The 277,024-nt window shown below is 49.7% G+C and overlaps 13 protein-coding genes across 41 annotated transcripts; 7 read left to right on the top strand and 6 right to left on the bottom strand.

The window, feature by feature from the left end:
- Positions 1–3,828: 3,828 nt before the first annotated feature.
- On the top strand, positions 3,829–15,906 carry F9 (coagulation factor IX). The gene is made up of 8 exons (XM_015860428.3): positions 3,829–3,923; positions 6,004–6,167; positions 6,477–6,501; positions 8,185–8,298; positions 9,837–9,965; positions 11,643–11,884; positions 13,204–13,321; positions 15,196–15,906. Exons 1-8 carry the CDS (start codon positions 3,857–3,859, stop codon positions 15,741–15,743), a joined length of 1,407 nt encoding a protein of 468 aa, XP_015715914.2. The 5' UTR covers positions 3,829–3,856; the 3' UTR covers positions 15,744–15,906.
- Positions 15,907–16,286: 380 nt separating this feature from the next.
- MCF2 (MCF.2 cell line derived transforming sequence) lies at positions 16,287–61,687 on the bottom strand. Of its 2 annotated transcripts, XM_015860413.2 has the most exons (30): positions 61,504–61,687; positions 54,039–54,107; positions 53,383–53,497; positions 50,301–50,391; positions 45,482–45,601; positions 44,679–44,795; positions 43,051–43,200; positions 41,107–41,231; positions 40,435–40,549; positions 39,938–40,057; positions 38,574–38,765; positions 37,515–37,706; positions 37,213–37,384; positions 35,072–35,160; positions 34,231–34,319; positions 33,950–34,016; positions 32,068–32,183; positions 31,891–31,960; positions 31,425–31,517; positions 31,008–31,100; positions 29,930–30,055; positions 28,905–29,126; positions 26,136–26,228; positions 25,175–25,253; positions 24,571–24,634; positions 24,225–24,331; positions 24,037–24,149; positions 23,491–23,603; positions 22,141–22,241; positions 16,287–18,235 (listed from the first exon to the last, which is right to left on the bottom strand). In XM_015860413.2, exons 1-30 carry the CDS (start codon positions 61,616–61,618, stop codon positions 18,195–18,197), a joined length of 3,369 nt encoding a protein of 1,122 aa, XP_015715899.2. In that variant the 5' UTR covers positions 61,619–61,687; the 3' UTR covers positions 16,287–18,194. The 2 variants fall into 2 exon arrangements, with proteins under 2 accessions (XP_015715899.2, XP_015715900.2); XM_015860414.3 differs by lacking the exons at positions 50,301–50,391; positions 53,383–53,497; positions 54,039–54,107; positions 61,504–61,687 and adding an exon at positions 48,513–48,721.
- A 1,923-nt stretch (positions 61,688–63,610) lies between these two features.
- On the bottom strand, positions 63,611–113,669 carry ATP11C (ATPase phospholipid transporting 11C (ATP11C blood group)). Of its 10 annotated transcripts, none has more exons than XM_085544568.1 (30): positions 113,429–113,669; positions 98,755–98,874; positions 97,376–97,465; positions 93,715–93,795; positions 92,607–92,714; positions 91,812–91,940; positions 89,497–89,600; positions 89,051–89,101; positions 88,559–88,623; positions 87,874–87,955; positions 87,360–87,510; positions 86,305–86,502; positions 85,073–85,234; positions 84,571–84,728; positions 84,212–84,283; positions 83,570–83,643; positions 83,263–83,366; positions 82,422–82,603; positions 81,305–81,568; positions 80,859–81,033; positions 79,628–79,730; positions 78,268–78,413; positions 77,819–77,878; positions 76,784–76,911; positions 73,771–73,906; positions 72,385–72,450; positions 71,493–71,596; positions 70,566–70,719; positions 68,740–68,830; positions 63,611–66,717 (listed from the first exon to the last, which is right to left on the bottom strand). In XM_085544568.1, the coding sequence occupies exons 1-29, from the start codon at positions 113,453–113,455 to the stop codon at positions 68,741–68,743; spliced, it is 3,384 nt and encodes a 1,127-aa protein (XP_085400694.1). In that variant the 5' UTR covers positions 113,456–113,669; the 3' UTR covers positions 63,611–66,717; position 68,740. The 10 variants fall into 10 exon arrangements, with proteins under 10 accessions (XP_085400694.1, XP_085400690.1, XP_085400693.1 ...); XM_085544564.1 differs by lacking the exons at positions 68,740–68,830; positions 113,429–113,669 and adding exons at positions 104,677–104,755; positions 104,918–105,005; XM_085544567.1 differs by lacking the exons at positions 68,740–68,830; positions 113,429–113,669 and adding exons at positions 67,731–67,826; positions 104,677–105,001.
- A 5,596-nt stretch (positions 113,670–119,265) lies between these two features.
- ARL13A (ARF like GTPase 13A) lies at positions 119,266–122,554 on the bottom strand. The gene is made up of 8 exons (XM_085547730.1): positions 122,369–122,554; positions 121,609–121,679; positions 121,051–121,300; positions 120,838–120,943; positions 120,590–120,751; positions 120,148–120,535; positions 119,723–119,824; positions 119,266–119,474 (listed from the first exon to the last, which is right to left on the bottom strand). Exons 1-8 carry the CDS (start codon positions 122,425–122,427, stop codon positions 119,398–119,400), a joined length of 1,215 nt encoding a protein of 404 aa, XP_085403856.1. The 5' UTR covers positions 122,428–122,554; the 3' UTR covers positions 119,266–119,397.
- Positions 122,555–123,941: 1,387 nt separating this feature from the next.
- Positions 123,942–131,821, top strand: XKRX (XK related X-linked). Of its 2 annotated transcripts, none has more exons than XM_015860422.3 (4): positions 123,942–124,397; positions 128,202–128,538; positions 129,984–130,243; positions 130,802–131,821. In XM_015860422.3, the coding sequence occupies exons 2-4, from the start codon at positions 128,246–128,248 to the stop codon at positions 131,542–131,544; spliced, it is 1,296 nt and encodes a 431-aa protein (XP_015715908.2). In that variant the 5' UTR covers positions 123,942–124,397; positions 128,202–128,245; the 3' UTR covers positions 131,545–131,821. The 2 variants fall into 2 exon arrangements, with proteins under 2 accessions (XP_015715908.2, XP_085400696.1); XM_085544570.1 differs by lacking the exon at positions 123,942–124,397 and adding an exon at positions 125,903–126,032.
- Positions 131,822–132,480: 659 nt separating this feature from the next.
- NOX1 (NADPH oxidase 1) lies at positions 132,481–136,994 on the top strand. Of its 4 annotated transcripts, XM_015860423.3 has the most exons (13): positions 132,481–132,868; positions 133,637–133,732; positions 134,059–134,169; positions 134,255–134,339; positions 134,417–134,562; positions 134,637–134,818; positions 134,948–135,086; positions 135,192–135,284; positions 135,389–135,624; positions 135,711–135,873; positions 136,007–136,153; positions 136,230–136,354; positions 136,436–136,994. In XM_015860423.3, exons 1-13 carry the CDS (start codon positions 132,824–132,826, stop codon positions 136,560–136,562), a joined length of 1,695 nt encoding a protein of 564 aa, XP_015715909.2. In that variant the 5' UTR covers positions 132,481–132,823; the 3' UTR covers positions 136,563–136,994. The 4 variants fall into 4 exon arrangements, with proteins under 4 accessions (XP_015715909.2, XP_085400698.1, XP_085400699.1 ...); XM_085544573.1 differs by lacking the exon at positions 133,637–133,732 and having other exon boundaries at positions 132,680–132,868; XM_085544572.1 differs by lacking the exons at positions 133,637–133,732; positions 134,255–134,339 and having other exon boundaries at positions 132,550–132,868.
- Positions 136,995–137,674: 680 nt separating this feature from the next.
- CSTF2 (cleavage stimulation factor subunit 2) lies at positions 137,675–144,052 on the bottom strand. Of its 7 annotated transcripts, XR_014945143.1 has the most exons (16): positions 143,966–144,052; positions 143,765–143,843; positions 143,413–143,582; positions 142,986–143,122; positions 142,744–142,863; positions 142,492–142,641; positions 142,261–142,378; positions 142,027–142,132; positions 141,882–141,944; positions 140,495–140,554; positions 139,767–139,908; positions 139,261–139,412; positions 138,692–138,969; positions 138,366–138,491; positions 137,971–138,096; positions 137,675–137,861 (listed from the first exon to the last, which is right to left on the bottom strand). XR_014945143.1 is itself a non-coding variant. In XM_015860371.3 (15 exons), exons 1-14 carry the CDS (start codon positions 144,021–144,023, stop codon positions 137,974–137,976), a joined length of 1,776 nt encoding a protein of 591 aa, XP_015715857.1. In that variant the 5' UTR covers positions 144,024–144,052; the 3' UTR covers positions 137,675–137,861; positions 137,971–137,973. The 7 variants fall into 7 exon arrangements, 4 of the variants coding, with proteins under 4 accessions (XP_015715857.1, XP_015715858.1, XP_015715859.1 ...); XR_014945144.1 differs by lacking the exon at positions 140,495–140,554; XM_015860371.3 differs by lacking the exon at positions 142,027–142,132.
- Positions 144,053–144,084: 32 nt separating this feature from the next.
- Positions 144,085–147,491, top strand: TYW2 (tRNA wybutosine-synthesizing protein 2). 2 transcript variants are annotated; one of them, XM_015860376.2, is made up of 8 exons: positions 144,085–144,154; positions 144,422–144,530; positions 144,629–144,788; positions 144,863–145,061; positions 145,146–145,296; positions 145,378–145,487; positions 146,361–146,518; positions 146,587–147,491. In XM_015860376.2, the coding sequence occupies exons 2-8, from the start codon at positions 144,466–144,468 to the stop codon at positions 147,031–147,033; spliced, it is 1,290 nt and encodes a 429-aa protein (XP_015715862.2). In that variant the 5' UTR covers positions 144,085–144,154; positions 144,422–144,465; the 3' UTR covers positions 147,034–147,491. The 2 variants fall into 2 exon arrangements, with proteins under 2 accessions (XP_015715862.2, XP_085400701.1); XM_085544575.1 differs by having other exon boundaries at positions 146,400–146,518.
- A 431-nt stretch (positions 147,492–147,922) lies between these two features.
- Positions 147,923–155,536, top strand: SYTL4 (synaptotagmin like 4). 2 transcript variants are annotated; one of them, XM_015860369.2, is made up of 17 exons: positions 147,923–147,976; positions 149,110–149,252; positions 149,346–149,561; positions 150,017–150,126; positions 150,281–150,395; positions 150,536–150,643; positions 150,939–151,068; positions 151,157–151,247; positions 151,339–151,442; positions 151,523–151,609; positions 151,845–152,023; positions 152,176–152,278; positions 153,026–153,187; positions 153,890–153,995; positions 154,122–154,221; positions 154,865–155,073; positions 155,252–155,536. In XM_015860369.2, the coding sequence occupies exons 2-17, from the start codon at positions 149,143–149,145 to the stop codon at positions 155,392–155,394; spliced, it is 2,073 nt and encodes a 690-aa protein (XP_015715855.2). In that variant the 5' UTR covers positions 147,923–147,976; positions 149,110–149,142; the 3' UTR covers positions 155,395–155,536. The 2 variants fall into 2 exon arrangements, with proteins under 2 accessions (XP_015715855.2, XP_015715856.2); XM_015860370.3 differs by lacking the exons at positions 147,923–147,976; positions 149,110–149,252; positions 149,346–149,561 and adding an exon at positions 149,568–149,722.
- A 336-nt stretch (positions 155,537–155,872) lies between these two features.
- SRPX2 (sushi repeat containing protein X-linked 2) lies at positions 155,873–161,766 on the bottom strand. Of its 2 annotated transcripts, none has more exons than XM_015860374.3 (11): positions 161,331–161,766; positions 161,001–161,240; positions 159,227–159,313; positions 158,951–159,142; positions 158,644–158,820; positions 158,127–158,253; positions 157,894–158,015; positions 157,608–157,787; positions 157,335–157,468; positions 157,139–157,260; positions 155,873–156,774 (listed from the first exon to the last, which is right to left on the bottom strand). In XM_015860374.3, exons 2-11 carry the CDS (start codon positions 161,068–161,070, stop codon positions 156,594–156,596), a joined length of 1,392 nt encoding a protein of 463 aa, XP_015715860.1. In that variant the 5' UTR covers positions 161,071–161,240; positions 161,331–161,766; the 3' UTR covers positions 155,873–156,593. The 2 variants fall into 2 exon arrangements, with proteins under 2 accessions (XP_015715860.1, XP_015715861.1); XM_015860375.3 differs by having other exon boundaries at positions 161,343–161,513.
- Positions 161,767–162,461: 695 nt separating this feature from the next.
- TSPAN6 (tetraspanin 6) lies at positions 162,462–181,938 on the top strand. Of its 2 annotated transcripts, none has more exons than XM_085544576.1 (8): positions 162,462–162,584; positions 162,692–162,880; positions 162,968–163,042; positions 163,612–163,710; positions 164,172–164,327; positions 164,957–165,040; positions 166,891–166,989; positions 180,545–181,938. In XM_085544576.1, exons 1-7 carry the CDS (start codon positions 162,498–162,500, stop codon positions 166,957–166,959), a joined length of 759 nt encoding a protein of 252 aa, XP_085400702.1. In that variant the 5' UTR covers positions 162,462–162,497; the 3' UTR covers positions 166,960–166,989; positions 180,545–181,938. The 2 variants fall into 2 exon arrangements, with proteins under 2 accessions (XP_085400702.1, XP_015715864.2); XM_015860378.3 differs by lacking the exon at positions 180,545–181,938 and adding an exon at positions 167,362–168,142.
- TNMD (tenomodulin) lies at positions 170,373–178,059 on the bottom strand. The gene is made up of 7 exons (XM_015860377.3): positions 177,788–178,059; positions 177,560–177,694; positions 174,807–174,947; positions 173,810–173,911; positions 171,825–171,978; positions 170,805–170,974; positions 170,373–170,730 (listed from the first exon to the last, which is right to left on the bottom strand). The coding sequence occupies exons 1-7, from the start codon at positions 177,833–177,835 to the stop codon at positions 170,521–170,523; spliced, it is 960 nt and encodes a 319-aa protein (XP_015715863.3). The 5' UTR covers positions 177,836–178,059; the 3' UTR covers positions 170,373–170,520.
- Positions 181,939–191,952: 10,014 nt separating the features above from the next.
- Positions 191,953–244,726, top strand: PCDH19 (protocadherin 19). 5 transcript variants are annotated; one of them, XM_015860396.3, is made up of 5 exons: positions 191,953–194,425; positions 197,291–197,618; positions 215,279–215,337; positions 218,178–218,350; positions 239,981–244,726. In XM_015860396.3, exons 1-5 carry the CDS (start codon positions 192,285–192,287, stop codon positions 240,541–240,543), a joined length of 3,264 nt encoding a protein of 1,087 aa, XP_015715882.1. In that variant the 5' UTR covers positions 191,953–192,284; the 3' UTR covers positions 240,544–244,726. The 5 variants fall into 5 exon arrangements, with proteins under 5 accessions (XP_015715882.1, XP_015715883.1, XP_015715884.1 ...); XM_015860397.3 differs by having other exon boundaries at positions 218,181–218,350; XM_015860398.3 differs by lacking the exon at positions 239,981–244,726 and adding an exon at positions 235,304–238,704.
- The last annotated feature ends 32,298 nt before the right edge of the window (positions 244,727–277,024 follow it).

A 277,024-nucleotide genomic window follows, 5' to 3' on the forward strand; every position in this document is an offset into this window, starting at 1 on the left:
CTAAATTTAGAATAACATCAGCAGCTCGGTGCATCTATCTGCGCTTGCACTTTATTTTCTGAAAGACGATGACCAAACCAAATCCTGATTTCCTTTTAATCTTGTCTATTTTAAATCAAACTGAAAAAGATATTAAAGCTGCTACTGTGAAACGTGCTGCTCCATGAATTAGTAATTTTGTTTACTTTCTACGCTGGGAATTTTTTTTGCCTGTGTTGCTGTTTCTTACTGCCACTCAATGTGAGGAGCTTTTATTTGAATGAGACTATTTCAAAGCACTTTTACGCTCATGGAGAGTCAGGGACTTATTTATTTTCTGACAGTTATTTACTTCCAGTAAATATTTCACAGCCACTGGATCTCCCAGATGAAAGCAGAGTTTGCTCTGCGCTCCTGTACAGGAGTCTAATTAAAACTGAATAAAATGAGAGGGACAGAGCCTAAATGCTAACTGCGACAGATGTGTCCAGAGGGAATTCAGCAAGGGGAGTCCGCTCCTTGGCACAGACATTGGAACCTCCATGTGAAGGCAAAATAAGAGTGTCCAATGTGGGAACCAAAAGCTTTAGATGGATGGGAAAGTAGGGGAGAAGCTTTCAGAGCTGAGAGCCAGCCGTGCACCTGCACAAACCAACTGCACACTGCCATCACTGCTACTTTCTCCAGTAAGTTAATCATTGCGATGACCTGATCAGCTCTGCAAAGGGTATGACGGCTGTGCTGCCTCCACATTTGGGTAATTTCCCCACAGAGAAAGCCCTGAGGCTTCACACTAACCAAATAAAGAGGGGGAGAAAATGAAGACCTAGCATTACTTTCACTGTTATTTCAGAAACAGCTTGTTTGCTGTTGGTTAAGGAAAGATTACTTGCCACAGCTGCCTAGAGGGCAAAGGCAAATTGAAATTTGCTTAAGGTTTTGAGAAGGATTTTTCACATAAAATAGTGCATTTGGAGACAAGGGAGATTATGAACAATCCTTTAACAAGATCCTCAAGCCATCAGCCTATTTAAAATTATTGATCAGTGCAGCCAGAGAACATTAAGAAAAAAAAAAAAGAGAAAAAAAAATCAGATGAAAATGGAAATACCTCTCTTGTTCTGACTGCTCATAAACTTCATTTCTCTTTGCAGAAGAAAGCTTCTCTGAAAGACCAACAGTTCCCAGGCCCAAGGTAATGGCCCTGCTGGGAAGGTGATGTTTCTAGCACAAGCTACCTGCTGCCATTCCCTGTTCTGCTGCATCCTCCAGCCCAACACACCAGCCCCAAAATACACACTACTGATTTTTTGTTGGCAGTTCTTCAAGTCAGGAAGTTCACGTTTCCTTCCAAGAAGGAATCTGCATTTTTCACTCCAACCACAGACATAGAAAATAAGATTTACAACTAACGAGCCAATGAGACCCAAAAGGAGGAGAAACAGGTAGCAATGTACCAATACCTCAGACTCCTCACAGCCTAGGGAGTAGAATCATAGAAACATTAAGGTTGGAAAGGAGTGACCCCCAAGTCCAACCCCAACCCAAACCACCGTGTCCATAAGCACATCCCTCAGTGCCACATCTCCACAGCTGCAGAACACCCCAAGGGTTGGGCACCCTATGTCAGTGCCTCCCTCCTCTTTCTGAGAAGTTTTTCCTAACATCCAACCCAAACTTCCCCCTGCTGCAACACCATCTTAAACAAAAACAGCCCCAAATCTAACGCCTCAAATCAAAAGGGACATCTCATAGAAAGCCTCTTCATAGGAAGAAGCACAGCTTGACCGTGCATTTTTTTAATGCTTTTCACTTGAGAGCGCAGAACACCAAATCAAAACAAACCCAGATCAGGTATTTAATTGATGTCATCCACCTAGACAACAAAGCTTTCATCTCCAAAGCACTCATGGTGGCGATCGCAACTCCAGGGATTTTGGTTTCAAAATAAGTAAAAATAAACACTTAGCTTTCAATTCGGCGCCGCAGAAGTTGACAGGAATAGTAGCAAACAATAGAAATTATTTGCGTTAATAGCCTTGTTTATTCTAATGATGTTGGTGTTTTCTGTGGAGATTAATTAGCCATAATGTTGCGAATGGTATTACACGTGAAATATGCACAATAAACCAAAAGTTATGTGACTGACCTATGTTCTGAAGCAAAATATTTGCAGTAATGAGATTTCAATTATCCTTTGTTATGGCAGGCCATGCTCTACACTCGTCTGTATTGATAGGAGATGTATTGTTTCAGCATTTTAGCTCTATTTATTTTCTCCCATTTGCATTTTCTTATGCACAGAAAGCGAGAGATGATCGTTACCTTCTTCACTTTGCATTCAATTTACATCAGTAGCACATTACCTCATCCAAACTCATTTATCCACCACAGAAATTTGATAACAAAAGCTACAGTCAGTGATGAATAAAGATCATTTCAAGTGGAGCAAGAGGAAACAAGATGAATTATTGGTTTGGGGACCTTTTGTTTCCTCAAGGAAAGAAAAACATAGGAATTTTTTTCTACCCAGGCAGCACAGACCTCACAGAGCTGTAACTCAAAATCAGCATCTTCTATTTACCTACAGCTGATGCTCCTTTCTGCATACAAAAGTAACTCCTTGCAACCATAAATGTCCCTTACATTTGCTGCACAAAGGAACGTTTCTACATTTTTTGACTGCACAGAATTGATGCTTCACAAGCTTGAGCACACACTGCAACAACTACCCAAGGGTTGCTGTAGCCTCAGAGCAACAGAGAGCTCTCCAGCCTGCAAGACACAGCACATCCGGCACAGCACACTGCTTCCCATCAAAGCAGCCAGCCTGTCTGCACTGCGAAACACACCATAGGATTCTCTTGCATCAACAACAGCACAATACCCATCTTGCTTTGACAACTGCACAATATTAATCTTGCTTTACTGGGAACTAGTGAGAGCTGCTGCCTGCTCCTCTTCAGCCCTTGTGCTTTAACAAGTCTCTAGAGCCTGTTGGCCTCCATCACGTATGGGTGCAATGCTGGACACCAGCTCTGCACTGTGCGTAGGACAAGCTGCAATCAGAGAAGCAGGTCACTGGTATAAAGCCCACAAGCCCTCTCTAGAGTGGGGTGAATGATGTCAGTTTGCTTTCCCTACAACTCCTCAAGGAAAGAGAGGAGGGGAGAGCTTTGAGTGCATTCATTTCAGCCTTTCTAGAAATTAATGCTTCATTTTTTATTTATTTATTACACAGTACCCAGTTTTTGCCCCAAAGAAATTCCTCACCTTCACATTAATGGAAAGTCAGAAGGGAAGAAACATTATTTAAGAGTTATAAGTAACACACCATTAAGCATTAAAGATTTTGTATAGAAACCTTATTTTTGGTCAGCCTGAAACAGGAGCAATTAGCAAACCCGCAGCCAGAAGTCTGCTCACTCTCTCTGCACCACTTGTAGGGTCATCTCCAACTGAATCTATGCTGGGCCCTCTTAGAAACATGGGCTCTACTGAAGGCTTTGAAAGCACTGCTATGGATTTTATGCAGCAATCATCTGGATAGGAATGGGCAATCCAGTGCTTTTAAGAGGTTACTGAAGCTGGCTTAAATGTATTCTTGTGCCTTGCTCAACCTGCAAACCTAGCAGCAACATCCTATAGGACATCAGATGACCCCAAAGGCAGCAGCTACCCAATACATTTCTTCAGCATGGATGTGCCCTCTCAAATAACATCCTTGCTGCCACTCCAAGGCTCAGCAATGGCACATCTGGGGACCTTAAATTAAAGGGTTACCCAGAGCAAATAAACAGGAGCTTGCACTTTGGAACTATTGACCGAGCTCCACCACCTGAACAATTTGTTCCTAGGTTTGGGCAGTAGGAAGAAGATGGCAAAAATCCCCCTCATACTCTCCTTTTGTCTCCTGGAAGCTTTTCTCGGTGCCGAAAGTACAGGTGGGTTCATTTTAAAACCTATGAAGTCCTTCGCTCATGGGGGTGGGGGTTACTGGCACACAGAGAGGGTCCATTTGTCAGTTCACAGTGGGACAACCTGTGCTATCTCATGAGATACAAGGGGTCAGTGGGACCGCAGCATTTCAGAGCTCCTCTATTTGAAGCTCCGGCTCTTTCTTCTGCTTTTATGCTGATTTTTTACACAGAAAGTTTCACAGGGATTAATTTTAAGGATGGGATTTCTCTTGAAGTTGTACAGCTTTCAGTGCTTGATTCAGCCATTTAGAACACACGCACACACACACAAAAGGAAAAAGAGGGAACATGTCACTGGAGGAGTGACATCCACAGTCTTGCTTTTTCCTGGAATACAGCACTCACTCCCATAGAACAGTCACTGGGCTTGCCACAGTGGGAAATGTTTAAAGCCAAACCCAGCATGCATTTAACAGACTGTAAGACGCAGCCAAAACTGTAGACACGATAGAGTAGTTGATGGATGTGGGTAATCACACGTAGTAATACTGGCTGCTGCATGATTGATCTGTAGCAGCAACAGTTCCAGCAGAGGCTGGTTCACTTCCAGTGAGAGTACTTGGCTGGTGCAAGGCCTTTCTTCTTTTATTAAAACATTGTGAGTAACAGGTAAAACAAGGAAAAAAGTGCTTTTCTAAAGTGTTTGCTTATCAATGGAAAGTGAACAGAGTCACCATCCACCCAGGTGTATTTCCTAGAACATTTAATACTCAGGTGGCAGGATGGGTCTTATCTGCAGCCCAAAGATCCCCTCACTCTTGCAAGTGCTGATGTAGAAGTTGCTAAGCCACACGAGCATATACTTGGTGGGAAGATCATTTCCAGCCAGGGCAAGCACCTTGTGTGTGACCCCTTGGGTTTCTGCCACTTTCAGTTCAAATCAAGTTCTGCTTATAAAGCAGCACGTGGGATTAGTAGACATCAAGAAAGCTGAAATGAGTCTGATGAAGGTGAAGTTTGTTTTCATTAAAATTAGAGCTCTTCATTAAAAGGGTTAATTATGCCCATTGCCTAGCATGCTTCCAGCATTAAGAAATGAAGGAGCAGACCTAACGAAATGCAACCACAATCAGAGGCACGTAACTGTGCCCATGCCTGGTTCCCCAGGCACTAACCTCAAGGAGAACCCAACAGGGCTCAAAACCAACAAAGGCTGCTCCATCTCCTTCAGTTCAAGCTTTTCAGCCCAGCTTGAGTTCATGCCAGATGTTGTGACACATGCTGGAGGGAAGAGGGACTCCTCCAGTGACTTGCACATTCCATATATAAACCCCAGTCTTGCAGATGGGAAGGGATCAGGCAGCCCATGGGAACTGCAGTGTTTAAACCAAGCCAGAGTTCTTCAACCATCAATATCTACTGCCAAACAATTAGATTAACATCGGGATTTTAATGCACTCCCCTTCTTTTTAATGGAAAGCATGAGGAAGGCAGAGGTGCAAGCTTGCTTTATAGTGATTAAAATCATTGCAAAAACAATTAGCATTGCACCTGGCACAGACAGACAAATGCTTCTTCCAACCTGGGGAGCAAGGTCAGTGCTGGCTGGGAGAGCACATGTGGTAGCACCACAATGGACCACATCACCAAGTGGCCACCATTGAAAGGCTGGTGGCAACATGGGTGCCCCCTTTGGACGTAGGGCCAGCAGTGCTCACACCACTTTGCCTCAATTTCTGTGTTCAAACAAGACGTCTCTAATAAGCAGCAGCCTTTGGTTGTCCTTCCTTGAATAGCTTATTCCAGTTTGGGCATCTACCATAAGACGTATTCACACCATCTGCTAAACTCCCGTGCTCTTAATCACCCTCCTGCCATCAGCCAATTTCACATGGACTGCTTTGACTCCAGGTTCCCCAGCTTAGGTTAGTAACTAGATTGCAGTTAAATTAGGCACCAAAGAAACCTCAAGTAGGCAATAATGCTTCTGAAACATCACTGACAATGGGGGATGATGAACTCATGAGAAGGGCTATTGAGAGTGCAGAGCCCTACTGCCCACCCCACGGCTATTCAGCAGCCTGGCTTTCTTTTCTAATTGCAGTCTTCATTGAGAACAAAGAAGCGAGCACAGTTCTGAGCAGGACAAGGCGAGGCAATTCAAACAGACTGGAAGAGTTTATTGCTGGGAACCTCGAGAGAGAATGCATAGAAGAAAAATGCAGCTTCGAAGAAGCCCGAGAAGTGTTTGAGAACACAGAGAAAACAGTGAGTATCCCTGCTGCAAAACAGCCAAAACCTTTCCTCTGGGCCTCACCTGTATACAGTGCTGGGGTGAAGCACAGAGTGGGGTGGACTGAAGAGCAAGGGGGGTTGGGGAGGTTGTGTGGCACCCATCAACCCTTTGGTTCTCATTCACAATCCATCTATCAGGCTGGGGAACCTCATTAGGGGTTGGGTGCTCACCACTGGGACTACTGAGGTGCTTCCCTTCAAGCTCTTAGCTTTGGAGCCACCCCTTTAAGCCCAGAAAACAGAAACCAATGGAGGTTTGTTTGTTTGTTTTTCCCTTTGCAGATGGAATTCTGGAAAATATACATTGGTAAGAGCTGCTTTCTTCACATTCACACACACAATATTCATCTCTCAGCGCATAAGCAGCAGATGCTTATGGAAAGAAATATTGCTCAGCATTTAGGAACTGTTTAATCACAGAGTCATGTACCCTAAACGCTGTGGTCGCTCAGCCTATGCCCATCCCACCTTTATAAGAAACACAAGGAAAAAAAACTACTTAGCCTCTTCTATATAGAAGTAGGGGAGAGGGTTGGAACAAACAGCACAGATAACAGTTCACACAGACTGCTGCATCCAGTGAGCCTTCTGGGCTTCTGGTTTCAACAGCAGAGCAAGACAGTAAGAGGTAATACCGCTCCAAGTAATTAACGCTCTGTTATCAAGCATTGAGACTGCCAGATACAGTGCAGGCTCAGTGTGAATCCCTGGAAACGCCACAATAAATGGACCCTCAACACTGTCACAGCAAACACCAGTGGTCCCAAAGCTTTGCTTCTCCACCATCTGTTTTATTTTCCAGCATCTATTTCCTCCCTTTCAACTCCAATTTTACCAAAAACATTTTAATGCCCACTAAAAACATCTGAATCAAATTTTAAAGTACATTTTGATAACTAAACTGCTTTGTAGACTGGCAAAGCACCCAGAACATCACACTAAGAAGCCATAAATAATTCAGATTGTTTGGAAGTTATGCAGTCCTGCATTATAGGACTGCCCCTTGAAAAACTGTAATGCAATGGAAAGCACAGAAATGACAACAGAGCAGCAAGGTCCCAGCCTGCAGCAAGCAAGGATTTGCTCAAACGCAACAGCCATATGCACAGAAATAAAGGAAAGAAGCTGCTTACCTTCAGAAGGCCTCAGGTATGCAGAGATCCCCAACTACTATTCCCTCACCTCCACTGCCAACCCCTAGATGAAGTCTGGGGAGGGGTGGATCCTGGCTCCACCCCTTCCAGTCACTTAGGTACATTGCTTGCACCTGAGCTCCCCTGGGCTGGCTCAATCACCAGGTGTTCAATCACTGGTTCAGGCTGTGACTTAGCATTTCCACTACAAAAACCAACTGATGAAATTCAACACTGCATTTATTTCCCTGCCACTGGACACAATTAGCCCCCCCCAAAAAAGTCATGAACACCATCTATTCATTGTCATCACTGACCTGCCCTGCTGCTCAGCTTATGGGAGCTCATTCCTCACACCTGAACGACCAAACCCCACCTGCTCTCCCCAGGTGGCAGCAGCAGTCACCATCCCATACAAACCATCTGTACCAACACCAGCATCATGCCTTAAACAAGACAACCCCATTCTGACCTTGTTTGCAAGCTGCCTTCTGCATTCTAGTGCTTTCTTCAAGGCATCATTAATGGCCAGGCTTACAGGTAGGACACAATTGTAGGAAGACATGCCCAGAACCTGCTGAGACATCACGTTATTGAGATTAAAAGAGCAGAACTAATCCAATAGGAGACAGTGTAGATAATCGGGCCTTTGGATTAAGCACTGCTGATGATGTTCCCCCAGAGCTGACGTTGCCTGTTGTGCACTTGTGTGCCACAGCTGAACTTGTTTTCCATCTCAGAGATGGAAGGCACGCAGTCTCCTGCTTGTCTTTAACAGCAGGCTTGCACAGAGCACTTGGCCACCACCAGACGTGGTGGACACTCGTGTTTATTAATTCTCCTGTCTTCTCTCAAAGATGGAGATCAGTGTAACTCCAATCCATGCAAAAATGGAGCCGCTTGCAAGGACGGAGTAAGCTCCTATGAGTGCATGTGCCCACCTGGGTACGGAGGCAGGAACTGCGAGATAGGTACGTACAAGGGATGTGTCTTGTGGTTGTTCTGCCTTCTTTGAATTCCCATCTGATCACAGTGGGCATAATGATTTTCATCCTAATCTAGGGCTGTTTCAGACACACTGCACCTCGTTGTAAGACACTGCATGAATGTGCTAATTTAGCCTGAAGGCAGCAGGACCGTGAGGGGATGTGCTTCGGAGTTTAGGAGCAGATATCTCCCTCCTCTGCCATCCCCTTCAGAGCTCCAAGATGCTCTTCCATGGGGCTCACTCACCCTGTGTGCTCTCACTCCACACCAGATGCTGAGTGGGGCAGGACTATGGCAACCTCCCCACCACGGCCCCCTGCTAACACAATAATCTTAATTACTACCAGCAACCTTGATTCTAAAGGCAAACAAAAGGCAAATATTTTCCTGATGGGTTGAGAAGTCTATGAAAACCAAACAGCTGATAATTTAAGCATGAGGGATCTCATGGATTCGGCTCTTATATTTGTAATATAATCAGAGGCTGTGCGGCTCGCATAACATGGTAGACTCACTGCACTAATAAAAGATTCTCTTTCTAGTTGTGCTTCTGCTCTGGCAAGAGAAGAGCGTACGTTAAAAAGAGCATTTCAAAGCTGCATCAAATTTAAATAGTCTCACTGCAGATTTCTCATGGAAGCGAGACAGAAACAAAAATAGCGCCCGAAGTGAGGCGTGAAAAGGATCTCTGTAAAAATAGTAAATGATGGCATTAAAATGGCTACAGGAAGGGAGGTGTCCTTGAGGAGGTAGGAGTGGAGTTAATCTGCTGTGAAGCGATATGAAAACTCAGTGAGAATTAAAAGGGTGCCTGCAGATGGGTGGATTTCCACCTCTGAGGGATGGTGGTCCCATGGCAATGAGGGGTGGGGTGGGAGAAGGTGCCTGCTGTGCACTGGGATGCTTGCTGGGCCATGGTTGCCCTATAGGTGCTGAAATCTGTCCCACTGAATGGATATGGGTCCTCCACCCCAGGCTGCACCCTTCTATTGGTGTGTCAGGAAGAGCTTGTTGTTCCATACTCAGAGCCCAGCAGTAATCCTAAAACAAAGGTTTCCCGGGGCACCCACAGGGCACAGGGTGCTCTCTGCTGGCACCTGCACCACAGCTGGATTTCTGTAAGCATGGGGGTTGGAAGGGAGCACAATAGTGGGGAAATCACATGGCTCTTAACCAAATATTTGCAGCAGTCCTTTGGGGTCAGGCTGCCAAAATTCAGGTGGCTCCACAGGGCTGAGTGACTCCAATTGCACCAGGATTGGTATGCTGGGATTACTGGGGCTCAGCAGCACTTCTTGTAGGACCTCATGGCTGTTTCCTCACCCTGCTGTCCCAAAGAGGTCCTCAGCACTCCCTCACCATGAAGAGGGTGGGGATTTGCAAGAGGACACTCTCTTTGTGGCCAAGCACAGTCTGGAATAGCTGTAGGCAGCTGTAGGCTGAACCCCCAAGACCAGTTCCCTATAGCTCCCACCAGGGTCATGTCAAAGAGCTTTCAGCATCTTGTTTTGATTTCTTTCAGACTCTACCTGTGCTACGAAAAATGGGGGCTGCGAGCACTTCTGCAGGCATGACCCTCCACAGAAGGCTGTATGCTCCTGCGCCAGTGGCTACAAGCTTCATGAAGATGGAAAGTCCTGTAAACCTACAGGTTAAACTTTTAATGCATTCTAAGAGAGTTGGGTTAAAGCTTCCAATGTCTTCTCCTGGGTTTAAGTCCATGAATCTCAGAGAAATTAGTTACTCTGTTGGAAGCCAGTCTTGTTCTCTTGCTTAGCAGATGTAAGAAGCCTGATGCTGCACTTTCCCAATGGCAGATGTGAGGCTGCACTTGAAAGATGGGGTCTAAGCAGCCTTTTTTTAGCCTAGGAACACAGAGAGGAGTTCAGGTGTCCGAAACTTCACACAGAAGTCAAATGCCCGTTCCAGAGGGCTGCTCACAAAGGCACATCTTATATTTCCAGACAGGGATCAGTAACTTTCTGGTGACATAACTATTATGCTCGGCTATACCATTATGTACGCAGGTGTCCATTCAGCCTGAGCTAGCTGAGCTATTTCTTCCAATAGCTACTATCTCATTACTGACCTTCCATCTAGGATGCTCCAGGCTATGATAGGACAACAGACAATCTTTCATCCTCTAAATTATATTCCCTGAGTTTTCCCCACTCCCAGGCTGTTACAACAGTTCAAACTACACCAGCTTATTCAATCCCAACCCAACACAGAAAGTTCATTATGCCGAGCACACCCAGCAGAGGAAAGAGGAGACTGACTGGAGAAAAGTTGTTGTCAATTAAGCTCAATGTAACGTTTGGTACCATCGTATTTCCAGTACGTGAGTGTAGCTGAAATGCCACCTAGCTAGCAGGCAGGAGGCTGCACAGGAATGGGTTGAACCCCTGAAGGGCTGACTTTCAGCAATCAGGCTCTTGGCCTCATATACTTTCTTATGCTTTCTGCTAACGGAAATAGGTTCTTTGGACCAGAAAGTTTCACTGTTAGCAATAAGACCATCTTTCAGATTGGATAATTACTCTTCCTGCTAAAGCTTACCATTTCTTGGCACTGAAGCCTTCATTCCCAGCCCAGCCTCCTGACAGCGCTTTCCCTCACCGAGCACTTACTGGAGCCCTACTCCTAACGTGGACTTCTTAAGCAGATGTGAAATCTCTGTAGGCCACACTCACATCTGATTTCACACTAATGTTTGTTTGCACAGTGCTGTCAAAAGCTTTTCAGATGAAAGACAATGCCTGATGCTATTTACTATTTTGACTGCCACTATCAGCAGGAATTCGGCACACACTGCGTAGGAGAGAAACGGGAAGAGCTCAGCTGAAATGAGCCCACAGATGAGGTCTTCATTAACAGGAAAATCTAAACTCGAGCATGAGTTTATTAATGTTTTCCTCACCTTGGTGCCAAGCAGGATTATCTGTACAACTGGCAGATATTATTTCCTGCCCTCTCCCAGCTGGACATTCATTGTTCTGGAGCTACTAGCTGCAGAAATGTCAGCCAACAGCCGGGCTGCCCAGCACACAGCTCCCAGGCACACACCCTTGTGCTCTGCTAAATAAAGGCACAGCTGTGCCACCCTGTCCAGCGTACCCTCTCTCTTGCAAGCTTCCTTCTTTATAAAGGCAGTTCACAAATCACATCTAAAACCTGTTCTGCTTTTGTTGATCTTGTATGTTGTCTGTATGGATGCTCCGGGTACCAATTGTTTCATTTACACGCATCTCCTCACCTGTTCCTTCCCTTGCTGTGACACTCGGAGTCATTGCACTGCTGGGCATAACCTCATCCACTTCTCCTCCAGTGCCATATCCCTGCGGGAGGATCACAGCTCCAGAGATGAACGGAAAGGTCACCCGCACTGAAAACACCATTGAGCGCTGGAACATCACCGCCCATGATGAGGATGATGATCACGTCGAAGAGCTCGACATCACAGAGCCACCCTCCACCCCCACCGCCCCTGCCAAGATCGTGCCGATAACTAAGAATGACACCCGGGTGGTCGGGGGATACGACAGTGTGAAGGGCCAGCTGCCATGGCAGGTATGGGCTGCTCCTGCGTGCTCCCATCAGTCCCTGCCATTAGCTCCCTCTGCAAACATGCTCACCTTCCATCACACCGAAACCTGCCTCCGAAGCTGCTTTAGCATGACATCTCCCATCTCATAGGAATGCAGCTTCTCTCTGCATATGGTTTCATGCCACAGCAGCAAAACTTCTGACTGGGAGTCTATCCTGGCAAACAGCTACAAGTCAGAGTGGCTTCAGCTTGCTTTTCAAAGGGCTACGTGGCTCCATTTCTGCTGAAGCCTTCCTGAAGATGGGAAATATCTTCTCAATGTAACACTCTGATTCTTGCAAGCCTTGGCATAGACCAGCACTGGTTGTGGCAATGACCCATAGGGCCCATTCATGCAGGTCAGCCAGGAGGAGTACCAGAAATCTAAACCTAAGAAATCAGCACCCAAAACAAAAGCATATTCACTTACTATGAGCCCACTGAGGCTGGCTGTGCTCACGAAGACCTCCACCTCACCAGGTACAACCCTCCCAAATTATTTTGTTCGCCCTTTCATCACCTGGCAGGTGAGGGTGCCCATCCTGCAGGGGTCAGACAGCACGAGGCAGGGATGCTGTGTGCTCCCCAGGGCCCGGGATGGCTGCGGAGCTCAGAAAAGAGCCCTAGAAAGACCGCAGAGGCGAGCGGTGCTGCCATCCCGTGGCTGGCAGCTGGGGACGGCCAAGCTGGGGCTGCCGCTGCGGGATGGGCACGGGCGGCTGCAGGGAGGGCATGAGGAAGCCTGGCAGGATGCCGTGCAGCGTGGGAGGGATACAACGAGTGAAACAGAAAGGAAATCCATCTTTTCAGTACAGCTCAGCGAGTCGGCTGATGGATTTAATTAGAAGTTTTAGCGTAAGGGATGTCCTGGCTCTGGGCCCCGTGAGTGGGTGGGTGCCGGATGCTCGTATGATACAGGCACTTAGTATCTCGCCCCCTGTTTCTCTGGTCATTAAAAAGCACTCTTATGAGGTTGTGTATGGAAAACTGTTTGGGAAACTCTGCGTTAAAGTGGAGTTTATCATAGAATACCCTGAGTTGGAAGGGACCCATAGGAGACATTGACTCCAACTCCTGGCTCTACACAGGACTATCCAAAAATCAAACCCTATGCTGGGGCTGTGTGACCCCCAGCCTGGAGCAAGGCTCAGCCAGGGGCAAGTGCAGCAGTGTATGAACAGCACTGGACAAAGCAGGGTGGGGGCATGGGGACATGCAGGGAGCAGCTCCTGGCATGGCTGGTGCAGCTCTGGCTCTGCACAATTTAACACAACCCAGCTGCTGTTTCCTTCTGCTCCCACAGGTTCACCTGGTGGACAGCAGCGGTTTGGGGTTCTGCGGAGGGTCCATTATCAATGAGAAATGGGTGGTGACAGCAGCGCACTGCCTGAAGCCAGGGGACAACGTCACAGCTGTGGCAGGTGAGCACTGCAGGTGGCACCGCTGCTCAGTGATGACAGAAGCTCAGCCCAACTGGAGGAGAACACCCCAAAGGTGGAGTGCCCCCCAGCAGGCTTTGTAGGAGCTCAGAGAGGCAGCAGGGCCTGGCTGCAAGGCAAGGGGTGCTGCAGCTTCACAAAACTAATGTATCTCTCCTTGACAAATAGCATTTCTCCCCTCCCCTCCCCCCTTAACTCCTGGTACCCAGCTGCACCAGGTTGCCTGCTATCATTCAGAGCAGGGCTTTGGCAAGCAGTGCAGTGCCATGTTTTACAGCCATGGCAGAGTCATCTTCCCCAAATTACTTGTTTCCCTCCAGTATGATTACCCAGCACAGGAAGCACAATGATGGAGCTGCTAACAGCTACAGGCAATGTTCAGAGGACGCAGGGAAGAATCTCACTTTCTTGTATTACCGACAAAAATGAGATTCTACCTGAGCCTTGAAACACTGAATTCATATCTACAGAAATTGGCTTATCAAGAGGGCTCCATCTGCATTTTCACCTTCTGCAGCAGCGCAGCTGAGCCCTGGCTGTGAGCTGTGCTGCACCGTGGTGCTCATGCTATGGGACCAAAGCCCTGCCCTGTGCAGGCAACAGGAGGCTTGCAGCTTATACACAGCTCTTTTATTTCCCTACCTGCCTTCAGGCACAAAGCTCAGCACTGCACCCACAAACACAGGAAAGTACACAATTCTCAGTGCAATGCTTTCCCCCAGACAGATGTTTTGTGTTCACTGCACCTGCACACCAGCTCCCTCCCCTTCCCGGCTCAGCTCTGCCGTCAGCCAGCTCCCCGTGCACTGCACTGCCCTGCAGCACTGCTCTATTTCCAGGGCAAGATTTGGGGCAGGTAGCAAATCAAAGTGAGCAAAATGTGCTTTTGCAGGGCTATGGGAACTGCTAGATTCATACTCACACCAGGCACAGTGCACAGGTAACACATGAATCCTTCACCTCCATTCATGCTAAAGGTTCAGCTTTGTTCATAGCATTCTGGGAGGCCCATGGAGTGATAGCAGGGATGGAAGAAGCACTCCCAGCCCCACTTCTTTGCCTCTCTCCACCTTCATCACTGAAACATATTTACAGGTCCCCAGCAATAGCAAGCAGTTATCACACGAGTAAAACCCTCTCCAAGTCTCCCTCACTTCTTGCATTGACGCTGTGGAAACGCAGCCTGCAAAAAAAAAAGCTGACACTCACACTGCTACTGCAGCAATAAAAAACCCAAACCCTTGGCAATCGGAGCAGCAGCACAGCCACCAGCCCCACCTTGGCCATGCAGAGCACAGCACAGCCTGGCACATCACCTCACCTCTCTGCTGGGTCCTGTTGCTCCTTGCAGGTATGGGGCACAGCTGGGGCTGCTGCAGATGCTGCTTAGAGGAGATCAGATGTTAAGTAGATCACAGCAGAGCACGAGGAAATGCTGCAGCATGAGTTAAACAAGCTCTGCACCTCTAGGGCTGAGAAAAGCCATCCTGTCCTCACCATCAGCAGGCTGTGGGGGAGGCAGGAGCTCAGCTCAGCACCCAATGCCCACAGCTGAGCCCCACAGCATTCCCTCTCCTTCCACCTGTTGTCATGCAGGGTGTGGGGGAGAAGCAGCCAGCTGCAGGCACTCAAGAGACAGCTGCACCCTGCAACTGGGCGCTGGGACCCACGGGGAAGTGCTACCCCTACAGCCCCACCAGCTGTGGGTCTGCAGAGGGGCAGGTGTCTAATGAGCAGTGGCTGTGAGCACTTGGGAGCCAGTGCCATCTGGGCAGTGAGGCTCTAGGCTGCGGGAGCACTGAGATGGCACTGGGGAGGACACGGCTATCACCAGGTCCATTCATTCATGTCCGCAGGTGAATACAACACGAAGGAGGATGACCACACAGAGCAGTGGCGGCAGGTGGTTAAAATCCTTCCTTACCCCGCCTACAACCACACCAGGAACAAGCACCACAACGACATCGCTCTCCTGGAGCTGGACCAGCCGCTCACCTTCAACAGTTACGTCACCCCCATCTGCATCGGCAGCCGGGACTTCACCAACAACCTGCTGAGCAATGGGCCGGGCACGGTGAGCGGCTGGGGCAGCATGCTGTACCGCGGCCGCTCCGCCACCATCCTGCAGGTGCTCACAGTGCCCTTTGTGGACCGGGTGACCTGCCTGAAGAGCTCATCCACCACCATCCTGCAGAGCATGTTCTGTGCTGGATACACGGCCGGGGGGAAGGACACGTGTGGGGGGGACAGCGGTGGGCCCTACACCAACAGCATCGGGGAGACCTGGTTTCTGACGGGGGTCACCAGCTGGGGTGAGGAGTGCGCCAAGCCAGGCAAGTATGGCATCTACACCAAGGTCGCCAAGTACGTGAAGTGGATCAGGGAAACCACAAGGCTCACCTAAGTGAGATGATGTGCTACTGAAGGGACTGGGTAGGGGGAGGCTGCAGGAACTGTCTCAGAGATCATTGTGTTTTGTTAATCGTTTCTATGTGAATTAATTTCTGCTCTTGGAAGAGAACACAGTGTAAATGTGGCAATACGGAAATAAAAAGCCTTTCTAATTACCTGTGACTGCATTCTTGCATGCTCCAGCACTGGGTATGTCCCCAAACCCCACACGCCCATGGCTGCCCACCACAATCCCAGTTCCCCACATGGAGGTTGCGGTCCCAGCCCAGCCTGCATTGGGATGCAAGGTGAGTGGTGCTGGGGGGCCAGCTGCTATTTCAGCCCTCAGGATAAGCTCTGAGGTGCCTCACCCATCTTCGTGTCAGCACACCCAGCCAGAAGCTGATGGGAGCCTGTGTCACATCTCATTTTAAAATCAAAACGTGTGTGTGAATGCTGTATTTGTTCCAAAGAAAGGAAACAAAGCTGACGCTCAGGATGGTTTCAGAACCATAACAGAGGTGTCTCTGGACAGAATTGCATACTCTCGTGTGGATTTATTTAACAACTTTTTAATCTTTAAATATAGATTTAACACATTTTTTTATTATTATTATTTTTTTACAGGTCCATATACAATATAGTTCATTTAAACCTGCAGTCAGAGAAAACTCTCTGCTGTCATTTATAATAACATGTACACGGAGAGCCTCGTTTAACAGCTTACTTCCAGGTAATAGATCATGTCATGTGCAAAGTTTCAAATGTTAAAAATCTCAAGACTGTACATTTGGAATCGCAGAGCAAGTCAGTCTCATAAATTAATGAAAGCTTAGATTTAAAATTATGGAAGACAGAAAAAAAAAAAAAAAAAAAGATTAAAACCATTTCATACGCAATGTGTGCTGTGTTTGAGACGAATATTTACAGCTGTACCTCAAAACGTGTACCAGTACCACAAGAATTGTTACCACTATAAATAAGCCCCATACTAAGTTCAGAGAATCCTACTTTTCCACTTAGTGAGCGCGCTGTAACCAGCTTTAAAACAGACAGAAACAATCATCAGTGACTTTAAACCTCCCTGTTTTGAATCCCAGTGGCTGAGGAACACTGGGATCTTTCTATGTCTCGCAGTGTTGCTCAGCACAGACTCAGTGGTCCTGCTATAGGGATGTATGGGGCTGCCCTCAGCACCGGCCACCTCACCCAAGGGAACCCCCGGGCAGCCACAGCCAAGGAGCAGTTCAACCATTCCTCCACACAGAAGTGGTCACTGAAAACACTCAGTGTGTTTGAATTCAGCAGCTTGATACCATATCTAAGAACTGATGGCTCACAAATTAAAGCCGGAACACAAAGGTCCCCCTTCAGTCCATGGCATAAAACATTTTGTGTCAATGGGACGGAGCGTACCCTCTAAGGCATGCATGCTATCAACCCTGTTCTCAACAGTCAGATGCTCTTTGCACGCATCTGCTTAGAAGTCAAACCACCTGTACCTATGTTCTACAAAAGCAAAACTAGACAAAGAGACACAAAATTAAACTGAGAGTTCAATACTCCTTTTCTTCCTCAAAAATTCAATTGATGCATTGTCATTAAAGATGCTGAAAAGTACAGTCCTGTCACATGAACATCCTTAGTGCAAACGTGGACATTTAGCTTTGATTTATGGCACGTGTTCCAAAAGTACATACATTGAATGTAAACTTCAACACTTGCTAGATACAGGTTTCAGCCTTGGGACACTGTGGGACCCTAAAGTGATTGGCGACAACCCTGAGTTGTCAGTTCGACCTGATCCAAACCTCACTGAAGTCAGTAGGACTGACTAAAATGGGCTGGATTCAGACCCTAAGTGCAAAAACAAAAGGATCTTTAGCATTATTGCATCTTCCACGTGAGTCAGCCAGGTGATGCTCTTACAGAACATTACATTCACATAGCTGAAGTAGATTGTTAAGAAAAATCCATCCATAAAAATCAATTAAGCAGGACATACAGCTTCTTCGTTGTTAGTTTTTGTCTGTCTGTTTTTTGCCTTACCCAAACTCAACCCTTTTATTTGCAATCAGCTTCAACAGTTGTCAGCTAATAAGTGGATAAAGCCTTCGACCTGCAGAGGGAACTTCAAGCATCTACACAAGGTGTCGGGAAACTGCAGTGTACTTCTCTGATGAAACATGATGGATGTCATGAAAAACAGCAGGTAAAAGTAATGAAACACTGTACTTTCCAGAGCTGGGGGGTGGAGGGGGGGAAAGAGCAGAGAATGGCTTCCTTTATGACTATGAGAAGCTGCTTAGGACCCCGGTCCCGTTCAGTGCAGATGAAGCTGTGGAGCTCTGTGAATGTGATGAACAGTACAGGAAAACTCCAACTATTGTGCTATTTCTCTGTAACACGTAGTTGAAAGCTTCCAAGAGCATCAAAACCACGATGCTACTCGTTCGCCCTTAACTCAAGGGGAACTAAACTTTCGCGTGTTACACAGGGCAGCATCTATAAAGCAATGAAGAATGATGTTAATGTTAAAGCATCTTATTCCAAGAAACACATTGTTCCCCGTCATCATGTAACATTTGTATAACATAGAAGAAAAAAATAACAGGCTCCCATGGTTCTCCCTGAAAGCTCAACTCCCATTAGCTTCAGTGAGAGCCTTGGCTAAGGCAGGACCACAGGGTTTGACTCGTTCCTGTAATCTATCACTTGATTATCACAGCATGGCCAGCGGTTATCGTCTCTAGGATCCTTATTTTGTCATTGCAAAATGGCTTTCTACAGTCACAAAATAGCTGTTCCACGAGGCTGGCTGGCATTGCTGGTTGTTAATGTAGACCCTGCTTTATGTTTCAAAGGCAAAAATTAACATTATCTTTAACAGACCCTGCATAATAATTCTGCTCACATAAAGCCTGTGGCTGCAATCATTAAAGTGCATGAGTAACAGTGCAAACAGCTGCGCTACATCTGCAAAACGACTAGTGGCATTTGAAACAGAACTTACACAAAACTTGCACATTTCAGCTAGCATGCTTACACTAGCTTGCAAGAGCTCAGGCATTCAGCCACACATTCTCATCAGGCAAATTAGAACTGTGTGGCCCAAGGTGCTACGTGAAGAGCTGCCTCAAGCTCAGCCAAGAGGCCAATGGCACTGCCCTGGCCAGCCAGAGCAGAGGGTGCATGAGCTTTGTCCTCTGGGCACTCCAAGCAAGGGGCAGCTTAGTATGAAGAGCGCACATACACTCTCACACGTGCACAAACACTCACAGGGATCCCCTTAAGGCTTGGGAGAGAGAATTTGCCAAGTAGGATGTTGAACAAAACTAGACATATAGCACAGGAGCAGGAACCTGGCCAGACCTACATCACACTGCAAAGTGAGTGCACCGTGGCTGCCTGTATCCTCCCTCAAACAAGTGTGTGTCAGCACCTGCTCTGACATGGAGCACCTTCCAATGGCTGCTCTGAGTGCTCCTCAGGTCTGGGTTCAGTTCTGCTCTATTTCATGCTCTCTCTAAAAGAAATCAGCCTCACACAACCTTCATGCAGTCAGTGGAAATCAGAAACCATCTCTCTCTGCCCAGATTTTAAAGGTCAGATGAAAAAGGCTGGAAATGCATTGGCCTCATTTTGCTCTGACGTGAAAATTCCAGAGCAAACAAAGTGTTTCCTTTTGCTTGCATTTGTTTACCACTGCTAAGAGAAAAGAAGAGCAGAACAAGAGCTCAGCCTCCACGAGAGGGGAGCTGTCGTGCTCCTGCACTGTGTCACTGGAATGAAACATATCACGCACCTGCACTGGGTTTCAGCAAGAACCTCACCTCTGCTGTCCCCACTCTCAGTTTGCTGAGCTAGGTGCTGCAGCACAGCTGGAGGTAACATGGCTTTCCCTTCAGTGACACAGTTGCTGTCAGTTCTCTGTATCACAGGATTAGATGGTCTGTAGAGTATAAGCAATCTGGGGACCTGCAGAGCTATTTTGCTTCCTGGCCTATTGTGGAAGAAGTTTGGATTCTAAGCCACATCCCTGACATTCCAAAGGATGTGCATCTTACACAGGGGCTACTGCTCCTTAATACACAGAGATCGTTTTAGCAAGGCATCTGAAATGAGCAACATGCAACCACTATTTCCTGAGCAGTGCTTTCTCTGAGCAGAGTTCTCACCAAACTTCTTCCATTTTGAGATCTGTGTGTTAACATCTGTGACACAGAACTATTGCTATGGCACACACATCAGAAAAGCACCACAGATTTGCACAGGAAACAAATCTACTCAGAAGAAAGAAGCAAGGATTCATTTCAGAAGTTATAGCTAGGGGCACGACAGAGGAAAAATTGTTATTCAAAATGAACTCCAAGCCAGTTATCTTCCTCCCCAAAAGCCTCCTGGCTTAAATCCAGGCCAAGATTTACGCAAAGTTTAATAAGGTTTTCCCTCCCACCTCTGCAATAGAGATTTAGACCCAAGTACCCTCTTTATCGGCTGCTATATGGCATTGCCAATAGTAACCACTCATCCATAAGGCAAATTAACTGCACAACCAGCAAAGAAGTAAAGGAAAAAACAGCATCTGTATTTTCAGGATTCATTTGGCTGTTTCAAATTCTGCTTTGCACAGAGGCCTGGTGCAGAAGGACAGAATATTTGCAAAGCTGGCAACAGCAAGGTAGTGGGATATTTACTCAATTCCTATCTAATAACTTCACATGGGCAGAAAAGCTTCCTGAAACTATAAGCTATTACTGACTGTGGGGACCAGGAGCCAAGCACTATCACAGGAACCAGCTCTGCATGCTTTCAGCTCCTGAGAACCCCACACGCAGCTGAGAAAATCTGTGGCTTACGGTGTGCCCTCCTGTGCCCACATCACTCCTCAGCTGCCAAACTGCGTCTTTGCTACATCAGGACTGGCCTGTCCTTCCTTCAAGGGAGGCTGGTTGGATGAACTTCTTGCAGAGCTGGAGCAAGAGCTCCATCTTCTGAAGAAGCAGAAAACAGATCCCACACCAGGCCACATCCCAGAGCAGTTAATGGCTGTAAAATCAACCACGGCATAAAACGATCTATGCACAGAAGGAACAGCTTTGCTAAATACAAATGTGTGGTCTGAGAATCAGTTTTTAGAGTGCAAGTGCACGATGGCTGTAAGGACGTGGCACTGAAAAGCTCTATGAATAACTCTAGGAAATGGAGAGAAAACATCCTACACCATCCTACAGCGTTGCCTGAAGTGCATGTAAAATTAGAACCATGCCTAGAGACTGCATACACAATCAGCAACAGAGAGAATGAGCAAAGTCAGTCTTAACAGGGAAAACCAAGCCTCAGCATTCCTGCCAGACTCTGGTGACACGGCTGCAAACATCTGAGCAGCGGTATGAGATGTACAGCAGCAGCTTTCTGTTGTTCTGTCATGTGAAGCCCTTCTTTGTACTCAGTGACTCTAAACCAGCACTGAGCTGCAAGTCTCTAGGACTGGGGGGTTACGACCACTGACAAAGCAAGCCAGCATTCAAACCAGTATCTTATTTTCAGGGTGATTTCAGGGCTAAAGGAACTACAGGCTGTGGTCCAGGACCCAGAGATAACCAGACTTCCTTTTTAATGGACAAAACCTTTGTGAATTTTCTGTGTGTGTTCTGAGCTGTTCCAGCCACAGTCCCAGCCCCCCCCATTTCCAGCATGGTAATGAAAAACCATGGAGTGGTGATACCAAATGCATGGCAAGGGTGATGGGCTGCTCTTAAGGCATTTTCTTGTGTCATCTGCTATTCTCCTTAATCTATGTACATTTACAACTAGAAAATGAGAAACATGGTTTTTAAGCCTAGAAGCCTTTCACTAAAACCTGGTAACTTGTTTGTAAACTATTTTAATGACGGATTAACAAGCATCAACCAGCAGTGAGTGCAAGAGCAAGGCTTGGCCAAGCGCAGAACTGAAGCCTTCCTTCCACGTGCTTTGGATGAGGCCGCAGCATCTTGTGCAGCACGAGGAGGTTTTGCCTTAGTGCACCCTATTCACACGGGGTCTGAGCTACAGCAGCAAGAAGGCAAAACAGACACGGGAATCCCTGATCAGACTCCATTTCTTCTCCTAGGTCTTCTACCCAGTGCTCTTGCAATGAAACCTATGTTATTAAGTGTTGCTTGTTTTTTTAACTTACTAGTGCCTAAAGTCAGAGAAGTGTCTTAAGGTACTAACAAAACAAAAAATCCACAAAAAAAGCAGTAGCTTAATTTACTACTTTTGCAGGCTTTTTTGGAGTAGCTGCTTTCTTTTTCTTTAATGCAGAGGCAAACGTAGCCAGATTTAGTATATCAAGTGTAGTACAAATGGCTTAAAAGACCTGAATTGAGTTCTGAGATATTTCTGTTACATGTATTATATGATACCTGCAACTTTGGCATTCCGAAATCTACAATCACCGACTACTATCTGCAGACTGTGGACAGGGATCCAGCCTTCTTTTCTTCTGTTTAGGTTTTTCACCAACCTTTGAACAACAACAGTATTAGTAAAAGGAACAAATAAGCCCACAGCAGTTTTGTATTGGCAGTAGGCACATTTTACATGGAAGTCAGTGCAACCAACAGTCTGCTCAAGTCAGAGGAGCATTCTAACTGGAGCTGTGCATGCATTTAAGAATTCCACCCAACTAAATTTAGGCAACTAATTAAAAAACCTGCATCAGGAACACAGTTGCCTTGGGCCCCTCTCTAGCTAATGGAGAGGAGCAAGGCTCTCCCGAGCATGAGTAACCCTGCCTGGGATCTGCATCATCCTCCACTGACTACCAATGAAGCCCAGGACAATCACTTTCCTGCTCATGCAGTGAGATCTGAGCTAACAAATACGTTTGGTCTGAAAAATGTCTGCCTGGCACTGGCTAAAACTGCTATGAAAGGTGGTGGGCATGCAGCACGATTGAGATGCTTTCTACCTTCTTTTTGCTAACAGCAAACTGAATTTTCCCATGAAGTGTAAGGTAAGGGCTGTAGATGCTGGCCATGAATCCCCCATAGGGCAGCTGTGCCTGTGTGTTTATGCTAAGGAGAGGCTGGCTGAAGAGAGCTAGTCAGAAATCAGCCTGGAAAAGGAACTACAGGCAGGAAACTTGGCCAAAATGCTGCAAAAAAATCAGAAGAGGGCATGCTGCCCTCTGAGACAATGAGACCAATGGTTCAAAAGGAAGGACACGGGGTATAGTAATTTCCTAGGCAATGCTCCCAGTTACAAAGAGAGAACAAGCTCTGAATTGCTATCGCTGCAAGCCACAGCTTTAAATACAACCAAAAGATGGTTTGCAGCTATTAACCAGTTAACACTGGTTCATTACAGCCATTTGTGGGAAGAAAATGTCTTGTAATTACTCAATATAGCTATTAATAAATCCAGAGGAACAAAGCCAATGGCTGAGCTGGAGGAGGCACAAAATGGGCACAGAGCTCTCACTCAAACCAGCTATTTGAGCTGGAAGAGCACTACCAAGGGGCTGCTGAGATGTCAGTGTAACACAGCTCACCCACATACATCGATGGTAAGGGAAGGCCAAATACATTTTTCAAGGCCAAACCCGTGTGTAAGGTCCCTAATACTTGGAAAGGGAACGAATTCTCTGGTTTTTTGGAATAGACTGAAACCTAATCAGAAGCTGCAAGGAGTGCACCACCAGGCAGGTGAGGCAGCACAGAACTGCCATGCAGGCTTTTAGAGACAAGGCAAAATGACCCTAAGATACCTACCACTGTCCCTCACCATCTTCATGTAAAAGCTGAATTTCATCCCCATTTTTCACCAGCAGATCCTCTGATCCTCTCCTCTTGCAGTCTGCAAGGGCTTTGTATTTTCCTGGAGACTGTAGCAGAAAGAGGAAAAAAATTATCTACTTGAGCTACATTCAGTATCACGCAGCCAATATTTCTGACTGCCGCAGGGAATGTGATAGAGCACTAACAGCTACCTTAATTAAAATTGTTTCAAGGAATTGAAACAACTCATCTGATACCTCCTCATTCCCCAAATGGAGATACAGAAAAATGGAGACGTGGAGAGGATACAACCATCATCTAGTGAAGCCTAGCAAAGCTATCTGCTACTATCCCTGGCAGTGCTCAAGAGGCGTCTGGACAGGGAGCTAGGAGATATGGTTTAGGGATTTCCTGTAGGTATGGTAAAGGGAGGACGGTTGGACTAGATGTTCTTGTAGGCCCTTCCCAACCTTGTGATTCTATGATAAAGCGACACGATCAAAACCTGAAGCTTTGGTGCTTTTTCACTTCTGTACTAACCAGCTGGTTCCCCTCTTCCTCTTCGGTGTCCGAGCAGTTGGAAAGGTACTGGTTACCCGACCACTCCTCCAGCCCCTCACAGATCTCCAGGGACTGTGACATTCCTGGCCAGCCTGCAAGACAGCACACAGCTCAGATGGGGAGCCCTGTGCCCACACAGTGCCCCGAAGGAAGGGGAGATGCCATACTTCTGTGGGGTTTGCTCTGGGGTGACAGGAGCACGCTGTCCAATGGTACCGGGCTGGTGCGCTCTGAGTCGTTCTCTTCTGAGCTTATGGAGGCTCTCTGCTGCTTTCTGAAAGATTTAATATGTAGATATATTAGCTGTATGTGACATATGAATCTAAACTCCATAAAGATTTGTAAAGCAGAACCAGAAATAATAACAGTACTTATTAAGAAATGCTTTTCCGAAGGATCTCAGTGCCCAGTTTTGATTATTGGGTGGACACAAAAAGGAAACTGCAGCTCAGGTTGTGCTGTCAGATGAGTGCTCGCTGGTGCCCCCCACCCAAAGCCACCCCAGGGACTCACCCATCGCTCAGCTGAGAGGAGAGGTGGAGCTGATCAGTGCATGAGCCAGACTGCTGCTTCTCCACTGTGGGAAGGTCAGACATCAGATTTACATCCTTGTTTCTTAGCAGCTGTCACATTTGAAGCACTATTTTCAAAGCTAGGCCTTTCGAACAACTCTAATGGGTACTGTTTAGAGAAAACCAGGCCTAGGGACTATTACAAAGAGCAAATTTAGTTATGATTAAGATGGTATGTTAGCACAAATCCAATAGCAAGCATTCCACTGAAGTCTATGGGACTATAATATGCTTAAAACAAGGCATCTGCTATGAATCTTGTTGAATTAAGCATATGAGAACAAATGTGAAAGAACTCCCCACGGTAATGGCAAGAAAAAAAACTCCGTACTTCTGTAATTCATTTCTACTTGAACACCTAGGCTTTACAGCTCTAACTCATGTTATTTCCCTGTAATGTAAGACCTCACTCCAGCGCTGTGCTACTGGGTTTCTTCTGCAAATCAATTCTCTGGTGAGAATTAGTGGATTTGAAGATCAGCAATGTGAAAATAGGAAAGGTTCTGCTGCAGAGTGAATGCCACAGACAAATTGGTCAAATGTACCTTTTATGAGCTCCTGCTGCTTGAATAAGATTTTCCTTATTTCATTTAACCATGCCATCTTCAGATCTACTGTTTGGGCCTGAAAGAAGAGAGAACTGGCTGAATTTTGAATTATGAATCACCCATTGTATTGCATGAATAGAACCTTACTTTTCAATGCCGCAATTATCTGAAATTCCCTTTCATCCAAAGCCAGCATTAAATTTAAAATATTCTTTTTTTTTTTTTTTTAAGTTAATGATCCCACCACAGCCAGGCAACACAGCAGAAATGGTGGAGATGTCGCTGCAACCCAAGGAGTGCAGGCAAAAGCACACCTTACCATGCATCTACTCCCTTTTTAAGTGCCCAAAGGGACAAATCTATCATAGAACCATAGAATGGCCTGGGTTGCAAAGGACCACAATGATCAAATCCCCTTCTATGTTCAAGGTCACCAACCAGCAGCCCAGGCTGCCCAGAGCCACATCCAGCCTGGCCTTGAATGCCTGCAGGGATGGGGCATCCACAGCCTCCTTGGGCAACCAGTTCCAGTGCATCACCACCCGCTGTGTGGAACAACTGCTTCCTAATATCTAACCTAGTCTCCTCTGTCTTAGTTTAAAGCCATTCCCCTGTAGAAGAGCATGTGCTTGTGTTCATTAAAGCATGAGACCCATGTTCCATCTCAGTTCATGTAAGTTATTAAGCATGGTAAAATGTTTTTTTTAACTACTGATCTAATTGAAACTGCATTCGGAATTAGAGGCTCTGTTACTAAGGACCAGTTCTGCCTCCACTTTTACAGCCCTGTACTGGATACTGAGGAGTAGCTACTGGGGCAGCTCTGTGAACAGAGACATGGGCAAAGAGGAAGAAGGAATACAGGCTGAATGTCAGTTAACCTTATATCCCGAGAAGATCAAGAGGAGACCATTCCATGCCGCTGTTTGCAAATATTCAGATCTCTGAAGCTACAAACCTGCACAACATACACCTCTTCTCGTCCGCTATACCAGATCTCAAATTTCCTATGGTCCCCTTTCACGTTCTCAGTTATTCCAACCGCATTCATCTGCAAAGAGAAAAAAACCAATAAATGAATCCATATATTTAGCACCACGCTGAACGGGGTGAAAACAGCTTTGTTTAACACATTTCATCTATTTTCATTTCAGCAGCAACTGGAAGTCATTATCTGAGTTATTCCCCCTGATTTCCATCAGCTTGCCTTATTTACCAAAGCTTTCTTATAACCACCAATAGACTTCAGGGGAATTTCTACTCAAGAATCAGTGGAACAAACTGGAGAGTTATCTCATGCCTCTTCCAGCGTAACATTTCTCAGATGAGGTACACAAAGCTTTATAAATGCACGGTGCATTATTTTCCTACATACTTAATTTGTGCTGTGTTATATTTTATTTACTTCCAACCCATCTGAGAAGCCCTTACTTCCCTTGGGAATTTCAGTTCACACTCTTTTGGCCCCTGTCCCATCCCCTGAGCACAACACACAATTGCTGTCCCATTCCTGATACTGCATAAGCTTGTTTCTTGTTGAAAGCAGATTCTGCTAACGATTCATCACTGATTGACAGACAATCAGAAAGTTAAGTATTCCACTTCCATGTTTTGAGACAGATCAATAATAATGGTATCACATCATTAATTATCCACGCAGGTGGCCAAAAACAAATCCAGTACAAACAAAGCCTGAGAAAGAACATCTGTTAAATATTGCTGATCTTTCCCATTAATGTGCATACTCGGAGCTTTTAGTCTGCAAGGCTACAACAGGTACAGGTGGGATCACCTGGGAGAGCTCTCTGTTCCTAGATATTCTCTCAAAGCTTGGCACCCCATTTCAGTGACTATGAAGAGCTACTCTGACTGTAGGCAAATGCAACACTGTGATGTTGAAAGGGCAACCTAGAGAGCACTCATCCAGATGTTGCCATTTCCAGTTCTGTGCTGCCCCTCTGGGCTGGCAATTCCATTTGGTGCCAACTATAGAACTGCCCAGGCATCAGAACACCTAGAATTTTAGATTATCCACTATGAAGACAAGAAGGAAGGTACCAGAAATAGGTGTTTTTATGCCACATTGATTCATGTTTGAGTATTTTAAAATACTTCTTCCTCCTTCTGAGCAGGATTTACTGTCCCTTCAGCTGCGGTTTGGTGCAATGCAGATGGAGGTGGCTGAGCTTAATGCTTCGGGATGGCATCCATCTGCATCACCTTCCACTGTGGCAAAAGACAGATGACAGACCTACCCTGCACTGCAGTGAGTTATGAACCTGCATGCTCTAAGTTACTGAGTATCAGCTGAAGGGATATTTATTGCTGGCTATGTTATATAACATTTAAAATATTACCTTGTTTTTAAAGTCTGCCTTTTTGGGGGAAGTTTTACCGTTTTGTTTTTGTTGTTTCTACAGATGTCCAGTTACACCGCTTCTATGGAACAGCTTTAATTCTGAACCCCTGCAAAACATTCTTGCAAGGAAAACCAATGCCATGACACTATCACCGATCAACCTGAGCTCCAGAAACATGGTTTTGCCCTCATACAGCAATTCTGAGAACGCATGTGTGCAGGGATGTAAAGCTTCAGCATCCAGGCATTCTCTAACCACAACCTCTCACCTTACCAATCCAAAAGGCTGGAAAATGAGTCCCTCCTAGACAAAAACTAGCCACATTGTCTGGACTCTTGAACACAAGATTTTCTCCCCTAAGCAGGTTTCCCTGTGCTGCCTCTTCAGTTCTTTCAAAAGCACATACGGCAAAACAAGTACTACAGGGAAAACAAGCTCCCCAGGAAGAAAACGATACTGTTTGGGAAAAGCACTTTGAGTAGCTCAACATATGGACTGGGATTTGTTGTTATTACACAATTTGTAACGTGCACCGGAGCTGAACAGACTTATCTACTGTAACAACCTTGAAAGGTTTCTGACTGCTGGTGTCACCTCTCTCCCCCAGGCCCCATGGAGATCAGGGGCTCGCAGCATCTGGGCTCCAAGGCTCAGCCTCCGAGTGCCCTTTTTTTCCCCCACTCTGTGAGGTACCTATATTGTTTTTTTTATTTATCAAGAAAAACGAGGCAGAGTACTGAGACAAAATGCTCATGTTAGAAGTGCTCATCACACGCAATAAGCCAGACGGTCTCTCTTAGAGAAGCAGTTTGGGATTTTTATTGACAAGAGTTGGCATTTATAGGCTTGGGATAGTTGTTTACATCCCTCCTGTTTAGCCAGAGGCTGCTCTCTTTGCCTTATAATTGTGCTTCTAGCTGCAGCTGGAGCCTACTGAAGGAGAAAGGCATAGGAGAAGAAGAGGAGTGATACCCCTCCTCCTGCCTGTGCAGCAGGAAGCTGTGCCTCCTTGGTGTCCAGGGGCATGAGGAGCCCTGATCCTTCCAAGGGGCTGGGCATGACAGCAGTTCATGCTGTCCATTTCATACTTTCAACCCCTCGTCCTGAAAAGTGGACTAGGGGAGGGAAGAAAGCACATCTCCATCCCCGGGACTTGCCCAAAGCACTGCTTCTCTTGCAGACGTCACCCCATAACCCACTACATGTTACTACATCCACCAGGCTTTCACAGCACTTCTGTGTGGAGCATTATAGTCCTTGATAGCAGAAACCAAGCCACTGCAATACTGAAAATACATTCTCTGGGTTCACAAAATTAACAGTTTACAATTCCCATGGCAATGGCTTCAAAGAAAAAAAATCCTTACTTTCAGAAAATGCTTAAAACTGTAAGAAGAAGTCTTATCATATCCATCTCCGTGATCCTCTCGCTTCTTGCAGAAGACCAAGGCTTTCTCATACAGGAAGAGATGCCTCTGCATTGGCTTGAACCTGGCAAGATCCTTCATTTTTGTTGGACCTTTTCGGTGTCCTGTCCAAACACTGAAAGATCCTTGCATCAATACTTTTCCTAGTTCACTCAAGTCGCCCTGTGGAAAGTATGACAAACACATATGAAAAAAGATTACGTCAATTAAAATGTAGGAGGACTGTGCAAACAATGAAGGACAGTGGGACCAGCTCTGTTCCAAGGCACGTCTCTCTAAGAATAGGTCTTCCTGGAAGGATCAGATGATCTTTGGGAGTGACGGCATGGTGCCAGGAGGGAAGAAAAGGTTTCGGACACAAGCCTACACAGTTAGTCTATGCAAAGGAATACAAGTCAATAACTGGAGGGTAAGAAAACTTGCCAGCACCTAGAAAACGTCACATCAGGGGTTCCCCCACATCAGTGAGATGAGAGCTGAGCCTGAACTGAGGTGGTGCAGAATGGGAAGAAAAGGATTTTCAAGTAGGCTAGGACTGCAACCAGCAGCTTAGCCATCCACTCAGCCCTCCCTGACTCCCTAAGAAGAACAGCCACTTCAACAGGCAAGGATCAAAACCTACTTCAGGGTGTATTTAATTAAAGGTTGAATGAGAAATACTATGAAGACAGCCCAGCCCAATTATAAGGTGAATCATTTGAGAAATAAGGTAGATTCTGGAAAAATGCTCCCAGGAACCACAAGGTGGCAAGTGTGGGAACTGTGTAACTCCACGTATCATTTGGATGGGAATAGATTCCAAAATCCTGAAATCAAATGGAATCCTGACACCAGTAAGCTTCCTGGTGCCATTCAGGTTGTAACTGCGCTAATGTGGTTTTTAGTTCCTACATCCTGGGACACCACCCACTTCCAGCATATCAACCAGCATTGTACAAGTTCTCTAATTACCAAAATCTACTCACATCATATCCTGTTATTGAAATCTGATGCATAGAGTCATTGACTGATTTTAGCAAATCCAGCATTGCAACCAGAGCTTCTTGAAGTTCTTGAACTCCATCACAGCTTGTGCTGTACTTTAACAACTCCTGAAAATAGAAATGGAAGAGCATGTGCTTGCAATTGAACAAAGCAAACTTTCTTTCAGCTCACCCAAAGTTTCCAGTGCCCAAGAGCAAGCTGCACTCCCCGAGTTTCTTTTTTCACATGTCAATGGAAAAAGCACTAATTGTAAAGCGGTCAGTATGAGGTGTGGAATATCACCGGAACACGTCCCATTTTCTCTGGGTTTCTCTGAGGACAGCATCAGGTTTCAAAGCGACATCACTCTTATCTGAGTTCTTTGTGTTGCATTTTTCCTGCTTAATAAGAAATGGCAAATATGACTCAGGTTTGGCATCAGCTGCTAATATGTCACAAACGCATTCAGATGAGTTTGCGGTAGTTAACTGTCTTCTGATTGGCAGACAGAAGGAAGATTTTATAAATCCTGGAGTCTTTAAGCCAATAAGCAGGAGACAGAATTGGCAACCCTATGACTGATAGAAAATTACTCTCATGTCATATCTCCTCTGCCTGTTTAGAGCCTCATGTGTATTCATTCCTCATTCAAGAAACTGGAAGGTGAGATTCAACAACCTTCAGAAGGCACCACCCCAGTTCTATATAAAATGAGAATGGCACCAGTGCACTGCCTCAGAAAGGAGACTAAAGGATGAATGCATTAAAGATTACGGGTGCTACAACAACCCAAGCAGAAGAGATGAATCAATACAGTATCCTTTCATTCATCATACCCTTATGGACATCTCTGGATCATTTTTCTTCCATTTTACATCTCTGAACAGATTCAGTTCTTCTCCCCACAAAAATGATGTGTTAAAAGCACACGCTCCTTCTTCAGGTATGAAAAATGTCAGCCTTGCTGAATGCCAAGCTAAGCAACACATAACCTAAGGCTTGATTTAAACTTTAACTGAAAAATACAATGGAAAACAAATCTCTCTCCAAATGTCTTTTCAAAAGCAGCTTATGAAATACCTTCAGAAGCAACTGGTATTTTGTCAGGCGCTGCACTGGTTTGAGCAAATAGGAATCCAGCCCGAGTTTGTGCTCTAATTTTCTTTGGCACTCCTGAAACAAAGAATTCACATTAGGTAAGATACGTGCTAACAATCCATAGTTATTCTAACAGCATGAGCAATGTGGTTTGAAGGCTTCCAAGATTCCATGTTAGAACATCCTATAGTTCATATAACAAAAGAGATTTCACAAAAATATGTAATATAGATGGGTCTGTCTCAAGTTCTTCGTGTACAAGAAACTCCAGCTGCAATTTTTGTGCAGCTTTCACACAACGGCAAACAGAATACACTGCAAAGACGGTGGAGTGCTGAGGATGGTGTTTAGGACAAGAGCCCCAGGACAACGCTGCCTTGAGAGAAACCAACAGCTCACCTGGAAGAAGGTGCTCTCAGAGCACTGCCTCCACAGGGACTCTGAGCGGGGCTTGTTCTGACAGTATTTCTCATACATCTGGAAATCCTCTCGCTGCAAAGAAAGCCAAAATGTAAGTCAAACACATGTATGCAAGCCCACCGAGCAGCAAAACAGAAGGAATACCTGAACTGCAACGTGCTTTTATCTCTGCTTCCAAGTGTAACATCTGAAAGTCACAGAGTTCAAGTGAAAGAGTCACTGATGGGAAGCAAAAAGCTCCTTGCAGCAAGCCATGGTGTAGTCATAACTGCTGCTTTCCCCCATCTGCTGCTGTCCACACAGTTGCATTCCCTCCCTTGCTGTTGGAATTACATATCAGAAGCACCTCATCCAACTGACACAACTGAAATGTTGAAGAGTGCAAAGCACAGCAGAAACATTGGCCTTAAAATGTCTGTCTTATATGTGAAAATGAGTCACTAACCCTGTCTAGGAAACAAAATCCCACTCTCTCGGGTGCTCCCAGGCAGCTTTCCAAACTGTGCAGGAATATTCTGCAAGAGACAGAAGAGACAAAACGCAGCTGTGAGCACGTACTACTTGGGTACATTACTACAGGAAATCAGTGAGGCAAAGAGGGGCAGGAGAGCCAGCACCATACTTGTTGTGGAAGTCATATATCTCGGGCATGTTTCCAAAGAGGACATCCTTCCTGTTTCTCAGTATGGGAGGCATAAGGATGACCATGGCAGGGTTATCCATCTCAGCTCTGTAGCCCTGCAGGATGCAAAATGGGTTAATTGCTCAGTTCTTCAGGCTTTTGCTTGGCATCTCCCCAAAGGCAGAGGACAAAGGGATGTGAGCAGACTTCCAGTACAATCTACTTCGTTTCAAATTTCTACATCTCTTTTCTTTGTTTCTTTTGTTCCTAAACACCTGTCTTTTAGCACATCAGCCTTCAGGACATAGGCAAGTGGGGCTGTGATCTAGCAGAGAATGGCATGGGACAGCTTTCCTGGAGTGAGTGAGTGCTGTGGAGATGTTCTGATCACAAAAGGCAGATTGCAGTCACTTTCTGCTCACTACAGCCTGACTGGTCCCACAGGAACACTTGTCTGGGTCAAACACATCTGCTGTTACGGCCCTGGGACACGAGAGACAACATGTTTATACAGAACATGCAGTTACGGGCACTGTCACAAGATCTGGTGTACAAGGTGATTTGTTACAGAGCAGAGAAGGCTTGAGATCAGATACAAAAATCAATGGGCTTTTTGCTCTTGCAAAAGACATGCTGAGCAGCAGGATCTTGCTCTCCTCAATTCCCGCTGCCTCAGGAGTCTGTCCCCTATTGCCCCACTTGCCTTTTGCAATCACGACCTCCCAGAAGGAAGCCTTTGCTGCCAACTGCTGGGTGGAATTAGGAAACAGTGCAAAGCTCTCAGTAAAATGACATTACTACCCCAACACAACACCAGCTATCAGACGTGGTAAATATCCTAAATGTAGAAGAGGAGGAAGGCAGAGCCAGCACTCAGGACCATCTCTGTGAAGAAAACATCAGGAAGCTATTGGCAGCAGCTCAGGCCAGTCACTAAGTGCTGTACAAAACTTAGGTCAATTTAACCCAAGTAGCAAATGTTTGCCAAACCATATTTAGTATGTACAGCATATCGTCTTTGGCTTTTCATATTAATCTCTTATACTAATTATGGTCTAAATCAGTATTCCTTCCACTAAGCAGGCATTCTGTATTTGATTAAGGATGCAGCAGAAGATAAGTAACTGGAAAATTAGTCATTTATATTTAACCACTTGCAAGGAGGCTTCACTCTTCTATGGAAGTGTTATTTTCAGACAACTTAGCTTGCCCTGTCCGCTGTCCTCTGTCTGGACTGGACACAGAAATAAACCCACATACCTGCCAACTGCTTTATCACATCAAGTGCAGTAACTACATGCAGCTGGACAGATTTATACAGTGCTGCTCTCAGGTCAGAGAAGTGTAATCAGGATAAGGTAATTAACAGTGACTTGTTTTATTCATCAGCAAGTGACATTGTGGAACAAAATACATGTGTCTAAAATAGCAGTGGAGAAATTAGAATCTGCTTTCTGGAGTAAGAAACGCTCTTTATACATCCACAAACCTCAAAGCATTGAGACAGAAACCTTCCAAACACAAAACACAACCTTCTCTCATCTCCAAAAGGTAAAGAACTGAGGGAGCAGTTAAAAACACCAGCTCTTTGTACATATTCACAAGCAGTGATAGAGCTAATTACCAGTGCATGTGTGTACAAACAGAAGGTTTCTTCCTCATTCTGGATGAAAAGTTCATCCTGACACCAACTGTTCCTGCAGATGCCTCCTACTTAGAAATAAAAGGGAGAAAACCTGAAGATTCATGACTAGCTGGGGGGATCTGACAGTTTGGTAGGAACCTGTCCTGTCACATTTCTGCTTAGTTTGACAGAGCTGCAGGTGCTCTTTTGTGCAAGTCACTGGGGAGCAGTAAAGAGCAATGTGAAGAAGTCACTCACCGTCAGAACAGTGAACAGTTCCTCTACATACACTCTCTCGGTTTCTATAAGCTCGTTTATGACATGGCTACAAGAAAGGAAAAAAGAAGAAAAGTCTTATGTCTGCATTAAAAAAACGAAAAAGCACAGGCAATTTGTGCAAGCCCAAAATACAGTGTGACCTCACTAACAACCAATGTAGGGATGACTAAACAAGCAAGAGCGCTATGACGTATGCGGACGGTGAAAGGGCTGACCAATAACACATGATTCAGAGAGATTTAAACAGGGTGGCAGCTTACCCTTTCAGTATATCTAAGTTGTCGTCGCTGTCTGAAATAAAAGACTGCAAGGAATTCCGTTTTTCCTGATAGTCGTGCATTACTTCGATCTGGAAAAGAAATGGGATGGACCTGAAGGAGCTGCAGAGAGGTTACTACAGAGGCAGGATAAGCCCAGCCCTTAGCGGAGCTACATGAACCTTGGGGAAGGATGAAATACACTGCCTTAGAAGGAATCCTCTGTGCCACTCAACTTCAAAAGAGCAAAGCTTCTACTGGGTAGCCAAAAAGTCATAGAAATTATTATGCTGTGTAATATCTGGCAGTACTGACAATGTTCATTCATGTAGAAACCAGAGAATGGTCCCCACAGGGGAAATATTTGACGTCTATTTGCAAGACTCTGCATCCACACAGTTATGCAAATTCAGGGAACAACACACAGGAGAACCATATCTGTTACTTGGCAAAAAGGAGCCAAGATCATGGAATCATAGAATTACCCAGATTGGAAAAGACCTCTAAGATCATCAAGTCCAACCGCAGCTTAACCATAATACCCTAACTCTACCAACCCTCCGCTAAATCATATCCCCGAGCACCACATCCAAACATCTCTTAAACACATCCAGGGATGGCGATTCAACCACCTCCCTGGGGAGCCTATTCCAGTACTCAGAACTCAAATGCTGGGCAAATCCAAATAAACCACAGGGCTAAGAAAGGTGAAATATTTGTAAGATTAAAAGAAAAAACAACAAACTTCCTTCATATCCCAATCTGAATCCAGTCCATTTTCTCCCATTTTCAGATGGGTTCTCAGTCTATAAACACCCCTTCAGCTTTTGTTAGCTCTTATTACCTTGCGAGAACTCGGAGGTTTTCTTGATGTTTTCTTCCCAGGGAGAGAGAGGTCAAATGAAAATTTCAAACTGGAATTAAAATCCACACCTGGGGTAGAAGAACAAAAAATAATCATTCCATAATGTCCATGTATTGCAACAGAGACGGCTTAGAGAGTAACTTTAAGTCATGAAGAAAAAAAGGGATATATTTTAAGGGTAAGTGATTAGTTACCAAAGACTACAAACAGAGTGACTCATCAGACAGGGCTTCAAACATGGGGCTAATTTGAAAGAGGAACTGGGTGTTCTCAGACCACAGCAAGAAGAAAGGAAAAGAAGACAAAAGTGATGCACCCAGAGGTGGGTTGGTTTCAATCCATGGATTGAAACTCACATATCTCAAAGTGCTCCTGGCGGAGCCCAGCGTGTGTCTTTGACACTGTGTGTCGCCCCAGCAGGATGGCAGCATTTTGATGCGTGGTGTCAAATGGAGGCCTTATTAAGAAGCTCTCTCAGCATCATCTATCCAGAGAAGAGCCTTTTGTCTTTCCCCTCTCACTGGCTGCGCTCGTTTCAACACACCTGATCACTTCATTCAGGTACATGATTAATGGAGGATATCTGTGCTTGGCAGGCGATGGAGTGCCTTTACTAGAAAAATATGCACCACGTGAAGGCAGTGCAGTGAGCACGTCTGGCCGATGGATGATGGCCTCACAGCATCCCACAGAGGTGGTCAGACACTTATCCCTATTACTGAAAACCACTGATTGCTCCTCAGTGCTTTCCTGCTTCTAGAAAGCTGAAAAAAAGCTCTAGTAAAATGGGCAGTATTTTAGTTTAAAAATGGAGCTTTCTGTCTTGTATGGAAGTTCAGAGTGCAGGGAATGTGGCACTGGCTGGAGATGAGAAAATGCAGGCTTTATTTGCAGCACTGGCCTGTATACTGAGTAACTTAATTCCCTTCATTCCACTACCTTTCTTATTTACACAATAGCTCCCCGAATCGGAGCCACTTTTGCTGCTTGTATGACACCTGCTTCAATTCAGCACAGCCTATCCACACTAACTCATCATAAACAAACCTGTATTAAAGCAGATTGCTGGTGTCTGATCATTTTATGCAGTCAGCTCATGGAATTTAATATTCCCACAGAACAGCGTATCCCTGGTTTAAAATATACCAACACTGCTTTAAAATACTTCTGAATTCTGATACATAAAGGGCTGCTAAAGATAGAAGTTTTAATGATATCATTTAACGTGAACATTGTGCCACATCCCATTAACAAAATGAAGGCAGAACACACAGAGACCTCAGTTCAACCAGATCTGGTACCTTTATGGGCATTAATTATTCCACAGTTGGGATTTAAGGATGACATTCTCAAAGAATCAAAGGGAGTTAAGCATCCAACTTGTCACTCATGTTCATGAGATTCAGCTCCTCATGTTTCTAAGGCTCCCTTGCGAATGTCAGTCTAATTTTATGTCAGCTCTAGCTCAAGACAATTATGGAGACTGTCACCACGAACAGGTATACAAATAGGCTTCAGGCTATGGAATAGCCTAAGAAATTTAAACATTTTTCCCCCCCTGTATCACTGATTCACCAGTTCATCCAAGCAAGATGCTAGGAAAACAAGTGGAAGCAGGAACTGTTTTCAGCTGACTTTTTTTCAGTGAGCAGCAAGTGGAAACAAATACCAAGCAAGCAGTCCCACCGAGCCAGCCGGAGCTGTGTTCCTGCACAAGGAGTGCAAAAAAACATAGCATTCATCTTATCAAGGCATCTTTCTCCTTTCCATGTGGCCATCTCTTAAAAGCAAGAGAACACCCTAAGATATTTGGTAGCTCCAACATGTTAGAGTTCAGAAAAATACTAACACCCAGGAAAACATGGCAGCCCTTGTCATAGCTGGGAAACACACATGGAGCCAGCATAACAACACCGAGTGATTCACAACCAACCAGCCCATGTGTGTGAGGCTTCCACACCCCATTCTTCAAACAGAAATGGGAAGCTAGACAAAAACTGGAAAGCCAGTAAGTCATATAATATACAACTCTATAATCTGGAGTAAGCGCTGGTCGGTTTCTCACATTGCGTTGCTCATCCTGATAATGATAATCTGAGAGTAACGTGGCGATACTTTACCATGTTTAGGAGAAAATAAGGGTGACTTGGATCGTGGTGGGTTTTCTGGCCGAGGGGCCACTAACTGGACAGGCCGCACATGCTTATCCAACAGCTTCTTGAAGCAAGACTGACGATTCTCAAACATGCTTCGAACATTCTCAAGCTTCACCTGCACTGTTTGTATCTGGCACTGTATAGTGAAAAAGATCTCTGTGATCAAATAACTACTGGTATTTTGCACTTGGAACCAAATAATGCTGCAGTGCAGTCAGATTTTGATTTTTACTTGGGTAACGAGGAATTGGGGGGTATTTGCTTACCTTCAGTTCAGGTGTTAAGACTGACTCAAAATCATACTGTAGGGATTGGGGATCATAGTTTAAGTAGGGCGAGGAGCTTTCAAGAAATCTTTCTATGTCCTGGAGAGCTTTCTGAGCACCTTCTTTGGACTGGCACTTGTCCATCTGCTGGTTGGCGAGCAGGTAGGCACCCTCATCACAGCACTGCAGGGCCTGGGGGAATCACAGAGTGAGAGCCCTTAATAAAATCAAGGTATCCATGACAAGTATTTATCAGCTCCATATTTTCAACATGGAGCTAATCGGTACCCCTGAAAACCCAAGCAGCTACTGCATTTTAACCACTAGCACCACCAGGAGTGCAAGGAACCCAGGAGAGGACTCTGCCCCACAGCAGAGATGCTGCTGACAAATCCCCACAGATTAATGCAATGTTGTAGTGAAGAACGCAGGGGGGAAAAAAGTTTCCTAATTATCCTAAACAGTGAAATGGAACAGGGTTAGACTTCATTGCTTTTCTCAGCAGCCTCAAGCACGCTATAGTCGTGTGCCTTCTGGCCTAATTAGAATGAATTTCTCCAAATGTATTTTGGATGCTGATTAAGATATCAAAGAGCAGTGGAGCCACATGACTCCACTTCCACATTAACACAGAGCAGCTGTGCCTATCTACCAATCTGTCATCTTATTTTGAAGTCACTTATGTTCATTCTTAATAAATTGCTAATTAAAAAACACAAGGTTTATTTGAAAGCATCACCTCTATTGTACCGGGTATGGAAACTTCAGAAGTCAATTCACAGGTGGATGAACCATGAAAGTATGAGCAACAGAAGCTACTTTCTGGTGTTCTGAATTGCTCTCTAGAGACGCCCGCCTTTTTCTACTGACTATTCACAGCACCAGCAAACACCTGTTTGCTGACTTAACCAACTAAGTGAGTCAAAGCACTCTCCAGGCTCTGAAGGAACACCTGCCTAACACAAATCACTGAAGCAAAGCTGCGAATTGTAGATGCTACCACAGCTAGTGGAGAGGCCAACCATCTGCATCAAGGGGCACCGTATCTCTGAGCTCTACCTGCTGAAGGCGAGTATGAAGATCCAAGGTCTTCTGCAGCCTCATCTGCTTCTTTTTGATCTCGTCAGACAGGACATCCGAATGGTGCCGCAGCTCATTGCATTGCTGGCAGATTAAGTTGAGGGCATAGTGATGATTTGCTGCTAGCTGGTGTCCGTGTAGTATCACCACCTGAGCCTTCCCTATCAGATCCTTTAGTGAAAGGAAGAGAAAAGATTGCATGCTCACTGAAATAATGCCAAAATATCTACATACAACAACACGCACTTGCTCTTCATACCAGATTTCAAGTACACGTGGAGATGACTGCCATTAGGAGTAGCCAGAATAAGTGGCTTATGCAGGCACCCATCATCTGGGAAGAAAAATCTTTTGCCACCCAAAAAAGAAGGATGATGAAGATGATGGTGGTATCTCACCAAGCCAGCACTGCTGTGAATGGCTGCTGGCAATGAACTGCTGCCATTTGCAGGAAATGCAGTCTGACAACAGGCAGCTGATATCCAGTTTAGGCACACTATGCTTGTAAGTGTAGCAGAGAGTTTAAGCAGCTACGGCAAAAACAAACCAGGCCTTTTGTGGTAGATCTTGATGCAAAGAACATGCCAGCTTGTCTGCAGCTCCTGGTGAGTGCAGTGGTTGCATCTTCCTGAGGACTGGCTTTCTGCTAGGACTGCTTTCCTGCTGCACGCTATGCCTGGCTATTTGTTCTCCCTGTCTCTCTCAATAAAGTATCTTTCCAATGGCAAAAAAAAAAAAAGCCTTAGACCTTCCCACTAGGACTCTCAATCTTAAATAAACCTCTAGGGGTTCTGTCCAAGTCCCTAAGGACTCCTCTATGGCCCACTAGTTAAGTACTGCCCTTTGCAGAAGTCACATCCTCAGTGGGGCTCCTGTGAATCATCTCACTTCACTCTTCTTTCTGCTGCATCTCTTAAGTCTTCCTCCTCCATATGTTACATTCAAATCACAGACGCTTAAAGATAGCGACTTTTTTGCCTCTCCGTGTGCCTGGTAACAAGTCTCTGTCTATTAGCACTGCTAAAAGCATTTAACATATAAATAATTCTTCTTCCAGCTCATTAACTCCCACAATTCCCCTCTGTTCAGACATTTATCTGCACTGGATTTTCATGGTGGCTCAGCAATTTATTTTAACTACGATAATTAAATATCCTGTTCCTGGATTTCAGTGTGATCACAGCGTCGCTGCAAAGAGCACAGAGACGGGAAATTAATCTTTTCCTCCATCTACTTACCAACAAACAGCACCAGAACAGGCCATTTTAGAAAACACCCACCACAAGAACGGAGCGTGCCTCTTTTGTTTCATCAGTGCCCCTGTCTGTGACAGATGTACTCACCTGAGCCATGCCATCAAAATGACTCAAGTCCTTCAGCCTCTGTTTCACTTGGGAAACACCGTCTCCAGTGTCAGGCAGTTCTGCTTGCTGACCCATTAAAAACTCAATGGCATTCTTGACCTAGACGTGACCACACAGACAAAAAGACTGCTGCAAAATGATGCAAAGCACAGACAGAAAATCATTCTCAGTCCAAAATTAATCACACTTTAGGTGACTGTTAAATCCAGTAATAAAATTAGCTTCCAAGAGCTAATTTCCATGTTCAAAGGTGCTTCTCTCAGGTAAATCTATGTGGCTGCAGGGCAGTGATACCCAAATTAGCTCTGAATGAGGAAGAACTGCAGTCTTCCCAAGCGAACTAGCCCTGCTAGTCAGAGTTAAAGAGCAGCAGCATAAATTAAACACTCTCAAAATAGAAAGTATAAAAATCTCTCTCTTCTCCCCCTCCCCCCAAATCTTCCTTCTGCACGCAGAAATAGTGTATCTTTTAATACCTCTTGAAAACTTTGCTCAAACTTCCACAGTTGTAAATACTGCTCCATTTTCAGCTGATGTTTTTCCCAGAAGCCATCAAAAGCAGTCTCCATCTCCCGCAGCTGCCCCAGTAGCCTCGAGTACAGAAAGAAGACGGGATTAGAACAGATGGACAAACAGATGGATAAGCTCTAGAAAGATGGTCTACTCAGCACCCCAGTTCAACTCTTAGGAGAAATGAACTGATGTATGTATTTCAGAGGCTGTTCATGAAATCATCCCTGCAGATGACAGTACCTGGGTGAAGAAGTTGTTGTCATCACCGTTTTACCAGAACAGAATCCTAGAATCATAGAATGGTCTGGGTTGAAAGGGATCACAGTGATCATCTAGATTCAAACCCCCTGCTATGTGGAGGGTTGCCAACCACCAGGCTGCCTAGAGCCACATCCAACCATGCATTGAATGCCTCCTGAGAGCCCTGTGTAGGGCTGAATCTGTTCCACAGCCCCACCACTGAGGCTGGAAAAAATATCAGAGTAGGCCAGAATTGACAGAAATCAGCCAGGAAATCAACAGATATGGAGCAAAGCTGGTATTTCTGTCTGTAAGTTTTTGATAGATACATCCATACTGAAATAGTCCAAGTGTTTCCACTCAAAATGAGGCAAATAGCAACATGCTGCACTCACCTATTCACAGTCTCCCAGTCTCCAGGCCTCTCGCGGTGCTGGTCCTGGCTGCACTCACCCACATCAGGCTCTTCTAAATTGCTTAAAAGCAACTTGCCCTCTTTTGTGACTGCTGTAATATCTTCCTGCATAATGCAAAACATTTCTGATTCAGGTTACTCTGTGGGAGGTAAAGGTAAGTCATTTTGCATTGCTCTCTTCTCTGTCATGAAGTAGAGCACTGGTATCCATCACAGCAAAGGGTTCCCAGCAACATTTAGCTCCCTTAACCCTTGGATGTGGGAGAGGCTGAACTACAGACTGGTCACCATGCTGGATGGGAACAGGAACATATATGTCAGACAGTGTAGCTGAGCTGTCTAACAGGTGCTAACTTTTGTCCCATGCAGGATATCAAATAGGTTAATTTCTCAGTTGCTCCATTTAATTAAACTCCTGTCAATTTTTCATCACACTTGCATCTTGCTTTTGTTCGGTACCACAGCTACATACATCATCCTGATCAACTCATTATCTGGATGCAGGAATCAGCTGCATCTATCTTTTGGTTGTCAAGAGACACACAGGGGCCCCACATCTCACAACCTGCACACAGTTACTCATCAGCTTTCATCTTTCATGGTCTTAAAAGGAACAAAACAAAACATAAAAAAGCCAATGGAAGTGATTTCAGACAGAAGCCTGAGAATGTTTTTGATATTTTAAATTAATAGATGAGGCATTAAAAGCAACAGATGGCTTCTACTAAGCGCCGCTGTGCTTTATATGCAAATGAAAACAGATATCGTGCTTTATTTCACCCCAGAGAAAAGTGCGTACTGCTGACATGTTTATAGGCAGGACTAAGTTGGGTAACCCATATTTTCTCCCTACACTTTGGACATCATCTGAAGCACAAAGTCTAATTCACATGAGGCTACATTTTAGTTGGGAATGCACTTCATAGATCAACACATGCAGCTGCTATCGTTCATTACCAAAGAAGAAATAAAGGACTTGCATTAGCTATAATTGCAGTTGTGTGCACGTCTATTCATATATGACTAGATGCAGCATCCTTCAGATATCACTTTGGGTATTTCTAACTAAGAAATCACTGTCACGAGGACAACAAAAGATTATAAATGAGAATAGATACTCTTCTTTGATTAGCATAAATAAATAAAGCAAAGGACCTCATTCTTCAGCAGCACAGCACTGCTATTAGCATGGGAATCATTATGAATTGAGGGCTTCGGGATGTGCCTATGCTGTCCCCAGGAAGATGCAGGAGCATCTTTCAAAGCTGCAAAGACAACAGTGTGACAGCAGCAGCTGTCTGCTCTGCAGCTTCCACTAAATCCTACAAAAATACCCATCGATCACAATGGCTGAAAAGAAATATTAAAATATTAAAGAAAAAAAGTCGTCTTATATGAAAAACGAAGGCCCAGAGGGATCAAGTCAGGCATGCTTCGAACTATACACTTGAAAGAAATCTTCACCTTGAATGCTCTCAAGCAAACACAGCTTCCTTCAGACCCTTGGGGCAGCTGCACTCAGTAAGTGTGCAGCTCTGCATGGAGGAGGAGGGAGCTGAGGACACAAGCCATCTCTTCAGACTCACTGACAATCCTTGTGTGCAACTTTCTGCAGCACTGAGGGAACCCCACCAACCTCCTTTCTGCCAGGAGGATGAGCAAAGCCCAGAGGAGCAGCATGTTTCAGACACCAACTTCTGTATCCAGTAAGGAGCCAATGCTGAGGCAGTTTCCTGGATGCCAGCATGATAATTTACTGGAATGCATGGCAAACATAAGTTGAACACATAGACAAAACCATGCAGTGTTTTATCTTGTCTGCCAACACATACACATGCATGGGAGGGATACGGGAGTGGGTATCAAACTAGTAGTCAGCCAAACCCCAGAAAACTCATCTTGCTGCACTCCCAATGAGCCATACCTTGAGCTGGAAGTACTTCTCAGTGCGCAGGGCCAGGATACGCTCAATGGAATACATGTCCTCTGGTAGCTCAGTCTCTGCCAGCTCTGTGCCAAAAGACTGTAACATCTGTGCAATTTCCTTCACGGTTAGTGCAAAACTCTCTATTGCCTGGTGGGAGACAATAATCGTGATCAGATTGGGATTCAGGACATTGCTTAAGAGCGCACTAAAAGCCAAGGCTGAGATCTGCAAGAGAATGCAGGATCCGACTCTTAGAGAGATGGCTGGCAGGTCCACTAGTACAGTATTGCTGTTGCGTGCTACAGTGGCCACCAAGACATGGCCAGCTGGCTTTTAGCACAGCTTAAATCCATTACAAGGTCTTGAAGTCTTGTGTCTACTGGACACAGACACCTCATGTTTTGTTTTCTACTGCCTGTTCCTGTGCACTGTCCTGCCACTCACTGAAGATCTATGGCAGAAGCCACCATGGCATCCATCACACATAACCCACACCAAGAAACACCTCCTGACAGCAGGACATAAGAGAGGTCTTTGGTCACGGACATGCCCAGATTTGCAAGCCACAGTAGTAGGTGACACTGCAGCTCTGGCTCTGCTTTTGGGATCAAGGTAATAAGCTTTAATGCAACTGACAGCATTTGTATTTTCTTTAAGCTGTATATTTTACAAGGAAACCTCAGGAAGTGTTTTAAGAGCACCTTACAAGGCAATTTTTTGAGAGGCTTTTAACGTGGACACTTATCTAACACATGCAGATATGTTCTAGAAGCTCATCTCTTTCTTAAATTACCCAAACATTTTTGTCATTTACTTTGTCATTTTGGTCTCCAAGTGTGAGAGCTACGTCATTGTCACTGTAACACACTGTGCAAAAGAACAAAACTAAGAGCCAAAAAATTTTAACAAGCACGAAGGTGGCAATGCACCCATGCAAATGGGCAGAATCTGGCAGAAGCAACAGCTTGAAGCACTCCAGCAATGGTGCCTTGGGCTTTTATTTTCACACTGCCTGTCTGAACAATGGTGCAGGACTGGGGGCACAATGATCTGTCTCAGACAATTTCATTAGTGTTTTGCTCTCTATAGCTACCTGAAGGGAGGCTATAGTGAGCTGGGGGTTGCCATCTTCTCTCATATAACTGATGCTAGGACTAGAGGGAATGGCTTCAAGCTGCATCAGGGGAAATTTAGGACATTAGGAAATACTGCTTCTCTGAAAGAGTGGTCAGGCAGTGGAATGGGCTGCCCAGGGAAGTGGTGGAGTCACTGACACTGGAGGTGTTCAAGGAACATTTGGACATTGTGTTGAAGGACATGGTTTAGTGAGAGCTATTGGTGATAGGTGGATGGTTGGACTGGATGATCTTGTGGGTCTTTTCCAACCTTGGTGATTCTGTGATTGATTTGTTGGAAAGGTGGCTGGGAATTTAACCTGCCATTATAAATCCATTTGGGGCCTAACTCCACTTGATTCTTTTGCAAACCTTATCAAGGAAAGGTAGTTGCTCCAGAGGTTACCCTCAGCTATGTACTGCTTACTGCCTTACAGGAAATGTTTTTAGCAGGAGATCAGGCCTTCCCCAGCAGATTCCCCACACCCAGTGTTGAGCCCCGGTACGCACAGTCCTGAAGATGACCCACTCGCTGTGGCAGTACTCCAAGGTGCCTCCAAACTCTGTGGTTAGCTGCTGCTCATCAATGTACGTCAGCAGGTCGCTAACCGAGCTCAGCATAACAACCTGCAAAGAAGGCAACACCATCAGCTGGTTGATCCTTCCCACCTAAATCACACATCGATCAAGCCCAGAACTCTTATCTATGTAAAAATTGAGTTTTCTCTATGTTGCTTGTTATGCTTATGGCTTAACACAGCTTTTATAGATTTGACCACTTTCCTAAGGAATTGCTGATCTTCCAGGTGCTTTCTTCCTTAAATACAAAGTACAGTGAGGTACCGCAGTGTGTTGCCTACATATCAGAGCTGAAAGCAGAAGTAACACAGGTTTTGGCAAGAGATGACAAGTAACCTGGAAAAATATAAATACTGGAACACGGCATGAAGCACTGGCCAACTTCACCTTAATACACAGGCTTTTTAAGATGAGTTTCTGTGTGTCTTGCTCTTCAAAGCCTCTTGGCATTTCAGACACTAAAAAAATTCCTGAGCATGGTTTTATCCTCCACGCATGCATTCATCCTTCTGGAGGGGGGAGGATGGGCTGATAAAGCCACCTATTCTGTAGGAAATAAACCATGCACAGGCAAGCAGAAAACTGCTACAGGAGAGATTTTTGTAGAAATAGGGCACTAATGGCAGAAACGCCCCAGTTACTCCTCAACGTCAGTGCCTTCACATCTTCCCCATCTCGAGGTTCACAGGCAGCAAACAACCACACACAAGGCACAATGCTTTGCATTCTCATACCGGTAACTTGAGCAGAAAATCCTCCTGACTAAATCGAAATCCAATGTCAGTGAAGGTGCGCTGGAAAAACCCTGTGGGACGAAGAACCATCACCAAGTGCAGGTTCCCTGGGAATGACGCCTGCGAGAAAACAGAGATAACACTCAACTTGGGCATGTGACAGGTCCAACTGCTCCCAAACATCTTGAAAGATGAGACAGCATTAAACCCAAGGATCTTCTTCTGATTGCCCCCAAGAGCCTTTTCCATCACAGGCTGGATTATGTATTTCCTAATGCAGGTGTAACTCATCATCTGCTGATGCTGGCCCAGCTCGAGAGCTTGCCTGCTGGACTTGGATCCCACCACCAGCAGCGATGTTTTTGCAGGCTCACAGCCGTGTGTTTGCAGAACTGGAGGATGACACAAGGTGGTTTAGAGATATGGGACTCCACTGCAGGAGGACTGTGCGGCCCCACTTCCCTTTTGAACAAGCAAGTGATCAGCCATGCACCTTGAAGGGCTGCTGGTAATATGTTTTAAAACTAAGTACTGCAGTCAGCACTATAAATGAGGGATTGGAATTCCATCTTATAAAGGAGCACAGGGGTGGAACTCTGTTTTTTCAAGCACATGCTTTTGGCAGGTGCAATTTTAGACAGATCTGTGGAAAGGATGCTTGAGAATGAAAAAGAATTTTTAAGCCTTGTCACTAAATTATGGATAAGCCCATGATGCAAACAATGGAGTTAATGAAGATGTATCATTTTATCTGAGATCCAAACCAGGCCGGGTTACATTCCTCCCTATCTTCCTCATTTGAACTTCAGAACCCTAACACTGTCAGAGCTGTACATATGAAGGTTTTGTGGCTCTCCCAGGTGCAAAGGTAACCCAAGGAACACAATTCTACACACTAAATTCACACAAAAATAACTTTTCCTTGAATAGACAAACATCTAAACCCATTCAAGAGCACTGGGTAAGCCTTCCCACTGCATAAGCACAATGTATGTATGCCAAGAGCAAGACCACACAAACAACTCCCCATCTCCTGCTTTCCCCAATAGCTAGACCCTGTTGATCAACATGCTCTCCTTCCCAAAGCCACAACATGCCAGATGTGATAGCAGAGCATACACCAAGAGTAAGAGTACTGAATATATCTGGATATTTTACACAGTGCCTTCAAGACAAGGACTGCTCCCATAAACATGTATTAGTGCTGTTTGAAAAAGCCTCTATTTACAGTTAAGATCTGATATCCATGAACTGCACAGTTACTCAATGGCTCTGTTTTCTTTTGTAGGAAAGGTCAAGTTGTGGTTTCCATTGCCCACAACTCCGCTTAGACATGGACAGTGACTGGTAGGATTGAATAAGCCACACAGATTCAATATATTGATCTGCAGCTATTTTAAGTAAGAGCAAAATATATATATATATAGAAATGAATGTGAATGAAGTGCCAAATTCATATCCTTTGAAAATCAACGTCAACTGTGCCAAGGCAAAGATTTGGCATTAGATTCAAGAGCAAACCATACAACACTGAAGACGCTTATGCTGGCCCAGGCCCTGGATGCTGTGCTTGTGGCACATAGCACCTGGGGAGCACAGGAAACGGCTGCTGGCCTTGGGACAGCAGTAACGGGTCCAGCATGGGAGACCTGAGCAAACTATGCTCATTCAGGTTTGATGTTTGGAAGAAAATCTTTTCCTTAGAGGGCAGTGAGACCCTGGCACAGCTGCCCAGAGAGCTGTGGGTATCCCATCCATGGAGGTACCCAAGGACAGGTTGGTTGGGGTTCTGGACAGCCTGAGCTGGAGAGGGGCAGCCAGCCCATAACACAGGGGTGGAACTGAGCGGGCTTTAATGTCTCTTCCAACCCAAGCCATATACATATCCATCTGTGTTTCTTTTGACACTTGATGCACTTCAGCCAGAGGTAGCTGCACTTCTAGGATGGGTTACTTGACTTCCTTTTAGCTTAGAAAGTGCTAGTGGATTTTTTTAGATGATTCCATATACATAAGAGCAAGGTCAGCATTTCTGGGTATACATTGTATATACATCATACATACATTGTATATATACATATATATATCTGAAATACATCGTGTATTTCAAGCATGGGAAAAAAACAAACTGGGAGGTGGGAAAGACCAAGAAAACATACCAAAAACAAATGTTCCTCATAATATAATCAAGAATGCAATGACAAAAGGGTCCTAAAAATTGCCTTCTGCTTTATCTCATGACACTGAAAAGAATCTGCGCATAACAAACCACCTAAAAGAATCCTCTTAAACTCTGCCTTTCAGCATTCCTCTGCAGTGCTGGAAGGACAGGAAGCTACTGGAGCTGTTCCATTATATCAGGTACCCAGTAACATCTCACCCGTGTTCCATGGCGAGGAGCACGGTCAGGAAATTCCCCATCCTGAGCACACAGACATATATGTCTTAAGGCCCCAGATCAGCAACTGCTTACACACAAGCTCTACTATGACAGTGCTGCTCTAGTTAATATAGGTGAACTGGGTTAACACAGCACAGGAAAGGATATGCACTGAAAGCATTGCAGTTATTAACTCCTTACTGAATAGCTTGTCTTAATATACTTAATATGCTTTTACATAATGTTAAGACTGGGCTTTCCGAGGACATGTTCACTGGGCCATCCGTAAGGCTGCAGATCAATAGACCTGAAGCAAAAGTATCACCTGCCGGTGACTTTATTTCAGAACAATTGCAATTGAAGCTAACGGCCCTTAAGCAGATGCTGAAGTTTGCTTTATTCCGGCCCTTAGCAGCCATACAGCAAAACGCCAAGTAGGGCCAACTCCATCCTCACCTCCCTGACAGCTAAAAACGCAGCTCCGGTGCCGGGCATCCCCCCTGCCGCCCTCCCAGCACTGCGGAGCCGCGAGAAGGTCGCGGTTGCGGCGTTCCTCCTCCGAGCCGCCCCCGCGGGGCCCTTCCCCGCGATGCAGAGGGGCTGCCCCGCTCCTCGCAGCCGGTCCCGTTCCGCAGGCCCGCAGCTCCTTACCGCACTCCTCCGCGGCTTCCTGAAGCCCCGTGCGGGGCTCGCCTCGGCCATGGCCCCGCGGCCGCAGCGCTGCGGCGGTTCCGCAGAGGGACGAGGCGGCCCGTTCGCTCCCTGCTTCCCGAGCGACGGCTTCGATTTAAGGTGGAATGCCTAAAATCAGCCTCGGAACGGGGCCGGCTGCCTTCCGCCACGACTGAGCCCGAGCGATTGCAGCACAGATTTCACCGTTCTGCTTTTTTTTTTCCCCCCCTCCCCGCTGCGCTCTGAAGTTGATTAGGATTTCGTGTGCGAAGGAATGCGGTCCGTAGCTAAACCTACAGCCGGCAGGGTCCCCAAAGCGATGGCACAAGCATGAGCCCGTGCAGTCAGTACAGAACGGCACGCACAAAGGAGTTAAACAACGATCTGTGTGCTGATATAAAAAAAAAATCCTGGATCAGATGCATGACTGCAGAGCTGCATATCCTTATGCTGAAAAAAATAGGGCACTGTATTTCAAATGCAGCTTATTTGCACTTAGACAAGGATCAGAAATGCAGCACGCATTACAGTTTGACAGGAAGGTAAATCAGGATGTAACCTTTTGTATTATTAACATAAAAGCATGTCCAGATGAACCCTTCCCGGTCACAAAGACAGCCTTCCAGGGATGGGCCCTCTGGTTTTTAAGGCGAGCTTCCCAACTCTTAGCATTAAACAGACATTCCTGCCTCTCACTGCCCTCTGCACACAGCTGCGCTGCAGTATTTGCACACACAGCCCTGATACAGCCCAGGCAAAGCTGCTGCACTATGTGGACACAGGTACACTAACAGGGTGTGTGCTCAGAGGTCACACAGTAATTCTATTTCCTGATGAAACACGAGATGAATGGCACTGCTGTTGAAGCTACAAATTAGGACAGACAGGATTTTTCGTGCTTTGAAACTTCCAAACTATGCAAAGCATCGACATCACCCTTAAAGGAAGCTCCTGGTACTCCCCCACTGCTTCAAACACCAGCAGCAGAACTGAATTCTGATGATCACTTTAAGGGACTATTTTCTATTATTCAGACGCTGCCTTTTCTCTCGTGATTCCCATGTGTGCAACCTCACGTTGTAGAGTTCAAAAGAGAGAGGAAAAAAAAAATCACAGCCCCAAATACCTACAAGCAGGACCTTATGCACAATGCAGAAAGGTAATGGCAATCCTTCCTTCCTTCCACTGGATGCCTATGAGCAAAATGCCAGTAAGGCCAAATCCAGCTGGACCTGGTTCCCCATGGCTCAAGGTGCTGCTGAGCTGCAGAAACCACCTTGCTTTGAGTTACATTCAGAACAGGCAGAGCAAAAAGTGAATGCAGGGGTGCACGTTTCAAACAGCTTTTCCCACCTAAGCCCACAAACAAATGGCTGTGCAGCTTGTTTTAAGAATCCAACACTTTTCAGCCACTGAAAATTAGGTAAAATATACTCTCACTAATAAGCCGTGTCTAGAAAGAATATACGTGAAGCCAAGTTCTCTACCCAACAAAATCACAGAACGTGGCAGAAAACCCATTTGGACCACTAAGGGAAAGTACAAAAACAAGCAAATGAATTGGTTTAATGTTCAAACAGCTCATTTAGGCATTCAAATGAGGCACAGAGCCATGACTGAATTAATCACAGGGCCATAAAGCAAAATGCTAGCGAGAGAGAAAGCATGGGCATCATTGCTCCTGATTCCTACTGCTTTCTGATAGTGGCACAAAATGGGCACAGCGGCTTCATACCTTGAAAGAAATTATCATTCAAGAGGACTTACTGCGATTTTTTGGAGAGTCATTTTGACTGATGTCCATGTATCCAATCTCCTGTCCAGGATTAGGATAAATTTGGTGTCTGACTCATGTTGACTGTGGGATTAAAAATGAAGTCAATGAATAACATTCTGAGGGAACGTGGCTTTGCTCCCTGTCCCACCCTCTCCCCCATCCCCCCCAAAACAACCCCAAGAACACAGAAAACAAAGCGCAATCTGACATTTCCACAGGTGTAAGACAATCACAGAACGGCTTGGGATGGAAGGGACCTCAGGGGGTCACCCAGTCCCAACCCCCTGCTGTGGGCAGGGCTGCCACCCGCTCAGTCAGGCACTGGGTCGGGTTCCCTATGGCTCCATCCAACCTGGCCTCATACACCTCCAGGGATGGGAAGTACTGCCAAAATATGTTTGAAAATATTTCCTAGATCAGATTGCAGCAGAAATTTGGGAAGTCCATCTCATGGTTGAAGCATCGCCTCTGCAATGGGCAACATGATTTGCGCATCCAAATCCTTTACGCTGGTTTAAAATCCCCTGAAGAAGTGGGGATCTCTGGGGATCCACATGCTGCAGTGAGACCCAGTGCAGAGGTGAACTGTGACTATAACAAACATGGTCTTGTCAGGATATCTAGTGGCAGCTTCAACAACAGACACACCAAGGGTACCTCCAACTGCAAACTGGAGTTGTGTTTGCATGCGGGTAAGGGTACACCACCCCTACAAACACATGCTATGGATATGTTAGGTCAAGCTCAAAGTGCAAGTGTTCCGTGCCTTTATGCAATTTATGCACTGTCATTGAGGCATACCAGAAAAGAGCAGAGAAAATAAATACTGTGTTTCACACATGGGTCACACACAAAACCTTGGCATGTAACGAAGTGCGAGGTGAGCTTACCCACTGTCATCTGGAATCAGGCTCAACCTTGCAGCCAAAAGCCTTTTTTGGCCAAATTAGTTTTGGCAACGTGGAAAAGACTTTGCACGTTTATGTCAGGAAACCCCCAGCGAGAGCTTAGTAACAGCATTAGGTGGGAGAGGGCCAAAACGATCCTTTTGTCTAAGGCTCATTCTGATAATGAGGATAGAACTGCTTGATTTTCCAGTGTACAACTTTAAAAGGCGGGTCTCTGCCCAATGAGACACCAACAAACCCTAAACCCAAGCAATACTAAAAAGGCAGCCAGACCTTAACACAATGTCAGTTCATCAAAGCATTCCCCAGAACACCATTTAGACCCGACATGGTTATATTCTTTCTCTCTACATACTTATATCACTTCCCAGCACTCACTGCATGGTACTGCTACTCTAAATCATTGTGGTTTCACTGCTCTGTGTTGCCAGGTGTGGCTCTACATCACTTTACTCCAATATGACGATGCAAGTGAAATACACAGTTAGTCTGATGACCTAAAAGCTGCTGTTAGGGTCTCCTTTCTGCAGATATCATGATCAGTCCCACTCTCCTGTGCTTCTCCTTCACCATTGTGCAGTGCTATTCAGCAAAGCTCACCCCTCAGCACACTGCCCACCACGTGTATGGGGTGCGTGGAAGGTGGGAACACGCTACTTACCCTTCTGTATCATTATTCTGTACCATCTTCTCTATTGTTTTTTTCTCTACAGCTTTTCCATACAACCACATCCTGCATTATGGCCGCAGGAATCAAATGAATTGAATCCAACACTCAGCTTCCTCCTGGCTCTGTCACTAACACCCTCACCTTGTTGAGTGAATAACAGCTTCCAGCTGTTACCTCCAGCAGAAGCACTCCATGAAATTCAGCTCCCAGACCTGACATCCCATGTGATCCTTTCAGACTGATGTCAGCAAGACGACTCATAGTCACTGCTGCTGATGGCAATAGAAAAGGCACAGTGCATGTGGTTTTGATAAACCCATACCCATCCATAGGTATGTGGTAGGGAAGTGTTCGTGTATCTACAGCTCATTCTGTACAGCTCATTCATTTCAGACTCCAGTGTTGTTAGAACAGCCAGGTACTGAAGCAGGCTGCGGTGGTGGTAGGAGGACTAGAGAAGCATGATTAAAGTGGTTTTCCAAATAACACACTGAGCACGGTTGAATCACCAGCAAGCTCTCAGCTCTCATTAGTTTCTTGATTGAGTTTGACCTATTACAGGGATAGCAAGACTGCTAACGCCAGGGTGTTTAAAGTCACATGGAATAAAAAGCCCTGAAAGATCCAGGCAGAGAAGCACACACAGCCAAGGGCAACCCGCCCAGCAGGACAGGAGGGAGAGACCCCTCTGCAAGCCTGACCCAGGAGCAACACAGCTTCACAGTAGATCAAGATAGAGCACAGAGAAACCAGAGGCCCTTTTTATTCCTGCAGAGGTGGCAAAACAGACAGTACTTCTCCCGAGGCAGCTGCTTGATGGAAAGCTCTCACCTAGCTGCTATCAACCTACTCTCCCTGAAGGCAGAAATTTGCCAAAACAGGCATTATTCAAGGAAATTAAGCATTCCAGGTAACTGAGTCAGTCTCAGCAGCAAGAAGTGGAAGAGCCATTAATCTGAGCACAGAGCCCTGCATGTGGTCGGGACAGATTGCTGGCTGTTTAACCCTGGGATACAGGAACATAATGGAGCTGTGGCACGCTGCTGAGTGATCGGGTGTAATGGGGACCCCAAATGGGTTTGTTCCTGTAATTATTCTCTTCCTCTGGTTACATTTCTCTTTTCCAGCAACGACTCTCTATTTGTACACATCACAGTATTACACTGGAGAGGAATGGCATATTTAAGCAGTGACACATGTCAAAGCTTAAAGGAAAGCTTGTTGCTAATTAGAAACTTAATAAAGTGAACTGATGATACACGCAGGCTGGCAGGTAACAAGGATGATGTCCACTTTTTATCTGCAGTTACTGGCACATTAAGTACCACACCTGGACACCGCAAGAGCTTGCAATTAATTGCTTGTCTTCTCCCCTGCCCTAGGAGCTGAAGGCATCCCTTGCGCCCACACACAGCATTAAGCTGTGGATACTGCACCTGGCCCAGGTCAGACTGACACTGCCCATCACAGGAGAGACAGAAGGCGGCCACATACCTTGGGACTGATGTTAGGTACGTTAAGACTTTAGTTACAACATCCTCAGGCACATCGTTGAAGCGAGAGTTGTCAGGCAAGGTGATGATCCAAGCCTTGTCCTTCCCTCGGCCACCTGGAAGGAAGACAGGAGCGCTTCTGTGGGTGTTTTCTGGGAGAGCCAGCAGCAAAATCCAGGTGCACAATCCAGGTCAAAAAACACCCCACCAGCCCATAGCCTGTGTTATTACAGAGGGTATTTACATCACCAGAACAGCCAAAGTAGGTCAGATTCTGGCACTGATTTCAAGTACAACATGCACATACAGGTGGTAGAAGCAAAACTACGTGGTGCCAGCTATCTCCTTTATTTACTGAGCACACTTTACTTAAGATAGAAGTCAGAAATGCAAGGCAAATCCACGCACACTGTTCTTGAGCTTCAAAGCAAAATATTTGCAAAGCTTTAAGCATTTTGAAGGAACAAGTATTGTACGGAGACAGAAATCTAATATACTCTTTTGAGCCACCTCAATGTTTTATTAACAGCATTTCTAGTGGCAATGAAGACTGCTTGACAGATAACATCCCGTATGGAGTATCACTTTGCCAAGCAGTTCATCTGGAGTATTTAATTACAACATGAAGAGAGAACATGGAAGGCTCCTGCTACTTACCAGAAAGAAAAGCAAACTGCTTCATCAACTCATCACTGATGTCCTTAGCACAGATGGGTGCTGTCGTTTCTGAGAAGGAAACAAATGCAGCAGTCAAAAAGAGAGGGGGAAAAAAAAACAACTCAAAAGCAAACGGATTTATCAACACGTTAACCCAAAAGTGGGACATACACCAAATGCAGCTTCCCCAGACTAGGGATGGAAGTCTCTAACAAAGGATTGATGGTTTTCTATTGACTCTAACAGGGTGAATGCCATAACTCTGCAGTAACTGTATTCTATCAAATGTGCTTGGGGAGAAGTCCTTGGGATGCTGAGAATCCTTCCCTCAACAGAGAATTCCTCGTGGAACACTTTGCTGTTACCAATTGTAACCACCTGTATTCCAGTGCTTTCCAGCACTGATATACAACAGCAGCCAGGACCGCTGCAGACAAAGTTGGGGTTTCCATACTATTACACTTCTTAACTTTGAGCAAATAAGCTTCTGGAAGTGGCTGGGTTGTTTACAGCTGGCATGGAGCCACCTGCACTGCAAAGGCCGTTGTTCTTATGTTCACTATTAGAATTCTTTTTAATCAAATAATGGGAGAGGCTGTTTTAATACCATATTTAACACAGTGTGACCATTTCAGTGGCAGTGAAGCACATTGAAACAATATGCATAATTTTACCTTTCACTGGGAAAAGCAAACAGAAACCAGACTCACTTGAACACACGGGCATTATTCTGGATTATCTATAAATGGAACAAGAGCTGAAAATTAAACGTCTTTGTTCCCACAAGGAAACGTTTTGAAACATCTATACACGTTAAGGACCTTTTGCTTTCCGTTAATTACATTTTAAACATTAATTGTTTTAAGGAGCCAGTCCCAAGGAGTGTTCTGTTGTCCTAAATCACATTGGCCAATACTTCAGCACGCTCCACCATAATCAATATTGATTCTATTTCACTTGTTCCCAAAAGCTTCCTGGTCACTTTGGCTTTACCTAAGGATTTATTAAGAGCTGCATTGGCTGCCCTGAGCTGCAGCATGGCAGCCCCATGGGGTACCAAGCACTCTCTGCCTTTGGCCCTCCACATCACCCACCTGCTCCCTCCTGTTACATGCACACGTAGACAAAATAAGTATCTTTGTTGATTAGGGACTGGCACTCATTCTTGATTCTCGATTTCAACAGGCCTTAGAGTGAGCTTTGGTAAGGAAGAAGTTTGTTTTGCAAAGACACTTCAAGTATTTCTTGCTCATTCAGTTGACTGCTTCACCTAACTCGAGGGGGAAAGCAGTGGTGATAACTTTCTTCTGTACCTGTTCATGTCAATATTTTCATACCGATAAGAATCACATGAATAAGTTAATGAGCTCCAACACATGGAATACACAGTAACGAACACACCAGCCTTGGGAAACAGTGAAGCCCCAAGGCCAAGTGCATGTTTATCTTGGCTGCTTCTGGAAGCTGTGGGGCTGTCCAACAGCAAAGCGCACATTTCCAGTTCAGGTGAAGCTCACGGCACGACCCACAGCTGGTGTTTGCTTCCCTCAAGATGCAGCCACTGGGACACTGGGCAATAACACAATGCCCATGTGTGACTCATGTGCATAACACTACAGCCAAACACACTTGCAAGCTTACAATAAACACAGCTTTTGTTTGCTATTCTGTAGTGATAAAGAAAGGAAATAGAATTGTTAAGGTTGGAGAAGATCTCCAAGATCCCTAAGTCCAACCCCAGCCCACCCCTACCATGGCCATAACCACATCCCTCAGTGCCACAACTCCACTGCACTGGCCACCTCCAGGGACAGTGACCCCACCACCCCATGCGCAGCCTATGCCAATGTCTCACCACTCTGAGAAATTCTTCCTAACATTCAACTTGAAACGCTGGTGCCAAGCATCCTCTAGGCCACATAGCCAAGTTCACAGCATATTGTGGGACTGCATTGGATAGAGTTCCCTCAAAGCTTTGGGAGCTGTGGTTTCCAACAAATGCCTGGCTCCCAGGTCCACAGAAAGCTTCATTCTTGACTTGAGCACACAGATGGAGGCCCAGATTCCTACAGCATCCTTATGAATTCTTGCTTTTCAGTGGATCAGGGTTTTTGGAAGGGATCGTTCAGCACAAACAGAAAAATCTGGTCCTTCCAAGTGGTCTCAAATTGAGCACACAAAATTTAACTCCTTTGAGGGAGAACTAGTGAAGGCTGGGGGAGCACCTCCCTTGCAAACCCTCACCATCCCAGCAGGCAGGGGCAACCAACTCATCCCTGGTGCTCAGTCTGCATCTGTCATCAAATGCATTTTCCTGGAGAAACGTTGGAGAAGAACCAAGAGATGTGCACATTGCTGTGCCTATGACACATCAGTTGGATGCTATTCACCTCTGGGACAAAAGCAGTGAAAGGCAGTGGGGCACCAATGATATCCAGCGTGACCTCAGCTTTTAGGGTCTTACTGAAAGCAAACAGCACCTAAACAACACATTGCCATAGCAGTGCAGCAACTGCAAAGGCATTCAGAAAGAGGACAGAAATCAACTGGCTCCAAATTCACTCCCAGAACACAGCAGCCAAGAGACTCAATTAGAACTCCTAAGTGCTTTGCTCACTGGTAACTATTGTTTTCTATTCTAAACTTTGCAGGTTCACAGCATCTGCAGACAGCAGCTGTGTAACGCGTCTGCCAAGCCGATGTAACAGTGCCTTACATTTTATAACACTGGCCAAATATTGTTTGCAGCTATAAAATAAGCTTGGAGATGGCTTTGTTGTGAATGAAGAATAATAGCTCTTGCTGTCAGTGTTGCTGTGTAGCCAAGGAAACAAAACTGAACCAAATTAAATGACAAGCGTAAAGGATCACGTTGAGCTTCACCATGATCTGCTTGTTACTCTGTTTTTTGTCCAGTTGGACGTCTACACCCAAAGCAAAAAGGTTTATTTGGTGTCAGGGGAGCCCACAAATGAGCGTATTTGTAACCTATTTCCATATCCCACGGTGACTTTCTGGGTTAACTGTGGTCACCAGCTGGTATCTGTCCCAGCACATCCCAGCTGGAGCATCAGCTGGGCCAGTACATGAGGATTCATCAGCCCTGTCTTATCTGTCATGCACAGGAGCTGCAATAGAAAACCCTCAGAGCAGAGCAGTCCATCTCTCAACCCAATGCAATGCAGCGAATCCTGTCTCCACTTCTCCAGTCAAAGTTGTTATGTGTTGCAATATTAAATATTAATTGAGGCAAAGAATGGAAACATAGCCCTACAGCCAGGCAGGAGGACCAACACAGCGGCCTGCCATTTGCCCTGACTCAGTCCAGATAGCCATACCCCATCCCATAGCTGTACAGAAGGAGTGAGCCTGCAGCCCACGACACTCAGCTCTGGAAGCTGACACCTGGGGAAGGACCCTAAAATCTACTGGATCCAACCTGATGCCTGTACCTGTCCCAGGCTGAGTGCAGCAGAGCAGGCATGGATGCACGCAGCAGACTGGCTGTGGGCCAGCAATGTGAGGCTGCTGGTTCTGCTCGTGCTGTTCAGCACAATGTCTTCGTTAAGGAACATATAGCAGAGAACAGGACATTGTACTGCTCAGAACACAAGGCCCATTGTGTTTACAAAAGGCTGATTTGCAAGACCTGGTCTGGGCAGAGGACTGACAGCTGAGGTCTCCAGGCCCCTTCCTGGTTCTGAGACAAAACTCTTCAGTAGCTGGGAGTAAATCCTGCTGCTGTCACGTCTGCAAGTGATCTACGCTGTACACATAATGCTTGGCTGTTTCTAACAGCGGCCACGTGGCTCTGATCCTCCTCAAGCCATGTAAGTACAGCAGCACAGTAAGGCCAGGCACATCCAGCAGCTTGCAGTCCCAAACCACGCCATCGCTCCCTGTGCCAGGTGAGTGACAGTGAAAAGAGCCACAGCCACACATGCCCTGCATCTGCACAGGGATGGCACAAAGCTCAGAGCCGGAAGGAGGAAAATGCAGGGCACAGATGGGACAGGTCACACCAGAAGCATCATTTCATGTGGAAACAGAGGCAGAAACATCTGGCACGAGCACCTTGAAACCACCCAGGGATTCAACAAGTGTTAGAAAGCCCCAGGAGGGTTAGTGCATGGCTGTGCTGGATGCCCCTTGACCACACCTGGCTCAAGGACACCTTAAATTATCCTTTGTCAGAGCAGGCAGATTTTAAGGGAAGGCTCCAACTGCAAGCTCGTTCTTTTGCTTTTCCCTAAGCACCCACTCAGGCAGAGTGTAGGAGGCAGGATATGGCACCAGATGGTCCTACCTGACCCAGTGCTTGTGCTTCTCCTCTAGGGCCTCCCAGGGCTCCACTGCAGAGGATGCTGCAGCTCAGGCACAGATCCCACACCTGGGAGCAGCTATCAACATCAGACACCAAACAGCAGAAAAAGGGCGAAGCTTCTTTGAAAGGCTTTAGATTTATAAACAACAATAGGAGTGGAAATGGAGAAGAAAAGGCTACGCTGCCATCACTGAGCAGTTCCACCTTGAGGGAAGAGGGGGGTTGATCTCTTCCAGCCAGGAGCAAACAGCAGGCAAAGCGCAGCAGCTCTGCTCACATAAGGTCAGCCAAAAGTAACACAAACTACAGCCAGGCTTACACGTTATCTCCTGTTATCGCTGTAGCTCATCTCCTAACATGGGAGAATGGAGCAGCGGGTGCTCAGGTCTACTCACATCCAGCCAGGCACATCCTGCCTCCTCACATCACCCCTAACTAAGCAAAAACGGGGAGAGACAGAAGGCAGCTCAACCATACGTGAATTTGCATCTATTGCAAGAAATGTAATAAAAGTTTCTCAACACCCACCCTGGTAGATTCAAACTCAGTGTGGGAGTTGAGAAAATTTAGCTCCTCGAATTTATAATCCTTATGAGCTCCGGTGTACTCAAGCTTGCTTCTCTCCTGCTCCCTGTTTCCATCACTCCACCCTTGTGCAGGCTCAGCACCAGGTGCTGCACACAGCAGCGATCACCTCCCAGGCAATGCCATCAGCCTCCACCCCGAATCACTTTCAGCACAGAGGACTTCCCAAGCAGGCCACTGCAGAGCCAAATAGAAGCCAGTCCATGCATCAATAACTGCATATCAGCATTCAGTACTACAGAAGTGTTGCTTTTTCCAAGCCAGATTCCAGCTTTGTGCACCAACAAAGTAACTCATCACACGTGTAATAGCAATAAGCACCCACTTAGAAACCCGGAATTAAGTGCAGGGAAGCCACTAGAACAACATATTCACTTTCACAGCCCACAGAGCAAAGAAACCAAATTGTACAGTCAGGTTCCCACAACAGCATAACCTGGGAACTCCGCTGCAAGTTTGGGAAGCTAAAAACAATTGCCCTCAATCGAAAATGCTCAATTCTTTCCTTCCCCCCACTGAGCAAAAGCCCCGATTCAAAACCATAAGTGGCTTTTCCTGCAGCAAGAAGAGGTCGGCAGCATAGGAACAGCCCTGTGCTCCTGTGTGACCCCATCCCCAGGGACAGCCCCACGGCTCCTCAGCAAGTGCAGCATATTGGAAGGCTCTTCTTCCCCCCACCGTTTCACACCTCGGCTCCTCCCCTCCCACACAGCCCTGCTGTCACTTCGCTTCTGTCACTGTACATGAATGATGAATGGTTAAACTGCAGTTGTAGCAAACGTGACTGATGGAGAGGAAGCGCATCCCACGTCCGTCGGTCCCATTGTGAAGGCCCCACATCCCCTGCAGCACCAGGGTGACAACAGCACTCTGTTTCCAGAGGGCACAAGCACTGTATGTGTATAAGGCTCCATGAAGGGACGGCCCCAAAACCCTTGGGGTGAGTGCATCGCACCGCGTGGCAGCTATGGGAGAAAATCACCTGGTGCTGGAAATGAGCAACAGGTAGTCACCATACAGCTGTGCCTTTGGGGAGACATTCTGATATTACAGAGGTCATCTGCCAAGAGCAGCTCAGCAGGATCCCAATGCCCAGTACTTTGCTCCCACAAAACGCCATCTGCGCCCCATTCATGTGCCACCAGCCCCTGTGCAAACACAGTGGGTCACCAACACCAGCACAAGGAGGACTGGGATTGTTATTTCTTCAATCATAGCCATCCAATGGCATCCTCTGTCACAATGATCACCTCTACGCTTCTCCTTCACATTCACAGGTGCAGACAAATGCAGAATGGCATAGGGCAGTGTGGGATGGGAGCAGCTATGAGGAGAGCATCCCCTGAGAGCCACTCCCAGGAGCAGGGGATGCTTTGCTTAGTCCACACCTGCAGCATTCCCTCCTGATCAATTCCTCCTGCGCCCTATGCTGCGCTTTGCAAAGAGGTCAAGGGAACTAGAACGAAGCTGTAAAGCCTTTTTGGGTCAGTGTGTCTTTCCTGTGCCTGGCACAGCTCCAAGCGAGCTGCCAGCTGTGAACTAATGAGGAGTAACGAGCACCTTCACCCCCTCCAGCAAGGTGTGCGTCCTCCAGTGGCAATGGAGTCACCCAGAATGCCACCACCTTCCCCAGTTATTAAAGACCTCCCTGCAAACATCCCTCCTCCCCGCAGATAAACAGAATAACAAAAAAAGAAGTCAATGCTGCAGTGTATGAGCAGATCATCGGCCGTCAAAGGACTCATTGTTGAGGCCCAAGAGCAGCTTACTGCCCAGGGCAGCGGGTCAAGCTGTGCCCTGCTATTATGGCCATGCAGCCCTACAACACAGCACATCCTGCAGCTCAGGGCACCCTCTGACCTGGGGGGTCTGGCAGTGCTGCAGGCCCAGGGGTGAGACACGAGGCTGACACCAGCTGCACGTGCTCTGCACACACTGCTTTGCAACTTCGGAAGCTCAGGAAGGGCACATCATCATCCTGTGGCTTCACAGAGCCTTTCCTCCAGTTACAGCTGTGGGAAACTGGAGAGGGGGGCAACCCTGACACCTTTCTGCTTATCAAAGCCCACCTCCTCACTTCAGGTTCTTTAGGAGCAACGCATTCCAATAACAAAAAGAAGATATAGCAGCACAGTGTGACACAGCCTGTCCTCAAATGGAACGAGGCCACTCCGCACCTCTAACGTGGCCCATCAGAACCAAGAAGCCCAGCAGCTCGGTAACAGCCTGTACAGAACCCACGGGAGGAGGATTTCATCGCCCGCAGCGCTACGTCTGCATCCCGCTGCTGAACTCGCACTTTCCGTACGAACCAAGTTACCACCTGTGTGCCCGGAATAGTCCCAGCCACGTTTAAACGATCTCTATTAAGAACGTGAGCGCAGCTCCACAAATAGACCGGGGACCGGCGGCAGAGCAGCGAGCGGCGGGCACAGCCCTGTGTCCCTACGGAGCCCACGCGGCGCTTCGAGCCGAGACCCCCCGGCACAGCGGGCATCACCCGCAGCCCTTCGGGGAGCCGAGCCCCGCGCCCCGTCCCCGCATCCCGACACTCACCGGCGGCGGCGGCCTCCAGCAGCGCTGCGGCCCGCAGCAGGCAGTAGTAGCGCTCCATCTCCCCCGCCGACGTACCCCCCGGCGGGGGCCCGGCCGGGGCCGGCGCCAGGGCCATGCCCCGCGGCAGCGCTCCGCCACCGGCCGCGCTCCGCCACCCCGAACCTCAGCGCCGCCGCCGAGGCGGGGCCGGGGAAGGGGGAGCCGCCTCTGCCCGCCCCAGGTCCGCCCCGTCGGGCCGCCCTCCCCGCCTCCCCCACCGCCCTCCCGCCCGGGGCTGCTCTCCGCGTCCAGCCCTGCAGTGTCGGGGCTCCCGGAGCTGTACTGCCCCTATTACGGCCCCCATCAGCATCCCTGGAGGTGCTCACCGAGATGTGGCACTGAGGGATGTGGTTAGCAGGCACTATTGCTGCTGAGATGGACGGTTGGATTCGCTGGTTAGATGGACTCGACGATCTTGGTGGTCTTTTCCAGCCTTAGTGAGACTCTGGCTCTATCGTTCTAAGCCATGCACGGCTGACCAGCACACACCGCCACCTGACCCAGCAGTTCTCATGTCCCAGTGCCGAGGTTCAAACGATGACAGCTCATTGCCAACAGCATCCAGAGCTGCCCAGGAAGCCGGCACAGAGAAGTGGATGTTCCTGTTTTTCCTAAACCACCTTTTAATTACGCTCTTTACTATAATAGCAGTCTTTTTCCAACACTGCAACAGCCGGGGCTATTAATTTAAGACCCAAGGTCTAACGATGGTAATATGGAAACACCATATTTCAGCAGACCTTGTCCCTCCATGCGCTGACATTGGATTTTCCAAGGAAGAACAGCACAGCAGTAAAGCACAGCTATAAAACAGCCACATGTGAGGCTGTGAGTGTGCAAACACAGCTGTGCTACGTTCCCATCCTACTCTTATTGCCGCTGTAGTCACACTGCTGTGCTGAACTGGTGCTTCCTCACTGTATGACAGACCCTTGTGAGCTGCCTGCTGCCCAGCCCAGCCTTTCGCCTCCACACCCAGACTCTGATGGACAAAAGGAGACGGGACAGATATAATTTTTAAGGGTGGTGCTGGGAAGTGGAAAAAACCTGAGCCAGCTGAATGTTGTCTGGAGCCTGCCCAGCCAGGATTGACCCTGGCCACACCGATGCCAGCTCAGCATGCCACTGCTTCCATCAGGACTGGGACTCCCCCTCTCTTTTTCTCACCTTCATAGCTCTAACCCCTGCTTTTGGATGGGAACACACACACACAGGTGCCCACACACCCTTCCTGCAGGCCACAGTGTATTTTCCAGCTCAGCAGGTTACCAGCAGCAAACCCTGAGCAGAGAACAGAGCAGAGCTTGGCACTGCACACACCATGGGTGCAACCACAGCACCAGCCCTCCTGTCAGCATCCCAACCCTCAGCACAGCAGCTCCACTCACTGAAAAATGCCTTACACAGTAGTATTGAATCTCCATGTAAAGATGAAGCAGCACACAGGTGTTTTAATTGCTAATTCAGAGCCTGGTGGAGCACCACGCTCACATTGACTACTTGCCTGCAGTCCTCCAGCCACGTTTCACTACCGCTCCACGTCAGCTATTAAGAGGCTCAATGCGCGTATCCAGTTTCCAATAGTACCAGCTTCTTCCTAAAGGTTATAGTTGATTTTAAATAGCACAGCCATCTGTCCCGTGGAGGCTCACGGGAGCTGGAGAAATCGAAGCAGCCAAAACAGAATATTTCACACTGACTGTCAGTTTTCATTGCAAACATTTCAGCTTGAATCCAACATGTGTCCTAAAAACCGTGTGTTTTTCTTGTGCCCTACACCAGCACCACGGGACCTGCTGGAATCCATTGCATTGGTGGAGTCTCATCCATCATACAAACTGCTTTCACAAGCTGTGTGCACCTCACCAACCACAAAACAACCCTCGTTTACGTGGTTCTATTCTTTGAGCTCAAAAAAACCCTATGTGAAATATAATCACTATGATGAGCCCAGCCCAGCCATGCCAGCATCTCAAACCTCCCTGAAAACACCCACCATCCTACCCATGGTGCAAACTATATCCAAGGAGGCTGAGGAGCATCGGAAGAGACACCACAAAACGCTGTATTAATCAGAACGACATACCAAAGTTTATTGATTACTTCAAACATAAGTTTCCGTAATGAAAAAAGAGCAAGTTGCATTCATAAAAGGTAACATTCACATTCAATTTCTTTTTATATAAAGCAACGTAAATGTATAAAATTGCATTAAAGTGAAAAAAAACCAACATAAGGTCGCAGTCCTTTTCTTTTTGCAAGAAGCTGAAAATGTATTTCCTCATTGCCTGTATATAATTTACACTTTCTATACACTATATGTTTGTATTTAAAAAACAATCCAGAGCTGGGAATTCGGATGAATGGTGCAGTATTAGGTAAGGTTTTCAATTGTGAGTGCGTATACCAATCCAATTTTAAGCCTGTACGCAATTCCAAGTCATTTATAATATTCTCGTGACAATTAGGATTAGTTTTTGACAAGCAGCTACGACTACACCACGTTTCTCCATTATCACATTACCTTTTTAGAGGGAATCTTAATTACTTTGCTTATCATTCAGCGTCACTCAAACCAGCGACTAAACTTCAGTAGATTCATCTGAAGACCCCCAGAGTTTTCCTTCAAGTTTCCCCACCGATAAGCCTGTACTGGCCTTTCAGCTCCATAATGAGCACCGTAACAGTGTAGCTCGTGTTATGGCATATGAATAACGATCACAGCATTACCACCAGGTTACTGCCGCTTCCCCATCCTGCCAGCTGATGCCCTCCAAGCTGGTATCACTACCACCTTTCTTTGCCTTCGCCTCCAGCATGGATTTCCCCTATCCCCTGATTTCATGATACATCCACAGCCGATGTGATGTATCTGGAAACAGAAATTTCCATTCCTGTTGCTGCCGCTCAAATAGGGTCAAGTTCCTTTGAGCTACACCTGTGTGCTAGCTGGAGATCCAAGCCCAAGAAAACCTGCTTTTCCCCAAAGGAGCTGCTATTCAGGACATTTCCCATTGGTATCACCCTACTTTCTATCATGCATACCTTGGGTGTTGGATGCACAGCAATAGCAAGTTTGCTCCAGCCTGATACCGGGTACTTGGAAATGACAAGAGAGATTTGGTTCCAAGAAGGCTTCATCTTTGCAAAGGCTGCAGCCATTGGCCCGGTGCAGTGGCTTTATTTGGACACCACACGTCCATGTTCCCCATAACCTAACAGCAAGGCTTCCCAGCTGCATCTCACAGGAAGAGAATTTGACCCAAGAAGAACACAAGATAAAGCAAACTGAGAAGCGGGCTGTCAGGCTTGGGACCACCAGGGCTTGGAATGGTTTTGAATCACAGGAATTGCATTTTTCAGCGCCCGTGTTTTAAAAGGTTATGTAAACACAAGTCAGCAACTGTATATTTAAGGAGAAAGGTTAGATTTGGCATATAGAGCATCTTCATTGTATTCATCGCGTACTTGATCTGTAGGCACCACATTTGAGCAGTAAGAGTTGAACTTCGGGCAAGGGCTGCAAGTTGAACGCTAGGTCTGTGAGACGAGCTAGAGAAAAAAGAAGAAGAAAAAAAGCTTTGCCCATGGGACACATGCTGGGAGCACAGCTCCTGGCTTGCATGCAGCAAGGGGTGGAGCTGCAGTCAATAGTGAGGTGACCACGCTGGCGTCAGGCCGGTGCAGTGTGAATAATACAGCAGAGCTGTCCGTGTCCTGCAGGGCAGCCATAGGGGCTGTGCATACCCCTCTGCTCCTCCTACCTGCAGCCCCGGGCACACAGGCTGAGTCCTCACATATCCATACACCAGGCGTGCCTGCAGCTGATCCACATCCCTCTTTCACAGCACCAACCATGAGTTCCGCAGGCAAACAGCAAGAGACTTGATTCTTCAGAGAATTAACAGTCCGCTCCTTAGCAAAATCTGAAGAAGGGAATGATCAATCCAGCTGTAATTCATCGCTTCTTCACACGGAAGCAAAGCAGAACCTGCCGCAGGCAGAGGTGAGTGCTCATCACAGTGTTTCCATGGCAGCCCCCGGCTGCAGGCTGTATCCAGCAGGGCGAGGGGAAGGCAGTGCAAAGAGCACCTTCCCATGCAGGGTGCTGGCACACAGGGCACTCTGAAACTGCTCAGGGCTCAAGAGAGTGAAAAAGCTGCTTGTTCCACGCACGGATGTCCGAGAAGTCTAAGAGTCAGGCACCTCACACACCTCTGCTGCGCCAACCTAAGGGTAGAAGTCCTCGCTAAAGGTAGGCTTTAAAAGAACATGCCGATTTAAAAACCAAATTAAGTGTAAAATGAAATCAGATCCGTGTATTCCTTTTACTTTAAAACCAACTTCTTTGTCTTAGTGCAAATAACTCAAGATGCAGTGCGATGCCTACAAGTTCACTGGCACCATCTGTGTCCCTGCAGCTGGCCGAGGACACGCTGACACCATCAATCCACAGCATTTCAGCAGCTGCTCACTGCAGTAATGTCAGCACAGCCACAGCAGCCAGGAGAGCTGGGCTGGAAGCGTGGCACAGCCCAGCATTTAGGCTCTTTCCTTACACTGCAAGCAGTCCTGGCACATTTCCTTCCTTCACCTTTTGCCAAGAGAGAGCCCGGCAGCACGGAGGAGGAGCAAGTTGCTGCAGGAGGATGCCCAGCACCTGGGCTTAGAGTCTTTGCTACTTCTTTGGTCAGGCAAAGCAAGAGGCTTCGGCAGCTCCCTGCTGCTCTCAGGCAGAGCTGCAGCGGTCGGAGGAAGCCCCCGTGTGACGCGTGGAGGCATTGCTCTCACCCTGATCATGCTGCTTCTGAAGGATTCCAAAAGATGCTTTCTCAGTCTCCAATGACACAGACTTCTGATTTGGCAGAATTAGGTATTTTTTTTTAGGGCTTTCTTTCAGGGTGGGGGGGAAGCAACAAGACCAAAGATGAACAGGTACCGTGGCCAGTGCCTGGCTACTGCTTTGTCAGCACGGCTGCTTACAGTGCTTGGTAATACTCAACAGAACCGGTACGTTTTCCTGCAGGATAACAACTGCACTGTTTGGATGGAGCATTTTTAAAGTATCCTGAGAGGATATCTTTCTGCCAAATTAGTAAGAGCATCTTCAGTCTTCACATAACCATTCTCTATACGTTTGTATGACACTAATATAGGCAGCTCAAAGATGCCAGTCTGCAAAAATCAGAAGGAAAACACACGTGTATTGCAACTGTCACATTCCCAATAGCACAGTAAAGCCTTTCGGCGTACTTTAGAAAGAAGAAAATAAATAAAGGGAGAAGAAGAATGATTAGCCCACAATAAAAGTGCCAAAACCTCACTCACAGCTGAATGGGAGGGCGAAGGACTCTGCCACGGGCTGCAAAAGGCAGCGTGGAGCCCAGCAGCACCAAGGCTGATGTTGGCAGCTGTGCAGCTACTTGCTGCCCTCCCCATGACATGGGCTCTCTGTAGGGAGCCATGTGTGCTAGGAAGAGGTTACACAAAGTCCCCGTGTTGATGTTTGCAGCTGGCAGCACGCAGCCACATCACATCTCGCCCATAGGCTGTGAGTTCAGTCAGGCACTTTTATTTCTCTGCAGCGAGAAGACAGCTGGTGGCTTACTATGATGTTTAGAATGGCGTAGCAGGATGCTCCCTGTGTGTGTAGCCGCATACAGACACAGAGCCATGCCTGCTGCACGCTATGCTGACATACAGACAGGTACACACTTAGTTTCAGTCTATTCGGATGAATTAAAATGTACTCATTTCTATCTGACACAACAGCATGCACCATAGAAAATGGGATTTTTATACTGTTCAGATGCAATTCTGGAATCATTTTAATAGCTTAGACTTGAATACTCCACTGCAAGTACATCAGTGCTAGCTTTTACAGCCCAATTCTGTATTCTCATGCTGTTAATGTTAGATCAAAATATCGGTTACATTGAAGGACCTGCACATACAATGCAAAGTGCTTTGGATTGAGCAGATCTGTGAACATACAGGATTCTGAAGAGACTGAACAGGACACGTCCCCAAATTAAAATGCATCCCAAGCATTGCATCTCCGTATCACAGACAGGTGCCCCACACCAACAATCAAGAGGATTACAAGAACCACAGTTTAATTGATTTGGGGGTTACGTTTGGTTAATCAATGCCTTTTAAAACCATCCCAACTCCTCAGGGCAGGGTACCTGTTACAACACATTAGACTCATCTGAGAACGTTCTTAAAAGAAGTGGTGTGACAGAAGGTCTGGACGACATTGACTTGGGCGCCTTCCTACTGCTCTGCAAACAGCGAGGCAAAAACACTTGTAGCACATGTGACACGTTCCCCTATTGCTGTCCAACAACAACACACACACACGCTCCTTACAGCCAGCTACATTGATCCACACGGATGTAACAACACACACTCCCTAAATACTGCCTGGGTTTTCAGTGCAAGTGGCACTGCTTCCCAAAATGGTTCCCTTTAGGCTTTGAGGTTTAGACTACAGCCTTCCTTGATCTCCTCATGACTGGTGGTTTTGTAACAGTGAGTGACAGCAGGGACGTGTTTGAGGTGCTCAGCCTGCGGGAAGCCCTTCATGGGCAATGAGCCAGGGAATGCCACTTGTGGCTTACTGCTTGTACTCAGAACAGCTGCAGTGATAACAGAGTTATGTACAGGGCAACAAGGGCACTTGGGAAGCTCCTCTGAGATCAAGCAAACACGAGCTGTTTGCCAAGTCAACTAGAAGACAATTAAAAAAGAGCCCTCTTTGTTCCATACCTTGGAGGAGGTAGCACCCAGCCCACTAAAACCAACCTAAATGATGCAGCAGCACTGAATTCCATGAGCAGGCACAATGTACCCAATCTAAGGGGCCGGTGTAGACCCAAATTCATGACTGATGCCTGCCTGAGGTTCCCTGAGCACTTCGGGGACGCTGGGTATGGAAACACCACCTGCACCCATGTTGCAGGTGCTGGGTATGAGCAGCTCAGCCCAGCTGGTGTGCACCCACAGCAGGGAACCACAGGGGGAGACAGACAAAAACACTTAAGGAAAAGATTGAAATGAAAGCAGTAGGTGTGGGGGAGAAAGCACAGGCTCTTGCTGGGTGAGCAAATCTAAACACAGGCTTTTCAGCAGCGATGCATTAGAAGGAGGAAGCAGAAGAGCAAGCAGCACATAGTGGCTCAGAGGGGAAATCACCTTATTCACTCCAAGAAAAGCTGTGATTGCTGGAAGTTTGAGAAAGCATGAAGATAGTGGATGTTCCTGAGGAAGGAAGGCGCTTCGTTACCTAGTTCACAACGCACAAAAGACAGAAAATTGCAGTACAAGACAGAGAGAGGCAGAAACCAAAGAAAATAAGATGCGCCTTGCAGATAAAAGCAAAAACAACCCCAAAATGCTTCCACATTGAAAACTTAATTAAGAGTGAGCAAAGCTGGCACTGTCATACAGAAACCCAGTCCCCTACAGGTCAAGGGCAAGCTCCCACAACCTGGCCTCTGTCCATGCCCCCCTCCCAAAGGGGACCTGAGTTCCCAAGGTGTGGGCTCACAGAGCCAAATGAGTGCACTCAGCTGGCTTCTCATTTAATGCTCCCCTCAGGAAACTGATATTTGTTTTCCATTAATACAGTTAGCATTCTCAAAAAGGGTCTCGATTTAAAATGCCCTACCTGTGCAGCTCAGCTTGTTTTGTGACAGCTGACACAGACATCTAGAGCTGGCATCTGCTCCAGGCATTTTGTAAAGCTCTCACTTGAAATGTACATTTAAATAAGGCTCAGCCTGCCTTTAGTTTAGTATGCACATATGAAGAGACTTTTCTAGCTGACACTTACTGTTGATTTACAAAACGATTTCACAAGAGCCTTTTTTAACACATTTAAAGCGCTCTCAAAAACAAGTATTATAAGTGGGAATGGATCTGGCTAAGAGCTGGAGGCAAAAACAGGCCTCAGAGAGCTCAGCTGAGGCTGAGTAACCCCCAGGTCCCCTTCTGGGACACAGATGTTGAACTGCCCTATGGCTGCAGCTGACAGCAAGTCATCCCCATCCTGCCCAATTTAGAAACTGTCAATTCAGATACTACTGAACTGTACTTGAGTAAGGAAGGAATATAACAGAGCTGGGAAGAATTTAGCTACAGTTATTTTACCATCTGTATTGCTCTCAAATTCAATCATTCAGGTGGTGGGGTTTTTTTTTTGGTCATGAAGATACATGTTTTACTTCACTGATACCGTGCCAAAGTTGTACTTTAAAGGTTACGAAGGAAAAGAAACTTAACAATTTCATTGGATATTTAGAAAAGATAAGCTCGATTAAAACGTATAAAAGAAGCAAAAGTAACAGAGGAGGCACATGGCCAGAAGCAGCAGAACCACACTGGCCACACTGCTGGTGCTGGGCCTGCTCTGCTGCTGCCAGGGAAATGCAGAGTGGTGCCTGGAGGCCAGCACTGGCAGGCAGCACCCAATACACAACTTGCTGGAACCACAGCAGGGAGAGGAGCAGGAGGGAGGCGAGCAGACAGAGCAACAGGGCACAGCTGGGGGGAGCAGGTGCTGCCTGGGGATGGGTCTGCAGGGATGCTGCCACCAGGGGATGCTGCCCAAGAGATGGGGACTGGGTCATTATTAGGGGGTGGGCACCTCCCTGATGAGCTTCCCCCTGTCACCTGCAGGATATAGCCATAGTTTATGTCTTGGGTATACTGACATAAAAACAAGCAGCTTGTTTCAGTACTCAACACAGTGGTTTGGATCAGTTTGGGCTGGAAAAAGTTTACTGCATGGACAGCAGTTTTCCATCCAGCCTACACAGCTAAAGAAAGGCACTAGTAGAGTCTCTCCCTGCTAGTAGGCAGTATTTTTAGATGAACTTCTTGACATCTCTGGCATGTGAACGAGCGAGATGAGACTCTAGAAAGCCATCCTTGAGACATGAATGGCACACAGTTCATCTGGTGCTCAGTAGAAGAGGCCTTTGTAAAAACACTGTGCAATAATTCATCTTGTTCCTTACCTGATGACTTCTCTCTTTTATACTTTTTAAAACTATTAGGAGAATTTCTGGGAAAAGGCTGATAAAGATCAGCAGAATTATTGCCAGCCATGTGGAAACAGAAGTCAGCATATGGGCAAATACAAAATACATTCTTTGTTGTTTCAAGAAAGGCCTGAAAAAGAAAGGATACAAATAGATTCTGGTTAATACCATCAGCTTCACGTGTTTCCCAACTAGGTCAGACTGGGATCAAGGTGCTGGCACTAATACCTCCCCCCCAAACACAGACAGGCACAGGCTGCCTGCTCTGCTCCCCATCCACCTCCTGCTCCCAGCTGTGCTAATTCTGGAGGGCTGTTAGCAACCTCCTGGGACCACTCTAATGCTTCTCCACACAGACTCTTCACCCTGCTTCTCAACCTCGCTACTGTACCCTCTGTAGCTTTTTTCTCCTCCCCAGCCAAATGTTACAAACTGCTGGTCTCAGTCCTCCTACAAAGCCCTGACCTACCTTCACTGCCAATTTTCAAGACCTCTCTCAACAGCACACTGCCCTTTCCAAGTTTCCAAGGCCACAGCTACCTCCTCCTCCCTGACCCATCCACCTCTCAGTCCCTTACAACACTTGCTGCCACAGCTCACAAAATCCATTTTTCTCCTTTCTCCTCTTCTGTTCCTTCTTTTCGCATCACTGGGTTTCTCTCCACCATGGCAGCACTAAAATATTCCATCTGATGATGTAAAAAAACCCCATCCTCATTGCCTATCACTATTACCTGATGTGACTGGTACTCAATATCAACACATGCTTATCATGGTCACAAACACTCTGACATCTCTATAAATCTTCCAACAGACAAAAGGAGGGGAGCTGCAGTCACATTCCCCACAAAGAAGGTGATGGACATTCCCTAAGAAAGTACCACGGAAAGAAAAGATACTTACCAAATGACTCCTCCCCAAAAGAACGAGAAAAACACGTAGAAGGCAAGAGAGCCCCAGATCACAAAGTGGTTCATCCACGTCCAGAATCGAGTATCTAAAGCCAACTGTGTAAGTGGAACAAAAAACAACACCAAGCAGAACAGGCATTAGAAGCAGCATGTGTTCAACTGTATCCATGTTTGCTTTCACAATAAGGTTGAAGTCTTCCAGTCAGCCACCTCTCTGCATATGTACAGCAGGGAAATATTTTCAATACCTAAAGACTGGCACACAGGGGAAGAGTTTCTAATTGCAACTGAGAGTTTGGAATAGAATAAGCTTGATGCAACCTCTGATGCTACAAGGAAGAACTGCATAAAGGTTGCAGCCATTGCAATTGCCCTCTGTCACCACCTGCTGTCCTGAACCAAACATAAAATGTCTTTTGTAAGGTCTGATGCAAACTGTTCATTTTGGAAAGCTCCATGAAACAAAGCGGTTTTGCTATGCTTGTTTGACAGATGTACTTTTCTGACCCCCACGGTGCTGAGCAGCAGCTGAAACAGAGGTGAGCAAACTCAAATATACTTGGTTGGTTGTCTCCTCTTTCTTGAGCTTAAAGCCAAAGGAAATAACGTCAACTGCAATCAACTGGAATACTCAGAAGAAGGCAAAAAATAGGAAAATGATTTAGCAGAATATAAGCACGTGCATATAAGCACACTCTGCATGGTCAAGAATCCAACAGTTAATAAGTCATTTAAGTCCTGCATGTATGGCAAACAGAAGATGGAAGTGTAAGGAGGAAAGGTATTCATGAAAGCATCTTCAATGTATTTACCACACAGTATTTATCACACATTCAAGAATGCCTGCAAAAACAAGTGACTGGAAAAGAGGGGCAGAATCTTACCTTGAGGGTGACGGTGAACACCAGCACAGTGAAAACGATCGTCCCGAAGGTCCAGTTTCCAAAGACCTGGAAGACACAGAGCGTTGTCACACGTGCTTCTACTTACCTGGCTTGAGAAGAACAGAAAGGAATGACGGCACAGTGCAAGCAGGGAGCAGAGAGGACATGGAGGAATGGCGCGATCGCTACTCAGGACTTGGCTACGCTAACCCTGTGCCATGCACTACCACGGACAAGTGACCGGTGTTGTGACAGCGACAGACACAACCTCCTACTAACAGCAATGTTGATCGAGAACACAAGTCATTGGGACCACCTGTATTCCATGATTTCTTGGCAATTTATTCAGTTTCTGCTTTCTCGTAACACAGAACCACCGCAGCACCTCTAATGATTGTGCTGGGCTAGTCCCAGCTGCAGAATGCACCAATGGGCATTTCTCTGTATGAGAATGCATCGGTTTGGTTTGCAGATCCTAGTGACTATGCACAACAAAGAAAAGCAGATACTGTATATGAATCCAAAAGATGGCAACGAATGGGACAGATGCTTACCAAAGGCTGTCAAGATCTGAATGCATACATTAAAACAGAAAGTGAAATGTAAAAGTTTTTTTTTCTTTAAAAAAAAAAAAGAAGCAGAAAAAAAAAAAGAAGTCAATAGGAGTGAAAAAGGAGTCAATCAAACATACATGGATATTATGAACAATTGCTGGTAGCAGTTCTTACAAGCATAAGTGTTTACAAAACAGGACAAAAGCACAGGGCTTGTGTGAGCGTCACGCAGACCTGGCCTCTCAAGGCATCTGTAGAACACACTGGGGCTTATATGTCCTATTCACACGCAACCAGAATGGCTATAAATACAGAAAGGCACAGAATCTACAACACAGGAGCGTGACTACACATAGCTGGGGCCATGAACGTCAGCACTGAAGCAATGCGTGTTTTTCTCTGCTTTTCTCCATGTGCTGTCCTCTAAAAGAACAAAAGCTGGGGTGTTTTCAAGGCTCACAAGTGATGGTGTCAAGAAGGTCTCCATCAGCTGAGCCCTGCTAACACTGCAGGATAGCACACAACACTGTGCGCACGGCTGCACTGATGCCTTGCCCTGGTAAAGCACCAGGCAGCATGAATCTGCTGCAAGACCAGTTCTTGTACTTAGAGAGCACAGCCACCGCTGCAATGTTGCCATGGTGATTTGGAAAACGTTTCAAGCACTTGATGCAGAATCACACCATAAGCAATGCTACACCGCCGGACAAGACTTGAGACATACCGCACAGCTTAAGCGTGTAGATATTTGCTATCAGGCAGATAAGAGAGGCAGGGCACAAAAGAAACACTCATCCTTCTCTCTTTTTAGAAGGGGGAGGGGTGTTGTTACCTTGCCATTATCTTCCAATGATGAGTTTTGAAAAAGAAAATAAACCCCAAAGAAAAACACGAGTCCTTCAAAGGCGCCCAGGAAGGTCCAGTACAAAAAAGGCCTCCACTGCAGCATGGCGTTGTCAGAAACTTTCCTGCCAAGAAAGCAAGAACAAGAAAAATCACGTGGGACCTGGTGCAAAGCCTGATGTTTCTGGGGGTTTGATGTGGGCGTTGATGCAGGAAACAAAGAGGTGAAACACCCAACTATCCGCCGGCACGCAGGAGGTAAACAACATCTGCTCTGAGTCTGCTGATCATTTAATAATAATCAGAAGGTATTCGAGAGATTATTCTTTATTTTATCCTTCTGTACATGATGCAGACAAAATCCCAGCCCTGTCTGAGCAAAGCAAAATGCTGCCCCATGCCTTTTCCACAGCCACTGTGCTTCCCCAGCCCTTATGTACTTAATCACTCAATTTCAAAGCCAGGGCTATGCTGAAGAAACACAAGATGTAATGAATCTGTGGCACGTTTCCCTCTTTTTGTTGAGCCCGCAAATGAACTTCTTTGGGAAAGCTCTGCAGATCTCATTCCTGGTGCTTTTTCTGCACAGGCTGAAAATATCCCCCTGAATCACACCGTGGGATTTAGCATGGGGGTTTAGCAGGAGGCTCCTGGCTGAGCACAGGAATGAGATCTGGCTGCAGGCAGCAGCAGCTCCCTGCATCTTGCATCACTTTCTTTCCAGACAGTCCTTAAAATCTGAGGATTGATGGGGGATGAAAGCATGTTTATAGCAAAACCAAAAATCCTCTCTTATTTTTTACTTCCTAACTCCAACTACCTGCAGCAAGATGCACTCTGAAAGCAGGTGTGGTGCTGAGCTTCTGTAAATGCAGTTTCTAAAGCAAAACCCTACTGGAATCCCTTGTATGATACCGCAGTGACAATTCTCTAACACACTGTACTCTGGGCTCAGTCTGATTTGTCAGTGCTCCTTACTAAGAGCTATTTTTTGCAAGAAGGGAAAGTGCAAAGAACCTGTTCAGTACAATCGTTCTGCATTCCCATTTATGTCCTGCAGCACTCATCGTAAACAGGCTTTTACTGTGCCTCAGATGAGAGATCTGCACTGCAGCAACTCAGCATTTATACAGCAGAGGCACAGCAGTCATTCCGTATTCAGCAGCACATGCAAAGTCATGAATATTCAAACTGAAGCTTCCTAACTGCACAATTAATCTGTTTTCCCTCAATTCACATACCCCGGTGATCAGACAGCCCGCAGGTGAGAGCACAGGGGCCTGCTATTATTGGTCTGTGCTGCACAAGATTCAATTACAAACGTATTTGAAAAGACGCGCATTTTGCTGCATGGCTGGAGGAGCGCGGAAGTTTAACCACAGAGTTGAGCAGCTATTTCAGAAATAATACCTTTAGGATGCCTGAAAGGCTGCACCTAAGTACATGCATGGAAAGGGAGGGGGGGAAATGGAAGCACTTGGGGTTCCATAGGTGGTTAGGGATTCCCCCAGTTGCAACCAAGGAAGGAGAGAAGAATGCCAGCAAAGCGGCGGAAAACCATCTTCTCTTACACAGCACTTTCCATGGGCAACTTGGAGATACCTGTGAGAGCAGAGTTCTCAGCTCTCCCCGTTCTGTATGGTGAGATACTTTGAAGGGCTAAATAAAGACATTTTGATTATGAAAGAATGAGTTAACTGCCTCTACAGTGGCATGGCCACTATTAAATGCCTTAAATCAGGGCAGATGCGTTAGGAAATGAAAATCAATTACTAAGAGACTGCATTGAAAAACTGGAGCAAGAACTTAGTATATTAATGGTTAAAAGACCACTTTTACATCCACCAATCACCCAGGTCCATAATATTTCAGTAAATGACGACCATGCATCTAAAACAATGGATCTGGTTGAACAAGGAAATGAAATTACTAAAACTGATTTAAAGAACCACTTGTGACGAATTCATTGCTGTCATATCATAACTCAATGAAGAAAAAAGGTTCAAGATAGACCAGCAGGGGCGCCTCCTGATCAATGGTCCCCTACCCAAACACATTTTCAAGTTACTGTCTGACCATACACGGCAACAGAGCTGATGGATCTGGTGCAGTGGTTTCGACATAGACCCAAAGGGAGTGTACCAACTTGGCTATTGAGCTTATGGGATTCAGGGGCAGAAAGCATTACGGTCAGTGGACCTGAAATATCTAAACTAGTCACTGTAACTGTTCACCCTGCCCTTAAGCAGAGACTATACAGTGGAACCCAGTTTAGAGATGAAAATCATTCTATTCTGGATTGGTTCATGGCATCATGCTGTATGGTTTGGCCAAATAAATCAGACACATCATTACATGTGGGATTGTGGTCCTACATGGAAGACCTTCAAAATTATATCAGGTAACTGGGAATGAGAGAGTCTACGAAGATACTTTTTGATAGCCCCGATATGGTTAAGTTCTTGGCAGGAATGAGGGACCTAATTTTATAGCAGGCCCCTTCTCATATGTATGGCACTCTGGTTTCAATACTAAATCCTCTAGTGGCATCAGAGGCAGCGGTCTAGCAGGTAGCTCAATTAGTAGCCAATCTAGGAGAAACAGACAGGACTGGAGGCCCTATGTAGAACTGACAATATTCTAGTCCCAGAAACATGGAGAATGATGGTAGATTACAGAGAATTAAACAAGGTCACAGCGCCTATTCATGCAGCCATGTTTAATATTGCCTCAACCTCTCCCTGATCTCATTTAAGGGCTGACCACCACTAAGACAGGATCTCTTTCCAGAGATGGCCCCTTTGTGGAGTTTTAGAGTTAGCCTCAACATCGGTGAGCATTTATCACTAACCCTCTTTCTATTACATCACCTCTGTTTATCCATCAACTGTATAACTGTACAACTGTAACCATACACCTGGCTCAAACCACCCCAATGGATCGTGTCCTGCACCAACAAAGTTCAAACTGTGCTGAGGCCCATCCAGCCCCTTCTGACTTACATATACAGCTGTGGATCTGAGGTCAGTGTGTCAATGTTGATGTGCTGCTCCAGGAGGCTGTAGGCCAGGATGGGGAGAGATGTGAAACAGATGTTGTACATGGTAAGGTAAGCAGCATCGTACAATGGCTGAAAAGAAGAAGGGGTAAAATGAGACAGAAGTTCTACTGGAAAAGTCTTCCCAGAGACATATGTGCAGTTTCCAGCCCTTGCCTCTGTACCCACCCCACAGGCTCATCCCTTTGTCACAGATGTGGGTCACACTCTGTGCCTGTCTGGGCTCCAGCTTGACCTCCAGAACAACGTCATAAAGCAGCCGTTACTGCAGCTTTTCTGCAGCTGCTCTTGTGCTGCTGTTTCTATTAATACACTTGATGTCTCCTGTGACTTTCTAAAGACTCGACTTCTTTTTTTTAGAGGAACTATAGTTTTTCTTTTTTGAAATAAAAAAAAAAAGCGGTTCTGTTGAGGCAGGCGGGGAATAAACTCTTATACTTCTAAGGCCAACCAGATAGAAAAGAACAGAAGCAAACACAAATGGCACAGCCACTGTCTGCAAGCACCTGAGCCCACCTGTCAGAGGTCTGTCCTTCTGACACTCATCTGGACTAAGTGATGACACTCATCATCTGTCTTATTTAAAGGCTGTTACAAAAGAACAGGCTGTTCTTCTTTTTGAAGGACATTTTCAGTATAGGGAAATGCAGCAGATGAGAGAAGATCAGGAAGTCTTTGAAAACTTTCCAGAGTAGAAGTAGCAAAATTAGGTGCTGGCGAACCAGCTACAACACCCCCACTTCTCTGGGAAGGTCTCCATCCATGCTTAAGCAACAAAAACAGGTCACGGATGGGAAAGTTATTTGTTTTTACTTGCAAGTCTCAAAAACGCAGCACTGAGCAAGGAGGTCAATTCCTACTGTCATCCAAAGAAAGATGAGGAAGGGGTGGGATGACCAAAAGTCAAGCTTCTGCTAGGAAGCCTCACTGTGTGACTGGCTTTTTATCCTGTCTTTTTATATACGTTACTGGAAGTTACCTGCTGTGAGAATCCACAGAAGAACTGGTATAAAAATTGTGGTAAAATGAAGCAAAGGTTCTAGAGAAACGAAAAAAGAAAGGTTAGCAGGGAAGCGTTCATGAGTTTAGTGAATGCTTGACTTCCCATCTAAATCCAGTATTTTTTTCTATTCTCAGATCGCATTATCTGATATTGTACTATCAGGTAAAGCAGGACACTGTTTTCTACCAAGCACTACACTAATTCAATAAGCTTGTAGCATCAGCAGATGGCAAAGGAAGAAAGCCACGCTCTCACATTCCCCCATATATTGGTATATAAAGGGCTTTCAATTAACAGGCACATGGGAGACACACACTCACCCCAGATGGAAAAAAAACAGAGTATCCCATACATCATCTGTTTTACACTACTTCTGTTGTCAGAAAAACTCACAGTGAAAACAAAAATAATGAGCTGATTCTTACCTTATAGAAGAAATACTGTACAAGGTGTGCTATTCTCACATAATATAAATGCCCGTGTGCTAGTAGCAGTTTTCTTAAGTGTTTAAACTTTGGAACAGCATAGTCACTGTTTCTTGCAGCCTGACGTCCTTCTTTGCCTTTTATACCTGGAGACAAAAGCAAGGCAAGGACTGGAATTTATCCTGATGCTACTTGTGAAATTTGGTCACATAATTCAATGCCTAAGGCCATGACAAAGGCTATGTTTCCTTGGTGGTTCTTTAAGACTTTTACACTTTAAATGCCTCCATGTCACCCTGTGTACCCAGCCGCTGGGACTGACCCTTTAGGGACAGGGGCAGCAGGTAAAGGAGAGCCAAACACTAAAGCTCTGCAGTACTTGGTATGACCTTGGCTCTGTGACAATCCTCTGGAGTTTTTAATCTGAACTTAGGTTGCTAACTGAGTTCTTATTGTAGGAGCACGTGATGACGAGCATCTCAGATAAACCCAATAAAAGATAAGGTTTCCCCCAGGCCTGCCCGCATCTAGCAGTGTGGTTATTACACTGCAGAAGCTCAGCCTCCCAAGAGATCCCCTCAGAGCAAGGCTCAAGAAAGCCAGTTTTGTTCACTCAAAAACCACATCCAAATTAACTACAGTGAAGGATTCTATTCATTAGAGGCTAACATGCCATTCCCAACAGTCAGAAATAAAGAGGGTGGTTAGAAGACAAAGGACATCCCTCTTCAGTGGTATTTAAAAACTGCCAGTACTTTCACAGTCGCTGACAACAATCTGCAGAAATTTAGATATGAAATTCAGCTGTTTTCCAGCCTGATATCAGGCATATGGACAGAGCAGGCACAGCACAGCCCAGCATCAGCCCTTGGAAAATGCACACATTGCAGCTGCAATCAGAGCTGCCGAGCTCCTGCACACACCTGGGTAGAGAACAAATGCCAGCTATAGCTCAGCTGAGTTGAATGGGTACGATCCCACTGAAGCTCTCAGCACTGGCTTTAATGGTGAAACAAAGGTCAGAGGAAGTTACCTTGTTTCATTTAAAATAGAATCAACCTTTGTTTGCACAGAGGACAGCAGAAAACCCCGTTATTTCACCAGTGGGAACTAAAGCGTAAGAAGCAATCTGCAGTTCACCACGTGGTAAAGACAAAGAGAACGTGCCTATCAAAGGGCAGCAGCCTACCATGATCCCTAGCACCGATCCAGACCAAAAGCCCTCTGAAAGCAGCAGGTAATTTCCCCATCTGTCAATTGGGATCAGTTCAGCCATGTGTGATCAGTTACAACAGCAAGCATAAGCAACACAGACTGATAGCAGCCCTAGGTATCAGATAGGTGTATCAGGGGGTCTTACCTATTCCAACATGTGCTTCCAAAATCATACTGACATCATTCGCACCGTCCCCTATTGACAGCGTTATTGGGCTCCCTTTTGTGTTCTTCACCATTCGCACAATCTAAAGATTTAAAACGGGATAGCAGCACAACCCAAAAGTTCAGTAGGAAAACAAACAAACAAATAACCCCACACTGAAAAATACCCCACCTCCAGAGACCCCTGCAACTCCTCAGACACTCCTGAACAAATAACCTTGCTCTGTGGCAGCCAAATAAAGAGTTCAGATTAATCAACACCCTCACTATTTCCTCTGCAGCCATCAATCAAAGGAAAAGCCAAGACCCAGCTTCACAGGGCTGAAGGACAGCATGCAGAAACAAATCACTCCCAGCAGCAGCCTCCCCTTCCCCCTTGCCAGACCCTGCTCTCTCACAGAGATGTGGCCTCTCGTGCATTTCACATGGAAGACAGTCATACCCTGCAGCAGGGCTAAAAATGCACTGTTTATAATCCTTTATCATCAGCTGGTGTGAGGAAGTCATGGACTACAGATTTGGAAAGGAAAAAAAAAAAAAGAACAAATGGGTTTTGTTTATTCCTAATTGGCTTGGGCTTGTGGCTTCCTGCAAGCGTATTTAAGAAAGGTTTTATATTCATAATTGAAAGACTGGTGTGTTTCCATAACGCTCTGAAGTTCAGACAAGGCTAATACATAGCCTGGGGAAGTCCTGGCTGATCAAGATGAGTAAGCTTTATTTAAAGCAGCACTGCAGGAAACGCAGCCTCACACCGTTATACAGAAATAATCAGTGGTTACATCTACCACGTCTTTAATGAAAGGAATACTTGACTACAACTTGTTGAAGGTTTTGTGCTACCCTGAAAGTCGCCCTGCTTCATCTTCATGGTAAATCTGCAAGTCAGACTGTTCTAGCAACACCGCTGCCTTTTAGATTTGTGAATTCCTGTGCCAGGTGCATTGCTTCCTGCTCCCTGGGGAATAACAAACTGCTTTGCAACACCCCTTCAGGAGCCTTTCTCTCAACATGGACATCTACTGCCCAGTGATGGCAGCTGACCCTCCAAAAAAAACCAAGAAACCAGGTCTGATGTGGTCTACAAAGTTGTCTCACTGCAGGTTTTGAAGCCCACTTGCAGATCAATTTCATCCAATGGAGTAAAGGTGTGTTGTATCACTTAACGACATGCTTCAGTTAGTGGGAAAAGAAACCAAAAAGGAATTCACCTGTGCTTTCTGCAGAGGAGCCATTCGGCAGCACAGAACTGCTGTACACTTCAGGCAGATTTGTAGAAATATGTTTTTGTAATGACTAGAACTGGAATCCTGAGAAGGATTGAGTATCAGCGACAGTGTTGAACCATCTATGATCAGGCCGTATTCTTGACTCAGCGTCCAGCTTCTAGGACACAACAAGGAAGAGATTTGGAATGAAGAAAATCATTCTAACAAGTCAATCCAGCTGCTTTTATCATCTCAGTGGAAAAGGAACTACTTGTGTAGTAATCTTTCTCTCAACCTTTCTGGGGGACTTAGACATCATAAAATAACCTGGATTTAGCACACATCCTTCGCTAAGGGAGCTGCATAATTAAGTTCAAAGCCAGCTAAAGCAAAGGAGACTGCAAGCAGCGTGTCTCCTAACAGACACAGGCTCAGATCTCACCACTCACCTCTTCAGGCTACCCCGGGGTTTGGGAACATCCTGGATCAGCCTTTTGTGGTAGTCCATCAGCAGCTCATGCAGCCGGTCCTCCTTCCTCTCGCTCTCACCTACCACCCTGGCCGTCAGCTCCAGCAGCTCAGTGCTAGTCTGGAAGAGCCTGCAGGCGTAGCAGGTGGACTTGGCTGTCTCCATCTTGTCCCCTGTCAGTACCCACACCTTCATGCCAGCAGCATGCAGAGCTTCGATCGTCTCTGCTGACTGTTCCTGCAGCCTGAGTGCAGAGAGAAAAAAAACCTCACTGCTCAGGCTGGCATTGGATGCAAGGCAGACTCTGAGCAGCCACTACCACACCGCTGGACAGAAGCAGGATGACCCCAGAGCAGCTCTACATTATGTGCACAACTCAAGAGAGTTGTGATAAACGAGACCTTCAGAGAAGGCTGTAAAGCCCTTTCCTGCAGGCCCCAGGCAGGAACCTCAGAAACATGTTTCTGAGATACAGCACTCGATGGGTGTAAAGAGGCTTAGACAACACAGCCTCTAAATCCAAAGTCCCCTGGGGAATCCTTATTTTGCAGGTAGGGAATGTAAGCTAGGGAGAAGTTAATTGATTGTCCCCACACTGAAGAGATACTGCCACAGGAATAAGGATTAGAGCTCAGCAATCCCAAGTTTTTACATGCAGACAGAAATCACCGCATTATACTACAAGACCCAAGAGTCAAGAATATGAGGTTAATTTACACATGCACTTACTGTAACTGCAAAAAAAACTGCATTTGTTTTGATGTGTAAATTGATGCTGCATGCATTCATTCACTTTGTAGAAGTGTGAGTACTTCTGTGGTTTCGCTAATAAATCCTAACTGATTTTAGCAGCTAGGCAGTATGTAACGGGTTGTACCAGAGTAATTGCCACTGCATGCTCCCAGCCTCTGCCCTGCTGCTCAGCTTTCATGGGGATACTCCAAGTTTTCTCCCACTGCTCCCAGGGGAATGCCAACCCAGGCTGCAAATGAATATCACCACAGCTCACGCAAGAAAGCAAGGGCCCACCACAACACAAAGTTGTGAAGAAAACATGGGTACCAACACGCTTGGTCTGTGTGCTGGTGCCTGTTTACCTGTCCTCTACAGCAGTCGCCCCAATCAAGTGCATGTCTGCTTCTGTGTCTTCAAAGACCTTTGCCATCTTTTCTTCCCTGTCCTGCAGAGCCATCTTTGCTTCATTAAGCTGCCGGTCAATCCTGTCATATTCCTTTTGAGTTAGTTCCTTGAATGCCACACAAAGCGTTCGGTAGCCATCCTTGTAGGGGTGGAAAAAGAAGCAGACAACTGCCCTTAAACCCTGTTTTGTGCAGCTCCCCACGTTAGGGCCAGCACTTCTGTCGGCACTTTGTCAGTACTAAACCTGACTATAAAGATGGATGGTTTAAGTCAGAAGACAGCAGCTGTGTTCACATAGTAACTTCTTCACATCAGAGCATACATGCATGCACGTAGCACAGCAGACATAAGACAAGGGCAAGGCCAGAGCAGAGATCTTGCACGCAGCTGGGACAACTGAATGCCCCTGCACCTAGAGCCAAGAAATGGCCACCCTCCCACACCACCACCACTGCCAGATCAGCCTCCCAGCACAGGCTTCACTTCCACCTTCACACGCACATCACAACCGACACAAAGATTCCTCCCACCAGAGCAAACAGTGTGCTATTGTTAGTGCTATTTTTAACTTGCTCGGGAGATGCGGGGACACAACAGCGATCAAACCCATATAAGTATATCAAAAGTCAAATAAACATGGAAGTCAAAGAAACAAAAAAGGAAAGAAACCAGGCTTCAAAACAATACGGAGTGACACTCAGATCTTCAGTACTTCCCTCCAAAGCGAGGTCACATCCCTATTTTTGGCATACAACTTTCCTGACCCCAGAGCCAGCCATTTCCCCACTGCATGCTCACCATAGCGTTGCGGTCCACGTGGACTTTAGTTTGTTGGATTTCCTCTTGCTGCACTCTTGGAAAAATAGAGGAGTCTGCTCCTTTACAGAAGAGAAGCAGCTTTCCTAAAAGCAAAGTTATAAGTAGTTTATAGCATTCAAAAGTCATAGAAAGGCTTAAAGGACATTGGCTTCAATACCAGCAAGAGATACAGAAGAAAAAGTATAGTAGAACTAAAGAAGGAACTGCTAGAAGCCTCCCAAAAGTGGTCTGACACCTGCACAAAACATTGTTTGATATTGGGCTGGACTATTGCGTGTAGCTGTACCTGTGGTGGTTCTCACAATGACACTCATACGACGACGGACAGGGTCAAAGTTCAGCGTATGGAGAAGCTGGTACCTTTAAAAGAGGAAGAAAAGAATTTGATCTTAGGCTCAGCCTAAGGAAAACAGCTCTTGAGGACAGCTGCACACTGACTATCCAGAGAAGTGAAACTTGCTTGGGGGACAAACAGTATGGGAGCACTGGGGTTAGGCAATTCACTCCCAGTATCTTGCACGCATGTGGATGTCACAAGAGCTGCGAGCACAGGGTAAAACCAAATAATTTTCCATCTGGGAGCCATACTGCACCGCTTAGGCTGTGCCCCGCTTGAAGGCACAGCTGCTACCCATAAGGTTCTGGGGAAGGAAGGAGACTGCAAGGGACAGCACACACTCAAGGGATCTAGAGGCTTCCTAAGGACTGACAGCAAGCCTTTGCAAGCAAACCCTTCACCCTGCTCACTGCACAAAGGAGCAGGGGCTGGGCAGGTCGGTAACTGGTCTGACAGCCTTTGCTGAGTAGTTCTGACCTTGCCTGGTTTAACACGCTGACTGAGCTTAATTAACCCACGTGAGAAACAAAGCTGAACAGAGTCCATTCAACCCCTGGCAGCAATATTCCTGGCAGGCCCTGTGGCACTTACATTTCAGTTTCATTCTTTTGGTTTCGGATTTTCATGAAATCATTTTCAAGTCCTAGAAAAGTGAAACCATACCTGTCAATAAACAAGAGGACAGAACAATATTGAGAGCACCCATTGGCGTGTGTTACACATTAACAGACTTCTCATTTCAAGATCTGTACTGCTGAGGAGAGGTAAGAAGTTACCAAGCCCAAGCTAGAAGGTTTGGGCAGCTGCTTGCAGAGCCAAATTTAACATGTTGGCACCACTCTCATAACCTGGGAAGTTGGACATTACAATTGCAAAGGTGCCATGAGGCTCTATACGTGGTCCTCCAGGAGCTTTACATGAAACAAAACACAACACCGTCAGATTCTTACTTCTCAGCGCCTTTCACCAAAGCGATTTCATCTGGGGAAGAGGAGATGTAGGTGTTCTTGCACTCAGGGTGTCCTATCAGCCCATCCACCTGGTCTGCTTGTTTGATCCGAACTGTGTGGCACAGGCACAGGGCTCGCAGGAACAGCTCCTCTCGGCTCTAGGGATGGAGAAAGGGCCCACGATTAGCTCTGTGCCATGCATCCCATCCTCCTCGGAGCAGCTGGTTACCACTGCTGTGTGTATGTATTTCAAAACAAAAAAAACCCACCAACCACCCCCACGACTTCACAGAATCACAGAATTACCCAGGTTGGAAGGGACCTCAAGGATCATGTAGTTCCAACCCCCCTGCCTAGCAGGGCCACCAAACATACACCTTTACTAGATCAGGTTGCCCAGGGCCCCGTCCAACCTGGCCTATTACTTCAGCAGTAATAGACCATGCACTGACCCCTAGCTTGGAGCCACCAACAAAACACTTTAAAGATGCAGATTTCTCACCTTTTCTGCTTTGCCGTAATATTTTAGGGGTCCATCAGTCTGCGAGAAGCCATCAACCTCTGAAATGCAGTCCTTGTACTTGTGCCCATCTATGCAGCACTCGATGAACTCCATGCTGTTCTCCGTCAGCGTCCCTGTTTTGTCAGTGAAGACAAACTCCACCTAGAAGAGATCAGACACCCACCTCACTGCACTGCCGCAGCCGTCATTGCAGCAGGGCCATATGTGGAAGCAGCCCTTCACAAACTGAAAGGTTGGGTCAGTTTGATACATCTGTGCCAACCCTTTGCTGCTTTCTTAACCTGGTCCCCAGAAACATGCAGGTGCTTTGTGTGGACACCACTGGGTTATTCTACTACCTCCTTCATTCTTCAATCCATTGCACAGCTGACAGGAGTCAGCACCCAAAGGCTTCTAAAACTTGCTTCAAGACCCTTTGTTCTCCCTCATCCTACTTCTTGGCTTCTTTGCTCTGGCTCCCAGTGCTCATACAGCTGCTGCTGCAGGTCTGTTGCCTCTCCTCTGTGGGACTTCCTCCTTGGTGCCATATTATATACACACGTAATTGCTACTCCAAACTGATAGTATTTTTAAAAGCAAAATAAGAAGCAGGAGGCACCGTACATATCCCACACTCAGAAAAAGAAGCTACAACTGCTCCAGCAAAGCCAGCATCAGGATGGCTGCACGTGCAGTGTGTGCCCAGGGAGATAACTGGGCAGGTGTGTTTGCTAATCCTTGAAGAGACATAGAATTTCTGACTTTTAATTGAAGCGGTGAAAGCAAACCATCCTGACACACTAAGTGCTACGCCTGATATTCCCCAGTATGGAAACAATTGGCGTGACCCAGTTCCTCCTCCTTCATACACTATTTATAACCTTACCAACTTCGTGCCGCTAGCGGAATCGCGTTAAATGGAAAGTGCCACCAGTCTGGCTGAAGCCCTGTACTGCTGGGACTGCAAGGGACTGCCACAACATGGTCTCTTATCAGGGAGAACATTACTCCAGCAGCAGTGGCCCATGAGTTCGTCTTCACAGCTATCAAGAAACATACAGGTGCACATAAACCACCACCAGAAGCACCAACCACCACAGAAGGAGGGGGCAGTACATGGTGTGGCATGCTGGTGGCTACAGCAGCATCTTCTGGCTTTCTTTCTGTGCTGCTGTTCCCCTGCCAACACAGGGACGTCTCTCAAAGCAGATGCAAACAGAGCCTGTTCTGACCTGTCCGAGCTCCTCATTCAGGTCTGAGGTGTTCACTAACGCTCCCTCTTTTATTTCTTCATCGTACATCTCTTTGTCCCAAGAGATGAAGAAGGAGCCCAAGAACTTCTGCATCTCTACTGTAACATACATGGAGACCGGGATAATAAAATTGAAGAGGACCATGAAGGACAAGAAGTCTGTGAACATCCGCAACACCTGCAATGGAAAGACAAGAAGAAGATGCAGTCTGTGCTTGTCAGGTATAACACAGGGAGACAGCATTTCTTTAAATGTTAAATAGAAAAAAAGCCCTCTGAAAATAACTGAACACATTTAAGACAAAGGACCAAATTGTACTTTCCTTTGATATAGGAAATCTCTTTGCCATTTGCAGATATATGGGAGTATGACAGAAGAGCACACAGCACTGTTTCCAAGTGACTAAATCTACGTTTTATTCAGGTACACATATTGATGATTCTCATCTGATCCTCATCTCAGGCATCGGCAGCAAGTAGTTTGAGAACAGTCAAGCACTGATTCTGTGACATCCCTGAAGTCCTAGTCAACAATCAACTACATCAGCTGATTCCCACCCACTCACATTCACTCCTTCAGGCTTGGCTGCATGCGTCTCTGCAAGTCTAAGAACCTGGCTGACACGGCCTCAATTTAAGTTTATCTACTCAAAGCTGAAAGATAGCTCAAGTTCAGATAAGGATCCAGGTTAAATCAGCTGCTGCATTTATGTAATATCTCTGCATGGTGGAAACGATGTTATCCTCCTGCTGTCAGTAGCCTGGCGTGCATTATGCCTGCCCCAAGGGTGATGGGGACAGCAGCGTGCAAGCAGGGTTAGAGCAAGCCTTGCTAAGAGCATCACTGCACACAAGCACGAGAGGCAGGTAGTAATCGAGACAAGAGACAAACACAAACAGGAGAGACTGCAGCAAGTGACAGCGCTTCCAAAGAGCAAGCAGGCATCACAGGACTGGCAGCAGACATGATCAGATTAAATAAAACTGTCAGAATAAATACAGCTGGAGGAGGTGCCGAAATACAAATCCATTTACCTTGAACGTCTCTCTCTCTTTTTTAGTCTTTTCATTGTACCAAGGCTCATCGTTAAATGGATTACTCTGCCAGACATATTTCAGAGTCGTGCACACAGTAGCTTTGCTCAATAGGATGCATAAGTACACTATCAAGAAAGCGTTGATAGATCTGAAAAAACAGGTTCCTTTTTACAATTCTTGCAACTTTCACATAGAAAAATCATGCAAACAAGCAGGAAGAAGCCTTCCTTACTTTTCAGAAGGGAATTACAGGACAAGTGCTTTGGACACTGCTGATACTCAGGGTCAGTTCACATAGCTTAACAATCCCTATGTTCTTTTTATTTAAACAACAACAAAAAAAAGCTACTAAATGATGCAGCTCCTTGAAAGATACGCTTAATCAAACACACAGATTGCACGGAAAGTCAGAAAGCATCTGAAACAACAGGCGGCAGATTGGGGGATTATTTCTGTGCATCACCCATGAAGAAAGCCACAGCTTTTACCCATCTCTGCCTGCTGTACTCACTTTTCCACAGCAGAGCGTTTCTGAGATTTCCCTTGGTAGTTCAAAGCCATTTTTGTCTCCATTCCGGTATAGACCGCCACTCCTGCAGAGGATTAAAGCAAAACTCATCAGGGGCTCGCAACCCATAAGGGACCCAGCTTTCACCGAGCCATCAAGGGCATCAGTGTTTACATGGAACTTGATTCCCAGTTCTAGAAATTGGCATTACCCAAGGGTAATGGGAATGCAGAAAGCTCAGAGCCTGCTAAGTTACGTTAGTTACACATATCCCTGAGCACCGACCAGCAGCCAAAGTATCATGCACAGTTAGAAGAAAGATCAGCCTTCTCTATCAGCCTTCATTCTAAATTACCAGTGTCTAGACCCATGATTCTGGCACTAGCATTTAACAGAGGGCCTGGAAACAGCCTCTTGTTCTCTGTAACCCAGACAGAAAGAACAGCTCATTTAGGTGCATTAACACAACCTGCACAGCTTGGCAGCGCTGCAGATATAAGCAGCACCTCCACATTTCACCCCCAAAACTTTGCAATCAACATAGCTCTGCAGTCAGCCGGTGCACAAAAACAACTGCAGGGCCCTGCAGGTCAGTATTTTTCCACCCCAGATTTTATGATAAATAATGACAAATGTAGTTGCTCATCTGATCTATTTACGTAATCATAAATTTTAATAAACTGCTCACCATAAATCTTCTTGGTGTTTTTAAGGGTAGCACCTTTCAGCAACAAGTTTTCAGGACCCAAAGACCTAAAAATAAAAGGTTATAATAGAACGTCACTCCAAATTCTTTGCAGTTTAAATCCTAGAGATAAATTATAAGGTTAAACCGATGATTTTTAGGCATTGATCGCTTTATTTAAACTTCAAATGGGACACTGCATGACTTCGCCTGGTTTTCCTTTTACATACTTTAGTTTCCATTTCATCTTATGCATGTTATTCCTCAGTGCTCAAAGTTACAAATTTAATGGTAGATTTTCAACTGCTTCCCTTTGTTTAGCTAACAGGGCCCAGAACAACCAGTGAAGGAGACTGAAAGTGCCCCAGTCTACAAGCACAGGTGTGGTGGCCCTGCATGCTAAAGCACTGGGATCCAGATCCTGGAAATGTGATATAGATGTCTATTGAGATGCCCAACATCTTTGAGGGGGGCACTGAGAGCTGCAAGACTAACCTGGCTACGGGCTCTTGGTTGCTTCTGTACATGATGATCCTTCCAACAAACCTGTAATTACAAAACACATGAGAATCCTGTATTACTAACACATGGACTCACAAACGGACTCAAGAGGCATCATCAGGAGATGGGAACTAACATGGAAATTTGTGCGCCTAAGAGTTGAAGGCTTTGGAAGGGCCAACACACAGCCCCAAACAACCCAAGTGCCTCTGGCTGCCACTTCCAGCCCACCCAAACGAAGGAGTAAAACACACAGCACCAAACCCCCTTTACAAAGAGTTCAACAACTGAGAGTCTAATCCTAAAAGCAATTTCAACCAATGCATTTTACTTGGAAGGAACACCACTCACTTTAGTGAACTATGACTCACTGCTACTGATCAAGCTGAGTCTTTGTAAGACAGGCAACTCACTGGAGCAGAGAGGATGCCCACACTCACTTGTAGAGGTCTGGCTGCGGCTGCTCACACTCAATTGTGGCCGTGAGGGAGTCTATGGCTTCATCCGTGCAGAGCACGGTGGTGTCCCGCACTGCGTAGTGAGTCTGGGAGGAGAAACACACAAAGACAGAGCTCAGTGGCAGCCCTAGGAACAGCTCAGGCAGGTCCCTCCTCATCCAGTATCCCACATCTCTCCCACGTGCCCCTGGGATGCTCCTGGGGGTAAGGAGAGGGCAGCCCCAGTGCTGGGGAGCAGGCTGAGTGCTGGCAGCCCTGAAGCTATTTTTAGGTGCTGTGAAGCTCCATCGCTCACAATTAGCAAGGAACTGCACGAGGATCCATGCACTGCCTGCAGGCACTATTTATAGGAGCTGCTGGAGCCTCTGAACCACTGCAGGCTGTGCGACAGGCTGCCTTAATCCGTCTTCATCAACAAATTTATTAACGAGCTTCCTCAACTCATTTGTGTTCCTCTCATTGTGCACAGTGTAACAGTTCCTCCCACGAGGCACACAGTCGTGATGCTATAAACACCCACCTGAATGCTGGTGACCTGCCTGGGTTTTTCTACTGGAAGCACACACACTTCTGCTATAAATCAAAGCTCCTGTGAAGCGGCCCAGAACTGTTCATGCAATGCCCAGTGCCAAGCTTTGTATCCACTGCTCCTGTCTCCATGGACACTGTGCAATTACTGAATGATGCTTCCAAGCAGCCTCCTAATCACTCCCACAATCTTTACATCCACGATCCCTCGGCCTATTTAGAAAACACATGCTCTCTGAGATAACAGACAGCTGAAGATTCATACTGCAAAGACAGAGCCCTGCCACAATCCACTTTATAACTGCGCTCCAGTTCCTAGGCATGTTTTCCTATATTCATGACCTAACAGGCACTGAGAAACACCCAACAGGTAGGCAACTGCTACCAGTGTGGAGGAGGTTTTGTGAGTACCTGCATGTGCTTCCCTCACCCCAGCTCTGCTTCACACCCTGGTTCCTAATCTTAGCTACTTCGCTGAACAGCACTTGTTTTCTATTTCCCCCTCCACCTTCCAACTCTCTCCACCTTAACCTCGTCAAGAAACAGGAGACAGCTCCCCTTCACCTACAGGAACCCACAAACTGAGACAAACACAGTGCTTAATATAGACATTTAGCGTTCTGCTTAGAAACTCAGGTTAGTAAGAGCCAAGACTATGAAAACTTTAACTCCTGCATGCAGTGCACCTGACACTAACAGGCACTTGGCTATTTAACATGGATATCTGCTTTTGACCTGACACCACTCCGAAGCTGTACTCCTCCTCACTGGCACAACCTCTCAGTACATCAACACTGCATCAGCTCACACACAAAATTATCAGCACCAATTAACAGCCACCAGATAAGAGATGAGCTGGAGACCCCCATAGTTAGAACACCACTGGTATTCCCCAGCTTCAGAGTGTGCTGGAAAGCATCACCCAATTTCAAAGTAAGTTCCATTCTTACTACTGCAGTTGCTGATATCCGCTTTAGATAGATAGAACTAATATCTAATAATAGATCTAATATCTATTCATCAAACAGCTGTGAACAAATCCTCACATCTTGTGACCAATGTAATCTTACTGTTTCTTTCCCTTGGAGTGAAGGAGAAAAATAATTAAAGGAAATACGAGACTAATAGCAGATTTTGCTTCTGATTCAGGGAAAAGAAAAGCAAACAGACAAAAAGCAACAAAAGAAAAACGTAAATTAAAACAAAAAACCCAACCAAAAACGAAAGGGGAGTTTTCTGCTCACTGGTGAGAAATCCCCCAAGTCAAACAAGTCAAGACACATTGCCTCAGAAAGCCCCAAATCACACAAAAACATCTCCTTTAAATAGAAGAAGTACTGGCAGGTTCTGAGAAGAAGCTCAAGCAGCCATAGCTGCTGCTTTACCTACTTGCATCAGATCTCACCACACGCAATAGGAGCAGGAAAGCAGTAATACATTGCCCAGGATGGACAATAATGCAGCTAAGCCTGCATATTCATATTGACACTATTTAGTGATAGATATTTATTCTGATAAAGATGGAATCAATTTGGGGCAGTGCCAGCAGAAATGGTTGTTTAAGAAAACAAAGAAAAACAAACAATCCACAGAGCACTTGGCTGCTGACTCACTGGATGAACAGACGGAGGGAGGAGATGTTAAATATAGCCATGGCCGTGGGGACGGGTGCTGCGGGAGCATCCTTCAATTAATCATCACACACACATACACACACACACTGCACAAGCACCAGCTTTGGTTACTTGCTGCCCATCCATCCCCATCACCTTGAAATTCGACTCGCCATCCAGACTCGCTGTAGTGACGTAACAGGTCCCATCAGTACTACTTGAGGCCAAAAATATCAAGTCACAGGGGAAGGTCTCATCTGCTTTCACTTCTACTATGTCTCCAACCTGCAAGAAGAGAGACATTTCAATGAAAAAAAACCTCTCTGATATTATTAGATGCTTACAGATTTAGCTCCTCTCAAAGCCTAGAAGAAATCACCTTGGCTAAAAGAGGAATCAGGGTGCTTGAGATCAAGAAGTCCAAATTACTCAGAGGGCCCAGCTCTCAGCCTGCTGAGCACCCCACCAGCTTGCCCCATGCCATGCAGGTGCCCCAGCATCAGAGCCCACCCAGTGCCAAGGCAGCCTACCCACGCAGCACCACTATTATTCAGTTCTCTGCTGAATCTTGATGAAGTCAGAGACTCTGTACTAATCTGAAGTGCAGGGTGATAAATTAACGTCAAAGCCGGTGTGCTTTCCTGGTGTCCTTGGGAGAGTTGGAAATAGAAGAGGACTGCCTGTCCCAGACAAATGTGGAACACTGACAGATCTGTCATTTGTCAGTACAGGCACAGCTTTTGCAAGACAGCTTCTCAAAAGCAGTCAAACAAAGGAAGCTTCACTTATTAACTGGGAAGGACTCTCAGAGCAGCTCACGCAAAAGTCGGAGAAGCCTTGTGCAGCCGGGGGAGAGCCACAGCACATCCCTGCTGCAGGCACCGGTGTATATCACAGACCCCAATGTCCCACCTGGCAATAACTACATCTGAATTCTCTGTTAATGGTTACCTTGATTTTTTCACTCTCTTTCTGCACATGCTTTGCATTTTCAATAATGAAGACATTACTCTTGTTCACTTCGTTGTCAGCTCTGTGTCTCAACCAGTCCTCGTATCCCTAGGCACACAAATACAAGCAACACAACTCATAATGAAGCAGTAAACTAACCAGATAGATAGAATGCAATGGGAGGGAGAAAGAGAGAAGGGAAAAAAATGAGTAAGTTCAACAGTCCTCAGAACTCCTTCATGCCTGACTAAACATCAACCAGAGTAGCTCAGACTGAATCAATTTACTTTAAAAACTTCATATGCATATTTGACAGATTCAGAACAGATTAAAATAACACACGAAAAATAATCTATATGCAGTGCATGCAATGAGCAGCTAAATTACTGTAACATGTTTCTATTATTCTCAGTGTTGGCAAGAACAGGCTGATAATATGAATAATATGCTTAGCACCCTGTGACTCTTTCCTATGGTAACACAGGACAAGTCTCTTCTTCTTCAGTCTTCACTAAAAGAATAAAACATTCATACTTGAAGCAGATGGATTTTGCTCTAGCTCTCCCTCTCTGGCCCCTGCAGAAGAAACTTATTATTTAGAACGTCTGCGGAGGAAATTTAGAGTGGCACATATGCATGTGACTAGAGAAAAAGAGGTCTTCCAACACTGTAAGAAGAAAGAGGACTACATATTTCAAGGCTAGCTGAGTTTGAACTGAATTATCCCTTCTATTTACCAACAAGGCAGCAGAGTGCTGGCTATATTTGGAGCACATCTCTGTACTCTGCAAAGAGTTCAAGAACATTTCTAAAAAGAGAAGAAAAATGCAAGTAAAGTCAGACCTAGAGAGGCAGCCAGTGACCTGGAGAGGCAGCCACAGTGGTTATCTTTACTAACCACAACAGTTCACTTTCAATAATACACAGAGGTAGATGTTTTATACCGCCAAACAAGATACACCAACGCCCACATTCAGCATGCAGTCTCTTCAAGAGACCTTCTGAGAAGAGGTTCCCAAACTCTACCAGCCCATGTTATTTATTTACTCTGCCACACATCCCAAAGAGCACGAGAACATGCCTACAGGAAGGTTATCTTTCTCTGTACCTGTTTGATGGCTGTGACGGTGATCACAAAGAAGAGTGGAAGGCCGCTGGTTACCGGGCTGGTCGGGGTATCCACTATCACCTGCAGACAGTAAGAGCAGACTGGTGACAACCTGCTTCAGGCAGCAGAACAAGCAAGAACTCCAGCCATGGGTGCAGTACGGTGCTTGGTACACATGGAAAGAACTAAGGCAGGGAAAGAGAATGGGGCAGAAGCAGCATCCACATGTGAAGAGCAAGATGCCCTCATTTCTCACTGAAAATCAGAAAAAAAACCCCAACATTCCTCCTCTTTGGCAGTGAAGAACAGGCACATCCAAACCCACATCATGGACAGCTGCAAACAGGAGTGCAGCACCAGTCCTCTTAAACTGCTGACACTGAGATGCTAGAAGTGACACGCACCAGCCTAATTTACCAAGGAAATACATTGTGAAACAGAATACAAACATCTAAATAAATCAGAAATGAACATTTTGCCTTTGGGCTCTGATGCGGAGTTCAGAGCATGATTTAAGCACAGCACAGAGATCACATGCGGGTCAGTAGTTGGGAGTCCCTGAGCTGGGCACAGTGCTCATGCTGAGCCTTGAGCCCCCTATGAACAAAGCCCATCAGAGCCTCTCCAACTTTAATTAAACCCTGGGGCTTTCAAACTGTTTGTTTGACAGCATCATGACTTGGCCTGAAGGGGAAGAAAAGCAGAACAGATTCATCACTGGAATGGATTCGCATCAGAGCGGGAAGAGCTGCACCGCATCCCCACTGATGAGATTCATCACAGAGGTGTCCTCTCCCAAGGGACAGCACACAAAGCCTTTCACCTCACAGCTGAGGACCTACAAAAGCAGGTGCCCCATGTCAGCTCATTGCCAGCATGATTTCAGCAGCAGGAGGGCAGCAGCCCAAAAGCAGAGTTGAGCGGTGGCAATGCCTGCACACAGCAGGCCTCGGGGACCCCCAGCAGCACCAATCCCAGCATCACTCCAAACTCTGTGCAGGGACCAAAGCAACCAGGGCTGCCCCAGTGACACCCCAAAGCCATGGTACAGGAAACTTGGCATCCCTGGAGGGGAGGGAGAACAGGAGGCAGATGCAGAGGGTTTTGAGGGAAAGGGACTGAGAAGCAAAACAGGCAGAAAGGCTTTGTGTCCCACAAAGGGCCTTTGTCCTGCTTGAAATGTTTGTTTGCATTCTCCTAGCACACTCACAAACAAGAGCATCTGTATGTTTGTTGTTTTAGGCTGCCTCAAGTGCAGCACTGGGTGGAAATTAACTCTTTGAAATGCTGTATGCTGCATTTTTACTCAGCAGGACTGGGTCAGGCACAGAGCACACGCAGCAGCCAGGTCAGGGGTGTGAGGTAAGCAGAGTAAGGGTAAATGCTGTAAGCACAACAAGTCCTTCAGGAACACAGCCCCTGGTTCATCCTAATCTATGCCATGCGAGTTTTCTGCACTGGACAGCATGAAGCTGTATGCATTTATTTAAACAAACAATACTATTTCTGTCCACACAAATGCTGTGTTAGAGATATGAAGACATATATTGAATCAAGTCCCTGGATGTATTTAGAGGTTGCTACTGCACTCCCTACGCAGCCCACTGCTCAACGCTGCTGCTCTTCCTTGGCTGCTGGTGGGAAGCAGAGGGATGCAGGAGCTGAGTGCCAAACCAAAGGCAAACTCCTCTGAATCTATTTTTGAGATATTTTAGGACTTGAACAGCTTAATTTGGTTCCACTTAGAAGTGACAAAATCCTTCTGTTACTTAGCAGTTACTTCCAAATTCATTGTTTACAAGACTGAAGACCACAATCCAGAAGACATCTTCATCTACCATAAGGAACACCTTTCATTCCTAGCACCATCTCAATAAGCTGCTTGCTGCCAGCTTGGTCTCTCTACAAACACACACTGACCACACTTACTCTGGGCACTCTGTTTCCTGCAGGAGCTGACTCAGTTTCCCTTGGGTACTGCAACAGAAGTGCCTAGGAAACAGTTATCTATATCCCTGTTAGTGCATTAATTAGCATCTTATGTTTAATGTGTGTGCTTTCTCTACCTCTCTCTCAACCAAGAGCTGAACTTGCAGCTTGGCAACCAGTGCTGCCAGGCTGTGCTCCCAAAGCAGCGCTGGGAGCAACTCTAATAATTTACAGTAATTTGAAGATAAACATCAACACTGAAGCTTTAGATGCCACTTTCCACACTACAACTATTGATATTTTAAGTGACTAGAATTGTTGTGTTTCTTTTAAAGATCCAGGATGATGAGTGCCAGGAACCCATGGGGACTCTATAGGGTAGCAAGCGTGGTAGTGTTGTGGGATTACAGTTCCATTGGGTTTTGGTTTTCCCCATCTAACAGAACATGATGGTTGCTTCCTTATTTTGGAGGCAACTGCAGCTCACAGAGTAAAAACAGGGAAGAAGAGCAAGACTTTACTCTCACCTACATATAAATCAAGAGCAAGCCAAGTCCTTAACATCCAGAGGGTCAGCAGACCAAACACAATACCACATCACTCAAAGGCCATCTCCATGAGGGCATCCCTACTGCAGGGCATCGCTTCAGTGCCAGCTGAGCTACAAATTCCCTCTGACATGAGGGAGCAATGCCAGTAAAATCAAGCGATGGCAAACAGCTGATGCCAGGGATAACTGCCCTACTGCAGCACTGCCAGGAACTGTGCACAGCCGTCACCTTGGGATCCCCTGCTTCTCTAGCAGCTGCTGAAATGGCCATAAACCATAACTCGTTGCTGTCAGGATAAAAATGTGAGGTCTTTTAAACAGGCAGACTTTGGGAGAGTGATACCTTGAGACCTGAGCCAACAAAATGCCAGAGATGCCATCTAAATGCAAGCAGTTCACAGTGCTACTTGTGAGCTTGCTGAGGGAAGATTTTTGATGCCTCAACATCAGCCCTACAATAAAGTATCTGGTAAACATCGTGCTCGAGTATGGGATTTAAAAGGTGAATAAATGCACTGTGGTGACTCTTCCACACTTCCCATCCCTTCCCCAGAAACACATTCTGACAGCCCACTTTTCTTTTTGGTTGACAGAACAGAAAACAAATGTTCAGGTTTGCTCAGCCTGTCCCTTAGCGAAGTCACAAAGCAGAGCACAAGTTCACCCGTGTATAAAATCTGCTCTTCAGTCTGTGGAGCACAGCATCCTGAACGTCATATTCCCAAAGCTCATGCTATGTCTTTTCTGAATTTTACTGAATACAGCCCCTCTCCCCCGGCTGCCTTGAAACTTACCATAACTAAGATGTCTGAGCATCACATCGTCTGGGAAAACACATGTTGTTATAGAGCAAGAGTAACAAAGATGACAAAAAAAACCTCCACAATCCTGGATGTTAAATGTGCAGCATTAACCATACATACCTTTACTGGTTGACTCACATTTTAACATAGTTTTAAATCATTTCAGCAGACATTTGAACAGTGCCTCAGACAGGCCCCCAAAACTGTAATTGTTACTATGCCTTGAATGGCTTACCAGAATTATAATACAGCTTTCAAGGAAAACAACTGCACTTATGAGCATCAAGAGATTTCAGCTCAATTCTTGGTGCACAAGCTGTATCGTCAGGATGTAAAAAGAAACACCTATAGTGTCCAGTTTGGCAATGAAGGCTCTTACCTGCACAAGGAAGATGATGAGGAAGTAGAAGTTGGCAATTCTCCTAAACTGCTCAAAGAGGTTCTTCGGGAGGAAGTTCCACACCGTGTACTGCAGGGAGAGAGGAATGGGCTGCTGGGCACCTTGCAGCTTCCAGGTGCCAGCACACAGAGATCAAGGCACAGGGCTTACAGTAGTGGGCTGTAAATGCGAAGTATCTGCACACGACAGGCTATGAATTCTCCCTCTATGGTGAGGTAAGACATGGCAGCAGGTGCAGGAACCACTGCTGCCATCCCCCTCAATAGGCACAATGCAGCTGTGGTTGAGCTCTGGATTCCAGTTCCAGCACTGCATTACAAACTCTGGCCTTCTCGACCACTTCATTAAACAGCCATTATTAGGCTGCCCTTTGGTATCGTTTTGAGAATGCAGCTGAATCATTTGCTTAGAAAACGTGGAATTTAAGAACAACATGGAAAATAATGGGTCTAATATCCATTCCTTCCATCTGCTTTGAGAAAACAATGAATATTAAGCAGCCGAGTCTCGAGACCAATGTTCATTTAATAAGAAAACACTGCTCACGTAAGAAGAGTCCACATGAGGAAATGTAAACAGAAAAAAGACACAATATTCAGAAATAAATCGGAACTAAAAATCAAAAACTATAGAATTAGTGCTTAAAGAAACTATTTATCAGAGGGAGAGCTGAAGCCTGGGAAAGTGATCTCTGAAGGACCCCTCTTGTATGTCAGGGAAATTCAATGGGAATGCTGCACACATCGAAGGTATTTAGACTTCAGACTTGTCCCCAGTTCAGAGTCATAAAGTACAAACAAGATCCAAAGCTGTATAAATAAAGAAAGGAGAGGAAGAAAGCCTGTTCAGCTTGAGCATGGTAGAAACTTAACAGTATGCTCAGCATCACAGCTCCTGAGCAACACAACATGCATTCAGCTGTGTTGACAGTATCGGATGCCACTTGTTTGATATTTTACTTGAATTGGCTTCAAATCTCTTGAAAGAGCTTCATGAATGTCATGGAAAAAGCTAAGCAGAAGGTAGACGGGTGTCATCACAGTTTTCCACAACAAACAAAAGCTACATTAATACAGTATGAATGTTTCCCCTTTCATCCAAAGGGATAAAGCAAGCATGGTTATTTTTGATCTGCCTGAAGAGAGAAAAACCCATGAAACAAAAGGCAGGGGAATCATATGCAAAAGTCCATTTAGTAAATAATCTCCACAGCCTTTCACAAATCTAAATAGCTCTCATCTCACACGCTGTATGACACCTGACCTTCCCACTCTCCAAAAAGGGAATGCCTAAAACCCACAAGGAAACACCCCAGCTTGGAGGTGCTTTGCTCTCATCCAGCCCAGCAGAGAGCTTACCTTGGAGGAGACAATCCTGTTGTCGCAGAACTTTTGTGCCACGTAGGCATCCGCTTCTGAAACCGGCCGGTGTCCAACCACCACAGTCCTTGTACCAACCCTCTTCTCCTCCCCGGCGCACTGTTGGGGCAATGAGAAAAGGGAACTTTTAGCTTCTAGCTCAAAAGACTAAAAAACAACCAACAAAACCCAACAATTTTTGTAGCAACAGCCTCCAGCTTCTGGTTGTTCTTTAGTTAACTTCTCTGTCCCACCAATAGCAGGGAATCGTCCAGCCAAACCAAGTGGCCGCATCACAGTGGTATTGGGTTGATGGTTGGACTAGATGATCTCAGTGGTCTTTTCCAAGCTTAATGATTCAGTGATTCAAGGCAAAGCTTCAGATTCCAGTTTACTCCCCAGGGTCCCACAGAAGGTAGAAGCTGCACTTTCCTTCAGGCTTTTCCCCTGCCAAACTCTCAAGCCCACCTGGAACATCTTCCTGCCTCCCTCATGACACGGACTCAAGACTGAACTTTTTAAGAGCTTAATGCTATTTTTGGATGCTATTTTAAATCCGAAATAAAAACAGAAATAACGAAGCAGGCAGTTTTGCATCACATATTCACAGCACAGAAAGTTTATTTTAAAAGAATAAGCGCACATTCTAACTGTTATACAAATGCCCGTTGTGTCAACAGAACGTCAGGAGAACGGATGGCTTTTCTGCTTAAGCAGTATTGCACTTTAGTCCCATTTGCTCTGTGTGGGTCCAGAGACCCCTGGGTATGTGGCTCAGAAGGGAAGAACCAACTCATAGAACCATATTCATAGAACCATAGAGTGGCCTGGGTTGCAAAGGACCACAATGACCACCCAGTTTCAACCCCCTACTATGTGCAGGGTCACCAACCACCAGCCCAGGCTGCCCAGAGCCACATCCAGCCTGGCCTTGAATGCCTGCAGGGATGGGGCATCCACAGCCTCCTTGGGGAACCTGTTCCAGTGCGTCACCACTGGCTGTGGGTAAAACCTCCTAATATCTAACCTAAACCTCCAAATCTCAGTTTAAAACCATTCCCCCTTGTCATATCACTGTCTACCTTCACAAACAGCCGTTCTCCCTCCTGTTTATATGCCCCCTTCAAGTACTGGAAGGCCATAATGAGGTCTCCCCAGAGCCTTCACTAACTTAAACAAGGCCAGTTCCCTCAACCTTTCCTCATAGGAGAGGTGCTCCAGCCCTCTTGATTATCATAGCAGACCCCTTCTGGACTCATTCCAAGAGCTCCATGTCTTTCTTCTGCTGGGGGCCCCAGGTCTGGATGCAGTACTCAACATATTCTAGCAGAACCCAAGTGTCTCATATCTTCAAGTGGCTTTTTTTCTTAGCAGAGAACAGCCGGCTGTCTGAAACCTGCAGCCCCAAAAAGGAGGCATCAGGGATAATAGCTATTTTCTTGTATTGTCCAAACTTTAAAAGCCCAACTATCGATACAACCATGTAAGCCAATTGAGGCTCAGCTTTTCTGGGATGATCTGGGAACAGCTACAGCTTGATGGCAAAGGGCCAGGTGAGGGCAGCTAATTACCAACAGCATTTATGACCTGAAGCAATCAGAGCACTACTTAGAGACAGCAGAATTAAGCTTTCCGCTCCATGCAATCCCAACATTCTTAGCCTAAATTTGTACCTCTCTCCTTCCCTGTCTGTGCACCTCCCAGTCCTTCATCAGCTCTCCCAAATTTCAGGGAAACTATTGCAGCACCCTGCACAGGAACAGGTTGGCACGTGATCACCTTGGTAAAAATTAGCAAACCTGGGTAAAAATTAATGGCAAAGACCAAGTTCAGCACAAGATGAACTCACGCTCATGAAGCAGGCTGTGGAAACCAGCATCTGTGCTACCAGCTTCCTTCGTTTTCAGGGGCGGCGGGGGGGGAATAGAAACACATTTCATTTAGTATGGCTGCAAGAAGCACATCAACCAAAAACTAATCAAAAGGAATTCCTTTCATGTGTGCTGAAGATATCTTCAAGCCACAGAGTAAAGACAAATAACTCACAGAAACTGATCTAACAGAAACCACAGGCATTAAAAAAAGCCGTCTACTAAAACCAGAGATAATTATACTGTACAAGTACAAAGCTCAACCATTTGAGTGAAATCACAGCTTACATTAAATATATGCAGAAGAAAGATTAAACCACATTACTCAGCTTAGATCTCATGAATAGTTTAAAGTCTAAGCACTCCTGTATCGTTCCACGTATCACAGAAGTAGTAGAGAAGGCAACACAATTTGCTAAGAAAAAGCCAACATAAACAACTCCCAAACCAGCCCTTTCTGTTTCATTTATGCTCAGAACTAAGGAGGACAACACATGGGCAACTCTTAAAAAGCTCCCACAAATTTCACATAGCCTCTTCAAACTGACAGGCAGTCGCACACTTGAGCACACTGACCTCCCTACCTGCTCAGCACTGTTACCCAACCAATATATTTTTAATTGAAATCCTTCTTGCTGATTTCTATATTACTCCCTGCACTGAGTCACTTCTGTGTGAGTCCAAGCAACACTCTGTCAAAACACTTAATAATTTAGCAGCTAAGGCTATGCTTACCCACACGGACCACATGCTAGGCAGACCTCCCGATCTAAAGAGCGAGCTCCATCGATCTGAATCAACTGCAATCTCAACTTTGTCTGCAAGAGCTGATAACCTGCCCCGTCCTAAGGGAAATATCCCTGTGTTTGCACCCATAGGCCTGGTAACAAATAGCTGGAGCTGAGCAAAGCTTAGGGCAGCCAGAGGAACTGGGACCAAGGTGACTTCTGCTGGGCAACTGCGTGTACAGGAGGGGTGGCCAGGAGCAGAGCACAGCAGAAAGTTGCCATTTAAACACACGAAAAATAGAAATTAAGGAAACAGTAACAGTAGTGGCTCTGAGCAGGTGCTCAGGGGGTTCACCCCAATGCCCACCAAGCAACATGAACCTGCAAAGGGCACAGGAAGGGCAATATGATGGAAATGGACCAGTGCCATGGAAAAAACAAACAACAGACTCTTGTTCACCAAGCACAAGGGTAGGATGGTCAGCACATAACCATGCTGCAGGGGGCTCAACACCTGAACCTCACCCCTTGTTCCCAGCAGAGCATCCCCAACCCAAATTACTCTTTTCCCAATGAAAGCCCAATGCACAGCCCAGCAACAGAAGGTCCCCTGTATAAGGACATGCAGCCTCGCTGCATGCACCCATGGGTAGGGCACTGTCACCTTCAGCAAGGACAATGGGCTCAGGAAGAGCAGAGCCCAAACTAACCAAGATTCCTGGAAAAGCTGATTTAGCAAATAAAGCTGGCGATAAAAGCACGGAGAACAGTGGAGGGTGTGGAGAGCAAGGGAAAGAGCTACTTGAAAGATGGAAGAAGGGTGGAGAGAGGAAATCTAAGCGTTCTTTCTTCTTTTCCAGATAAATTCCCTGCAGAAAACAGCCCTTTCCTGAAGCCAGAAGCACAGCCCGGCCCCAGGAGCATCACTGGGGGTAGCCCTGCCGGCACGGGCCCTGCTAAGCGCATGTGAGGAAGCAAGCCGTGCCAGAGAGCCTGGAAATAGAGCACTTATGGCTTTGATTAATCTGCTGCGAGAGGAGCCAGACACAGGCAGTGACCCTTAGTTCTCCTAATGAGAGGCCCTGGCCACGTGTGCTGTTAAAACAGCAGGAGGCTGGAGGCCTGCCCCAATCTTCTTGGATAAGGGGCCTCCATCTTGCGCCCTCACCAGCAGGGGCTGGAAAACGTGGGACTGTATGGTCATCTCATGTCCCCCAGGATGGTATCAGAAGCAGGAAGGGATACAAGGGATCAGCTGGTGGCAGATCTGGCGGCCTGTGGCTTCTGGCAGAGTTAGGAAGATCCCAGTGAGGCTCTTTGTGCACCCTATTGCAGCTGGAGCTCCTGCTCAGCCTCACAGCCACCAGCTGCCATCCTGCCCCTTGGCCAGCAGCTTCATGGGTCACTCACTGCCCTTTAATTAACTTCCTTTTGCTCCAAACCTGGTAGTTTGAGCTATGGAAAAAGTCTGCTCTAACCAGACCAGGAGGCGATTGGAGCATTCCTGTGTTGCGCATCCCAAGAGACATGAAGCACAATGCAGATGAAAAAGCCTAAGAGCTTTTTGGGTGCTTTTTTGCCTGTCCACATATCATGTAGCACCACACTTTCCCAGCACATACACCACATCGTCTATAATTACAGCTTCAGCTTAACAGCAATTTGCAGAAAGTCAGGATCAGCTGTGATGCAGAATGCCTAACAGACCAAAACCAGCAGCTACCAACTGGGAAAACCTTACTCAATTGCTTCTATTTTGTGGAAAGTACGCTGCTACTGTTCAAGCACAACCACTGCCCTCTGGAAGTTTGCAGGATCTCAAGCTCTTCCCTCTGCCCTGCAGGAGCCAGGGTTACAAAACCCTCCTTCACATTGCAGCAGCACTATTTTTTTTCCCCCCCCCTCTTTGGCAGACCAAAATGAAGTTCAACCAGCATGCTGCCGGCATCTCAAATTCAGTATTGCTGGAACACTCCAGAGCTGAGAAAAGAAGAAGGATTTTGAACAAGAGCCCAAAAGCTTTTACAGCAGTCACAAAGAAAATACAGCGAGGTCTTCCCTCCTCCAGACCTCTCTCCCCCTCCCCTCCCAGCTCACGCTGTGCACACACGTCTGCTTGCAGGCAGTTATGTTGGAGAGGTAGAGAGCTCTCCAGTGCAAAGGCAGTGATTAGCTGTGGCAAAAATTAGCGCAAGAGCAAACTGGATAAAAAGAAAAAAAGCTCAAAGTTTGTAATTGTCAGCGCTTGCATCGGTCCTCAAAGCTATAATTTGCTGGTTTTCTAGTTGTTTTCTGGTCCTTTGAAAGCATCGGTACTCCAGTTATAGAAACAACAAGTAAAATCTAAATGCCATGGTATGCTTCTCTGCTTGGTGACATCTCTGTAACCCCGTGCTCCTCCAGCCACCCATACCTGTCCCAGCTCTGACTGCAGGAGAGCAGCCCCTGGGCACCCAGGTGCTCAGCCCCAGCTGCTGGGACTATGCCTGTTTGCCCCTGCTTCTTTAAGTTCTTCTTGTTCTCAGCAAGTTAACACTGTTGTCTTCTAACCCTGCCCCTGCTGCTCTGCAGAGAAACATTTACACAGAAGTAATGGGGAAGAGATAGAGATATCACCTGGTTCAGCCCTTGCTCCCAGGCAGAAGCAGCTTCAGGTGCCCCAGACCCCATCCGTGGTATTTTCCTCCTCCAGGTCACTCCAGCAACCAGATTTATGCTCTGGGCTGCACATGCGGCTAGACCAGCTACTGGTAGCAGAGCAATTAGCCCGGCAAGAAAGAAACCCCTCAACACGTGGCCTGTAATTGTTTATCCTCAGGAAATCCTTTTGGCTCCTGTTCCCGTCAGGCTGGGTAGCGGAGCCGCACAGTCAATCCAGCCCAGCCCATGTTACCCACCCACAGCGCCGGGACCCGACAGCCCGCAGGCTGAGCACAGCCAGCTGCACAACGTCAGGGGTTTGAAGTAGGGGGAAAATCAGCTCATCCGTGGGAACTTAAGCCTCCTGGAGCAGAGCACTGAGCCAGGCTGCCTGCCGGGATGCTGGTGCACAAGGGATTCCAGCGTCACAGCCACAGAAGCAAGTGGGGTGTGAGTTGTATTGCTGTGTGCGGGAGAACTGGGCAGCATCCTGGCTGGAATATGGTCCCTGTGACTCATGGCACATGCAGCCCAGCCATTCCCATCCTGCCTGACCCCAAAGCCTCTTTCCATAGACAGGGAAAGGAAGAAGGGTGTTTCTGTCCTCACTGCTAGCAGGACAAGCTTCTTCACATGCACGACTTCCTCTCCCTGTATGTTTGATCTTCCCACCCTTCACTTACCGGAATGGTATCTGTTAAGTGAAAAGTCCCACTTCCATCCATTCAACTTCATTTGGAAGAAGCCGCCCAGCAAAAAGGGCTGAAAAATGAGATGCTCCAGCAAATTAGTTGGGCCAACAAATGCGCTCTCGCTGAGCAAGCATTCATAGAAAAAGGTGAGCTGCGAGGAAGGGGGAGAAGAGAAAATAAAAGGAAAAAAGGGAAAAAGAAAGTAACTCCCTTCAACTGAGAGAGAACAAACCCAGCATGCAGGACTCTGAGCCAGGAAAGCAGTGCTGCAGCTGAGGTTGATGCAGCCCGGCCTCCCAGCCCCGCAGGACGTTACATCACCGCCCAGCCCCATGGCCGTGCTTTGTTCCAGCCCCGGGGAGGAATTACATGGGAATCATCATCAGAGATGGCAGAGCTGCTCATGAAGTGGATTGTATTTCCCTCATTTAATTTCCCAGCAGTGAGATTCTTTTTTCCCCCCTCCTTAAGCCAATTGAAACTCAGACAACAAGCGGTACACGGCTTCACCATCCGCTAGCAGCACTTAATTTTTATTACCGCTGAAAATAGCCTGGATCACAAGAGCTAAGAAATGCTTTAAATCATTTTGTCTTGCCTGTTGCACATCTTACTCAGCTTTTGCATATCCCCGTACACTGTGTAAGAAAAAACACAGTGCTCCTGTTACGCAGATCTGGGTCTCAAACAAATTGTATCTATCAAGCGAGCACTGCCTGTCTTCCACATTGCAAATGCCTCAAAGAATCTTAGAGCTGGTACACAGCATACTGGAAGACAAGGCCATTTAATACAACTGCTCACTGGTTCTTTTCAAGATATGCAGCAGGAAATCACCAACCCCTTCAGGTACAGCCCATACAGCAAGATGAGGGCCACACCAAGCAGCCCTCCACTTAAACCCTGCAAATTTCAGCTGAGCTGAGAGCCTACAACAAAGCACTGCTCATTCAAGGCTACAGAAGAGGCAGAACTGGAATCCGGTTGAAGTTGTGAGCAAAAGAGCAAAACCTGAGCCTGATTTGCTCCCCCTGTGCCCTGCCAGGATGGCCTCCCAGGTGCTGAGCCTTGACTTCAGCTGCAGGAAAAGAAACAAAAAGCCCTTTACAAACAGCCATGACAAAGATAAGCGCATTAACCTTCCATTAAGGAGAACAGAACAAATGTCTCTGACTACAAACGCTATCAATTACAGCTGAATGTCAGGGGTGGGCATGCTTTTAGAGTCAATCAGCTTCAGTTGAAATTCTACCTCCAAACGACCAAAGTTTATGGGGGGGGAAAAAAAAAGACTGTAGTCAATGACATACAACAGGTGCCCAAAAAAAGACATCCAAAGTTACTTCAAATCACACATCAGTTACTGCATAATGAGCTAAAAAGCCATTTATAGTATACTGGTTCTGCAGTATCCACATTTCCTTGGCAGGAAGCGCCCATATGCAAGCATGGCAAAGAAGGTGGCAGCTGATGTGTTATAGGGCCAGCTCTCTCTGCTTAGCCCTCATGGCATGATGTGGTGAGCAACAGCATATATATATGAAATAATACATAAAATATATGTATTTAATATATAATTATATATATACACACATATATATATGTATGTATTTAGGAGTGCAATTATGAGGTGTTTTCTGCTCGATAAAGTGCTTGGTTAAGGCAAGTTTCATTTACAGCCTATGACTGCTTCAATACAAGATACAACAATACAAGAGAGTACAGAAGATTTTGAAAGCAGACGTATTGCTACTGCAGCAACTTCACATCCAGGACAGTCTGTGAAAGGAGATTTTTAAATGCGTATTGATGTTTCTCCCTTTTATTTGTGACAAAGCATCTTCAAGCAAAATATCCAGACAACTTTCTGACTGCAGCCCGGTGGTGTTGGCAGTCCTGAAGGTGAGGTCTGCAGGACCGCGCGCCCAAAGAATGAAAACAGAAGCAGTGATGTAAGTGATGTCTTTTATCCTCCTCTTGTTTTTGGACAGGCTGAGGACCACTTTCACCACATCCACCCACCACTCAGCAACAGGAAAGGTGCTGTAGGTCAAGACAACCCGTCCTGTGCAAACCAAAAGGCAGCATAACACAAGCAAAACACCTTGCAGCTACAGCAGGCATCAGCCTCATGCAGCATGGAGAAATTCAGCTGCTGCACCAGAGCCAGGCAGAGCAGCGCTGCAGGGAAAGCATCACTTTGTAACCACAAATGGGTGACTGCAATCCATGTAACAGATCAATACACACCCTGGAGCCACACAGGCTACAAAAAGCAAAGTAGTAGCTAACTAGATCCAGTATTCATCGATTCCAGCCAGAGAACAACCTGGTGGTCAGATGCCAGAAAAGCCAAAATAATTCAGCAAACTGCAGTGCAGTGGCTACAGAGAGCAGCTGGGCTGCACTGTATTAGTAATGCCATCTTGCAGATAGCGTGCAAAGAACCACAGGACAGCAAAACCGCAACAGAGAGGATATCATAAAGCATCACTGTGAATGGCGTTAGACCAGCTGGTCACAGACAGTGCTTAGTTTGGGCCTCTCACTATAAAAAGGATTTTTTGTTGCTGAAGGGCTTGGAGAAGAGCAACAAAGCTGGTGATGAGACTGGAAAATAAAGAGAACTGAGGCTGCTCAGCCTGAGGGGAGGCTTCTATAAGAACCTGCTAAGATGCTGTCAGTTGCTTTTCTGAGGTGACAACTGACAGGATACAAGGCTAAAGCCTCCAGTGGCATGGAGAGGTACAGAGGGTGGATATCTGTAAGAATATCTTTATGGAGGTTGGCAAGAGTGGTACTCAGGGATGCGATTTGGTTGCAGGCCTGTAGTGTTAGGTGATGGTTAGACCTGGTGATCTCATAGGTCTTTTCCAACCTAAATGGTTCAATGATATCATTATTACCAGATGTTGTTTACGATTACCAACTATGAACTTACAGCCAACCATCAGCAGAACACACCTACTGATGGGCACAGTGTCCTCATGGTTATGATGCAGCTGAGCAGGCCCATCCCACCAATGCACAGGTCACACAGTGCTCACTACTGACACAAGTGCAATGGTGTGAAAGGCCCCTCAGCCCCAGTGGGCACTGAACCTCAAGGCTGGGGAGCTCACAGCCCTGCAGTCTGTTGGGTATTAAAACAGGGGCGCAGAGAAGACAGTCTACTCACCAGAGATAAGAGGAACAGAGGTTGCACTTCTCCCAGCTTGCCTGCGGTGATATTTAATCGTTTGTACAGATCAAAGCTCAGATAGCCAGATCCAAGTCCACTGGCTGGGCAGAGAACAAGCAGGTAAAGTCCAAAACCTGTGTGCTCTGAGTGAGCCACAGCACTGGCAAAACCTGCCAGGCAAAAACCAGCCGGTGCTTCCCAGCATCAGACCTCAGCAAGCACGGAAATACTTCTGACATGAGGTACCAGGAGAAGCAGCTTTCAGTCCAAGGTCTCACATAAGGTATTTGTGAAGCTCAAGCTGTGCCAGCACACTGGCAACTACTGCCTGCCCTGGAGCAGGGCTCGGTGGGCACTTTCCATCATAAGGGCACAAAAGGAACAGCCAAGCATGGAGATGGGCACAGGGAGAGCTCCCAGCATTGGCACCCAGTCCCCAAACACAATTAAAATACAAAAACTCCCTTGGAAAATCCCCTGAAATGACATTTCCTGGGAAAAAAAACAAGTTGCTTAAGAACACACTCCATCACCCCAATTCCAAGTTTCTTGGAAGACACGAATTACCCTTCCTAGACAACACGCCCCAAGCACTTCCTCCTCTCTGTAAAAGGATGAAGTCTTCCAACTGCATGCAGTCCATCAGCACCAAGGAATGAAGAGCCAAAGGCAGGCTGCTCTCAGCCGTGTTGCCTCAGCAGGTGAGACCCTGGGGCAGAAGGATGCTCACAGCAACTCAGCACCCGTGGCTGAAAACACCACCACTGCCTGAGCAGACATCTGCTTCAGAGCGAAGGTTTCTTCTGCTTCAGACTGTCTTCTCATCAAGCTTTGCTTTTCCTCAACACAACCATGTCAAAAACCTCCCCAGCAGAGAGGATACAAACAGACAGAAAGCAGCAGCTTAAACCAAAAAGAAAGCACACAAACCAAGGGCAACAGGATTACATTAAAGGCAAGTCCAAAACCCCCTGCTATTAATAGAGGGCCTGTTTGCTTTTATAGTTTCCACTGTTAAAAGCAAACTGCCACGCTTGCAGTTGCAATTCAGCGAGAAGCCAGACTCTAAACCATGCCCGTACAATGCAGCAGATCATCATTATTCTCAGCAAAACACCAACTGGAGTCAGAAAGGGTTTCGAGTGAAGAACAAAATGCAACCCCTGCACAAATCTAATTCTCAGAGGAAAAGTTCCTAAACACAAAGGATTTAATGGGCAGCATCACTTTAACGTCTGACCGGTGCTTTCCAGCCCCTCCTCACAGCAGTTTCAATCCTCTCCAAACTCGAGCTGCACACATGAACGTTTCACTTGTCTGAGGCTGAGTTTTTGTTTGATTTTATTTATTTTTAGCCAAACGGTTGAGCTGTTTCTGGGAAAAAAAGGCCCCGGGTTGGAGAATGTTCTTGCAATGTTAAACAACAACGGTTACACAAATTTGAGACAGGTTTTTTTTCAGGGTATGGGCTTTGATACGGCTCTTCGAAGGAGCAGGTTGGAGCTGGCAGGCACAGATTGAAACCCATGGTGAGTTTGGGGTGAGGAGGCTGCTTGCAGCTCATGCACTATGAGGAAGCCCAGAGCCACTTGGGCTGCTCCCAAACTATTCATAAACACATTCCTTACAGAACAAAGTCTCACCTTGCATCACAGAACAGCAGATACAACAGCAAAACGTATCATGACCAGCAATCAGGGAAAAGGAAAATCACTCCTAGACCAAACGGGGGGGCTGCACCATAGAACAAACAGGCAACAGCCCGGTACCACACCGTCCTGCGTGCAACAGGCTGCTCTGCACCTGCCCCACTGCTTTTGTTCCTTATTTCTAGCTTCCTGATTTCAAACTTCACAGTCTCCTGTGGTAACACGTGGTCTGCACTGCAGCTGCTATCAGCAGAACTGGCTCTGAGTGTGGCAAACAACATTATCACACTAAGGACATTTTACAAGACAAATTCCAGCAACGATGCTTTTATACACAAGAAGTTAAAGCCGCCTCATTTAAATCCACGCTCTCTTGAAGCATGAGATCCAGCAGAGCAGAACAGCCACCCAGAAGCGCTGCAAGCCCAAACCCAACCTATGCTGCCCATGGTTTTTAGGTCACTTAAGAACAGAACACTCAAGCTGGCAGTCAGGCACAAGGTGTTTGACACGCAGCCTTGTACTCAAGGTGCTAGCATGGCTGGACTGGGGAAAAAGTGGTTCTTGAGGCTTCTTCCTCCCACCTATTCTCCTTATGAGAATAGGAACTGCAATCACACTAATGTTTGCTTCACACTGTTTAAAAAAAAAAAAAAAATTAAAGCAAGCATGAAAGAAAATAACAGATGTGTTCCATATCCCAAAATAGACAGCATTACACATTTGCTGTAAAAACTAGCAATGAGTGTAGATGAACACCCTCCACCACACGAGCTCCCATGCAGTTCTTGCTCCTACACCCTGCCCAGCCATGCATAGGCATCTTGCTGTTGTGGTCCTTGCCCTCCTCACCTTCTCGTGGCCCACCACATTGCAAGGGGAACTTTAGTTTTCTTTCTGCTGCTGGAATGCATCTCTGTGGAGTATTAGATTAGACCAGCCCCAGGAGGGAAGGCAGCAGCACCCACTGCCTGCCCCTTCCCCCCACTGCAGGAGCCCCAGGCTTCTCAGGCAGGATCTGATGGCCTGCCAACCTCCGGCACACACCTCTTGAGTCAACACATGCCTTTTCCCAGGCCTTCCTTCTGTCTTCGCTCCTCCCCAGAGGACAAGGGGGCCAGGCAGCCGGGGCTTAGGTGACAAGGGGTCAAAATGCTCTGATCACAGAGATCTATGCCATGGGAAAGGTGGAGGGAGAGTCAGAGCACCGGGTTAATGGGGCAGGGCAGCAGGAATGCACCCAGGCTGCCCCCACCCAAACCTTGCAACATCAGTCTTCCTCTGCATGGGGTTTTGGGGCAAATCGTGTAAGATGATCTTCAAAACACAAAAGGGGCATTGTACAACCACCTTGCCCAAAGCAAACCTCAAAGTCTCTTGCCAAGCACTGCTTGTATGCATGGGAGCTTCCATCTGCTGTGACAGGACCCAGCACCTGGGTGCTCCAGGAAGGGATTCCGAAAGCAAATTTGCAGTCGTTTGCACAAGGGAAAAAAAAGCCCTCCCCTGCTTAAAACAAGCAGCAAACAAAGCTCACCCTGGAGGACAGGGAGCAGGTGGTGAGGCACTGCCAGGCTGCTTTAGTCACTGGCTGGCAGCCACAGGTAACATAGGAACCAGCTCCTGCACGCCTGTCCTTTGTCACCCCACTTTGTGGCAGTACGTGTACAGTTTTGTAATTAAATAAAATGAGCCCCAGATGGAAAACCTCTAAAGCAGCACTAAGCGCACAAATTACAAGTGACAGCCTGCTACAAAGGCTGCACAATGCCAACCTAGTTTGCTCTGCTTACTTCCCACAAAGACATGGAGCAGCTGAGCCCAGGGCACTGCATGACGGACATGCAGGGGACAGGCTGCCTTCCTGACCTGTGGGTTATTGGAATCCACGTAGCACTGCCAGCAGTGAAGCTGAGAAGGAAGCAGGTGAGAGACATCATCACCAAGGCAGACCTGCAGGAAGACATTGGCATCACAGAACTGATCTAGCAAAGGCAGAAGCAATGCAAACCCACTGAAGAAATGTCATATTCCCCAGCTTCAAGTCAATGCTCCAATATATAACGCAAGGACCTGCCAACCTCCAGGCACACTGGAGGGAGCTGCAGACCCCAACTTCTCACCACATGCATTCCAAGTGCTGCTGCAGCCCTTCCACAAAAGGGATGCAAACAGCACGAGACTAAAAATAAAACCCCAATACCAAAATCCGCTTCCAAAAGAGAATTGAAGTTATATTTCAAGTTGACAGTATCTCCTTAAAGTGGATTAACCGTGGCAATCCAATCCTGCCTCCCCGCAGCGATCCCGGCACAACGCTCATTTCAGCAGCAGGGATCTCAGTGGTGTAAATGGAAGCTCAGAGCCCATTTGTTCCTGCAGGGAGCACCAGCCTGTGTCCTGTGAAATACACCCAAAAACAGCCTGGCATTTCTGAGCCTCTGGCAGAGGCCAGGCAGTGAAGCAGCAGCACCATTTGTCAGAGCAGCCTTGTGGGGACCTCAGCATGAAACAGTCTCCAGCCTTCAACCACTGCAGCGAGCTTCCTGCAGTGCAAGCACCTCAAAGCCCTGCACTGCCCATACAGCCATAGGGCTGAGGGCAGCCCCATGGTTCCAAGCCTCCCCAGGGTGATGTGCAGCAACAGCAGCAGCAGGAGCTGCTATCTGCACCAGCCTGGGCTGGGCAACCTGTACTGGCCTGATAGCAAGCAGGGAACACAAAGAGCTGAGAGAAGCATTCAGCAACTGCTGCCCCAAAGGCATAGCAAAAGGCTCCTGTTCCTTTTAGCATGAGGATCAATGCTCCAACCATGGATGGCACCCACTGACCCTACAGTTATCTCAGCAGCTCCCCAGCACTTGCTTACCCAAAGCAGCCAACTAAAAATCAGTTTTTAACAGAACTCCAGTACTCTGCACTCATCTATGTCCTGATGTGCATTGCAAGCCTCCAACAGGGGAGTGGCAGGAAGCATGCAGCACCAGGCAGGGCTGAGCCTCAGTAACAGGGGGCACCACAACTACATCTGCTGCATTCGTGCCTGGGGCCATCAAACCAGAGTCCCAATTGCTGCATCTGCTGCAAGGCCAAGCCAAAGGCTCCAATAGAAATGCAACCTAAAAGCACAAAAACAGTAGAATTAACCACCTTCGCTCCTAGCGCAACTTAAAAATAAGGAGAGTTCCTTATGCTGAAAGTCCGGCATAAACAGCTGGTTAAAAACCAGAAGTTAACATAACAAAAATCATTTTTCAGCAGTTCTGCCCTTGCAGCAGCAGAAGGCAGAGTGCATCACCCCAGGGCCAACAGGGGCACACAGTGCACCCGTAACACACCATGAATCCCAGCAACCCTGCTGCGCAACCAGCAACACTGCTGAGCACAGAGGCCTCAGAAATGATGCAAAAGCCCTGCTTGTACACTTACTGCGGAACAGGAAAAAGTGAGTAATTACAGAGTCCAGTCCAAGCAATGAGGTCACAGGGAAATCTCCAAAGTAGCTTATGTGGCACTGGGGAGGTTTATAAGGTGTTACACGGGGACAAGAAGCACTGGGAAGAGCAGTGCTGAGAGCTGCTGGTACCTCCATCCTGCTGCTGGCTGCACGGGGCTGGTGTGCGCGTCCTGCGACGGGGAAATCCCTCTGTATTAACTTTTTAATTATTATTATTGCGGGGTGCGGGGCGGTTTGGGGGGGGGGGGAGTAGGTTGTTATTAAAGATTCCTAAGGAAGCAGAGGTTCCTGTGCTCTTGTAGCAAAGCCTTTTGGAGCCCCGCAGCCAGCAGTACCCAGAGGGGAGGCTCCATGAGGACAAGGGCCGCCCAGCAGCCGGAGCCCCTCGGGAAGCGCGATTCAAACACACACAGAGACGCCGACCTCCCCCCTCCCGTCCCCGGCCCCGCAACTCACCAGGCGGCTCAGGCTGCGGCGGAGCATCGCGGCAGCGCCCGGCCCCGCCGCCCTCACCGCCGCATCGCCCGCTTGGCCGCGGCCCCCAGGCTGTCCCGCCGGCCTCGCACCGTGCCCATGGCGGGGCCCCGCCGGCCGGCCGGCTCTCGGGGCAGGGCTCCCGGCGCTGCGGGCCGCTCCGCTCGGCTCGGCTGGCGGCCACTTCCCCCGCACCCCCGCTTTTGTCCACCGCCGCCCGAGAGGCGGGACCGCCGCTCCCGGGGCAGCCTGGGAGCTGTAGTGCGGGGCCCACGGCGAGGCCTGGGGACGGAACCCCCCGGGCCTGCCTGCCCTCGTTCGGTCCTCACACCCGGGATCGGCGGTGAGGGTCCCTCGGTGTTCCTCACGGGACCCCCCCCGCCCCGTGAGCACGCACTGCGCTGCCCCGAGGCCGAATTGTTTCCGAGCACAACCCGGCTTGTGGCCCCTGAGCTTCCCCAGACCGAGAAAACACGCTGCTTTTTTCACTTGGCATTTTAAAAGCAATAACAACACCCTGCTGCTTTGACTCGAGCTGAAAACCAGCCCCCAACTCTGCTAAGCACACACCTGGGGAGCTTTTACACCGTGCTATGCAACAGCTCCTGAAGGCACCTTCCCATTATCCCAGGTGCAGCTGTGCTGTTACCTTCCTTACAAAAGCACAACCACAACAAAGGAAACAAGAAAACAGTGCGAGAAAACAAAGAACACTGTAAAGAACGAATGGGAAATGTTAGACATCATAACACCTATCCAGCTCTGAATGGGAAATGTTAGACATCATAACAGCTAACCAGCTCTGAATGGGAAATGTTAGACATCATAACAGCTAACCAGCTCTGAATGGGAAATGTTAGACATCATAACACCTAACCAGCTCTGAATGGGAAATGTTAGGCATCATAACACCTAACCAGCTCTGAATGGGAAATGTTGGACATCATAACACCGAACCAGCTCTGAATGGGAGATGTTAGACATCATAACACCTAACCAGCTCTGAATGGGAAATGTTAGGCATCATAACACCTAACCAGCTCTGAACCCCTCTCCTGCTCAGCATCACCCCACAGAGCAGCAGCACATAGTGGGCTCTGGGCCTGGCTGTACCAACAGAAAGCAGCATTTGTTGCACTCCGGATTCACTGCAGTGGGTGCTGAGCAGATCAGTGCTGCCCAGGGAACCACCAGCCTTTGGTACCAGCGATGGGAGCAGAGAAACCGCTGTCTCAGCACAGCCGTCCCCATATAGAGGAAGCAAAACATCCTGCTATAGGCTTTCCCACAACATGAAGCAGCCTGCGACATCCAAAGCCCGTACCGGCAGCCCGTCCCACCCGGCGGGCCCTGTCCGAAGATATTCCCTCTTATATATATTATTTATATTATATATAAACTCGCTGCCCTCGCACCCTCCGAGGGGCGGCCAGCCCTCCTTGCTGCTCCCAATGCTTGTTTCTCTGCAACGTTCTTTGCTTCTTCTGCCACCTCGCGGTCATGCAGGGGATGAGCTGCCTTTGGTGCCATAGACCCCTCACATATTCACAGTGCATTACGGATTTTATGCCCATGGAGCACGAAACCAATGGAGATGCACTGCTCAGCTTCTCTGCAAAGCCCGTCATCCCACCTCCTGATGGGTGCTAATGCAAATTAGCCTGCAGGCCATCCCAGCGTTAAAGGTTACTTTGTTAAGCCACACAGACCCAGTTGGGTGCTCATTTAACCAGCAAGACACAGCCCACTCTGGTCAACTTGCAGCTTGGGAACCTGCTTGCATGAGCCAGGAGCACTTACTGCCAACCTCCACAGCACCTACCAGGCTCTCAAAACCATTCTTTCTGCCCTGAGGCCTATTGAGATCCTCTCCCATCAGGGAAAGGCATGATGATAAGTTCACCTGGAGAGTGGCAGGGAGTGCTTTGTGGAGCTGGGCTGCCACAGGCTGAGCTTTCTACGGCCTTCCTGGAAAAAGGGAAGGAAGCAGCCAGTTCAGTCTGTACCGCGCTGTACTGAGTTGATTCAGCAGCAGCGTGCATGCTGCAGTGGCAGTTGAGCAAGGAGATTTACACATGCGTTCCTTCCCCCCCCCCCTTCTCTCAAAGTCCATTTCAAATCAGTTCATCACTCCACCAGCAGCTTTCCCTGCCAGAACACAGAGTTCAGGTGCTGGGAGCTGCAAGCCTGCATAGCAATTGTACCTTGCAAACTACAAAGCCTGGCAAAGTAAACACATGAAAACACTGAAGGCCCGCAAAAATCAGCCCCAAAAACTCAGCTGTGCTGCACACAGAAGATGGGTTGGAAAGTCTTAAAGCACAGCTTGGGGGGCAGGAATTATCTACATCATCAGGTGTAGGACAGGGCTTGATAGCCCCATTTGTACTGAACCAGAAATGCAGTTTAATAAGTTGTAAGCTCTTCCACAGACAAAATATGAGCCCTGATCGCTGCAGAAGACTAAAATGAAGAATTTTGGTTACTAAATTCACTCTTGATCTCATATCCAGCAATATCCTATAGCTAAAGCCCTTTAATTAATACACTGATAGGCTTCCTCAGGGGACACTTCCCTCTTAGCCTGAAATAATGTATTCAAATACTCAGCGACTTACAGTGATAGTTTATGAAGTAGAAAAACTCCTAGTTTTAGTTAACAGAATTTCCTTTTTTGAGGGAGTAAAAAAGCTTTTTATTAGAGGAAAAAACGTGGAGTATATTTGGTACGTGGTATAATAAACCTGTGTATCTCAGGTTCCTGCACACTCCCTCGCGCATCAAACAAATACACCCATCAAATAAATGTGATTGCTTCCTTCCTGCCAGCAGTAAAGTCTCCAACAAGGCTCATTTAACTTAGAAAGAGAAAGTTTCCATACTTTCTAGTTATGCTCCCTTTCCCTGCAAAGTTTTAGTAGCCTCTTTCATAACAATCAAGGGAAGATCAGGGAGCTACTCTCATCTAATTAAATCTGTTTTCTCCCCTAACAATGCTGTGGAGTACATGACAGTAAACAAGCTAACTCTCATTTTTAGTGTAACACAGCAGAGGATCTACAACCAGCAGCAGAAGCTCTCACACAGCACTGCGTAAGGCTGCTCATCATTCAGTGCCAGGCACAGAGCTGCCTGCAGCCATTGAGAACCACAGAGGGGATTGATGGCCTGCCCCACTCTGCATGCCAGCATGTCTCAGCTCAATGTTCTGAATGAGTACACACTAAAGGGCCCTGCTAGGCTCACTCAGGGAAAAGCATGGGACAAAAACACCCACAAAAGCAGCTCTTCCCCACAGTTCCTTTTTATGACTGAGCCAGAAGCAGTCAGAACAGCAGGCTGGCACCCAGCCCACCTGACAGTCAAAGGGCAAGAACTCCAAGTGGGAGGAAGTTTACTTATCATACAGCTTCTCAAGCCCTAAACCACTCCAACTCTGGGCTTGTATCCATCCAAACATCCATCCTGATGTTTCACATCTACTCACCTTATTTGTGTGCATTTAGACATATACACATAGCAAACCACTTCCTTACCCCCCAGAACATCTCAAAGAAAAGCCACACACCTTACCTATATTTGTGATACCTGTAGCCACACCCCAAAGAATTACTAAGCCAACCAAAAACAGAAAGGCCATCATATAGGGGCCAGTCAAGTCTTTATCAGCACAGCCAACCTAGAGCTGTGTCAAGTTATATTCTTATTTTTGACCTTTAGTCCAGCTCAGGAAGAAGGCAACTATGGAGGGAGGGTTTCCAACCAGCTCCCAGCCTCCATCTCCAGGGAAACCCCAATACTTGTCCTCTCTCTGTGTGCACCTTACAAGCCATATGCTGAGCATTAAAAGAGCACTGGTGGGAACAAGCAGAACCTGCAGGCAGCCTGTGAGATGGGATCCTTGACATTCACGTGGCAAAGAACTCATTAGCTACAATCAGTCACACCTGCTCTTAATTGTCTTTTCAACACTTTGTGTGCTGTTCTGTTTGCGCACCCTTGGAAAGGGTTTCACTTAGGGGAAAAACTGCATGATTTAGTTTTTATTTATTAAATGCAATTGCAGATGTACAGCAGGAGAGATTCCCACGCATAACCCCCATTCCCCATGGGAGGGCCTCCTGCCTTATCCACACGCATGGAACGAATCAACTCTCAGTGTTGCCTCACTGAATCATCTCATCACCTCATGACGTGATACAAACCATCACCAATTGCTGCAAAGCTCCGACAAGGGCAACCTCTGTTCCTTTGCCTTTCAGCAGGCAGTGCCATTGAGCGCACCTTCCGAAGGGTCCCTCCCTTTGCCCTTTATTCAGCTGGTCAGGGGCTGTAACTTGAAAAGGAGAACAATGGGAAAAGCTCTGTGTACCTTTCTGCATGCCTCACTACACCCTCCTGGTACAGCAGCAGCTTCTCATGTGCTGCAGGAGCAGTCCAGCCCATTACTTGGTGGCGCAGAGCAGCTATTAACCAATAAATTTGGGTTTATCTGTATGGGGGGTTGATCAAATAGGCCTTCAGGATCTCATTTCTGAGCTTTATCTGATTCTGAGGTAGAGTGTTTTTAACACAGAGCTCTTTCTGCTTAACTCCTAAAGAAGAGAAAAGTTATAACCTCAATTAGCACAGGTCAGGCTTGTCTGCTGGTTTGTGGTAGGGATTAGCTGCTCTGCAGCCACTGACACTAATATCTGAGCTGTCACTACTCACCTCCACACAGGAGCATCCAGAATTCAAACTCTACAATCAATTGTCCAAATGCTCCTTGCGCTCCATCAGCTTGGAGGGACACAGCCACTGGAGCAGCCTGTGCCAGCACCCTGCTATCCCTCATTGCACACACGCCTTAGGTCAGAACAGCACGCTGCTTCCAGCTGGCTCCCGTGGGAAGTTTCAGGTAGCTGCCCAGTAATACCAGCTGGGCAGGGTTTGTCTTTGGCCTCTTTTCACTGGGCTACTTCTGGTATCCATGGCAGCAGCAGAGCGTTTCTTTCTCTTTCAGAAAGCTACAAATCTTCATGCAGAAAGGGGAGAAAAAAACAAACGAACAAACAAACAAAATCCAACAGCAACAAAAAAAGGAAGAAACAGTGAATAGAAGAGGGTTGTACTGCATTTATTGTTTTCTTTCCCTGCACGTCCGGGGCAGCAGGGGGAGCTGCCGGCCCTCCCGACCCCGGCTCTCGTCTCGCTGGAGCCCGGCCGCGCAGAGGGACAGTCTTAATGCAAGCACGGGCTGGGTTTAAACTGCTGCAATTCATCACTATAGGCCCTGGCAATCGAATCTAATAATTTCACAGCACACCAGCAAGGTGGAGAAGCCGGAGTTGTTCTTTTGCCTTTTTTTAGCCCAGCTGACCGTTTAGTGGTTCTTCTTGTCCCGCACTGGGCCGGCAGTGCCCATGTAACTGCGGGTGGGTTGTGTTAGATGCAGATGGCGGTGTCAGGCTGCAGATGCTGCTCTGTGCCCTGGCTCAGGATGGAGCTGGGTATGGCTTCTCGCACCTTGACCTCACCAGCTGGAAGCTCAGTGTGTCCAGGTAGCAGGCAGGGGCTGGATGAGCAGCTGAGTTAGCCCTTGACCCATGAACGCAGCTTTGACAGGGTTTATGTCAGTTCAAGTAATGGGCTTTTCCCACGGGATATTTGCTCCAAGCTTCCTCTCTCTTCTACAGACTCAGCAGGGTTCAGGGCAAGTCTTACATAGAATATTAACACAGGGTCAGAAAGTGCCTTCTGTTTCCTTTTCAAGCTGTTTGCAACCCGGCTGCCAAAGAGGCTTTTTACAACGGGACTTCTGGCTCGCTCCTGCAGATCCTGATTTTCAAGTCACGCACAGGACAGCAGCGCTGCTGTTCCTGCCCCAGGACTGCCAGCCCTGGCCAAACAGCCTAGGAGCCCTGCACAAGCTGCAGGACCACGCATGCCCTGGGACTCGCCTGTCCTGCTCAGGGGGCGATGGCTGATGGCTGCTTCCTCTGCTCCTGCCGCATCTTCAGAGCCAGCATTGCCCGGCGGTACAGGTCTGGGGGAGGAAGGGAATCAGGCACTAAGCCAAGGGGGCAGAGCCTGGCACCGTGAACTTGGGCTCCCTGGCTGCATCCTACCCGAAGGCAGCAGGCACAGCACCCACCTCCCCAGCACTTTACCCCTACCCATGCCCCCTCACCAGACATTATATGCCCAAGTGCTCCCAGGCAGCTCAAACCCTGCTGCCAACAGAATGGGACCCCTCAGTGCTCTGGGTCAAAGTCAGTCCTGGGAAATACCAACCAAAGGTACTTGAGACCTCCTCCTGCTGCTGCTCCACAACAGGCTCCTGCGATTTGATTTTATTCTTGATTTTTTTCTTCTTTTTCTTTTTTGTGCCCTGTGCTAGGTAGAGAAATACAGAATCTCAGGCATCGCCTTTGGGCAGGGGTGCCTGTGTCACCAACCCAGCTGGGAGGACTGCTGCTGGCAGGTCTGCAGCCCTCCATCACCTCTGTGCATCAGACACGTCTCTCCTTATTCCCATCCAGACTGATGCCACCCTCTCTGAGCTCAGCTGACCTGCCAGCAGAGCTAAGGAAGATCCCAGGGACTGCTGATCCAGTACAGCATCATGTCTGGGTCTCTGCAGCCCCTCTCAGGGTGGCTCTGGGGATCCTGAGGTTCCTGTGTGAGTGGTGTCAGCAGTTCCTGCAGCCTTTTCTCACCTGAGTGTGGGGCAGCGGGCACAGGCTCCTCCTGCCCAACCCTATTGGTGGCCATCAGCCCCACAGCAGTGCTGCCTCGGCCATCAGCTCCTCCTGCTGCTCCTCCATCTGGTTCTTCAGCTGGGCCCAGCTGCCCTGTGCCCTTCTTCCTCACCTTCACCTTCTTCCTCTTCCCTGGGTCTTTTTTGCTCACCTTCTGGACAGGGGGAAGAAGAGGAGAGATGATGGGAACTCCTCCATCTTCTGCTCCCCACTGCGGCTGGGGGAATCTCACCTGGAGAGTTGGGGGAAGAAGGCGGCGGGTGGGCTGGGGCTCCTTTGTCTTCTCTGCACTGCAAGACTCATCTTCTCTTTGGGCAAGGGGGTCCCTGCTGGGGTGAGAGCACAGCTGGGGTTAGGATGAGCCCCATGCAGATAGAATGACACCCATGGAGCTGCACACACACCTGCGCGCATGTGGGCGGCCGTGTTCTGCTGCAGGTCTGGGGTCAGGTGATGGGGAGCAGGCAGTGGGGAGCTGCAGGGAGTGCTCAGCAGCAGCACGCAGGAGCCAGCACAGTCCTTGCAGTGTGCTGCGGGCCGGGCCCACGGCTGCACATGGCTCCTGGAGGTGGCAGGGTTTGGTCAGCCCCCACACAACCCCTGGATGCACATGGATGGGAAGTGGGCTTGAGGCAGCCCTACACTCACAATGCGACAGGGTGAGTGGTTCTCGTTGACCAGCCGCTGCAGTGCCAGGCGCTCAATCAGCTCACAGGGCAGCAAGGCAGCTGCTACATCCTGCTTGTTGGCCAGGCTGGGGCACAGGGAGAGGTGGTCAGTCCTGGAGACATCTTGCTACACTTCCCCCATCACTGCTGGGGTTCCCACTCCTCCCCACAACCCCAAACACTACAGTCTTACAGCAAGAGGGGCTTTCCAGAGACATCGGGGTGACTCAGGATGCGGCTCAGAGCCTTGCGGGCCTCCTCCATCCGCGTCAGGTCACTGGAGTCCAGCACGAAGAGCAGCCCGTTGGCTGCACCATAGTGGTTGCGCCAGGCACTGCGGCAGCGCTGAGCTCCGGGCAGCTCCACCAGCGTCACCTCAAACCTGTTCACCCGCAGGCGGGTCTGGCCGGGCTGTGCTGCAGGCAGCACCTCGCTGGCCAGAGCTGTGTTGGGGGAGAAGGCTGCAGTGTGAGGGCATCCCTTCCATGCATACATCCCACTCCCTGATCACATCCCCCTGCTGACTTGTGAGATCCCCAAGGCACAGCCAGCACTCTGTTCCTCAGAGTAGCAACCATGGCTTTGTCCATTCATGGACCATGAGTGGCACAACCCAGCCGAGAGGGATTTGTGGGGCACTGCTGCTGGGATCCTGGGCACTGCATCACGTGCTGCAGCCCACAAGCACACCCGGCACAAGCGAGCACCGTGATCCCAGTGGGACCCCCCCATGGAAGGCCATCCTCCCCACCTCTCATGATGTCCATGATGACGGAGCTCTTCCCTGAGTTGTCCAGCCCCATGACGAGCAGGGTCACCTTCCTGTGGGCAACACCACGTACTGAGCATCAGGCCTCCATCTGAGCCGCTGTCCTCAGCTATAATGCTGGATGCCAGCTCTGGGGCCTCTGGGCAAGGGAACAGCTTTACTTTGGCCAGGAGAGAGGCAGGATGGTGCTTGGGGGAAGGGGGAGGGCAGAGCTACCAGCACCAGCACCTGGCACTTTAACTGCAACTGTTTCCCGTCATATGGGGCTGGGCGATGATACACACAAGACAAAAACATTGTTACTGATATGAGAGCAGTTAATGATTTTTCTTAGTGCTTTTCCTCATTGTAGCTAAACCAGAGAGAGCAGGGACTTTTGTCAGCTACTGCCCAGACCCAAGAGATTTTTCCTGCTCCTCAACATTCATGTTTGGTCTGCAGTTAACACACTCCATCTGAGCGTTTCCTCTTTGGTTTACATGTCAACAACATGAGTCATTTTCACCTTAAACACAAACAAGAGCCTGCGTGGGCAGTGAGCTCCACCTCCAGCATTGCAGCACTACATTGACACCGCTGAGATGGGACCATAAACCCCCACATTGCAAACATCACCCACCTACAATGCTCCTCCCAAGGGCTTCTAACCCAGCTCCATGGCACTGTGTCCCTTTACCCCATGCTTTGGGGAGCCCTGGTGCAGCACCCTGGTATCCCGCAGCTGAACGCAGCATGGATTTACCTGATGGGCTCCTGCACGGCCTGCAGCCAGGTCCAGCAGTGTGAGAAGAGGTGGAACATGCTCTGCGCTGTGCTGTGGGCACCTGCAAACCCAGCGGCCCGGCGTGGCCCCGCGCTCTGTCCCCCCACTCACACCACAAGCTCACTCCCCTTGTATCTTCTTTGCGTAGCACCTGCTTAAACTTAATCTGGATTTACGTGATTTACTCCCTGCAAACTCCCTAATCCATTGCGGGTCAGCCCAGGCTGCTGCATGCTGCTCCTCTGCAATAGTTTGGAGGCTTCCAGAGCAGAATCAACACACAGCTGGGCAGTGCCTGGTTGGGAGCAGGGAGGGGGGTCTGAGAAGCACACAGGGTTCTGCTGGAGGTACCAGGCTGCTCTGCACACCCATGGCTGCTCCTGGCACCATGGATGCCTGTGCATTGCAATGTGAGTTTGTTGCTTGAAGCAGATGGAGTCTGGGTGAGGATGGTACAGGGCTGGGCAATGGCAGCAATGGGAAGGGGGAGGATGAAGCTTCAGCTCCTTGATCTGCAGCCCTGCAGTGCTTATCTGGCTCCTCATGTTTCCTGTTGCTTCCTGCAGCCATAGTTGGTGTCCTGCAGGCAGAGAGAGGCTGCACAGGGGGGTGTGAGCCTTAGCAGCTCAGTGCAGAACATGGCATCCAAAGAGATGAGGACATCAGATCTGCCAAAAGCCATGCCAGGAAGTGTGGGCTGCAGGTGGGATCCATGCTTGATTTCCCTGCACCAGCAGCCATAGAGCAACAATACCAAAGCGAGCTGGGGATGCAGAGATGATGCCAAGCATCACAAAGCACTCACACACTGGGGCAGTAGCATGACTTTCCCCATGCAAACCCTGCAATGGGGCACCACACACTCAGGCAGGAGGGTGAGGCAATGCCTGGCCCCCGGTCAATGGCCTGTATGGGCAGGGAGCTCACGTGGTTAATGATTGATGGAGCAAGTTTCCCTAGTCACACCAACTTCAGTATTCAGGGCGATGGTGTGTCTCCATGCTCTGTCTCTCTGACAGCACCCCAGGTGAGCAGATGGCACCCAGGGCTGTCACAAACACCAATTAAATGAGCATTAGTATCTCATTTCAAGCTGCCCAGCAAGCAGCCTGACTCCTGACATCCACACCCTCACTGCCTTGCACCTGTGCTCATCACCTCCTCCTACATGCATGGGTGCAGCCCTAACCAACTTCCCAGGGCCAACAGTGGCTGTGGCCTTGTCCCCTGCTGTCCCCCAGCCTGGGGGTGCTGTGACTGTGTCAGTGGTCCCTCCAGTATCAGACACCCCTGCAAGAGCACAACATGGGGTAGTTCTTTGCAGAAGGAGCTGTGCCCATATCACGTGGTGGCAACCTCCATGCACCGAAGGCAGATTGTAGGGCACCCTTCCTGATGTGCACACAGCCAGGAGAACCTCAAAAACACACCCCAGAGCTTAGTGAAACCTGTGGGTGCTGGGAGAGGGCCGAGCCCTGAGCAATGGGCGTTCAGCTCCGCCTGGGACGTGGTGAGACAGTGGCTCAGGTTACAGGGCTGGCATGGTGCCTGCATTGGGCGGCACAGGGACACACGTGTCCCCACTCCCAGCACGTCGTACAGCACAGGGACACCCCTCGGCAGTGCCAACAGGGGACCCTTGGGAGCCGTCCGAGTTTCCTTGGTGACTGTTGCCAGGTGAGAAACTCTAAGGCAGAATTTCTTATCTTGGTGGAGAACGGGAGATGTTCCTCATTGGGGCTGTTATTGGACCCAGAGCTGGCTCTGTGCTGGGCCGGACACCTCACTCAGAGCAGTGACAGTGGTGACGGTGGAGTCCCCGAGGGCAAGCTGTGCACTGGGTGCTGGGGCTGTGAGGCCTCTGGTATCACTGCCTGGAGGGCAGCACGTGGCGTGGGGCTATTTCTGCCCATTGGAGAACAGCAGGCGAGGAAAGGAGGTGACACCACAGAGACCACCGAGAAGCGTGGAGGGACACGGGCTGCACTGTCACGGCTTCATGGACCCCGTGAGTATGCACTGAGTGACTACGGGCACATTGGGATAACGCTGGGACCCTGGGGAGGTGCAGCGTGGGGGAGCTGCAGTGACAGGTCTGATGCCAGCACACAGCAAGTGACAGCTTGCAAGGAAAGCACTGGGCATGCTGATCACTGCACAGAGCTAGGGTGGCTGTAATAAGAGCCAGGACCTCAGAGCACCAGCAGCAATGCCTGAAAGCTGTCCTGCTCTGCTGGGGACCAAAGTTGCCTCAGAGCCTGCCCCAAATGCACAGCCACCATGCAGGGCAGTGACGTGCAGCTCAGAGGAGAGACACGCCATGCTGCCAGCCCATCGGCCGATGGCAGCTACCCTATCACAGCAGCAGGCCCACATTCAAAGGCTTGCATCGTCCCTTTAAATCCCTGCACAGCTCTGCTGGCCGACACTAAACCTGATCACACGGGCTTGCAAATCCCAGCAGCTAATTACACCCCAGCGCCCCACAGCCCGGCTGCATCTGCAGGGTAATTGCTGCCCACGCCAGGAAACCTGTTGTCGGTGAGCCAGGGCCGTGCAACGTTTGCTCACAGAGCGTGGTGAGCTGGTGGTTATTTTGGGCAGGGAGGCCATTTTTGTGGAGCACACTCTGCCCCCCCCCAAAATGGCACAGCTGAGCCCCACGGCAAACACGGAAGCGGGGAGGCTGCTTTCAGAGCAGGGAGATAAGCACCTTTCTGCAGTGCGCAAACAAAAGTGTGCCCCAAACAGGCTGGGGCATGGCGAATGCCAGTTGAACACATGCTGTTCTGCTTGGTTTTCTTCTTCCTTCTGTAAGAAAACCATGCACAGAGCTGGGCATGTAGATGGGCAGTGCCCCACATTGTCCCACTGTAGATCTGCTCAGGGCTGTGGGTGTGGGGGAAAGGAGCTGAGCACAGAGCATCCCTGCTGCCTGCCATGCACCATGTGCCTGCTGGAACCAAGGGACTTGCTCGATTAAAAGGAGCTTTAAGTCCTGCTTTACTGTTTCAGCATCACCTGGTGGGACTGCAGCTGGAGGGCCGTGCTTTCAAAATGTGCAGATATCCAAAGCAGGCAGCTCCACTTTCCTGTGCAATCAATGCTCTGTCTGATCTGCAGTGAAGCCGTGTCTGTGCCCGCTCAGCTCCATGCAGTGCCCTGGGCTGCACTCAGACCTGGGGCAGACGTCAATTTTCCCCTTGCAGGAGAGTGAGGCTGTGGAAGGAAAAGGAGCAGCAAAAGCGGTTGCATGAATCTGCAAAGCAAATGGAAAACAAACATGTTTCTTCAACCAGAAACTGTTCCACAGGCTGACGGGGCAGAAAAAAAATAATACAGCTGAGTTACTGAGAACACGCTGCAGAATCCAAACAGTTTAAGATGGGAAAGAGAGCCATTTGTAAAGCTATTTCCAAACTAAGTAAAAAGTTCCTGGCTCTGAAACTCCTCTGAGCCCCACCAGCTGTTGGCTGTAGCTGCTGTGAGGGCAGGGAGCACACACAGCCTGCTGCTCCTGCTTGTAGCTGGGAGATACTGGGGAGCTGCATTCAGCACGTGGGGCTGCTGGGACCCACGTACCCAATGCTCTGTGCAGCACTGGATGGGGGTTCCTTGGCACAAAGTGAAGAGCACTACTGAGGTTGGTGATCCGGAAGGGCAGCGGTGGGGAGCAGCTGTCCTGCTGCTGTGCTCAGGGCTATATTTGGGAATCCAGCAGCTTGGTGTGTCCCGGCTTGGGAAGCAGTGTGTGCCGGGGTCCTAGTGCGATGGCAGAGAGGGGAGGAGAGAAACCACACTGGGAGATGTGAGCAGCTCTCTTGCATCTGGGTGGGCTCTTTAAGAGCTCCTGCATGCTGTTCCCTGCCAGCTCCAGCTTCTTCCTGCTCTCCTTTTAGAGGAGCGGAGTTGTTGGGCAGGCATTTGTCAGGGATCTGTGCCTATTTTCAGTGCTGGAGCCCTGCAGGAGGCTGCACCCACCACTATCTATAGCCTGGCTGCCATACAAGTGCCCTCCCTCAGCCACGTGCAGGGAGCAGCTGCACAACCCCAAATTTCACACGGCGGGTGGGCGCTATTGCTCCATCCCTGCATTCACAGCACATTGTGGGATTAATAAAATAATGAAATCCAGGATTAAGAACATAATGAGGTTGAGTTGTTCTCCTGGAGAAGGCACTGGAAACAGGAGAGTGACATTCTCAAAGACTTGGGGACATTGCCTTGGGCAGCCCTGGGTGGTGGGAGAGGCACTTGCAGTGGGCAAAGGCAGGGTGCGGCCACAGCACCCCAGTGTCCCGGTCCCAGGGTTGCAGAGATATTAATGCAGGCACTGGGAGAGGCAGCAGCAGGTTGCCCTCTGACTCTGCAGACACGCATCGCTTTTATGGTCTGTTTACAGCGCTGAGCTCTGCAGGTAGTGCAGCTCACTGGGTGACTCACGGTGTCCAGCAGCAAACACTCTTCTGCCTCCCCACATGCAGGTCAGAGAATGGGATAATGATTGGTGTGGGGAGCGCCGTGAGGCTGTGTCCATCCATTCCTCTGATGGTTCCGGTCTCGCAGACGCAGGGTTGGCATTCTTGTCTTCTTAAACAACTGCTCTTAAATATTTCATCACGAAACAAGGGAAGACAAGATTAAAAATACGATGACTCTGAGCCCAGGCATTGCTCAGCCAAGGGCTTGGTGACCTGCCAGGCTCCTGGGGGATGCTTTTAATTTGGATAAATGGAAGTTGCATAAATGATTTCAATTGCGCATCACTCCTGCTGCAAACGCCGAGGTGTGGGCGCAGTTGGCAGCGCCGTGCTGCTCCATCACCCAATAACCCTGGCAGTGCTCTTGGCTCTGTAGAATGGGGGCAGATCTCACTTGTGGGGTCTGTGGGATTTCACGCTTTGGGGTGTGCTATGCAGGGGGTTCGGATTAGGGCAGGTGATGGACACCGCATCCTTGCTGGTGGATGGATACCCAGTGCCTTTTACAAGCCACTGGAGGTTTCCTGTGTCTGTCTGAAGTGGGGAGAACTGGCTGACCTCGAGCACTCAGTGCCTCATCATCTTTGTCCCAGCCAGCCACCGTGTGCCCAGAGTGAGTAATCTGGCAGGCAGTGCATGCCTGGGGAGCCAGCTTGCGAGCACCAGTGGCTGTCTCTGCTCATACACGGGGGGCGGGCAGAGTGCCGGCCCAGCACTGGCCACTCCATGGCCACAGATGTCCGGTAACCCAGACAGCCTTACAATTCTCCATCCCTCAGAGCAGCACTCTGCTATCTGTGGACTTCACTGCCTTCCACTTGGATGCTTGCAGGAGCCACATCTCCTCCATCATATCCAACCCACATATGGTCCCTCCCAGCCACCCATGGGGTGCCCCTGGCTGAGGGGCAGGACTGCCCACCCTCCTGGCACCGCACCTCTGCCCGTGGGGACCCCCCATACTGCTGCATCCCGGGACCTTGGTGGAGGGGGGTGGTTCTGGTCGGGGGAGAGCCGAGATTCCGAGATACTCAGAGCACACAGAGGCTGGTGAGGATGGGGCTGTGGGGAGGGGGCGGGGAGAGGGATTCTCAGAGGTGTACCTGGCAGGGTAACGGGGGGTCCCCAGGAGGAGGGTCAGCTACTGAGGAGCGTCCCTCCCCCTCCCCGCCGGGGCGGGCCCCAGAGCGCAGCTGGCGCGGCCCGCCTCCCCCCCACGGCTCTCGGGGCACGGAGCGGAGGCAGCTGCCGCCCGTCGGGGCGCCGTGCGGGGTTCGGTGCTCCGCAGCCCCCCGCGCCTCTCCCGCAGCGCTCCTCTCTCTCCGCTGCAGCCCGGGATGGCGGCGAGGCGGGGCTGAGCGGCTCCGGCGCCGCGATGGACGGCCCGGGAGGGGGGCAGCCGCCCGCCGCCGCCCCGTCGAGGGCGAAGCTGCCGCTGGGCATCGTCTTCTCGACGGCACTGTTCTGCGGGGAGAGCGCGGCGGCCGCCGTCCTCTGCTTCTCCTACAGCCACTCCGACGACCGCTTCTGGCTGGCGCTCACCATCTTCTTCGTGCTTTGCCCCTCCGTCCTGGTGCAGCTCACCCTCATCTTCGTGCACCGCGACCTCAGTCGCGACCGGCCGCTCGTCCTGCTCATGCACCTGCTGCAGCTGGGGCCCATCATCAGGTGAGAGCGGCGGGGACCTGGGCACGGCTCTACATGGCACGGCTCTGCACGGCACGGCTCGGTTCGGTTCGGCTCCCCGGCAGAGCCGGGCAGGGCGGAGCGCCGTGTCCCGCTGTCAGCAGCGCTGTCCACAGAGCAGCCCCTGCGCTCCCCGCACCCCTCCCCGCTGCCTGCAGGACCCCCCCGGGCTCTCAGCCTGTTGCATGCTTGCTGCCAAATGTGCTCTTCACACGGCTGCTTTGTGGAGTCAGCATTCCTCTCGCTGTGGGTTTTGCCATTGCGTTGTTGGGGGCTGAGATGCAAATCCTTGCTGGAGTGACTGAAGGGGTCTGGGGCCTTGGGACGAGGGGCTGTGGGTGCAAAGGAGAGGGGCTGGGGGCTGCCACGCCCCATTGGGAAAGGAGAACGAAGGTGGATGTTGCACAAGCCAAAGAGGTGCTGCTCTCACTGCTGGGGAATGCTGCCCTGCCTCCCCGGCTGCTGTCATTGCTGTGCATGGGGGAAACATCCTGCCGGTCCCACAGCTCACCCAGTGCCTGGCCCAGGGGGCAGCTGTGCTGGGGAGCAGCAGCACTGCAGCACTGCCCCATTGGATCATGCTGGATTACAGTGGCTGGCCCACTGCACTGAGCACTGCCACCAGCAGCTGCTGGGATGGGGTTTGGTGCTTGCAAGGGCCATGCTGAGCTGCTGGGGGATGCTGAGCCAGCTCTGGGGCTGCAGAGCAAGCTCAGCCTGCTGGGGAAGGCTGGTGGTGCACTGTGAGCATCGATTGCCTTTGGAGCCAGGTGCTGGGATGAAATCATTTTCCCATTAGAGTTTGGAATAGGCCACGTGCACTGATCTGGCAAAAGAATCAGTCCCCAAACCCTCATTCCATTTGGGTTTGAAGCAGAGCAGTGGCTGTTTTCCCCATCAATGCTCACAAACAATTACTTCCCGCTGGCCCCCAAGCCAGCCCAGCCTGCAGGGAGCCATGGCTGTGCATGGTCCGTGTGCGCTGCTGGTGGGACAGCAAGGCCATCAGGGCTGGAGAGGCTGGTGGGAATGGAGGGGCTGGATGAAAGCTGTGCTGAGTGGCATCAGGGGGAAGCAGAGGAGGCTGCGCTCTCTGGAGCTGCAGGGTGCTGAGGGGACGCGCTCAGGAAGCCGTGTTATCTGCTCCATCAGACATCGGCTTCCACCCCACTCTCTGCTTCCTGCTGCTCCCACCAAGGAGGAAGCGTAGAAGGCTTTAGAGATCAAACACAACAGCAGAACTTTTCTCATGCTGTTGTGGGGTGCTCAACAGAGGGAAAAGAGAGGTTGGGGTGCTTATGCCCTTCCTTTAGCTCCCAGTGGAGCTATTGCTCTTCATCCACCTGCACTGTACCTCCCTTGCTGCTGACCTCAAGCGCTGGAATAGCTCGGGGCGCATTGGGGTGACAGTGGCCATGTGCTCACAGATGTGTGGAGGCCCTGGTGGTGTACTGCTGGTCAGGGCACGAAGAGGAGCCCTATGTCACCATCACGCGCAAGCGGCGGCTGCGCAAGGGCTATGAAGTGGAGCTGGAGCAGGAGGTGGGACACTCGGTGCGCCGGCTGGCCACACACCGCAACGCCTTCAAGCGCATGGCTGTCATCCAGGCCTTCCTGGGCTCCACCCCGCAGCTCACCCTGCAGCTCTACATCAGCATCCTGGAGAAATACGTCCCCGTTGCACGAGGTAAGGGATGGGCTGCATGCTGGGCACAAAAGCTCTGCCATGGATGTGTGGGGCACAGTGGCATCTCAGGGATGTGGTGGAACCTCAGGGGTTTGGTGGAACCTCAAGGCATGGAGCCATCTTGAGGGTATGGGAGAATCTCCTCAACTGCACATGATGTTGTGGCATCCAGATGGGACTCTGCAGATATGCCCCATCTGGTCCTGATGTCTTTGCCCTTCCTGAACATGAAGTACAACCCATAGAATTTAGGCACCCGTCCATCCCCTGGTTTGCTTTGCCCATGCTGTCCAGCCTGCTGTAAAGCTGCAGAGGGTTGGAAGGAGCTGGCTGGGACTGAGATGCTCCCAGCTCAGACTCTTGCTCCATGGAACCATGTAACCACATGGTGCCCTGGCCCACATAAATGCTGTTCCCATGCACAGGGGCAGCAATTCTCACTGCTTCACACCCAGGTACAACCCCAAATGGGTAAAGAGGAAGAGATTGATTAGCAGAGTGAGAAAATCCCCATGCTGCCCCTAGCACTGTCTGACCCCCTGATCTCTCCTCCCACAGCCGTCCTCATGGGCATCTGCCTGGCGTCGGTCACCTACGGGGCGCTTGTCTGCAATGTCTTGGCCATCCAGGTCAAGTACGATGACTACAAGGTGCAGCTACGGCCACTGGCCTTCCTCTGCATCGTGCTGTGGCGCAGCTTGGAGATCTCCACCCGTGTGGCTGTCTTGGTGCTCTTCAGCACTGTCTTCAAGCACTGGATCATCCCCATTGCCTTGGCCAACCTGCTGGTGGTCTTCTTCCAGCCCTGGGTGCAGTTCTGGCGCAGCGGCACGCGGTTGCCTGACAACATTGAGAAGAACTTCAGCCGGGTGGGCACGGTGGTGGTGCTGTTTGCCTTCACCCTGCTCTACGCCAGCATCAACATGTTCTGCTGGTCAGCCGTGCAGCTCAAGTTGGCCGACCGGGACCTCATTGACAAGTCACAGAACTGGGGCCGTCTGGCTGTGTACTATGTGGCCAGGCTGCTGGAGAACACAGCGCTGGTTGTGCTCTGGTACTTCTTCAAGACTGATGTCTATGAGAACATCTGTACGTTACTGCTGGTGGTGCAGCTGCTGCTCGGCTACTGCCTGGCCATCTACTTCATGCTCCTCTTCTTCCAGTACCTGCATCCATGCCGTCAGCTCTTCCGACACAATGTTGCTGATTTCCTGCACTGTGTATGCTGCCGGCGGTCCCCGGACCGTGCAGAGCTCCTGGAGGCACCGCATGAACCTGGTGTGAGGCACAGCATTGTCTGAAACACAGACTAGCAATAAGGACAAGGGGCCATGGTGGCATGAGCCACGCTGAGGGCTCCAAGGTGCTGCAGGTGCTGATGCCCTGCACTGAGCACCAATACTTCCCCTGGTGTCGGGGGACAGAGCATGCCACCGGCCCAGCACACACACACAAGGGACCTATGGGGTATGCAGACCCCATGAGGCATGCAGCATTGGGGAGTGTTGTCCCTGCCCTGCTGTGATCCCAGGGATGCTGCTCTGGGACTGTTTTGAGCAGTAAAGGAACTTTCCTGTGGCTCTGCATCTTGGTGCTGGCAGGCAGCAGTGGCTCACGTAGGTGGGGAGAGCCAGGATGGGGCCAATCAGCACACATGCGCGCTGCCCACGTAACTTTCACTTGTGCTCCACCTGGGCAGGGGACCAAGTAATGTCCCCAGAGCTGAGAGCTGCAATGCAATCTCAGCAGCACAGCCCAATCCCTCCCAGCTGCTGCAGGCTTGCACTTGTCCCATGATGGAGGCGATAAGGGGAAGGGAGGCTGCAGGCCTCATCCTGCTGCTCCACCAGCGACCCCAGCTATGGCACAGTGTGATCCTGCCCAACCTGTTCCTCTGGACACCAGGTGTTGGCTGCCACATTGCCACGGGCTGTGGTGCTGGACATGGCAGTGCTCATGATCCTGCTGCAGTGTGACCCCCCCAGCAGCCATTTATGAGGCTGTCACTGTGGAGGGTGCTCAGCATCATTGGGTGCACAGCTGGAACAAGCTGTCCTGGTGTGCTGAGCCCTGGCTGGCTCCTGGCACTGGTACAGCGGCACCGCTGCGCCCTGGGATGCCTCCCATCTTCTGCTTTTTTTTTTTACCCGTGAAAAGTCATCAGGGGAGGCCGGGGGAGGGTTCTGTTTGCCGAGCAGAGCCCTCTGTGATTCCCTGCCACCAGGAAGTTCCTGCCTAAAAAAGCCCGCTCTGTCCCCAATTGCTACAGGGGAAAGGAGGAGCAGGGTCGTGTCCCCACGTCCCCCTCTCCGCTGTGCCACCGCCACGTGGGATCCCGTGGGACCCCTCGCAAGGTTCCCTTGCACATCGCCCTGCTGTCGGGGCCGCGGCTCCGAGCTCAACTGGCGTTTCTTAAAGGAGCCTTTGAAATCACCCGGCATTTCCTCTAAGACACCATGGGGGAAAGTCCCCGCAGCGCAGTTCCCAGAGCCGGGGCAGTTCCCGGCGCTGCCGCCACCATAAAACGCGGGCGGGCGGCAGCGGGCAGCATTCACTGCGGGAGGACGGGGACATCGCAGCATGGGCAACTGGCTGGTCAACCACTGGTTCTCGGCAGCCGTCCTTGTGAGTGGTGGGGTTCAGGCTGCTGGGGGGCTGGATGGGCTGGGGGGAAACTAGGAGCAATTCCTGGCTCTGCCATCCACGGAGGAACAAATAACTCCTCCATATGAGTGATGGTCACAGCCCTGGGTGGTGGCCGCAGATGTCCTGGACTGAATGGAAAGCTTCTCAGGGGTTATTTCTGCCTTGACTGCCTCTTCCCACTCACAGCCCGAATGCCCCAAATCCCCAATCCCCCACAGTGGGGTAGGAAAGCAGTGCACCCCTCCCCACGGCATCCAAAACCCATGGATGGAGAGCGCAAAACCTGAACTGCCGCTGCTCTGCTCCATTGCTGTGGGCAGGGAGGCTCCCACTCGGGTTTTCCCCTCCCACAGAGATGCTCAGTGCTGGAGGATCTACAGCATCCGCAGCACTGCTGCCACAGCAGCAGGCTGAAAGGCTGGGAAATAGGGGGGAGGTGGAGGTGGGTGCAAGAAATCGGGGTTTCCACCTCCCAGACCTTTCCTGCTCAGTGTCCACCCCAGGCCCTTCCCTTTCTCAGCAGCAGATATTTCCTTTATCTTCCTTTCCTCATTCCTCGTGCATGCAGAAGGACAGGAGTGACAGGACAGTTATTTTGCAACACTCCTGCCCACCCTTCCCAGTATCTCATCTCACCTCAGGAGTAAGGGAGTAGAATGGGATGCGCTTCACTGTGTCAGCAGCCGTGTGCTGCACGGTGAGAGGTCCAGGTGCTGGGGTTCCTCACAGCCCTTGGTTCCCCCACAGGCAGCCTGGCTGGGCATCAACATCTTCCTCTTCACATACTACTTTCTGTTCTTCGACCAGGATGAGAAGTACTACTACACCAGGGCCATCCTCGGGGTAAGGTGCTCCCAGCAGCACCCTGCCTGCCTTGGAGTCCTTATGGCTGGGCTGTGGCAAAGCATGGGCTGCAGCACCCCAGAGTCATTCCTTGTCCCGCCCTCTTCCAGTTCACCACTGCTCCACCCCAATCCCACCCTTTGGTCTCTGTTCCCATCCCAGCATCATTCCATACCAATACCCACCCCACAGCCCTAGCCCAGATCACTCGGTCCCCGCTCAGCATTGCTTGGCCCCATCCCATCCTGGGGTGCTCAGCCTGCAGTCAGCAGCACCTTGTCCCTGGCACAGCAATTCTCACCCCATCCCTGTCCTCATCTCCCCAGTCTGCCCTGGCGTGGGCCCGGGCATCGGCCAAATGCCTCAACTTCAACAGCATGCTGATCCTGCTGCCCGTCTGCCGCAATCTGCTCTCCTTTGTGCGTGGGAGCTGCTCGGTGAGTGCCCATGGGCAGCCCTGCAGCATGGCTGTCCCTATCCCTGCTCCCGTCCCCATCCCAATTCTGTCACCTCTCCTTGCAGTGCTGCAGGAGGACGCTGCGCAAGCAGCTCGACCACAACCTCACCTTCCACAAGCTGGTGGCCTACACGCTAGCCCTGCTCACAGGTAGCACCCTGCTGCTCACACTGTTCCCCCTGAGTCCTGTGGGGTGGCAGTGGGTGACAGCCTGTTCCTCTGCGCAGCCGTGCACACCATTGCCCATCTCTTCAACCTGGAGCGCTACAACTACAGCCAGCAGGCCAACGATGGCACCCTGCATGCTGTCCTCTCCAAGATGCACCTGCAGGACAGCAACAAGTGGCTGAACCCCATCCATTCTAACCAGACGGTGAGCACAGGTCCACCACTGCTACCCCCCTGCCCTGGGCCAACCCTGACTCTGTCCTCCTGCTACCTCTGCAGACCGTCGAGTACGTGGCCTTCACCACCATCCCGGGGCTGACCGGGGTCATCATCACTCTGGCGCTCATCCTCATGGTCACATCCTCCACTGAGTTCATTCGCAGGAACTACTTTGAGGTCTTCTGGTACACACACCACCTCTTCATCATCTACTTCATTGGCCTCGTCATCCACGGCGTCGCGTAAGGCTTCTCCTGAAGGCTCCCTCAGGGCAGCAGATCAAGGGGTGGCCGTGTCTGCTCCAGGAGGACCTGGATGCAGTCCTCGGGTGAGGTGGGAGGGGGACCCATTCTTACCCTGCCTCCCTGCAGCGGGTTGGTGCGTGGGCAGACAGAGGAGAGCATGAAGGAGGTGCACCCAGATCACTGCGCCGAGTTCCTGGTGCAGAAACCCAAGGAGTGCAGGCAGAAGTGCTGCAAGGAGCCTGAGTTTGGCAGCATCCCTGCAGAGGTAGGGATGGGAGTGGGGCTGTGGGAATCTGGGCTGTTGCATGCTCCATTAGGGGCAGCAGATGGCCGGGGGGGCTCCAACCCCATGCTCCCCTCCGCCCCACAGTCCTGGAAGTGGGTTCTGGCTCCCGTCATTCTCTACATCTTTGAGAGGATCCTGCGGATCTGGCGCTCGTGCCAGAAGGTGGTCATCACCAAGGTAGGTGGTGGGGTGGTTGCATGGAGGGCAGGGGCTGCTGCTGTAGCTCCTACACAGGCGGTAGGGCCATGTGGGGGCACTGAGCCCTGCTGCTGGCCCCACAGGTGGTCATGCACCCCGCTAAAGTGCTGGAGCTGCAGATGCAGAAGAAGGGCTTCCACATGGAAGTGGGGCAGTACATCTTTGTCAACTGTCCCGCTGTCTCCGTGCTGGAGTGGCACCCCTTCACCCTCACCTCAGCACCTGAGGAGGACTTCTTCTCCATCCACATCCGGGCAGCCGGGGACTGGACGGAGCGCATCATTGACACCTTCCAGCAGCAGAAGCTGGAGATGCCCAGGTAGCCTGAGGAGCTTCCCCCCCAGTGGAGGGACACCCCAGGGGCTGGGGAGGCCGTGCCTCTTACCCAGGCCCTCCCTTGGTCAGGATCAAAGTAGATGGTCCCTTTGGCACGGCCAGCGAAGATGTGTTCATGTATGAGGTGGCCATGCTGGTGGGAGCAGGCATCGGTGTCACCCCCTTCGCCTCCATCCTGAAGTCCATCTGGTACAGGTTCCAGCAGAATGACCAGACTCTCAAGACCAAGAAGGTACCGGGTGTCCCATGGGACCAGCTGGCCCCATACTATGGGTTTCTCCATGTTCAGAAGCACTTGGCTTCCCCATGCTTAACACCACATCCTTCCCCTGCTCCATCTTCTTCCCCATGCCACTACATCCCAGATCTACTTCTACTGGCTCTGTCGAGACACGGGTGCCTTCACCTGGTTCAACGACCTGCTTGCCTCACTGGAACAAAAGATGGCTGAGTCTGGCAAGGCAGACTTCCTCACCTACCGGCTCTTCCTCACCGGCTGGGACAACAGCATTGTGAGTTGGCTGCAGTTGGGCACGGCTGCAAGGGGCTGGTGGTGGCCGAGGTCCTCATTCTCCCTGCTCTGCCCAGGCCAACAACGCAGCACTCCACTTCGACACAGTCACGGACACGGTGACAGGCCTGAGGCACAAAACCATCTTTGGGAGGCCCAGGTGGGACACCGAATTCTCAGTGGTGGCCACAGCCCACCCCAGGTGAGATATGGGAGCCTTGGGGTGTTGATACCAGGAGGCATCCCCTGGTCCCCAACACCCACAGCCCCTCTCTGTGTGCAGGTCAGTGGTTGGAGTGTTCCTGTGTGGGCCGGAGGCACTGGCAAAGGTCTTGCAGAGATCTTGTCACCAGCACTCCAGCTTGGACCCCAGAAAGGTCAAATTCTACTTCAACAAGGAGAACTTCTAAGCAGGAGCCGGGCTGGGACCACGGGCAGCAGAAAACAACCAGCCTGCTGCTCTCACTTCTCTTTTTGAAGCAACTTTGCCTGGCATGAGCATCAGCTGAAAAGCATGAGAACCAGGCAAGACAGAGAGATGATCCTTCATAAGGAGAAACTCTGGGTTCATAGACTGCTCTCTCCTTGACCCTATGAAGGGTCCCTGTGAGGGGAGATGAGCCCAGCTGTCAGCACAGCCCCCATGCAACACACATTGGGATGGTACTGGCATGCAGGTGCAGACCAGGAGGAGGCAAGGGGAGCCCGGCACACTGGGTGAGATGGTGGGGTTAGATGTGGCACCAAGGGCCAAACACACCCCTCCAGATTTAAACATCCCTGTCCATAAAACAGTAAATTAAACTTGCCTTTCCTTGCAATAAAAACCACGTTCAATAAAAGCCGCGTCTCCATCTGTGCAGGTGTGAAGGAAACCCACTGTTTGCCCCCCTTTGCTGGGCTGCAATAAAAAGGCAATAAACCCTCAGGGGTGCAGTGTAGGGTGGTGGGGATGGCTGCCCGCCAGCCTTCTCCCTCCACAGAGGCTCACAGGCACCAAAGAGCCAAGTTTACACCAACCACCAGGCACAAACCAGACACAGGGAGACCTCAAGCGCAAAGATAACAAATTCTGCTCAAGCGTATGCACAGAGGAGGAGAAAAACACCCTCCGAGGGCAGGCAGGTGTGGTAAGTGATACAGCAATTGGATACAGAGCCCTTCTGCTCTTGTCAACAGGGACAGAAAGCTGAGCTCCCTATCATGCCCTAGAGGAGGGCACAGCCAGGCTGACCTGCACCATGGGACACCTACTGCTGTCTCCTGCTCCACAGGCTGCTGTCACCAGCCAGACACCTTCCATGGGCAGCCTGCTCACCCTGTTTGGTAGCCAGCACATTCCAGCAGGAAGATGCAAAAAGACAATACCCATGGAGCTTAACAGTCCCCCAGGACACCCTCAGCCCCAACACTCGCTGAAGAACCTGAGAGGTTCAGCCTAGAACAGAGCCAGACCAGGCCAGGCTGTTCCCAGCAGTATTCCTGCCTATGAGGGACCATACAAGGCAATCTGAGACATGGCTTTACTCAAACCCTCCTCCCACTTTATTTCAAACATCAAAAAATATACACAGAGAAAAAAAGAAATAAATTGGGAGGGAAAACCTCGGGTGGCAAGGAGAAACCTCTCCCTAAATGCAGCATCAACTCAAACAACAGGAAATGGCTGCCGTCGAGCACCTTCTCTGCCCATCACACACCTGCCAGGCCTGTGAAAAGGGGAGGAAAGTGAGCACGGAGAAGAAAAACAGGGCCATCCTGCACTGAACAGCACTCTGATTCACTGCAGGGGAGCAGGTACTGGCTTAAGGACATCACCTGTCAGGGTGCCCCTGTGGATTTCTGGATTTGCTCCTTTAGAATAAGGATGCTTTGCCGTTGTTCTGGGGGCAGCATGGCGATCTGGTCTGCTGTCAGCTGCAGAACCTGCATGATCAGGGCCGCCTGCAGAGAGAAGGGAGTCAGAATAGCTCTCTGCCAGCACAGCCATGGGTTGCAACAGCCAGGAAAGAGGTGCTGGATGGATTGAGTTTCCTCTGCAGCAGGACCATGGAGCTGCTCAAGCTCTGAGCAGAGCAGGGTAGAATAACCTCCTGCTCCAAATGCAACAGGAAAGAAAACGAGTTCTCTGAAGCATCGTTGTCCTCTGCCATGGTAAAGCACACAGAAAGCGCTATTCTCATTGTCTAACCCCTTCCCATCTGTCCACTCACCTTCTCATGATCCTGGGGGGTGACCTGGCTCTGTCCAGGACTAAAGCCTCCAGGCTGACCAGCTCCCTGGACCCCTGCCCCAGGAATGCCCCCTCCTTGCATGCCAGCCCCTGCCATGTTAGGAACCTATGGGTACAAAAGAGTTGATAAGGATTGAGAGATCTCTGTACTCAGCCATACAGATACAGGAACATAAAGCAAGCTTTGTACTTCCTGGAAACACTGCTCTGCAGGAAGCCTTCCACCTCCAGCATTCACATGCATGCCCTTCACCCGGCCCCAGCCCACAAGATACCATCAGTGCAGTCAGCCACACAGAGCTGTACCTGGCGGGGCCCCTGTGGGCCGCTGGCTCCCATATTAAGCGGTCCGGGACCCTGTATGCCACCAGGCATCGGGCCACGCGGGTTGGGACCAGGCCCTCGAGGCTCCAGGCCTCGGGACTCCATGACCCTGGCCTCCATGGCCCTGGCTTCAAGCACTCGTGGCTCCAGGACCCGTGGCTCCATGCCCCTTGGCTCCAGGCCCCGTGCCTCCATCACCCGGGGCTCCAGCCCTCGTGGCTCCAATCCTCGCGGCTCCAGCCCTCGGGGATCTCTTCCAACTGCAGAGGAAGGACAAGGCAAGTTGTAGAAGGGAGCAGTGCCGTGGGGTTATAGGAGCGAGCCCACTGCCTTCTCTGCTGGGAAGCTGGCAAATGCCAGGAAGATGCAGGGTTGGGGAAAAGGAGACATGCCTGGAAGAAGCCCCTTTCCCTGTGAGACTGTCCTTCATGCCTCAGGTTCGTTTCACTGCCCAAACCCCCTTTTAAGTCTTGAGCTGAGGCAGCGAGCTCCACTCTGACCCTCTGTCTGCATGCTTTAAGCCACCCATTATTTCATGCCCCCTCTCTCACCTCGAGCATCCATCAAGGGCCCCCGTGGCTCTCCCATCAGTGGTCGGGGTTCTCCCATGGGTCCACCCCTCATCTCATGGGGGGGGCCACGGCTATCGTGGCCAGGCATATGATGCATAGGGGCTCCTTGGTGGGGTGGCCCAAGGTAACCTCTGATGCAGAGAGACGAGGAGAGCAAAGCAGGAGGAGGAGAAAAAGCAAGAGAGTGTAAATCAGACACTGGCTTGGCATGGTCTGGGCAGAGCGTTGGGATTGCCCCCAAAGCCGGCCGCTGGCAAGGCTTGCACAGGGATGAATGCTGTCGGTCCCATGTCACAGGGCTGCTGATAGCACCCTGGGGATGCCCCATCCCTGGGGAAGGGGACTGGTCCCCATGGCTGGCAGCACACAGGCCTCCAACCAGGCAGCAGTGACTCCCGGAAGGCTCGTGCCATCCCTGTCCTCAGTGAGGTCACCCTTGGGCAGGGAACAGTGCAAGGGGCTCCTCTCCTTCCCTCTCCCCTCACCTGGGCTCCACATCTCCAGTGACTGAGAGCAGGGTCCCTCCACGAGGGTCATTCGGGGCATCTCCCAAAAGGCCTCGGGGTGGCGGGCCACTAGCAGGTAGAGGTCCACGCTGCATAGGGGCCCTCGGGTCTGGCATGGGCACTGCCAGGGAGACATACAAGAACTTGTGAGGACCTGCACAACCAGTGCTGTGCTGAGACTGTCCCCCAGCACCCTCAGGGCTGGGATGTGCACGGCCTCTCTGCCCCCTGACACAGGTGAATGGGCTGTGCTGACTGCTGAGGGAGCAGCCCCTTGGATAAGGCCAGAGAGCACAGAAGCCCCTTCCCTGAGTGCTCATTACATCACTCTCTTTCCCTCTCTGGTTCTATCTCAGATTCCTTTACTACACCAGGTGCTCAAACAATGTAGGTGTCCCTTGTCAATCCCTAAGAGCATGGGCCAATGTGAGAACAGGAGCAAAACAAGACCTAGAAAGCTAGAACTTTCCTAGGAAGTCAGGAAAGTGCCTAAGGGGGCTGGATCCTAAGTGAAGACCCTCTCCAAACAGGCGCTCGTTTCCACTGGTGACTCTCTGCACGGCATAAGCTTGTTCTCCTCTCCTGCCCCCTAACCCTGCCAGGCTACACGGAGTGATGCCAGTCCCCAGCCCTGAGCACAGTGTGGTGACAGCTGCTCTCCACACTCTGCACAACGAGCTCCATGACAGCCTGGAGCGCCGCGATACCTTGAACGCGTTCGATAGATGCAGGCCTGGCAGGTCCCACGGGCGAGAGCTGCAGGGTCCCTGGGCAAGCAGCAGGAAAAGAGGGAGAAGAGCAGACACGTGAATAGTGTATGCACACATGCACTCAGCCTTGGGAGTGGTGCTGTCTCAGCCAGTAGAATCACCTCTGCTCCCTGGCATCCCCCAAGACACCTATTGAGAAGATGCTGCCTGCCGCCAATCTGGCTGTATCAGCCACTTCCACCAATGCCACGTCTGCCACCACAGGTACAGAAAGCAGCTCGGCACAAAGTGCCAGGCTGAGCACGGCCCTTTCTTTTCTCACTCTGTGAACATGCAGGGAGCGGAGTGAACCTTGCTGCATGAAGTCCTGCCAAGAGAACTGGCACACTGCAGGGCCACGCTGCAGCCCACAGCAAGTCAGCTCCTGCCCCTACCTGCAGCTGCTTTGGGCACTCCCCAGCACTGGTTTTCTGTCTGCTCTTCAAAACCTTCTGGGTATCAGTGAAACTGCCAAGAACTGCAGGATCGTTCTTGGGACGATGGTGCTCACTCTGAGAATAATGACAGTCAGCTGCCTTTATGACATCCAAGACTGGAGGAACTCAGAACAGGTTTGCCACTCTGCTGACACAAGACCTGAGATACAAATCTAAGCGACGGAGATGTCAGAGCCCTTCACACCTTACTACTGGAAAAACAGGAACGCCTCACTGTGGTTGCACTAACCATGGGGCAGCCTCTCAGTGCTGAATGGTGAGGAATCCAGCTCCAGGGCTGGGCTGTACAGACCGTGCCTGCAGAGGGAGTGAGGGCCAAGCAACTGCCTGCTGCAGAACTCCCTGCCAAGCCTCGTCCTCACTATCACAAGCAAAAGCAAAGAGCCAGCTCCCTCTGCTGGGCACGGCACAGAAAGCACAGGGAGACACGGGCGAACACTGCAGCAGCATAGCTGCTCCCCAGCATCCAGGCAGCAATGAAGCAGGGCAGGGACTGGAGAAGAGCAAGCTCTGCCTGCCTGGCTAAGCACAGGGACAGACACGGGCTCACAGAGAGATAGAAAACACAGGCACATCCCGCCCAGTGGAACAGCAGCTCTCCTGGCTTCCGGGACGCATTTGCACAACACAATGTAGAACAAGCTGGAAGCAAACTGGTATCCAGGCTGGAGTCCCAGATGCAGGAGAGCTGTTACCACAGCCTTGCACCTAAGCAAACAAACCCAGACGTGGCCCAGTGCTATAGGAGCTGCCAGATGCAGCAGCAACAAGGCTGCACGTAGCCGACAGGGGTTCTTCCAGTGCAACATTGCTCAGAATTTGTAGCCTGGGCCCCAGCTGGAGCAAGGTTCACATGACATATGGCATAAACTTAACCTCCGATGTACCTTGTCCACGCTCCAATGGCACAGGCCCTCCTCCAGGCATGCCGACCTGCGGCTGCAATCCACCTGATGGGGAAAAAGCAGAAGAAAAATACCTTTGTTGTTGCCCCTATACAACTGACCCATTCCTTTGGACCCAAATACCTACCCCCTCCCAGCTCCTGGGGTAACATCTGGAAATTTATGTTCTTGCTGTTGGTTGCCCATGGAGATAAGCCAACTTTCTGAACTGCCACTGACAGCAGCCACAACCACTGCACAGAGTACAAGTGATCTCATGGGGCACAGCTCAATGGTTACGGGAAGGTACAGTGGGGCTGTCTGCAGGACCCACATGCCCAGGGCAGCCTGGACACTGCTCAGCCAAAACCCACACACTCACCTCCTGGAGCCATGGGGCCAGGGCCCTGCACAGCAGCTGCCATCTGTCCTGGTGCTGGCACTCCTCCCTGCATAGGTGGCTGCATCAGAGGGGGAGCGCCGTTTACATGCATGCCACCCTGTCCAGGAGAGAAACTAGGCCTCAGCAAAGCCCTGTTAGCCCAGCTGGGAAACTTGGGCTGGTAACACCCACCACTCCTCAATATGGTACATATGCCCCACATGCTCTTACCATGGGCTGTGGCTGGGATGATGGGGTATTCTGTGGGTTCATCTGGGCATTAGGCCCTGGCCCAGGTCCTGGTCCAGGCCCAGGTCCCGGCACAGCCTGCTGGTTGCCTGGGATCAGAGGAGGAACGCTGGTCTGACGATGCAGGATTTTCTAGAAGCAGGAGGAGGAGAAAGGAATTATCTTCCACTCTCACTTCACAACAGGATGCTGCCAACGTTCTACCAGACTCAGTCAAGACAGTGAGGGACAAACCAGTGCGATCTCCGGGTCGACGATCCTCATTACCACCTGGGCCTGTAGCAGAGCATAAGCCAGCTGGGGGTTCTGCAGCAGCATGTTCCTGGCTTCCTGAGGGCTGTTCTGGACGCACAACTGAGAATACACATAGAGATCAGCACTCTAGCAAGGCACGATATGGGCTATAGGGGCGCAGGCAGCTGTGGTAGAAGGTGCTCATGCAGAGAGCAGGGAGCATAGCTCCCTTCTTCGCTCACCTTCATCTGCTTCATCAGCTCAAACATCTGCTCAGGTGGCAGGCTGGCCACTGCACGGCTAATGGACTCAGGGGCATCCTCAGGATTGACAGGGTCCCCATAGGGTGACTCTATGATGGGTGCACCTGTGCCCAAGCCTACAACAGAATTTGTGATATAAGCAGCGACCTCAGAAGGCAGCGTGAGCTGGTGTTTAGAACTGGCTGCTCATAAGAAAGGGAGTGCCATGCCATTAATGGGAGGCAGCAAAAGCGAGGAGGTCTGGAAGGAGAAGGAACAACCGGCTCAGCCCACACCCCCTCTGCAAAGCTATTTGCAGGGTCACTTGGAGCAGTCTGGCTCTCACAGAGCCAGGTACGTACTGCAGTGCCAGGAAGGCCAGGCTCAGTACGACATCAGTGTTCTGTGGCACAGAATTCACACTCACTCTTCAGCTCCTCCTTGTTCTTCTCGCTGGCCGCGTTGTCCACACGGAGGGCTCTCCCACTGAACTCCCGGCCGTTCAGGTTCCGCATGGCGCTGAGGGCCGTCTCCTGGTCCTGGTACTCACAGAAGCCATATCCCTTCGGTTTGCCTGTCTCCCTGTCATACACCAACCTGCACAGCAACAAGAGCCGTCGCCACTGAGGGCAGCCAGACAGTGTAAACACACTCTACCCCCAGCACAGAGCACGGCCCTCACACACCCCCAACCCACGGCAGCTGCTGCAGGCCCAGCCTGCTCCCCCGCACCCGTTTTTAGGCCGGGGGAGCACAAGGGCCGACGGAACCGCTCTGACCTGAAGCTGACCACGGGCCCGACCTCGGAGAAGATGTCCTTCAGCTGCTCCTCTGTGGCCTCGTACGGGATGTTCCCCACTGCGGGACAGACACGGCGGCGCTCAGCCCAAGGCACGGAGGGCAGGGAGCCGCCATTGGAGCAGCCCAGCCCAGCCCGGCCCGGCCCGGCCCGGCCCGGCCCGACACGGCGCGTCCCTCACCGAACACCGAGCGCAGGGAGCGGTCCACGGCCGGGTCCCGCACCGACAGCCCCGCCATGCCGCCCGCCGTCACCACCCTCCTTTTCCGGCCCCCTCTCGGAGTCTCCCCCCCTATTTCCGCCCGTATCTAACGTGGCGGAGGCGGTGTGCGATGGGAAAACGCTCCGTGGGGAAACGGCGGCCCGTGCGGTACGGCTATAGGGTGTGCGGGGCGGGGTGGGATGCAGCGGGGTCTGCACGGGGCTGCCGAGCAGTGCTGGGCTCTGACACATCACCCACAGCTCCAACATCCCTCGGTGCCCCCCAGCCCCGGGTACCCATATCCATCCCTTAACGTTCTCCCCTTCTGAGCTCCCCCAGCCCTCGGTGCTCCCTCCCCTTGGATCCCGCATCCCTCATTGCCCCCCCGTGCCCGCTCAGTCCCATCTCCCTCGTGCCCCCATATCCCATATGCAGGTGCCACGTTCCTGTTGGCCGTCCGTGACCCTTCGTTCTCTGCAATGGCTGCGGGGGGTGACACCATCCCAGCTCTGGCCACGGAGCCACGCTTTGCCCAGCAGCTGAGGTGAGAAGGGAGGGATATGGGGGACCCTGCCGTGTCGCCATGCTGTACTCTGCCGGGAGGGGGGGGAAGGAGTGTGCGAGGCAGCCCTGACCCTGCAGGCAGCGTTTGGAAGAGGCTCGACTCTTGGATGCCCGGTACCGGCTGCAGAAGGTGCCAGGGGGCAGCGTGGCCCTGCCCGTGCTGGAGGGGAAGGCAGCGGAGCGGTGGCTGCAGGACAACGGGCTGCAGGGGCTGTGCTGCCGGCTGCTCTGGATCCAGGTGGGTATGGCCATGTATTGCCTCCCAGGAACAGGTTCAGGCTGGTGGCTTCGCTCACCGTGTCCCTCCCGCAGGACCCTGTTCCCTCAAAGGCTGCCAGTGTGCAGCCGTCTGCCCAGAAGCTGCGCTGTGAGCTGCGCCGGCTGCTGCAGGAACAGGGAGAGAGCTGGTCAGAAGAGTTGGAGTGCGATGTACCCCGGACCTGGCAGCGACATGGGGACCTGGTCTTGCTGAGCGAGGACAGCTTCAGTGCTGCGCTGTGGGCAAAGCTGGGTGAGCAGAACGGAGCTGCCCATAGGGCTGCCATGTGGGTGCTGCTGGCCTCTCCCCAGTGCTCCCAGCATGGCTGCATTGCAGGCCCTGTGCTCTGGGAGACGGTCGCCTCTGCTTTGGGTGCCCAGCGCCTGGCCAAGCGAGGACGGGTGTTGCCAGACAAGATGCGCTCCCCGAGTGTCACCCTGCTGCTGGGCCACGACAGCTGGGTGGAGCATGTGGACAATGGCATTCGGTAAGAGAAGCAGTGATGTGGGGCATGGCTGTTGAAGCTGGGAGGAGGTGCTGCTCTCACCAGGCTGGTGGTGGCCCCCAGGTACACGTTCGATGTGACAAAGTGTATGTTCTCCCCGGGTAATATCACGGAGAAGCTGCGAGTGGCCTCGATGCAGTGCTCTGGGGAGGTGCTGGTGGATCTCTATGCAGGTAACAGCCCTTAGGGGTTGCAGAGGGGTTCTGCAGGGCTGGTGGAGAACAGTAATGCAGGTGCTGATGTCATCCAGATGGATGTGAAACAGTACTGACTCTGCATTGACAAATGAACTGGGTTGGAAAAATGTTCTGGGACCTAACTTAGAGCTCCTGCCCCATTTGGAAGCCCTCAGTATTGCTGTCCCTCCTGAGACCAAACTGGATGCTTGGGACAGCCTTGTGCTCAGGCTCTGCAGAGCGCTGCTCTGTACTTAGTGCTGCTCGCAGGAACCATCTGCATCCAGTGAGAAGGACTGTCCTCTTTTTGAACATGGAGGTTGTTTCTTAGAAGCTCCCATCAATATCCTGACCATATTGGGTGTAATGTGTGTTTGTAACCAGCTATTGCCAACTGAAGCAAGCAGCTGGTCTGTCTTCTTTGCTATGAACATCTGGGGATGTGGTGTCAGGCTTCTGTGTGTGGAGAGCTCTGTTCTGTATGTAGGGAAGTCAGCGTTTCCTATTTTGCCGCAGAGAAAGAAAGCAGCACTCACAGAGCTGCTCTTGATCAATTAAAACAAACACCAGTCTTGACACTTCTGCCATAGGCTGGGAGCAGAACAGGATAGCAGAATTAACAGGTAAAGACAGATCATAAAATAAGTAAACTTCTTTTTAAGATGAATTTTGGTTTTAGGGGATAAGAGAGAAATGAAAGTCCATTTGGCAGGCGTTTCCCCAATACCTGGGGTAGTTCTGACCCTGAGCAGAGCAGATGCATAGAGCTAAAGGTGGTAATCCACATCCTAAGCTGCCTCTGAGAAGGAGAGCAGACACCAGGGGGTATCTGCCCTGTGCCTTCTTTTCTGCTACTGTCTCTGTCCCCAGGGATTGGGTACTTCACGCTGCCATACCTGGTTCATGCAGCTGCTGCCTTTGCCCACGCCTGTGAGTGGAACCCACACGCCCTGGAGGCCCTGAGGAGGAACCTGGTACTGAATGGTGTGCAGGACCGCTGCCAGATCCACGCTGGGGACAGCAGGCAGGTGGGCAGCACCCCAGGCATGGCGCTCTGCCCTCCTGTGGGCCTCGCTCACCATCCTCCTCCTCCCAGCTTCAGCTGAAGGATGTGGCTGACCGGGTGAACCTGGGACTGATCCCCAGCTCCGAGGAGGGCTGGCCCGTGGCCTGTCGCGTCCTGAAGAAGGGCACAGGAGGGATTTTGCACATCCACCACAACGTGGAGTCTTGCCCCACGCCTCCTGTTCTGAAGGATGAGCAGAGACTCCCAGAGGAATCCAGCTGTGAGCAGGAGGATGAAGAACACCGGGGCTCTGAGGAGATGGAGAGCGGTGGGCAGAAAATGCTGGCAGCCAGGGTCAGGCCCGAGTGGTGGAGCTGGGCTGAAGCAGCTGCTGTGCAGATCCGGGAGCTGCTGACAGAGCTGCACAGCCAGCCATGGCAGACCCACATCCTGCACATCGAGGCGGTGAAATCCTACGCGCCCCATGTGCATCACATTGTGCTGGATCTTGAGTGCCGCCCGATGCTGCCCACCTAGCTGGCTGCAGGGCCCCGGCGTGGCTCCAGGTCTGGATTTTAGTCATCTGGATGTGGTTTACATCCCGTGTTCCCAGGTGGCGGCAGTACCCAGCAGCAGGCCGGGTTTATGCCATCCCTGTGCCGTGCCCAGGGCTGCTGTGCAAGGGGAGCTCACAGGGACAGTGTGATGGCAGAGGATGGGGCTGAAGGTGCCCATAATCCCGCCCCAGCTGCCACATCTGCTTGGACATCGTGCTGCCTTGGATGTGTGCTGGCACTTTCAATCCCATTTTCACATGTAAGAGCTGCAGGGCCAAATAAACCTCAGAATTTATGCTGGGCTGTGTTTGGGTACATCAGGTGCATGCCTTGTGAGGTGTCTTTGGTTCTTGTTTGTCTTTAATTCTGAGAACAGGTCTGTTAAGCTCCATCTCAATCCGTATTGTTTTAGAAATAAAGGTGGTTCCCCTCTCCTTAGCCGGTGTCCAGTGACTTCGGAGGAAGCACAGTGCCATGGACGTGTCCCTGGTGGTGCAGGCACTGGCTGAGCCGCGTGGCAAAGGGCAGAGCTACATTCTTCATCCTCTCTCCTGGAGCCGGCCCGTCTGTTCCCAGCGGTGCCGACGCCGATGGGCTCCGTGGCAGCCCGTGTGTGCTCTCAGGGAGGAGCCGCCCGCTCCGATAGTGCTGCGGGTCGGCACCCCGGAGCTGCGGGCACGGCTGCGTCCGGGGCCGGGGCTGCTGTTTGCGGACGGCCTCATAAATCCGTGTGTCAATAGAGTCGGGGCGTGCCGCATCGCGGGATGAGGAGGCGGTAGGAGGGAACGGAGCGGGGCTGGGGCAGGCGAAAGCGAACCGCGAGTCCGCTCCTGGCCGTAGGGCCGCCCCACGGGGCCGGGCGGGGCCGCGCAGGTGCGGCGGGCGCGGAGCTTTTGGGACGCGCGGAGCCGGAGCCGCTGCAGGTATCGGGGCTGACGGGTTGCGCTGTGTCCGACGGGAGCTCGCAGATACGGGGCTGCACCCCCGGGAGTTGGGGTTGGGTGGTGGGGGTGGGATCCCGGGCCCCGGCGATGGCACGGCACGGCATGGTACGGCACGGCACGGGGGGCTCCGGCTGTCCCGTACTGCGCTGTGCGGGCGGTGGGACTATGCCCGTGTCCGTGTGTCCGGCAGCGCTGAGCTCGCACCCGTCCGGGTTTGCTCTGCCGCGCCCGGCAGTTGTCATGGCTCTGCCCCGACTCCGTGGCTGTCCCAGGTAGCGCCGTGAAGGCGCACAGACCCGCTGGAAACGCAAACACGGGGCTGGCAGCGGAGCCGGGCGGTGCGTGTCCCGGGGAGGCGGTGGCGGGTGGGGGAGTCACGCAACTCTGTGCGTGAACCGAGCAGCTTTATCGGCAGCTTTATCGGCGTTATTGACAGTGTGACAGCGCTGTCTGCGTCGGCAGCGAGTCCTCCTCTTGCTCCGTGCTCACGCCCCTGAATTCCCTCCCGTACGAGGGTTGTAGATGTGTGGGAGCCCTCTTCCCCCTGACCCCTTCCCACTGCCGGGACAGCGGCTCCGCAGACAGGAAGGGCCCTCCCCGGCGGGGTCGGGAGCGGGGGCTTTCCGCTGCGGAAACCCAAGAGAGCAGCCGATGTCCCTTGGGCAGAGGGGCCGCGGGCTGCACGGCACAGCCGTCCCGGTGCCGGGTGGTGCCGGCTGCCTGCAGACCAGCAGAACCGGTGCCGCCGGCCTGTGGCGCTGGGAGGTGAGCTGGGAGCACGAGGTGCCCTGCCCTGCTCTGCCCTACATACTGGCTGCGAGCCTGCGGGAGCTCACCTCTGCCTGCTGTTTGGATGGGCCCAGTGGTTTCCATCTCTGGGGCTGGGGGGTGCCATCCTTGGGGCCAGCTCCCACTTCTGCAGCCAACGTCCCCGTGCTTCCATGCCCCAGCTGGTACAGGAGCAATGTGTGTTGGAGGCGGCAGCACAGGACGAGGCTGTGAGCTGTCCTGGGAACCACAGTGTGGTGTGGGGATGGCAAGGAGCCACGCGTGGGTCTGAGCAGGGAGCAGCACAGAGCTGTAACCCTGCCATGGGCTTTGCTTGCCTCCAGTACAGACGCATCTGGCTGCTCAGGGTCAGGGTGATGTCGGAGGCTGTGGATCTGTCCTTCCTGTCGGATGTCGAGAAGGATTTGATCCTGCAGGTCCTGCAGCGCGATGAGGAGCTCCGTAAAGCGGAGGAGAGGAGAATCAGGTGTGGTTGGGTTTGCTCAGAGGGGCTGGGGCCGGCTGGGTGCTCTACGTGGAGTCCAGGCTCTGACCACTCCCGCTGTTGGGCTCCATGCAGGCGCCTGAAGAATGAGCTGCTGGAGATCCGGCGCAAAGGGGCCAAGCGGAGCAGCCAGCGCTACAGCGAGCGGACCTGTGCCCGCTGCCAGCAGAGCTTGGGCCGCATCAGCCCCAAGGCCAACACCTGCCGGGGTTGCAACCACTTGGTGTGCCGGGACTGCCGCTCCTATGGCCCCAACAGCTCCTGGCGCTGCAAAGTCTGCACCAAGGAGGCGTGAGTGCACGACGGGGCCTGGGGATGAGCGGCATGGGCCTTCTGTGTGCTCCTCTGTCCTCTTCCTCCCTCTGCTCACCCCAGCCCAAAACCCCACAACCACCCCTATGGTCCAGCCCTAGGTTCTCAGCCTGGTCTCCATTGTGGGGCTGCTGTCCAAGGTGAGCGACCCTGGTTGAGTGATGAAGAACTGGGCCATGCCCTGCTTTGAGGTGTCCTTTGTAACCCCCCTGCTCCTGTCTCCCCGTTATGTGGCTTCAGCCCATATTTCAAGCAGCCCAGTTTCCTTCCTCTCCTTGGCCTCCTCTGCCCTGCAAAGACCCCGTCTCACTCCATGTTGATTTTACCCTTTGTCTTTCTAGGGCATGGTCTCTGTTCAGCCACTTCTGTCCATGCTCCTCTTGACTGGTTTGCAGCTAAAGGGAATGGTTCCTCACTGCCCTTCTGCCCCACAGGGAGCTGAAGAAGACAACGGGGGACTGGTTCTACGACCAGAGGGTCAACCGCTTTGCCAACAGGCTGGGCAGTGACATGGTGCGGCTGTCTCTGCGGCACAGGTCTGCAGGTAGGGCAGGTCAGGAGGTGATGGAGCCACGTCTCCTCCTGCAGCCTGGGGTGAGAGGTGGCCCCGACCCTCTTGGGGTGCTTCAGCTTTCCCTGGGCTCTGCTGTGGGATTTCCTGCTGGGCTGTGTCCCTCCTGAGTCCTCTCTGCTTTCAGCAAGCAAAAGGGAGACGGTGGGACAGACGCTCCTGCAGAAAGCACAGCTTGGTGACCCCAAGGGCTCCTCTGCAGCCCGGCAGAAGAGCCCCCAGGAGCCCCGGAAGGTGCCCAGGTGAGGAGGAACCCTGTATTTGGAGAGGGAGTCACCGATAGCCCAATTGGATGCAGTGGATGGGAGAGAGGCTGCTGTCTTGCTCTGACTGCTGGCCTCCTCGCCAAGCAGGACATACTTGTGGTTTTGTTTGTCTGCAGTTTGTTTCCTGATGCCTCAGACCCTCGGGAAGGCAAAAGTGACACAGAGTCCATGGAAAACATGAGCCTGGATGGCTACAGACCTGCTTCTGCTGCTGGGGGGGGCAGGTAAGGAAGGCTGGGGCAGGTTGTCATTGCAGTGCTGACCTGGCAGAGAGTGTGGGCTTCTGTCTGAGGCTGGTTGCATCTGTTTGCTGCCTTGGTTCTAATGAGGGAGGTGCTGGCTCTCCTTTCCAGGCTGAAAACTCATGCTGGGCAGGCAGGTCCTCTGTTCCAGGTTTGCTCATGTGGCTCCTTGGAGCTCACAGCAGGAGCAGCTCCCAGCTAAAGCCTGGTTTCCTGGCCCTGCTGCTTTTGGCTGAAGTGCCGGCCTGAGACAGAGCTTTTTCTGTGTCCTCTGCAGAAGGAACTCTCTGGATAAAGCCACCACTATTAAAGATGGTAAGCAGGTTGCTGGACCAGCAGGACCCGGGGCAGCCAGCCTGACACTCCCTCTGCCCTCCAGAAATGTGCTTTCTGTCACCAACGGACGGGTGCGTGCTGCTGCCCAGCTGGGGCTGGGCATTGGGAGTCCCTTGGAGTCCCCTTTGCTCTGCTCTGAATGAGGCTTCTCTTCCCTAGGAGACTCCCATGGGCAGCCGAAGTAGTACATTGGTGAATGATCATGAAGCCATCTTCAAGAAGAACCCCCGGAGGGTGGTGAGGCCTGCAGGTGAGAGGTTGGGCTTCCTGGTGTGCAGCTGGTTCTTGCTGTGCTGTGCTGGAGCAGCAGTGCTCTGCTAATCCCACAAACTCCTGTGCAGACTACACCAAGTCAGTGATTGACCTGCGCCCGGAGGAATTTGTGGGTGAAAGCGGCTCCATGGGAGACAGGAGCAAGTCAGTGCCCGGCCTCACCACAGAGCTGGTGAGACCCTTGGTGGTGCTGGAGCTTGCCGTGCCCATGCTGCCCCATGCTTCACGTGAGCTGTTTCTCTCTGAATGCAGGAGGAGGAGGAGGAGGACATTGACAACCTGGTGGAGATCCATCGGCAGCGGGTGGCGCGGGGCAGCATGCGCAGTGGCACCTCCTCGGTGAGTCCTGAGGCTTGGCTGTGCTCTGAAAGCCACGGAGAAGGGCCAAGGGAGCTTCATCTCTTGGAATGGGTTTAAAAACCAGAGGCTGTTGTCAAGTGAGCCTGTGTGTTAATGGGGGCACCTGGTGACCACCCCCAGCCAAGCAGGGCTGGCTAAGAGGGATTGGGAACAGCTACGCTGAGTACCCCCTGGATGGTGACACTGTCCAGCTCAGCCTGGCTATGCTTTGCAGAGCACGCTGGGGAGCATGGTCAGCATCTACAGCGAGGCTGGTGACTTCGGGAACATCACAGTCACTGGGGGAATCTCCTTCTCCCTGAGCTACGAGCAAAAGACACAGACGTTGTTCATCCATGTGAAGGAGTGCCGGCAGCTGGCCTATGGGGATGAGGCCAAGAAACGCTCCAACCCGTGAGTGCGGGGAGGGAAAGGGTGGCAGAAAGTGGGGAGGGACAGGATGGTGGCATTGAGATAGGTGGAAGCTGTGAGCAGGGGTCTTGGTAGAGTGGGAGGTCTGGAGTTGTCTATGTGAGGCCTTGAGCTTCACCCATACCTCCCTTCAGGTATGTGAAGACGTACCTCCTGCCTGACAAATCTCGGCAAGGGAAGCGCAAGACAACTATCAAGCGCAACACTGTAAACCCGCTGTACAATGAGCTGCTGAAGGTGAGCAGGGATGGGCCAGGGCAGCCAGCTCCTCTCTGCCTGAGGCTGCAGCACAACGAGCTGAGCTGCCCTGCTGGGTTCTGCCTTCCCCTCCCTGCCTGGGGAAACGGGCTCCAAACCCTGAGCTGGATGCACACGTAGATCCTGTGCCCTGAAAGCTGGAATAAAACATTTCCAGACTGGGTCACTACTCTGCTATCGCTGTTGTCACATCCCTGGAGGCCATGCAGCCTGTGTTCTTGGCTCTAGTGCGATCCCCCTTCTGCTGATCTGAGGCTGCTGGTTTCCCTTAGAGAAAGCTCCTTACTGCCGGGGCTGTGCAGGCAGAGATAAGGCAGGGCTGGCCCTGGCAGCAGGAGCACTCGGCACTGCCCTTCATGCTGCTGTCCCTGCTGTGGCTGGCACAGGGCAGTGGGGAGGGCTGGTCTCTGTCCTGAGCCCTACTGCACAATCTCCTCTGATGGGAGGGAAGCAGGGAACTGGAAAGCATGCTCTGGTTTCCAGGCTCCTGCGGCTCAGTTTGCCACAGAAGCCTCAATGCAGTTTGTTGAGCTCTTGTACTCCAACCACCTGAGGCTCGGCAGGTTGGCACCACTTCCCTTGTGGTGGGAAGGAGTGGGGTGGCTGTGTGCTGTGAGCCTTGGTGTGCTCTGAAGTTGGCTCTGCCTGCACAGCACATGTTCCCAGCAGCACCGAGCTCAGCGCAGTTTGCTGGCTCACCAATCTTTTCCCTGCCTCTCTTCCTAGTATGAGATTAATAAATCCCTCCTGCTTATGAGGACGCTGCAGTTCTCGGTCTGGCACCACGATCGCTTTGGCCGCAACACTTTCCTGGGGGAGGCAGAGATCCCCATGGACTCCTGGAACTTTGACAGCCAGCTGGAGGAGTTCCTGCTGCTGCACGGCAAGGTACCGACCCACTGCCCCAGCCTGCATGGGGCACAGGGGTCTTGATGGAGCTGCTGCAAGTCTTGTGCCTAAACAAGTCCTGTGCCCAGATTGGAAAGCTGCAGTGCCATAGTAGAAAAGGCAGATCTAGGTTTGAGCTGAGCTTCCTTTTTTTCCTCAGTATATCCCCTGTGTGATACAGTGGGATGTTTTCCCTGCCCAGTCAGGTATTCTCATTTTGTGTGCTTCATTACTCCTAGACTGCAGCTCTTCCTGTCTCCCTCCCCCAATAAGCAAGAATGGGAGCCAACTTCAGGGAAACAAATAGGGGAAATTGGACTTGACATCCTGTCGTGGGCTGCAGAACAGTGCAGTGAGAGGATGTTGTGCAGCTGGATGGCAACAGCAGATGCTTTCTGTTGTGGATTTATTCGGGAGTCTGGTTCTCTCTGTGAGCTGCTGCTGCAGACTCAGCCTTTTGCATTGCTTGGGGCCCAAGCCTGCAGGTGCTGAGCTAAACAGAATTTCCTAAGAAATGTGGTTAAGGCGAAGTGCCATCCCAAAGAAGCCCCTGTGGGCAGTTGTGCTGGCTGAGCTATCTCGAGCAGAAACCAGACCTTTGGGCCAAGAGTGGGGAGTGGCTGCGTGTTGACCCAGCTGTCACTGTGTCTGTTCTGGCTGCTCCAGCAGTGATGTGTTAATCCAGCCATTGCTTCTTTGCAGACTGGGGTGGATGCTGCTGGCCTCCCCCAGTACAAAGGGGAGCTGGTGGTCTCCATGAAGTACATCCCATCTTCCAAGCACCCTGGGGCTGGAAATGGCAGAAAGGGTGAGTGCTGGAGCTCTGACAGCTCTGTGTAGCCTGGGGGCTATTCAGTGCCCCCTACAGACACGTTGGAAATTCCCAGTGGTGAAAATTGATTAAATCTTGCTATGTTGTTTTGGATTTTCTTAGGCAAAGCAGGAGAAGGTGGTGAGCTCCAGGTCTGGATCAAAGAAGCCAAGAACCTCACAGCTGCCAAATCAGGGGGCACGTCAGACAGCTTTGTGAAGGGGTGAGTGTGGGTACTGGAGTGGGAATTTAAGGGAGATGTAAGTGAAAGCTCTGTGCTCCCTACTTGCATTCCAGAGCATGTCCTGAACCAGAGTGGAGATCTGGGGGAGGGAAGTGTCCTGCATTTGTACCCCCTGCCCATCTGTCTGTTCATCTCTTAGTAGTGATGAATCCTGGTAACAAACACTTCTCTGGGTTTTGGCCAGCTGAGAGGAGCTGCTCAGGGACCAGGAGGGCTGTGGCCCATTACTCATGATTGGAGACTGTGCAGAGGGGTCCCCTGAGCTGGGGAGGTGGCTGTTCTCTTTCTGTAGAGGCCTGGCCCTTCTCTCAGGCTCAAAGCTGGGAGCCAGGACTGGCTGCTCAAGGAGATGCCCTCGAGTCATCTCAGAGGTCACCAAGCAGCTGTGACTTTTGCAATGCTGGTGTGAGGGCAGTTGGTCTTTGGTGTCTCCTGTGTGCAGATTGCTTGCAGCCTCCTGGGCTCCTGGGAGACACTCACTTCTTTCCAGACTATCATGTCCCATCTTCTCAGTTCTGGTGGGGACAGGTGGGATCCAAGGCAGACATCAGACTGCCTTAGCTTCCAAGGGAGAAGTTAGCTGCATGTGTGTTGCTAACTCCAGTGGGGATGCTTTCCCCAGCTACCTCCTGCCACATAAAAACAAGGCCTCCAAGAGGAAGACGCCTGTGGTGAAGAAGACCCTGAATCCTCATTATAACCATACCTTTGTCTACAATGGCATCAACCCTGAGGACCTGCAGCACATCTGCCTGGAGCTCACTGTCTGGGACCGGGAGCCTCTGTCCAGCAATGACTTCCTTGGAGGTGTTCGCCTGGGTGTGGGCAATGGTGAGGAGCTCTGGGGGCGAGGGGCTGAGGAAGGCTGTCACTGCGGTGGGAGAGGCCCCACATGGCTCCCAAACCCCTGGACAAGTGCTTTTGCCTGGAGTCGCCTCTCTGCTGCAGAGGTGCTGCTCCCATGCAGAAACAGGCTGTAACTAACTTATGCCCATCTCCTTTCTCCGAGGCATGAGCAACGGGCAGGCTGTGGACTGGATGGACTCCACGGGTGAGGAGCTGAACCTGTGGCAGAAGATGCGCCAGTACCCAGGCTCATGGGCAGAGGGGACGCTCCAGCTCCGCTCCACCATGGCCAAGCTGAGGCCCTAGGCAGCAGAACAGGCACCAGGGATCACCCTGGGGCTTGCACAGCTGCTGTGGAGCTGCACTCACAGCATGGCCAGATGAGTGCCAAACTTAATTATTATTTTTTTGCCTGTATTTTAATAAACATGACCCTTCTTTAAACAGGCTTGGGCAGAAAGTCTTCTTGGCCTAGCTTCTCTTCAAGGGTTTTCCTTTTGTTTTAGGAAAACCAAATTTGGACCAAATGTAAGGCTGAACTTGAGCCCTTGTGGGACCTCCCTTCTTTACCCACAGGCACAATGCTTTGCAATGTGGTTAGGTTTCCTTTTTCCCCTCCAGTTCTCTCCCTCCCACCCTCTGTATTTCATAACCTGCTCCTTTATTGTCTCTTCCACCCTCCTCCCAAAGGACAGTGCTGGCTCTGGGACCCAGGGGCAGAGAACAGACCAGCTCATGCTCCAGCTGTTCAGTCATAGGGAACACTGGTGGGGCCATGCTGAACTGACCTTTTTCTACAAATTTATTAATTTCAAGGTGATATTCTACTGCCAAAACATTTCCCAGGAAGGGTGCCACGATGCTGGGTGTAAGGAGAAGCAAGTAGATTATGAGCCTCTGTACTGGATGTCTGTTACTGTCTTTGCTGAGCATGGGGCCATTTGCTTCTAATGAAGGCGTTTGCTGGCTCTGGCAGGAGCCTGGCATCAGTGCCTGGCCAGCAGGGCTGAGCCCAGGCAGGGACAGCGTGAGTTTAAGTTGTGTATGGTGTGAGGACGGCCACAATGAGGGTGAAGCTGCTGCAAAAGAGGTATCTGTAATGTCGCCCTGCCTGCTCTCCTATCCCTTTTCTGCTCTGGGAGCTTTCACAGGGTATGGAGCACGCACTCAGCTGTGGTCTCTCCTCCTGTTGGGCTCCTATTCTCCCTCCCTGCCCTGGGGTTTGAACAGAGAAAATCCAGCATGTCCTGTTGTGGTCCTGCCTGAGGCTGAGTCAGGGTTATGTCCAGAGGGTACTCCTGGCTGTTGTGCAGTGACTGCTAGCGTATGGCCCCTGTCTCATCCTTGTCCCTGCTCCTCTCCCTGTGCCAGAGCAGCCTGAGAGTGGCTCCCTTCCTCCTGGAAGACCTTGGCACCCTAGTCCTCCTCTACTGTGGGCGACTAGAAAAGCAGAAAGGAAGCTGTCCGTCCTCCAAGGCATGTGGCAGGGGTCTCCCCTCGCTGCCTCAATCACAGGGGTCCCCACGCTGTGCCCGCTGGGCTGCCTCCTGCTCACTCAGCAGGTAGGTGTCAATGAAGTCGAAGAGCTCATCGGGGCTGATGGGCAAGATGTAGCGCTCACGGTCAGTGCCCGCTTTGTCCAGGAGCACCACGTTGAAGTGGGAGCGAGTGAGGTGCAGGAACTGCCTGGGGGAGCAGAAGGGAGCTGATGGTCAGGATTGAGAGTCCCTAGCTTGGAGCATTCCCACCCCACACTGCTATGGTCAGGTACTCCTGAGGGTGGTGGCTTCCACCTCTTCCTCAGGGCTGTAAGCTGCCAGGAGGGCCTGGTGTCTCTGTGTCTGGACTCTGGGCACCGAGGACAGGCTGAGGGCATCCTTAGCCTCAGTGCAGCAGAAAGGAGAAGCCTGAAGAGGCAGACTCTTACCAGTCCCCAGGGTTCCCCCTGTGTCCCTGTTCTTACAAGACACCTGCCCTGACTCTTTGGGATGGCCCCTTCCAGCTGCTCCTGCTTGAAGGGTCACGTATCCCACCCCCCGTCCCCTGGTACCTGAGCTCTTCTATGATGCCGACAGACAGCTGGTGCTCCCGGATGCGGCCCACTTCATGTGGGGGCTGCCCCACCAGCTCAATGATGGTAACATGACGCAGGTCCAGCCCGCAGGTGGCTTGCTGCAGAGGAGGGGATGTGGTGGTGAGTACGTGCCGATGGAGAGCAAGGAGGGGGAAACAGCACGTTGGCTCACCTGCAGCATGGAGATCTGCATCTTGTAGTAGCGGTTAGCAGAGTCGGGTGCTGAGATGACAAGGAGCCGGCGTTTCTCGTAGAACTGATCCAGCAGGCTGGCTGCTGAGTTCACAGCAGTGTTGATCTGCATGGCTGGGGCAACAAGAGAGTGTGTGAGCACAAGAAGAGTTGCTGCTTTGCACCCCTTCTTCCCCGGTCTTCCAGACAGAAACTCCCTTAAGCTTTGGGCATCTCTGCAGGTAGATTCCCTGCCTTGCCCTGCACCACTTACGTGTACAGAGGGGCTGGGAGCCTGTCCATTGCTGGGTGGACTGGCAGACCCGCAGGGAGGTACCCTGGCGCTCATAGCCCCCATCGCACAGATACTCGCATGTGGCACCATAGTTGTTGCCATCAGAGGTGCAAGACAGGTAGCCGTGTTGCGGAGGCTTCAGGACAGGACAGCGTCTCACTGCGAACAAGGAGGCCAGGTGAGATCAGACTAGGGTTAGAAGGGCACAGGCCCAGTCCTGGGTATGCAGAGCAGGGAGCCTGCAGCCCAAAGGAGCCTGTTTCACCTTGGACACGGATCCTGAACTTGCAGCTGGCTCGGTTGTATGCCTGGTCATAGGCAGTGTAGCGGATCACGTGCTCTCCTTCAGGGAACTCAGATCCAGGCTCTGGACCCCGCAGTGTCACTCTGCACTCAACAGATGGGTTCTCTGTTAGATGCCCCAGGAGAGGCATTCAGATGGCACCCAGTGCAGCCCCCAGCCCTGGATGGTGATACCAGCACTGCCTCTGCGCTCACCTCTTGATGATGCCATCAGCAGAGTCCTTCACACGAGGCGGATCCCAATATACTGTAGCAGTCAGCTTGCCTGGTTCTGCTATCCGCTCACGGGACTCAGGGCAGCGGATCTTGGGAGGTTCAACATCTGCCCACAGGAAGAAGGAATAAGCTTGGGGAACAGCTGAGGCTGTGCTATGCGAGTAGGATAACGGGCAGAGGAGGACCCCAGGTGCCCAGTGATCCCACAGCTGCTGAGCACAGCCTGGCACTGGAGCAAGCAAAGCCTGATGCAACGTTAGCATTGAGTGACCAGGCTCAGCCTCGCTCATGGAATGCTGCACTTTCTATCAGCCTGAGCTTTGTGACTAACAGCACCTTAGGGAGCAGCAGGGCCTACGGTTCTTGAGCAGAGAGGTGCAAGGCACCAGCACTTGGTCAGGCACTAGAGATGCTATCTGCAGGCAAAGAGAGGATGGAGGGTGCCCATTCCTAGAGATCACAAACAGCCTGGGAGGACAGTAGGGTGAGAATTTACCTACACAGACTGGCTCGCTCCCACTCCAGCGCCCATCTTCCATGCATATGCGGCTTCGGTCGCCCTCCAGCTGGTAGCCGGGTAGGCAGGTGTAGTCACAGCGGGAATCCATCTGCACCCCGGCTGAGCAAACATAGGAGCCCCGCAGCACCGCTGGCAGCACGTGGCATCTGATCTCTAGGCCAGAGAGAACAAAGAGGGGAGGGAAGTGGCTGGGCTGGCTGCCTAGTTGTGCCAGCAGGCAGAGACTCGGGGCTGGCAGTGCCCAAGGGGAGGCCAACAAGCCTGGTGAATGGGATGCACTCACGTCGGCAGTACGCCATGCCAGACCAGTGGCGACTGGGTAAGCACTGCACAGCACTGCGGCCCACCAGTCGGTAGCCACGGGCACAGCTCAGCTCACAGCGTGTCCCCAGGCTGCTGCGGTAGTTGCCCCCCCGGGGTGAGTAGCAGGTCGCCTCTCCACGGTAAATGTTCAGCGTGGCACACCATTGAGGCACTGCAGGGAGAAAAGGGGTGAGGGATGCTTGGCCAGGCCTTGGTTCCCTCAGGGACCTGAGGGAAAGGTTTGGGATGCTGTTACCTCGACGATAATCCAGAGCAGGTTCAGGGGGTGCTTCTTCCACATATACTTCATTGGTGTGGCTCTCAGCAGTATAGTAGCCAGACCCTACAGAGCAGGAGTGAGATGAGAGCACTGTGTGACATTTCATGGCCACACATAGGTGGTGACTCTGCCTCATGCAGCAACACAGTCCGGTCCCAAACTGTCCCACAGTTCCTTAGAGAGAGATCCCACCTCTGGGCAGACTTTGCCTTGCTGTCCTAGCACTTCCAAGCTTGGAGCAGAAGGGTTAAGCAGGGCAGACAGTGAGCCTGCAGGCTGGCAGCAGCCGCAGACTAAACATCCCCAAGGGCAGACGTGGTTACTGCAGTAAGTGGGTGCTGGCCTAGCTGAGACCCCTGGCCTTTCGGTGGTCAGGAGGGAAGGAAGGAAACCTCCCTCCTGCCTGTCTGAGCACAGCAAGGGATGAGAAGCATGGCAGTGTGCTGGAGTGAAGGATGAAGTTGCTGGAGGAGCTTGCCTGGTGCTGCTGGCCTTGCATCATCCCTGCTGCGGACAGTGACTCCTGGCACAACAGACAGGGACAGCCTTGCACCAGCCCTCTGCCCTTCCCACCACACCAACTCCAACACCCCCATGGTGAAGTGACCGGTGGGGCAGGATGAAGGAGTGGGGGCTGGGGAAGAAGGCCTGCATGCAAGGAGAGCTGGCACTGAGCCCTGCAGCCCCCTGGGCCCCGCAGCGTGCTGTCCGGCTGCGGCATTCCCCAGCACTGAGCTCACATTTCCGCCCCTTTTCCAATGGCCTCCCCAGCGCTGCCCCCTCCTCACTGTTCCCACTGCTGCAGGACCCCACCTCACTGCACTATGGTAATTTTTTATGCATCCAAAGGGACAGCCCCTGGTAGTACCCATTGCCCCTTCCCCCTACCCCTGCTTTTGGGAAAGGGGAGTGTAAGCTGAAGCCGATCCAACCAGCAGCTCCTAAGTCACGTGGAGGAAACTTTATTACACATCTTTCCAACAAGAACTTTTTACTACAGTGCGGCTCCCCATCGCTTCCCACAAACTCGTTAAGTCACCCACTTGTTCCCACAAAGCCTTTTATCCCCGTGCCCTTCCCATGCCGGCTGGCGCCAACGCAGGATGGCAGCCCCAGAGGAGCTGAGCATGGGGTTGGTGCACTGTGGGTCGGTGTGGCTCCCCACAGCAAGCAGCTGCCTGGCTGGTAAGACAATACAAGGCAGTGATGCTCCCCTGCCAACATGCCGTGTATTTGCAGATGTTCATGGCATGGCATGGTAGGCACTGCCCTGACCATTTCAGATGGGCAGGAGCATCACTGGAGGCAGCAGGGGGAGGGAGAAGAAACAGGGAAGGGAGAATTCCCCCGCAAAGAGCAGTACAAGGGCTTTTCCCTGAGGCTGAGCCAGAGCTGGATCCCAGCCCAGCTGGGGCAGGGTGCAAGCGTGCTGTGGGGAGGGGACGTGACCTGATTGGGGTCAGAGTGCTTCAACCAGGTCAACATCTGCTATCTGATGGCTACAGCAGCAGGGAGTCAGGAGAAAAGTTCTACTGCCATAAGTGAGGCTGTGACAATGAGGTCAAATGTTTGCTCATCTCTGGGTGCTTCCCAGCCCCACAGCAGCGTCCCCCTTCCCATAACCCCACTGTGTAGCAATGCTCTCCTGGCCTTACCACGCAGGGACTTCTCCTCACTCCCATCACTCACCTCCTCCCCTCCCTGCCCTGACACTCATTGCCCCACATGCCGGTGCCACCACGGTGCTCACCTTCATGCCACGTGGCCGACACCAGCCTGGTGAGGAACACCAGCAGGACGGGTGCTGCCTCCTGTGCCATGCCAAAGCCGGACAGCCCCACTGTGCTGGGTGGGGGGCTGCCGGAGCCCCTGCGGGATGGAGCCGGGGCTGGGGGCAGTGCTCAGCTCCCTCCGTCGCTGCTCTCCGGCTCGTGCTCCTGCTTTGGCTGTGCTGCCTCTGCTGAGTAAATCGACTTCTCCCCTCCGCTGCCTGTCCCAAACATTCAAAAGGCATGAGTCAGGCCCCAAGCGATGAGATTGTCAAAAAAAAAACCACCAATAAATCCTAAGGATTCCTTACTTTTCAGAGTACCTTCTGCTTTTCCAAGGCTCTAAAAGCTTTTCAGATGTTTCCTCGCCAGCGACAGAGCCAAGAATCAGTCTTCAAGCAAAGGAGAACGGAGGAGCTTCCACCACCAGCTCCAGACTCCTGGAATGGGAGCTCCAAGGACAAACCGCAGCGATCATGGCCCTTTTTTCCAGCGGGGCAGGGCTAGAAGGGCTGAGAAATGAGGAAACCTCACTGCACGCTGTGGGGTTTGAAACCAGACCTGAGGCAATCGGTTCCAGCTGGGGTCTATTTTCCAGCTCCGGCTCAGCCTCTGTGAAGCAAAGAGAATGAATGGTGCAGGCTGGGGTCTGCTGCCTGGCACTGAGGGGTGGGATGGGGCCCGGCAGGGGATCTGTTCTGGCGCAGGGTGCAGACGGGAAGGCCTGGCAGGCAGGTACAGGAGCTGGCACGGAGCACTGGGCAGCCTGAATGTGCTAATTATGTGACGGCCAGACTGGTAAGTGTGCTAATTAATAACACAGCTGCGCCGAGATGGACAGATCCCATCTCCCAGCAGCTCTCCCTGTGGGCACGTGTAGTGCCCGGCACTGGGCGCAGTGTTGTAGGCACTAACGAGGCAGAACCCTGTTGTGTTTGGGGATGGGGAGATGCTGTAGGTATTAACGAGGATTGGGGCTGTGACATTGTTAGTACCTCCCCCCTGTTCAGTCCTAACCTAGTGATGTGCCTTGGGCGCGCATTTCAAACGTACACTCTAGGGGGCGTAGACGAAGTGATTAAGGTATATAAGGTGTTAATTACTCCTAATAAACGCTATTTTGCCATCTTGATGAGTGGCTTTTTGGCCCTGGGGGGTGGGGGTGGGGGGGTAACGCATGGAAGCACGCAGCAACAGCGCAGTGCGAGGGGACGGGGCAAAGCCCACCCTATAGAGCCCAGCAGGGCACGAGGAGGGGTCCCACTATGGGAATTCACCCAGGGGGCTGGTTCTGCCCCCTGCAGTGCCCCACAGTGCCCTACAGCGGGCGTGCTCGGCTGTTTCCGTGACCATTCGGAAAACTTCGGGACTCTTCGGCAATGCCCGGCGGTGCGGGGCGGGCCGGGTCCTCCCCGACGGGGCGGTGCTCGGCTCGGCTCGTCGGAGCTCGGCAGGACGCAGCTCGGTCCGGTCCGGTCATGGCGTCCCCGTCGCGGCGGCTGCAGACGAAGCCGGTGATCACCTGCCTGAAGAGCGTCCTCCTCACCTACACCTTCGTGTTCTGGGTGAGCGCCGGGCCGAGCCCGCGAGTCCTCTCCCTTCCCGAGCCCCGCGGGTATATCGCGACCGCGCTGCCCTATCGCGACACGGCGACATTCCCCCTCTATTGCAGGTGTCGGGCATCGTGCTGCTGGCCGTGGGCGTGTGGGGCACGGTGAGCCTGGCCGTCTATTTCTCGCTGCTGGACGAGAAAGCCACCAACGTGCCCTTCGTCCTGGTGGGTGCCGGTGTCGTCGTGGTGCTGCTGGGCACCTTCGGCTGCTTTGCCACCTGCCGCGGCAGCACGTGGATGCTGAAGCTGGTAGGTGCTTTCCGAGGGGGGGGGGGTTAAAGGGAACGGTTCCCTTTGGGGCACCCGACCCATGTTGCCCTTCTCTCCTGCCCGCAGTACGCCATGCTGCTGTCCCTCATCTTCCTCATCGTGCTGGTGGCTGCCGTTGTCGGGTTTGTTTTCAGGCACGAGGTGAGTGTGCCCCTCATTAATGTGTAGCAATGGGGGCCGGGGACCCGCTTAGAAGGTTGGAGGTGCTGCTGGAGCAGCATTAGGGTGACTCAAGGGGGCCAGAGGAGCAGCTTGGTCCTGGTAAGGACCCATAAAGGCTCAGTTTGCTGGGGACAAGAGTTGTGTGTGCAGGGAGCTCCCCCTCTGACCAACCAGCGCGACTCTGGGACTCTCTGTCTGCCATTGAAATATCCTCTGAAACCCGTATATAAATGTTCTTTCCTTTCTGTTTTCTGTAAGTAAGGCTCCTGTGAGGGTTTCTCTGCTGTGGAGCAACCTGCTAATTGGGGGAGCTGGCAAGGTGTAGGGCTGTGTTACTGCACGCACGCTCCGGGCACCACAGAGACACCTCCTGCCTTGTAATAGTGTGTATAATTGCCTGGGTCAGCGGGGAATGCCTCCAGGCCATGACCAGAGTCATTCCTGCCATCACCAAGTGGTGACTAATGTGGGGCTGAGGTCCCAACGCGTGCAAGGGGACAGCACCACAATGTCCTCCTCACACGGCTGCTGAGACGTTTGTCTTGCAGATCAAGACAAGCTTTGAGAGCAACCTCAATCTGGCCTTGAAGAACTACAATGGGACTGCGGATCGTCACAGCGAGGCGGTCGACACCATCCAGAAAACTGTGAGTGCTCCTCTCTGCCTCATTGGATCGTGGTAGGGGCATCCAGGTGCATCTGCCTACCCCCTGGGTGTTCCTAGCTGGGTGTTCCCCTCCGTCGCTGCATTTGGTGTCCTCTTGCACAACAGGATGGTAAGAGGAGCCCTCAGAGCCCTCCTGCTGCTGCCTTGCAGGAAGGACAAGCAGCCACACATGGAAAGCATCTGGTCCAAGTTAGGGCTGATGAGGAGGGTCTCTGGAGTTATGTCTGGAGCACAAGCAGCCTCTGTTGCTGCATTTAGAGCATCCCGGTGAGGATCATAAGACTGCTAAGTTGGGGAGGAAGAGGTGCTGAGTAAGAGTCAGAGACCTTCCTGGATGGATGCTGGGATATGGAGTGTTGAAAGCCCAGGAGCTGCTGCAGGAATGCCTGTAAGGCTGGGGTACTGGCATCCTGATGTGACCATTCTTGCTTCTCCTGACAGCTGCACTGCTGCGGGGTACAGAACTACTCAGACTGGGAGAAGACCGAATACTTCACCCAGAAGGGAATCCCTCAAAGCTGCTGCAAGAGCCAGGATGGCTGCTCGGTGGAGGATCTGAGAGACCCAAGCAAAGCCAAGCAGAAAGTGTTTGTAGATGTAAGTTAAGCTCATAAAAATTCCCTGCAAGTTCTGGAGGTGGGGAAGGAAGAGCTGGTTGGATAAGAAAGGGTTTGGCCTTCACTTGAAAGGAAAACTTCTTCCTAAATGCACGCACCCTGTGGCTCAGGGATCCCTCTGGGGTGGGTATAGGGGGAGGATAGACAGGAGGGAGCCTTTCCTCCCACCTGCAGTCCCTCCTAGTCCTTAAGGTCAGGGACTGGCCTGACCCCACTGTTTGCACCTGGGCCTGTGCATTTCTGAGAACAGGAGAATAAGGAGGTAATTTCCTGGTCAAGTTCATTCTGTAGCGCTGACGTCTGTCAGCCGATGTGCAAAGTCCTGCTTGTGTGGTGAGCACAGGTGACATCACGGTGCAGGGAACACTGGTGATGTGTGCAGGGGTTACACAGGGTGCTCATCAGATGAGTCGCTTTGTTTATCCCACTGCTCACATGAAGAGAAAGCCAAGGGCGGTGCTGCCTTTGATAACAAGGGTGACAAGTCCTGCAGGGAGCTGGGGGTACTCTTTCTCTTGCACTAGGGTTCCACGGAGAGGCAGGTTTGTGATGGGGGTGGGGGAAACAGAAAACCCTGGACCCACGTGCTTTACTCTTCCTCTCCTGCAGGGCTGTTTTTTCCTGGTAACATCAACAATGGAGTCAAAAATGAGTGTTGTGGCTGGCATTTCCTTTGGCATCGCATGCTTCCAGGTAAATTTCACTTGCTACTGGGAACAGGAGCAGTGCAGAGTGAAGCCAGGTTCTATCCAGAGGCATTCAGTTTCTGTGCAGTTTGTGTACAAAAGGCACAGCCTTTCTCAGCCAGAGAAGAACAGCTCTTCCGCAGCTAATCTGTGTTTAACTTCACCACTGTGCAACCTCTAGCCTCTTAAACTCAAGGCTGCAGCACCTGCTCTGTCTCTCTGAGCCCAGGTTATTTGGGAAGAGCTCCTTTCTACAACAGACTTTGAGAAAAAACAAAGCAGCTGAACAGAGCTTGTATTGCTTTGGTTAAACTCCCTGCTTTTGCTGTTGGTAAGAGCCCAATTAATGCTTTTCCTTTTTCTACCTCATCTTGCCCCTTAACTATATTGGGCTCACTTTGGTGTGGCTGGGTCATTGGAGCACCTGTGTAGCATCCCCTGTGCTGGTAAATGGTGAGAGGACCTCATGCCCTGCACACCATCACAACTTGTAATTGCTTCCTCCCCCTCCAGCTCCTCAGCCTCCAGTTTACTTTATCCTGTAGGACACTTCCTGCACGGGTTTCGTGCAACAATGTGCGTAGTGTCCTGTAATCTGACAGGCTTTATCCCAGCAGGAAACGAGAGGCCTCTGCCCCTGAGTTCCTAGCTAAATTGGGCTTTGTGCACAGTGAATGCCGTGGTCTGGGTTTCCCAAGGAGCTGTGCACAATGGGGCTGAGCACTTAGGAAATCCAGATCTGATGTGTTGCGGCAGGGGCTGCAGGATGCATAGCTGGCCTTTATTTGTCTGGGTTTGGAAAACTTGCTCAACTCTGGATGCTGAGCAAGCTTGGCAGGCTTTCTGTTGGAAGAGAAGTGAGTTTGCTCTTTATGTAGTCCAGAAGCCACGGTGAGACCTTGGAGGCACAGGACCAGCAGGTAACAGCACTAGTGTGGGGAGAGGAAGGTATACACCTCGCTAAGATGTGAGCATGTCACACTGCCTGTCCTGTAATGAAAGCTGAATAACGTGGAGCAAGCAGGGCTATGGCTGCAGTCTGTGCTACAAGGAGCTCTCAGCTGTGGCTGAGAGAGGCCAGGAGCTGGGGCTGATCTCTGTTCCCTCCCACACTGATGTGAACTGAGCTGTGCTCTGCGTGGGGTGGCTGAGACGTGACTGACACACAGACGGTGAGCTGCCTGCTTCCCCCAGCTCCAGCCCTGCAATTAGCTTGGCTGACGCTGGGCTGGGGAATTGGAGCCATTTCCTGGTTTTTATCACTCATTCAGCAAGTCTTTGCTGTGTTGTGCAGCCAGCAGGGACCAGTCATGTAAATGTGCCTCTAACTTGGCTTGTATAGGTCAAACTCCTGCAGGATTCAGCTCTAAGCATCTGTGTGGGGCTGGAAGGCCACACTGTGATAACAGCAGCGTGTTCTGCATGTGTTGCTGATGTGAAACAGCAACCTTGATTCCCTGCTGCCCTTGAAGCCTGGAGAGGTGGTTGTGCAATTGGCTGTGACGCTCCTGAAATCTGTAATTTCTGAATTATTGTTATAACAGATTATTGTTATACAGTTACTGTATAACAATAGATGCTTCATAAAGCAGTATGTAAGAGGATGGCATGTGGAGCATCACTCACAAGGAGTTGTCTTGGTGGATACCTGCCAGGACCCTCTCCTTCAGTCTCTCTCCCTTACTTTAAAGTGGGGTGCAGCAGCCTGTGCTGTGGTTTGTAAATCCCACTATCTGTGCATGTTATAAAACTGAGATGTGAGTGCCTGATGTTACGGAACAATTGGTCAGGTTTTCCCACTAGAGCACCATGTCTTATTTTGGGCCACCTCTAGTGTGTCTTTCCTCTTCCCTTCAGTTGGTTGGTATCATCCTCGCCTGCTGTCTGTCCCAGTACATCACAAACAACCAGTACGAGATGGTGTAGCCCCTCTGGTGCACAGTGGCTTTGACTAAGGTACGTCTATCTGCTGACATAAGCCATGGCTTTGCTACACTGGGCTTTCAGGGTTGTTTGCATCTCCTAAACCACAAGTGGGTGATGTGTGTACTCCCATGGTGATGGAGGGGGTGGAAGTGAGGGGAAGTTATTTCATCTTTATCAAAAACAGAGCATGCAGATCCACCGTGGTCCTGCTGGTGCTGCCTGTGATGCTGTTGCATTAACCTTGGGCCTCCACCCCCGGGCTGTCTGTGGCTGTTGCCAGTGCCTCCTGCAGTGTGCTGCTGAGCCATGCAGGAGGGCATCTGCTAAGCCCTGTCTGCTCCATGGTGTATAACTCTGGACCTCTAAATGCTGTGTTTGTTAATGCTGTCTTCTGAATGGCAGGCATTCCTCCTGCTCGCTGTGTGGGGGAAGACCACACCACCTCCAGTTTTCCTCCGGACGCTGCTTCATGAAGTCTTGCTTTGAATTGACTGATCCTCTCCTCAGATAGCTCATCGAAACGAGTGCAACAGCTGTTCTGCTGCGCTCAGGGACTTGTCCTAACACTACTCTACTGTACCGCTGAGTGGGATAATTAGTGTAGCTGAGGTGGTTGCAGTAGCTGCACTCCTGCAGGTGCCGGGCTCTTCTTTCAGCTGTGCCGGAACAGCCGCTGCCACCATTCATTGCAGCCCTCGCTGGCTGCCCTGCTCCTGGGCAGGAGCTGTTCTCACTAAGTGCCTCCCTCGGGAAAGCTGTGCTTTCTCTCATCTCCAACCTCTATTCTCAGCCCTTTTGCATCCCCTCTCTGTTCAGCCTCAATTGCTGGCCACGTTTCTTCTTCAGATGGGGTTGTTGTCCCATTCAAGCAGTGCCTGCTTGCTGAAGCTCTTTGCTCAGCAAGCTCTCGGCTAGTTGCCAAGCTCTCATCGTCATGCTGGATTTTATATACTTTTTTATAGTTGTACTTTTTTAAAGTACGGGCTGTAGCCATTCTTTGTAAGCTGTAGCAGGGTTTGGTGATGTAGATCCTGGTGCCTTTACCTTGGTGTAGGTGTCCTTGCACCGAGTCAGCTGTGACTTGATCGTCAGTATTACATGCTGCTTTAACTCGTTTTGTGTATTGAGTAGAACTCTTTTGTCTTGAGACACAATAAATATTAAGATATTTTACTCTACAAAACCACCCTGGCTTTTCTATTAATCCCCTGGAAATTCTTCTCAAGTCTTTGCAAACAGCAGCAGCAACCCAGCTGCAAGGTAATGTGCTGACCCTGGGCCAGCTGGTGACCGCTGGGCCTCTGCAGCTCATGTTTCTCAAATACTCACCGGTGCCCTCGTGCTTACAAATAACTTTTGTAATTGAATTTGCTTCATAAAAAGCCTTGTGCAACTCTGCTGAAACAAAAAGCCTGGAGCATCTCAGCACAGGAACTGCTGGAGGAATGCAGGGGCTCCAGAGTTCAGCCCTGATGCAAAGTGTGTCCCTCCTGTGCTCAGAGCACAGCATGCCGCAGCACTGCTGGAGCCAGGAGATGTGGGTGGAAGCTTTGTGTGTGCTCACAGCTGCTCTTGTGCTCTCTCAGTGCAAGGCACTACTATGCTGAGTGGTGGTTTCAGGTGGTGCAGGAAAGCTCTCCTTGGAAGTGGGAATGTTTTCAGGTCACGGTCACCAACGTTGTGAGGGCTGTGGGGTGGTGGAGTGAAGCTGTGGGTGTGAGTGGCAGCCTTTTGTCATGCCCAACACCGTGTGGGATGGGGACAGGGGAGGTGTGGGGCAGCTTCACTGCTGGTGGGGGAAGCTGGAGGGAAACAGCCTGAAGTGCTCGTGTCTCTTTTGACCTCGCTGAATAAATCAAGCTGGTGTCAGCCCCTGGCTGGCTGTTGAGAGCCTCGTGGGTTTGGAAGGCAAGGCAGAGTGCGTCAGAGCATGGGAGCAGCTGCAGAGAGAGTGCAAGAGTGCAACTGATGGATGGAGACCAAACAACAACACGTGAGAAGCAGAGCTGTGTTTGAATACACCTTTCTTCTCGGTAAAGCCATGCAAAAGCAGGGAGACATGGAATGATTCCCGTCTGACTGGCTTTGGTGCCAGGCTGGACAGAGCTGCCTTTACCCTGCTGGCTTTTTACCTGTCTGGGTGTGCGTGCAGGCATGGGCTTGCATGCAAAACACTGCTCTGCTTAGCGCAGGTGGCTGTGGAAATGGCTCTGATAGAGACATCCTTGCTTGCGGGGGGACTCATCAGAAACTCCCGGCTGTCCCCAGGGATGGCTGTGCATGGAGCCCTGCTGCACCCTTTGCACGCACGGCTGAGCAGCTCAGCACGTGTCTGTGCCACACACTCGTACAGTCAGCAGTCCCGCAGGGAGCTCGCTGCCCTACCCTGTGCTGGGGGCAGCTTTCGATGAGCAGCGCTTGTTCCCTGGGTGACACGGGGAGGGCTTTGGCCAGTGACGCCTGTGGGGCGTCAGAGCCACTTGGCAGCATTCGGCTCCCAGGAGAGCTGAAGTCTCAGGATGTGGCTCGAACAGAAGGGCTGTGAGCCCCTGGAACGCTGCGGGGGATGCATGGGGCCAACCCGTGACCCGCTCTGTGCTTTGAGAGTCTTCTAAATCCTCAGGCTGAAAAAGAGAGAGGCTTCGGGGAGCTGAGCCGCCGAAGGACCTGAGGATGTTTTATTTGTCTAAGTCTAATCGCCACTTTGCTGATGCAGGGAGGGAAGGAAACGTTCACTCCTGAGCTGGGTGTTTGCCTGGGGCTGGCTAAGCGGCAGGCTGCTGGCCAGGCCCTGCCAGGAGCTGAACATGGGGATCGGGACAAGATGCCTGCAGGGACACAGCTCTGGGGACACACTGCACGTGGGGATGTGGAGCCTGAGGGGCTGCAGCAGCGTCTGCGATGAGAGCTCGGCACCTGCTGCTTGCTGATGTACATCCTCCTTTGCTGGAACAGCTGTTTTTGTGGGTGAAATCAAAAGAGAAAATGTGGGATTTTGGCTGTGAAGGCTGAGTGTCCTCCTCAGCGTGTCAGCAGTTTGAAGACTATTTTTTATCACTTGCATTGCAGGCTTTGCTTGTTTCTTGGCTGGGGGACAGCTAATGGCACTCAGGGCCATTTGCACCTCAGTTTCCTCCAGCATGGGTTGCCCATTTCCCTGCTGGCTCCTGCTTGGGCTCTGCATGCAGGGAGCCCTGTCACCCTGCAACATGTAAGGGGCACCATAGCTGAGGGGTGTTGTGTATTGTTAACAAGTGCTGGTTCTGCCAGGTGCACGCTGGGGACCCCAGCACGTTCCCAGCAAGACAACTCCCAGCCACCTGAGTTATGGCTGCTCACAAGGAGGCAGCCGAGCAATTAGATCACTCCTCAGACCCATTAAGCATCACAGGCTGAGATGAAACGACTTTCCATTTTCTTTGCAATCGCTCATATAGGACATTTATTGCTTGCCTCTCACCGCTCAGTGGGACGATGATGCCAGCCTGGCCCACCCCTCAGAGCTTGAGGTCCTGCAGCCTGCAGGCCTCTACCTGGGGGCTCAGTGGGTCCACACAGGGGCTACACCCGGCCCAGCATGCGTGCGATCCACCAGTTGCAGGGCATGATGATCCGGCAGATGACCCTGCCGCCCTGGTAGCAGTAAGGGTAGGGGTAGTAGCCCAGCAGCGGCTCGCAGACCCGCCGGCAGTAGCGGTTGGCGCGGCGGCACTGTGCGCAGCAGTAGCCCCGCTCGTCCCACAGTGGGTGGAACTCCAGCCCGTTCTCTGTCTGTGGGAGAGAGTCAGTTGTCAGTGCAGCCTGGATGCTGCTGGGTACCCCAGCACGTGCCTCCCCATACTCACATAGTCATTGACAGGCAGGTCCTCTTCTGTCAGCTGCCGTGCCCGGCGTTTGGGTCCTGGCAGGGCAGTCTCCGTTCCATGCTCACTGTCCCCATCCAGCCAGCTCTGGTCATCCATGAGCAGCCTGGTGTCATCTTCTTCTGTTCCTTCCAGGCCAGCCAGCTCCGGAGCTGTGGGAAGAACCCATATTTATAAAGCCCCAGCTTGGACCCTGTAAGGCAACATCATGCGGGGCACTTTCAACCCTTCTACAGTATCTGCTGGTTGTTTGGAAGGATAGAGTCATTACATTCAGGGAAGACCTCTGAGATCATCCAGTCCAACCCCAACCCATCCCCACGATGCCCATAGTCACATCCCTCAGTGCCACATCCCCATGGTTCTGGAACACCTCTGCTGACCCCAACACTCCCTGGGCAGCTGTGCCACTGCATCACTGCTCTTTCCAAGAAGAAATTTCTCCTAACATCCAACCTGATGCCTCCACAGCTACTGAGGAGGGAGGTGTCTTGGTTGAGGTTTTAAAAGAGCTCATTCTGATAGAAATGGCTTAGAGAGAGTGGGTAATTATACCAGCGGATCTCAGAGGCCACAACCTCTGAGAGGATCGTGTGGCAAGCAGCTGGAGGTGGCAGCCCTGTTGTGTGATTAAGAGGCGGATGGCTGCTCCTGCTCTGATGTTCATGTGGTGATAAGAATTTAGGTGTCCCAGTTTCCAGCAGCGCTGGCTTCCTTGCAGGTACAAAGGGGTTTTCTGCCTTGTTATGAGGGGGGAGGCCACTTTACAAAATGCAGAACGGTGGGGAGCCAGGGGAGATGAACACTTCACAGAGGGAACTGTCAGCCCATGCTATTACATTGGCCATATTCCCTCTTGGTTGTGGCAAGCACTGGGCTCATGTCTGAGACTTGCAGCAGGGCAGCAGGAGTGGGATAGTGGGAGAGGGGACATGGTAGGTGGCAGGGCTGCTCCCAGTGGTCACCCTGCAGGTGTCTGTGGGAGGAGATGGCTCCTTGTACCTGCTATCGGTGTTGGGTGGATCCAGTAGATGGTCACGTTTCTACAAATGTTAAAAATCTTGGAGCTCTTCAGGAAATCCTTGTTCTGAATGGGTTTTTCGCCAGGCACCCAGACCATGGACTGCTCAAAGTAGGTGGTGGTGATTTCTTCACCCTGAAGAAGAGTCAGATTTGAGAGCAGTGTGGTGATGGACCCTCAGCCCAGCTCAGCACCCCTCTTCTCCTTACCTCAGTGCACATCTCCACTCCAAGCACATAGATCTGTCTGCATCAGACCCTGGATTGGGGTCTCAGTAGGTTCACGCCTGACCAGCACCACCCCACTCTCACCTTCCTCCCTCCACTGTGCTGCAGAAGCCTTCTCCTTTGCGGTCCCCACCATCTGGATCAGCCTTCTGGAGCTCCCCAGCTCGTTTAAAACCAAAGATTAAAACATCTCCTCTTCTGCTTTGCTCTTACTACTTAATTTCTCTCTCCTTCTGCTCCCGATTTTGTGATCGAATGCTTTAATTTATTCCTCGCAGAAATTCTTTGCACGGCCGTATTCTGTAATTTATACCACATGTCTCTGCCGTTGCATTATCCCATGGTGTGTTTTGGCAGGCACTTAGGGAGGAGATATATAAAGATTATTGGATGGGTCTGTGCTGTGCTGTCTGCCAAGGCGGCGCGGTGGATGGTGCCGGTGGTGGCCCATAGAGCAAGCTGGCAAATGGCTTTTTTTCCTCTCCAGAAGGTGTCTGGAGCTGCATTTTTCTTTTATAGAATTTCCCCATATGGCTTCAAGAAGTCTTACTCAAGAGCCAGCAACACCTGACCGATTTTGAGTTGTTTGCAGCATTTTGCTAAGTGCCGTCCCATTGGGAAGGCGGCCTGGCAGTACTGGGGCTCCAGGAGGGATTTTCCCCAGTTCATGTGGGGTTTTTTTTACCTCCTTTTGTGCTTTCCCCTCCAAACTACAGAGAACCAGGGGAGGGAGGAGAGCAGAGATTGCTGCTGAAGGCACCGATTGTGTGTTTCCCAATTTCTCTCAAGGCAGCCAGGCTCCCCAGAAGAAATGGTAGATCTTAAATCTACATTTATCTCCCTGGGTTTCACATTTCAGCTCTCTACCTGGGGCAATGTTCTGCTAAAGACTGAAAAGTCGTATCCGTTTTATGGCGGTAGCAGGAAAGATCTATTAGCTTCTTATGGCATAATCAAAGAATCTGTGTCTCAGAATTTGGGTCATGATTCAGGGAAATGTTTCTGCCCACGCTTTATTCCAAACACATGTTCTGCTGGCACTTAATTTGCCATGGCTTCTGGGAAGGGGGGATTGAACTGACCCTCATCCTGCAAGTGGGCAGGCTTGAGGATGGGGCACATCTGCTGACCTCACAGAGCCAGCACGTCCCCCTCTAGAGTTCATCTATGGAGGTAGCACTATTTCCATGCTGCACATCAGGCGTGCACCTCGTCCCAGCAAGATGTGGTGGGTGATATTTAAAGGCACATCTGCAAAAGGGAGGCTTGTGGAGGCTGGGGCCATGCTGGCACACCATTTCTTTGTGCAGGATGGTGGCACTGCTTGGCCAGGCTGCATGCAAGTGGCAGAGCGCCTTCTCAAATCGCATTTTGTAAATGCGGCTGCTCTTTTAAATTCATTACTTCTGCCTCATTCTGCTGGAGAACAGGAGGCTCAGTTCTCGGAGAAAGCAATTTGATTGACTTTTTGGTGTTTGCTAATCCTGAGCTGCCTTGCGACCTTTTGACTACAACAGGATTATTGTTCTTGATCTTCGGTATTGTGCTGAGAGGTTTTTGTCCGTCGGCTGCCTAATCCCATCTTTTTCGACTTGTTGTTTTCAGAAGCAATCCTCCGCAGTAAGATCATTTCATGGAGCAATCACAACTCCTTATTTCTCTATCGCAGCCTGGTGCAGTGGGGCTGCAGTGACAACGCTGGGTGCCCCACAGATTTGGGTCCTGCTTTACCCACATACCTCCAGCTCAGGGATCTTGGCCTCTGTAGTCTCAGGTATGACTTTGGTCTGAGTTTTGATGAAGCACTTTTGAAGTCCCACAAAGAAGATGCCGGTTATTCCCTATAGCACCAAAACAAAGAGCAAGAAAGCAGTCACGGCGTAGCAGGATAAATAACAGCATCCTATGGGGAGTACAGCTGGATCAGAGCTTAGTCATATTTTTCCTGTTGATGTTTTTGTGCATACTCTGCTCAGCAGCAGTGCTAAGATGAACTAACAGATTCTCCTAAGGGATGTTGCATTTTATGGTTTGGGAGAATTGGGCTTTTCACAAATATTTTAAGGCAGGTAGTCATAAAATTCCACTTTGCTCCCCCTTTCCTTATAACTATCACGAGCTCTAGTTACCATAAATAAAAGTATGCAGAAGAGTATTTGACCGTTATGGTTATATGAACATTCAGCCCACAGTTCCTGCTAGGCTATTAGCTGAAAATTTTGCCATATGTCACCGCACAAGGTATTTCCCTACAAATTTTAATTAGGTTTCAGAGAGAGCCTACAACATTGTCACAAGGTTTTAATGCTCTCCAGACAGACAAATGTACTGGGTTTGGGTAGATTTATGATGATTGCATTCCTTTGCAGGGGTAAATCCAATAACTAGGTCTCGCTTTTAAAATGTATTTTGCTGGAGCTGAACCTTGCCACTATTAAAGCTTACGTAGGCACACATCTCCTCTCCTTTGAGAGTACGCCCAGGTGGTCTGCACATGGGGATTGCACTCTCTGATGCAGAACAAAACCATCCTGGAGCTTGCTCCAGCAACACCGCAGCATCCTAAGGGATCCTCTTGTTCCTATCAGAGCTGGACTGGGAAGCACATGTTGCATTTTAAGCACATGCTGGGTACCATCCCATTGGGGTGCAGGGTACTCCCATAGAGCATCCCCACAGCTCACAGCAAGGAGATGGGGTCTGGGCAGAGCTCCCCACATAACCGTGCTCACTCACATTCTTGAAGTCGTGGATCTCCAGGATCTCCTCACTGCCATTCCCACTCCTGAAGGTCTCCGTCCTGGTCAGTGGGTCGATCTCCATCACAATTTTCTTCTTCTCACCATGGCTGAAGAAGGTGTGCTCCATGTCGTAGACCTGAAAGGGACAGAACCACACTGTCTGAGCCCCCACTGCCTTTCTAGTCTTTCTTGTACCCCTGCATGGAGAGGCAGCTCCCAAGGCGGAGGGGCAGGATGGAGGCATGTGCTTGGCTATGGGATAATGGAGAACCTGAATAGGAACAGGTGAACATGGGGCTAGAGGATGCTCATCCCACACCCATTTGTGATAGAATGATAGAATCATTACGGTTGGAAAAGACCACTAAAATCATGCAGAACCATACGTGAATCCATCACCAGCATGCACACTAAACCACATCACTCTATGCCACATCTCCATGGTTCTGGAACACCTCCAGGGATGGTGACCCCACCACCTCCCTGGGCAGCCTGTGCCAATACCTCACCACTGTTTCTGAGAAGAATTTTTTCCTAACATCTTATATTTATGTTCCAGACTGGACTAAAACCCTGACTAAGGGACTTTGCCATCCCCTGTCCCCAGCTCGCTGGCTCCATCTCTGTGCCTTCTGCTTTCCCTGAGAAGTGCTTCCTCCTGTCTTGAGGAGGTTGGGGATTGCCTGCAGATCAAAGCCCTCCTTGAGGGCTTCTGAAGAGCTGCTGAGGAGCTGCAGGGTGTCACAGCCTGCTCCCTGGTGTGCTCATCCCCGCAGGGGGCCGGGGGAGCAGACCTCTCCTCCCTGCGCAGCAAGCCTGGCAGCCCTCCCGGCTCTGCGGACGCCAGGCCCTTAAAGGATGAGTAGTGGCAGATGCTGTTTGAAGCACAGAAGTGATCCTGCTGGCACAGCGAGAGCTGAGCAGAGTCTCTTTTCCCAATCAAATAGCAACGTGCAGAAGCAAAGGGCTTGTGCAAAACCTTTCTCAGGGTTTTCCGGGTCACCATTTTGCTACTGCAGGAGGATGTTGTGGTGCTGGAGCTGGCTGAGCAGTGCAGTAACTACTGGGTACCTTTGCCCCTGGTAAAAATGTGAAGAATGATGTGCTCCTTGGCAGTCGCCGGCATCTCCTGTTAGTCAGCAGGAGGCTTTTATAAAGATATATATATATGTCAATAGACTTTATGGTATGGAAAAAGTAGTGCAGAGCCTAAGGTGGCTGGAAGGCTGCCTGCTCTGACTGACAGCGTGTGCACGGGGCCATAAATCAGCTATAGGAGGGTACAATCCTCAGTGGTACCTTACTCTCAAGTTCCTCTCCATTTACAAAGACTTATTCATGCCAGTGCTGTGGCCAAATAACCCATTTGGGCTTGGCTTGCCCTGTGCTGCTCAGAGAGATGTTTTATAGGGCTAAAAATGATTCTTGCTTGCCCATGTGAAATATGTCCCCATATGTGTCCATGGTGAGTCCCTCGCTGATGGTTCCTGCCTGTGCTGGTGGTGCTGGGGCGATGCTGCCATGCTGTGGGTACCAGGGCTGATGCAGAAGGGCTTTCAGTGCTCCAGGTTCTCCCACGCTGCTGGTGGGGCTGTGGGAGCACACGGATGGCATTTTGATGTTGGGAGCAGGACTTTCCCCATCATCACTTTCCTTGTCAAGACAGCACAGGTGAAGCACCAGCATCACTTTTCTTGGCCATTTTTATGTCATTTGCATTGACATAAATGATTTTAAATGATTTTAAAAGGGTGAATGCCCACGTGTGAGCTCTGGGTGGTCTCTCCCTTTGGTCACTTGCTACCAGCAGCCCCATCTCCACTTGTTTTAGCCACATTGCCTTTGGCCAGTGCTGGGATTTTCCTGTACCTGACCCCTTGCCATTCCCTTGGTGTCCAAACTGAGTCAAAGCCCATCCCAGGGTCAGCACCACCCCGCTGGCTCACACCGTGCTTCTCGAGGAACAGTGGAGACTTTATAAACGTCTTGGCAAGAGCCCGGCCTCACATATGGCTTTTATTGCTTCTATTTGCGGTATTTATTTCTATGTGCTGATAAGAAGACAAAGCTGCTACTGGCGCCTGAGGGTCCGCGGGTTGGTGAGGAGCGAGGGAAGCTCACTGTAGGAAGGGGGATGTGCACAGGAAATTTGGAGCTGTCAGGAGTAGGGAATGAAACCCCAGCACAGTGCACCCAGGGCCTCCCAGCTGAGCACTGTGCATAGAGGGAGTGGGGAACGGAGGAGCTCAATCCAGTTAGCGGGAGCTCCCTCTCCAAAAGCTAATCCGTCTCACCATCCCCTCGCATTGCAGACACATTAAAGTAAGAAATACAATCCATGACAATCAATCACCACTGCGTCCTGGCTTTCTCTCCTCTTTATGCGGTGGCATAATGACTTTTCCACCGGTTTCTGGCAAGATAATTGAAATGAAATGGAAAATATTTTCTTACTTGTCATAAAATTTGCTGCCCGTGAAAGAGAGTAACTTTAACTCTTCGTGGTGCAGCTCCGTACCCTTTAATTGTCAGTTAGGAGAGGAATGTGGTGACAGAGAAAAAAGCCAACCCGTATAAAGTAAAAGCTAGTTATGAATAATACAAGGCTTTGTAAAAGACCCCACAAATCCCTGTGGTGTAAGCAAATGCATTTTGCAAACTTGCCTGGATTTCAGGACGCAGTTCAATTTAAGCAAGGAGGTTGGGGAGCTCAGCGCTCCGAAATGCTGCCCCATGGGCTGCACTTACTTGTCTGGGTGCTGGGTTCCACAGGTGTTTGGCACCAAAGAGCACGAGGATGAGAGCAATGAGCAGCACGCTGAAGAGCAGCCCGCAAACCCTGTACCTGGTGCAGGTCTTCTTTCGGGTCTTGGATGCTTCTGCCTAGATAAGCACAAAAGGACAATATCCAGAGTTCTGCCATCGCTCCCGGTGGGACGAGGACATGAGCACACGGGACGCACACTGCAAACTCACGTCCAGAAAGCGACAGTCCTCGGGGCTGTGCTGCGACGTCCCTCCCATGATCTCGGTGCTGGCTGCTCCCTGTACGCGAGGACGAGCTCTCGAGGTGGAGTTACGCAGCCTCTGGGCTGCACATGCAGTAAAGCTGGCTTCCTGCGGCTCCGATGACGGCTGCAGCCAGCATTCCCCACAGCCCGCCTGCCCTGGGGCTGGGACAGGAACACGGGTGGGCGAGAGGGGATGTCGGCATCTCGCAGACTGCGGGTGATTCCCATGTGATTGGAGATGAGCCCACGCTCAGCTCCACTGCACGGTGCCCATCGGGCCTCTTATGAGGTCCCAGTTAAAGGCTCCGGGGCTTGACCTTCAAGCGCTGCCCCTGCCCCCTGCTTTTCCCCCTGCACCACCCTGGATGTGCTCAGGCTGTGCTAAGGCTCCCTGGTCTCCTGTGGCAGTGGGGATGTGGATACGGGCACAGCAGCAGTGCAGGTGTGCCCGTGGGCAGGCATCCATGTGTGTGCGAGTTTCTGCACACACATCCGTGTGTACACATTTGCATTTGTGTGCACAAACATGTGTGTGCATGCAGATGTGTGCACATCCTGCCAGCACTGCAGGAATCTGAGCTCTCCCTGTGGAGGGCCCTGGCACCCCGCACTCACTTTATGTGGCTCCTGCATCACCCTGCAGTTCAGCCCAGCCTGGAATTTCCTGACTAGATGTTTTTTTGTACTTAAGAACAATTTCCATTTGTGGAAATCATCCCATCTCTTCATGGAAATGAACCCATTTTGAGGAGGGCTTTCAGGATCACTGTGCAAAGTCTCTGCTCTGAGCAGGACAGCAGCTCCCTGGTGCGGAGGAGCTGGCACACTCCCTTTTCTCAAGCTGTCTGTGCTAATAAAAACCCCAAGTGCGGGGATGCGCTAATTAAAACTGCACTGAAAGGAAGAAAAGCCACGTTGAAAACCCATGCTTGCTTTTGCTCTGCTGAGAAGCAGAGGAAGAAATGGCAGCACTGGTGATGCCAGGACTGCTGCTGGCCCTGCAGCTGCTGGCAGCCTTGCATGCGGGTGTCTTAACATGAGAGGCTGATGTTGACAAGTGGGAGACAGCAGGTTATTTGGGGAGGGAAAATCAGTTGTTTTTTCATGGACAGCAAATTGCAGCCAGGCTTTGAAAACATCTGAAATAGTTTGGAAACCTGAGTGCAGCAAATACGTGCAGCCACTGCAGCTCTATTTCCACACGCTGCCTTTCACAGTGAAGTTTCGCCTCTGAAGCTTTTGTTCTGAAAACCCAAGGAAGTGTTTTGGACTGAAAACATTCTTTGTTTTGTTGTTTATTTTCTTCCCTGTCAAAATTACTGCTTCAGAGACAAACTTCGGAGCTGCTCTACTGAAAGGCGGTTATGATTACAGGAAAGAATTACAGCAGAGCCGTTAACCAGACATAATTGATCCGCATCGCAGCCATCTTCACAATATCCCCCACTCCAGGCGCAGGAAACACTGCAAATACCACTCATAAACCAAATTAGGCATTATTATTTTATTACTGTTGTAAGGTAAATGTCAAGTTTTTTAATGACAATCAGCACAACTCCGGCAGGAGTCAGACGGCTGAATTAACTTGAAGAGGTGAGAACCTCCCAGGGCTGGAAGTTAATAAAGCTCAATTAATATCATCAGACATGAGGAGCAGGCAGAGGGATGGGGCTCCTAAACACACCTCTGTTCTCCATAGGGAGCTGTAGTGCTGCCCAGCCCCACGTTCCGGGTTTGGTGGCAGCAAAACAGCTTCTTAGGGGAAAATATTCAATGGCTGTAAGATGACAATTAGAGTTTCTATAAGTGAGCAGCTCTGGTGTAAATCTCCCATTGGCGCCAATGAAGAAGGAACAACCACTCATTTTCTTCGATGCTAACGAGCGCCAGTCTGTATGATGGGGGGGGGGGGGAATTTAATCGGATGTGAACTGAGGAATAGAAGCAAGGCTGATATTAATGTGTGGCTAATTGATACCCAGAAGAACATTTGGAATGATTAAAAGGCATCTGATTTCTGTACAGGACAATAAGAGGCGCATTGTCTCCTTTCCTTTCTGCACCTCTTGCTTCGATCCCTGTGTCTGGAAATGCCATACCAAGAAATTCCTCCCAGCCAGCACAGGGGTGTGAGAAGCAGGAATAAAAGCGTCCCCGAACCGCTGAGAGCAGCTCCCCGGAGCAGAGCAGCTCGGCCAGCAGCCTCCATCCAAAAACGAACCGTGATTAATGGGGTGCTCTTTGTTCTAATGAAAAACCCATTAAGGTCAGTGGCAGCATCTCGGAGCAGCACTAAACTGGAACGATGGAGACAGTAAAGTTAAAAATGAGCCATAATATTAATGTGGATAGTGAATTAATTGGGCAATTCCACAGGCAGTACGTAAATCACAGCGTTCCCCATGGGACAGGGATGCTCGTGGTGCTCACCATGGCATGCAGCCTCGGGAACCCCATACCCTCCAGCCACCACCACCTGGGGGCTGCCGGGGGTCTCCCCACAGGGCTGTGCCTCTTGCATTGGGTAGTCTTGGCTCTCTAACACAGCTCGTTAGCCACAGGGCTGATTGCTCTGAGCCCTTTCTGCTTCAAACGATCCCATTCTCTGCAACTTTGGGCAGATGAGAGGCCGCGTATCTCCTCTTATCAACCTGCCACACAGGGCCCTGTTGGAGAGAGGTTTCGGTAATTGGCCTATTCATCATTCATTGTTTATCTTAAGTTCACAGCGTGGTAGAAAACTCCGGAGACACACTTGATTCAAGTTAAGGAACTTAATCATCGTGACAAAACCACCCGGGGATTTGAGCTTCATGCGTGTTGCTCTCAGCTGCAGAGGATGCTGGGGGCTGACAGCCCTCACTGAGGGATGGGACAGATGAGCTCACGACGGTCATTCCAAAGGAGCTGCTCAATGATTGCCATCAGCATGTGCTTCTCCTCGCTCACCCCATGAAAACCCCATGTCTCAGCACCACTCCGGCTCCCTCATCAACAGAAGTTATTAACAGGATGGAAGAACTTCATCCAAATGCTGGTTTAATCTTGATAAATAACTGTGTGGATGGGGCTCTGGGCAGCCTGATCCACAGGTGTGTGGCATCCCTGTCCACAGCAGGGGGCTTGGAGCTCAATGATCTTTAAGGTCCCTTCCAACCCAAGTCATTCTACGTCTCTATGACAATTTAATGCCTCTGTCCTACTAGATGTTCAATGTTTCTTCAGAAACACTTCCTCATGCTTGAGGCTCTCCATGCCTACAGGACAAATGCAAGCTGCATTGTACACCAGGCTCTGAGCATCTGGGATGCAAAGACCAACATCATAATCCCCAGCCATTTGAAGTCAGTCCTCCCAGTAAGGAGCTACTTCCCATCAGGAGTGCTAAAATGTAATTGAAAGCTACACGTGTGTTGGTGTCACACAGAAAGCCATTTTATTTAAGATATTTTAAGCCTGAAAGGGTTGTTACGATTCAAAGCAATGTTGCAGAGCTGCTGCCAGATGTGTGCACAAGAGGATGATAACATTGGCTGCCTGTTGTAATGTGGGCATCTCTCAGTATGGAAGAAATTCTTTACTGGGAGGGCAGTGAGGCTCTAGTACAGGATGCCCAGCGAGTGTGGGGGCTCCAGTCCTGAAGGTGCTCATGTCCAGGCTGGATGGGACCCTGGGCAGCCTGAGCTGGAGGGGACAACCTTTCCTGTTGCAAACCCACACCTGTTGGGTGTATGTAGGGAGTGGGGTGGGGGCTGCGGGGGCACTGCTTGGCTCAGAGGGTTGTTATCATGGGTAGGGAAGTCTGGGAATATGGGACAGCAAGAACTAGTGAGAGGTGACTGAGAGCTCTGATGTCTGTGGATGAGGTGGGCTGGCTGCAACCTGCATGAAGCTGAACACTGGGATTTGGGTTTGTGCCCCTTGGCCAGTGTGTGGGGATTCCCAGGAGAAGTCAGCTGCAGGGATCAGGTTCTGCACGTGTGTGCTTTTGTCCTCCCTAAAGAAAGCACATTTTTCTTGCTTACTGGGAGTTCCTGTTTGTCATTTTTATAAATCAGTGTTTATTGGCCTAATTATTGTAAATGCAGAGCCCAATAAAGGTGACTGTGATTGCAATATCTGGTAATGAATTTTATAACAAACCTGCTGAGCTTGAAAGCTGCCAGCAGGAGAGACATTATGTCAGGTTAATGACAGAGAGGAGAAATGCTCCCCACTATGCTTTTTCCAGAGCATGAAGGACCTCTGGGGGAGGCTGCTGAGGTCCTGCAGGGTCCCCTTGTGCTGCACCCCAAACCCTGTGCTGCTCCCCCATAGCTGTGTGATGGCACGTTAGGCATCAGGATGGGGAGGCACGACCCTGCCAGGACTCAGCCCTATGCTGGACATGTAGCCATGAACCAGCAGCACCCAGAGGCGCTCCTCTCGCTTTTTCAGTTCCCCATCTGCCTTAATCCCACCATGCAAATGCCAAACGTGAGGCACTGGGAAAGCAGCTTAAACAGCACCTAAAGCTAGCTCAACTCAAACTGCTGTAAATAGATTAATTTAAAAAAATCAATTGAGCTCTGCAGGGGCAGATTTTCCAATAGAGATGCACATCAGCACTCTGGTGTCTGCTCCCGTCTCCTGCCCTGTTGCGGAGAACAATGTCCCCTCCCTGCCCTGATGCCCTCAGCTTGTTTGGCCACATGTGGGGCTGCCCCACATCCACCCCAGCCCACTCCCTGTGCATCCAAGAAGTGACTTTGCTGGGAAAGGAGTGCTGCTCCTGCAGTGTGGTGGTGAGGGACAATCATGGGCTGCTTGGGAGTGCTTAGGAAGTCCCATGTGGTGATGCTATTAAATATGATCACAAGCACGTCTGATCTCCGGCCAGCACCAAGCTCTGCTGTTTCCCAAAGTCTCCCAGTTTGGATCTGGATCTGCATTTCAAAGCTACAAATGCTTGGCTCTGAGCTCTCAGCCTGTTACAGCTGTCAGCTCTGTTGAGCCCGGGTCGGTGCTGTTCTTGGTCTGGTCTGTGCCACTGCAGGGATTGGGATGACTCTGCCAGTTGGGATCAGACCAGAGCATGGCTTCATGCTGCTCTGTGCTGGGCTGGCAGGGTTTGACTATCTTTTCCACCAGCAAGAACCTTGTAGAAGAGAAGAATGAAGTCTGGAAAAGGACATGTTTTCTCTTGAATAATGCAGAGAAATACGGAGGAGGAGGTTGTACAAATGTGATTTAGCCCTTTGTCCCTGTGTTATTTGCTCCCAGTCATGAGCGTGCCTCATCTGTGTCCCATGGGCTGGGGGAATTGCTTGCCCTCTGCAACGTGCAGGTGCTCGCAGGCACGGAGCCTTCTCTCCCAACTGCCACCAAGGGGCTTGAGCCGCTTGTTTTATATCTTTCATATTTGCTTGGCAGCTGCTGCGTTTGATGCTGCTCGATGTGAGAGCAAATTGCATTAACAGAAACATATTTATGGGGATGAGTTGAGGGGGAGGGAATCGTGCTCTGAGGCTGTTCGCAGAAACTGTGCTGAGCTCCTTGGGGACTGCTGGGGTGCTGGGCAGGAGGCACCCAGCCCCTGGCCTTGCTCAGAATCCAGGGTGAAAGGCTCTGGGGGTGTTCCCTCAGTACTCACTGCCCTTGTGCCCCCCCATCAGTGTCCATTGGTCTCTCGCACTGTGCCCCAGTGATGTATTTGATGGAAGCAAGAAGGCAGAAGTGGAAGGCTGGGATACACGACTGCGCTCTGCTAGCTGCCTAGGATATTGTCAGGGCAATATCCTGCCCTGCTCCACCTTTGAGCAGCGATATTTCATTAATTTGGTTGTCTCTGCCTGTGCTGATACAGTTGCAATATTGCAGAGGTTCCTGCTCGCATCTCCCCGAGGAGGAGTGGGATTCAGTCAGCAGCAGAGCTCTGCCCTGTGCAGCGCTGTGAGCCCCGCGGCTGCTGGAAGGTTCACCATGTCCCGTGTTTCACGGATGCTTTCAGGCAGCAATAATGATACAGTAGCTCACACCAAAGCAACTGGTTATTATCATCAAACCCTCCGAAATCGCAGGGAAACTCAGCGAGGTCTAGATAAAGCCATGTCCCCATACAGACACAAGGATGTCACGTTGCATTGGCCAATGCCAGCAGACATTGAGCAAGTGGCATTGAGCATCACTCCCAATTCTATATGTGCAGGCTCCCTCCCGGGTGTGGGAGTGACAAATAGTGCGATCAATGTGGAGGCTGAGCTGTGCTGTAATCTTGCTCAGCCCTGCTAAGCCCGGAATTGATCCAGATCTAATCTCACTGATCCTGGGCAAACCCAGGAGCAGATCCAGATTCTGATGTAACATATCCTGTGCAAATCCAGAGGAGCTCGATCAATGTCTCTGTGTCATCACAACGGTTCCTACTCACCGTGAAGGGGCTTATCCGCGTTATCTGCTCTGTGATGTGTAATGTGATAGAGCTGGGCATGGTAATGATCACTACTCATTAGTGACTGATGTCCCCTTCCCAGGGCCGCAGTGCCCTGCTCTGCCTGCAGGGTGGCGGCGTTCCCATGAGGTCTGATAGGAAGAGCAGAATTCTGTCTGGGGATCAGTGCTGTGGATGTAGTCTACCTAAACTTTAGTAAGGCCTCTGACTATCTCTCAGAGTGTTCTGGAGAAGCTAGCAGCCCATGGCTTGGTCAGAAGGGAGAGGAAGTTGTGGAAGTTTTGCATTGTTCCCAAAGTCTGTGTTGGAGCTGGGGATGTCTGGAGGAGATGCAGGCTGTGTAGGTGAGCTCCTGCGCCCACCTGGAGCGCTTTCTGACTCCCTTACCCAACACCATAGACATCAGCGAGCACTGCATGCCCCCTCCTTTTGCTGCATCACCCACAGACACCAGCTCTGCAGCCCGTGGCATTGGGATCGAGCTCATCCAAGGGAGCAAGCAGCAGAACCCACGTGTGCCAGTCAAGGGGCTTCTGCTGCAGGGCCCTCTTGCTACTCTAATAAGTTCAGGAACAAAAAGCAATTACCTTCTGGGTGGAATTTCTCCAGCCTTTACTCAGCCCACTGGGGAATTTGGCAGGCGCAAGTACTGCAGTTTTATTCAGCTATTCCTGAGTTATACCCAGCACAGGGAAAATGGCATGTCTCACAGCTTGATGTTTTTCTGATGTCTTTATTCTAATATGTATATATATATATATAAAGAAAAAAACAGACCCCAAAGCTCTCTCTTCAAAATGTAAAACCTGTCCTTAGCTTAATTCAGTGGAGACTCAAGCAGCTGCTCCTGCATCTTGGAGAAAAGAGGCCTTGTGCTGTTAATGTGTGCTGAGATTGGAGGCAGGGAGATGAAAGCGCTGCTCCCCATGCCCCAGCTCTGCGGGGATATGGGATATGGAAACAGGGCTGCTCACAGCACAAGCACCCCGCTGACCCCATTGGGTGTCATTGCCTGCTGCCGGGCACCTGGCTCCCCAGGAGGAAGACGCAGTGCAGGTTTCTATGGCAGTGCAGTGCACGGCAGCAGTTCTCCTTATCGCTCCGACCTGATCGGGAGAAATTGCTTTTGTCAATTTTAATTTTGGCTGAGCTGAGCAGGATAAACAAAGGGAGGTGCAGGCAAAGCAGATGGTTTGTCACAGAGCACAGAGCAAGCAGGAAGACTGCAGCTTTTTATAGTGTGTAATGGCCTTTCCTCGCATCGAACTATCCATCACCGTGCGGCTCCTGAAATAACCGCGTCTGTACAATGGATGTGAAACACCCCAATGTGGCAGCAGGTCTGGGCCGTGCGGTCAGTGGCGGTCCTGGCAAAGGTGGGGAGCACCCACAGCCCTCCTGGCCACACAGCAGGGGATGTGGCCATGCTGCCCGTGCCATGGCACCGCGTCCTGAGCAGCTGCGGAGATGGGATTATTTTTTTTTCTTGGAGCTCATGGTCTCTGAGCACAGCGCAGATTGGTGGATATTTGTTTCAATAAGAACCATGCTGGTGTTTGCAAACCCTTTTAAATTGCTCTCAGCAAGCGCTTCTGCATCTGGAGAAAAGCCTGCTTGTGGAAAAGCCTGCAGAAAGAGGAGGTCTTGGAGCCTGACGCCCTGCCAGGTTCCATCCCGCCGAGCGCTGGGGCCGCAGCGGGGCGAGCGATGTCCCTGGCTGCTGACAGCCCCTGTGCCAAAACAGCCCCATTAAAGCATCCCTCTGCAATCTCAGATACTGTGCAAATAGGAAGGAAAAAAAATCCAAGTAGGTTGGAACTTTATTAACGAACAGAAAGAGGGATAAACGTATCCCACGAACCATTTGCTGCAAATATGCGGAATACCTAAAATAGCTCCGGCGGCTGCTGGAGCTCAGGTTTGTGCCCTAAGCCATGACAATCTCCATACATTTGTGCTGGCAGCAGCCAACCCTGCAGGCTGAGCTGCTGGTGGCTGTGATTTCTGCAGATAGGCTCTGCCAGATCCGAGCCAGAGCATCGCGCTTCCACATACACAGGCAGGAAATGTCCCCCTGGGGGACAGCAGCGTTCTGCTGGCTTTGGTGGTGCAGGGCAGGGGCAGCAAGGCTAGATGCTGCTTTTCCCTTTCAGTGTGGTACTTACGTGGTGCACTGGGGTGAAGGAAGATTTCTGCTCCATCCCTCTCTGCTTTCTGAGCGGGGCAGCAGTTATTGCTGTGGTGCCCTGCCTTGTGCAAGTGGCACCCACATGGCACACTGCTGCTTCTGAGTGTCTAAAGGCAGCTCCTCTGGGTGATGCCACATCTCCCAACGTGCCTCCCCTCTTGTTTTTAGGGGAAACACTCCATTTCCACCAATGCCCCTAAATGATCCACTATAGGCAATTGCATCACCTATAAACAAGACAAACCCGGAGAACAGATGCATCCCCTACTGTTAATATATTAAAATTATAGATGATCACAAAATAGCAGAGTACAGAATAAATATAGCCATGATGTAAATTACTTTTTCCTCTATTTCCTTCCATTAGCCAGGGCCCATTTACCTCAGCAGAACGCTGTCCCTGGGAAGAGGCTGGGCTGGATGTGGAGCTCAGGTGCTATGAGTGCCGTTAGGGGCTGTGGGATGTGCGGCACCTCCTGTTCTGTTCAAGAGAGAGAAAAAAAGGCCCTTCCTATCTGATCTGTGCTCTTTTGTCCTGGGCATCTCTTCTACAAAATGTTTTGGCCAGCAGACCAGTGAGGAAAGTTTGCAGAGTTGGCAATTACACCTTGTGATACAGGAGAAGACCCTCAAACAAGATGATTACTCATTCTACCAGGCACGGCTATCCATTATGGTTAATAAACTACTGCATAAGTAATTCTTAGCCTGATCCAAACAATGCATCTTGCTGGACTCCCTTCCATCCTCAGCCTCGTGTCAGTGGGTACTTGGCATCAGCAGACGGCGATGTTTGTGGATGAGTGGACAGACAGCCAACTTCTTCCCCTTATTTTCCAAGGGTCAGATGGGCTCAGGTGCCACTGCCAGCTCCCGGCTGTGTCCTGCTTGGAAGGACAGAACTGGTGCTGGTGACACTGTTGTGCCAGAGCTGGGGACACAGTGTGTCTCTACAGCCACCCCTTGGCTCCGGGTGCTGCAGTGGCACTGTCCCAGCAGTTCTGTCTCCTGCCCGTTGCTGGGACTGTCTCCAGGTAAAAGCAAGAGAACATTTGGGAGCTGTCAGCACTCCACCAGTGCCAGGTATCTAATTTTGGCTGTAGGAAAGGAGGCAGCACAATCTATTTCCCATCCTACAGGGTCAGCAGCAGACTATGGAGTGATCCGGGACAAAGAGGGGAGACAAGAAAAAATGCAGAATAAGGGATTTCATCGTATTTACAACAATTTTGAGGCTCCTGCTGGAGCTGCTGTTCAGGTTGCTACCCTGTGTGCATCAGCCATGGGGCACAGCAGGGTGAAGCTCTGAGTATGTTCTGCACATCACAGCCCTTCTCTGGGGAGCTCTGTTCCCTGGCTGTTGGGTCCAGCTCACAGCTGGGATGCACAGCAGCACTCCGCTGTGTGCTGATGGCACCAATTGCAATGTCATTGTGCTCGTTTTGCTCCCCTCCCTCTCCTCTCCGTGCTTTTAATCTTTGCTTAACTTGTTGTTCAGGCAATTGCATGGCATTTAGTGCGCGGTGATGTGTGTTTGGGGCCTGCACTGGAAATGCAGCTCATTATCTGGAGTGGATAATATTAAGCACTTTTCTCTGTTGGCCATTTGATCACAAGGTTATCCTGGTTGATGGGTTTACACGCTGCAATTGATTGCAGAGGAGACATCCAGCCGGAGCACATGCTTCCCACAGGTGTGCTGCTGTGCTGCGAGGTGGGGTGGGATGTGGGGGTGATGGGTGGCACTGCTCAGCCCCACTCCGGGTCCAGCTCTGTGTGCTGAACTGCCTTCACCTTCCCAAATGGAAGAGGCTCCGGGGCACAGTGGCCTTTTGCCTGAGCACCACACTGCCCCAGGGCCCCCAGCTGTGCTGTTCTCTCCTCCCCCCAACCCCAGACCCTCTCTGCACCCCCAGCATTACACCACGCTGCGGGCTGTGCACCTGGGAGGGATCCGGTGCGCTTCCCCTGGGCCAACCTCAGTGCAGAGCTCAGCCCTGCACCTGCCACTTTTTTAATATAGGCTCTAAATCAGATTAGAGCTGCCTGTCTGGCTCTGCATGATGCGCTTCGTGATTATTCAGCATTATGGAATCTTTGATAAAAGATGCTGCATCGGTGGAAGCGAATTAAACTATCGAGCGATAGGAGCGGATCGAATCCCCCAGAGCAGTGCTGCTGCCCTTTGGCTCTGCCAGCTCTCCCCGCACCAATGGTGGCTCAATGGCCGATGCGCTTTGCTCTGAGTTTTCCCATTTCATCTCTCTCTGCTGCAGTGGTTTGTTTTTTTTTTTCTCTCGTTGGCTGTGATATTAGAAACATTGCTAGGGGAAAAAAAACAAAGCACAGACCTACACCGTAACTCTGACACCCGGATGCGTTGAAAAGCTTTCAAGTTTTGCAGAACTGGATAAGCAAAGAAAAGAGAAAAAAAAAAAAAATAAACCTACATCATTTATTTCCTTTCTCTGAGCAGCTGAAAGGAAAAAGTGCCAGAAAGGAGAAAAACAACACTTCACAAACGTTACCTGTGGAATTAAAAAGGACGGCCCTGAAAAAATAGAATTAAACTGATAAAGTTTCTCTTTGATGTTTCAAATGAATTTTGGTGCTGTGGAGCGTTTTGTGTGCGGGGTCTCCCCACAGCCTCTCCCCACACGTGGCCTCATCCCTCCACCCATGGAAGATTAATAACCCCCCATGCTGGCAGCTGACACTGTGGCTTCAAGGACCAATGGCTCAAACCTGGAGATGTACTTCTGATGGGTAGAAGGGAGTCAGCAATAGGTGCTGGGCTGGGAAGGCATCATTTGCATTAGGGCTCAAACAAAGGGCTGCGAGCTGCGCAGCGTGCTTTAATTACAGCTTTCCTTATCGTACAGTGTGGGCAGGAGCAGCAGTACCACCTTCGGTGCAAGGTGCCACCAGCTGCTGAGGGCTCAGCATCAACCTGCTCATGGGGTCTGGCCAAGTGGGGGCAGTGGGAGTGGATGGGGCAGGCAACACTGTGCCAGCCGTCCTCTCTGGGGTCACAGCGTGGTGGGAGCGCTGGGCTCATTGTGTTGCAAGGAACGGAGTGAAGCGTTCAGATTTCCAAGCCAACGTGTGGCATCTTTATTAATGTGCCTACTTGAGATCCCTGGGACGCGATGTTTTCTCCTCACCCTGGCCATCCATCTGTGCTGATACCACGGCCATTAATCCATGTTGGTGACAGCATTCGGCCCTCCCGCGGGGCAGGGGATGTGGAGTGGGGTCAGGGAGTAGCCCAGATATGAGCCCATCGCTGCGCCCACCCCTTCATCGCCAAACGGAGGGGAATCTTTTCAGATCTCAGAGCCTTTGCCCGCCTGCCTGGTGCCTCCATCACATCAGCAGTTTCCTTTATCGCAGCAGCAGAAAGACACGCAGGCAATAAATAAAACTCTCAGACTTAAGAAGGAAATATTTCAGCAGAAAAAGAGCTGGAAAAGGAGGTGGGTCCCTGCCCAGCCTCTGTTCCTCCTCACGTCCCCTTAGTGCTCACCTGATTCCCTCTGCTTTACATATCTCCACTGCACAACTTTCTCCCTCCGGGGAAATACGTCGCAGCTTCATAATTCCCACTGTCAGCAGAGGAGATTTTTTTTCCCCTGTGACATTCCACCTAAACGCTCCATTCTTTCATTTCCCATCATCCCTCTTGGTGATGCCCCATGTCCAGTGTTAAATAATTCCTTCCCTCCCTCCCTCTCTACTCCAACCACTTCCATAAGGCTCTGTTTGCCTCCTGACATACAGCTCTTACCCAAGCAATATATATATATAGGTATATATATTTATTTGAACCTTTGAATCTTCCTTCTGAACTTGGTCAGTCTGTGCCTTTGATCATTACCTCCAACCTGTTGCCAGAGACATTTGCCTCACCTGGGGGAGACTCAGCATCCTCATCCCCCCCAGCTGTGCCCCTCCATCTCTGGTCACAGCCAAGTGCTCAGCGCCCACCTCATTTTGTTGTTTCCTGCCCATGTTTCCAACCTTGCTGGGCCCTTCCGTGTTAATTTTCCACACCTGCTGGAGCTCGCAGCACCTCCCAGCACACCATCATCTGCCAACTTCATTAACGCGCAGTTTACTCCCTCTTTCCAGGTCATTAATGAGGGTATTAAATGAGAGCAGACCTAACCTAGATCCCTGCAGTACCCCATCAACACCTCCCCCTGTTTCTAATTACCCTTTGTTTATGAGCCTTCAGCCGGCTTTCCGATCCGCGTGGCACACTTCAAGCCATCAGAATCAATTGTTCCGAGGAAGGCGACACAAGCGCCGCAGCAGAGCTGTCCCCACCCGCCCCGTCCCCACCTGCCGCCTCCCTTCCTCCAGGGCGGGGCGAGGAGCTGCTCCAGGTGTGGGAATCCAATAGGACACGCGGCAGGAGCACGAACCCTTGTCAACCTTGTCCGTGGGCACCCGAGGTGGGATGTCCCCAGGGTGAGTGTCGCTGGGGGAGGCGCCCGTAGGAATGGTGTCCCCAGGGCGGGCGTCCCCAGCAGGGTATCCTCGTGGATGCTGTCCCCAGCAGGGTATCCCCGCTGTTGTTGTCCCCATAAGGGTATCCCCGGGGATGATGTCCCCATAAGGGGGGATGATGCTCTCATGGCCCGAGCTGCTGCCCCCAGCGCGGTGTCCGGTGATGCTGCCGTGCCCGTACAGCCCGCGAGGTGGCACCATTGTGCCTGCGAAGCCGCTCGGGCCCCGACGGCGCTCCCGCTCCGCGCTACCCGGGGGCCGAAGCCGCTCCCCCCCCCACCGCCGACCCCGCACCCTGACCCTCAGCCCGCCCCGGCGCCGCCCGGCCGCTATCGACCCGCGGGTTCCCGGGGCGGTTTGCCACAGAGAAGCGCCAGCACCCGGCCCTTCTTTAATTTTTATTATCGTTGTGTTTTAAACCCTCCGGGATTCCGCTTGGCTACAACTTCGCAGCTAAAAGCTCCGGAGCCGCCCTACAGGGCCGGGTGTCGCGCCGCTGCCCGAGGCCGTATGGAGGGGGGTGAGGGGGGTGGAGAAGCACAGACCGTCCAGCACTCGGTGCACGGCCGCTTCTCCGCGCTGTGCAATCACAGTGCGGCCCAACTGCGTGTCCGCTGTGCGGCACATCGCGTTTAGAAGTTCCTTTTCTAAGCGTACAGGCAGCCCGCAGCTTTTCCCAGGGAATTAAAGATAACGAGCGGCGAGTTGGGCGCGCTGCCCGCGCGGGAGCCGCAGGGAAAAGCCCCGGCAGCGCCGCTTCCCACGGTGCCGAGGTGCCTCCAAACGCGCCCGCACTTGATGCGCTCCCGGCCCCGCACACAGCACAGCGCGCCCCGCTCCGCTCCGCTCCGCAGACCCCGCCTCGTCCCCGCCCCCCGGTGGGCAGCACGGCTCGGCTCGCTCCCATTGATGGAAGAGCCCCGCTCCCCCCCCGCCCCCTCGCCCCCATTGGACGCTCCGCTCCGTTTCCCACCCCCGCGCCTCCCGCCCCCGCGCCGCCCGCCGGCGCTCCGGACTGCGGGCAGTGGCGTGCGGCCGCCGCAGCGAGCGCCGGCGGGAGCGGGTTCAGCCTCGGCTCGGGCTCGGCTCGGCTTCTCGCTCGGCTTCCCGCTGCCGCTCGCCATGCCCGGCCCATCCTCTGCACCGCCGGCTCCGAGCTGCTGAGCGGGCGGCGTTGGCGTGGACGCGGGGGGACCGCGGCTCCGGTGCCCGCTCCCGCCCGCCGCCGCCGCCGGGTCGCTCCGCCGGGAGCTGCCCGCATGCGGACGGGCGGCCCCTGAAGCGAGCGGCCGTCGGGGCGCGACGCGGCGGCCGGAGGGGGCGGGTGCGGCGATGGGGGCTCTCCCGGCGCTGCTGGGGGCTGCCTTGCTTTGGGCCGGCGCCGGCGCCCTCGTCAACCTCAAGTACTCGGTGGAGGAGGAGCAGCGGGCCGGCACCGTGATCGCCAACGTCGCCAAGGACGCGCGGGACGCCGGCTTCGTGATAGACCCCCGGCAGCCCACCGCCTTCCGAGTGGTCTCCAACTCGGCCCCCCACCTGGTGGACATCAACCCCGGGTCCGGGCTGCTGGTCACCAAGCAGAAGATCGACCGGGACCTGCTGTGCCGGCAGAGCCCCAAGTGCGTCATCTCACTGGAGGTGATGTCCAGTTCCATGGAGATCTGTGTGATCAAGCTGGAGATCAAGGACCTCAACGATAACGCGCCCAGCTTCCCCACTGACCAAATCGAGCTGGAGATCTCAGAGACTGCCAGCCCCGGCACCCGTGTCCCATTGGAGAGTGCTTATGACCCAGACTCAGGCAGCTTTGGAGTGCAGAGCTATCAGATCACACCCAATGACCTCTTTGGGCTGGAGACCAAGACACGGGGAGATGGCTCTCGCTTTGCTGAGTTGGTGGTAGAGAAGAGCCTGGACCGTGAGACCCAGTCCCACTACAGTTACGTGATCACGGCACTGGATGGCGGTGACCCGCCCAACTTTGGCACAGTGGAGCTTAGCATCCGCGTCATTGACTCCAATGACAACAACCCACTCTTCGAGGAACCGGCCTACACTGTCAGCGTGCCTGAAAATGCCCCACCGGGCACACCAGTCATCCGCCTCAACGCCTCTGACCCTGATGAGGGGACCAATGGGCAGGTGCTCTACTCTTTCCACAGCTATGTCTCCGACCGGGCTCGAGAGCTCTTCCAGATCGACCCTCAGAGCGGCCTCATCACAGTCAGTGGTGCCATTGACTATGAGGAGGGACATGTATACGAGCTGGATGTGCAGGCCAAGGACTTGGGACCTAACTCCATCCCTGCCCACTGCAAAGTGACCATCAGCGTGCAGGATGCCAATGACAACCCTCCCCTCATCAACCTTCTCTCTGTCAACAGTGAGCTGGTGGAGGTGAGCGAGAATGCCCCTCCGGGGTATGTCATTGCCCTGGTGCGGGTCTCAGACCGTGACTCAGGGGCCAATGGACGTGTGCAGTGCAAGCTGCTGGGCAACGTGCCATTCCGGCTGCAGGAGTATGAGAGCTTCTCCACCATCCTGGTGGATGGGCGTCTGGACCGTGAGCAAAGGGACCAGTACAACCTCACCATCCAGGCCAAGGACAATGGTGTCCCCTCCTTGCAGGCTACCAAGTCCTTCACTGTCAAGATCACCGACGAGAATGACAACCACCCTCACTTTTCCAAGCCCTACTACCAGGTCATCGTGCAGGAGAACAACACCCCGGGGGCCTACCTCCTCTCTGTGTCAGCAAGGGACCCTGATCTGGGCCTCAATGGCAGCGTCTCCTATCAGATCGTGCCCTCCCAAGTCAGGGACATGCCTGTCTTCACCTATGTCTCCATCAACCCCAACTCTGGAGATATCTATGCTTTGAGGTCCTTCAATCATGAACAGACCAAGGCCTTTGAATTCAAAGTCTTGGCAAAAGATGGGGGCAATCCCTCTCTGCAGAGCAATGCCACAGTCAGGGTGATCGTCCTGGACGTCAATGACAACACCCCAGTGATCACGGCCCCACCGCTGGTCAATGGGACCGCGGAGGTGTACATCCCCCGGAACGCAGGAGTTGGCTACTTGGTGACAGTGGTCAAGGCAGATGACTATGATGAGGGTGAAAATGGCAGGCTTTCCTATGAAATGGTGGAAGGAGACAGAGGATTTTTTGAGATAGACCAGGTCAATGGAGAGATAAGGACCACCAGAGCCTTTGGGGAGAATGCCAAGACAGCCTACGAGCTGATCGTGGTGGCTCATGACCATGGAAAAACATCCCTGTCGGCCTCTGCCTTGATTTTGATCTACCTGTCCCCAGCCCTGGATGCCCAGGAGTCCATAGGATCTGTTAACCTCTCCCTGATTTTCATTATTGCCCTGGGGTCTATTGCAGCCATTCTTTTTGTCACCATGATCTTCGTGGCAGTAAAGTGCAAAAGGGATAACAAGGAAATCAGGACCTATAACTGCAGGTAAAGAACATCTTTATTTCTGTGTACCGGCCAGGGGCTGCTTTGATTCCTGTGAGCACAGTTATTTTTCCTTTTGCTGTTGTATGCCTGGGGTTTGCTTTAGCAGCAGCAGCGAGCCGCAGGTCTGTGAGATGTCCTTAGGAGCTTTAGAGCACTTCTCAGGGGGAAGAAGCGAGCCCCACGCCGAGGTGAGGGCTGGCATCATTTTTCATTTGCCAATCTGTTGCGGCGGGCGTTGGGTTCTGCTCTGTACAGAAGTGCCTTGGGGACGGATCCACCATCCCACCTATGTACCACAGGACCACAGAGTGGCATCCTGGTGGTGCCCACAGCAGTGGGGATGGTGGGCCCTTCCTTCCCTCTAAGAGCCATTGTGTGCCCGTGGCGTGGATGTGGCTCAGCCATGGAGGACAATGCAGCCGAGCGGATAAATGCTCCCCAAAGCTTTCCATCCCTAGAGTCGGATGGAAGTGATGGGGACGCAGTGGCTGAGAGCTGGGCTCTCGCAGTTATTTTTGCAGCGCTGCATTCTTTTGCCCAGGCTGAATGTGGGCGCGCGGTCCGAAATGCAGGAGGGCAGGTCAGAGCCGGCTGAAAGGGGAAGATGTGGAACTGAGCCCCTGAATATGTAACAGCCCTGCGATTATTGTCTCTCTTTTACTATTCTCTGTGTTACACAAGTTAGTAGACAAACGCTAACCACACATGAATATCAATCAGATGCCATAAAAGAGCAGCTGCAATGCCTCATAAATGGTTTAATCCTGTTACTAGTGAAATAGCCATGACTTCTCCATTCCTTCAGCACTGAGTCATTTCAGATGGGAGGAATGGAAATTAATTTTGCTCTACCTTTGAAACCTGGCATCACCTGTGGCCATTCTTTGGGGGGGAGAGGGGAGAAGAGAAGGGGGTTGTGCGGTCCTTAAAGTTTTATTTATGCAGAAATAATGCTGCAGAGTTTGATTTTTTACACCCCGTTTTCACAACACAAAGTGTATTTTTAAGCCTTTCTGCACGATGGGGGGGAAAAAAATCATCTGCAAATAGAACTGGCTCTGTGCTGTGTTACGGGGAGCTAATATAGCAGATTTCTTTCCAGCTCGGCCCATTAAACATGAATGGGATCCGAACGTATAAAAATCACGTCGTGGTGCCCCTTGCAGCTTCACGCGTGTGTATGGGCGCTGGGTTTGCTGTGATGGCTTAGGGATTAATGAAGTGCAGTTTAATTAAATAATTGGTCAATAGAGAAAGGACAACAAAATGAATGCCTGCGGGAAATAATTGGGATCTCACATTGCCAAACTTAAACATTTAGGTAAACAAAACAATTAAAGCTTCATCAAGCGTTGTTAGGCGACTCGGCGGCGTATGGATTGTTGGCACAACAGAAATCCCTGCCTTGCTCTGATTTATTGCCGCGCTTGGGGAAGGCGCGGGCTGCTATCGGTGATCAGCAGGAGTCAGCTGCAGAGGGAGAGGGGCAATGCATTGCCCCAGCTCTGCCTGTGGTCACCGGACACGCCGTGCTGTGTTTGCACTTGGGCTTCCAGTGCTTTATTTCTGATGTTCCTTGCAACATCTGGTGGAGAGGCTTCATAAAACGTGCGAATTTACGAGGCACATAAGGTTATACGAGAGAGCTCCTCAGCTTGGTGGCATTTTCATGCTCAGGCAATTAGCTTTCTGGAACAAGAGTATTTGCCCAATATTTGCCTTTCTAGATAAACTGTGTTATTCATTCATCCTATTATTTCAGCTGCAGTTGTTGTGTTTGGTGGGTTATTTTATAACACATACTAAGCAGAGGGGCAAACTCCTGGCTTTCAGGTGTGCAAGCTGCGGTGTGCCCTGGGAAGTGCTGAGCTGCTCAGAGCTGTGCGTGCCTCAATGGGGCTGTGTTGGAAGGAGAAGCCCCAGCTCTCCAAGCTCAGCCTGCAGAGTTAGCACAAGGTGCGGTGGTGTTCCTTATGTTCTGAGCTGTGCTTTATGGTAACTTCTTTTCCCCCCACCCCCCAACCGCTGGTGTTATGTAGAAGGCAACAAGACACTTCATCAGCTGATTCTTTTGGAAGGTGGGAAGCAAAACTGGGGAAGAAAGGGAGAAAAAGCAAGCTTGCAGTTACAAAAAAAGAAAGAAAGGTCAGGAAGGATCATTTCTCTTTGCAAAACACAGTTGTTGTTCTCCGATTTCCAGAAGATGAATGCCTTTCCCAGCAGAGGGGTGTGTGTGTGTCAGGGGATGAGTGAGGCAGAGAGGCATGGCTGGAGGAGAGATTGCAGCGATCAGGTATTGCCAGGAGATAGCCAAAATACGAGCGCTTTGGATAGAGCGCTAATAAACAAACGGCCTTTGGAGTGCGAGAAATAGAGCTTGCCAGGCAGGGCTGCTTCCGAGTCTGCTTTATTTACTGCTATGGAAAATGAACTGGGAAAAAATCCACTATTCATTTTGAATTTTCATTACGGGGACCAAATTAAATCACTTTTAAAATCCTTATTACGCATGGAAATGAATGCAGATACCCTTTTCAGTTCATGGATTTTAACATCTCCATTTTTCTCTTCTGCAGGCTGGACTTTACTCCCAGTCACTAAAAATCAGCAATTAGAAACACTGGGAAAAAAAAAAAAAAAAAAAAGCAGGGCCATTTCCCCTTTGCTTTCATGTCTGACCCGAATACGTTGTACATAGGAAAATGGGTTCCAGACTGTTCTGTGTCACAAGAGCCCGAATGTGACGTAATGCGTGTGTCTGAATCCTGCATGGAGACGGGGCCAAGCCCACAAGCTCTCCGAGTGCTCCTTTCAGGGGCAGAGTTTGGGATGCTCTCAGCTTTTCCTTTTTCTTCCCTCCCCCAGAATCGCAGAGTACTCCTATGGGCATCAGAAGAAATCAAGCAAGAAAAAGAAAATCAGCAAGAACGATATCCGCCTGGTTCCGCGCGACGTGGAGGAGACGGATAAAATGAACGTTGTGAGCTGCTCCTCCCTCACATCGTCCCTCAACTACTTCGACTACCACCAGCAGACTCTGCCACTGGGCTGCCGCCGCTCCGACAGCACCTTCCTCAACGTGGAGAGCCAGAACAGCCGCAACGCCGGCTCCAACCACATCTACCACCACACCTTCACGGGGCAGAGCCCCCAGCAGCCCGACCTCATTATCAACGGGATGCCGCTGCCCGAGGTGAGTCCTGCCTGGGTACTGCTGATGGTGCTGTGCCGCCGGGCTGAGTCGATGAGTTGGTGTTGCTGAGTGATGGATGGTGGGCAAGGAGCAAGCGCATGGCTGGGCACTCACCTCCATCTCTGTTGGGAGAGATGGGCAATGTTGAATCGCTTCTTGTGGGTTCTGCGTGGTCGTGGCACGTGTTTACAGGTGGGTGCTTCTCCCATCAGGCACAGCTCCCAGTTGGGGAATGCTGGCGTGGCGTGGCGTGACTCTGTGTGCTTTGTAACAGGACTTTGAGTGTGTTGACTCAAAGGAAGATGTGTTTGTTGGATTGACAGGAGTTTTTATGAGGTCCTTAAAACCCTTCTGGTGCTATCGCTTATCCCCTGTCCTACTGGGAATGCAGCACACATTGGTGTGCTGCCAACGGGTGGTACCAAGTGAAGGTGCTGCCGTGTTCCACGTTGTCCTCATCAGGTTCTCCTAATTCATTGGCTTTTCTGTACATCACAGGCGTCATTTAATGTTGCTTGTTTGTCTCTCTTTGAACTATTGTTTAGTATTAAGCAAAACAATCAAAGGTTTGTCATGTTTCCTGCTTTGAACGGAATAACAAAGCTGAAAAAGCTCCTAAAATATTTATGGTTAGTGCTGTTCTGCGCTTGCGGTGCTGGTGTAAATGCAAAGTGATGCTCCTGGAGACTGTGGAGCTGCTTCAGATTCAGACTTGTGCTGTGGAGAACAGAGCCTGGCCTGCTGTGAGACAGCAGGGCTGCTGGAAACACTTGATAGTCGTGGGCCCAGTCTTGTACTATTTATCAGAAAGAGCACCGATGCAGTGGCACAGGCTGCCCAGGGAGGTGCTGAAGTCTCCTTCTCTGGAGGTGTTCCAGAACCATGGGGATGTGGCACTGAGGGACGTGGTTACAGGTACGGTGGGGGTTGGTTGGGGTTGGACTAGATGATCTTAGTGGTTTTTTCATCCTTAGTGATTCTATGTAGTGGTGAAGCACACCCTGACCTCCGGTGTTTTAGCACCTGAGCGTAGAACCAGTGCTTGTGGATGCAAATCATAGAGTCTTGTTCTTACTTCTCCCCAGACCTTGTGTCTGGGCCAGTGCAATCCAAGCCAGGGCCCAAAGCCGTGCCCCCCCAGAACAACATTGCTAAGTACCGGTGCATGGCCTGCAAAAATGAATTTGTCTCTGGTGAGAAGCACTATGGTTTGCTGCCCTGGAGTGTCAGCAGCCCTCTGAGCAGGAAGTGGGAGGCTCCTGTCCCTACTCAGAGCCCAGCTTCCTCCAGCTGGGTGCCCTCATGAGGCTCTGTTGTGCTCCAGAGGGGTACCCCGGCCATGGATGAGTGTTCCTCCCATTGGGCCGTGGGTTCTCTCACTGGGGATGCTGCAGTACAGAAGGGCCAGGGTCAGAGACATCCCAACTGGAGGCTGCTTGGATGTTTGTTTTGTGGTGGGATTGTTTCTTATTTCTTTTTTTTTTTTTTTTTTTGAAGAGTGCCCCCCACAGTACATTTCCAGCTATTAAAAGGGCAGTTATCCTGCTGGTGTTGCTGGGTGCAGCCCACTCCTACAAACCCAGGTGCCCCCCAAGAGTGAGGTGGCTGCCTGGTGCTGGAGCAGCATCAGGAGTCAGCAGTGACCACAGCCACCTCCTGTCTGCCCCACATGGTGTCTGCAGAACACGGTACCAAAGTGAGGTGTGGCCATTGTGTTACCACCTCCATGCCAGATTGTTGTGCATCACACTGTGCATCTTCCTTATCTCAGCTTATGCATCATCCCTGTGTCAGACATTGCCCTCGTCATGCTGTTCATCTTCAGCATTTCAAGTTGTTGTGCATCACCCCCTTGTCATGTTGTACATCACCTCATGCCAGGTGCTGCCTGTGGAGGTTCCCAAGCTTCTCCACACTCTGCTCAGGTGCACCCAAATCATATGCCCTCCTTCAGCCCCTTCCTGTGATCCCACTGCCCAAATCCTGCTCCTTGCACAGAGTGCTGCTGTCTGTAGCCACCGCAGTCTGTCATTTTGCCAGTGGTTGCTACGGGCTGTAATTATACCCCTGCGCAGATTGCTGTCAATGCACCTCCAGGTGAGGCTGATGGAGCAATAACAAACCCAGCCCAAGTGCGGTGTTCCTGGAGTGATGAGCTCTCCCCTCAGCACACTGGGAGCACGTGGCAGAGCCGCCTGGTGGTGCCTGCAGTGACGAGGCTGCTGCCGCATCCCCCGGGAGCCTTTAATAGGTGTCAGTGGCACGGAGATAGCGCTGGCGCTCCACCTCAGAGTCACTTCTCCTCCCGCGCTGATGGAAGGCAACGCACTGCTTGATGAGAGATAAAGCACGGAGGTAAACATGTCGCTGCAGTGTCACTTAGCATATGATGCTCGTGGTGGTTGCCTCTGAGTGGGAGTACTGTGTGGTGCCGTGCTGCTGGGCTGCAGAGCAAGGATCATTGGCTCCAACAGCCTCGGGACTGGGATGCGTGGGGCCACGGTTGTGTCGGTGCTGATGGGATTCCTTCCCTGGGTTGTGCGTGGTGTGGTGGTAGCACCAAGTGTTCCCATCTGCCCTGGGCACAGTTTGTAGCAGGGAGTGGGGAAGGCATTACCAGTCAGTGCTGGAACCCAGGGCTTTGTTGCTTGCTGAGCATGGGGGCATCAGATGTGAGTCCAGCTGGTGCATGGTTGGATGGTGTGTGTAAGCTTTGGACTTTGTAGCATGAGATGAGGAACCTAAAGTAGCTGGAACCATTAGGCAGCTTCCTTGATAAAAATGCGTGTTGCATTGGGGCAGTGTGGAAACCAGTCTGAATGCAGAGTGTTTTAGGATCACTGGGACACAATTTGCATGCAGATCAGCCACCTTTGGGTAACACTTGCATGCCTGAATTTTGGCTTGAAAAGAATGCTGTGTGTGTGCAATGGCTCTGCCTGTGTTTCTGCAGCCATTGGGCACCCCATGTTGTTCTGGGGGGGGCACGGCTTTGGGAAATGCCCCCACATGGGTGGGACATCTCCCCTGGCTTGGATCGCGCTGGCCCAATGCCACCCCAATGGAGCAGGTCGCCACAGAGCAGTCATTGACCCCTTAAAGTCTATGGCCAGTGGCACTGGACATGGGCACCCCAGTACCAGAGATCGGATAGGAGACAGCTGCATTAGCGGTCATCCTGCCATAGTCGCTGCCACACTCTGGCATAATCCTCACTCACACTGATTTCACTTGAGCTCCTCATAGTAGTGGGGATTATTGGAGCGAGCAACAGTTGTGGGATAAGGCCCTGGTGGTTTCAGATAGGCTTTTTACTACCTGGAAAGCGCTCTGCTCACCATAGGAAATGGTTTTCTAAGCACAATGGAGCAATTTTCGTTTCAGGCAGTGCAGGCACTTTCTGCTCTGGCTATCTCGCGGTGTTAACGAAAGCACATTTCTACAACACACAAAGGTTTTTGTTTTGTAAGGAAGGAAATGAGCGTGGCTGTTCCTCTTTCTCTGTCATTTCTCTACTTGTCAATTCTTTCTTCCCCTCCAGCTTATCCTCCTCTTCTCCGCTAGCCTTAAAAAGCCCCAAATGTGTCTGTTATAATCACATTTTGTGTGTTACAACCAGAATGAATGTACTCACTTTAATATGCTCGGTTTGAGGAAATCAGTTTCTGTCTGGTATAACAGACAATTTGTTATAAACCGTGCCATTTAGGAGTGAAGGGCCTTGCTTTACTGTAACACTGGGGAAACGTCATGATACATAATTGGAAGGGATTTGGCTTGCTTCTCAGTAATACCGTGTATAGAGCAGGAAAAAAAAAGGAGATAATTTCCAATCCGGAGAAAGTTTGCAGCACTAAGACATGCCAGACTGTTGAAATAAGGCTTATTTTAAGCAGAGATAATAATTAAAGCATTATCAGCAATGATGTTCAACTAGTCGGAAGAGTGCCTTTGCAGAAAGCGTTGCCAGTCTTGTTTTCTCCTTGGGAGGTCACTGTAACTCAGCACTTTTTTCTCTCCGCGCTGCACCGAGATGTGCAGGCACGGGTCACGTCTCTAATTAGCACCGCCGCCTTCTCACGCGTGAGCATCTCTGTCTGGCAGCTAATGGCAGCCTGGCTGCTCTGTGGGCTGCTGACTCTGCTGCCCCTCTCTGCTGCTGGAGGTGGCCAGGAGCTGCATGGGTTCCACTGAGAAGCTGCAGAATGGCTCTGCAGAGCCTTGTGGGTGCTGGGTGGCTGGTGGCACTTGAGCTTTGTGCCTTTGGGCGCTTGGAGGTTGGTGGTGGCAATGGGGAGGTGTCGGGGTGGGGGAGGTTGTGGGACTGCGAGCACAGTGCATGCCTTGGTGGGGTTGTTCCTGTGCGGCATTGTGTCATCGGATGTTCCCCTGGCACTGAGAGACAACATTATAGACATGAGCAATGGCCTGCTCCGTTCTGAGGTCTGTTCTATTCTGAGGTCTGTTCTGCTCTGAGGTCAGCTGAACCCAATTGTACATCTTGTAATGTGATTGCTTCGAGCTGTCTGATTTGAAAAGTTCATTTGAATGCCTTGCGACGGAGATAAGTGCTCCAGCTCTCATTGATGGTGTGCAGTGGCTCTCGCCCATTACTCCTGCTCTTTGCCGGCGTTGGGTTCAGTGGGTGTTGGGTTCAGCACCGGACAGCTCCTGTGCTGGTTCCATGGGGTTTGCTGCTGGGATCCGCGGGGAAAGGTGGGTCAGAGCGTGATGTGATGCTGGAGCTGTGTGGGGAACACATCCTCCTCTTCTCTGATGCCTGTAGAATGCTGGGAATGGGAATGATTGTATTGTTAAATGCAGCATCTTATAGACTATACATGATATGTAATACATAGTGCACCATATGCTTGCTATAGACTGTCAGAGGATGGCTTGAGTTGGAAAGGACCGTAAAGATTGTCTTGGTCCAATGTATTTGTAGAAGTACGTGAATTTATGTGTATTTATAGAGGTACATGAAGTGTATAGGGGTCATATATTGTATGTAGTTATATAAATAATTATATGCACAGTCATACAGTCTGATTTTTAGTTGGTCCTGAGTGGAGGCGCAGGTTGGACTCAGTGATCCTTATGGGTCTCTTCCAACTTGGGATATTGTGTGATTCTATATAATGAGATGTATATAACATATTTTCATACTCTTTGTTGTGGCTTTATGGTTCGCTTTTACCAAAAGTATAGCAGCCCATCTTGTTTTGCTGTTAGGAATTTTGGATTTGATGCATAATTCTTACTTGTCAAGTCTACACGCAAAAAACCTCCCATGAGTGTATTTACACACGGTAGATAAGGCTTTTCCCTTAAATTAGGAAAGACTTACTGTAAGCTTTTTAAAAATTACATCCATAGGATGGTCTTGCACACTATTTATAGCCTTTTGTGTAGTAATTTCCAAATTAGCTCTTGTTGTATTGAACAACATGAACCTCATGGCTTCCTTCTGTAATTTGTTTTGCATAAAGCACCTGCATGCAAAGGAATATTTAGGGCCAAGCGCACATCTCCTTTGGGTAACCTTACACCGAGCTTTTTGAAGGGCTGTGTTTTTCTCCTAGAGCCCTCCCAGGTGTTTGGGGTCAGAAGCCCTCAGCCAGGTGCCCTTCTGGCCCCTTTCTCTGTTTTCAGCTGGGAGTCTGATGAGCTGATTATGGAGAGGAGATGGGCTTTGTCTCCAGAGAGTCACCCTGCAGAGCTGTCATCCCTTTCTGCCCTAGTGTTGTGGGGTTGTTATCCTTCTGGTTTGTCCTGTGTCCAACCAATGTGCTGCAGCTGAAGGGCAGAAAGTTGCTGAGAGCTCCCCTGCTTCACTGCAGGGCAGGTGATGCTTCTCTGAACTGTTGTAGGTTTTATGATTCCTTTTGCCCTTTATTGTGACACAAAAAATTGCACTACCTGTCCTGGTCCCTGGCCTATCATGTTGTCAGCATCACTTTGGGTTGGAGTGTTTTGAATACAATGGAGCATCCCAGCTGCAAAAGTGCTTTTCCATCCTCTGACCCTTCCTTTCTTCCTGCCTGCTTTTTCCTGGAGATACTGCTGTTGCCCTCTGAGTTTTATACACAGGTACATATGTAAATATAAATACATAATAGTGCCAGCAGCTGTGCCCGCTCCTGCTGCCCAGCCAGGTTGTATATGGGGCTGTGCACAGCCTCACTTAAATAAATGATCAGATATTGTTCCCAGCAGAGGCGATAGTTGAGTTCCAATCATTTTCTGTTAATTAAAATACAGGATGGTCTTATTTGTAGCATAAATAGTTGTAATCTGTGTACCTATAAGAGTAATTATAATTTAAATTAGAGTGTGCTTGGCATAGGCAGTGAGCGGTTGTGAGGCACAGAGCACAGACCCCATCCTGGGGTCCTTCTCACTATCTCCAGAAGCATCCCCAGCACTCAGCAAGGTGACACTGAGTCCCTTGGTAGCCGCAGATGTGCTGCCTGCCCAGGGAGCTGGAGGAGTCATTGTGCCTGGCAGTGTTCAAGAGGCATCTGGGTGAGGAGCTATGAGATATGGTTTAGTGGCTTGTGGTAGCAATGGTAATGGGAGGATGGTTGGACCAGATGATCTTGTAGGTTCATTCCAACCTTGTGATTCTATGATACTATGTGTTTTGGGATGTTTCTGTTCAGGCAATGTGCACTGTACTGGTGGGAGGTTTGATGGAGAAAAGGCTGTGCGATCATCGCTGTGGTGTCCCAGTGTGGCTTCCTGACCAGTTCTGGAGTGAAGCAACAGCTGTGCCAGCTGCAGCAGTGGTCAGTGTGCCAGTGGTGATGCTGGGCACACCAGGGTGACCCCAGCAGTGCTATGTGGATGAGCTCTTTGTCTCCGCATCCCGTTGGAGACTTGGAGGTGAATGCCGCGCCGCCCTCACGGGGACGTGAGCTTGTCGGATTACACCATCTTTTGTAACGGCAGGTGTATGCCACAGGGCAGGTTTTAAAATTCCTGTGTTGGTGGATTGCATTAACCCATACTAAGTCAGGTATGTAAAATTCCATTAAGCAAAAACCCTCTGGCATTTTCTCACCAACGCAAAAGATCTGCAGGCTGTGCTAATGCAGTGCGCGCGCTCATCTATTAGTAGGATGATGGTTTTAAAATAATAACATTTATCTTTGGCGGCGGACCTACAATAGTGCACGCAGAGTACAATTTTGTGAAAGGCTCTGCAGATGTTGCCTCATTCAATCTGGGTCAAAAGGAGTGCTTAGAATCATAAAGGTTAGAAAGAGATCAAATAATTCTGTGTTTTTATTGCTGAATAATGCACTTGGAAAATATCATTCACCATTATTAGACTAAGTGAGTACAGAAAACACGGGACTCAATAGTCATTTCTCACTATTGGCTGATTTTACTGTTTTTATAATGTAGCTAAATTCCCTGCTATTGATTGCGGCATCGATTATCGATCTGCCAATCTGAACGTAGCACTGGTGTGGGCACGTGGGAGTGTAACGACTGCAGAATTCTCTGCCTCTTCCTGCGGCGCTCCGTCTACGCAGACAGATGTATTTTGGGAGCTGTCTGTGCACTGCAGTGATGTATAGGGCCCGGGGGCCCCGTGCCTGGATGATGTAGGAGCTGTGCATGCACTCAGGTGCGCTGGGCGGTCTGCTGGAAAATCACCAGGCTGGTGCCGCAGCACGGACATTGCTCTTCCAAAAGAACACGAATGAAGGAGACAAAACTGGATAAGCACCTGGAATGTGTGTTGTTTTCCATCCATTGAAGTTGTATGAACCCCATCGTGCAAACTCAGCATGCCGGCTTCCTGTCCAGCTTCCAGGGTCAGATTCACAGCTGGGTGCTTTGCTGTGGACCCACTGTTGGTGGCATTTGATGATCAAATCCACATGGCTGCTGGCACAGACAGAGCCCAGACCTGCATACCCTGGGAGAGACTCTTCCTACAGTCTGCATGCAGTTTTCCAGTCCTGTCCCTTGCTTGCTGTGCAGGTGTCCCAGGTTTGGGGAGAAATAGGGCATTTTGGCTCCCTTAGGGTGAAGCTCTGTGTTTGAAACGGGAAGAGTTTTGGAATCTGTTATAGAATCACAGAATCATGAAGGTCAGGAAAGACTTCTGAGATCATCTTATCCAGCCATCTACTCACCTGCACCTCAGTCCCTCAGTGCCACATCCCCACGGTTCTGGAACACCTCCAGGGATGGTGACCCCAGCAGTCCCTGAGCAGCCTGTGCCAGAGTCTGACCACTCTTTTGGAGGAATTTTTCCTAATTTCCAACCTGTTCATCTCTTGTTCTCCTCACTTGGTTGTTGTCAGCATTAATATGCCATTAGCACATGCTCATTAGGAGGAGAATGATGATACCCTGCAGAACATGGGGGAAGCCTTCATTAGGCACTAACATATTGAACCAAGCTGCAGCCTCCGCTTGGGGAAGCTGCTGCTTGGCGTCAAGTTGCTGCACCTTCTCCACGATGCTCTGACAAAGCCCCTTTTTTCCCAGCCCTTGTATTGCTGTGAGTGATGAGTGTGGCCGGCCCGGATCCAAACCCCTCAGGGACCTGACATGCATCCTCCCCCAAAGGCAGATGGGAGACCATGGCTTCCTGTGTGCCGACTCTGGGGTTAACGCGACGAAACCCACGCTGAATTTGGAGCTGCTGGGGGAACAGCTTTGCTGTGAACTGAGATGTCACTTCTACTGCTTTGCTTTTCACACCACGGCAATGTCGGAAGCGCCTGCCTGGCCTCGCTGCCTGCAGCCACGACCCGCTGCGTGGGGCAGGGTGATGTGATGCTCGTCCTGGGGTGACAGCGTCGCTCCATCAGTAGGAGCAGTGCAGAGTTCAGGTGGGAGGAGCGTGTTGGAGCAGCATATATTTAAAGATTAAGACCCCATTGACGTGCGATAGGTAGCAATGAGTGGACAATGAGGACCATATGTGGCTTTTAATCAGAATATATTCTAAATGGGGTGATTTCGTAGATTTCCGCCGTGCCGACAGCTGTCCTCTGCGTCAGCTCTCTGTGATGGTGGTGGCTTTGCCCCCCGGTGCTGCCCACGCCACGCGAACCCGCGGCCACGCTTCTGGGTGCTGGGTGAGCCGTGTAAGCCCCGTGCGAAATGCATCATTCATAAACTGTTTAGTGCGACCTTTTGTACGGTAGCACTAATTATTATTATCACAGAAGCCCAGTAAACTAGACTAGTAATTATCAGGGATTTATTTGAATGGACAGCTAAGCTATTCTTGGCAAGTTAGTCAAAGCAGTTGTCATGACAGCTACACAAATGTGTCTTATGAATTGGGTTAATTAGGGTAATTAATAACTGTTGTTTTGCCCTTTTTAACAAGGTATTGCCTAGACACTATCAAAAAATAGCAATTGTACCTAGCAGATGTATTCTTCTTCCAGCAGCAGCCTTCAAATCGCGAGACCAAAGCTGTAAACATCTGGCACTTTGGAAGGGAAAGTGCCAAAACCAGGAGGTTCGAGGGTTCCTGGTAATCCCTCTGCTGAGCTGCCGGCACGATGGTCAGCCTCGTTACTGCTGCTGCTGCTGTTGTTATTGCTTTAATTCTGTGCAGATGAATGCTTTTGTGGGTGGAGAGGGCAGCGCGGTGTGCTGTGACCCAGCGGCCGTCGGGGCAGGCTCTAAGTGACAGGGCTGAATGCTGGGATTGAAACCATTTGAAATGTCCGTGAGTTATTGCTGTTTCGCTCGTGCCTCATCGGGATGGCTGCCTGATGCCAGATCTCCCGCTCCTCTCCCAGGCACAGCATCTGTTTCTTTCAAAACAAGTGTTTGCTGAATAAATGATTTTGGGTTTGCCATTGCTGTGATCAGAGTGGCCAATGCTGTTAATAACAGAATAGGACTGAAGAGCCTCAAAAAGTGTGTGTTGGGGGGGAAAAGTCATTCCCATCCCAGGAGCATCCCCTGCATGGCACATTCGGGGATGATCCTGTGACTGTGACATCCTGCAGTGTGGGAGGGAGCTGCCAGGAGGGAAAGCAGCGCTCTGTATTCCTGTTGTTTCTCAGGCTGTGGTTATAATTAGCAGTGCTACCAGCTGCAAATACAGGTGCTGGGAGACAGCAGCCACAGGTAGCTGAGGGTCACTGGCCACCCTTGGAGCTTGCTGTTGCCATGCCAGCAGTCCCCATCCCACGCCAGCAGTTCCCATCTTGTCCCAGTGGAAGTCCTCAGTCCTATATCAGCAGTTCCCATCTCATGCCAACAGTGCCCATCCCATCCCACCATTCCTCATCCCAGGCTGGTGGCAATCTCCATCCCATGCCAGCAGTGCCTGTCCCATGCCAGTGAATGTCTCCATCCCACACTCACTCCTTCCCTAGAGGATTTGATGCTAGTTATTAAAAATGGCCCAAGCTGACAGATGTGACTCAGGAACATTATGTAAACTTTGTAGGAAAATGACCTGAATCCATGGCTGAAGGCTCTGGCTGGTTCTCCATCTGCAAAGAGCCCTGTCTATTTTTATCACCCCTGGGCTTTCAAAGCCCTCTTTTAACTAAAGCTTATTCGATAACACACATCTTTTAAAAAGAAAAGAGTTAAAAAAAAAAAAAAAAAGGAAGAAGAGGAAGGAAAGGGAAAAAAATCCCTAAGAAAAACACCTCTATGGAGAAGGTATAGTTTTAATGAAGAAATATTTTACACTATTCTTCTACAACCTTAGGGCTAATAGCCTGGAACTGGTACTTTGGCTCCTTAAAAAGCCCAACAAGACAAGCCAATTACGGCCTCTGAAACATTTTTATTTTTAGTTCCTTGTAATAGCAATTCATCCTCGGCTATGGTACATTAACTGGAAGAAGCACGAAGTAGTAAGGTTTTGGCATCTTTGTAATAACGCACGGGCTGTGTTTACCAGCTGGTTCCTAACACGGGGCGGGTTCCTCCGCCGCTGGGACGGATGGGAGATGGGTGACGTGGGCACTGAGTGGCACAGGGACGGTGATGCTGTCACAGGCAGCCCTCGGAGCAGCAGCTTTGCCTCCGTGTCCCCGTGCTGCTGCGCTGTGCTGATGCCTTCCATATTTTTAACTCGTTTAACTAGTGATGTTTTTTGGTTTTCCTTCTGCGGTGACGGATGTGTGATTTCTTCTGTTCCCTGCAGAACGTACCTCTCTGACCTGCCACTCCAGAGGGTGAATGACAAGGAGTTTTGTTCAGCTCCAGAAATGGGAAAGTTTGAAAAAAACAAAAAGGTTCCTCTGTTATATTTGTTTTCATTCCTAATGGAAGGAGGCAGGCAAAGGACAGTTCTGAAAGGTTTTTTAACAAATCTGTAAGTCATGCCCCATTACCCCAGGGCTGCTGATTAGATCCAGATTGTTTCTTGCACTACTTAAAGAGGGGTGCAGCCCTCGCTGGAAGCTGTATCCATAGATCCACGACGCAGCTGTGAGCTGCAGGCACAGGTGATGGGAAAGGCCTGCTGGGAGGTGTATGGGTCACTGGGCCCCTGAAGGGTACCAGCTCACAGCAGAGTACCCGTGGGGGTGTTGACCCCAATCCTTGCTTTTGGGGGTTCTCTTCCCCAAAAGGCATGTTGCAGGCAGGGACTGCACCTCCTCTACAGATATGCCCACTGTAGGGTCAATGCTTTTTGTTGGGTCAATGTTTTTTGTTGGGTTCTGCGGTGCTGGTGCAGGCATGGTGCCCGTGGCAGCTCCCAGCTGTGTGGCGGCTGCTGGAGAGCTTTGTTGCTGGAGGTGCCATGTGAATGGAAGAGGTTTTGTTATTGCCTTCCTGCTCTCCATAACGATGCTGTAGATTTCTGATATGTTGACAAATTCAAACGGGTAATATTATTTGCGGCTTTCAGGAGTGTAATTATGGCTTCATTGTGTGTCGCCGCTCTCAGGATTCAATCTGGGTTTCTAATCCTATACCCTTTTTCAAAATCACATCAGTGCAGCTCTTTTCCTCCTGCCTTCGATCCATTTTCAGACCAAAATGAGAAAGCCTGTACTTATTTGGGGAGGGGACAGGAGTTCAGAGCGGATTAGTGGGTATGGCAGCGCCGTAATGCAATCCGTTTTGATACTTTTGCTCATTTCTGATGAGCGGGGTGATGCTAAAGGCTGAACTCTCCCAGTGATTTTTCTGCAATGCTTTTTATTTTATCAGGAGAAAATGGAGGCTGGACTCAGTTCTTTCAGCATTTAATAATGTCCATCAGAACCAAGTGCCCTTTATTTAAGCTGCAGTAATAATTAGAGGGTTGGTGGTGTTAAGCAGCCATGGAGTCTGGCTCTGAGAAACGTTCATTGTGCCTCATTAAATTTGGAATTAGTACTTAAAAGGTCAGAAATAAATATTCTGTTTATATTTCAGGGATAGTAAATCTAAATAGCTGCTGTGTTTGCACATCCCTGTCTCTGCTTGTTCCTGCTGAACTGAGCAAGGCACCACTCCATTTGGTTTAGGCAGCAATCAGAGTGTCTGCAAAAAAGCCCAACCCAAAAAACCAACCATGGTTTCATTGATCAAGGGCAGGAAAATGATCTGCTGTATTATATCTAATTATAAAACATCAATATCAGATGCTAAATGCACTTACTTTTTCAGAGATGCTGTGTTGCTAGTTTACAGTTTGCAATCTCATGTATTACAGACTTTAAGCAGTAAGCCAGGATATAGGAAAATGGCTTCACAGGGAGGTGCCAGAGGTCAGATCCTTTTCACCTTTATCAGGCTACTCCAGGTGTCTGTGTCTTAAATACCTCTTACTAATAACCAAAAGTGTTCACATTTCTCCCAGCCCTTGTTTGGGGTCAATTGTTCAGGGCTGGTTGTTTGGAGTCAATTAATTGGGGCCAATTGTTTGAGCTGGTTGTTTTGTGGTTTTTTTTGGAGCCAATTATTTGGGAATGGTTGGGGCTGGTGGTTTGGGTTGGTTGTTTGGGGTTGGTTGTTTGGGGCTGGTTGTTTGGGGCTGGTTGTTTGAGGTTGGTTGGTTGGGGTTGGTTGGTTGAGGCTGGTTGGTTGTCTGAGGCTGATTGGTTGTTTGGGGCTAGTTGGTTGAGGCTGGTTGTTTGGGGTTGGTTGGTTGTTTGGGGCTGGTGGTTTGGTGTCAGTTGTTTGTTTAGGGCTGATTGTTTGGGGTTGGTTGTTCAGGGATGGTTACTTGGGGCTGGTTGTATGAGGCTGGTTGGTTTTTTGGGGTGGGTTGGTTACTTGGGGTTGGTTAGTTTATGTTGTTTTTTGGGGGTTGGTTGGTTGGTTGGGTCTGGTTTGTTACTGGTGCTGGCTGTGAGGCTGTGTTTCATACTGTGCCTGTTCCCTGCAGGATGGAGTCCCAGCCCACTTACTTATTTCCCATGGGGTGGTAAGCAGCTTGCTTACTGATAATGACTTCCAGCCATGGCTGAATGGGACTTCATTTGACCCATTCCCTCCTTTAAAATTATCCACGTTTCACAAGTGCAGCTTGAGTGTTCTCATGCAATTTACACATATTCTATATTACCCACAATATATCGTGGGCTGTAAGAATTAAGTGTTGGTGAGATTTCCAAATGGGGAGCAGCAGTTTTATTACATATTGATTGCCTTGCGTGAAGTAGGACTGAGGAGCAAAGGGAGAAGCAGCACCACCTGCCCTGCTTTTCCCATGGGAAGACTGTGTGTGTTTTTGTGAACAATTTGACATTCCTCTGGTCCTGAATGTGCCTGCAGCATGATTGGTCAGCAGACCTGTGTTCCTGGTGGCCACGTGCATCCTGGTGGTGTATTTTGGGAGGATTTGTTCAAACCCCAAACAAGAGATGCACATTGCAGCCTGGGAGAAAGGTCCACTTTGTTTCCTGGTAATAAAGGGTGACATGCAAGCTTTATTAACAAGGCACGTAGGGGAAAAAAAAAAGGCTCAAGGGACAACTCTGAAAAAGTGGTGCTAAATGTGTCATTTTTGTGAAGCCGATTTTGTGAAGGGTTCCTACGCGCTTTGGCAGGAGGTTGCAGCAGGTTGGCAATAATTTGTAGAAAGATGGAAATATTTTCACCCCGAAGTGAGAAGCAGAGATGCAATAGGTCAGGGGTGCGGGGAGACGGGTGCCCCTTCCTGCGGGTCAGGAAGGATTTGGGGCATCCATGCATTCCTATTACCCAGGGAGCGATGTGACAGCCTGGAGCTGCCGGGAGCTGGGTGCTGGGCAGGGCATGCAGCCGCCCCTTTAGAGATGCTCATTTGTATGTTTTCCGCATCGCAGCTAAAACCCAGGAACAACAGGCCCTGAATTATTGAGGTGCGGAGGGACAGCAGCGTAACGCAGCTCTGATTACCCCGTTGTAAAGCTTCTCCTTGCAGTTCCTTTGGGTCCCGATGTCCAGATCTGGAAGAGTTGCATTGAAGCTCTGCATCTTCTTTAACAGAAATGGGAGCCCTCAACAACAGCTGGGGGGAAACAAAAAAAAAGACTTTTAAAATGTCCCTGCTGATTGCTTGATTCCGAGTGTATCTGATGCCGTATTTATATTTGTGTTGCTAAGGCAGCGGTTAGAAGCACTTTCCGAATTAGAACCGGCTGCTCCCCACGGCCCCAAGCACGCCTGCCCACTAAGGGCAAAGCAGTAACATGGTCTGACACCACAGAGCACAGGCTCCATGTAGATGCTGCTCAGTGCCCCCTCATCCCTTAGTATACGGCTTATACACACAGCGTGGGGTCCATCCTGACGAGCGCTGATCATCCTTCATGCTGAGCTGAACGGGAGGTGAGAGCGGGCAGCGCTGGGGGTGGCCCTTGACTCAGGCTGAGGACCCTCCTTCTCCCTTTGATTTTTACTGATCTGATCATTAGGAGAGTGCCAGCTTGTTTGCTTTTGCCAAAATAATGAAAAAAATGTGGGCCAGACTCTTGATGCTGTGAGTGATGAAGAGCATGCTGTTTCATCGGCACTACAAGCCTTACCTTGTCCTTCTTTTTTTGTGCTTTGACTTTGTTCTTGGGGCCTCATTAAGAGAAGGGAGCGTATCCTTTTCCAATTAAAATGTTGACATGTTGTAGACGTTCTCCTTCCCAGTCATTTTGCCTCTGTTTGTAAGTGATTGCACTTTGCAGGATGAACTAGATTTAAATCAAGTCAGCTTCAATTGAATAATGCAAACTATAAAGCAGCCCTCCTCCGTGAAAAATCTCATTCCCATTTTATTCTCCTGGTTTGATCCCATAGCCTGCATGGAGATCACCTTGATAGATAATACTGTATCTACTCAGCTACCTCAGAAGCCATCCAGAGCACACCTGGCTGCAGTCCTTGTTGCCATGTTGCTCCTTGCCCTGCTGGAGATCTGGAAGGCATCTGCATGAGTTGTGCTTCTTTTAGTGATGTGCTTGAGTTAAAGCCTGGGGACAGCTGGAGTTAAAGCTTGGGAACAGCTCTGAGCATGCCGAAAGCCCCCCTAGGAAGTGAAGGGGGAACATGGCATCTCTGTCATTGCATCTTCATGAGGGTGGTGTTGCGGAGCATCCAGAGCATTGGGTGATGTAGAAAATCTTGCATAGGAAAGATCTTTTTTTTAGGCAACCAAATTCATAAGGACCCGTTCATCAGGGTTCAGGGTTTTGTCTTTTTTGTCATTGCCAGAAATCAATGAGGAAGCTTCCAGGGTTGTTGGTCAGATCTGAGGTGAGGGCTGGAGTTGGGTTGGGGCAGAAGCTGGGCTGGCAGGCTGTTAGAACCGAGTGGAGGTGTTTCAGTGGGTTTTGGTGGTGTTTGGGTGATGTTTGGGTGGTGTTTTGGTGGTACCAGATTGAGAATTACCCACAGGTGGCCCTGGGTGCTCCATTGGTGTAGTGCTTGGTGCCACCAGCGCATTAAAGCTCTGCAACATGTGGGCATGCATTTCCCCCTCTGCTTTCCCATGGCTGCCTCCCACCTTCCATCACTGCTGGAGATTCCCAGGTTGGCAGCACTGGGACTGATGGGCAGACACAGGATCAGAAATGTTCTGCAGCGCTTAAATCTTCGCCACTGTGTGTTTTAAAAATACATGTGTATGCTTCCTGCAGAGACACAGAGCGCTTTTACAATCAAAGTCGTGCTGCAGGAACAAGGATGCAAGAACTGCAGGGACCAGTAGTTTGTGCAGTAAATCTCCTGCGTGACTCTACAGCAGTAATTACTATGTGAAAGTAATAACTGAGCTGTGCTGAGTGCTAGGCCAACTCCCCCGGCTCGCAGATCCTTGCATGTTTCTCTCTGGGAGGCTCCTGTTTGGTAAATTAGATATTGTGCTGTATTTCAGAAAAGGTCACACTTAACCAAGGCTGCCTTTGCTTTATTATCTCAGTACAGCAGTATAACCTCAGCCAGGGTACGATTGGATTTCACTTTCGGCTGCGCTGCAGCAACTCCGCTCCCTGCATCCTGCCGTTGTGATTACGTTAGCAGCAGCCTCTGCTTTCCTTTATTTATTGAGACATTAAAGATGCATGCATTTATTTTTACCGTGTTCATAATTGCCATAAAAACAGGCCATAGCATCCCCAGGTGGCTCTTTGGAGGGAAAGCAGCTGCGGGGCTGCCTCAGGCTTCTGCTACCTTCCAGCCATGATCCCACTGTGCCACAGCAGTATCCCAACAAATGGCTCCCACCGTGGCTCCCACCGTGTCCTACTACGTGGCTGTCATCATGTCCCACCACAGCTCCCACCATGTCCCACCATGTGGCTGTCACCATGTCCTACCACATGGATGTCACCACATCCCACCACAGCTCCCACCATGTCCTAGAACGTGGCTGTCACCACGTCCCACCACAGCTCCCACCATGTCCTAGAACGTGGCTGTCACCACGTCCCACCATGTCCTATGCTTGTGGCTCTGTGGTCTCATGGCTGGTAGCACCCTGCTGCTCTAGCTTTTGTTTCAACCCATTGTTTTTTCCATCCCAGCTGTGAAAACTGGGAGCCCAGGTTCTGTAATCTCAGGTTAAAAGACAGCATTTCAGCTGTGGTGTTTGTCAGTGGGCTTTGCCCACAAATGACGAATCCATTGACTTTTCTCCCACTCTTTCACTCCCTTCCAACTTTTAACCATGCCACCCATTGTCTGCCTTTTTATTAATAACAGAGCCAATGTCTCTGTGAGTGAAATGATTTGAAACAAAGAAAAGTGCCTGCATTAAATTCTCTGGCAGGGGATTACCTTGCTGGCATTTACATATCTATGCAATAAATATTTTAACATGTTAATTATACACTAATAAGAAAAATACCTTTTGAACTTTCAGTCAAATTGACACACACAGAACTGAGTCCATCAGGGAATTAAAAGCAATTAGTTTTGTAACGGAGCATAGTCACATTGTTTCTTCTCTGCAAATTGTTCCATGGTCACCAGCCAGCCTGGTTCTTGGTGCAGAACTCAGAGTCGTCATCTGCTGCTGCGTGGGTTGGGATTTGGGTTGCACTGGGGCATCTGTGGTTCTGAGGGTGATGTGCGAGGTGCTGATCCCGCTGAGATGGGTGGAGGTTGTGATGCCAGGTAAAGCCCTGGCCTGCTTCAGAAAGTCACAGAATATCCCCAATTGGAAGGGACCCTAAGGAACATTGAGCCCAACACCAGCTCTGGCAGAAAGCAGCCAGTAACTTCTCCCTTTTCTTTTCTTCCAGACTGAAAATTACTCCTTTGACTCCAACTACGTGAACAGCAGAGCTCATTTAATAAAAAGGTACGTAGGCTGGCTTGAAAGCGCTTTGGTGTGCCCAGCCAAATCCTGATTATTTAATGTTCTTTCTCACTGCGTTATATGCTGCTTGCTTTTTTTAATATGCAAAACGTTTCCAGAGTTATCATTTGATTTTAAAAACAGTATTTACTGCCTGTTAAGTCCCATTGCTCTTGGTTTGCAACAAAGGAAAGTCTTTTTTCTTCTGTTTGGTTCCTACACACTGGGAAGTTACAGCAAGTTAGGTAGAGTGCTGTTACCCTGACAACTTTAAAATTCATAGATTTTATTCTATTTGAATGCACAAGAACAAAATGATAGTTTTGGATGGCGAGTTTTCCTTATAATGTGAGGTGTGGGGGGGAAAATGTCTCGTTTGGGGGCAGGTAATTGGGTTTGTGCATGCTCACTGTTTTAGTGTGAATACCAAGGCAAAGCAGCATTTTGCTAGGATTTTCTTTCCAGGGGTAAAAAGCAAATCATCAGTTCAGTTACAACCTAGCAATTTCCCTTGGGTGAATTTAACCCTTTGCGTAGAACCCTGCCTTGTTGGTATCCTCAGAGAGCCCACTGGTGGCAAAGATGTCACCAATGGACTCACGCCTGTGCTGTCCCAGTTTAACCCCACTGACTTTACCCGGGTTGTATCATCTCCAGGATGGCTCTGAGCAGTAAAAAAATCCAATTATCTTCCTGGCTGAGATCCCATTTGTTTACATCTTAAAAATATAAGGACTATGGGAGCTGCGAGCACTTTGTATGAGCAACTTGGGTTCAGCTAGCAAGGGGCAGGGATATTTGCCTGCATTATGTGTGATGTTTAACGATGCTAATGCAATTGTGAGAGGTGGCTTGCCTGTGCCGTGTTGCTCTTCGCAAGGCAGTCCACAGGCACCCTGAAAAAAAAAGCAAATCTATTAATCTTTCCTCATTCACACCTAACATAAAGGCAAGCAGTGCTCCCGCCTGCCACAGCGGGGTTTGCTCTGGTATTGTTTGGAAAATGCTGCTGCTGCCGCTTCCCCCAGACCTGCACATCCTTTGGAGAAGTGTCAGCCACGGAACCGTGTTGTGTGGCTGCTGCATTATGGTCTGCTTCACTGCAGGGAGATAAATGCGTTGTAACGCAGATTGCTGCACGTTTTGAACAGCAGCGCCGTGTAGGACAGCGTTTCTCCTCGCTTTCTACCTTTGTCTTGTATCTTAAGTACGACGGGTGCCAGGGACGCTGTGCAGACATCTAAGAACAAAAATATTTTCTGTAGCACACTGTGGCATCATTTTCATCCCTAGCCTTTATGAAGATGTTGTAGCTCTTCTATCTCTGGTGAGTGAATCTCCTCCAATCCAGCACTTTAATTAATCTATTTGTACTTTTCCTGTGTTGTCTGCCTGCCTCTCTCAAATAAGGCTCACACAAATGAATTGTAGATATGTAGTGCTTTCTTAACTTAAAATTCTTTGATGTTGCCTGGAATCAAAGTCAGTGGCTTCAACAGGGACATCTTTATTTAAAAGGTGATGTTTGAAGGTTTACCAATTTATATGTATTTCAGAGCTCCCCCCTCGTGTGCTTTGCAAAGCACCAGTTGGTAGGTGGTCTGCTTGGTTTCCGTGGAGACGCAAAAGGGCTTCACTAAGTAATGAAAATCTGCAGCTCCTCGGTGCTTTGAAGCACAGGCCGCTCCTCACGCCGACATTTCAGCCCAGATCTGCCAGTGAGCAAGTTCAGTGCAGCCAGATCCCCCATGGGCACAGGTAGCCCTGGGGAAACAAGCCAGTGGGGCTTTGCTTTGTGCACCAGGCCCTTCTCGGATTCTTTTCTGGCAGCCCTCCTTTGGCAAACACTTTCTTTTTTCCTCCTGGCATCTGCCTTTGCTTTCTGTTGGCTCCAGCCCGTGCCCACACTCCCAGAAAGTCCCATTCCGTTCATTTCAAGATGCTCTTGTCTTGCAGCAGCCTGCTGTGTCAGGGCTTGGGGAGTGGCAGGAGAATCATCCATGTGGCTGTCTGTGGGCCCAGACTGACGGTCTCTTGTCCCTGGAGGCTGCTGGGGGAGAGCTGGGCCCAGGCTGCTGCCAGGATCTGGGTCACTTTGTGCACATGCACTGTGCCCTGTCCATGCCAGGGCTCTCTGCTTGTTGTGCAGCTGCTTCACAAGCCAGTGCCTTTGCTCCTGGATTCTCACAATGCCAAAGACACCTGTGTGCAGACCACCACTGAAAGCTCTATGCTGGTGGGAAGCAGTCATTCCATCCTATCCTGGTGACATGCTGATGTCGCTGGGCACCCCAGAGCCACCACTGCTCTCCTGTCCATTGATGATGTGCTCCATGCACTCACATCACATCCAAGCCAGGATGCAGGTCTTCCTTTGCTTGGATAGCAGCTTCCTGCCCCACTGGGCCAGCCGCCAGGATGGGGACATGAGGAATTTGAGACAAGCTCAGCCCTGGTGTCCCTCCTGTGTCGACCTTGGCAGCTGTGACCACAGGGGATGTCAGGGAGCCAGGTTGATGCCAGATCCCCTGAAGTCCCTGTGAACTTGGACCCAGAACCACGGGGTTATTGTTAAAAATAGGAAAGACGCCGTCAGAAGTAGAAGAAATCTGTGCTTCCCGGAAGGCTTTTCTTTTAAACCTTTAAGTGATTAGGACTTGGCCTATAACCTAGAAAATTAAAGTTGAGGTCCTTTTATCTTTAATTTGAGGTAGCACAATACGAGGAAGCCTAATTGTGGATGTGTGTGCATCCTGGCGGCGGCCTGCAGCGCACGCGAGCGGCCTGCATTTGGGGTGCAGGCTGATGGTGACAGGCCCAGCTCACTGTCCTGTCTCCCCCAGCAGCTCCACGTTCAAGGACCTGGAGGGAAACAGCCTGAAGGACAGCGGCCACGAGGAGAGCGACCAGACTGACAGTGAGCACGACGTGCAGCGCGGCCTCTACTGTGACACAGCTGTCAACGACGTGCTCAACACCAGCGTGCCCTCCATGGGCTCGCAGGGCCCCGAGCCAGGTGAGCACCACCGCAGCCCCATATGCCTTAGTGTGGGTTAGGGATAAGGCTGTACATCTTCGGTACATAGGAATTAATCTTAGGAATAGATAGGAATTAATCTTCTCGCCGTGCCTGTCAGGTAAGCCAGCGGGTGGGATTATCCGTATTTCACTCTGCGCAGCCGTGTGACAGCGCATGAGCTGGGATGAGAGTGGGAATTATCAGATTCCAGCCTGGGCTCATGTCTGCATATGGAGGGCAGCTCCTTCCAGCTCCCCTAAATGGCTCCTCCAAGAGGTCAATGCTGCTAGTCGACCATAGCAGCAGAAACTAGCCCTAGAGGGTGAGGGATTTGCATCTCTTCCCCAAAAAGTGTGCCCTGGTCTCAGCCGCTGTGCGTCCCCATGTGCGCAGTTGGAAGATGAAGCCTTGATCTCAACTCTGGTGTTAGCTAGAGGAAAAGAGTTGGAGGAGTTCAGCTGAGCCCAAGCTGTCATTTGTACTTGGACATGAATGTCGCTTTTAATGTCTTACTGATGCAAACATCCTATGCAAACATCCTGTCTTTTTCAATTAAGAAGTATGAATGTGGTTTGGTGCTCCAGCACAGGGAAGCCTCAGGGCGCTTGGCTATATCTTGAGATAAGCTGTAGCTGAGGCTCAAATGGAAGCCCCACTGCTAAAAGACTTAAGGATATGAAAACAAAATGCTGTGATTATGAACTGGTCTTCAGCTGTTTAATTCAATTCATGGTAAACATCATTAAAAGCCTTTGTTTTGCTGTCATAAAAGAGTCAAATGGGGGAGAGAGAGTTCTTGCCATCTGCGCCGCGGAATGTTTTATTATTTTTTTTTTTCCAGAGTGAAGCTGATCGCTGTATTAATTCTCGATAGAGTCTGTTAAATGGCCGTAGTTAACCCTGTAAGACTCTGCGAGCAGGGGAACGCAGAGGTCACCTACCCATTCCACACTGCCAGCCACGCTAATTGGAGAGGGATGGCATCCGCAGTGATAATGTATTTCCAGGCAACCCTACTGTGGCCAAAGATGAAAAAAATTAAACATTTATATAACTGTACGGTGGCAGCTTAATTCTCTGAGGACCAGTGCTGTGTCAGAGAATGCAGGCTGATAGCTATCATTTATTATTCTTCTATTACAAAGAAATGCTTTTTCATTTCGATCAGGAGAGGGTTTCCTCAGACGCGTTTGCAGTAAGGGACGACTGTAGAAGCAAAAAATGTTCATAATTGATTCTTGTCCTGACGAATAGTCTGAGCAACATCTGTTAATTTTTTGTCACATTTCTTCAGCAAAAAAACCCCAATCTCAATAGACTGCAGATAGGGTTTTACAGAGATTACATTGCTGATAAGTCTGCGGGCTGTCTGTGTTGCACACCAGGTAACAATGCAGAGAATTTAAAAAGGAGTTGGAGGCAGAGCTTTTTGGAGGAGTTACAAAGGAAGTAAATTTGGTCCAATCCATTGCAATGAGAAATCCCTATTGCATGTAAAACATCCCTGAAAGAACAAGGAATGTTTCCAGAAGGAAACTTCCAAAGGCAAACCAGGCGTCTGTCCCACTCCTCAGTCCCATGACAGGCCGGGGGGTGCTGCAGGGACAGCCCCAGAGCACCAGCTCTGTGTTGCCATCTGACTGGACTTGCAGACAGGGAGGTGAGCAGTCACTGGCTCAGGAGAAAAGGTTAAAGAGAATATTTTCTAAGTTGATTTGTCAATCAGGGGCTGTATAAAATAATCAGGAAAATCAAGACACTCAGACAACGGTGATAGCAGCGGTTCCCACATAATGAAAGTGATGGTTTTGGCATGATAATTTTTACCCAATTTCAGACTGGCAATGCGGGGGCAGGAAGGAGACAGCTCAGTATCCATGGTAGGGACACCCAGGATGCAGGCTGCCTGCCTCCCTGAGCGTGCTGTGGGATGCCTTTCATATAACCCAAAGGAGACATTGGGGTTTGTCACCTGGTCCTAATGATGCCCTGCCTGGCATCCCACTGAGATGCCCTGGGCTTGGGCCTCTGCTCGTAACACCATGAGTCATCAGGGGAGAACTTTCAGGCTTTGTCCAGATAATCTGGGAATCTTTTTATCTGCTCTGTGGGTAATGATGAGGCTCTGTGGCCTCTGCTGAGGCTGGCCGCTGGCTGGCACAAATCTTTGCAGCTCAGTGACGTCTTGATTTGAAGCCTGTTAATGAAGATGGTCCCTCCATGCTGGCATCAGGGGTTAGCATGGACCAGTATGGGCAGTTTTCATTTACTGAGGTGCTGAATTTCCTGCAGAAAAGAGTAGGAATGGGTGAAAATTCCTTTAGCGTTCTTAAAATCAGTCTCTAGAGCTTGGAACTTGGTCTTACAAGGCTTTTGGACTTGAGTGGGGAAGAAAGGAAGGTTGGTTTTGTACATTATTATTGATATGACAGTGATGTTCAGACACAGCTGGTTTCCCACCACCACTGGACCGGAGTGGGCTTCACTGCTTCCGTGTCAGTCTCTCTGGTAGGAACCTTTTCTCTTCCTCTTGGAAATGACCTGGATTTCCAGAAAAATGGCAAACTGTCATGTGAAGGGTGCTGAGCTTAAGTGGGCGGCAGCAGGTCATCAGCAATAGTGCCTGGAGCTCAGCCACGTCGCCTGGTTTAAAAGTCGGACTTCTGCCCAGTCCCTCTTTACCTCAGGATCTTAATTATTGATTACAAATTCATCAGTTGAAAAGATTGCTTTAATTGCTCTAATATGTACCCAATTTGGACTTCATTATTGCGCAGGGTTGTTTTCCTTCCCCTGCTAATTGATACCAAATGGGACATTCAGGAATACGGGCACTGGGCGCTGCTCCACCTTCCACAATTGCTTGGCTGCTGGTTAATTGTTTGTTTATTTGTGGAGGTGTTTATGTGCACTTTTTTTGTAACTCTTTTGTTACCCTCAGCTGAACTTTCCCATGGATTTGTATGAATAGATTTGGAAAGCATCTGCTGGATGTCAGCAAGGTTTCGTGTTGGCTGGAGAAGGCTGCAGGAGGGTCTGGAGAAATTCTGGGGTGTCCTTTGTATCTCGGCCAATTTTACTGCAGTAGGTACTGGATTTCCTCCAAGGCCAATCCAGGAGGACTCAGAGAGTCCTGGTGCAGTAATTGCTGCATGGTGCCAACAAGGGCAGAGGTGGAGGACGTAGGAGCTTCACCACCGGGTTTGAAGCTCCTGCTGCCTGTTCCTGCCAGCGACGTGGGGAAATCTCAGCGTGCATCATTCTCCAGCACTGCAGAGTGTGGTGCTGCTTTTCCCGTAAGTGGCAGCACGGACCAGATGTTTCACAGGGTAATTGAAAATTCCATTTTATCAGAAAGCATTTGCTGTCAAAAAGTTTTATCTTTACTTCAACAAAGAGGTTGATTAGATCCCTCAGGACCTGAATTAGCATCTTTGAGGCTAGATAGTCTGTTTTGTGATTCAGGTAGTTATTCCTCCCTTGGTTTTGCTCATACTGGGACTTTTTTTTTCAATGCCTTTGCCCTCTTCCAAACATTTCGTTTGTGCAAGTTTAGCTTGTTTTCTTTCTGTGGAAGTGTGCAGTCACATAGGTCTGCTTAAATCTTTTCTGCTGCCTTTTTCACCTTGCCTTGAGCCAGAACCATACCTGTGCTCTATAAGTCATAGAAGCTCTTGCCAGTGTACAGCTCAGAAAGGAACTGTTTCAAATGTGTGTTTATAATGTTAGAAGCAACAGATTTCAAACTTATCTTAATTCCCAGTCATGGCCAGTATTTTTATCATTAATTGTGAAAATTATTGACCCAATGAAGCAGCGATTCACTGCTTAAGATAAAAATAGAATCCAAAGGAAAATGCAGGAATGATAAACACACACTAATCATAAAAAGGCAGTGTTAGAAGTAGTCACTGCAGCCATAAAAAAGAGAAAAGCTTTAAAATCAAAGTTTGGGGGTTTTTAAGCAATGCTTTATGTCGGTAATGTGTCTCTTCAGGGAACTGCTTCTAAAAGCATCACTTTCATTCTTCTGGTGCCAGATCAGCAGTAAAGGTTGGCATGAAATGTCATCAGTAAAGACCTGATCCTGCATACATTTACACATTTGAGTAACTTTGCTCACAAAGGTAGTTTAATTGTGTCTGGGTCTGATAAACTCCAGCAAGATGAAGGGTTCTTTGAGTAGAAATGGGTTATATTTAAATGCTTATGTTAAGTCTTCTTTATGCTATCGCATAGCGTAGAAGTAGGCTTGAATGTAAAGGAGAGCTGGGCACTTGATATTCACGAAACTTTTCATGCTGGTTTCATCCCTAATTATTCAGATACATTGTCATTTAGTGGATCGGGTTTTATCTAGAATATTCCAATTGGTTCTCATCTCCATAGTATCTGGTGCATTTCAGCCGTGAAGTGAGAACATGGCTAATGGTATTAACTGTAGGCAAACACAGTTATTAGAAACTGCTGATTTTGAAATTAATTTCCAGCAATCATTCCACCGTCAACTCCCTTTTATTCTGCAGAAACGCAATAGAGCTAACATGAAGATGAAGACCCAGGTGACCTATTTTAGGGCTTTGGCAGTTCAGAGTAGGGCTGCTTTCCTCTGGAAGTTTATAAAAATTAATAACATACCTATTTCCTTATATTCATATATGCAGCACAAGATGTGTAGTATAACATCGCAGTGTGAGTGACAGCACATCCCTTAAGATGGATAAACGCTGTAAGCTTTCTTTACAGGACAACGCCTGTTATTACAGCCTTTCTGATTTCTGTATTATTGCATAGATCTTCAGTGTAACAGACTAAGTAAGCTCAGTGGTACTCCTACAATGGCCAGCATGGAGGGAGCAGTCAGCTTTTCAAAATACTCTGAAACCCCTGAGAAGGATTTTTATGGAAAGTGGTAAGCTGGGCTTTAGGATAACAAAAGGAGATGATTGTCTTATGAGCCCCATGCTTTTAAACGATTGCCTGTTGAGCATCTCAGCCTGCTCTGGCAAAAGCCTTGCAGAAGCACAGAAGCTGGGACAGCTCAGGGTGGTGCTGGCCTGGTTGTTGCTGATCCCTGAGAGCCAGGCATTGGCTTGGGCTGGCCCACTGATGTGTTCCACTGCCCCTACCACCACGTTGTAAGGTCCCTTGTAGCCCACACCGTTCTGTGGTTATGCAGGGCAGACATCACTCAAGAGATTTAACCTGTGCACTGCATGTGTGGCAGGCATGAATGGTTCCATGTGTTCCTTCTTCTCTGGGCCCATAACTCTGTAGCTTTTCAATTTGTCTGAGTGCATCTTAGAAGAGTCCTCTGTCGACATTGGTGGTGGGGCAGGGCTGACACTGGTCATGTCCAGGGAAGCAAATGAAAGCCAATCCCCTTTGTACAGCAACAGAACTAAATAGCAAACAGATGTGCAACCTCCTTTGTTCACACAGGAAACGTTATCTTATATCCTACGCTCCTGGCACTCTTTCTTCAGCTTTTTTAGGTTCATTCCTTTAAAGATGATTCTTGCAGCGCCTCCATCGCTGCTGTTTCTCAGCCAGGGTCACACAAGTTATAACCTCTAGATGCTTGAGTCCTTTCTGTGTAAGCACAGCAAATACTCACCAGATGTGAACATTCTGGCAACTTAGAGAGGAAAATTAAAACTTGGATCCACGCCCTGTTGTGTAGGTTTGTAATGGATGAACAATCAGTCCAGGAAGTTGGAGTGTTTCTTGGGTTTTGTTGTCTTTTTTAATGAGATTTTGCTCATTGTAGTTCTTGCTCACCTTTGTTTCTTACTGGGTGACTGGAGAACGATTAGTAGGAGATGTGAAAGAGTGATATTTCTGATAGTTTCAACTTTGCGTGTGCTTGGTTTTGTTAAGCACTCCAAAACTCAGGTCTGGAGCAAGTGTTCAGCTGAAGGACGAGGCAGTGCTAACCTGCTTCCCTGACTCTCCTGGTGCATCCTATTCCAAAAGCACTGCACAATACTTAGATATTCAAATATTTTAAGATGCATAAACAACTCAGTGCAGCTTGCAGCTTCCTTTTCCCCTATAAACAAGCCAAAAAAAGCTCCTCTGGGCTTTTTTTTTTTTTCTTCTTTCCCTTTGACAGTAACTTCTAAGGAAACCATTAACTCTTTCTGTCTCACAGCAGTTAAAGTTAGTAATGGTCGAGGTAATGGCCATCACATTTAACAGTGAGGAAGGTATACGAATAAAAACCAACCTTCTGCTAACACAGCAAGTGAGCACTTCCCGATCTCCTCCTGTAATCAATCTACATCGTTAATGACTCTGAAAACAGACTGAACTGCTGGGGCTGGCACTGGGAAACTTGCATTACAACTAACCATCTCTTATTAACCTTTTGGTGTTTCCCTCGCAACACTAATTACAGCCAAATAGAACTACTGTTTGTGAAACTCTTAAGTTAAAACACAGCGTTCGGAGGAAATATGGTAAAATCTGAAGCTCCTGTTTGCGTGGCCTTTCTTTTTAATTATGATGGAGGATGGCTGTTACTTGTTTAACAGAGGCTTACATGATTAATGCCGTAATGTTACTGTAATTAAAACAGCAAAAAAGATGTGATTGGAGTCTGTATAATTTACAGACATCTCCACATTCTGGTGGCAGAGCAGCTCTAAGTGTTGCAAAGAGGAATCATAAAAATTTATTCTAATTAAAATTGCCAGATTGACTAAACAACAGGTGACTTATGTAACTCGAGCGACTTGCTCTTTGGGTGAGAAATCATCTGAAATCAGTGAATTATACAAAGCTGTCTATTATTCTAGTAAATGGGAAAGTGTGTGCTTACCATGGCAACCTGCATCAATTTTGCTGCCGCTGGAAAATACAGGGCCCTTTATTAAAGGAATAATCACTGCAAACAGTGCACTGACCCTCGGCCCCCGCAGGCTGTTGGTACACGGCATCGCGTTAGCGCGGATCGTTACAGGTCGCAAGCAATTGCTATCAAATTAAATAACTCCTGGTGTATCACAACATGAAGGGGTGACGTGGGCAGAGCGCCGCTCCTTGTCCCCATTTGGGCTCACGGATGGTGAGGACATCCCCACTCCTTCCCCCACAAGGCTGTTGGCTTTTCCAGCGACGCCCTCAAGCTGCCACTCCTTGGCAACAGGATGATGAGGTGTGAGGTGTGGGGCTGCAGCACAGCTGGCTCCCTTTGGGATGAGCTGGGTAACTATTCTTTCCCTCACTAGTGACAAAATCACTGCAAATAGCTTTAAATGCGTCATAAAGAAAAGTCACAGTCCTATCTCCACTCGGACCACTTAGTTACAACAGCATCACTTACAGAGTGCCTTAGCAAAGGGGCCCACTGTTTTCTGGCATGAGGCGTACATGGTGAGTGTCTGAAGTGATCCGGTGCCAGCGGATTGTGACTGCAGGGAGGCATAGCACAGGGTTTGTATGCAGGTTGTTTTACTAAATGATCTACGCAATAATGTATAAGTCAAAACTCGGTAATAATTGGCACCAAACAGCCAAGAGAACTTGCAGCTTTTATCTGTCTTAAGGGAAGTGCTGCCACTCAAAGCTCTTCAGTGCTATATTTTATTTCTTATACAGCATAGATGAATGTAAGTGAGTAGATTTTTTTAAATAGGTCACAGAATTATTAAAAAGTTTTGCAGCTTTTCTTTGCTGCAGATGTGCAGTGTGCTGGGAATGGAGCCCTGCCAAGCCCTGGCTGGTGCTGCATTGCCTTCACTTTTATATCTGCATCTACAACAGAAGTCCTTTGTAGCAAATATATTGTTGATATATAAGAACCACAATGTATGTAATCACAGTGAGCATAATGTGGCCCCATTTTTGCTGACTATCCGTAATAGTGATGATAAACATCCCCTCTCCCTGCATCAGTTCTGTTAGTGTTTCTATTTTTTTTTCAGCAGAAGTCTTTATTTTTGTTCCATTTTCCGTATTTTCACCCTCTTTCAAGTGTGGAGAATCACTGGCTTTGTAACCAGCTTCATTAGCTGCTTGCACATTGTGTTTCATTACCGGTGCCCGCGGATGGCTCCGAGTGACAGTGCACAGCAGCAGGTGACTGACTGCCACCGCTGTGTCACTTCACATTTGGGCAGAGACGGTCATGGTGGGGGTGTGGAGGTGAAGTTAGGTCAGGGCGGGTTGAGTCCCAGTGCTTGGGTTGTCAATAGGAGAAAACTGTAGTGTGTGGAATGGCTGGCTGTAGTGAAGGCAGGGCGTTATCCTGGAGGAGTTCTGGGGTTAAAATGGGTCCCTGTAGGAAAAGGAGAAAATTGAACTAAAAAAAAAAAAAAAGATTAAAAAAAAAATGTCTGAATTGAAGCGATAGGAAATGAAAATTGCTGAGATATACTGTCATGTGGGTAGTGGTGCTACCAACCTTGTGCTGCAGTAATTACCTCTATGCATGCAATTTGTGCTCGGCTACGAATGATTTCCCACATCATCCGGTGCCCAGGCTATATTCAATCAGTCCCAGCTGGAGAAAACTATCTTGGATCATTTTGTGAGATTTCACCACAGATGCTACCTTGCATCTTACGGAAGCACTTGGGAACTGGAAGCCACAAAACGTCCCTGGCACCCGCGTGTGGGTGTGGGGATGTCTCAGGAGGCTGCCTGCAGCCAGGAGGGCTCTGCTGGATGGAGGCAACTCCTTCAGCAGGGTGCTGGGGGGGGTCGCAGCAAGCAGCCCTGGCCCATCCGAGGGAGGGGGCCTTGCTCTGCTGAGTGCGTGATGGAGAGAGTAGTTATACCACATTAAAGTGGTAGGTGAAGGAGGGTGAGGAACATTGGTTGGAGTTTTTGTGAGAAGCCTAAGGGAGTAGGTGTCCGCACTGACTGCAGACCAAAATAGGTCTGGCACTTGGTTCCTCTGGCTGCTTTAGAAATGTCACCTTCATTAAAGATGTACAGACTTCTCTAAAGATTCATGAGTCCTACTGCAAATCGTACTTGTTGGCTGCAGCACGTAGAAGGTCTGTGCTTTGTATATTAAGGTGTCCACTTAAATGTCTTAAAAATCTGTCCTTTTCCTCTGATTTGTACCTCCTGGCTCTCCAAGGCATGCCATCCTGGTTCTGCTTTCGGTACAGCTCAGAGAGATGCTACAAGGGGCATCAACAGTTTGGGAATTTGGCTGGGAATCTGAAGCCAGACCATACAGAGCAGTAAATCAGGAAAGGTCAGAGCCAGAAGTGTTATTGGAAGCAGTGGGTACATTAGTGGAATATATAAATAGCTCTGGGGAGTGTGTGGCACACCCAGGTGGGCCGCTAGGTATATTTATGCTGCACTTCCATTTGTTTCCTGTTTTTCACTGTGAGTTTACCAGCTATTTCTGCTGCTGACATTGCTTTTCAGCAGCATGTTTCAGAAGCCATGTCTTCCTGATGCCCTGTCTGCCCGTCCTTGGCATCCTGCTGCAGCCACCCGGGCAGTGCAGGACTGCAGCTGCCCTGTGACACTCGCCGCTTCATTTCCATGCTCTGCATCTGTTCTGACATGCAGTGCTTTTGCAGCCGCTCTCTGATGAGGTTTGGTCCCTCGGATGCATTGATTTACAGACCTTTCCTCTGCAATACAGCTTCTCTTGATGACAGTCCATGAAGCACATGATAACTCAGCAGCCTAAATTATTCAAGGAGATTGAATGTGTTTGGCTTGTTCCAAACTTTTGTTTCCTTTCAGGGCTGTCAGTAGAACAGGTAATCATGATGCTTGTATCAAACTCACTCAAGTGCCAGGGAGACACAAACAGCTCGAGTACAACCCGTGTTTTACCTCACTCATCACTTATTTCCTCCTCGAGCCGTTCTTTTCCCATGCACTTTTGAGCCTTATAAAAATGTTTATCTTACATTTACAGTGTTGTTCTCCTAGCAAATCGTTTTGTGGTGGAAATGTCCCTGTAAAATTCAAAGAAAACTCAGTGTCTGTTCCACTCTTCAGCCACGTGTCCTTTATGGAAGTGCATTCACTCACGCACACATCACTCATGCAAATATTTAGATGAAGTAGTCATCACGGTAGGATCCAGGAACCTCACGTTAATGAAGATGTGTAATTAAAATGAACAATTCCACCTGCAATTCCCTAATCACCTGACCTCTGCCTCGTCAGCCTTCCTCCTTTTTTGCTTGGAAGATATGCCCAATTAATTCACTTGAAGCTCTGCACAGAAGTGCTTTGCAGAGCCCACTGAGCTCCAGCAGTCACAAGAAGAGGAGGTGCTTTGCCTGTGCAGAAATATCCCCTTGCTTTCTGGGGCCCTTCTGCATCTGCAGTGGCCACAGAAACTTCTGGGGAGAGCTGTAGGCATGGATTTCTACTCTCCAAACACAAGCATTTGGTTCCTATTTCGACTGGAGCTTTAGGAGCTGACTCAAAGCCTGCTAAATCCAGTGGGATGCTTTAAGCTGCTGCTGGTGGGCTCGAATTAGGACCCGGGAGAGATGGTAGCCTCAGGGAGATGCTCTGAGACATTGCTCATTGCTTGAGACGTTGGTCATCTCAGCCCTCATCCGAAGAGGGCCGGGGGAGGGGGTGTTTGCTGCTCTCTAATTTAGCAAATACGGCACACCCACTGCTGGAGGGTGGAGGTTTGCCTCAGAAAATTCTAGCTGCAAATGTGACGCGTGATTTTAGGAATTAGAATAATTACCCCCCAGAACAGGCACCCAAGGGATGTGATATATTCTGTATCACTTAGAGTCTTTAAATCACATTTGCATGTTTTTTTCCTAAAAGCGTGCCTCGTCACTCAAAGTGAAGGGCTGTGCTTGAGACAGGCTCTGTGACAAAGCTGCCATCCCAGAGCAGGGCACGCAGTCCCCATGATCCATATGGATCCAGTTGTGTGCATTCACAGAGGAGTGGGTTTTGCCACGTCCTCCAGGTCAGCTCGTGGAGTTGCAATGTGCAGGGCTGAGCAAGAAACCGCACCGGGGCTGACTCAGGAGTGAGCTCCTCCAGCCAAGATCTGCCTTCCCTTTCCAAACACATGCTGACAGCTGAGCAATCCTGGCTGTATCAGTATTTCCAGGACCTTCCCTCCCACCACTCCTTAAATGATGAGAGTGTTTTTTTAAGACTTCATTTCCCGGACTTTCCCTTTTATCTCTCCAAGCAGCAAGTAAATGAGCAGCCCTTTAGTTTTTAGTTACTGCTTCTGCACTGTTGACAACGACTTCTTTCTTTTCCATGCTCCTGCCTGCAGGATTTCAGGAGATAATTCATTTGGACCTGGTGCTTTGTCAACTTTCAGCAGGTGTAATTGCCTAATGATCAGTGCTGATGCTGTTGTTAAGCCTGTTAAAACTTTGTCCTGCTGAACAGCCAGACTGCGGCTGTCTCAACACTTTGTGCCTGCTGTGTCAGCTGGGGCTTGCTTTGATGCTCTCTCCCTGTCCCCAGCTTGGATTGCTCCTTTCCACCCCACCTCAAAGGAGATGTGGCAGATGCTAAGCTGTATGGGGGAAATGGGCCTAAAAGTGCAGAGAACTGGAGAAGAGCCCCATGGAGCACCAGATGCTCCCCCAGGAGAAATCACTGCCCCTATGCCCAAGCTGATGGAGTGAGAATGGGGCTGTCACCTACCCTCAGGCATGAGGGAGCTTTTAGGGAGAGGTTAGCACTAGTGCTTTGCTGTTGCTTGGTGACCTCAGTGCCACTCTGCTCTTCTCTCTCTCTCGGGTGCCTTTTCTGCCTTTGTTATCTCCTTTAGAGCTCTAATTGGCCACCGTCACTTCTTTGCTATACATCTGAGGTGCCCAACTGGCTGCTGCCATCTCCTGAAGCTCCCGTTGCTCATCCCCGCTTATTCCGAGGCTTCTCCTTACTTAATGGCACACGGTGAGCATTAGTGCATTACCATCCCTTTTCCAAGAACAGTCTCCATCCACTCTTCTCTCGTCCCCCAGTGCCTCATCCAATTTAATTAATTATACTTAGTATATTACGCATCCTGTCAAAGTTTTTCCTTTCCGAGGTTTAATGGTTTTTTAATTCTAATGCATGCTGCATGTGTAAGTGTTTTAGAAACGAGCAGAGCACGCAGTGGCAGCGAGGCAGCATTACATCTGCGTGCCGCAGACAGTGAGCAGACATGAGGGTGGGTCCCGGTAGGGAGGCTTCAGCAGAATGACTACAGGACCACAGCATGCCTGCAACTCAATCCTGTCGTGCTTGAAGGGAAGAGCAGCCCCATTCCCACTGCAGAGGGACACACTGGGATCAGATCCACCTGACTACAGCTGTGTGCTGGCACCGGGCTGTCAGAGCGGCCACAGCCCTGTGGTGAGCTCAGCGGTGAGGAGCTGGGCTCCTTGTCTTTCACTCGCTCTGTCTGAACGCACCCAATTACTGCCGTCATTTCAACCTTGCTTTGTTCTTTTGCAGGAGGATGTGGTGGGGACTACACTAATCAGGGAGCGACAGTTAGGGCTTGTACCTATCGTTCTTTATTTCCCAGTGACAGTTAAAAGGTTTGGTCAGTGAAGTGGCTCAGTAGGAGTGACTTTGCGGGGCCTTACACTTATTAGCTTTTGGTATTTCCAGGTAAAATCTGCTCAGACTAAGAGGGTTGTGATGTTGGTTTTTTTTTCTATCCATCAGTATTGAAAATCACTTTGGTTTTGAAACTTCATCTGGGCTGTGTGTCACATCATCACCAGGAGTAGTAGTGCTGCGGTGCGGTTCAACTGACAGCCCTATGAGCTGGGACCAGGAGTGGATGCAATCCAGCCTGCCCTTGTGGAAGCACAGCGGGTGCTCCTGGGAGCAGGGAATGATGTGAGATCAGTTCTCTTGAGGATGCACAGGCAGAACAGGAGCCAGAAGCCCACCTTGTTTCTGGATTGCCTAGTGCTGCCCAGTCCCCCTCAGCCTGGAGCACTGAAGGTTTTTGCCAGTGTGCTTGAGAGATGTGGGTACAGGCAGAGGGAGGGGGGAGCATTCCAAGACCAGCTCAGCCTCAGCCCACCTCATAACCTTTAGTTGTCCCAGCTGCCTGTCAGTGGGAGAGGGGGAGCTCAGCAGGGAGGATGTTTATTCTCCTAAATTTAAGTCAGGAAAGAAAGGAGGAAACATTAAAATATGTATGTATTTCCAGCATCAGAGCAGTGCTGGGACATGTGTGTGCAGCACAAAGCTCTTGCATGAGACCAACCCCACCATGCAGCAAACCATGGAGCCAGCTGCTTTCCTTGGAATACATACACAGGTGATGAAAATACCATTATTTTCCATTCCTGCAGTTCAACCGCCTCCCCAGTTCACAGCACAAGGCAAACCAGAAGGTTTGTTTTCACTATCACCCACACAGATGTGGGGCTGATGGAGCAGGAGCCCACCTGCGTTGCTAGAAATTGAACTTAGTCGTGGCTTGCAGGCAGTGTAATTTCCCTAGACTTCTAAAGAGGTTTTGTATTTGGCTGTTGACCTTAAAGTAGTTTTAGATGTATATTTGTGGGTGCTGCTGGATGCTGGACAATTTAGAGTTGCTTTTGTAGAACCGCCCCCGGGGCACTCCCAGTTCCCATTGGTCACCGTTGGGATTTTCTGGTGCATCCACAAACCTTGTCCAGCATCCTATCATAGGCTGTCCCTGTACTCAGACAAAGGATCCAGCAGCATGGAAAAGCCTCTTGCTGGTTGGAAAAAAAAATCAAACAGTTAAACATCAGGGAGGGGATAATGCTGTGCTCTAGCGTGGAAGAGCAAGAGGTCAAAGTCATGATGAGAAAGTGGCCAGGAACCAACGCTTTCGGCTTAAAAAAAAATAAATTCTCTTACTTGCTCAACAGTGGGGAACGCCCCATCGTGCTGGGAAGCCTTCCAGCTCCCCTCCGCTCCTTAGAGCTGCGTACTTTTACAAAGTACAAAGAGCTTCTCATAATGTTTTGCCTTGTGGGTACGTATATGATTAATTCCATGCAAGCATTACTGGTGCAATAACAATACTGGAGGTCCTAAAACTGCAAAAGGAAACACATTTGGCTCATACTTCATACACAATCACTTACACTTAAGCTATTGATAGTTGATTGGGATCTGTAGACTGCTGGGCTGGTGCCACTGGGTTTCTGAGTGCATTCAACGGCTGGAACAGACAGCAAGGCTGTAGGTTTTGGCAAGCTGTAGGTCTCATTAGTCAGGCTGACTGTATCTGACACGAGAGATTCCCATCCACCAAGATGAAGCTCACTTCCCTAGGCTTTGGCTGACGTCCCAACAATATTTACATGAAGGACAACAGAGGATCAGTGTTAGATTAAGGCTGTGAGTTTCCAGTAGGCAGACAGTTAAATATTCTATTGAAATCCTCTTTTGATTATTTAGATAATAATGAAGTTTATGCGTGTCCTTGAGAAATCTGGGGAAAGGCAGTTGTTTTATGCTAAGCATGCAAAGATGTGTTTAATCTTGATAATGGGAGTAAATTATGTATCAGGGTTTATAACTCAGCTCCTTCATTTCTCGCTTGCTCCGTGGAAAGAGCAGAAGCCTCTGAAGGAAGTGAGACGTGTGCGGATGGAGGGAGCAGGCGTGTGGGGTGTGGGGTGGGATGTGAGTGTCCCCAAGGCAGATGAAGCCATGCTGATGTCTGCTGGCCCTGCTTTGCAGCAGGTAGAGGTGGCTGGGCATTGCTTCCTATCACCTCCAGCTGTAATTCCTGTTTGTCTGGATTTTCATCAGGATCATCAAGTAGTGATTTTCTGAACGACACCTAATTTTGAATGGGATGCTGTAGTAATTTGATTCATTGTTGCCATTTGAATTTGGATTCCTGGTTGGTATTGCATTGCCCCAACACGGTCTGTTTGAATTTGGCTGCTTCAGATTTGACAATAGCAGAGAAAAGTAACCTTTGGATTAATTTGCTTTAGCAACTAAAGTCCCATTAAATGGAAGGCAGCTGGTGTCAAAGGCATAAATGGAGACAAAGTTTTGCTCCCAATTGTAGGAAATGTGTTTAAACAGACTAGAAATGTTTCCATCTCTGCAGGGTATAATATACTCAAATGGTTGCATTAACATGAAAAAAATATAAGAAAGAGAGTATTTAGGGCAATCCCTCTGTATCCAGTGTTAATGAAATTGAATTCCAGTAATGAAGTCAAAGGGTTGTATTCTTCAGTCGGTGCACGCAGTACAGTAACTTCCATTAGCATTAATGGGAGTTGTGCATATGAATTACAGAGCCATAATGGTTAGAGATGGAAAAGGTCTGTCGGATGCTGGAGTGCTTCCCTCTCTGAGGACCGGATCCTGCTCGCTCTGGTCTCTTATGCAGCCTGTTGGCTTGGTGAGGACGTTAATGAGCCCTGCAGTGAGTGCCCCAGCTGATGTGCAGGTAGCAGAGTTTCAGAGGTAAAATCCTACTGCTCTGGGGCCACAACAAGCTCTGTGGATCACTCAAGTCTCCGGAAAAGGATTAATTGGAGTTTAAATGGTGCGTTTTGCTGATCCTCTGAATGGGAATTAATTTTCCTGGGTAGAGGAGGCAGTCCAGCGCTGACTTGCATCGTGGCACACACACCTTGAGGGCTCGGCTCTGCTGTACCGCACGGTGTACCCAGAACACAGCTCCTTCTGTAGCACTTACTCATAGCATTGCACACATCCAGAAGGCTCCATCCAGCCCAGGAGGTGGTCTGGGAAGAAAACATTCGCTTATTGGAGCTGCATCCACCTGCAGTAGGAGGGAGGGATCTCCGTTGCATCCCATTTGGCCATTACTGAGATGCTGCTTATGAGTCCCATTCCAGTGTGGGTCCTCATCAGTTGCATAATGAATTAAACTAATTCCTATCCCTTGTTTCATTAAGATAATTCTGCATGGCATTAGCTTTGTCCGAGCACCGCTGACCTCCAGTGCTTGGGTAGGCAATCCAGGATTAAAAACTGAACATTTTTTAGCTCACATAAATCCCAAATAATAGCAAAAGATAGGAAAAGAAGGGCTCCTTGTTGCAGTAAAGAGCATTTGTCACTGTCCATATTTATTAGTATCCTCTGAGCATTGTACAAGAGAAGCCACAACAGGATTACATTTGTGCATAGACTGGAGGCTTCTGATTAAGCAGGGTGAAGAAGGCTTCATAAAAGCCCATAGGTCAAAAATATAATACACTATTCCCCACCTCTTGTTTCATGATATTATGCTATTACAGGAGATAAGGGAGAGGTGCAGAGTCTTAATTTACAAGCGAATGATGAACCTTGGCTGGAGACCGCTTGCATTTTGCTTGAGCTTATTAGTGGCAGGGCCAGGGCACACCAGCTGTCCTCGCATGGCCATGCTGGACAGGGCAGCTGCAAAATTTGGGTTTTCTTGCAGTGTGCAGCTTCCCAAGAGGCAGCAATCTGTGCGCAAGGCTTGCACAGCGCCTGACAGAGGAAAGAAGGTGCTGGAGTTGAAAAGAAACCCCAAAGTAACTGGGTGATGGGTGTTAAATAATGCAGTTGCGCATTGTCCGTGAAAGATGGCTAACCATGAGTAAACATCAGCAGCAATGTTTGATCCCTTCATGTTTACTATTTATTCATATTTATTATTCATAAATTCCGTCACAAATGTTAGGCCTGCACCCCAGTGAGACATTTGCATTTTATTTTAAGTTGTTGTTTTTTTTTTTTCCCCTAGTTTTGTGCACTGAGATTTAATGATTTGCTTTTCCACAGAGTTCCCGTGCTCGCTCTCCCTGGCTCTTTCTCTTCTTGTTTCAGGAAGAGATTTCTAACATGGAAAAGTGATATTTGAATAGATTCCCCTAAGGCAATCAATTTACTTTTAATTTGTCTGGAACTAAGCTTTTCTTTGTTGCAATGAGAAAAGATTGAAACTGCTGTAAAATTTATTAGCTTCCAGGAAGATTTTGAAATGAATTTTTTAATGATCGTGCTGTTTGCTGTACCCAGGAGCAGTGTCACCGTGATTACAGTACAACCGTATGGCTGCCGGAGACGCACCACAACGCGGAGATAAAGCTGTGCATCCATGGCAGGGTGCTGCTGGTCACAGCCAGGGCAGCCCATGGGCCGCTCCCATCTCCTCACACCTGATTTTGGGTTTGGGTTTTGCATTCGGGGCTGTGCTATCCATGTGGGGCTCCCCTTCATCCTCCCCACCCCGAGCCCAGTGCAGCACAGGCAGGTCCTACTTCTGTCATCCGTTCTTTCTTACTTTTCATTTTCAAGCGACTCCTCCACTGCTTTTCCTTGCTCTCCATGTAATAGTACAAATGAGCTCCACTTACTCACCCCTGCAAACCTGCTCTGACATGGATTGGATTGAACTGAGCGTCTGTTTGAAAATGGAAACTCCAGGGACTATTGTCATCGCCCAAATTGCACCTTAGATTGTATAACAGCACATGTCATCTGGCCATTTATCAGGAATATTACATTCCCAGGCACTTGCACCTCGGTGCGATTTAACTTTGTCTCTTTGGCCGGCGCTGAGATTCCTCTGCAGATAATTCAATTGCTCTGAGAGTTGAATGGGCTCCTTTCAAACCGGTTTCATGTTGCACTGCCGCAGAACCGAGTTCAGGTACTGGAGACTTTGAATGGGAGACTGAAAGCCTTTGCAGGTGCAGGATGTCCATTAACCCTTCCTTTGAACTGCAGAGGGCCCCATGCTTGGAGGAGCTGGAGGCTGTGCTGCTCCATGCACAGCACTGTCCCTCCATCCCCGAGTCTCCTGGGCTGTAGGGAGGTGAGCCCGTGGGTGTCAGCACTGCCGCTGCTCCTTCTGCAGCCCCTGCCCAGTTCTGACCCATCTGCAGCACCAGGCTGGCCACAGCACATCATTCCAATCTCTGCTGCTCCCCTGAGGTGCAGGCTGAGGAGGTTTGAAATCCGGAGCTCAACGTGGGTTTTGCTGTACTTGTCAAGAAGCGTATTAATTCCAGAGGTGGCTGTTGGTTTTATTTTATTTCATATTTGCTGTGTGAGAGCTTATGTTTAGCAATGACACATTTTCTTCTGCCAAGGATAACTGCTCACCTTCTGGCAAGGCGTCTGTCAGGATGTTTTGCACCTGGGGAATCAGTTTAAAAGCACCACATCCCGGAGCTGCTGTGACCTGAGCTTGTGGGTTTGTGCTGGATGAAGGCAAGAGGTGCTGAGAGATGGGAGCTGCCCTGCCCTGCTGCTGGGGGACCTGCTGCTCCCACAAACCAGACACACTGATGGCAATTGGGCATGGTGTTCAACATCTCTCCCAATAGCCCGTGCACAGTGCAGGTATCCGACTGTCCTCCCAGTGTGCCCATGGTGTGCTCAGCTGCTTAGAAAGCCCAACCCTGCTCAGGACACCCACAAGCAAGCAGTGCCCGAGCCCTGAGCTGCCCATTGTTTGCTCCTGCTGGGTCCTGCGGGCAATATTGCTCAGCCCTTTGCCACCCCTGTGTCTGGCGGATGTGGGAAGCTGCCAGGTCTGGCTGCCTTCCACTTGTCATGTGGTACGTGATGTGGGGGTTACTACCTGGGCTTTGCTTCTTGCATTAAGAACATTTTTTAGTGCAGACAATAACAGTCCTATTGACTAGGGCAGGTCTAGAGCTGTAAAAGAATTTCCTGTCATCCTATTTCCGATTGTTAAAGAAGAAAAAGACAGAATAGTGCAATAAAGAACCCGTGAATGTGAATGGCTGTCCTGGGTGCCGTTATGGCTGGGTGAGTCAGACCTGTCTGTAAAGGGCAGCAAGGAGCATTGCCCGGAGGCTTTGTGCCTGCAGTGCCTGGGGCAGCAGCTCTTGTTCTTTGGTGCTTAGCTGGAGATGGATGCTGCAGTTCAGGCGCCTCTGAGCTTTGATAGCAAAGGAGTCGTGTGGTTCTTATGTGCATCAACAGGGCATGCTTATGGTGTTAAAATGGTATTTTATGTGATCTATGTGGCTAACAAGGAAATAGGGTGGTTAGGTGAAGATCCTCCTTCTGCCAAAGAGAAAGAGGTGCTGCTTAGAGCCCTGCGCTGGTGCTTGGGGTCTGCTGCCTGCTGAGGGCTGAGGGCTCATGCTTGTGCTGTCCCTGGGAGCAGGACAACTTTTGGGTCCAGGATGTGGTCTCAATGGAAGAGAGCTGAGACACGGTGGCGACAGGAGCAGGGAGACTGAATGTGGAGCTGCTTGTTGTTTTCAGGTCTGTGTGTAGGTGGTGACTTGTGTCCCTCCACCTGCCAGCCTGGCAACTTTCATAGTTGTGTGCATTCCCTCTATAAAATTAGAGGTTGAAATGGTATAACCCAATGCAATGCTTTTCAACCCTTCTCCTGCCTGCACTCTAGCTGTCACTTGCAGCCAGGTGTTCTGGTGGCCAAGCAGATGAGCACTGCACCAGCAGGCTTTAGTAAAACCGCTCCGAAAGCTCAGGTCTTTTTGTTGCATTTGAGGAATATCTACTTGAGCTACAGTAATCATAGTATTGTTAAGGTTGGAATAGACCACTAAGACCATCTAGTCCAACCATCAACCCATCAGCACTGTGCCACTCCAGGGACTAACTGGTGAAGCCCTTGCTTTGTTTTTAACTTCACTGTATAACAGCTTGCAGTAAGTGGCTCAGGGCAAACCAAACCCACTTGAGGTGGTGGGAAAGGGGGTTCACTCCACCTGGTCATATGCTGGAGCTGGCAGAGCCAGTGCACCCAGGTCTGGTGCTTTATAATAGCAGAGGGGCTGACACGGTGTGTGCTACAGCACCGCATACAAGGTCACACAGCACAGTAAATCACATCTCTCTGGGATGAGAACCCAAGATATTTCTGTACCCCCTCCAGCCACTACCAAGTCCTTTGCTATCACAGCCAGACTACACAACTTTGTGTGCCTCTAGCACCCTTTTGAAGTTAAGCTGTGGATAAATAGGCAGACAGCAACATTTTCTGGGCAATTTTTCTCCTTTTTTATTTTGCTCAAGTACTTGAAAGCAACAGAATCAACCTGTAAGAGCATCAGCTTTCAGATCTTAGTGCAGGTTGTTCTGCATGTAAGGCTCAGAGCACCGTTCTCTAAAGCTGCTGTAAAGGAGGCTGCCGAAACCCAGACCTCCTACACAGCCACCCCGTGCCGCGCCTCACACCACCGGGTAGCTGCTCTGATGGTGAGAAAGAGCTAATGTTTTACCCACAGCTTTCCAATTAATTGTCATCTTCTCCTTTAAAAAAATAAAATAAAATAATCCCCCTTTTTTTGAAGTCTGCCTTTTACTCGTTTATTCTCTGTAAGTGTTAAGCTGCTCATATTTTGGTGCATTGTGTTATGTGCTGAGAATTTTTATCAGCTGCCCTAGTGCTAGAATGTGGTGGAAATACCAATGTGTCTGAGGAGCTGAGGTTATGCACACAGATGTACAAAGCATCAAAATGAACTGTTTCAGACAGACAGGAAGCAGACCAAGGCTGAGTCTGCACCTTCGCAGGGCTTGATCTATCACACCGACACCGACTGGGTGCGTTCTTGTGTTGTTAATAGCATTAATTCTTCAACACTGCTTTGCTGCTTTACGGGTATATAGATTATGGCAGGAACGAGCTGCATCTTTGCCTGTGAAATGAGGGCTATCTGCAATTACAAGTTCTTATCAAGTGAAAGGGAAGCTAAAGTCGTAAGCCGAGATTGAAAAGCAGCCAGGAGTCCTCAGTGTTTGGTGGCAGCCACGGTCTGGTGCTCAGCAAAGGCTCGGGAAGTTGAGACTCCTGGATTTGATTGCCAGTGTTGCACTTGGTTGAGCCCGTCTGCTTCTCTAGGTCTCGATTTGTCCATCTGCAGTGGGGACAGAAGCAAGGATGAGACAGTGCTTTGGGGACAGTGGTGGGGCACTGTGGGGCACCTTCTGCTGCTTAGAGCCATACGTGTCCACACTTGGAGAGGGGCAGGAGAGGTCCTTGGAAAGTGTGAAATACTGTTTCATATTTCAGCCCTGTAAAGTAGGGTTGGGACAGCCCTAAGTTGAGAGAACAGATCTTTATTACTCTCATATGAATAAAGACCCAGCGCCGGAATGACATATTTAATCTTCAGTGGAGTGGCCAGTCTTGGAGATTTATAAAGGCTGTGTTGTGTGGGAGTCCAGCAGAGTTAAGCAAAAAGTTGAAACACACAAACACAGGAGAAAGCAAGCACTCTGTTGCCTCTGCTTGCTTCCCCCTCCAGGCCAACCTTAAATGTCACAACAGACCGTGCTCTGAGCATGGTGGGCTTTAGCGTCAGCTGTTGAAAGTAGGACCTGCTGACGGCATGCAGCCCGACATGTGGCACAACCCCATCCTCATTTATCTGCTGCTGTAACTCGCTTCCCCCAGGTCTCAGGTCTGGCAGCAGCAGCAGATCATAGAACAGCTTAGGATGGAGGGGACCTTCGAGATCATCTTGTTCCAACCCCCCTGCCACGAGCATAGTAACCAGCCACTAAAGATGACACACAACCTGTTGGAAATTGAGCTCTAGTCTTTAGAGCAGTGGAAAAATGGCAGTAAAAATCCCCCTTCCCCGTGCCGCTGTAAAGCTGACGGCTGTTTGCTGCAGTGTTGGGGCAGGAGGGGTTGGGCAGCGCTTGCCCTCTTCAAACGGCCTTGTATTTTTCTCCATGCAGATCAGAGCGAAGGATTTCATTGCAGGGAAGAATGCCGCATCCTGGGCCACTCGGACCGGTGCTGGATGCCCCGCAGCGCTGTCCCCAGCCGTGCCAAGTCCCCCGAGCATGGCAGGAATGTCATCGCCCTGTCCATAGAAGCAACGGCGGTGGATGCGGAGCCTTATGCAGACTGTAGCGCCAAAAGGACCTTCGCCACTTTTGGCAAGGAAGGCGGCGAGCCGCCGGCCGAGGAGCGGCCCAGCAACCCCAAAGGCAAAAGAACGGTGGAGCCGGCCGCCAGCAGCCCCAAGGTGAGCGGCGCTGTGCGCGAGGCGGGCAATGGCTGCGAGGCCGCCAGCCCTGTCACCTCGCCCCTGCACCTGAAGGGCCCTGCGGCCTATGGCGGCCTGTCCTGCCCCGCCGGCCGGCCCCCAGCGAACACTGGCCCTGCACGGCCCGCGGAGGCCGAGCCCAGGGGGGCGGACAGCGAGGGCAGCCTGCAGGAGGGCAACCCGCTGCTGCAGGACCGCAGGGAGAAGGACTCGCCGGCGGGCAGGAGACTGAGGGACATCGTCCTCTGAGCAGTGTCTGGCCGCGGAAGGGGCCCGGCAGGTCGTTTTTATCGCTTACCAATGGTTCACAGATCGCTGTATTTAAAAGCTTTCCCTAAATGTGTTGTTTATAAATGAAGCTGTTGTTAATGTGACAATCCCACTTGTTTCAGCAGGCGGCAGGGGTGTTCTGTGGGCAAATAGCACATTTTCCTTTTGCCGAGAGGCAGCCAGGCATCGTGTCTCTTGGATTTATATACTTTTGTACCTCAAAACCAACATAAATCTCAGTAATGCTCAAGAATCGAATTCCAAATTCCCTACACAGACACCTTTTTGTAGGCAAAGCAATGGCCATTTCTTGTGCACGGCTCTCAGATTACGTCTGAGTGAGTTTTAATATTCACCCCACGCAAGGTCGTTTTCTGTCTGAAGATGTTGCTATTTTGCTGTGGACACCCCTGCATTTACGAATCCTTTTGCTGTCACATGCTTATCTGTACTATTATTGTATTTGATATTGCAAATTACTGTCCGTCTAGTGATGGCAAAAGGCTTTCAAGTTTAAAACAAACAATGACCACCATCTTACCGAACCCTTGGGGAGTTCCAGACCGATCAGGACAAGTGCTATTTTCAGTCCCCAGCATCCTCTGCAGCCTCCACCTGCTCTCAGGGCAGGGCATTATAAGAAGGACGTCCTGGGGAAAATTCTGCCTGAATTGCAACCGCCATATGCACTGTGCCGAAGTTTTTCCCTTTATCCATTTCTGTAACGTAACTTCAAGGCAATGCATGGAAAGGTTTTCTTTTCCAGAAGTTTCTATGCTTTCTTTTAGTTCCCGGATTTAGACTTGCCCTGTCTCGAGTCATTTCAAAGTCAAAGTGATGGAATTATTTAGGAGATCTAAATTACCTTCTCAATTAGACACACACTTCCCAGTCAGCGTTTCCCAGCCATGATTATGCTAAGTGTGTGTGTGTATGTATGTCATCATGGCATGGATTTTAGACTGTTCCGATTTCTTTTTATCCCCGCATCATGAATAAGCATGGAGTGAGCAACAGCGATGTTAATTTAGGGGCAGACAGGTGATATGTAACAACAGTACTAATTCAATTAATGTGCCTTCTTAATGGAGAAAAAATTAAAGCAATTCATTATTTTTTCTCGTAATTAAGGACTTTTTTTTTTTTTTGTGTGGGTACAAATTTACTCATATAAAATTGATTTAAAAATTGAGCTACTTTAATAGCCATTTTGTAGAGGGGAGAGACAGAAAGAGTTTCCCAGCTCTCTGCTCTCTTGCAGTGATAATTCCTCAGTGAGGTATGAGTACGGTAGGAGGATTTTCAGTTAGCATAGCATTCTTATTAACCCTTCACTTGACAGATTTTCCTACCCTAAATAATGTTTCATAGAATTTAAAATCGATTTTGGGAGGGAAAATATATAGCTCTTGCCAATGTTTGCTGTACCAGCAAGTTGAAATTAGCGGTTTCTAGAAAAATAGTCTTTCTAGGTATACATTTCATGATAAAATATTTGTTACTTTGATTTATTTAAATTAAAAAAGTCAACAGGAAAACAAGCTCCAGTCATTATTGTCCTCAACATAAAATAAGCTCAAGTAATTTGTTTCTTCAGGGAGAACTGACACTGCCTGAAGTTGTAGCCATTCGGAGACAGGTCGGCAGTCAGTGTATTCCCCCATACCACTTGCTAGGGCCAGGAGTTTGGAAGGAGCCAACCAACAAAGGTCCTATAACAAAATTTGTGATGCTTCCCTCTGGTGTTATTACTACCTCATTCAGATCAAATCCTGTGCATTAATGTAATGTCATGTACCCCTCCTAAACGTGAACCAGGGATTTTCCTCTCTCTTCTGGAGTTTGAGCTTTTTGTTAAGGGATGTTATTTCTTTTCCTGCGTTGTTTCCTGCCTGCGTGCTGTACTGCTGTCATTTGTTTTTTGTTGTTTTTGTTTCTTTCCAAATGTGTGTATCTTTATAAAACAAGCAACAGAAGAAACGGGCTGGCTTGGGGCTGTTAAAGCAACTGGGTTTTCTGTAAACGTTAGGCTGGTTTTATTCTGACATTACCTGTTTTTGTCAGCTCTTCTGGGCTTTCTTTGGGGAAAATCCATGTATTATTTTGCCTAGCGAAAGCGCCTGCTCGATACGCGTCTGTCCCCCCCGCAGAAACCATCCCACGCCTTTGGACATTGTTCCCCCATCACGGACAGATCCCACAACCTCCATCTGGGAGCAGGATGGGACCGGTGCCCTCGGCCTCATCACAGCCACAGGGATGGGAACATGGCCCCCCTCTGCCCAGGCACCCATCGCCCCCACCGCCTGCCTCCAGCACCCAAAAAGTGCTGGCTGTTAATTTGTGCTGAGCCTTGCCCTCTGCCTGCGGAGCTGCCACCACCAGCCCGGCAATTTTGGATGAAAAATAGATGCTAACTGAAAAGGAAGAAAGGAAAAAAATAAAAAACACCGACTCAGAAACATTCCTCTAATTTACCCAGAGGAAACATTCCTTGCCACTCTGAATAAAAGCACAGCCGAGAAGGGATGCGAAATAATTCTGTATTAAAAGGGGGCATTCAAGAGGTCAGTAAGCCCTTATGCCTCCAAGAAAATCGTTTAAACAACAGTTTTGCCTGGGCTGACCTGTGCCACAACTGGGGATGCCGAGTGAGGGGCCCCTCCCTACCATGTCCATTGCTGTGTGGGATGAGGGCCTCCGTTCCTCCTCCCCTCCCTCCATTGGGTGTTGGGTGCTTCTGTCACCATCCCTGTCACTTGAGATGAGTTCAGGGCTCCTGGGCAAATCACAGCACCTCTTAGTTTTTTAATAGTTGCGTCAAAACTGGCCATGCAAAAACGTAAAAGCTGCAGGGCGGGTGATTTTAGGTGGGTGGTAGGGGGGAGGAGAGGGTGGGCTCCAGACCTAATTAATGTTTCTTTGATAACTTAAACCTGTCCTCAGATTTGGTTTAGGAAAGCACACTCGGATCTGTTGATTTCCTTCAGGCAGCCTTGCTCTGCTCCCCTGGAGAAACAGGGCAGCAGCAGCTGTGCCTGGTTCTGTACCGAGCATGATGAGGACCTGGTTTGGAGCAACCCATGCAATGTCCCTGAGTGCCACCCTCTGCCAGCCAGAGTGTCCCTTCACCACAAGGGCATGAAGCGGTGTGGATGGGCAGCAGGGACTGGGGGACTTTGGTGGCTGAGAAAACCATCCCTGAGTGCTTGGCGCGTTGTTCCCTGTTTGTTGTGAAGCTGGAGGTGCCCTGTGGATCACACCTCATGCTGATGTGAATTCCTTTTGGTTTTCTTTGGTTTCCGGTTTGTCGGTTTTGTTTTGTTGTTTGTCTTTTTTTTTCCGAATAGGAAACGAGTTCCTTTTGTAAAGAACACACTGTCTGATGAATATGTTGAAATTATTCTTGGGGGGGGAAAAAAAATATAGTAATTATGAACAGAAACACATTTGTCTGTCGTTGGGGAGAATGGATGATCCTGTTGCTACTGCTGCTTTCGCAGCTATAGTTGATCCTTTACCCCCATCCGGGAGCTGTGGTTACCTTGGGGAGAAGCCCAGCCGCCTCCACTTCAAGCACTGCTGGGATGGATCCTCTATCGGCATCAGCTGATGTTCAGCTGATCTACGCTGGGATATAATCTTTAAACACAAAGAGCTGACCTAATGCAAACTGCTTTTCAGCAACCATCGCCTCCTCCTCGCACGATTCCAACGTGGCAGGTTTGAGCTGCAGGCGGCGCGTCGTGCAGCAGGAGGAGCAGCACGGCACCGCGTGGCGGTGGGACTCAGTGCGCTACGGCTCGGCGCGGTGCCTCCGTTGCTGATTATACGAAGAATAAATCGTTGTATATGCTGATATGTATGTTATGTACATTTTCACAGTGATTGAATCATTGTAAAGAACAAAATGGGGAAAAAAAAAGAAAAAAAAAGATAAAAAAATTCACCGTTCTGTCTATTTTATGAAGATGATAAAGCAGCTTTATTAAATTATTACGATTCTGTTTCAAAATGGTGTACCTGCCACATGGGTTTTTTTCATCTGATGAGAACTTTGTTTTCCACCTAAATGTGACTTTCTTTTTCTCTGCTTTGAGCATCTAATGCATTTTAGTATTAAAGCAATTATTGAATAAAATGGAAAGTAAGTGTTTGGTTACGAACGTGCCTAAGTGGGTTTGCTTTGATGGTGCTGGGTTCACAGAAGCCAGAAGGAGCTCAGACACCCATATGGTCTCAGTGATGCCATCACAGCCCCTTCCTCATGCACCTGTCCCAGTTCTGTTTGGCTTTGGTGTCATCATGCTGTCCTGGCCCCCAGGAGGGGTTGTCCCCTTGTCCCCTGGGGCAGGCAGGCCTTGAGTCCCATGCAGCTCCAGTTGTGGCAGAGCAGTCAGGGGCATGAATCAATAGGAAAACCACCAACAACCCACACTGTTGTTTTTGTTTTTTTTTACCACTGAGGCACACTAGAGAGAAGAAGAGCTTATTTCCCTGTATTTTCAGGAGGGCACTTTGGAGGCCCTGGGGAGATGGTGAGGAGCATCCGCTTGCTCTGAATTAATGGTCTATTAATAGAGCGCTCTTCCAGCAGTGTTGGAGCGCTCTGCGGGTAGCTGGGGTGAGTGCCCTCTTCTGCTCACTTAATGGCTTGGCCAAGGAGACACAGAGGTGGCAGTAGGATGGGAGGAAGAGCCCTGCTGGGTAGTGGGGCTGTTCCATGCACAGGTGGGAACCTGGAATGTGTTAAACCACAGCACAATAAATAGGTGAAAGGCAGGTGTGTCTGCCCAGCTTTGGTTTGGAAGACAAAGGGAGCTTACAGCTTTCACAGCTGCAGCCACTACCAAATCCTGCCTGCAGCACATGATGCTGGCTGCACCTTGTCAATGAGCCTCCTGGCAGCTGGGAGAGAAGGTGGTAAGCTGACAAAGGCAGGCTGTGCAGGGGGTGTCTGTGGCTTCAAACCTTGCTCTCTCTGGGCTGTTGCAGGAGGTGGAGGTAGGCTTCTGCAATGGGATGTGGCACTCTAGCATCCTTGTGGCTGGGCTGACTTTGCAGATAGGAGCCAATGCTCCTGGGTGCACAGCACTGGGGAGCTGCCCTCGAGCAGTGACAGGCTGGGGATGCTCCCTCACGGCACTCCTTGCTTGCTGGCACAACCCGCAGGGCCCTGTGGGCACCGGGTGCGGCTGTGATTTAATCAGCCCCTGATGGAGGGCAGCTCGCTGCACCGGCTGCCTCGCTGCTGCTTGCGGCGCGCTTTGGGCTCTGAGATGTCAGCACGGTGACATGTCCCCACCGTGCTCCCTGGCCAGCTGTCCCTCTCCTCTGTTCCCACTGGCACACCTCTGAGAGCTGCAGCATCTCTTCTGCTGATACAGCAGCCGACAGTGCCTGTGCTCGAGTTTGTATAAATAACAGTGCCAGGAAAGGGCTGAGGTAGACGGTGGGAGGGAAGGGGTGATTTAGAGCCCTCTGCAGAGGGGGAAACAAAGAGATTATTTTAAACAGTGGTGCTGGTCTGTGGGAGCGTGTCCCCTATGGGTGCTGTGCACCCTGCAGGGAGCAGAGCTGCAGGGATTTGGCCACAGGGACTGTGAGATGGGAGAGGGAATAAATCAGTGCACAGAGCTGGCAGCCCTCGTGGCCGAGGTTCAGAGCTGGTTCACAGACACAGATCTCATTTCTGTTTCTTCTAGACATTATTTTATATTTGATGTTCAACTGGAATATCTAAAGAGAGCCAAATTGGATTAACAAGCAATGAATTATCATACACTTTGACTATTAAGCCCACAAAGACAAGAACAAATAAATTGGAGGGATCAAAGCTCTGAAAGCGCAGAGCAAGAATATATGTATTTGTTTGAAGCATGGCTCTACAAACACGGGGCATTGCAGGAAGCACGGGCGGCTGTGCTGCTCTGCCCACTGCAGCAGGATGTGGATGGGGAGCTGGCTGTCCTTCCTTGGTCACCCCCTGTCCCTGTGGCTCCATGGGCTGGATCCCAGCCCTGTGCAGGCAGGGTGATGCTGCTCACCCTGGGCTGAAATCAAAGTATAACTTTTGCTGTCGGCCCCAGGGACCCTTCAATTTGTTTAACACGCATCTGTTTCTTTTTTTTTTCTTGGTTTGTTTTGTTGTCCTTTGAAGATGATGCAACCTGTGGTCCCTTAAGAGCAGCTGGAGAACAAACATCAGCAGGTGCACAATTACAGAGCTCACCTGCCAGCAGCTCCCTGCCTGCTCACAGGTGGTGGGGACAGGAAAGTTGGCTCTGTGGGGACAAGTGCTGGGCATTAGGGCACACGTCACAGTGCTGGCAGGGTGTGGGCAGCATCTCTGGGAAGCTGTGTGCATGCAGCTGTGCTGCAGTGTTGTGGAAAACTCTGATTTCTTTCTTTTTTTCCCTAAGAAAAAGAAGTAGTTAGCTCCACAAGTACTACGTCCTGTCTATTTCCATGGAAACTGCAAGAGATGCAAAGGACACAATGACACTATTTGATAGAGCGAATTCTCAGTCACAAAATAGTACTTCTCAACATAGTCGCCACCATGAGCTGTATGTTTTCACCAGCAGTGAACACAAGCCTGGATGCTGCACTCATAAAAACCTGAACCAGCAGAAGTGACCGTTCTTTCACAGCTGCTGTGATGGTTTTGTTACTAGGAAAATGTTGCCTTGGAGGACCAAATTTCACTGTGCTGACATCCGCTGTTTGGTCTCCATAAACGCTCAGTAAACATCAATGAATGTCAGTGGGCACCATTTCTTCTGCATGGAGGAATTCAGTTCCACACGTTTGCTTCATCCACACTTCCATGTCTGACCCCGCTTTGTCACACTGTCCCTCTGCTGCCATCTGTCACATGGCAGCAAAATGGAATGAGGTAGTGTTGGGAAGGTTCAACTTCTGTTTCCATACCACAGACAGCCACCTCTGATGTTGCAGGCCAGTGTGATAAAATAGGTGGTGCTGCTTCCAGAGCAGCCCTCATAGTCTCTAGATGCTGAATGTGAGCAGGGCTCAACAGGGTGAATGAAGGTGGCTGGGGCAGTGGGCATGGACCTCTGGGAGAGAAGCACAGTGTGGTTTCCTCTTTCCATCCCAAACACCTGCCTTTCCCTTCTGTGGCTGCTCTCCCACTGCACCAGCTGATGCTGTAATGCCAGTGCACTTCTCCAGCTCCCACCTATGCCAGGCTGTGCAAATGCAGTGCGATTGCCCTATAAGTGCAGTGCTGAGGGCTATCTGTCTGCAAGAAGACTGCCCTGTGTGGGGGCTGGGGGCCGAGTTCTGGGGCAGAAGGTGGCAGAGGGATCCCCTGGCATCGCTCTGAGCAACACACAGAAGCCCTCTGCTGCTCTGCTCCCTTGGTGCCCATGCAGAGAGCAGACAGAGGCGGAGTTGTTTTGACTGGAAAAGGAAAAAAATGAGCAAACAACATTCTCCAGGTTTCTTTCTATCTTTTTTCTTTTTTTCCACTTTCCAGATAAGGAAAGATTTTTTTATTTTATTTTATATATATATTTTTTGTTAAGTCTCCTCTCTGCCTGTTCTGCAAAGGCTCAAAGGCTGTTCTTTATCTATTTGATTCTCTGTAAAATTGATCTTATTCTCTTTGGAGGAGTTAGATTTAAATCACAGGATGAAATCTGGGCCTCAGTGAATCAATATCAAATCTTCTATCAACAACAGCCTGGGGTGGGGATTTTGGCCATGGAGCTTTGGCTCTCAGTGGGGCTGTCACCTGTTGATGGAGGACATCCTGGCCTCGACCCCTCCTGGCTGTGTTTGGCACCGAGGCTGGGCTGACATCTGCTCTCAACCCCAGCTGAAGCTCTTTGGTACAGCTGTGAATGACCTTCCCAAGGCTCATCTTGCTCAGGAGCTCTCTCTATTGTGTTTGTGGCTCCTGACAGGCCTGGGGGCAGTGGGCTCCTCCCATCCTCACCATCCCTCCACCTGGTCCCTGGAGGTAGACAGCACAGCAAAGCTGTGTCTTTATCGGAGGATACCGGTACCATTCAGCTGCTTTTGAAGTCTCCGAAGAGATCTGAGATATTTCTTGATCTGCTCTTAAATAAGTCATTGCGACCGCTGTTAACTTGCATTAAGCAGCGGAAGGCAGCGCGGGGTGTGTGCATCCCAGTGCCATGGGGGAGTGGGGCGGTGGGGAGCCCGCTGCAGGGCTCAGCCTCCAGGAGAGGCTTGGGGGCTTTCAATATTTCATGTGCAAAGTTTATTTTAGGCTGTGCCTCTGGAATGTAATTGGTTGGAGGCTGTTTTTTGCAAGGCAAAGGCAAAGGCTCAGGCTGTGTGGCAGCAATAGGTCGGTGTGGTGGGGTGTTTGCTGGGGACTGAGCGGTGCCCAATGGTGTTTTGTTAGCAGCAATGTTGGCAGGTCAACCTGCATCTTCTAAGTGCTACCTCTTTTGCTTTTGTTCCCTTTGGACCTTCTTCCCACCAGCAGCACCTTTAGCATTTATCTCATTCAAGGCCTCTGAGCAAATCTTATCTCTGCATTTATTGCATCTTTGGGAATAGTAATTTTCAAGTCAGCTTTCACATTACTCCATATTTGTTACTACTCCTCTGTCAAGGGAAAACCTGGCTCGTTATTAGTTCTCTGCCTGATACAAAACATTTAATTTGAACAGAAACCACCAAGAGAGAGATACATATTGCTTTTCATAACCAAAGTGTCAACATCTTGACCAGACCGTAGCTGAAGTAATCTTTACCATATGGTGGATTTTTATACTCGAACGTCACATCTGCATTCCCGCTGCCTCTCCTTTCATGCTGGAGATGCCGTGCTGGTGATAAAAGGCTCTGTCTGCACGTCCTTCCTCACACAATCACAAAAGGACCCCTCAGCAGATAAGGAACTAAACCTGAGATACAATAGCTGTGGCTTCCCACTGGCTTTCTGCTCAATAGCTTTCTGCTATGCAGGGGGAAAAAAAGGGGGGAGAAAAAAAAAAAAAAGAAAGAAAGAAAAAAGGAAAAGAAAAAGAATGGCAACGAGGGAGCATGTGTTGGGAAAATAAGCCCCTGTAAATCCCAGGGAGGGCACGGCGACAGAACACGCTGGGAATGGCGACGAGAACAGAGCTGAAACAAGATGGAACTTTAGTTTTTATTCTGGATTCCTGGTAAATGTGATGCTATCGCTTCAGTGGAGCTCGGGGACCTTCAAAGAATCCCGACTTGGTTTTTAAACGGAAAAAAGTCCCGTGTTAGTGCTGGGTTCTATTATAACATAATGCAAATGGCATTAAATGTGTGTGAATTGTGGTGGGGCAGGGCAGGGCTGTGCCGTCCCTCGTTTAAATACTTGCTCACCTGGCTGGGAACGGTAAAAACGGAACCCCTCTTCCCATCCAGACTCCATAGAGCTCTTACACAAAGGAAGCTTTTTAATCTCGCTTTTCTCAGACTAGTCCGTCCTGTTTGCTACCCCGGGGCCTCTACCTGCCCGGTGCCCCCCCACCCTTCTGTCCCGCCGGGGGAGGAGGAGCGGGGCAGCAGGGGGAGGAATGCAGCAGCACAAAGGGAGGATGAAAGGCACGGGATGGGCTTTGCGCTTTCAGTTGGGGCCCTGACGCCTGCAAGGAGCCAGCTGTGCTGCCCTTTGTGCACAGGTGCTGCATCTGCCCTAAATCACGGCTTTGACAGACAGGAGGGGCACACCCTGTGACAAACAAAGGCCGATTAGCCCCTTTTCTGATGGAAAACGAGTGGGATGAGGTGGAGAAATAGCCTGGATGAGATTGCAGGCACTTGTGACAGAAGCACTACCTTCCCAGTCAATGGCTTTAACGCGGAGTATCCACCACCCTGGGGCATAGAGCAGACTAAATGCCATGGGCTGCCCATCACTCAGGCACGGAGCACCCCAATACCATGGGCTGCCCATCATCCAGCGGCACAGAGCACCCATATTGCATTTCTCCATGCATCCCAAGCCAAGCATCCTGGAAGCCTCAAGGACCAGGTTGTGTCTGCCTGAGTGCAAGGCAGAAGGTGTCTGACTCCCAGCTTGGCACATGCCCTGAACTCCTGCCTCAGTGTTTTGCATGCCTCATCAGATTTTATTGTATCACTGTAATGGGAAGTCATGCAGCTCTGAACCCCAAATACACAGCTTTGTAAAAGTAGTGCCTGGAAGAATCCACAGATAATTCAGTCCTGCCTCTCTTAAGTGAAATAGGATGTTAATACAATACAGTGGAGAATCGCTAATACAATCCTATTTTTATACTAGCACTTTCATGTCATATTAGAAGAAGATTCGACTTTTAGATCTTTTTTAGCAATTTAGCACAGTAAGGATTTCATTATACTGACAGAACTATTGACAAAAAGAAACACATTAGAATTGGAGGGATAATGGTCCTTTGGTAAGAGGAAATTTTGCAAGGCTTTTCATTTAAAACTGGACTGGACAAAGTAACAAGCAGTGTGCTGTTGGGAATAATCCTGCATTAGCAAAGGGGTGGACTAGATGACCTTTTAAGTCTTGTCACGGACTAATAGAAGTCAGAGATGGAGGAGACTTTTAGGTCACATCAAACGCTTCTTCCAAGTCAGAGAAAGATTATTTCTTGAGACATTTGATGGTGGTGGTTTTTTTTTTTCCACTTCTAAAAGTTCCAAGCCATGAAGCTCTCTCTCTAAAAGAGTCCTTTTCTCACTATTCCACCCAGTAAGCGTGCGCTTAACTTTGCGCGCTATCATTAATTCCCCTGAATTTAAGCCTCTGTGGGATTTAACAACTTTAATTGGATTACTCACAGTCTGCAAAGTTAAGTACCTGCAGAAGGCTTTGCAAGAGGGAGGTTTAACAGATCTTAGCATTAAGTTCTTCTCACTTTTCCACCTTCATTTTTATTTCGCTTCACGGTTCTCTCACCTTCCCCTTGCCCGGTTCTGCTCACCCGGGCTCGGGCTCCTCTCCTGCCTTCCCCGACTTGCAGGCACTTCTCACTTCCCTGCTGCCTGACGTCTGTGACTCAGACCGAGCAAACCTCTTTGCAGCAGACGAGCTGTGATTCTGAGAGATGGAAACCTGCGTCACCACCAGCAGCATGTCTTCTGGCACAGGAGCTAAATTGGGTTTGCTCTTGCTGCACAAAACAATTAAAGCACATTTTCCTCCCTGCTTGCTTTGCAACGAGAGGATAAGACACTGCGGAGATCTGGGCTGGGATGCCCGCACCGCCCAGCAAGCAATCTGCTGAGGTGGTGAACCTCTCTTGCCACAGCTCTGCAGCAAGAGCAGGAGAAACTTTCTTGTTCCATCTGCTCCCAGCCTTTGCGATGAGGTGCCCGGTTTCCACGCCGAGAGCAGATGTTCCTGCTGGAAATAGGCTTCCCTTCTGAAGTTGGAGCCATCACTTTGCATTAGAGCCTGCAAGCCTGCTTTCTGCCTTATAGTGCTTTCCCTGCTGACAGGGTGTGAGGCACAAAACATTTTAAATGAAGATCTTTACAATTGTGAACATGCTGCAATAAATATTAATGCTAACTTGTTAAATGGAGAATCAGCAATTTATATAATGGCTGGGGATGCCTCTCCTTAAGTGACACACGGCTGCTGGGTGCCGTGCCACGTTCCTGCAGCTCACTGCTGCTTTATAAAGTGCTGCCCATGTCCCCTGCCCTGGTGCTCTGAATGGAGGGACTGTGTTGTCTCTGGGTGAGGCTGTGTCACACTCATCACGCTGCAATGAAGAGGCTTGCAATGAGTGTTAGAAACCCCACCTGCTTTGTCTGTTCAGTGCTTGTGTTCACGTCTGTGTGAGCCAGAGGAAGCTCTAGCATGGTTGGGCATCTCATGGGGTTTGTGCTGGGCACGCCAAGCCTGTCCCAGCCCCATGAACTCCCTGTTGTCTCTGGGGCTCACATCCCTGCTTCATCCCCTGGGAAGGAAAGACAGGCCCCTTGCTCACCTCGCTTCTCAGGGCTGTGAGTGAGCGCTGGCAGAGCTGTCTTGGGATGGATAAATAATGAGCACCTCAGAGATGCGAGCTATTACTATTAATTAACATATCACATTAATATGATGGAGATCTGAATGAGCCGATCAAAGCGAATGCTCGGCTCACGTTGTTTCCCTGGCAATTGGGGCTGTCAATAGAGCTGCAGCCCAACTCCCTGGCTGCCTCTGGCCTCCTGAACAGTGGTGTATTGTCCAGGCAGGAGGTGGATTTTCAGTGGAGACAAAAGCAAGGCAAGTTCCTTTTTTTAGATTTTAAGCTTGAGTTCATCCAGAGGAGACAATTTACTTCTCTTTGTTGTTTCCAGCATCATTCATCCCTTCTGTTTGTGCTCTGTGGAGGCTGAGCCTGGGATATCATGTGAAAGAAGTTTCTCTTTCAGGATCTTTGATGTTAGGTTTGTTCTATGTATATTTGAAAAGTACTTCTGCGATGACAAAGCTTGGTACTACTCCTGCTGAGCTGATGTGTGTGTGAACCACACTAGTGAGTGGCAGTGATTAATCCAGCTGCACCATGTGCTGCTTCTGCCGAACAACTCTCCGTATGGACAAAGCAGCAGCACGTTGGGTTTATGTTGGTGGCAAAGGGGATTTCATGTTTTCCTTTCCCTTAGGCATTCAGGAGAATGGTCTGACCCACGCTTCCAACAGGCTTTCCCCACTGTGCTACAAGGAGAGGTGCCCACCTAGGCTGTCAGTGAGGGGCTCATGCTGTTTGCCAAGACAGGCTTCCAGCTTTGAGCCCTCGATGCCCAGCAGTGCCAGCACTGACACATGCTGGGAAATTCATCTGCAGGCTCTGCTGCAGTGCCAGAGCTGAGCAAGGGCTCTTCCAAGCTGTAGGGACTGGCTGACTTGTTGCACATGTTACTAACTAGAGAAAAAGCCCATGCCCTATGGGGCTGATACCTGCGTCTAAATCCCTGCTTACTGGCGCACCTGTCTCACTGCATGCTTGCAGGCTTCTACCAGGCCACTGTTGAGTCTCTGCTTGCTCCACCCCGTGTGTGAGGAGAATGCAAGCATGGCTGTGCTGGGTCAGCACAGCTCAGGGCTCAGCCCTTTGCTCTCCTTTCAACACCAGCCAGCAGCAGACGCTGAGAACAAGTCTGAAAAATAAGGCACATGCCCCATGAGCTGTCCCAAGGCAAAGCTTCCAGGTGTCCAGTAGCAGGAAGCATGGGGATGCTCGATAGCCAGGCCTGCTCCCTGCTTGTACTTCTGTCCTCTTTTGAAACACCTCATGCCCTTGGCTGCCACACCGGGTGGTAATAAATTGTACCATACATTCTGTGGGGAAAAGGGTTTTCCTTTTCTTCAGTTTCAATTTAATGTCTCATAATCTTGTATGTCAGAGAATGGGCTGGGAATATGATGGTGACCCTTGTGGTAACTGTGGGGTGTCTTCCTTCACCCCTTCCCGTCACCATCTGCACCTCTGCAGGGACACCCTGTGAGCATGGTGCAGGTCAGGAGGACCTTGCCAGCCTTTGTGCCCCATGTAGACAGCTGAAATCTGGTTTTGTTTGCTAAATGCTAAATAAATAACAACCAGATCTGTCACATTTGTTGTTAATTGGCTCGCGAGGGCTGCTTGATGGAGCTGCAGAGCTCTCACAGGAACGGGTGACCTCTGACAGTGCTAATGTTTCCTGTGAAATCCCCCAAGACCACGCATCCAGAACCTTGTGAGAACAGTCACTGCCCTGGTCCCCATGTCATCCCACGCTCAGGGACACGTGACAGGAAAGACTCACTGAGAGAAGGGGTTAATTAGTCAGTTTGTCAGCTGCTTGACCCAGCACCCATAGAGCAAGCTGGGGATGGATAAGGCGATGTGGGATAGCACCCTCTGCTCCATGCCCACCCCACCTGGAGCTCAGCAGGCCTCGTGCTGTTTTCCTAGCAGGATGCTTGCTGGACTTAGCTCTGCTCTCTGTTTTGCCCACTTGAGTTGGGGTGTAATCCCCAAACACGTGGCTGTCCCCCCAGCTCTGCTTATTCCCATGAAATACACCAGCTCTGCAGCAGCAGGGCTTTGGGTGATGCACACTCAGCCCATGCTATTTTGTGTGCTCACTTCCGCTGTTAACCATGGTGATTTACATGGCAACCCGATGAGGCCTGGCATTTCAGTGCCTTTATGCATTAAGCGGCATCAGCTCCCATGTAATTTAATTGTCTGTTTTAAACATAAATCAGCAAACTGTGGGCTGCGGCAGAGCAAGCTGACATCCGGCTGCTCCTGCTGGCCACCCCTCCATAGGACGTATCCCATCCTGATGTCACCTATTTGAGGTGAATCTCAGAGGTTCAAAGTTGAGCTCATGTGAGTAGGCGCTGTCTGGTTCCCACACCCACAGCTGGGTGCTGCTGCTGCAAAATCACCCAGAATCAGCTCCTCAAGGACTCCCGTTTGTTCAGTTTTCTCTGAAATCAGCCAAAGGGCTCTGCATCTATTAGGCACTGTGACTAATTGTGACTCAACCAGCCTCATTTCCTGAGGAAACTGGGCTAAAGCAGTGCGTGTTGGGTGTTGCATAGGGCCTTCCAGATAAGCTGTCTGCACTGTCCGTGCTGTGAGCAGCTCCTTGGGAGGCTTTGATCAGGCAGAGCCAAGCGTCTGGGTGGACACTGGAAGGGGGGTTTGGATGCTGCTCCCATTTCTTTGTGGAACAGCTTGCTGGTTTGAATGGGGTTAGCGTGCTGGTGAATGCCAGCTGCTTAACAAGGCACTGGGACAGTGATGTGAGCTCAGTGTGGGAATGGGAAAAATAAGGATGTGATCAGTGGAGGGCTTGGCTGAGGGGAAGCCCTGCTCTGTGTGCAGCCTTGCTGACACGGGGGAATTTCCGCAGGCAGATTCCCACCACTGCAGATGTGTCACGTGGGGAGTGCCTGCAAAAGCCCTGGTCCCATTTTCCTGGAACCAAGGCTTTCAGCAGCTGACCTGACCATGGCCAGGGATGAGCTGCAACACCCTGCAGGTCTCTCCTGATGCCTGCAGCCCTTCTTGCACCACATACCAGTTGCATGCAGCCCCCGGAGCAGCCACTGCTGGTGTCTGGGTGGGTGCTCACCTTTGCTGAGCATCCTGCCCTCCCCTCATACTCTCCTGCAAATCGTTCTGCAGGCTCCAAGGCTCCTCAGGGTGCGGTGAACTTCCTATGCAATGTAAACTGAGGACCAGAGGAAGCTAAAAAAATAACTTAGGTGAAAAATAACCTTATGCTGTCAGGTCTTACAAGATCTGTGCTGTGGAACCCGTACATGTCCTACTTGGTTGAAGCTACAGCAATAAGTAGCTTCCTTATACCACAGCTTTTTATAAGCCTTTTTGTATATGCAAGTGCTCCTTGTAGTGCAAAGCAGCTTTCCAGCAGCCGTTATCTCCTCCGGCAGTGCCACATCTACACAGGCAATCTGCAGTGGGAAGGGGACGTGTTGTGAAGGCAGCTGCACCTGGGCAGGAGACAGCAGTGAGCAGCAGCCCTGCACCCAGCTTGGTGGGAGAACTGTGTGCGGCTGATTAACATAGTTAATTTGGCCGTGAGATCTTTGCCTGCGGGGGTAGGGGGGGTTGGTATTTCTGGATGCATCAGGTGAGGTGCAGTGAACGAGCCTGTGACCCGCAGGCATAAACAAGTTAGTGGGTTGGGGCCAGGATGGCTCAAGGTAGCTGGGAGCAATTTATTCCCTTAACAATATTCACAGTCTGCAGACTTGAATGGATGGTTTGTTATTTCGGTGTGCTGTTTTGGACAGACTTGTCTTCCCTTCCTGAACTTAGCTCAGCACCCACCTTAGCTAAGTGCCCACCGGCTGGTATTGCCCATGCCTTCCTGCCTCTTTGTTTGGCTTATTTTGGAGGTCCAAATGTGCCTCACTGCTGAGTGGGCAGCTTGGGACAAGGAGAGCAACAAAGGGAGCAGAGAATCCCTCTTCAAAAGGCCGGGAGGGAGGCAGGTGGTGGGGAGCGTCAGGCAGGGACACAAAGGGCCAGGGAACAATGAGAGCTCCTCGGAGCACAGCTCTCACTCTCATTATCCACCCTGAGCCCAGATGAATCATATGGGAGACTGAGCTGTGGATCTCCAGAGTCAAAACAGACTTAATTACTGGGGCTAAAGAGTGAGGCCTGCGTGGCACCCGAAGCATGAAACTGGGGGGTGGCAATCAGCTGGTGAGAGGGACGAGACCCTCCTGGCCAGGCTGCAAGCATATGTGCAGGGACAAAGCACAGCTGTGGTGACAGCAGCCATGAGAGCACTGGGGACGCCTCCAAGGAAAGCTATAAGGCTGCAAGGACAGGAATAGACCCATGTTCACTACAGGACACCCCGTGGTCACTGAAGGGTGCGATGGGTCTTAAATGGTCGGTGTTGGTGGCCACGTGTGGGTCCCCAACTGGAGGAGTCGAGGCGTACTTCAGGCATTTGCCTTAGAAATATTTCTGAGCTCCTCACGTCCTCAGACTGACCATGTTAAGCTTCTTCTAGGACAGAGAAGTGTGTGCCTTTTGAAAGATGAGACTGTCAGGACTAAAGTAAAGGAAAATAAACCTCTTAGCCAGATGAATTCAGCAGGTCAGGCATTGGCTGCCAGCAAATACGGAGCTAATGACTAAATTCTTGTCATGTACTAGGCATAACTATTTCAGGGACCTGCTGGTAAGTGGATGGAGGGCAGGGGCAAGTTTTATCTTAGCACACTCATATTCAAAGGTGCTACTCTGTGATTATGTCATTTTCTCCAGCTTTTTCCTTTCATCTTTCTCTCTGTGATGAGCATCTGTTTGTGTCAGAACAAGGGGTTGTTGACTGCACTCGAGCTGAGCTGCTTTGACCTGCACTTCACAATGCACAAAGGCTTCTCGCTATGATGATTAGCTCTGCGGTGCACCATTAAGGCTCTTTCTTCCTCCTTATGTGTCTTTCATAGAATCTGTTAGGTGGTGAGATGTGAAGGGCTTTCTGGAGCGTCCTGCCACTGCCTGGCGTAGATCTGCAGCTGCCCTTGCTCCCCCAGAGCCATCCAGTACACTGAGATGCCATCAGAAATTTATGGAGAGAAGGGGTGCAGGGAAGGATTGCATGAAACTAGGCTACAAACACAATGTGAAATGCTGTCCTTGGTGAGATATTTCTATGGGTGATACAGTGCCCTGATTTAGAGGAGTGTTGAGCTCAGGAGGAGAGTTGGAGGTGACCATGGGGCCACCAGGAATCTTCTCTCTGCCGTTCTGCTGCCCATACTCTGTCCTGCAAAACAGCAGCTGTTGGTCCTCCTCAGAGCCAGAGTGCTGAGCTAGCAGGGTGGAATTTGCCAGGGAGCAAACTTGGAAGCTTCCAGTCTTTGAAGGTAAACTTCTCCTTGGTGAAAGAGCTATTTCAGTGATCCTCCCATAGATGGAGATAGTATTTTTCCTACATGTAAAAAGTCTTAATTTCACGTTGTTTGGGACACCAGCTTTCTAGAAACATTGGGAAGTGTCTTGTATGATCCCAAGTATCTTTGGGCACTTCCATTGTTAGCTTAGCTCCTGATGCCACATGAACTGGTACTGGCACAGAGGTGACCATGGAATGAGGCCCCACTGGGCAAACAGAGCTCTTAAAGTTGTGCTTGGGCTGCAGCACTGCTTTTGTACGTGCACAGCACATGGAACAGATTTTCAGAGGCATAGTGACCTCCCAGGAACCGCTCATCCCTTACTTATGCGTGGCCAGAGAATTACATTCCTTTCTTCCCAATTCTTTTGGTAGGATCTTTCCCCTCCTTTCCCCCGATTATTAAATAAATAAATAGAACCCCTGAGCAAATGAAATGTCATTTCACATTCAGGCAAATACATTTGGGTTAGAAATCTAGGTCAGAATGTAAATTATCTTGCTGCCTTCTTGGAGGTGAAGTCCCTGAAATGCTCTCAATTTAACTGAAATTGGGGATTTCCCAGTTTTTGCAAGCACTTTATTTTCCTTCTAATGAATACAAGGAAAAAAACTTCCCTGAAACTGCCAGGGGACACAATCTATCTCGAATGGCTGTAATATTGTATAATAAAATAAACCTTAACAATAAATGCCTTACGCTCTTAGAGCCTGTATTTCCAGCATGACATAAAGGGTGTTAAATTTGGTGGAAAATCTGACCAGGAGTGTCTTGAGGACAGTTACCAGGTGAACAGCTCTTCTGTAAATCAATTGCTTTATTTAGTTTTTTATTTTTTTTTTATTTTTTGGAAGATTGCTGCCTGATGAGGAAGCCTTTATTTCAGTGGCACGGTGGGAAGCAGGACCCAAGGATGCTCCTGGTGTAGGATGAGGAGCACAGCGTGGCAACGCGCCCCTCCTGGTGCTGGGAGCCAAAGTACCAATGGCACAAGGGTGGAGAAAAAGGCATGGAAGGTGGGAAGAGGGATCTTCCCTGGTGCTGTTTTAAGGCTGTTTTAAGCCCTTATCCCATTGCAGAGCTCCCAGCCTGCCAGGAACAGCTGAGCATGAGCTCAGTGAAAACACACGAGGCAACGACGGTCATGTGGAAGGGAAGGCATGAATTCAGTCTTGCGTTTGATAGGAAAAGATAAGCTTCCAGTATTACACTGGCACTACAACCGTTTGTACAGCAGAAACTACATTAGCACTGTAAATTATTTGCAGGGAACTACAACCAGAAACACTGTCTGCCGACAATTCTGAAGCATGCAATGGCAGGAGCTCCCAACTTGCACTGCCCCCTCCCTCCCTTTATTTGGGGAATTAAATCCTTGAGTGTTTCTATTTACCACACAGCCAGTGTTTGCTTGTCTCACTGTTAACATTTCTTTTCTTTTTTTTGTCTTTAATCAGCTGCAATTATTCAGTTATATTCACGGGTAGCATTAAATAAAAATAGGTGCATTATGAATATTAAATTCCTGCAAACAAAGCCCCGAATTAGATGATTTGTGTGCTGTGTGTACATAGTTTTCTCTGCTTGGAGAATACAGTGAGCAATATATTTTTCCCCTTCCGTTCTCCTTCATTCTGTTTGTGCCCAGGCTAAGAGGAGGAGCAGCCGTGCAGGGAGCAGCACGGGGAAGGAGGTGGGAAATGTGATCAGTTGGGAGGAACTCTCATCGTCCGCTGCTTTGAGCAGCCATGGAATGTGGGCTGCATGGGATGGGTGCCCACAGTGAATGAAATGGCAGCAGTATGCCGCAATGTCCCCTTCTGATTGCTCCGCCGCTGCCTCCTCCTTCCTACCAGGGCTGCTGCTGTGTGAAGCTGGTGAATTAGTCAGGATTAGACAGCTTGTTTTTGTCTTCTTTTGCCTCCAACTCCATAGGGTTTGTTGAAGGGAGTTGGGAGCTGAAGCCCCAGCCTGGTGAGCCTGCCATTGCTCATCTCCTGCCTTCCTGTCTGGATGACTGGCTCTTTACATTTTTAATGGTATTTTGTATTGTTTTTCTTGTACTGCTCCTGGATATTTTGCAACATGCATCTTTGTGGTTGGATGCAATGAATCAATAGCGAATAATAACCTAAGTCTAGAGGGATCAGAGTTTGCAAAGTAGCACACCATTCACACTTGCTGGAAGTACGATGGGAAATCACCAGGGTAAGGCCGACCGCAGAGAAAATGACCTGGGAGAAGGACAAGGAGGAAATCCAATCTTTGAAAATGAAAATAGATTTTTATTTATTTATTTATTTATTTATTTTAAAGTGCTGTATAAAAGTATGCATTTAATTCTTTTTCCTTTTAGCATCAGAGCTTACTGGAGCTTGTGCCTTAGTAAGCCCCTTGCTGCTCCCACTGGCTGCCTCTCAGGAGCTGGGGTGTTTTAAGTACTTCTTTTTCTTGGCCCTGCTAGTTTTCCATCTTGGATTTGGGAGGCTGGACTCTGCCTCTGAGCCATGCCAAACCCTGCAGAAGGGGATGGCATCCCCAGCCCACACTGCACCAGCTTGCCCTCAGGGCTGTGACACCCCCAGCCCAGGGGGAACAGGGCTGCCTTGCCCTGCTGAATGCACAAGGAGCGAAGAACATCCATTACAGGGGCTTCAGCCAACGTCCACATTATGCCTGCTTTCTCCTGCTGCCCACTCTCCAGCCAGTATGAATTGTCTCAATCTATCACAATTACGAAGGCACTTGAACTAAATAACTTCGTAAAGATCCATGGGGAGAATTCATCGGTTTCAGACCTTCGAAATGGATTTTACTCACGCTGTCCAGAGAATCATAAAGAAGGGGTGAGCAGGGCCGTGTCCAGCCCCTCGTGGCCGAGCAGCCACCTTACCAGTGCTGCAGAAGCCTGCAAGTGCTCTTGATGAGTCATTACATGGCACACAGTGCATGGAGGGTTGCAGAGGGATGATCAAACCCACCGCTGTTGACGGGAGATGGGTAGGAGGGAGTTTGTGCTTTAGGGGAGTTTGCTGATGGTGTGAGCAAAATCTTCCAACACCCTCATGTCTGAACTGCCCATGCCCCTTTATGGGGACTTGTGTTAGCATCGGAGGACATGGCGGAGATAGGATCAGGTTACAGCAGCATAACAAATTACCTCCTGTCAGCTGAACCGTGATAGCCGAGTATGGATGTGCTCTTACTCTGTGATCTTTCACTGACATTTAAACTAAGCTGTTTTAAGGATTTAAGAGCAGTCATAACGGGTCAGAGCAAAGGTCCACCCAGCCTGCTCCACACTCCCAGGGAGGGGCCTTTGGCCCAGCCTTGGGAACAGCGTAGGAGGCAAAGCCAGCCCAGGACTCCCCAAGCACTGTCCACCCCCAGACACTGTGGTGGGGCTGGGGCAGGGCGGGCGGCCTCAGCCCATGTGGGAACATCCTTCTGCTCACTTCCTTTCTGCTCTTGGACTCAAGCAAATTGTTATCATCTGCAGAATCCTGCACAAGAAATTCCAAAGCTTAACCCCATGTTGGGCTTTGTGAAATTTCCTGGTTCCATTTGCTTGTTCTATGGATCATTTCTACGCATGTGACAGCTGCTCCAATCCTGAACCCCAGCCCTCATAGAAAGGTTCAATGGGGCTGAAGCTCTTGAACCCCATAGCATTTTAGTGCCTAAATCCTGTGGGTTTCCAGGGGGCTTTATATGCTGACAGACAGTGAGCACCCAGTGGATGGAACACGGAGCCCATTTGGGTGTAGCAATGCGGCACTGGGAGTGGGCTGCAGGGCACTGGGCCAGAATGGCACAGATAGGGGATAATCAGTAGTAAAAAATATCCAAGTGGTAGCAGATGAATAAATCACTTTTTTTTTAGTACTGGCTTAGGGAATGTCCCTGGGATGCCTGCAACTTGCCATTCTCTGGAAGGCGCTCTGTAGGCTCTGCCGGGGATAGCGTGTTCCAAGTACTCAGTGCCAATTTGGCTGCCTTTGTTCGTTCCAGTTTCCCTGTGTTAACTGCCTCTGTGCCGAGTGGGGGGATCCGGCACCAACTGGGTGCTGTTCTTGGCTGGGAGCGTGGCTCCATGACTTGTGGGACTGATGCTCTGGCCCTGCTGGGAACACTTCCTTCCCTTCCTCATTTAAACACCATAATCTTTGTTTAGCTACTGCATGCAAATCCATAAATATCGCAATTTTGATTGCCTTTCCAGCAGTTTAAAGGATTATATCTGGGTTATTTTTAGCCCAGATCATTTTCTTGATCTGATTTCCGGGCTGTGCCCACCATGAGGCGTGGGCAGGTGTGGTGAGACACACAGTTGTCCCCTCTCATGGGGTGAATTGCTGCTGAATGCCCATGCCCATAGGTGCACCGCATGTTGCCATCCCTCTGCATTTGGAGTAGTTGGTAAAAAAAGCTGTGATTTACCATCAGCTGCTTTGTTTCCCTTTCAGAGCATCTGTGGGACTGGGGGCATGTTGTGCAGCTCCACATGCTGCAGCTGTGCACATCCCTTCACCTCCAGCACAAGGTCCCCAGCCCAAGGAGGAATATTATCTCCCCTGCTTCAAAGGCAGAACCTGCAGCACAGAAACCCCCTTGCTCCTTTCAGTGGGGGATTTAGCTAATGCTCTCTCCAATCCATTTTGCTTCCCTGCAGCTTAGCGTGGATTTCCATCCCCATCTCGTCAGCCCACTTAGGGTGTGCAGCCCTCTGCCAGCCTGCAGCCATTCCGACCTCTGAGCTGCCCGGCGGGGCTGAGATGCAGAGCACTTTGCGATGTGCACTGGAGGAATTGCACCCTGCAGCCAGGCCCTGGGGGCTTTTGAAGGAGAAGTGGATCTGAAAGCATTAAGATCTCTGCATTCAGCCGTGCAGCCACTCCTCCTACAGCTCTGTGAGGTGCAGGACCATCTTGGGCAGCCCACAGCTCCTAGCTGGGATGGGAAGCATCCCAACCTGAATCCACCCATGGGTGCACAAGGCATTGTACAGTCATCATGCTCAGAGCCAAGAAAGGGAATTGAAAACTACACCATCTTATTATGGTATATGTAGGCTCTGATTACCCTGCTGGGCCCTCCCTCATGTGTGTGCATGCTGCAGGGCCCTGCATGGGAGCCCAGGAGGTGGTGCAGCGCATCAGCACCAGCTGCGCCAGCGGTCCAGGCGATGGCTCTTGGGCTGGTGAGGCTTCCCTGGTGGTGAAGCAGGAGGTCTGGATTCATCAGTCATGTCACATTACATTACGTGATGCAATGCAACATGGCATGACTGATGCAACCCAACGTTAAATGTCATAGAGCAATGGATCAGCTCAAGGCTACGGTAATTTTATGTGCCCATTTAATCTGGTATTTAAAAACAAACACTCATAGCAATCTGCATCACACGCTACATTTTGCAAAATTGAGCAGCAAATCTGTACCAAGCAAATTATATAATTCTGTCATCTCTCAGCCTTGTGTAAATACCGCAGTCAGGTTTACAATCAGTGCTTTCCTCCCTTTCCAGCCCAAGACTCACGGAGCTGCTGCAGGACCACTGCTCCCCGCAGTCTCCCTGTGCACCCTGCTGTGCACCCAGCTGTGGCTGTTGGAGCAGCAGGGTGGTTTGAAAGGGAAAATCCCCTTTTGTTGTTCTTCCTCCCTGGCTCTGCTTGGAGGAAGAAAAAAAAATCACTTAAGCACTTGCTTACTGTGGCCCAAATTAGGGTAGTGGTTCAACATGAGATGAATTTTAAGCGGTGCCGTAAGGGCAGGCCTGGGATGCCTTTCCAAATCAGAGCAGTGCAGACCTCTCCAGAGCAGGGACCATTCCTCCTTTTAATGGCTGGAACAACAATAACGGTAATTAATGCTTCCCCAGCCTCTCATAACTCCGCAGAGTTTTACGGACGAAAGAAGTGCTTCAGTCCCGTGGCCTCCTCAGGCTCTTCTCCATATCTGTGTGCTGTGCAGTGTCTGGCCGGGAGGGCACAGAGCTCTGCCTTGCAGAAGCAAGAAGAAAAAATAAATTGAACTGAATGGAAGGAGCAGAGGGCAGAAAGCACCGCTGGGAGTTTCCCTGCAGAGTGGCTCCCATCATCCATGCACCGAGGCTCCTGCTGGAGCATCTCTGTGGGGGATGCAGAATGGGTGCCCTCTGCCAGTGTCCTGTGTGAAGTGGTGATGCTGCACGGGGCCAGGGCTCATAGCTCACCCCACAGTACTGTTGCTCCCAGTGTTATAAACAGGAACAGGATCAGGCCCTGGGAGGAAGCTTGATTGGAGCTGCAGGGCCAGCTCCCACTGCTGATGGTTCTCACGGTTTCGGGTGCGTGCAATGCTTTGCAGGGCTCACGTGGCTGCATTTGCAAAGTGGAGTCGTGTCAGAACATCCCCTTTCTGACCCAAAAGGCTCTGTTGTGGTCTGAGCAGGGAGGAGACAGGGCAGAGCATGAACTTTCCCATCAAAACAATTCCTCTCAGCCTTGCAGCAGAGAAGGGGAACAGCAGGGCTCTGCACCAGCCCCAGTGGGTGCAGGTGCTGCTTTGCACAGCAGCCGCTAAGCTGGGAGTCTGCATTTGTACACACCGCTGTTGTCAAGCAGACTTCTGTGTTTTGCAGCATTTGCTAATATTGCTCTATTCAGACTGGATTTTTCCTTGAGTTTCCGGAGCTCGCTGGCAGGTAGAGCTGTGAACAGGATGGGAGCGAGCTGTTTGGGAGCTGGCAGTGCTGCAACACGGTGGCTGCAGGGTGTGTGCTCAGCACCCCGACCCCAGGGCTGGGGAGGTGGGTGAGGACAGGTGGATGCTTGCAGCCTCGGAAGTCTGCTTTTACGTTCTGGATCAGAAACATGAGATGAAAAATTCATATTTCAGTTCAGATCTTATTTTTGGCTCAAGATCAGAAAAAAAACGTTAAGTGGGGAATCTAATGTGCATTTATATTTGCGTAACTCGCTAGCAGTGGAACTGCTTTGTGTCTTATACAGCTCATGCCAAAGTGAAGGATTTGCTCTTTCATTTTCAGCCTCGGGTGAAATTTTACAGTTGAGATTATAGGATCCTGAAAATAATTGTTGCCCCAACCTTAACTCTTACATTATAAATGAGGATGCATCACACTCAGCATGACTGGGAATTACAGAAATTAAGGATGAAAAAGGCCTCATCTTCCAGCCAGTGTAGGATTATTTTGTACGGCGTGGCTGATTTTTTTAACTGCTCTCTCCCTTGTGGATAATGGCCGTTTTACAGAGCAGTGTCACTAATGAATGACTCCCTTTGAAACAAGGCAGAGTCCCCATGCTGCTGTCTCCAAAAGGGAGAAAAGGAGATTCTTTACCCCACCCTGATATTTTTCTGGCCCAGGCAAAGGGATTTAAGGCTAACTTAGGCTTGCGTTTCAGGGGGTGTGTGGGCTGTCAGCCAGCAGTGTGCTATGGCTCTGGGGATGCAGAGTGGGGTATCCCCATGGATCCTGTTTCCACAGGGCCCCACTGTCCTGACAGGGCAGAACTTACCCAGAGGACAGATGGCCTCACATTTCTGATAACACTGTTTTTTCCCTTTCTGCCCATCAAACCAGATTTCCGTGGTGGAACGAATAATTGAAAGCCATAGAAGGGAAGTTTTTCTTTCTGTGCTTTTTCCTTTTCTGCCTCTCTGCCCATCCAGGCTCGCTTCTTTCCACCCTCCTTCCACTTCTCTTTGTTGCTGTTAAAAAGATTAAACTTGTTTGACCAGGTTCTGAGTCAGCACAGTTGTAAGGGGAAGATGAATGAGGCTCTTTAACCCTGCTTATTCCTCCAAATGCCCTCCTCGTGGAAAGAAACACACACATGTATGCTCCTGGAAACGTTGGTTTTAATGTTCCTTTTATTTTTAAGTCATTCTTTCCCCCAGTCTTATTTCTACTTCTGTTAGATAATGGTGCTTCTCTCTCTCCCGCTGCTCTCTGTGCTGAACCTTTCTGTGCCTTTCCCTGCTGAAAGGGCTCTCCCTTTCTTCTGGATCTTCTGCAGTAAGCCAGAACAGGATGCGTGATCCTGAAAGTGCAAAGAAGCTCTGTTCTCTTTTGTCCCCAAAACCTTTCCCCTCTCAGCCTGACTCTCACATCTTGATCCTTTTTTCCTCACTCCTAGGAGGAGGCTGTATTCAAATGCCTTTTTATCCTGGTAGTAAAAATCAGAAGCATGGAGAGAAATCTGAGAGAGGATGAGGAGAGATGGGGCTGAGTCCTGGGGGACAGCTGCGTCTTGCCTGGCTCCCAGGCACCAATGCATTGAGGCATCTCATGGTCATCCCCTGTGCTCACAGCCCTTGGTGACAGCCCACTTTGTGCCCACTAGGATGGATCTCAACCTCACCAAAGGGCAGCAAAGCTCCAGGAAATTTCTTAAGCTGAATGCTCGGGAAAGGCAAACATTTTCCAGTTTTCTGTTTGGGGGATAAACAGGAGTAAATGGTACATCTGTAATCCCGGATTCTGCTTTACAAATGCCTTTTGGTGGTACTGTGTGTCATTCATGTAGGTGACTTTTACAATGAAAAATCCCATTTAAGCCTGACCTTTCACGTTCTGGAACATAATAGACTGTGCAGCCAAATTGCATCCTCCTAGCAGGGACACCAGTGAACTGGAATATTAGTTTTGTAAGGGGACGTTTGAATTCTGCAAATTCATTTGTCAGAAGTTGTGTTTGTAACCATCAGTCCATTAAGGGCAGCGGGCAGGTGCAGCTTTGCAGTGGCGTGGGCTAGGAGGGCAGTGGGGGAGCAGCTCTCGAGGGGAATTTGGGAACACATCTCTTGAGAGTCTGTTCTGCATGGATGTCTGCTTCTCTCCCTGGGAGAAGCAAGGAAGAAAGTGTAAAGATGGCAAATGAAGTGGAAACAAAATCCTCACTTCTGCATGGCAAATGCTGGGCAGTGATGGAATGTTGCATCTGAAATGAGTGGGGTGGAATGGGAATCGTGGGGTGTCATAGGATGGGGTGTTGTGGAATGGGGAATCATGGGGTGTCATGGAATGGAGTGTCACGGAATAGTTTGTTACGGCATATAATGGGAGGGGGTAGAATGGGATTGGGTGTCATGGGGATGAGCGTCGTGGGATGTCATGGGATGAAGTGGTATGGGATGGGCTGGCATGGCTGGGATGAGCTGTGGGGGGCCATGAAAACGTTTTGCTTCCCAGCACCCTCTTGCTGGTCTGCCCCTGCACACAGGTAGGCCAGGTCCAAGCCCAGCAATCAATTACCGCTGCTCTCATGCAATGGGCTCTCTGTGCAGCTCAGCACTGCTTGCTGGGGCTGCTGCTCCCCATTCCCACTGCTGGCGAGGCCACTGCAGCTGCCTCTTGAAGCATTTATGTTAATACACTATCAGGCAGCCACATCCCATGGCTTATGATTTTCATCAACTCTTGGTTTTATGGTTGAAAGGAATTACTTTCAAAAGACCATTACCACCTCCCTGTTTCTCATGGCCTTATGCCTACCTGCTGTTAAGCTTTTATAAAGGCATAATTTTTTTTTGTGTAAAGCTCATAAAAGCTGCTACTCAAGTCCTGTGCTCAAGTCCACTTCCCTCACTCACTGCCTCGGACTCGAGCGATCCCAGCTAGGGCCAAGGGGAAGGCAGGCAGTACAGGGTAGGAGTGTGGCTGCTTCCTGCTGGCCCCACAGCTCTGAGCTGGGTGTGCCATAGGCATGGGGCTTGTGCCATCCCCTGGTGCTGCCGTGCTGGGATGGATGCAGTGTGGGCGCTGTAGGAAGCTCTAAGCTGTGCATCTTTTTGTATTACATATGCAAGTGGCCTCTATATTTCCTGATTATTTAATTTGACTTGGAATAAGAGGTATTTGTACTCATTTCCAGAGATGATGTACAGGCCTGATCTTAAGCTGATTTAGACAGCACTGCACATCAAGAAAAATGAGAATGGGTGAATCTAACAGATGACATTTTTTTTTTAAATGGGGCACTTCACCAACCTGTATGGAATTACAAGCAATAGGCAAATTCTGACACAAAAGTCTCTCTCAGACGACAAAGGGACATGAAGAATAGTGCTGCTCAGCAGCACAATATGAGCTCCAATAATACCATCACATGCTTCCTCTCCAGTAGTTTGTAGAAGGAGGGTTTTACAGATGTCCCCATCAGACCTTCCCGTGGCAGCTGGCTGTGGTACCCACATCCCACACCTTCTGTGGGACACTCATGGGCTCCTGGCTCCCTGGTGCCCCACATCTGGTGGGGCTTTGTGGCTTCGTGTCTGTAAACATATTGCATTTGGGCTGGGACAGGAAAAACCCCACTCACTGTGGGATTGCGCAGCCTGAGCCTTGCTGAGGTAGAAATAGCCCTGGCTGAGGCAGGTGGGTGGGAGCAGCAAGGAGCTGGCTGAGAAGTGCTGCTTTGCACTTCTCAGCACCCTTTCTTTGAATGCAAAGATGGATGGAGATAGATAGAGGTGCTGCTGTTGCACCCAGCTGTCGGAACAGCATGTGCCTCAGGTGCTTGGGTGGGCTGCAATGCACCTCTGGGCAGAGGCTTCATGACGGTGTCTTGAAATCAAATTAAGGGACTGGCTTGGCTCTGCAAGGACCAGCTTTGAACGCTGACAAAGCAGGAGAGGATTTCAGCAGTGCCATGGTGAGTTTGAGCACAAGCTGCAGTTGAGTTACAGCGGTATTCGCTCTCCATCTGAAATGATTTGCCCAGCAGAGCTGCGAGCTGCTGGAACAGCTGCATGGGCAGAGGTGGCAGAGTGCCTGCTGGAGGGAGCATGAAGAGATCTTATGTGGGGAAATCACAGGATCAGTGCAAACCCTTTCATGGAAGTAAATACCCGTTGGAAGAGGGCCATTTTTTGACCTTGGCTGGGTGTAGTTTTAATTATCAGAGCTGGCTGAATAACAAAAAACATTTTGCCACTAGCACCGCATTTTTCTAGGAATCCATTTCAGCAGCACTGACTCCTTTTGGGCTTCATGTTTATGAATGTACAAATAAACCCACTCCAAAGCAGGTCTTTTCACCTAAGAAGTGTGCTGAAGGTGCTGCGATTTTATTTACACGCTCTTCATGCTGCCTTTTTACAGTGGGTATAAATATAACTTAGGCATTACGGAATCCTTTTTTTCCTCTGAAATAAACAACTGTGAGATCCCAGCACCAGGGCAATGCGAGCCCTTGGTGAGTACTGCAGGGTGCTGTGGGGTCAATAGGCCGCCCTGAGGTGCTGCTAACACCATGGGCTGGGTGTTTGCCCTCCTAAAAAACAAGGGAGCAATGGCAGACCTGGAACTTTGGGCCTCGAGAGGCGCTTGTTGCTGTTTAAATATGTAATAATGAAATGGAAGCGGCCCTTCGCCTACTCATGGGAGTGTTCGATCTTCGGAGTGGCATGAAGTGATTTAGCCATTAAGGTTAATGCTCGTCTTCCTGCTGTCTGTTGAAACTCCGGGCTAGGCAATGCAAATAGCTTAGCCAGTACTTCTAAAGGTCATTGTGCATGAAAAAAAATAAAGATCATACACCGCTCATGGAAATGTCCTTAGTAATCGCTGCCTGCTTGGGGGAGGAGGGGAAGAAGAACTCCTGGAACATTTATCTCATCCCGCTGATAGTTTGGTGACAGCCCTTGGATTTGTGGCAGCTCGAGCTGTGAGTCGGCATCCCCTTCACTATCTGTTGCTGCCAGTGCGATTGATTTGCTGGGTGGTGGCGGTGCTGCCTGGCCTCCGGCTGCAGCTGGTGCTCCTCCTGCCCGGGGTGAAGTGTTCTGCATCCTGCTAGGATGATCCCGACCAAGGCCAGGCACCGGGCTGAGCAGGGCTTCACCTCCAGTCTATTCTTTGGGTTTCCTGTGGGATTCCTTCAGATTCAGCTCTTCCCCTCAGGACATCCTGTTCCAAATTTATCAGAGAGGTAATTTAATCCTTCTCTCCTCAGACAACCGGCTACCCTGCTGCTCAATTAATTTATTAGCACACTAACCTACTTAAAGGTGATAATCACTTTAGGGTCACAGCAGGCTTGGGGGTGACTGATCGTCTCCAACCTAAATTGCTCAGGGTTGGGAGTTGTCCCTTTAGGCAGCTGCCAACATCTGCCCAGGACTCCCCATCACTGCCCCTTTCCAGGCAGGTCTGCTGGCAGCGTGCTTCTATCAGTCTGCCTGACCCGGGACCCCTCTGCCTGCCCCAAAGTGAGGGGCTTCCCATACAAAGTATGTCTAGGAGTCAATCCCTCCACCAGTGCCTCCTGCCCTTGTAGAGCTGAACTGCGACTTCCTGGAGGAGGAGAGGACTGAGCTGTTGCTTTGCAGCCTCTCTGATGTAGGTGTTTAGCTGCAGCTCTAATAGCCTCCTCTCAGAGAAGTGAACTATATCCTCAGCTCATTACTGCAGCCCTTAAGAGGAAGAGGAGAGAGAAAGAAAAGATCCTATTCAGTCTCACTGTTTCCAAACAATACAAAGAGGAAGAGGAGTCCTGTGTTTGTAGTGAGTTTATATAAGAAATAAGCAATAAATGAGGAAATCCTTGTGACCTGTGGTGTGCCCCGAGCCCTAATGTTTTTGGTGCTTGACTGTCCGTGTACAGAGATGTGGAGTGAAATGAAAGCAGCTTTTAAAGTGTCTATTCTTCTCTTTTGCTGTGAAATTCCTGCCTCTTTTTGTCAAGTGTGATCTTTGTTGGTGTTTTCTTTGTGCCTGGAGTAATTTCTGTGCTGAGAGTGCTGTGCCTCTTCCCAGCACCGCCGCTCATTGTTCGCCCTACAACAGCTCTGCTCGGGGCTTTGCATTTCGGGTTCCCATGCAGCTGGGGCACAAAATGCCCTGAGCTGCCTCTGGGATGAGAGCTGTAAGCCACTGCACCTCCTTGGAGGCTCTTTGTGGAGTCAAGTAGAGTCTTGCATCTCGCCGAGGCAGCCTCTGCAACCAGAGGTTTGGAGGCCATGCTCCAGGTCAGGCTGGAGGGGTGAGAGGAGACTGTGGGCTACAGTGATACAGCCCTTCTTTGCTGCAGACAGCAAGGCTGCCTCGCGGGGCAGAGCTGAGCGCTCCTCCAGCTTCTGTGGTTTCCTTCAATGGCTGCGGAGTGGATGTTAACGGGCATTAATAACGAGTGTTATTAATTGTCTCAACCTGCTTGAAGCTCCTGGAAAGTGCACGTCTGGGGCCCGGTGAGATGTAAGCTGACCTTAATTGTCCTTGCACTCCGCAGGTGGCTGAGCAATATGCGCCTAAATCCTGGCATGTGAGCTGACATCTCTGTGTCATTGCTTGTCCACCAGGACATCTGAGATTGCACGCTGTGAGAAATTAAGTGTGTGTTGTATGGCTGCACAAGATCTGGGCTTGCACACTGCATTTTATAACTTTTTTCTGCTTCTCATCTGTAAGCTTCACAATCAGTGCAACAGATGGGGACAGCTTGGATGTTGCAGATATAGTTTGATATATATGGGCTCAAGCCAATACCCTGTTGAAGCTAAGGGGATGTCTTCCAGTTGATGGATCACGGTAAATGAATTAACGCAGGCTCTGGGTTCATCATAAATACTCACCCCATCCAACGAGTGACGGTGTCAGAGCTGTGGCTGGAATACAACACCTTATGAAACAGGTGGTAGCCTGAGGTTGCACAGTGCTGTTAAATTCCTGATGCAATGCTTGCCCTTGCTGGGAGTTTTTCTGGCTCAGGTCAGCAGGGAAGCACCTATGGGAGGACAAGGAAGGGTTGGAGCTGGGAATTGTGGCTGCTGCACTTTGCTGGATCAGCTCCTTGCTAGAGCTCCCTGGGGTTGAGGAGCAGACCTCCCAGTATCTCAGCTTGACCTGGAGATGGGCTCTGCCTCTCGGACATCCTCAAGCCACTCTGTGCCATCAGACATGGGACGTTTCCTTCTTCCTGTAGTCGTGTGTGTGCCTTAGTGTCTTGGCTTTGCTCCAAGGCATTACAGTCTGGGTAGCTACATGATTTATTCCTTTTGTCCTTCTGTTAAAGGATGTCTCTTGGGTGCTTTGAGAAGCAAAACCAAGCTCTCACACAGCTCAGCAGTGTCACTGCGAGCTGGGAGGTCAGGCAGAGAAACACGTCACCCGGCTGGGGACACTGGTGGCTGCAGCTGGCCGGTGGTGCCCTTGCCACCCAATTGGCTCCCAATGGCGTCAGCACCTTTGCAGTTCTGTGCCCACAGTGATGCTGGGCTGTGACATTGGGATCTCTCTGTCCAGAAGCAGAAAATGTGGATTGAGAACCCCCCTCCTTTTCCCCCTCTCCATCACACTCTTTAGAAAAGGCTGCTTTAAACTTCTTCCCCAGCTTGTCCTGCCGAGGCAGAGCTCGGAGAGTTGCATCTGCCTGTCATGTCACGTTAGTGTTTGTTGTGAGCCACGCCATGACATCCCAAGCAGACTGGCGTACCATGGAAATAACGTTGCTCTATGTGAAAATGGAAAAGTTGTCGCTTTCCAGAAAACAGGCTGCAGAACATCAGCTGCAAATGGGAATGAAAAAAAAAATCCTTGTCTGAGTGGATGAACGGATAGCTTTTAAAAGGCAGACCCAGCTTCCACCGATGTCAATGGAAAGCCTTACACAAACGTTAATGGCTATGGAGTCATGCCCTAAAGCATTATATTTTTTGGGATGATGTCAAATCGTAGCATCTCAAACGACGCTTTTGTGTTACTATAATAAGGTCTTTTTTGATTCAGCTACTTAGGTTAGCTCTTTAGTGAAGTCACTTCACCTCTCTCTGCCCCTGAAAAATAGCTCTCATGAAACCTGTGCAACTTTATCAAGTGCTTTGAGATCTACCGGTGGTGTTAGACCATCAGGGGTGTATTGTTATCTCTCTCACCACAGAAGGACTTGAAGGAGGAAAACTGTTTGTGATTCTTTGGGCAGATCTGCAGAGGGCAGGAAAAAAATAAAAATAAATAAATAAATGAAAAGAGTAATTTGTCCCCTATTAAAACACCGTGAAATACTCTGACTCTGGAAGAATTTCCCCCGTGCTTTTAGAAACCCCTTGAGTTCAAAGCATCCACCCCCTGATGTTCCAGCCTAAGCTGTATCTTGTAATCTCCTCTGTACCCATTGGGAAATTTCCCCATGGCTTTGTGTACACAAGAGAGACTCTTCTAAGGAAATTTTATTAAAAAAGACATTTTTTTTTTAAAGTGGGATTTAAATAGTAAGCTGCATTCTCCCTGCCAGCAGTTCTCTCCCTTCATGTATAGTGCATCCTATTCACAAGCAGATACCCGTCTCTTGTTGGGCACATATGAATCTGTGATAATAAAGGTAAGTATATAGCTGAAGCAGTTGGGGATGATGCTGGGCCCACTATCTGTGTGACATTTCTGGAATCGTCACCTGGGGCAGCCACCTCTGCTTACAACATCCCTGAAGCCCTGAGAGTGGAGATGGATGACTTGGTGCCCATCAGGAAGCTTATGTCTGTGGTGGTTATTGCAGGTGCTCCGTATGGGCTGTACTCTGAAACACATTCAAGTACCTTCCTGAGCTGCCATCAGAATCTTATCGCGGAGGTGGCAACAGCCAGATGAATATTATGGATTCTTCTTGTGTTGTTCCAATAAATACTGTCTACAGGGTACACTGCAACAAATGATACAAGTCCCAAATAAGGTACTTTCAGAAACAGTACACAACATGATAATCTCATTATTTACTACTCCTACACAGTATAAGAGCAGCATCAGATCAGCCTTAGGTGTTGCTGCAATAGAAATAATTAATAAAAATCAATCTGCCACCTATAATGTCTTTAAAAAGCAATAGAGAGCACGCACACAAGCTCCTTCAAACAGCTCTGCCCCCCAGGACTGGAGCTGGGGGTAACATCTTCTGCAACTTATCACTTGGAAAAAGAAAGAAATGTTTTGCATTCAATCCATTTTGATCGCTGTGAATATTTTATAGTAGTTTGCTGGCAGAAAACGGTGAATTTTTAAGGGCTTATTTGTAAAACATGCATTTTGAGCTTTTAGGAAGAGCTGTACAGCAGGTGTGATTTCTGAGGGTTATAGGTAGCTGAGCAAGGCACAGTGTTGGGGCTGGGCCAGCTCGCCTCCTGCTGCAGAACTTCAATATTGGATGTCCACAGGCATATTCATACAGCAGCCTCCAAACCACCGCTTGTAACTTAGGTGAATGACTACATTCTGCCTTTCAAATCCAGCTGTATGGGAAACTACTGATCACAGCCTGAACCTCTGATTAACCATCTGAGCCAAATGATGGGTCAGCTGTGGGAGCACAGGTGAAGGTAATTCAGCTGTGCTCCGGGAAAGGATGGAGCTTGACTCCACCTCTCCTAGATCCTATTTAAGGGCTGACCACCACTAAGGCAGCATTTCTTTCTGGAGACTGCTCCTGTGCAGAGTTTCTACAGTGAGTTCTAGCACTGGTGATCATCTTGACTGTGAGCCTCAACATCGGTGAGTCTTTCTTGTGTGATCTCTGGCTATCCATCTACTTTACCTTTGTATGATTGCAACTGTACACCTTTGTATGTTTACAACTGTATGCCAGTGAACCATGCTTTGATTCCAAATTGTCAACTTGCTTTTATCACCTTGCTTTTATTGCATATGGAGGGATCTACTGAATGAAGCACATAAGTGAGATGGGGGAGGGTTTTCAGGAAAAGCTTTGTGGGAGAGTTTCTTAATGTGTCTTCTCACAGGCTACAGCTCTTCCAGCCATGAGCAAGCATGGGATAGCGTTGTGGGATGCAGCATGATGTTTGTTCTGTAGTAAGTGTCTGAAGACCATTACCTGCAGGTTTGGGCAGGAGTTTTGGCAGCAGTGTTTCCAACACTGACTTCCCCATTCTACAAAGGTTTTGGGGTTGCTGGCTGTGCCCCAGCAGTGAGCAGCAGGCTCTGGTCCTGCAGTGTACCTGAGGCTGGCACCACTAAACACCATTCACAGGCAGGGACAGCAGCAGGAGCTGTGTATTCATAATGAAAAATCCTTCCACGAGCAAAGCAGCGTGAGGAGATACTAGGGAGTCCGCCCAGCTGGGAGTCGTTTGCAGATGGTTCTGGTTCATTTGTTGACTGCTTTTTCTCTGTCTTCATCAACCACCACTTCCTTTGGTTTAGAGGCACAATTGGAGTACATTCCTTGCCTTAAAAACCTGTGAAGTCCCATTGACTTCAATGGGGCGACTAATGTGCTTGATTAAAGGTAAGTACCTGCTTCAGTGCTCTGCTAAATCTGAGGTCTGGGAATAGAAATAAATAGAAGGAATCTGCCTGTGGAGGGGGGAAATTCTGGGGAAATATTTACTCCAGAAGCAGCAGATGCAGTCCAAGGGAAATGTCCTACCTATATCCTGGTGTCTGCAGTAATCTTCCTTTGGGAAGTCATCTGTGCTGAGCATGTGGCTCCAGACTGAGCCTGGACCAGTTGCTCTGGTGGTTACAGGAGAAAATTTATTTCACTGCTGTGGCCTGGCATGTAAATGTAAGAAAACTACAAAAGTGAGTAACTGCCCTCTTGGGAGGAGGTGAAGAAGGCACACTCCACTCTTTTAATCTTATATTAGGATTAATTTAAAGCCAGGAAAAAGGAATGCTGCAGAAAAGCTACATCCCCTACTTGCTGGCTGACCTTGGTCCAGCCCCATTGCTTGGCACCCTGCCTGTCCTTCACACCTCAGTTTCCCCATCTGCAAGGTGGGGATGATGCTACAGGTCTCACTATCAGAGTGCTACACAGTCTGTTGACAGCATATCCCTATTTGTAGTGGTAAGTGCCGGGGTGGCAGAGGGAAAACCTTCAGTCCCTGAGTGCTCTGCTTGAAGTGACTTCTCTCCCCCTGGAAGCAACTCAGGAATCTGGGCTGGTGCACAGACCCCTGGTGGGGACACCAGGTGGGAGCCAGGTCAGCAAGAGTGGGGCTCTTTGAGAGCTCTAAGTATCAGTGAGGACCAGAACAGGACTAATGGGCCACTAGCCTCTGGGGACTAATGGGCTGGCTAATAAGGACATGGATTTTGACATCACGGAGCAAATAAGAATTGGCAGGCATTAACCTCAGACATGTCTGCTACCTAGAGAAATCCAAGCCCCTCTCTCACTCTTCGTTCTGTTTAGCATATTAATGTTTAATTCCATTAGCATCAGCAGCCGTGGCTGCTGTTCAGCCAAGGAGCTGCTAGGGCGAGCCTCAGGAGGTGCCACTCTTGGAAGGGGACCCTGCAGCTGGCTTAGGGCCAGGGAGCCCTGCCCTGGCTCATCTGCCAGCAGCAGTCCCTGAGCCATGGCTGCAGCTCACAGCATCTGCCTCCTGATCTCATTCCCCTGCTAATTCAGCATCAACCGCTGCTGCCCGCTCCACAGGCTGTCTCCTTCCCAAAGCACTGCCCGTGTACTTCATTGCTGCTCAGTGTGGGGAGTTTTCCCCATCTCCTCTGCTTTCACCCCTTTTCCCTTTCATTTTTAGGGAGCAAATCCTTGTTGCCCTACAACACACCTTCAGGGAGAAGCAAGGTGGCAGGGTCTGCTTCCAGTTCGGAAACAGGGTAGGGAAGGAGCTCCTCACAAAGACATGAGCCATGTTGATTCATCTTCCTCAGTCTCCTTGCTAAGTGGCAGTGGCAGCAGCAGCATGGTGTGCAGTGGTGCATTTCCCCACGTTCGACCCAGCAGCCCTGTACCTCTGGAGAGGGCTGATCACAGAAGGATAGCAAAGAAGCAGCCCTGATGTCTGGTGTGATTTCTTACAGAGAGAAACCGAATCAGTGTGGTGGTGTTCTGTTTTTCTCTCCTTTCACCCCTTAATGCTTCCCCTTAAACGAGATATTAAAAATAGGAATATTAATTTGGCAGATGGTGCAATTGGGCTTTTGGCAGGAGCCTGCACGTTGTGCTGCAGAGTTACAGGCCTCTGTCTCCATGCTGGAGCACTGAGCAGCGCTCTGGCCCCTCTCCAGCCTCTTTCTTCCTCCAGCTCTGGGTGCTGGGAGAGCCCTCTGGGGCAGAGGGAGTTCCTGCA

The sequence above is a fragment of the Coturnix japonica genome, chromosome 4 (genome assembly GCF_054131305.1).
Source record: "Coturnix japonica strain WE chromosome 4, WE-NBRP24, whole genome shotgun sequence".
In the NCBI taxonomy this organism is placed as follows: domain Eukaryota; kingdom Metazoa; phylum Chordata; class Aves; order Galliformes; family Phasianidae; genus Coturnix; species Coturnix japonica.

What these genes read in the sequence shown, in the direction of transcription:
- ARL13A (XM_085547730.1), bottom strand. Translation starts at nt 122,427, where the DNA reads ATGTTCCACCTCTTCTCACACTGCTGGACCTGGCTGCAGGCCGTGCAG. An exon ending in GCCGTGCAGGAGCCCATCAG is followed by an intron (nt 121,680 to 122,368) that starts GTAAATCCATGC and finishes TGTTGCCCACAG; the next exon opens with GAAGGTGACCCTGCTCGTCA. An exon ending in GGAGGTCTCAAGTACCTTTG is followed by an intron (nt 119,475 to 119,722) that starts GTTGGTATTTCC and finishes TTCCTCCCCCAG; the next exon opens with ACCTGTACCGCCGGGCAATG.
- TNMD (XM_015860377.3), bottom strand. Translation starts at nt 177,835, where the DNA reads ATGGGAGGGACGTCGCAGCACAGCCCCGAGGACTGTCGCTTTCTGGAC. An exon ending in AGGACTGTCGCTTTCTGGAC is followed by an intron (nt 177,695 to 177,787) that starts GTGAGTTTGCAG and finishes GTGCTTATCTAG; the next exon opens with GCAGAAGCATCCAAGACCCG. An exon ending in GGAACCCAGCACCCAGACAA is followed by an intron (nt 174,948 to 177,559) that starts GTAAGTGCAGCC and finishes TGTCCCTTTCAG; the next exon opens with GTCTACGACATGGAGCACAC.
- CSTF2 (XM_015860371.3), bottom strand. Translation starts at nt 144,023, where the DNA reads ATGGCGGGGCTGTCGGTGCGGGACCCGGCCGTGGACCGCTCCCTGCGC. An exon ending in AGCTGATGAAGCAGATGAAG is followed by an intron (nt 142,864 to 142,985) that starts GTGAGCGAAGAA and finishes GTGTATTCTCAG; the next exon opens with TTGTGCGTCCAGAACAGCCC. An exon ending in CCCCCCAGGATCATGAGAAG is followed by an intron (nt 138,097 to 138,365) that starts GTGAGTGGACAG and finishes TTCTCTCTGCAG; the next exon opens with GCGGCCCTGATCATGCAGGT.
- F9 (XM_015860428.3), top strand. Translation starts at nt 3,857, where the DNA reads ATGGCAAAAATCCCCCTCATACTCTCCTTTTGTCTCCTGGAAGCTTTT. An exon ending in AGGGCCAGCTGCCATGGCAG is followed by an intron (nt 11,885 to 13,203) that starts GTATGGGCTGCT and finishes CTGCTCCCACAG; the next exon opens with GTTCACCTGGTGGACAGCAG. An exon ending in CAACGTCACAGCTGTGGCAG is followed by an intron (nt 13,322 to 15,195) that starts GTGAGCACTGCA and finishes TCATGTCCGCAG; the next exon opens with GTGAATACAACACGAAGGAG.
- NOX1 (XM_015860423.3), top strand. Translation starts at nt 132,824, where the DNA reads ATGGGCAACTGGCTGGTCAACCACTGGTTCTCGGCAGCCGTCCTT. An exon ending in CTCGTCATCCACGGCGTCGC is followed by an intron (nt 134,819 to 134,947) that starts GTAAGGCTTCTC and finishes GCCTCCCTGCAG; the next exon opens with CGGGTTGGTGCGTGGGCAGA. An exon ending in CAGAAGCTGGAGATGCCCAG is followed by an intron (nt 135,625 to 135,710) that starts GTAGCCTGAGGA and finishes TCCCTTGGTCAG; the next exon opens with GATCAAAGTAGATGGTCCCT.
- SRPX2 (XM_015860374.3), bottom strand. Translation starts at nt 161,070, where the DNA reads ATGGCACAGGAGGCAGCACCCGTCCTGCTGGTGTTCCTCACCAGGCTG. An exon ending in GAGCGAGCCAGTCTGTGTAG is followed by an intron (nt 158,254 to 158,643) that starts GTAAATTCTCAC and finishes TCCTGTGGGCAG; the next exon opens with ATGTTGAACCTCCCAAGATC. An exon ending in GGCATCATAGAAGAGCTCAG is followed by an intron (nt 156,775 to 157,138) that starts GTACCAGGGGAC and finishes CTGCTCCCCCAG; the next exon opens with GCAGTTCCTGCACCTCACTC.
- MCF2 (XM_015860413.2), bottom strand. Translation starts at nt 61,618, where the DNA reads ATGGCCCTGGCGCCGGCCCCGGCCGGGCCCCCGCCGGGGGGTACGTCG. An exon ending in TGACTCTCCAAAAAATCGCA is followed by an intron (nt 45,602 to 50,300) that starts GTAAGTCCTCTT and finishes GTTTTCTCGCAG; the next exon opens with GCGTCATTCCCAGGGAACCT. An exon ending in AGTGGGTCATCTTCAGGACT is followed by an intron (nt 43,201 to 44,678) that starts GTGCGTACCGGG and finishes GTCTCCCACCAG; the next exon opens with GCAATAGAGAGTTTTGCACT.
- TYW2 (XM_015860376.2), top strand. Translation starts at nt 144,466, where the DNA reads ATGGCTGCGGGGGGTGACACCATCCCAGCTCTGGCCACGGAGCCACGC. An exon ending in GCCGGCTGCTCTGGATCCAG is followed by an intron (nt 144,789 to 144,862) that starts GTGGGTATGGCC and finishes TCCCTCCCGCAG; the next exon opens with GACCCTGTTCCCTCAAAGGC. An exon ending in GCTGGTGGATCTCTATGCAG is followed by an intron (nt 145,488 to 146,360) that starts GTAACAGCCCTT and finishes CTCTGTCCCCAG; the next exon opens with GGATTGGGTACTTCACGCTG.
- PCDH19 (XM_015860396.3), top strand. Translation starts at nt 192,285, where the DNA reads ATGGGGGCTCTCCCGGCGCTGCTGGGGGCTGCCTTGCTTTGGGCCGGC. An exon ending in ACGGGATGCCGCTGCCCGAG is followed by an intron (nt 197,619 to 215,278) that starts GTGAGTCCTGCC and finishes CTTTTCTTCCAG; the next exon opens with ACTGAAAATTACTCCTTTGA. An exon ending in AGAGCTCATTTAATAAAAAG is followed by an intron (nt 215,338 to 218,177) that starts GTACGTAGGCTG and finishes TGTCTCCCCCAG; the next exon opens with CAGCTCCACGTTCAAGGACC.
- XKRX (XM_015860422.3), top strand. Translation starts at nt 128,246, where the DNA reads ATGGACGGCCCGGGAGGGGGGCAGCCGCCCGCCGCCGCCCCGTCGAGG. An exon ending in CAGCTGGGGCCCATCATCAG is followed by an intron (nt 128,539 to 129,983) that starts GTGAGAGCGGCG and finishes ATGTGCTCACAG; the next exon opens with ATGTGTGGAGGCCCTGGTGG. An exon ending in ATACGTCCCCGTTGCACGAG is followed by an intron (nt 130,244 to 130,801) that starts GTAAGGGATGGG and finishes CTCCTCCCACAG; the next exon opens with CCGTCCTCATGGGCATCTGC.
- SYTL4 (XM_015860369.2), top strand. Translation starts at nt 149,143, where the DNA reads ATGTCGGAGGCTGTGGATCTGTCCTTCCTGTCGGATGTCGAGAAGGAT. An exon ending in GCGGAGGAGAGGAGAATCAG is followed by an intron (nt 149,253 to 149,345) that starts GTGTGGTTGGGT and finishes GGCTCCATGCAG; the next exon opens with GCGCCTGAAGAATGAGCTGC. An exon ending in TCTGCGGCACAGGTCTGCAG is followed by an intron (nt 150,127 to 150,280) that starts GTAGGGCAGGTC and finishes CTCTGCTTTCAG; the next exon opens with CAAGCAAAAGGGAGACGGTG.
- ATP11C (XM_085544563.1), bottom strand. Translation starts at nt 104,023, where the DNA reads ATGGGGTCTGGGGCACCTGAAGCTGCTTCTGCCTGGGAGCAAGGGCTG. An exon ending in ACAGGATTGTCTCCTCCAAG is followed by an intron (nt 97,466 to 98,754) that starts GTAAGCTCTCTG and finishes CTCTCCCTGCAG; the next exon opens with TACACGGTGTGGAACTTCCT. An exon ending in ATTACGGCAAAGCAGAAAAG is followed by an intron (nt 84,729 to 85,072) that starts GTGAGAAATCTG and finishes CTCCATCCCTAG; the next exon opens with AGCCGAGAGGAGCTGTTCCT.
- TSPAN6 (XM_085544576.1), top strand. Translation starts at nt 162,498, where the DNA reads ATGGCGTCCCCGTCGCGGCGGCTGCAGACGAAGCCGGTGATCACCTGC. An exon ending in GCACGTGGATGCTGAAGCTG is followed by an intron (nt 162,881 to 162,967) that starts GTAGGTGCTTTC and finishes TCCTGCCCGCAG; the next exon opens with TACGCCATGCTGCTGTCCCT. An exon ending in AGCAGAAAGTGTTTGTAGAT is followed by an intron (nt 164,328 to 164,956) that starts GTAAGTTAAGCT and finishes CCTCTCCTGCAG; the next exon opens with GGCTGTTTTTTCCTGGTAAC.